Here is a 288,358-nt window from a genome sequence, read left to right as displayed (position 1 = left end):
TGGAGTCTAGGATGATGCTTCCTTTTGCTGAAAGCAGTGGTTCCCACTTCAGTGTAAGTTGACATATATAATATGTTGTTAAAAATAATGACATATTATTTAAGAGGAATGGTCACAGTAAAGAATCCTGCTCTCTCTACCAAACAACTCTCTTTCATCTTGTCAAAAACAGCCTTTAGTCTTTCTTTTAAATGACAAAGGTTTACAGTGTCTTTATACTCCTTGGGATGGCAGTGTTCTAACCAGATTTATTAACAAAGCTCTTACTTTAACATTATAAGCCAGACTCCGGTACTCAAATGTCATTCATTCCAAAATCTCACATTTTATTTAATGGCTATAACATGTCAGCACTGTCTCCAAGGTTCCTTTGATGCAAAAGACAAGGGGATGTGACAAGATAAACTTTGATGTGCCACATCGAACCTGAAGTCTGAATTATTTATAAATGTTTGGAAAATTACATAAAATGATAGTGTACGATATGCAATCCATTACCACTACATTCTCAGATCAAAACACAGTAATCACCAACATCATTATCTTATTTCAGAGCAGTTTCAAGGGCAGCTCACTGGACTTGGACTACAGAGAGTCAGTTTATAAGCCTAGTTCTTCCATGGTCCAAGTAGCAAATTCAAGGATGTGCCCCCAGCCTCCTCAGTTTCCTCTCCTTTAAACCAGGGAGACTAACACCCATCTTTTCTGTAAAGTGTTTGGACATCATGGTGCATGTAGTTTTTGTATTTACAGTATAGAGGCTGGATATTATTTCTGTTATTAGTTTTTGTTCTATTTTTACAGGGATATTGTATTATTCCTACTGCTACAGTTTTCTGCCTCCAGGGTGCTGGGTCTTGAGCAAACACAAATGCAGGCTGGTCAAAGTCGACTGCTGTTTACATTTGAAAAATATTTTAGAAGTGTAAGACCATCCTTTCCACACCAGTGCACTTAAACTTACAGAAAAATCAATAATTTTCTCTACGATTGACTAGGCTTTTTCCAGTAGGTCTTGCACAGTTAAAAAGGCATAAACTACCCTCAAATATAAACAGAAAAAACTTGCAATAGTGCTGTGCAAAAGTGCAATCTTTTTGTGAGATGTTTACAGAAATACTTTTATGCTTTGGTTAACTCCCTGAGACAGAAAGCCTTTCTTAATGGAAGAAATAATGTCTAGTCTTTACTTTTACTTATTTATTTTGTCCTTAACTAAGTAATAAAGCAATATTGTATTTCAGAGAGGTACCTAACAAGCAATCTAAAACTAATTCTTCCTTTCTTCTCTCCTTAATTATTCCTGATTTCCTGACACAGGTTTCTGTATACATATGTCTTTGGACTGCTTTTTAATATAAAACGATGCATTAAGATTTTATATCAAATTATATAATTTATATAAAGATAGGTAGGTAGGTAGGTATGTACGTACGTACGTACGTAGATAGATAGATAGATAGATAGATAGATAGATAGATAGATAGATAGATAGATAGATAGACAGACATACACACATTCAAAATAATAAGAGCTGAGCAAGTCCTGGTCAAGTGAAAATCAAGTGATTTTCCAAATCTCAGTGTTGGTTGTAACACCACAGAGTTTCTGCGGTGCTTGAGCACCAAACTAAGGGCATTCCACAAATCAAAGCTGAGGATTGTCTTGAAAGAGAGAATCCTTTACCCAAGGTGCCAAGTAGAAAAGGAGACAGGCATGGGTGGACAACCATCTTGACCAAAGAAAAAGCCCATGTGGAAAGTTAATTCAGAAGCACCTTTAATTTGCAAAGGAGTTTATTTCCATTCTCACTCCTGTTGGCGTAAGTGTAATGAAAAGCCATAAAAACTTCACCCTGTCAGGAATCCAGGAGCTGCTTTTGCAAACCAATCGGTTTCACCCTTCATTTCAAGGGAACTGACCCAGCTCATAAACTGTGTAACAAACTGTAATAAAATGTGACCTAAAGTTAAGCAAAACAAGGAAATCAAGATGGGTTTGGTGGTAATAGATAAATGAAGTGACCACTTTCAATTCAACCACCACCAGTAATAAATTTGTGCACGTATGTGCGTTTTTATAATATATCTTTAAATCTGTGATAACAAATCCTCATGATGCAAACCTTAATGTAACAGATATTACACAGAATATTTTGAAAAAGAAAAACAGAACCATTATAACTGGTAAAAAAACCCCAGCAAAATGTAGGTAAATAGAAAGATTTGCATCTGGGTTTAAATTTTTTAAAAATTAACTTTTTATACATGGGAAAAACCAAAATTAAGCTTTTCTTAACAAGAACCAATATTCAAAGGACAAATTATTCTGGTCCACAAGTGCCATCTGCTACTATTACAGCAAAAGAAAGAAAAATGTAGTCACTTTCTGCTTTGAAAGTGCTTATTCTCCTCTCTTGTGACGCTCAGAGGTGATGATAATTTTGCATTTTTCAGTCTGTCCCCAATCAGGGCACAAAACCTGCTACCTGCACATGAGAAAGGAAATCCAGCACAAGTTTCTAGCAGAACAGCTCTGGTGGGAGGAGGATGAGGCTGATAGGTGGCTACAGGGCTGCATGTTAGGATAAGAAACCATGAATACGTTGTGTTGGAACTGAAATCAAGCAGTAGACACCATCCAGCCAATTACAAAAGCAACATTACACTCTTTTAACATAGGAGCTCTGAAACTACCCACCAACTGAAATGGTAAGAGAAAAATAAATGGATTTCACAGTTTAGGCAACTGCTCTACTCATACAAATGTAGGTCAAAAAGAAATGAAGTTACAGTCCCAGTTCAGGAATCACAGGACTGTAAAAGACAGGTTATGCACAAGCTTAATTCAAACAACAGCTACCTTAAAAATGGAAAATTAAGAAATGCATTTTATTACACAGACCAAAATGTTATTTGGTTAAATATCCAATAAACAGATTGCTACATGCCTATGCTGGGTCACATCATCATGTTGTTTGATAAGGCATCTCACTCTAAATGTTGTATTGTGCATCTGAGCTTGTTTTCAAGACTGCATCAAAGAGTGACTGCCACAATGCAGCATGTCCTGATGTCACAGCTCTGCAGTTCCCCTCCTTGCCAGACACTGGAGAGCCTCTGTCAGGGTAGACTCTTCTGTCTTCAAAGTGCCTCTCCACATGAGAAATGCACCTGGCATTTGCCACTCCCCAGAGGAATTGCCTGACATCCACTCATCCATCCATCCAACCATGCTATGTTGTATAATAATCTTTTCTTCCAGCTGCTAGCAAGGTATTTATAAAACTTTTCCCACCCCACAAAGCGCAGCTACCACTGGTACATCCCTTCCAGGATGCTGCCTTTCAGTGAACCCTCTCCTTGCTGAATTTCAAGAGGCTTTAAGTTATTTTTACAGTTACCACAAGAGCCATTTGTTTTCTCTAGCCATCCAGAGGACCACAGTGTGTAAAGGAAGTCTAGTTTACCTAGCCGACATTCACAAAATAGTAGCAGAATCCAATAAGCTTATCCAAGAATGACATTTGGTTCATACAGAGGTTCTCAGCAGTGCTGACTCTTTCACTTTCTTTCATGAAATCTGCTGAACCAAAGGCACACATTGCATAGCTATATTTTTCAACCATATATCATGAACATTTCTATTTCCTGAGATAACAGTTTGCCTTGTAATTTAGCAGCACTTTATATGGAACACGCATTGCAAATTAATAGATGTTATTAGTTTTAAGTTCTGTGTATTATATCAATCATTGACAAATCAGCTCAAAAAAAAAGTATTTGGCTACACAGGCTAAAAAGCGACGAAGGTGGCTGGATGTCATCCTAGCTGCATCACTTACTTGGTTGCTACTTTCTGCAGCCTGGAGAAGGACTCCCACTGTTTATTAACGCGTGTATGTATCCTCAGAACCAACGCCTGTGCTAACAGAAATTGGCATCACTCCACTGAAGTCAGCTGAATGTTTGTAACAAATGAACAGCTCCTCCACAGCAAGCAAAATTCTGCCTTCCTTTATGTATCATCCCACATGCCCATAGGATTTTGCCTTCGTGATTAAAACAGAATGACTCACAATGGTGGCTGAAGTGTCTTCCAAGCCAGTCCTGGCTTTGTCTGTTGTATTCTACCCTCCTTCCAGCTGATCTTGTTTGTGTGCCCAAAAGTAAGAGAAGCAACCCTTGGCTGATAATAAAGATAATATCATTGTACAATACCATCATATGTTTATCCTTGGAATTCACAACACTTCCAACATGCAGACTCAAACTAAATGAATTCGGTGTCAATGTCTTGCTTCCTGGGACAGGAACAGTCAAAACTTCTAATTCCTAAAGTCAGCAGTAGGTTCACAGAAGTCTGGAATAAATAGATTACATATACTATCTATCCACCTGAATACTGTGTAAAATTTTAAAAAGGGAATTGTCATGTGAATTTAATAGACAATACAGAACCTTATTGCTTCATACATAATTTAGTTTTAGAACTAAGAGAGCTTTAATGAACTCAAGTAAAAAGCAAGTTTTCTCTTCCACTTTTAATTTAAAATCTCTCCAGGCTTGTAAGCCCACATGAGAGGAAAAATTAACATCACTTCAGAATTCTCAAAAATAGAAGTTTATGCATTCAAATATGTAAGTTTTTTCCTAGGCTAAAAAATGTTTTCATCATTTTTGATACATCTCCAAGTAAAAAAAAAAAAACCAACAACAACTGAGGTATAGAAATGTGTTTTTTCATGTGTTTAATAAGGTGGGGGGTGGCAGTGAGCCTGTATACTAACATGAGAGAATCACTGTTTAAATCTCTGACAACAGATGCACTGCAGCTCTCATTTATCTTGTATTTGCACTGAAAATAATTACTCTTGATTGCTCCATCTTGTAAGTTTGGATTGCACTTCGGTATATAATGAAATGTCAGAATAAAGGGGACCCACTATCACCTTACACAGCTTCTCTACCCTCCCCTGAGTCTGCCCACCATCCAGACAGGCAGGCAGGTACTGCAGCACAGCACTGAGGAAAAGGCTTTTTCTACCTGGGAAGAAAAGGTAAAATGGCCTTTTACACTAAGTGCCTTTTTCTCTAGATAGTAATCAGCTTTCCACCTAAATATAAGCTGTGAGCAGCCTAGGACAGGTTTGGTGTCGAAGCCTGCCATTCCCATGAGATTGCTTTTTTCTTCAAAACCACAGTTCACATTTAAGCCAGGCACTACCTGAAAATCCTACTGTACCAGCTACTTGTACAGCCATGACAGTGTGACAGGATTTGTACAATTGAAGACAAACACAAAGATAAAAACTGGACCAGATTACAGAAAAAATTACACTTCACAAGAGTATGCCCAGCATGATTACATTATAGTCAGAGCGATGTAACCAAATTAATTTCCAGTTCCTAGAAATGTGCTGGAGTCTCCACAGAGGTGTAAGAATTATACAGGCTATAAGAATATTGCAATTTTTGTCTTCAGCCTTCAGGCCACTGTAATCTGTGAAGGTTTCATCTGCCACGTATGAGCACAGTGATCATTCTGCTCCAGTGGTGTCCTGCCAGGTACCACCTCAGCTCCACACCTCACCATATCCAGGAGCAGTGAATAGGAACTGTAGATGTAAAAAGTAAGGATGGTTAGGACTACTGGGAACAGATTCCCACTCAGTCCCAGTCCCAGTTCTGTGCATCTATCCTTTTGGTTTACCTGTCTAGCACCTATTAAGAGTTAAGGAAAGAGAGCTTAACAACAAGCCAGCCAGTACTCATTCCCATAGAAGACTCTCAAGAATACTTGCTTGATAGGATCCTAGCACAGTTCAAGTTGGAAGGTACCTCAGAAGGTCTCAGAAAGTAGGGCCAGCTTTGAGGTCAGACCATGTTGCTCAAGAGATCTTAAAAACCCCCAAGGATGAAAACTACTCAACTCCAGCTCTGGAGCCTTCAGTGCAGAAATGACGTGGACCTGTTGGAGCAGGTCCAGAGGAGGGACACAGGAATAACCAGGGGAATGGAGAGTATATCACTCTGCTTTTCAGCCTGGAGAAGAGAAGGTTCCAGGGAGAATTTATAGCAGTTTTCCAGTACCTAAAGGGGGCTACAAGAAAGCTGGAGAAGGACTTTTACAAGGGTATGCAATGATAGGGAAAGGGGAAATGGCTTCAAACTGAAAGAGGTTTAGATTTAGAAAGGTTTAGATTAAATTTTAGGAATAAATTCTTTACTGTGAGGATGGTGAAAAGACTGCAACTGCTTGTCCAGAGAAATTGTGGATACCCCATTCCTTGAAGTATTCAAGACGAGGCTGCATGGGGCTTTGGGCAATCTGATCTAGTGGAAGGAGCTTCTGAACAAATTCAAACACAAAAAGGAAGCCCCCAGAGGAAGCAAGGGCATGCACACATTGCCGACTCATGTACCTAACAAAAAAGTTTCAGAGTTTCTAAGTCTTCCCCATGTCCTGGGAAACCACGTTCTGGAGAGGAGCCACATTTTCCTTGGTCTTCCATTTATAACCCACATACCTATGGAAGGTTTTTTTGCTGCCCTTGATGTCCCCATCCAGATTTATTCTATCAGTACGTCACCTTACCTAACCCTATCCCTGGCTGCTTGGACAATCTCACTGTATTTTTCTCAAGTTATCTGTCCTTGCTTCCATTCTCTGTAGGCTTCCTTTTTGTGTCTGAGTTTGTCCAGGGGCTCCTTGTTCACCCACATAGGCCGCTTGGCATTTTTGCGTGACTTCTTTTTTGGGATACATTGTTCTTGGTCTCAGAAGAGGCAAATCTTGAGTATCAACCAGTTTTCTTGGGGCCTTCTTCCCTCCAGGGCTTTATCCCACAGAACTCTACCTAGCAGATCCCTGAGGAGGCCAAGGTCAGCTCTCCTGACAAGCAGGGTAGGGAGCTTGCCGTGCTCCCTCCTCTCTGACCTAGGGACCTTAAACTTCACTGTTTCATAGTCACTGGAGCCAAATTGAATTATGCTGTATCAGTTACTAGAAACATATACTGATGTCCTTCTGTGTGCTCAGTGTCTTCCTTTTATCTTCACTGATACCAAGACTTCATTAAACTCCCACTCAGTTATTGTCCCTCTTAAGCATGTCAGAACAGTGTTGCAGTAGAAAACAAGTCATTAGAACAGAGATTGGTGGTAAACTTATTTTTAAGCCCATTTATATACACATATCTCACAAAGGAGGTGATGACAGTAACTTGTAGGTTAGTAACTAACTAACCTGCAGGGTTAGTAACCTGCAGTGTAGGCTTCTTATATAGCTCTTATGATTAATGCACTCCTGAACATGCTATCATAAGAGCTATGTAAGAAGCATGCACTGCAGGTTACCTAACTATGTCATGTATAGTGTCCTTGAAGAGCACAACTTAATGAAGATCTTGTTTAATTTTTGCTGTAGGTATCACAATTACTTTGCTAGATATTCATTTAATAGTGTTCACAGCACTCACAACTCACCACTGAAATGGATACTGAATAGCAAACAACATTTTCTCCATGAGTTCATCTTTACCCCAACATGCAATAAATACAGAAGAGACTATTTATACAGAAGACACGTTTTTTTTCCCCTAGCCCTTGGTCATGCAAACCAAAACATTTTCTTACTCAGGTGTTACATAAAATACCATAATACCCAAAAAGCATCATAATCCTCCAGCAGGTTTCACTGTGAATAAGTTTTAACACTCATAACTTCAGGAGGATTCTTTCATCTTTTGCACTTAAAAACACAAATGCAGAAGACATATTACATCAAAGAGTTGTGCATTTGTAATTTTTGCAACAAGATGTTGGCTATTACTGGTTTAAGCCAAAATATGATATATTATGCTATCTTCTCTCTGAGACACTTTTCTCCCACATATATTTCTTAGTCATAATAGGTTAATTACCTAATAGGAATTTTCCCTGGTAAGTAGTAACTTTGTCTCTTTGAGGTCAATGGAAAACACAAGACATAAAATCTATTTGTTACTAATGTATGTCTTCCAACCCATATAACCAGATTTTTTTTCCCAAAGTGAACAGAGTATTAGCATTTTCTTTATAAAATTATTGATTTATAACCCAAATATTCAACATCACTCATGTCTGATCATTGAGTCATCAAGAAAGCATCTGCAACATTACCTGGTTTTCAATTAAATTCCTACTGGGGATTACTAGAGTCAGGTTTCAAGGAAAAAGGAAAAAAAATCATTCATATAAAGATTCTCAGCTTGCTCTAGAGTTGCAAATTTCTAATTCAGTCACATACACTGTGCAAATGTATATAAATATATGCAGGCATATGTATGCATGTATACTTATATGTACATAGAGTTTCTGTACAGGAAAGTGGCAATTTTTGTGCTCTGAGCTTCTCATTTTACTTCGCCTTAGCTCCACTTTTTAAAATTTGAACACACTGGAGTCTCTCTTCTACTGTCTTGATATAACACTCTTCTTTCTTTTCTCAGTTCTTTGTCTTTTTTCGTCAGTCACAGGCAATTTTGTCCACATCTTTTTCACAACCATAATCCACATTCAAACTACGCTCCACAATGAAACTCTGAATGTCACCTTATTGGTATCTTTTGCGTATGATTTAATGACTTGTGAAAACAGCAGCACATACCTTTAGTATTCCAAATTAATATATCAAAACATTCAAAGTAAGAATGCAATTCTCAACAGCAGACAGTGTTACAAGCCCCTCCAAGCTAAAGCTCACATTTTCTCACTTGGGTAAAATTTTAAAAGTTATCAGGATGCCTCTAACAAGAGCCGATGCTGCTATGCAGCTACATAAACCATACCAGCAATGCATATTAAAAGTTACCTGAATTTTTTAAGCTATTTTAATAGATATTAGGATATATCATCAAAAAAACCTAGCTTAATGTAGAGGAACAAATAAGCAAGCGTGTGTTGCTTTCCAACACACTCATCATTTGGTCAGCCCACTCCAGGAAAATCAATCCGTGCAGTTTGTCTACAAACCGCATTACGCACCAAGTCACAGTTCAGAGGATTAATGCTTGGAAGGAAAAGAGAAAACACTCATGGATCAAAGGAAAACCGGGGGGAAAGTCATCCATTGAGAAACGGCAGTGGAACTTTGCCGTATGTTTGAATGTCCGATTGCAGCCCTGCCGCGGAGCCCACCAGCAGGGAGGGAGCAGCCAGGTGAGCCCCTAATGGCACATCGTACCCAGGCAGAGATGGATCTTGAGGTGAGGAGCAAATATGCCTCTTTTCCATGACTCCCTTACACTGCCTTTTCAATAACTCCTTACATAGAGTTCGTATTAACATCACCAATGCAAGACTGTTATTCCAGTGAAGCAAGAAGAAAGACGTGGCCTGCTCACGCTGCAGGTTTAACACACTTGTTACAGTGACACTGTATTCCATAATACTGCCCCCAAATTTGTCACTTAAAGGTCCCTGCCAGTTTCAAGTGTTAGAATCATGGCATCAATTGTACAATTAATCCCAACCATCCCACCCCCAAGCTGTTTATAAACACAAAAATTGGGCCAAGTGCTTGTCACAGTACCAACAATCTAAGGCACACAAATTTTAAGACTGCGAGGAATAACTACAAAATCCTCACCTTGAATAGAACAGACAGTAGAAAATCAGTCCAAGACTAGACCCTCCAACAAATGGGGCTGGAGCTGCATAGGGCAGAGATCTATGTGTCCTGCCTTACAGCAGCTTGGAGGCTCTCTGCTTTACACACACCTGGAGGGGAAAAAGTACAGCTGAGCAATCGTATGACACAGGGACATCTCGAGGATGCAGCACTGTCCATCCCTGGACCTTGGCTAACCTTTCATCTCTGGGGAGACCTTCCTATGCTGGAATCATCTTCAATGCTCATTCTAAGCCTGTTTTAGGGAAATGGTATAGGATGCACAGAGCGCATACCATGAAGACACTAATTCTTATTAATCCGTTGTATAAGGAAGAAAACAGAGAACAAGAAATCTGTGATTTTTATTGCCCAGTTACTCTTCTTACATGCCACTTACAGAAAATATTTAATAAATCTGCAGGAAATTTGCCTGACTAGGAATTGAGTAAAGAATGACTTATCCAGAAATACAGTGCATATTTAAGTCTGATGTGACAAGATTCCTAGGACCATGCTATAGCATGCTACCTTGCAGAAGGAATTAATCCATAAAATTCGTTACACTTCTGCTGATGAAGCAGTGGTAACTTCACAGTCTTTTTCCACACAAAAAAGGCAAAAATTTGAAATATCACTTAACACAGTTTGGACTAAAAACATAATTTCAGGCCATGAAACTACTGATTTGTGCAATATGGTAAAAAATTTCTCTTGGCTCAAGTAGAAACACGATAACAAGTTGACTTCGCTCTAAAAAAAAGCATTACTCATGATGTTACAACCTGTCTTATTGGAAAAAATACTTACTTACAGGTGAACTATATCATCTATACCTGATGCACTGCATCCCAGTCGCAGGTGATATTTCAGAGTGCTCCTTTGAAACACTACCATACATTAAGACAGAGCAAGATGGTGAAAATTGTTGAGCTGGGGCATGAGCACAAATACCAAATAGAAATAAAATCATCACCAAACTTCTGAGCAAACAACTAAATAATTACAAAAATAAGGTCTCTAGGTATTCCACGGTAATCACTTCTACCCTTTTTGCTCCCTCTCAACTTTGGTAACATCATGCTGTTACAAATTCACATGCTAATCTGCCAATATATTTCTGACTCTGTCAAAACCAACTGCAAAATTCCACACAGAGCTGAGCAAGGCCAGGACATCATTCCCTTCTATGAGGCATCGCAGCAATAGGGAAAGGTGTGTTTCAGATCTTCAGGGTTTTACATTTGCTAATACAGGATAATGAAAACACACAGTATCGAACCAAAGCCAACACATCTGTGACTACAAATACAAATCAAATTCAACGCTGCTAATCATTGCTCTGCTTATTTTTCACTTCTGTCAGGCTGGAAAATACCCATTTGACTGTATACAAATCTTATATGAATATTTATATATAAACATATATATATTCACCCTATTTAGAATAAAACCAGGTATTTAAAAAATCTACATCTTGTCTCTTAAAAGCAATATGCTTAAAATAATAATAAGCCAGCTGGAAACACTAACAATCAGATGATAACTGAAGAGACTGTTTCATGGTTTCTACAATTATTAAGTTGATTAACATGAGTTATGATAATGACATGGGTAGTACAAAATATGTTTGGTCATATCAACACTTCAGATATTTAATCACTTGCATATATATATATATCTCGATATTTAAAGTTTTCTGAAAACCACATTAATTGCCACATTTCATCCAGTTCTATAAATAACAGTTTGGTTTACTGTGAAATAATTAACACTAAATGGCAAAGCCTCTCTAAATGTCTCATCCGCTAGCTCCTGCCAGCTGGGAGAGGGGCAGAAGGTGTGCACTGGTGTTAATTCGGAAGGGAACATGAGACAAAACCTGACATGTCAAAGTGTGAAGAGATTTTTGCCACTTAGGTGAAAACAAGTGTACTGACTGGGGTAAAAAAAAAAAAAAAGATGAAGAGGACTTGGAGGTTTATTTCCACATCATTATACACATAAGGGAAACAAAGCTATAACCATTTTTAAATGTCTGTAAGAGTTTCCCCCTCCTCCTCCCTCTTCCCTTGCTATTCAGAGCTGTTGAGTAACAGACATTTCAGAGCATGCATGGGGAAAGTAAACAAATGCATTGCTACTGTAGTCGCAGGGCAAGGAAACATTGATGTCACTGCTGCTATAATCACATTAGTAGCGTGTGTTAACGGTAATGTCATGTTTGATCAACTAATCAGGTCAAAAGCCCTTCGAAATACAGTCAGAACAGAAGCACAAATCAAAATGGCAAGAGAATCGCCTTCTGCACAGTTTCCTCCACGTACAGACCCCCGTTGCAAAGGTGAGCTTTCGGTCACCAGCACTCAATGTCAAATCACCCCTAATCACACGATTACACTTTACAGTTGGCTGGGTCCCTGTTCCCCCACTTGAAAGGTGGATTTGATTTTCCTCCTCTTCCCCACTGTGTACACGCACCCACACCCTGCGGCATCCGAGTGCATCCCGCCAGGGATAACGCACGCAGCTGGAGTTTGCTCCTATTCCTGACAGCTTGCCTGTCAAGGACAGAAACCGTTACAGCCCAAGTCTCTGGGACCATTTTTCTTTCAGCAGGTCTTTTCCACTTTAAACATAATGTGTTGCTGTCTCTCCGCTTCAGCACAGGGTATTCAAAACAAGCAAACAGGAGGAGCAGAAATCACCAACAACAAATTCTCTCAGGTGGGAAAACGGCTGGGCAGGACACATCCCCTCTTGTGTCCCAACACAGTCGGCACGTACATGTTCATCAACTGTGTACTTTTTATCAACATTTTCTAAAATTGTCCATCTTGAGCATGTGGTAAAGTCTTGAGCATTAACCCTTTTTGAGAGAGTAGAACGTAGGAAATGCAGTGTCAGTGAGACCAGACACGGAGCGCTACCATCCAGAACTTCCCATGCATATTTTTCTGTCATCTCCCCCACTTCCTTCCATCAGCCCGGCCCTAGAAAGGAGAAACTCACCCCGCTTCACGTCCCCTCCCCGAAGTCTGCCTCCTGGCACTGGCCGGATACCTGACATCTTCCCTTCATTTTCTGTAACTTCCCGATTTGTCCCTGCACTGATGAAGCATCGCCTTTCCCCCATCCCCTGGGCTCACCTTTGAGGTCTGCCTGGCGGCGCAGCCACCGCCTGCATACCAATGTGGGGCCGCAAAGGCAGCGCGGCCGCCGCGCTCCGGCACCCGCACCCGCGCCCGGCCGCTCCCGCGGGCGCGCTGCCTTTTGCGCCTTGTCACCTCGAAACATTTAAAGCGGGGGGACACGGGGACGGGGACAGGCACAATTTACCCCGGCCAGCAGGACGGGTCCTGCTTGTCCCCAAGGGACACGCATGCCTGCGTGCAGCAGGCGCTCAGGCACGCACATCCACTGGTGTGTGTGTACGCGGCGTGTGTACGGGGCGCCTGTGCCACATCCATGTGCGTGCGTGTGCGAGCGTGTGTGTGTTTGTGTGTGTGTGTGCCAGGGGAGGGGAGCGCAGCGGGAGGGAGGGAGGCAGCCCCGCCGCACCCGCGCATCCCCCGCGCCGCGGAGAGCGGAGACTCACCGGGTCACCCTGGTCTCTGAAGGTCAAGCTCAGGTTGGTTTCTTGATCGCAGTTGTCCTCCGGGCTCTTTCGGCTCGGTCCTTCGCTCGCTTTTTTTTTTTTTTTTTCTTTTCTTCCCCTTTTCTTTCCTTCCCCTTCTCTTCCCCTGCTCGGCCGCGGTAGCGGCGGCTGCCGCCCGGAGGGGCTCCCGCTGCCGCTCCCGGCCCCGCGGGGTGAATCCCGGCTCCTAAGCCCTGGCCCCGCGGCGCCGCTCAGATCCCATGGTCGCAATCCACATCGCGGCAGATGTACCACAGAATCACGTAGAGGATCAGCAGGATGGCGAAGATGAACAAAGCCACCAGGATAGCCTTGGTCACCGGAGAGATGAGGGACTGCATGTCACCCGCGGACCGCCGCCGAGACAGACGACTCGAGAACTACACGGGGGCAGCGAGCGCGGACGGATCCCGCGGCCCCGCCGCCGCCCCCGCCGCCGCCAGCGACCCGGCGGGCACCGGCGGCTGGCGCCGAGCCGGTGGCGGAGAGCCGGGGGCTGCCTCGCTCAGCGCCCCCGCTGCGGCGCTCGGGCGGGCGCGGCGGCTCCCGGGCGGGCGGGACGGGGCGGCGCGCACGGACAGCGCGGCGCGGCGGGGCTCCCGGCCATGGGCACCGCGGCCCCGCCGCGGCTTCAAGCCCGCCCTGCGGCGGCGGCGGAGCGCGCCCGGGCGCCGACAAACTTAGGCGCGGGGACGGCCCATGGGGGACAGGTGTCAAGCGCCCGGTCGCCCTGCAGGTCTCCGACGAAAGCCATCCACGGGGGAGGGAAAGTTGCGGGCGGGACGCGGCGGGCAACGCCGCCCCCGGCCCCAGGGGGAGCGTGCGGGGGCAGCGGGATCCGCGGCCAGCACCGGCAGCCCGGCAGCGGCAGTCTGGGACCGCGCCGGCCGGCGTGTTCCGCCCAGCCGAGGTGTTCCCTCCCCTCCCGGCCGCTCGCCCCCTCCTCCCTCCTCCTCCTTCTCCTCCTCCGCCGCCTCCTGCGGTCCCCCCGCCTCCCGCCGCCGCTGCCGCGTCGCGGGGGAGCCCCGCCGGCCGGGTCTGTGCTGGGGTTGTAACTAGCGGGGTGCGAGTGAGCGGGAATTCGTGTCCCTGTCCACCCCCTCCGCCCGCACTTGCCATCTCCATCACCCACGTTCCCCATCAGAGACCGACCTGGAGCGGGGGCCGGCGGCGCGGAGGACGGCTGAGGCTTGTCTCGGTTTTCTAAGCAGAAAGGTCACTCCTCCCCACCTCCGAAAAAATAAAGGTGGGGGCTTTTTTTTTTTTTTTGGGGGGGGGTTTGGTTGGGTTTTTTTTCTTTCTTTCTTTTTTTAATTTAGGCAGGTCGGCATGGGTCGCAGCCTGCCAAGATTTCCTCAGAGGCTCTATGGCCTTTGGCATATGCACCAAAGGTGCACCAGGACAGATAGCACAAAAATAGGACAGGAAGACAGAAATTGGATGAGAGAGCATCGCTTGCATATTCACCTCCAGCAGCAGGTCTGGTTTAGCTTTCAACCCAGCCCCGAGTTGTGCAGCGCCAGAAGTGCCCGTGTAGCTGGCACATCACGTGCACACCAGCCTTGGCACTCAGCACCTGGAGTGTGTGCAGACACCTGCCTGCCTGCCCGGCACAGCTGATCGGGACCAGGCTTCCAGGCGAGGAGCCAGGTGCCCCTGGACCAGCCCAGCACTGCGAGGCAAGCAGAGACGCAGGTACCCTTCCCTCAGGTCACCTAAGGAGCAGGGCACCCTTGGTGGTCCCACAGGTGGGACTCGTGTGGCGTGAGCTGCTGCTGGCACAAGGCAAGAATTGTCACCTCTGATCTCTAATGGGGACAGGTCATGTGCATCTTCACAGAAGGTTCTTGCTGGATTTCAGTTCTGACTGCAGTTCTATCAAAAACACAGAAACACAGAAGAACGTCATTGAACCGTGTAAGAAAAGGCTGAAAGAAACTTTGAGACATCATCCCCCAAGACAGACAAGAGCAACTTTATCAAGAGGGAGAAAGAAAGACCTAAACTTCAATATATAAAAAGCAGATAAATGAAGGACAATCAAATTTGAGAGGAAGAAGGTAAGATACTGCTGTATAGGTATTCCAGGCACAAATACTGTTAGAGGAAAAACTGTTATTAATGCCAAGCATGAGGATTTAAGATGGAGTGGAAAGAAAGTAGGAAAGAGAAATATTAGGCTCTTAAATAAGGAGGCCTCCAATACAGTAAAATGTCTAAAGGGTATTAGATAATATCTCAAGAGAATGTATTGCAGGATGCGTTACACAGCTTTTTGAAAAAGTTCAGCATTTTTGTGCAGAAGGGATGGTTAGCTCATTAGGGATACCCACCACACCACCTGTCTCTAATGCTTTTGTTCCTCATTTGCAGTATGCAAATGGCTGATTTTCCCACCTTTATCCTCTGGTATGACCACCTTGCCCAACAAAATTTTCACTGAACCTTTTGTGTCTTTTGAAATGATTACATCTTGTTTAGAGCTGTCTTGCCACGGGGGTGCAAGTACCAAGTTCATACAATGCAGCTTGGACTCCAAACAGCAACTGTGCTCATTAGTTTATCATTTCCAATTCAAAGGCGTGCTGGATTCTGGAGGCAGATGGCTGGGTGCTCATGTCCTATTCTTTGAGACAATTGTTTTCTAATCCCCTTGCTGGACGTTGGTATCTCCTTTGTAGGAGGGTGTCATTCCATGTAGAGTAGTTGTTCAGCTGATCCTCACACTCAGTCGTTTGTGCACTGCCATCGGCCTTCCCTGGCTTGTCAGCTCTCAGTGAAGTGCTACCAAACCTGGCAGTGCCAGACACAGCAGCAGCAATGGCAAGGGATGGCTGATAACCTCTGTAGTTGTCAGCAAGAGAAGCAAACTAATGCACCATCATTTCTGAAACCAAAATGCGATTGATTGTATAATGCACAATCTGTTCCGAACCGGTTTTGAAATCTGTTTGTTTAATTTGCATGTACTTATGCACAAGGGCATCCCTGAGTAATTAAAAATATATAGTCTCTCTGAGTTTGATGTTCTGTCACTGGTGGAGCCTGAGCCAACACAGAAATCACAAGTTAAACAACAGATATATTGCCAAAGCTGTCCTTAGATAAGAAAGCTGATTTAAACAAAGAAGTAAACATAAAAACCATTTTTGTTTTCAGATGTCTTATTAGTAAGCAGCAGGGAAGAAGGAAATCAATCTTTGCCAAGTGAAGAGAAATAACACTGACAGAAAAATCATTTTAATTTCCACCTAGTAAGCTGATATTAAATTAAACAAGAATACTAATACATGTAGCTTTTAATTTTCTCTTTCTCGATTCCCTTTGAAGATGTGCTGCATCAAATATACTTTTGCAAGGAAGAACACACAGAAAAGATGGGTAAAAAGACCCACAACATCATGCAAGCAGCTTTAAATGCCCAGATTAACTCCCACAATAATGTACGGATGCTTGTGCGACATAAATGGCGCAAGGAGACCAGGCTGCTTCTCGTTAATTCCACCAGCAATTTTAGCCAAGATGAAGTTATCCTTGCTCCCTGTCAGCTCTCCAGTCCTCCTCCAGGATGTTTATTCAGACCTGCTAAAGCCTATTGGATAGGCAGGGTCAGTTTTGTATCCCCAAGCTTGGAGAGTCTATTCCACCAGCAGGAGCAAATCCTGAGGACTCATGGCACGTCCCGGGCCTGGGAGGGGATCCGAAGCCATCGGACCCCTGGGAGTTGGCTGTGGTGTTTGACAAGGAAACCACTGGCACTGCTGGTGGATAAGGGTTGTACAGACACAGATTGCTGCTTGCAGAAGCTGTGACTGTTAATATTCTCTCACCATAACCCCAAAACTGGCACCAATGCAAAAGCAAGGTGTTTCTCTCTTTCAGTAAGGACAAGGGCAGACTGGGCACAACACTGATGAGTTGAGGTTTAAATAAATCACACTTTTAAATTCCTTTATCTATGAAAACATCTAACCAGCTTAATATCTTTAATTTTTTTAGGGCAGTTGCTTTTACATATCATTTCAGGGGTGTCAGTGAAAGGCTTGTGATTTACACTGGTGTTAGCTGGAGACAATTCTGGTGCAGATAGTCAAACACAGACTGATCATTTCTAAATATAATCTCTCATTGCATGCCCAGTTTCCAATGGCTTCACAGGATTTTTAAATCCAAGAAAAATTTAAGAAGACAGTATCTGGTTTATTAGAATGATTTTCAGACTACAGAACAATTCCTTGGAGAATGAGTGTCAGGAACATGTATAAGATGCCCAGTGAGTGCACATGGCCAACTGTTCCTGGAATGTGTCTGCATTGAAGAGGATCACGCATGTTAGAAACACTAAAGGCAATCGTGAACAAACAAGCTTGAGTGCAGCAGTTTGTCTAGGATTGCTGCACAGGGCACAGTGCATGTTAATTTACCCCAACTCTCAGTCTATTATCTTAAAAATGGATATATTCAGTAGTTTTTGCTGCAGAAGTTTTATTACTCACTGACTTCAACAAAACTAGAATTTTACCTAATTACAAAAAAGTTGAGTTAAATTAGTGAAAAATTGAGTCTAATCTACTAAAATTGTTCTTGAATGTGAGCAGAAACAATGAAAAACACATTGTTCAAGGGACTGATGGTGCTTATCAGAGCCTTCCAACTCTATAGCATCTTTCAAATCATTTCCAAGCCAAAAGTGATGGAATGACGGCCTGGCAGCTACCTCAGTAGCTTTAACCATTTTTCTGAGTGGATGTATGTCTAGATCATAAAAACACTGATGGAAGTGGCAGTAATTAGATTGGACAAATCCATAGATTACATGTCAAGCTTCAATTACTGCTTTTTAGGCCAAAATGCGCTGTTGCCGAGACAGTATCCGTTCTCTGAACTAGAACAGAACCATCAACTATCTCACATTTCATCATGACGGACAAAACATAAAAGCCTGGCTAGACATGAACACGCAGCATGAAGAGCAATCAAACAGAAAATCTCTCTCTCAAAAGAATGAGCCAGAAAACAAGATCTGAGTTATCAGATATGTTAATTAATGGACCTCCCTTCGGTCAGCTATTTGGGTGAACCAAAGTAATGAGAAAAATCATAGAAGTTCACAATCTATACGCAATATTCAGAAGATGCAGTTTAATGTAAGGGGGTATAAGAGTTTACAGTTTGGAGAAATTCACAGCAAGGAGATGTATAAATAATGGTCATTTATGGGGAGAAGAAAAAGCCCTTATTTGCCACAGCAAAGAACAGATTAACTGAGTCTTAGGCACAATGCAGCTTTAAAAAAAAACATTCTTTATAGAATACTTGAGAGTAGAAATGCAGGATGGAGACAGGAGTTACATATTGTCAGGCTGCATCACATCAGTAATACCCTCCTGGGGTACTGGAGTTCCACTTTCCAGGTTAGAGTGTTTGGGAAAAGAAAGGCAAGAAAAAGTAACTAAAATTACTCAAGGCTGTAAGAATGGAATCTTTCTCAAATCAAAGCCTCAAATTGGGGCAGAAAATCAGGTAGATCTACTTTCCCAGACTCTCTTGAAGCTACAGATATAAGCCCTCCTATGTTTTCAGGGCAGATAACAGCAGAAGATGGAAAGATCTGTTTGCCTTTGGGTTTACTTAGAGGCCCCCTGGGCCTCTCTCAGGTGTCTGGCTTAGGCACAGGTAATTACATTTTGGGTAGTGTTTGTGCTATTGCCTCACGCACTGCTGGGCCTGTCCTGATGTTGGACATGATCCAAACCTGACACCTCATCCCAGAAGAAGAGGGAAAATGGTTTGTGTGATGATGCAGCACACCCTGGCCATAGGGACAATAGTCGCTGTATTCCCCAGGTTGAATTTCATCCTGTACCTAGCTGAGGCTGTGTTTGATGCCAGCTGGATTTATTCTTGATGTCATTGTGTTCTACAGTGACTTGGGGTTTCTAAGAGACCATGAGAGCAAGTTAAATGTCTCTGTGGTTATACAGTGGGGTTGAGACTTGGGAAAGCTCAATTGTACTCCTGCCCATGACACTGCTTCACTGTTCAGGTTTGGGTGATTGACTTAGTTCTTGTGAAAAAGGCATATTGTGTGTGTGGCTCTACGCAGATATTTACTATATGTAATATGCTAGGTAGAAAAGTTATGCAATATTAACATTTTAAATAATATAGTAAATGTAGTTTTTAACATTGAATCTAAGTAAGAATTGTGTGTAAGGTATTGTCCGTAGCTCAAGAGCAAAGAGAAGATAACCTGGAGGTTTCTACACAGAGAGAACAATTGCAACAAGCCAGACTAAAAACCCCTCTTGGATGTTTCAGAGGGAAAGATGCATATCTCCTTGAATCCACCCTGGTCAAGCCAGACTATGCATATCTCCTTGAATCCACAAAGCTACCTGGTTAAGCCAGACTCCAGGACGCCAGGGGTTTTGCAAAAGGCTCTTGGCAAACGGGCTTTTCTTAGATAAAGTATGCATAATCATTAAAGTTTGTCCTCAAAAATAGAGATGCTTCTCTCTAACAGGGCCCTTCTCCTTCACAGCCTTTGTCTGGGAGGGAGGGGGGACGTAGTCCCGGGCTACCTTTCTTTGCTCTTATTGCCTCATTATTTGTCCTGTCTCTGAAAACTTTTTAAACTTTTATTATTGTATTAATATTTTTGTAACCAATTTTTATTCTTTATTAAATTTTCATAAATTCCAAAAAGCGAGTTATTGGCATTTATCACAGTTCTTCTGTCCAGGAGGAGTAGAAAGTGGATTTGACTGCACTGCTGTATTGTTGTGAATGTGACTGTGAAATACTGCATGTTCTTGAATATCATCCTTTTTCAGATATCAGCCAACTGTTACTGGATCTTTGGGAGAGGAACATGTGATTTGACAGATACACTTCCCTGACAAGAAAAGTCAAGCTGTTTAGAGAATGAAGGTACTCCTAAAATTGCCACTTGCACAAACCCCAGCTGCACTTTTGCTCTTCAATTTTATCAACAGGAATCTGAAAACCTGGAATAAACTCAGCAAGCAAGTTAAGAAAAACGAGGTTCAAAGGAGTTATCTCTGACCTAATCGTCTATGAACACTTTTGATACATATCTTTTGGATCAGAAGACAGAAGAGAGCTTGTGTTAGGCACATGTTCATCCTAACAGGTAGCTAATATGGCTCAGCTAAGTTTCCATCAGATTTCAAAAGAGAAATCTGATTAAATTTTCATGCCTTCTCCTTCCTACCTGGTACAATGGTGGATAAGTCTATAAAAAAATATTTTTTTGTTTGATTCTTCTTAAATATGCTAATCTAGTCTTTTTTTTTTTTCATTTAGTGCAAGAAGAGAGAAGTATACAAATTAATTAGTCCCTTCCCTTCCCTTCCCTTCCCTTCCCTTCCCTTCCCTTCCCTTCCCTTCCCTTCCCTTCCCTTCCCTTCCCTTCCCTTCCCTTCCCTTCCCTTCCCTTCCCTTCCCTTCCCTTCCCTTCCCTTCCCTTCCCTTCCCTTCCCTTCCCTTCCCTTCCCTTCCCTTCCCTTCCCTTCCCTTCCCTTCCCTTCCCTTCCCTTCCCTTCCCTTCCCTTCCCTTCCCTTCCCTTCCCTTCCCTTCCCTTCCCTTCCCTTCCCTTCCCTTCCCTTCCCTTCCCTTCCCTTCCCCTTAGCTCATCCTGCACACTCCTACACAAACATTTTGCAAATACCCTGGGTTATAGATTTTTTTATTTGCACTGAAATAAAATCTATTCCTTTATATCATATATTTGGAATGAAAAATCTCTACTGAAAACCAATCCCAAGGTGAACCATTTAAAAAAAAAATTAAGAGTTGCTCAACATCATGTTGAGTTCAGTGGAAGAGCTGGTAGAGAATCTTTCTTTTGTTTTTGCATGAACTTTTAGAGAATCTCTAGGGAGTTAAAGATTTGGATATTGGACATCAAATCAGAATCCTTTCAACTTTATATTGTTTTCTCTAGCCAGTGACCACATAACTGTATTAGGACTAATAGCTCCACTCACCCAACCACTGGATACACAGTTTTGTTGTGATGGAGACTGGCTCAAACAATCAAGCTGTCATTTAAAGAGCAGAAAGATGTCCTGAAAAAAAAAAAAAGGATAGCTCATGTGCAGTGTGAAATACATCTGTATGCCTAACAAGAGGCTCTATCCTGAGTCAGTCTGAAAGAACAATGTATTCTGCAGGGAGTGAACAGGTTTTACCTTCTCTCTGTAGAATAGTAGTAAAGAGAGGTTAGACGTGATCACTGTTAAATGCTGTTATCCTTTAATGGCATTTGCATTTTCTTCTGTAGATTTTTCTTTTTGCAGAAGTTGCATGTTTATGCTCAACTTGCTCCTCTGTTTCCATGCCTTGAGGAGTCAAACTGGCCAGCTGAGAGAAATGAATCCCAAGCTTGCTTGAGGAGCAGGTTAATAGTTCTGGTTTGATGGGTGCTGGTGATATGTTGCACTTTCTTTGCTGTGCAGCAGTGGCGTTGGTGCCCCCTCATCAGGGCCCACATTGCTTTGCGCATTTTTTCTGAGATAGCAAAAGGCAGCCTGTGTTTGGAGAATAGTCAGCGCAAAGGCGAAACGTGTGTGCAAAAAATAAGGCTTGGGAAAAGTAGGCCAGGGCTGGTCATGGCAGAACCATTTGTTTAAACAAATGTGCAGGATTACCAGGTTTTGAACAGATCAGTCCTGAGTGAGACATGTAACTCGCCTGGGAAGCTGTGCCTATCACGGCACCTCAGGAGCCTCTCAAAGCACCTGTGTTTACCAGCCCAGCCACCGACAGGATGAGGCTTTAATGAAGTTTAGGAGGAGACTGCTACTAAATAGGAGAATGAATTTATTCAGAGTAAATAAAAAATTGGTTTAAGAAATACAGTGAATTCAGCTAATTCAGCTTATTCAAACATAATTACTACCAGAAATTTCTAACATTCCAATAACCTATTGAGAGACTGAGAGAAAATATTTTTTGATGGTCCAAAGAAGCCTTTCAGATTCAAGTTTCACCCAAGTATAGCATGCAGAATGCTAGATCTGTCTTCAAGGATTTTATTATTTTTCCTCTTCGTTGCTATAGGCTGCACTGTGCTGCAGTAGGGGTGTGCTTTCTGAAACAGATATTCAAAAAGAAACCATATTGGGATACACAGTACAAGCACTGAGCACTTTTCCAAAAAGACAGGCAAAGAAGTCAAGAAAAGTGGATTTATGTTCACTTCAAAGCACCATGCCTGATTATTGGGTGAAGAAAGGAAAGATAACAGTGCAGCATGATCAGTGACAGATGAGGATTTTGGCTGTGTAAATGCTATTTTCCTATCAAGATCACACTGTCTCCCTTCTGAGCCCAGAGCATGTGCACTGGCTGTCCTCTCAGACTCTCCTTTTCAAAGGGGTGGCTCAGCTTCGGGTGCGTGGGTCAGATGCCAGCTGAGGAGATCAGCCAGAAGGTTCATGTGCCTGTAGCCTCCTGAGAAGCAACATCCTCAGCAGCATTTTGTGAAAGAAGCACTGTTTGCTGACCAGATTATCACCCAGGTTTTGACAAAGCTAGTCACAATAGCTTAGCACTTTCAATTGAACTTCATGGAAATCTTGGTGGTTAAGTTTGCCTGTCTGTCTTTTAACCATGCTGTACTTTAGGGAAATACTGAATCATGGAAAAGCAAACATTCTCACCCCTTCAGGGACATGGACACTGGAAAGCAGGAGGGGAATTAAGGGAGCATATAGTGGATTGCTGAGAATGTTCTGCTGGAAAAACTTCCAAGGAAAAATATTCATTTCCTAAAAACAAGGTCTTGGTAGAAAAAATTCAGATTTGGAAAGAGCATTTTGGTTTACACTGGGAAAATGACTGTGTTGGTTCTGGCATGCCTAGCCAGCTGGTGAGAACCAGCTGTGCTCTCTGCCTACAGGACTTCATCAGAAGCCCACTGTGGGGCACCAGAATACTTCAGTTCTGCACCATCTTGGCCCTTCTCCTGCTTCCTTCTCTCTGGATCTAGGCAAGCAGGGCAAGACTGCCATAACCTACATTCCCACACTTGAAGTTTAAATCAGACCTACACTCATCTATTTGAGTAACATCACCCTCTCTTCAGGTGTAGTTCAATGGGCAGAGCTGGAATATATGAGAATTGGGTTCAGTTTCCTGCTCTGCCCTGGGCTCCACAGATAGTGCTGAACAAATCAGCCTGAAGACATACAATAGGGATAATAATAACTCCCTCTGTTAGAGGTAAGGGTCTCAGGATAAGTACAGTAGAGGTTGTGAGTAGCCATATATGACCCAGAATGGAGCATATCAAAGCACAGATATGTATTGTCATCAGAAAGAGGAGCAGATTCAGAAACAAGAGCTTGAAAACTACCTACCCATGCTGTAGTCATTAAAGCCATCCTGAAGGCAGGCAAGGGAAAGTTAAAAATTAGACATGCTCCTGATGCTTTGGCTTTTTGTGCCTTCTGCATTTGAAACAAGTTGTGGAAGCTACAAGGCACCAGAAGCAGTGTTCTTTGCTCAGTATGACCAGAACAATCCTGTTCCATGTCATCTGTGTCAAGAAGGAAAGGTCAGATCTGACCTGTGACCTCTTTCTTATGTCAGTGGCAGGTGCCTGTGGCAAAAATTAAAAGCTTAAAAGATACTTCTTGTCACAAAACATTCCTCTGAGGAATTGTGCAGAACAGAATATGGAAGTGAAGGAGAAAGCTTCAGTGTTCGGAGAAGACACCCTTCCTACATTACAGCAGTCTGTAATACTTAGAGAAGCTTCTTTTTACATTAGTGAAGCAAATCTAGAGTAATGTATGAAAGTAAAGCCTGCCAAATATTGAGGCCAGCTGATTTCAACACAGAAATTAAGTTGCTGGTTCCCATGTCTCATGGGCACTTTATATTTTTTATTTTATCACAATGTGGTTTTGGTACAATAGAGTACAGGTTTTAAAAAGTCTGAAAATGGAATAGGCTTGCAGACTTTTCAAGTGTCTACAGAAGATTTTGCTGCAAAATCTGGAACCAGACATGATATTCAAATACAAGACACAAACCACCTTCCAGCATCATACATCAGAAGTAATTAAATGATCATATTTTTGTATCAAGGATAAATTTAGGAGATAGGCTAAGCTTTACTGAAAATGTCTGTTACAAATGTGTCATGTTTGCCTTCATAAAAGATAAAACTAGCAAGATTTGATTACAGTTACATTGATTGAATTAAGTTAATAATTTCTCTTAACTAAGGTGTAGAATCTAATAGGAAACAGTTCAGACTCTTTCCTTCCGTATATCTCTGGACAACCTCTGCTAACTTCTGCTAATTCAGATAATATTCTTTATAAACATTGTTTACGTTTTTCCAATTTTTTCAAAAGCAGGAATTTATTTTGCAAAAATATTGACATTTCTAAGTTACTGCACATAACAAGCAAGTAGTATAAGAGCCAATAGTCTTGAAAATATGCATCCAGCATTCTGTCCTTTGCTCATACAGTGCTTTACACAAGATTATTTTCATCCTTCACGTTGTGCAGGAATTGAGAGACCTTCTCCAAAACTTTGCAAGAACGTATACACCAAGCATGAGATCAAAACAAAATCAGAAAGTGGAATGGGAAGGCAGCAGAAAACCAGGTAGCAAACACTGACATTTTTGTTTGATTTATGCCCTTGTATTTGCATGACAACATTTTCAGCTGAATCCTCACCATTAATGTCAGTGAACTTCTATAATTAAAGGTCAATAACTTGCTAGAATGCTCTTGTTTTCATAAATTGTTTTTAAATTCTTTATCTACTCTTATTCCCTGTCCCATAGCTATTTCTTTGTCAGTCTGGTTATTTATGTTGAGACCAATGATGCACCTCTCAGCTACCTCCAAAGTTTGCAGCTTGATCTCAGCAATGTGTTAAGCTAACGAAAACCTAGTTGTAGAGGCAGTTGCTGAGTAATAGTACTTTTGAAAGCATTTAATAAGAGTTCTAGTTGGATAAAAATGAATTCTAGCGAGAAAAGAGAGCTCTCGCCAGGGAAAAATACCCGTGTAGCACAGTACTAGTAATTCCTGTGTGCCACGGCTGGGTTGGTCTTTTCGCTCATTTCTTCTTGTCTGAGAGCTCCACCTAATGGAACGGAAAGGAAGGTATCAACCTTTCAGTCTTCTCATTAAAATCCCCCTCATTACATTCAAGCTTGTGTTTGAGTGTTGCCTGGATGGAGTATGGGAGGAGGTGCACCCTTTGACTTCTGGAGTAAAGGACAATTAGTGAACAGGAATTTTGTACTATGTAATCTCCTTTCTTAGTAGTACAGGATTTGAACTTACAATTTCTATATTAAATTTCTAAATTTAATATAGATAAATTAAATGTCTCTGATTTTTTGCACTCAGTTTACTTAGCTGCAAGATCTGTCATCTTGCACGGTGAGGCCCTACTGCATATCACTGCAGCACTTCTCAGGGGTACAACATAAATAGCTTTCAGGATCAAGGTCTGAATCTGCAGAGAGAATAAATGAGACCGTAGGACTGTTCATATCCACACAAAATAAGGAGAGAATGCTGTTGTTACTGCTCTAAAGTCTTTGGTGGCAAAGCATTCCCAAAGATGAATTTTCCACCCTCAGTATTAACCATGAAAACATTCAGAAATAAAGAACTACTGTCCCTTCCCTCTGCTCTCACCAAAGCCATGTATAATAATAAAAATCATGAACCTACCTTTTACATTATATTGATTCCAGATTTTTTATTTTTTATTGTTGTTGCAATAATGTTTTCAAAGGTTTTTTGCAATACTGAAGGGTAGATATTCCCTGTTTTTACAGTGAAAGCTGAGATCCTCACAGTAAGCAAGATCCTTTAGTATCCAAGACCTGAGGGACATGATGTAGCACATCATTAAACCTGCAGCCTATAAAAACCAAGACAATTGTGTGTAATGCTTTTAATATTTTAACCCTGTTACTGACAAGGTGTTTTTTTGTCTCAGCACAGAGAGTTAAACCAAATAGTAACAGGGCCAGTAAGAAAAGCATAGCAACATGCATCCTTGAAAATGCAGTGAAGATGCTGTTTGTTGAGGAATATGGCTTCCTGATACCTATCAGACTAAGAGCATTTCACTCTTTAAAGTCTAAGTCTAAGCCAAAGGATGTTAGGTTAGAAAGAGGGCTGTGGGTGCTGACAGGTGTCTAAGGAAATGGAGAGAAAAGGCCACCAGCAGACAGGCAGATTCTAGTGGTGTAGAGAGAGAGCAGCTGAGTCAGATGCTCTGTATGCAAGGTTGCAATGAACGGCTGAAGGTCAGGTAAAGGGAAATACATCCAGACAATTGTGATGCTTTAAATACCAATATCAATATGTATTGATATTGTTACAAATATTGTTTTATAAGCCATGGTAAACTGCCTCAATTCAAAAAGGAAAGAACTCCAATACAATCCCTGTGTGACTTGGTAGAAAATGTAAGGAGGTCATACTATTGCAAGTTTCAACTTATGAATGAAATTACTTGATTCTGAGAGGGAATTGACTGTGGAAAATGCTAAACTCACTATAGGAAGAGGACTGGGCTGAAATTAGAGAAAACTAGGAAGTGGTATTTAAATTCTAATGGAAGTTATAACAGTACAGATGCTATAGGGTGAAATGCAATTGCTGCTTCCTGGGTGGAATGTGGTTGGCAGGCATGAAACCTATTCCCCAGTGACTCCCCACTCATTCAGCTTGCAACCTTAAGCACACATTGAAAGGGATGAGATGGAGGGTGAGCATAGTGGGGACATCTCAGCCAAGCTCTGCTGTAATCCTTGAGGGCAGGGGAACTTGCAGTATCACGTAGCCAATGAAGAGCACAGCACCTGCCAGCAGGGGAGACGGGAGTAGATGTATCGCTGCTGAACCAGCAATGGGCAAAATCGCTCTCCTTGGATGAGCTTGGTTCATTACAACCTGATTGGAATGGTAACAGACACCTCCCAGGTGTGCCTGCCTCCAAGGTACCACCACCCCTTCACTGGGCATGTGCTCAATGTTTTCCTGACCGTAGAGCATGGTGCCAATAGCACTAAGGCCAGGGTTTGAGCCCTGTGTGTGTAAGAGTTGGACTCGATGATCTGTCTGGGTCACTTCCAACTCAGAGTATTCTGTGATTCTGGGATTTAAGAGCAGAGTGAGAGAATTTTACACCAATCAGTAATAAAAGCATGTATGACTGCAGTCACTTAATGTCCACCCAAAATTTAAAGAAATTGTGTGAAAGCTAAGAACGGGAAGAAATTATGGAAGATTCCATCATAACTTTTGAGATCAGCTAACAAGGCTGAACCTGTCTTCTCCTCCATAGGAACACTTATTGGGTAAAAAACTTACTCTATGTGTGCTGAATCATTATCTCAAAATAGTTTCCATTGGTGATTACAGCTTGTCTGTCTATTGCTTTAAATTTGGTTTTTGCTATCAACTGCAATCTTCTAAGCTTAGCTTTTCACAATTTTCTGTTATCAGACTGGTTATTGATAAAGTGTGTTATTCCATAAACTACTTAGTGTGTGTCCTTCAAGGCTGCTAGAGGTCATACTTGATAAAAGTGGGGAGATCCAGGAGGGGGTTCCTATAAAGTATTCAGCTCTGATAGACTGTCAGTGCATGTCCCTGAGCAAGTCAGCTGAACTGCCCTGCACTACAGCACACTGATCAGTGGGGTCCCCGTAATGGCACTCTGGGCAGGCATGAGGCTCTCAGCTTTCCTGGGGCACCCACAGACCAAACAAACATAAATGGTTCAAGGAAACCCCTCTTTTATATGGCATTTGCATACTTGGCCTACAGAATATATCATGCTGCCACTGCTGAAGTGAGAATAATGGTTGCAGGGACCACTGGGGTGATCCAGATGGGTATTCCTACATCCCCGATAAATCTTGTGGTTTGTACCCGTGGATAAGTGCAAAAATGAGGCTTTGTTCTGAAGGCCTTCCTTACAGTACGTCACTGTAAATTTGTTCTGCTCTGGGAAACTCAGAAATGACACATATGGCCATGCTTACACTTTTAATGTGGTGAAGAAAACACATGAGGGTGTGAGTCTCACGGAACACCACTGTTCATGACTGCTTCTTGCCTCAGGCTGGAGCTGGGAGAGGCTGCTCCCAAAAAGCTGTGAGGAAGCAAAAGGCTACAGGTACTACAAGCTTTCTTCTTGGCAAGGAGGCATAGCTGATTCCTAAAAACAAGAAAGCTGACACCTACTTCTAGCAACAGACACATTTTAAGTAATGTTGTGCCTAAAGTCTATGTAACATCTCTTGTTCCAGTTGTGGTACATCCTGACTTGTCAAGTAGACACTCAAGTGCAATACTACAAATAATAATATTTAATTTGACATGTTTTCTATATTAAATAGAAACTGAAACATGCTGTGGGAAATGGATTTTTTTAAAATGAAACTTTGACTGTATTAATTCAGCTACAAGGCATCTTGGACTGTGATATTCCAATTTCTGGATAATTTTATTCCTTATATATAGCAATAATGACTGAGCTTCACCTCATTAACTTTATGTGTCTGTAATCTTGTGGCCATGTCTGAAGCACATCTGAACTCCCTTTGCTATCAGTGGAGGGAAATAACCACTGTATGGTGTACCAGTCATTTCAGAAAGCAACTTTAGCATGAGGTGTGACATTTTGTAGAAACAGCTCTTTCATTATATGATAAATGGAGTCTAGACAGCTAATTTAGATATTTGTGTTGAGCCTTGGTCTGATGAATAATGCTCCTGATGCCTACACTGGACTGCCATATACATTTGGAAGAACAGCACAACTATTTCAGGTGCCTTTCGGCTGGCTATTACTGAGACAGCATGGGCTAAAGTCTCTGCTTAGGAGGAAAAAACTAGTGAGAGATCTAGAAAGCAGGGATGGTGAACAAAATTTGCTGAGATTTACTTCTCAGTTTTTCCACCACCCAACCCCATGACTTTTACTGTCGACAACAGCTGTTTCATGAAGCACCACAGTAAGGCTGATCCCTTTGCCCTGGCCTACAAGTTCCCCAAAATCTCATGAAGGTTTTATACTGTCAGCTCTCTGGGGTTTCCCCTCAAGTGGAATGTGGAGAGAAGTTTTTGTGGGAAAGAGTGTGGCTGACTACAATATGATGCTGATTCAGTGCTCCAGCTGAAGTCCCACAGGACATATGTTAGAATTGGCAGAACTCATTTCATGTGATTCCTGTCATAGCTAATACTTCCAAGTCGCTGATTTGTGCTATGTCGTATGCCATGCTTTTCCTGCATTTCCTGCTTCCCTCCTTTTTCCTGCCCCAGCTCCTCCTTGCCTCGGTGTTTGTTTTTCCTCACTGCACTGCACTGTATTGCTGCCTGGCCTGTGCATCATTTATGTGCTGGCTGTGTCTTTTGGGGTTGTGCTGCAACAGAGAGACAGCATCTGAAAAATAAGAATCAGCAGCAGTGCAAAGATACAGCTTTTAGAAAAAGAAAAACATATAAGATGCACTGGTCTTTTTACCTGCTTTTATTCTGCCAAGGATCTGAAATCAGTATATGCTGCAAACTTTACTTAAGAAAGAGGAATTAATACAAGTGTGAAGTCAAATGAGTTGTAAAGATCAGGCTTATTTTTTCTTCTTCACAAAAATTGTTCATCCACTATTGATTGACATGAAAATTAGTTTAGCTGTACTGCTGCCTCTAAAGCTTCAGCTATGCTAGTAAGTTAAATATGCAAGGGGGTTGCTCTCTGGCAGGGGCCAGCTGACCCCAAAAACCTGCGCCTTCGGAGCTCGCAGACACCGACAGCAGCATGGTCACTCGCACTCAGTGTCTTTGGACCTGTCAGTGCCCGTGCTGACCCCTGAGCCGTGCCTGCAAATTCTCTGGGCGTCTGGTCAGGCTAAAACCATGACCTGAAACATTTCTAAAGTTTAACAACACGTTTCCAAGGTGTGTTTAGCATGAGCAGCCCACACACAGCCTCAATGTCCAGCCTGGTGTGACTGTCACCAGAGTGCTCTACTGCAGGGTCAGGTGGTAAAGGGGTGCTTGCCAAAAAGCAATCATGGGCAAAATAAGGTTATGTATAAGCTATGCTGAATCCTGAAAGTGGCTGTTATTGTTACTATTTTAATCTTGGTATTCAGCTCATAAGTTATCATGAATCCAAAATTTATGAAGGTTGAAACCTTATAAGTGACACCTCAAACTGAAGAACAAATTGACAACATTTCTTTTGTAGAGATCAATTTTATAAAATCTTTAATCTTAAAAAAAAATTACTAAAGTAATAAAATTTATAAAGATATGGGAATATCTGCAACAAACAATAAACAATTGGTAGATTGTTCTGCCAATTATTTATAGAAATATGTATTCCATAAATATGGAAGTATGTTTGGTATTATATACATACCCAGATGAGTACTTTTTGCACAAACTTAGAATTGGATTTTTTTTTTTATTAAATTCACTAAAAGTAACATTACTGCAACACAGTTTTGTTAAAATAATTTCTTGTTTCTAAATCAATAGCTCATAAGCTGATCTTTCTATTTCTTTAGGGAGTACCACTGTGCCAAAGACAAAAAATTGTCTGCTCTGAGAAGTTAAATTATTTCCCTGGCTAAAATCCAGAGACAATATTGTTCTGTTTGAAATATGCAAGCAAATTGGCAAGATCTATGCACCACCCCTCTAACTGCACACTGTGAACATCTCTAGGGAGAGGTCCTAAGGCTTTTGTATGTGAAAACAGGGAGAGGATAGTCCTATGTACTGTCCCATGAGGACTGAAGAAGGGATTTTGGAGCCATAAGCTGTCTCTAACTGTCAAATTGGACTTATAATACATTTCAGAAGGTCACCTATGAAAGAGTTCAAAGCAGGAAAATGCAAACAAACCAAAGTCAAAAATAAATAAATCTGGATAAAACTGAGGCTCTTCCTGCCTCCTGCCAAATTGAAAACTGAAAAATAATACTTCTGTCTGGTCAAATGAAACATCATTTATTTAGAAGAAAATATTTGCTTTGTTTCTGTGACATTTCTGGTGGAAACAAGGAGGGTTTTGTTGAAAACAGAAGTAAACTTCAAAATCAGAAATTTAAGGTGTTTTCTTGCATGTATCTTGACATTAACTGGAGCCCAGAAGTCATTGAATGAATCAGATGATTTGTCCTTGTGGGGATTATTAAAATTCATAAGGTCTAACATTCTTTCCATGCTGCAGTGCAGGTTACTTTGAAGTTTCTTAAATTTCAGACCCACACCCATGTATTTCTTAACCAGAAGCAAAAGTTCTTTGAGATGAGGCTCTATGATTCTATGAAATGATGTTTCTTTTCCTGCTAGTGTAGCACATTGGGAAACACCACTGAAGTTCTCACTTACTACCATTACCTTCAGAAGCACGTCTTCCATTTATTTTATTTTGCTTCCATTGATAGCAAAGTGAAGTGTTGCTACAAAATACAGTATTTCCCTCTGAAACAAAGATCTGTGCTGACCTCAAAGGAAAATTTCCTGCCAATGGAGCATAGGATTAAGTAAGATGATTGTGTTTTTCACCTCAATGAAAACAGAAATTGTGCACTTGCTTTCCTTAGCTCATCTTTTGTAAATAATTTGCTATACTGCAATGATATTTGGAATGTAATAATTGCTATACTGCAATGATATTTGGAAGTATAATTTAGTCGGCCATAAATTGTGAAATGTAAATATTAGAGCCTAACAGTCTGATTTAGTTTGAATGTATGACAGAAATTGGCTAAGTTTTTCCAATCCCCTGGACACCACAGCAGTGCTTTTACTTAAATTTAGTCTTAAAATGTAAAACAAGTCTGCCTAGTTTTGTAGGGATATGATTTTAGTAGCTAGACATTTGTTAGATATTATTCATACAATCATTTGAATCATTCTTAGCTTGAGAATAAGATGAGGAGTTCATATTCAGTATTTGTGCTTGAAAGTTATTTGTTAATATTTTATGTTTATTAATAGACCAATAGGAAATTCTGTACTATGCACTTGTGGTGTGGTGTTCTTAGAAGAGGTTTCTAATTAGACATAGTGCAAATATTTCTTGTTTCTGCCTGAACATTAAAGAGAATAGCAGAATTTTGGGGAAAAAAACGAAATAATCCCACCGATAATGGACCAGCCCTGCATGGTATATGGTCCTCTACTGTAGAAGCCTTCAAGAAGAGATTTCATAGAGAAACTAATGAGTGGCTTTAATAGATTTGGAGAAAAGTCAACTGAAAACTCTGGTGGAAGACACAGAGAGGGGAGCCCAGGCAGCTTCATCTGAGTCTGCCGTCATGTCTCTCCCTGCTCCCAGCACCTGCTGGAGGTAGAACTTTTGAGATGCTGGTCAATCTTTCACAGCATCTCAGGTCAGACAGAGAAGGGAGAGCTCCAGAGTGCAGCTCCCCACGGTGATGCTGGTCTGGGTGGCACATTTCCCAGCAGAAACTGAGCCCCCTCCCTCCCAGGGGGACACTGGTCACAGCAGCTCCTGCAGTAGAGTCCCTCTGGCTGCAGCAGCATCACTGCATGGAGCAGTTGCTGCACATTTTAGTGGTAATCCAGTTCTGCACAAGACACTGACCCTAGCCAAACTATTTTTGCAATCTGTGCACTGGGTCTAAATGGCAGATGGCTGTGGCTTTGCTGCAGTGGATGGCAACTTCCAACACAGAGGAGGGTTTCTGTGTTTCTGGGACTGTGTTTCAGGGTCACAGGTTTTCAGCTTCAGCCCAGCTGGGCATTCCAGTTTTAATGCAAAAGCACTTAGATTCAATTAGGCCAAACTATAGGAAATCATTAGGAGCTCAAAGATTTCTAAATTAGATCTAGCTGAAGGGTGAAATGTACATTTTCACATAGCAGGCACAGCATCTGCCAGGGGAGGTCTGGCAGGGCCATTCCAGCTCCCTGCTAGTAACTCCCTTCTGACAGAAGAAAAAGAACTTTAGCCGGCTTGAGGCATTACATAAAATCAAAAATAGGGTTAGAATGAAATTACAATTACAAAGTGCTAATTGACTCATGGGCACAGTGACTACTGGAGCTAATTAGAAAGGGACAGGTAAGTCTGTGTACCACTCTCTCACTCAGGAAGGGATTTGTCCCAGTTCAGGTTCTTTGCATCACTTGATTTCCACTCAAAGCAGCTACTGGCAGACAGAGAGGTGTTTGACAGAGAGGCTAATACAATTTCCCATCTTGGCATTTTAACGTAGAATGCTTCAAGGAGACAAGGGCTTAACCACATGCAGTATTCTCCCATGGCAGATTATTCAGTTTAAAGCTCTGATTTACTGCAATTTAGTGCCAAGTGAAGGGGAATTGTCCTGCAATTGTACATAGGCATGTCAAAGCTTGAATGCTTCTAAGAAAAACAAAACACAAGGCAAAAACTTGTTAGCCAACAAAATTAAATACTGTTGTCAGTTATATCCAGTATGAAGAATTAAGCTTCCCTTCTTTATTTTATACATTTGTTAGGCATTAATTCTGTTCCTTATAGTGTAGTATACCTTGAACAACAAAATAAAAAGCACTGCAAAACTCATTTTTACCTTTCTGAAGCTTATTGTGCTTTTATGCTTCTTATAATGTAGATACTATAGAAGATAATCATATGCTATTATGGATGATTTATTCATACTTGTTCTTTAAGAAGGGAAAAAATGACTGTGTTATCATTGCAATTTTTGGCCTTTTTTACTATTCTACATTTGTCATTTTATCATGAAGTAGAGCAAAAAAAGCCCCTTGCTAAATAACAGCACCTCTCTCCCTCCTAAAAGCAGAAAATGGGAGGAAGGAGAACTTGCATTAGAGGGCTGGCTACTGAGGAACAAATAAATCACAGCACAACTTCACCCACTGTTACTCAGTGTGAAATACAAGTAAGATCCTTTACTATTTCCTGGCTTCAGAAATATATACACCGACTTAAGGATTATGTGTGCTTAAGTCCACACAAAACTGAAGCATGTGTTATGTCCCACTGCCTGAGACCTCCAGAAATCAATGGATGCTGACACTGACTTGGAAGGGGATGAAAGTGAGAGGAATTTTGCCCACTGGTACCATTAACTCTTTTAGTTTTCCAGTTTAGTAATGTGAAAAATGTTAGAGCAGGAACAGAAAACATACTTACGAACCATTTATAAAATTTCTACCAATTCATTTGCTTCCAAGAATCACAGCTCAAGTAGGGATTTTTTTTTAGTGTGTTAGCCATAATTATAATTGATTTTCATCCCCCTTTCTGTAAATCATGCTTATAAAAAATAAAGAAACTTACTCTTATCTTAATGTTAAAGTTATGTGAGTGGAGATTGCTGCTAAAAGGGGTGCTAGGAAGTCATGAGAAGGAAAAACAAAATACAGAATGACATTGATATGTTTGCAAACTCAGTTTGTACTTCCACTGGTACTTGTGAATATCAAATATGTCTAAACTGTTAAGTCAATATTGTAGAGAAAAAACACTGTGCAGCTCAAGAAAAAATGAGAACAGCTTCTGTTACTGCTGATTTCACACAGCACCAGTGTATTGCTGCTCTTCCCAGGAAAAGAATATGATATCATGATGCAATGATAATGTCAGAGACACAAGCAGAATGAAGTCTTCCAGAAATGTGTCCTTAGCAGCACTGAGAAGCCAAGCCATAGACTGAACTATGAGTCAGGGGCTGAACAGAGTTTGAAGACTGTTCCTAACCCAAAGAATTTAGGAAATGTGTATGGTGGAGGAGATACAGCAAAGCAATTAGACTCAAATAGACCTTTTTAAGCAAAGCCTTGTGAGACTGGTATGTGTCAACTAGAGATTTTCGACTATGTTGGGCCAAAAAGAGATGACAAAGGAACATGCAAGTCTGAGAAGATAGGGATGGTGTGAGAAACAGATGCTGCTTCCTGCAGGAGAAAGGAACCTAGTCTGCATATGGTTCCATGCCTGAAGACCTAGTCTGAAATGCACAGGCCCTTCTGAGTGCTTCTTACAAGAATTTTAGGAGTCTTTCTAAAAGAATAAAAATAAAGTACATTTTCTTTAGCAAGTTTGTCTTGGGAAATTAAATAATGGTAGAAATTCAAGAGTCATCAAAGTAGCTCAGCATAATTAGCTGCATTGAGACCTTCAGAATTTATATACTTGCCTATCACAATTTCCAGAAAGAAAGGAGAAAAAACAGACCTGTCTAGGCTGATTCAAGCAATGCTAAGTAAAGGAAATGTTAAGCAGAAGTGCAATTATGGACTTGATCATATTACTCCTAATATATATTGATTAAAAATATATACAGTTAGAAGAGGAGATCAAACCAGGCCAACAAAATGAAACAAAAATTTGCTAATTTCCTTATATGCTTGTAAGAGTTAAAGACTTCCTTTCTGTCCTATCAGAGAAAAAAGAAAAGTAATTTTCTTAATTGATTTAATCACTCCATTTACAAGCTTGAATTTTAAAGCTGATTTTTTTTTCACAAGCTGAACAAGGGATTGTTGATTTTTATGGACCCAGTTTGTTTGTATCTTGTCGTAATCTCTTCCCAGTTTATTTTCCTATAATTTTAATATCACCCTATGTACTCTAAGCAGTATGCTCAGCAGCTGTAGCAAGATCCTGGAGCATTATCCTACAGGTGAGGAACTTTCCAGTTGGATTGTCAGGACGGATGAAGTTCTCAGTCTTGGATGAGGTTTTATTGAACTCCCCTAGATGGCACTCTGTATGGATACAAGTAAAACTGCAGCAGTAAATCTTTCACCACCTCAGCTTTATGTATTTTGCTAACCAATTACTCCAAAGTCATTGTAAAGTGAGGGTGAAAATACAATTTCCATCTTCAGAAGTGATAAGAGGGGAAAAAGGGGGAAAAAGTAATATTCACAGTGCTTTGCACACCAAATGGGGTTGGAAAGTTCTGCTTCTAAGATCATGATCACATCATCACTCGTTGTTCCTTTCTTTTTTTGAAGACAGGTGATCCCTTTATTTACAGGTGATCCCTTCTTTATAGTATGTTGCCATTGGCATAATTACAACATCTATGGGTCTGGTTTTTTGCATTTCACAAGCTGGAAGCAACTCACTAACAGAAATTTCATGCCACTGTTGTGTGTCTTCTTTTGTCCAGAATAATGATATTAACAGGGAGGGATCCTTGATTTCTTTCTGACACTTCATCAGATCCAGGAGGGATTTATTCATAGGGGGTGAAGGTGCTAGATTTCTACAAATCTCTACAAATCCCCTCTTCTTCATTTTTCTGCCATCCTCTGAATGCCTAGCTTGCAAGTGGCATGCCAGAGCAGCATACTTCCAGCCTAAAGGATTAAAAGAGGAAGTGTATTTTTGTGTTCAGCCTGAATTCTGAGTACACATTTTATATGTGGGACTGCAGATGCATCCTCATGCCCACTTAGCTGTACCTCCTGGTGCCTGAGTACATACTCTGAATATCCTGGCTATTGAGGGACAAAACCCTTGCTCATAAAAGTATAGTGTGCAAAATCCTGTCATAGCTTATAAAATACAGCTTGCTCATGATCAACTGTTTGTAGCCAGGCACAACACGTAAAATTTCTAGGCTTATTTTCATTAGCATATTCTGTGAAAATAAAACTGAATGGTTATGTCCAGTGGCTGCTTTATCTTTTATTCAAAATAGGACAAAGCAACTGATGAGAAAAGGAAGGAAACAGAGCTACCATTTCTGGGAAAAATATAAAAAAAAATCTAATTTGTAAAGAACTTTTACCCAGTGCCATGCTCTGAAAGAAACACAACAGAAGAGTAAGCAAAAACATGTAGTGACAGAATCATCAAGGCTGGAAGTGATCTTTAAGATCATCAAGTCCAACCATCAACCCAGCACTAGTACTGCAGCCCCTAAACCACTAAACCATCCCCCAGCACCAGACCCAGGCACTGCTTAAACACCTCCAGGGATGGTGACTGCACCACCTGCCAGGGCAACCTATTGCAATGCCTATCTCAGCCCAATGCCTCTTCCTCTGCTCCTCTCAGTGCAGGCACAGCAGAACAGACAATTCTCCAGTCTTGTCATGAGCCTTGCTGCCCTTTGCTGGACACGCTCCATCAATTTCAATGTCCCTTTTTACAGTGAGGGGCCCAGAACTGAATGCAGTATTCAAGGTGTGGCCTCACCAATGCTGAGTATAGCGGGATGATCCCTTGCTTAGTCCTGCTGGCTACACTCTTGGTACAAACGAGTGTTTGTAACAGCAACAATTATTTGCCATATTCTTGCAAATAAAAGTGTTAGAAGCAGAATTCCATTATGAAAGAGTGAACAGTATAAGACAGTTTGAATTTTGGAGTCACTGACAACAATTTTACCAAACAAGAAAACACACTGCTGCCTTAAGGCCTGAGCAGAATCTCTAGGAGTCCAGAGAGCTGACACACATGTCTGAGATTGGGTTCATGATGGCAAGGTGCCTGACTCCTGGTCCTCTGACCAGAACTCTTCATTGTCCAGCAGACTGTTGGCTATCATGAACTATTCTGGAATGGATTTTTCATAGTTGTTTGAATACAAGAAGCACAAATGCTTCTAATTTCTCAGGGAATTGCTAATTATCTTTTAAAAGCTTTTCCACTTGCAGCTCCTGACACTTAGAACCACTAGGAATCATCAAAGGCTTTTGCCAAAATGGGGAAGGAAAATAACAAAAGACAATAGGGTTTAAGGTACATATCGTTATACAAGCAAAGCCCTTGAAGTCAAAGAAATGAAAAAAACCCAAACAAACGTGGATAATACTGTCATTCTATAAATCCTTCCAGATATAAAGGTTTGCCCTCAACTGTTTGAGTCAGTAAACAGGCTCTCAAGATCAAGCCACTGAAATCAAAGTGTAGTGCAGTGATGTGTTTAAAAGCAGCTCGTGCATTGCACTTGGTCAGTATGTTTTTCCTCTTTATCACTTACAGAAAGCCTGACTGCTGTCTCTTGAGAAGCAAATAATTTATACTGTGTCTAGGAGAGCTGTGATCTAAAATAAATAACTATTATCAGAGTGACAGAGTGACACATAACAAGCCGTGGAGCCTCATGATGGCAATCTGATTGCTAGTTTGGAATCTTGTATTATCTGTGCTAGCATAAGAACAAATTTCCATAAATATGTGATAGAACAGGTGCAATTTGTTCTTCATATAGTACCTGTTTTATGCTCTAGTGGAGCCAACTGAGTCACCAAAGTATCAGCACACTATTACAGTGCTTTTTTAAAGAAGTATTCTCACAGAATATGAAATTATGTATGTCTCTAATTATGTTATCATCAAAATTTGTGAGTATTAGCACCCTGCTTCTTGCAAACTGCACCTTAAACCCGAGTGCTAACATCAGGTTTTCTCAAAAAATCAGGCTGCAGAGGATTCAGGCTGGAATTTCCAAATCAGAGGGAAGGCTTTCCCTGGGTTCCTCTGCAACTCAGTTGCTTTTTGCTTAAATGTGAGGGGTACAATCTCCCTCTCCGATGGGAACAATGTGATGGTGAATTCTTTCAATTTCTTGAAGCACCTGTATCATGGAGCACAGAAAAAGTAATGGAGAACAGGTACATCACACCAGCTAGGCTGAAACAGTGACCAGTGAGCAAGGCAAGAGGCTTCCCACAGAGCAGCATGCTGACAAAGGAAATAGCTGCTCTGGAGTGATCCGTTCCCCCCGGGCACAGAGTGATATACCAGGACCAGTGGGAAAATCCCCCAATCTTTTCAAGAGTAACTTCACACTGCAGATCCCCAAATGGTACAAGACAGCATTTAGCAGCTGCAAAATGTGCACACACCACCCCCCCACCCCCACTTTTGTCTTTACTTTTGAGACAATAATTTTATCATCTTAACAAAGTACCATTAACAATTTGATTAACATTACTGAAAATTTCTGTTTGCACAGCCTTGAAAAAATAAAAACTGGAGTCTTCTACAAAGATCACCCTGATTAAAATGAACTTTTCAGCTGTGTTTGCCCTGCAAGTCCATAACTGTGCATTTTCCCCTGCTGGAAAGATGCTCACAGCTTTGCACTGGAAAAGCTGAGCACTGCCTTGTGTTGATCTATCAGTATTAATTTAAGATTATGAAGATTTGGAATACTTCTGAAGGAAAATTTGATAAACACATTGAAAGTTTATTTAGCCAGCTCCCAACCTTTACCATGTGCTTTTCCCACAGTGAGTGACTAAGGGTCTCTTTTCTGTCTTGTAGCAAGAACCAATGGGAATTACATTTTAAAAAGAAGAAAAGAACCTTAACTGTGGGTGCCACTGCAACAGGAGATGTGTTATATACAGCTCTGTGCTGTTAATTGTGACATTAGAGATCCTGAATACTTTCATCAGGTTTTCATTGACAAGGGACTCAGAAGCACCCCATCTCTTTACTGCTTTTGCTGGCTAACAGTATGCAAGAGTATCCTGCATCCATATTCTTACAAATGGCTCAGTTGAACAGTAGGGAGGGAAACATTCACATGGAGAACTTAGCATAATGCTCAGTGCTGCCTGTGCAGCTCTCCCAACAAGTCCCAACAATCTTCAGAGGGCATAAGGCACTTTGTGGTGCCACAGGTGCCAGTGTTCAAAGTACAAACATAAAATGAACATTGTCTACAGGGAGATGCTGGTAACTTCCTAACTCTGTGTGGAATCTGCAGATATTGTTTTGTTTTAGCTAGAAAGGCTTTAGCTGTCTTTCAAAGAAGTGTGAGTATAAGGTCATACCCTTTCTTCATGTCTTCTATATCAAATCTCTTACTGGATACAGAGAGAGCTCAAGTCCAAATGTCCTTCTCACAGCACTTGTATCACAGGAGTTACTCATGGCCTGTGAGATATGCTCCTATGAGGTTCTCTAAAACTCTTTTGCTGAAGTTTATTTAAAATTTCACTGAATAAAATGCAGAATCAGAGGTAGAGTAAGGCAGAAGGCTGCACTCTGCATCTGCAGGAGACATGCTCTCTTTTCTGAAGACAAGGAAGTTTTATCATTTTATTTTTTAAAAATCCACACCAAAATTTGAAAGATGGCAATGAGAGTGTTACTATGAAAGGATAGCCTCCTGCATACTGATGAGACTTTTGCAATGCAGGTTTTAATTGTTGCTTCAGCTTCCTTTGGTCTTCTTTAGACTCCCTCATATGTAAAATTAAAGAAGGAATTAATAGCCACTGGGTTTTTTGTCAGGTTTTCAGCATATGACAAATGCTCCATTTCTGGTAGAAAGCATTTTTTTCTTTTCCTTTTTTTTTTTCTAGTATATGCTGAAAGGCCAGAACAGCTCTTGTACTTCAGTTCCTGGATCTGTGTCTGATTTCATCAAACACGTGCAGGCTTACCATTCCTCAGCTTCTCCATGTAAAACACTGTTTTGTGATATCATTAGCTGAAAAGTATGAAGAAAAGAATGAAGATACAGGAAGTTTGGAGAGCTGGCAGGGTTTATTTCTGGAAATTTTATTTCAAAACATTATTAAAAAACTTGTCAGTTTGTACAACTTATTGATAGTCTAAAGGCATACACAGGAAAAGGGAGATTTTATTTACGTGGAATATAAACTGTAAGGGCCAGGGAGAGAGGCATCATAGTGTATTCTTAACAATGACAAAGAAGGGATGGAAAAGAGTGCATTGCTGATATGACACCTAGAGTATTAAGTTATATTGTTTGCACTGGCCTAGGTATACTTTCTTCTTTCTGCTCTAACTAAAATAATTCTTCAAAATTCACCAGTATTCCAGTTGGAAGCAGGTGGGGTTTATAACACCAGAAAAGTTAATTTTGGAAGAAAGAACTGTGAGTCTTTGGCATGAAGGCAGTTACAGTTTTGTGAAATAGGCATATTGTATGTGTGGCTCTACGCAGATATTTACTATATGTAATCTGATAGATAGAAAAGTTATACTATATTAACATTAGAATAATGTAGTGAATGTAGTTTTGTAATTAACAATAAGTCAGTACAATAGAAGCTGTGTATGTGTGTTATATTTTTTTTGCTCAAGAAGAAAAATTCCTCAGCACAGAGATAACATTCACAGAGGCCCCTAAACCTTACAGAGGCCCCTAAACCTTCTAGTGAAGAAGAATTTATGGCCTCTTATCCACAGAACCTAACTTTCTCAAGGACGTATGCTCTCATGCGTTCTTTTAATTAACAGAAAGTTTTGTGACAAGAAACAGCTGAAAATTACTTGTTTTACGTAAGATATGAATAGTCATCAACTGAAGGCTTAAAAAAGAAGACTTCTCTTTGTTCTGGGCCCTTCTCCCTCTAGCCTTTGTCTGGAAGGGGGGGGGGGTCTTGGGTGGCCCGGGCTACCTTCTTTGCTTTTATTGTCTCATTATTTGTCCTGTCTCTGAAAACTTTTTGAACTTTTATTATTGTATTAATTTTTTTTTGTAACCAATTTTTATTCTTTATTAAATTTTCATAAATTTCAAAAAGCGAGTGATTGGCGTTTATCACAGTTTGGAAAGCAGAGGCTGAATTATGGAGGAAGTGGATTTTCTGCTCATTTTAGCTGGTGTTTGGTTTTTGCTGGGTTTTTTGTTTGTTTCTTTCTTTTTAATTTAATCTCCAATGCACAGAGCTGGATCAGAGCAGCTACCACACAAAAATCTCCCTTAAAAGATGAACAGGACTGTATACACTCCTTTGGATGCTGACATCAGCTTCCCCTGCTAAGTTTCTACTTTGCAAACTCATCATAAAATTTTACACTGGGTTAAATTTTGGCATGGTTCAGAAGAAGATGAGCCAGGAATTAATGAAAAGGAAGATTCAACAACATGATAACCAGAAGCTAATGTTACTACTGCTTGAAAAACTGGGGTAGGGGAAAAAGGAGAAAGGGAAACTTTATGAGCAGAAGATACTTACTATTCTTCATTTCTTTAGATATCTATCTCTTTTAACTTCATTTTCCAAAGAGATATTTTTATCACTCCTTATTGTTAGCAACACCTTTTGCTTCTGTGATTTCCTTACAGCCTAGTTACCGAAAGATTTGTGAAGTTGTTGAATATCAAGTGCTACCTAGAGCCAAGTTTTGCTTTTAAAGCCAGTTAGATGAAAATGCCAAGTTCAAAGGCTGAATACAGAAGAATTTGTATAATTGTAAGCTGAGCTCATCCAAAATAAATGTTAGTAGAGCAGATCTTTTGTTTCTCCAACCAACAGAGGCATTCACCTCTGTTAAACTCAGTCTTGCTATATCTCTGCTACAGCTGCACATAAAAAAGATAAAAAAAAAAAAAAAAGGTCTTATAAAAAAAAAATCTAGTGATGATTTCCTTGGGAATATGCATTCATTACAGTGATTGCATAGCACTCTGACTGTGTGTCGTTTTGCTCTTTACTTGTTCTCCAAGGAGTGGGTATTAGTGTTAACATGACATCCCATCTGGCTCAGCAGCTAGTCCTTTATTACAGGTCCTACTCTGCATCTGAGACTGCACATCTAATTAAGCACTGGCCTTGTGATGCATGATAGTAAATTCATAATTGTTGTATTTATAAAAGAAAGAACAGATTATCTTCTCCTGGATCTCTCTTAACAAGATTTTGCTGTACAAAATTCTAAATAGTTTCCTCCCTCCATCACTCTTCTTAAGTCTCACCTAAAAGACCACTAAAGTGATTTGTTAAAGGCTTGTTAACAGCTGTTCCCTTCCTGTGACTCTCCCCTCGTGGCTGTTGTGTGAAATAACTTTCTGTAAGAAAAAAGCAAATGAATCATGATTATTTTTCAGTGCATCCTCACTCATTATATGAGCCATCAGCGTTTGTCATGTAGGCCCTACAATCACCAGTAATGACAAATGCAAAGACAATTAGGTCATCACCTAATTTTGAGGCCCCTTTACCTCTTTAGCTCAAGGAAAAATTACCTGGCTGGAAATAGGGATTTTTCATTTTATACGTAAGACAGGCAATTGTATTTGAAGTACAACAGAGCCTTGGGAAGCATATAAACAAGGGTTATTTGTTCCCCCTCATGATGTTCTAACACTGATGTGTAAGCAATACAAGGTAACAAGTGAACATTTTTGCATACCCAGGGCTGAAGCAAAAGTGTATGCATAACTAGTGGTTTTCATCAGCTTCTTAAATACTCAGTCTCTGCCTGTTCAGGTTGTTACAAGCTGCTCTGTAGATGATTGGGTTATGTGACCTCTGTAAAATGGCTGGTTGCTTTTTTCCCCAACAGAATGCCTCTGTTATCTTCAACATTCTTAAGAGTGTTTCCTGATTGGAGATCTAACATTGCCAGCTGTATCTTCCTGATAACCTCAGTATGCTCTGGGGCCACTGAACAGGTCACATGCACATTTTACGTAGCCACAGCTTACTAATAAAATTCATGTCTGTACTGCTTTTGGCAGCACCTTTCATAAATATATATTAACATATATTAATAAACATTAATATACTATTATTAAAATATGCTAGAGGTGATCTCTTCAAGCCATAAGTACATAGTGTGACCACAAAGGTAGGGGCACTTCAAGATGTCCCTTGAGGAGATGTGGGAAAGAAAGAGTGAGAAGTAGTCTCCTACCCTGCCCCTCCACTGCCTGCTCTCTGAGAAAAGGTGTGCTGGAAAGGAAACTGAAATCACCCTGTCAGTGACTTGCCACATCCCACCACTGTGTCAAAAGTCACCATCTGCATCTTCACCTCTAGAGGAGAGACACAACATGGCTCAACAAATGTCAGCCTCTACAGTGACCAGAGGCCCCTTCCTTCCCCCCTGAGGCCCAGGAGCTGTGTATTCATTTAAAAGGGAGCTCAGTGGGTGGTTTGTATGCAGGTGGCTCTCATGTGAGGGTTACTTTGCTTGGGACAGGGTGTTGTGCCATAGCCAACTGTCTTCCTGTTGCTACAGCAGAGATCTGAAGTGCTGGTGGGTCAGCTCCTGAACAGCTGCAATTTGCAGCATGGATTTTTCTGGTTTATAACCAAGATCTCTCACAGTTTTCAGGTTTGTAAAGGACAAGATGTGTTCAATGCACCAACTATATCCAACTGCAAGTTGTCTGATGAGAGAAAAGGACACAAGCAGCTCACTAATCTTTCTCTCAGGCTTCTGCATCCATTATGTTCCTTTGAGTCAGATGGAAACAAGATGAAACTTTGGAAGACTCAAGTGGTATTGAAAAGAGAAGCAGGGCAGGAGCACTGCCCAGAGGAAAAATGATGGAAGCAGACCTGGAACAAGGAGCTGAAGAAAAGGAACTTTGCTTAGCTTTCTTTCTGATTTCTGAGAGAATTCAAAAACCTTCCTTAAGATTTACATCCATTGGACAAGGTATTCTTAACAGGAAAAGTGAAGGACCCATTCCAGGAATTAGGTCATACATTCCAGCTTCCTGGCAATAAATAATGGAAAAGGATCTGAGTGAAGATATCAGTCAACACATAGGTGTGTTTTCTTCCTTAAAGCCAGGAAGTCCAGTCTGTTTTCTACTGCACTGCTGTCATGGCATAACTGCAGTCACTAACACAGTCACTGTCTCTCCACCCCCAGTGGGATGGGGAGGAGAATCAGAAAAAGATGAAACCCATCAGTAAATAAGAACAGTTTAATACTTTAAGTAAAATACAATTAATAATAATCATCAAAGTAATTGTAATGGAGAGAAAAGGAGATAGAGAGAGGGAAGGAGGAATAAAAACAAAGAAAGACAAGTGATGCACAATACAATTGTCAGCACTCGCCGACTGATGTCCAGCCTGTCCCCACAAAGTGATCATCTTCTCTTTTCCAAGTCTCCCAGATTATATACTGATATTCTATGGTATGAAATATCCCTTTGGCCAGTTTGGACCAGCTGTCCTTGCCTCTTCACTGCTTCTGTACCTGCACACTGGCAGCGAGTATGGGAGCCTTAAAAGTCCTTGACTTAGGCTAAGCACTACTGAGCAACAAAAATCCAAAACACAGCACTGTAACAAATTAATTTTGTCCCAGCCAAACCCAGGATGTCTGCTCTTGTGATTTGAAGTATCATGACTCCTTCAGAAACACTGGGAGGTTGTCTTTTAATTTCACTTGTCAGATCACAAACTTTATTATAAAACTTTTCTATTAAAATTGACAATTTTTTTTATAGTGAGTGTTTATTGATTATAATTTCTAATTTTCCCACTGTTCATTCAACTCTAACACAGCCATGTCTTTTGGTCAATATCCACTTTCTATTAACTAATCAACTTCTACTTGCAAAGTTCAGATTTTATCGATTGGTTTTAATATGGTTATTTTCAAGAAAAAAAACCCAAGAATGTAAACATTAAAAAAAAAATAATACACAGAACTAAACAGTCCAAAACAAATCCAAATTAATTTCAGCAATCTTGATCACCATGTAAAATTAACTACTTGGTGGCCATTTTTCTCATTTTTATCTGGACTCTGCACCCCTGCCCCATGTGCTTCTGTTCAACCTAGAAGCCTCTTGAGGTTATGTAGCCCTACAGTACAGTTATGGATGGGAGGGCTGCCAGTACCAGTGCAAAGAAAACACTCAGCTCAGCAGTGCAATAGTCCTGTACCAGAGCTACAGAGAAAATAAGAATATTAGCAGATCTCTCACGACTCTCTCCTTTATGTATTGTGGAGCTATGCATTAAAGCAGTGTTAATCTGTAGAGGTTCTATTTGGAAAAACTGAAGAAAATACACAGAAAATGAGGTTTTAGAAGAGGAAGCTTTTAGAAGAAGATATATTTCTCTAAACAAAGCCCAAAATAAGATGCCCTGTATCTGCAAATAAATACAAGTAGAAAATAACCTACCAGAAGCAAACCCACTCTTGGTAAAAAACCTCCTCTAGGTCATCTTGTAAAGTCAGATCAGGTTTGCTTTAAAAAGGCACAAAAAGCCATTTTCAAGGTCAATAGCATCTTGTTGGATAGGACCCTTGATAGATGCCTACTGGTAGCTGGCAATATGATGTGAGGCGAAGGAATTCATAGTACCCATGGGAAATTTTAAAACAGTGTCAGCTTTCTCAGAAATGACATAGTATGCTTGTAGGAAAGTTAGAGGAGCAAATCTCTAAATCAATTGCCCCTACTGATCCTTGCAGCCAAACCAAGCCCATCAGATGATCTTTGAAAAAAAAACCCAACCAGCCAACAAATCTTCTGGCTCTACCTGTTCATAATTTTAAGAAATCAACCTGTTTGGATCCTTTGAAAATCCTAGATACATCATGCTTGTGACATTACTCACATGAGTAGGAAAAATCTCCTGTCTCCAGGATCTTTATGGAGTACTTAAATGAGTAAGAACATGTTATTTTAAAAACAAACAACCTCAGGGTGCGGTAGATGCAAACAAGGAGGGTGAAAGGAGAGTTATGGCAAACAGGAGATGGGAATGAATCACTGAAAGTCATGTGATGGAAATGCAAATGACATAAGAAAGAATTTGAAGCTTCCAGAAAAGGAAAGCATAGAATGCGTATAACTATTTGCAGATTTCAAAGTAATTCATCAACATTTCCCTCTCCTCTGCTGTTTCTGAAGAAATCCATCCTTGCCAAGAAAAAGTGGAGTGCTCTTTTCATTAAAAAGCCATGATGGCAGCTGAGATCAGCTATGGATTCTTCCTACAACAGTTTCTAATTGTCCTGAGATGAGCAAAGCCTGAGGAAGTTCTTGATTATAAAATACATTATTTTCACAGTACAGGGAGTTAATTCATACCCACTGCTCTGCTCAAGGGCTGGCTGTTAGTTCTAGATTCTATATAGCTTTGTATGGAGTCTAGAACAGATGTGATATGCTGTTTGCATAATTCAAAAATCTCTGTATTTTTTTGCTGTAAAATGTCACCTCTTGGAATCAGGTGATTAAGAACAGACCTTTTTTTTTTCTCAATACAACTCTTCATTGTCATGGTTTCAAAAAAATAGTTACAAACAGGAATCATGAATGTTAAGTACAGAATCTGGTAAGACAAAGTACATGATTTTAATCAACTACTATAGTATTTTAATAATCCAGTATCATTTGCTGATCAGTTTGGGGCTTGTCCTGAGCAGTTTGCTCTGGCTGACCTTGCTTCAGATGGGGGGTTGACTAGATGATTTCAAGAGATGCCTTCTGACTTCAATGATTCTGTGATTCTGTGTTTGCAATGTCAGAATTTTCATTATGATTGTAAAAGAGTTCATCTTATAAACAGCAAAAAAAGACCTATTGTTTTCTGTTGCTGTGTGCCAGTCATTTCCCAAATGTTTCTCCCTGTAGTAGTGAGTGTGAATACAAGACCCTCACATACAAACACAAAAAGAGACAGTCCTTGTTCTTATCTAGTCTGTATGAATAATGACTTGGGTATGATAAAAAGTAGAACTGGAATTTCTTTTAAATACCTGTGTCAGAATGATAATTCGAGCCAATATGAAGATGACGTTTCATTAATTGTGTTAAGTCAGGGACAAAGGTGAAAAGTATGAATATGCCAATCTCATAATTCTCTCAAAAGCATTTTTTATGCACCTCTGATATGTCACATCTCCACAAGGAAGGTAGGGAGATTTGAGAAACAAGCCCTCATATGCAGACCCTCATCTTCCACAGTGAGCATGCCAGTCTGTGGATGTGTGAGAGTCGTGGTATTTCAGAAGACTCTGAGGATGCTGGCACACACTGGCACCATTCCCAAGCAGCCACGTGTGAACATTTCTTGAGTGCATCACCTGCAGAGCCTGAGCATTGTGAGCCTGAAACACAGTAAGAGATCAGTAGTATAATTGCACTTTCATTCTATAGAAAAGATAAATCATAGAGTACTACTTGCATTAAGGTAAGCAATCACACCTTGCCATTTTTTTCAAAAAATATCTTTCATGGTGTCTATTAAAGTTGCTGAAGCCAGTGCCTTCAGAGCTCTAGTGAAACAGCAAACAAGAGTCCAACATGTACCACTAGTTTTAGGGCAGCTCTTTCCAACATTTACTTTCTGCTCTGAGCGCTGCAGGACTAAGGAGAATGGTCTACTTGCCTTTTATTAGTCAGATTTCATATATTTTACCAGGAAGGCACAACTTTTTTTTTTCCAAGAAAAAAGCATGAAGAATTGTTTTGCATAAAAGTACTATGAACACACTTAAGACTTTAATGTACTTTTGGAGGACAGTGGAAAAAATCTTATTCATAGACAATTTTTTTAAAAAGTTTTCCTTCATTTAAAGCTGTTACAATATGTTCAATATACTGACTGCACAGCAAAGAAATCCTGCAGGAGAGAGAACAATAAATTCAGTTACCAAAGATTTGGAGTTTCCATCGGTATCATACCAAAAGCCAAGCTGTTACACAATACTGTGAGAGAATAGAATACATTAATTGAAGTTGTTTTCACCCTCTTTTTATGGAAATCCTAGGCGATTACAAAACTAGTCCTGTTTGTAAAACAACTGAGTGTCAAGGACACACTAATGAATCATCACTCTTTCAGAACCACAGACGTCAGGAATGGATGGCTTGCAGGGAGGGGGAAGCAGTAGTCATGAAGCTATGAAGATTATTTTGCACTTGCTGATCATCTTTAATGGATGCATTTTACCCCTTCCCTCATTTGAAAGGAAGGATGTTATTCCAAATTCTCAAGTTCAACTAAATAACACCACAGAAGGAAAGGTCACCATCTGAGAACAAATGTCAGTATCTATCAGCATTTTCACTAGCAGTTCTCTTTATCTGAAAAGCTACCCAAGCTGTTTCATGCAGCTGCTTACACTAGTAATTACTTATGTCCTTGCTGTGTTAGCTTAAATGCTTATTGAAGTTGGCCACAAAAACAATGTATCTGTGGCTAAAGAAAACAGTCCTTAGATTATGGACTGTTTGCAAGGGAATGGTTTTTGGGACATTAACATTTCCTTGATTGTGCATTGCTGAGCTCCAACACGGACAGTATACAAAACTGACTTAGCTGGTACCTCAGTAGCAAGTCTGTGGCTGGAAATGCTCCTTCTCTGAGCCTTCCAATAAACTTTTCATGTGTAGCACGTAGAACACCATCAACTTCATCTGGCTCTTCCAACACAAATCCAGCGAGGTGAATGCAGTGATCTCTTTGAAAACCATCATCTATCAAATGGTAGGTTGTTCTACTTGACACATTCCATCTATCTATATGGAAAGTTTTGCACAATATCTTCCTAATTTCCCACTCATCTAGTGGGAGTGTTCATGAATTATCATCTTACTGAAAAACAAAGCAGTTATTCTAGCTGCAAGGATAACCTTGTTCTCTAAACTGCTTAAACTCTTTTTATGTGTCCTTTTGCCTCCAGAAAACAAAGTCGCGTAAATTAACAAGGACCACAACATTAAACAGAATAACAATAAAGTTTGTCTCTTGTTCAGTCATATTAATCAAGTGCTAACAATGTACTTGTAGTAAATATTTACAAAATGCTTTCTCTTGTGTTTTGGGAACACATACTAATTGCTGATACAAGCCAGGAAGGATATCACTGGCCTTCTTGGCCATCTAGGCACACTGCTGGCTCATGTCCAGCCAGCTGTTAACATACACACACAGCTCCTTTTCTGCTGGGCAGCTTTCTGGCCACTCTGCCCCCAGCCTGCAGCAGTGCATGGGGTTGTTGTGACTGAGGTGAAGGACCCAGCACTTTGCCTTGTTGAACCTCACACCATTGGCCTTGACCCATCAACCCAGATCCTTCTGCAGAGCGTATGAAGATACACTCCTGCAGATTCAACACTCCAGCCCAACTTGGTGTCATCTGCAAACTGACAGGGCACACTTGATCTCCTCATTCAGATCAGTGATGAAGACATGAAACAGGACTGGCCCCAACACTGAGCCCTGGGGAATACCACTGGTGACCATGTGCCAGCTGGATGGAACTCTAGTCACCATCACTCTCTGGGCCCAGCCATCCAGCCAGTTTTTATGAAATGAATAGTGCATGTGTCCAAGCCATGGACTACTAGTTTCTCCAGGAGTATCCTGTGGGAAATGATGTGAAAGTTTTACTAAATTTTCCAGGCAGACAATATCTACAGCATTTCCTTCATCCACTAAATGAGTCACACTGTTATAGCAGATCAGGTTGGTCAAACAGGATGTGCCTTTCCTAAACCCATTTTGGCTGGGCTTGATCCCTGATTGTCCCGCATGTGCTCATAATGGCACAAAAAATGATCTGCTCCGTGACCTTCCCCAGCATCAAGGTCTGGCTGATAGGTCTGCAGCTTCCTTAATCCTCCCTCTGACCCTTCTTGTAGATGAGGGCCACACTTGCTAAGGTCCAGTCAACCAGGACCTCCCTGGTGTGTCAGGACTGCCGGTAGATGATGGAAAGTGGCTCAGTGAGCTCTTGCACCAGCTCCCTCACCAGCCTTGTATCCAGGTGGGGACCACACAGACAAAGAGGAACTGCAGATATAGCATGTCTTACTACTCCAGAAGGATTTTGAAAGCATCACAGAAGTGACATACAGAAAAAGATAAAAGATAAGTAAGTAAGTAAGTATACCTTTTGACTTTGCATTCTTCTTTAACTAGTTAGCAAATTACATCCATTTTATTTTTCTCTAGAATGATTTCTCTGCACAGTAATGAAAACTAACTCTAAAAGGAGGTAGCTACATTCTAATTGTAAAAACCTCTCTTTCAGGGCAGGCAGGAAGTGGGATGATTTCCAGACATCTGTGAGTCATAGCACGCAAACAGAAGACAGATGGGCATGCTTACTCGGCAGAACTTTTTTATAATTTGGTGTAACTATTCTCTTAGCTTTTTACTTAATTACGTGGACATGAGGTGGAAAGAATAACAGGTCCTAGGATGTTTGACTTGGATTTGCCTTACTTGTACAACTGTAACAGACAAATATTTCAGGATTCCAGAGGCTAGGGCCAGATAAAGCCAGAGATTTAAATAGGCACATGTTTAGGACTCCATTTCTATGAATCACACTTACAAAACATTACATTTAAAAGAGGACTAGAAAAGCTTGGACTCAGTGCTGTTAGTACTAAAAATCTGCTAAAACCCTGTCATTGTAGCTTTAAAATATATTTTTAGTACTGTGTTTCACCAGCCTCAACAGTATCAATCCACCAGAAAGCCATGCATGCATAGAAGAGCTGGAGGCCCAGGAATGTTTACATATTATGATTTTCCATGAGCTGAAAGGATCTGACCAACTGCAGTGGAAATTGCTACCGCCTAACCCTGCCCCAAGCACAAAGTTTTTGGCTTGCAAATGCTCCCAAGAACCTAGGCTGTTACTTAATATCCTATTAGCTAAGAGCAGTATTTTTGTTTTCTTCTCAGTGTGCTGCATGCTCCTCCCAGAAGCACAAAACTAGCTTAGCTCCAGTTTGAGACAAGAAAGGCTGGAACATCCAATAAGAAGTCTACTGGGCAACAGATCCCCTTTCTCCCTTTGGAAGTCCATTCTTAGACATGGTTTTTGTAAGATTTTCTTCTAAACCCAATATCTAAGATGAAAATAACGCAAACAAACAACAAAGCCAAATTACCTATGATTTTTCTGTATTATCAGGTGGTAATAAATTTTGTTATTTGGATGGCGTCTAGGAACAGTGAAAATAGGAAGCCTCAGGACTACAGCTGTGCTATCTTCAGATCTCTTCAGAGACCATCTATTGCATGCTGCAAGGCTAGAGATTTAAATAGTAAAGATTCTTCACAAATCCTAGGTGCTGTAGGAGTTAGAGTTTTGCCATACATAAATACTGCAGAAGAGAAATATAAATACTGCACCTTGGCTAATTTTATGGTCTAGGCTTATTTATTTGGAGTTTGTTGAGTATGCAATCTCAAATGGCTGGCCCACAAATTCCTGTTATCTGTTTTTTAGCCTCTATGAGTAAATAAATCACAGCCTATGAAAAGATTAGCAATGTTTTCTCACTGTTGATAGGTCAGAATCCAATCAGCCAGTGTAGTACTCCAGGTTTCTGCTGGTTAAAAGGCTCTCAAAGACTTAACTGATAGAAATTTTAAGACACATAGTTTCACAATGGAGCAAATCTCCTTCTGAGGGGACGATAAGATAAACTGTAGTGCTTGGTATGGAGCCATTCAGCAGACATTTAGTCAGTACCAGCTGGGACTCAGAAAACAGTCCGTCTTGACTAAGGTTTTGAGGTTTTGCTCTGAAGTATTTTACCAAATCCAGAGCATGTGGAATTCCTGAGAGAAGTCAGGTCCTCCACCCTGCCAGGAGAACATATACTCCACATCAGCTCTACTGATGAGTGAAGCTCTCTGGAGGAAGGGAAGAAAGTTCAATCTTTGTTCAGCCAGAAAGTTCAAACCCCTCCACAGATGCAGCTGGGGGCTGTACCCTGCCCTGCACAGCTGCATCTGGCCTAAGCAGGCAGCTGGGATCTGCCAGTGTAGCAGGAGTGCAGAAAATACTGATGACTAACTAACACTTGCCACTCCCACCCTTGCTTTACTTCCAGTTTGACTTAGACAAGACTGCCCTTTTCTGATATTTTGTCTTGCCATACTCTCAGTCACTTCCAGACAATCAACATCTGACATGTTGATTTTTGTTATTTAGCATTTGATCTTTTGACAAAAGCTAGCATTTGGTCCCCAGCAGGCAGTTTTAGGACAGCTGAAGTGCTGTCTAAGCAATCACAGATGAGCTGGTTATATCACACAAAAGCCTTTTTGTGTCATGACTAATTTCAGATCCTCCCTGTTCCTTATGCAGATTCCAGCCTTGTTCCCTCATGCACAGAGAATTAAATTCTATGTCTACATTTCCTTCTGGTTTCTCCTCTGGGGCACAAATTTATTCAGACAAGCTCAGGAGGCAACAGGAAGACATCACCAACAGCACTGACTACCCACCGTGCAGGACTCCTTTGCATATCAGTGCACGACTGTCCCTGGCACTATAGGGCTACAGGAGCCCACCTACCTCCTACACCTGCAGTCTAAGTCAATGGCCCTCTTTTTCTTTTTATTTTTCCCTTTCCCAAGAAAAGCATCCTGCTAGGACAAACTCTAGATTGCACTCTGCTGCCCACACTGAGATTTTAGCTTTCTGTATTTTCTTGAATGTTATGGCTTTGGTAGGAGAAGCGACACCTAGATTAGGTCACCTAGATCACCTCTGCAGCTCTGTTATCTACAGTGGTCTTGACTAACATCTGCTGAAGGATATTCCTCTTCACGAGTGCAGCAGGGGCTGTTATAGCATTTCATCTGGCCTTTGCACCTCTGTAGCCTCTTCCATGCAAATGCCTGATACTGGTAAGAAAAATCTAAGAGGAGGTAAAGGGAAAGTAGGATTGCCTGCCCTATTTATAGGTTTATTTATTCTCTAAATGAAATTAATGTATACACAGGTGTCCTGTTCCCAGGAAGCCATACTCATTATGAAACAAAATTCAAATATGAATAATTAACCTACTTTATTGTGTCCAACTTGGGGCAAAACAAGGCTGCAAAGAGGGAATAAAAGACAAACAAGTACATAGACTCTAGTGAAACAAAGACTTCACTTCTAGTTTAATTCTGGTGGGACAGCTGGCTTGCAGCTTCTGCTGCTCTGAGTAAATCTGGCAGATCTCTTCACTAACAAAAAGTGCTTTCAGAAGTAAAACTTATTTTGGTTACAGCTCATTACTTACATGTTTCTTTAAATATTTTATGAAAGCAACATCAGGTATGTCAAAAGGGTACTCCTTACAACTGCTCCTGCAATTACAAGGCAAGTCTCCTAGATATTATTTTCTCTTTACTTGGGTAGATGAACTCCTTATGTAATAAACATGCCTTCAATTTCTGAGCATCTGTACTATATTTACCTCAAAGGATAGACATACTCCACAGCAGGACCACAACATATTATGACTCCCAGTCACCCTGATTATGGGATCTCCTGAAAAATCCTGCAACTATCACCCACACTTAAGTTCTCGGGAGAGATGTATATCTGGGTCTTCACCTTACTCAATACAGAAATGGTGCAAAGAGGCACATCTGAAGCCAAGGGGTGGAAATCACTCCCAGGTTCCCCTGGTAGAAACGCAGCTTGGGCAACTATTGATGGATTTTTTTCATCTGTTTGAGAAGAAAGTGCATGTTTTCATGATGATTCAAGAGTCTTTCTGTTGTGCATATTTATCTCCCTACTTTCCCAAAGACAGACAGCAGGAATAACATATAGCCTTGTAATTTGAAGAAATTAATACTGCTTTTTTCAGGAACACTGGAATAAAATCTTTTGCATTCCATCCATTCCATATTTAATAGTAAGGGGGGAAATTGCTGAAGAACCCAAATGTTCTCTGCCAATGTCTTCCCTAGACTATTTTCAGTTTCATCCTGTTGCCTTTGCTCTATGTTTCCTCAGATTGCAGCTCTACATCATAGTACCACTGCCAGTGATCTCGTCTGGTTCCCCATTTCTAGAAAAGAACAAAAGGTTGCCTTGGCTTTGCAGGTGACATGTCAGCTTTTCTCCTCAATATAACACAAGGGCTGACTTCCATCCCCAGAACCTCAGTGACCAAGCCCATGCCCAAAACTCTCAGAGCCTTCTTCTAGAGTGCTCTGAAATCCAAATAAAAGCTGACATTGAATTCTTCTTCCTGATTTTCCCCTTGATAGCAGAGGCTGACTTCACCCAGCCAACAGCAGGAACACTGCCTTAGCCCTGTCCTCATCTGAGATGTATTTAAGCAACCAGTCAGCTGCTTTGAACAACACAATGTTCAAAGCAAAGAAAATATTTTCAATTATATGCAAGATCCACACAAATAATTAGAGAAGTATAATCAACATGAAAAATTCACTCTGAATATGACTGTTTGAGTATGTACCAAAGAAAACAAAATCAAAATTATAGATATCCTAGCACAGAATTTATAAGAGAGATACTGAAACAATCCAGCCAAGCACTGTGGGACTTGCCTTGGAGCTAAAGATCTGAAAATGTTTGGTCTTTAAACTAAATATTTTGTGACCGAGTGTTATTTGGGAGCAGCTTTGTTTGTAAGATTCACAACAATTTAAGAAGAAAGGTGCAATAGCTTCAGGCTGTAATTCAGTAATTTTTTCCTACAGTTCCTTTTTCAAACTGCATTTAGTCAAAAGATTACAAGTCCAGTGCAGAGGGGGAAAAAAAAGGCACAAAAATTTTCAGCTTCAGTTGCTCACAGCACAAACTATGCTGACCTTTTCCAGACAATTACATAAACCAGCAATGATAAGCAGTAGGGATCCCTATTAAAATACAACCCACAGCTTTTGTATGTGTGCATGCCTTCTTTTTGATCCACAGTTACTGGCTACACAAAAGAAGATTTTATGAAGAAAAACAACAGATATGACAAATTCCAGCAGAAATCGACTTCCAAATATGAGCAGCAAGCATAATGACAGCTGAATCCATCATTTGCTTAATTCACCAGGGATGGTCTGAGGCATTTTTTATCCTTCATATTCAACTCAAACTAGGCATGCCAGTAAAACTCCATTCATCTGTTTCATGAGTCATAAGCATCTTTGTTCTGTGCGCTTTGCTGTTTCCTCTATCTGAGGGTGTAGAATGTGCTTTGTTTAAAGTTTCAGCTTGGGTGTAAGTTCTCTCTGGCAGAGTGCATGTGCCCTACCCAAAAGACCATTTTCCTTTACCACATACTGCTGCAGCTGAAATTAGCTGAAAAACCTCAGGCAGGAAATCCCTTAACATGAACTATGGAGTTGTGCTTCCTATTGCTCATTCATTGTGCCTGCTGGAACTCCCAGTTCCTTTTTTCCCAGTCTTTGTAAAGAAATGGAAATAACTGAGCAGGTCTTAGATTGATTGCATTTTAACATGAGGTGTAGGCAGTTGTATCTAACAAAGAATATAACTAAATCTAGCATGAATGTTGCCTTATTGGATCACCAATACAGCAATAGTGGTTGGGAAATTAGTTGTGGTGGGTTTTCATTTGCAGAAAGCACCTTTCTGTGGGAAAAGTGCAGCAACCTTTCCTGCATAGTTTGGAGGAGATCAGGTACCAGTTCATGGCTACTCCTCTTGACTTCTCCAGCAACAGCAGGCCTTTCTCAGACATTCTCCAAACAGTGTTTAAGGATGGCAGCGTAAATGAATGATCTTTGCTTCTTGAAAACAAGTTCAAGAACACAATAAAGAACTCATGGCAACATAAAAATGCATCCTCCTCTCAGTGCAAAAAAAGAAAAAAAAATCCAACTTAAGCTTCTGAAGGAATATACTTCTGAGGATGTATAGGTAATCATTTTCTTCCACTCTTCCATTCTCTACTAAGGCATATTTCTGAGCTCTAAAAAAGCTCCACACAAAATGAATGATATTTAAATAATGAAGGGTCTGAAAGCCATATGCCTGAGAATTTGATCAAGTTGATATCAAGTGTTGATTTTTACCTTCCCACATGATAAACTAGAACACTTGAAAAAGGATGTAAAAACTTAAGTGATGTAAACCTTATCTAATTAAACTTAAACAGTATTAGGTTTTGTTTATATAGCAAATAGTTGTGTGTATCAATCTCATCTTCTATACTTTAAAATCCTTTGTACATTGTACAAATGCTTAATTGAACAAATGCTGAGTGCAGGGGAGAATACAATATAGGTTAAATTGTGAATTACACTGGTATTTAAACATATTTGGAAACTTACAGGAAACTTCAGGAGTGGTATAAAAAATAAAAATTATATAAATTATTATTTGTAATTAAAGGCAAAGAGGTATGTGCAAGAACAGCATAAACTTGACATTCAACTGTTGCCAAAACTGGTGTGCTGAGCTGAGTTTTTCTTAAATCCCATTGTGCTGAGTTTAAAAAATTCACTGCAAAAGCACTGGGTGAGAACAGAACTTGTTGGGTCAGATGCACGTTTGTCACCCTCTTAATGCATCCTCTCCTGCCCAGCATTACTTCTGAAGCAGAAAATTCATTACCATAAGACAAATAGATAAACAAATCTTGATTTTCCTTCTCATTAGCCATTTTTAAGATGTGAAGACCAAGGCTGGTGAGTAGAGTTAATGCAGCAGAGAAAAATGCTGTGAAACCTGAAGGTGTTTCAAAAGATTTTCAGCTGTGCATAAGGCAGTAGAGATTCTTCTACCTCCTTTTCAGTGCTCTTCAGAAAGTGGTACGGGAAGCTATTGTAGAAAATGGCTGGCAGAGCAGGGAGGAAACCTTTGCACAAAGTTAAGCCTCTGGAAATCAATGGGTTGTTGTTGCTATGTCAGACAAACAAAACACTGCAAACATCTGCTTTTTCTGGTGGTATCAGTTTCATGATGCCAAGTCCCCCCAGCACCAGAATGTAACACAGCTCAGTGTGCTGCATGCTCCTGCTCACACAGCCTCTGCAAAGATGTTGCCATAAAGCTTTGGTCAGTTTTTCACCTGTTCTAATTTCAGCTGTGCAGGCTGAAACGTATCCTTCCTGGTTCTGTATCCAGGAAGACAGAAATTACGTTTATGCTACCTGTGGTTTGTTCAAGTAATTCAATGCATCTGCACTGGCTGTATCCAAGGTCAGCACCAGGCACATTTTATCTTGCTAAAAAAAATCAGAACTAAATTTTGGAAGTTTCAAGTCAGTCCACATGTAGAGCTATGGGAGGAAATTAGAAGCAGAGATTCTGGTGTTTCAAGATCACAAACCAGTAACAGAAATAGAAATCTCAGTTTGTAATCTCCCTATTTGCATCACTAAACAATCACTGCCTTTGCTCAAAATGTGGAAAGTCCTCTTTGAACCTTTATGCAAACCAAAAATAATTTTGTATATTCTGTACTCTAATATAGAAGAGGTCTGTAAGACTGGGCTACTTTAATTATAAAAAGACATTTTACTCCTCATAATCACAGTGCCTCACAGAATATTCACAGAGAGAGGCTAAGGCCACCCTTCTCTACCTTTCTGCAATGTTCATCTAAACCACAGGCCACAGCTGTCCCCAGTGTGCCATTACATGGCAGTCTGCTGTAGGAACCCATGCTAACAGGATGCATTTGGAGGGAAGGGTAAAAATATATATTTGGCACACAAAGCACAGATGTGAGCACACAATTAGCTCTTACTAATAAGCAGGAAGAAACTAATTATAGAGTTCTGTAGTATTTTGTACCTTTAAAAAGATTCTCCACTGCACATATATCAGCAGATGCTAACTAGAACTGGGGACCATCTATAATAAAATACATAATTATGGTAGAAATGCTCTTTACAGATCTATAAACTTTACTGCCCTTCTGAGATACAAGATATGATCAACTGATGTGTTCCACTTCCTTATCTGGTTTTGAAGTACTGAAGACTGTCACTGCACTTAACAGTGCAGGCTGAGCATAACAAACCATCCCAGTCATTAGGGTTTGGCAACAAATGAGATGCAGCGTAGTCAGTAGCAATGCAAGACCTCATCAATATACATTTGTGCTTTTGATCCCTTCTCCACATCTGATATCACTATGTAGTTTTAGCTTCTTTTAAATCTTGGCAAGCATATAGCTTCAGATTTTACATTAGAAGGCTGCAGGGGAAGGGTCTGCAGTTAATCTCACTCTCATCATGTTCTCCTCTCTGACTTCATAGCACCAGACATAGCTGGAGGTGCTTAACATTAAAGTTGTGGTGAATTCCTTTGCTGACTCCTGTCTAGTGCTTTCAGCTTACAGCAAGCACAAGTCTAACATACTTTTCCTAATACCCAGATACAGAAGAAGGAGACAAGGAAACGAAATGGAATAGTATCTGTGGAAAAGAAGGTAAAGTAATGATAAGAATAGCAAAGAATAATAACTGAGGTTTTTAAACCTGGCAATAACAAGCCCCACAAGTGAAAATCTGGCTCTATCAGGACAAATAAGACGTCATTCCAATTTCCCACTCCACTCCCGGAAAAAAAAGGCAAGAGGATTTTCTGTCATTTGTTTAAGCTTTCTGATAGTGCTCAGGGCACTTAAGAAAACAGCAGCGTAAAAATAAATGAGTCACAAAAATGGATGTGGGAATGACAAATGCATGAGCTATTTTTCTCAAGTGACGCCTGCTTTCCACGTTTCTTACATTCTGTGGAGAAGTTATTCACAGCTAGTGTTCCCGAGGCAGGAAGAGTTATGCTAGTTTGTTTTATGAACTCAAATTTTATGTGTTCAAATGGAAAATTCTGTATTGTTTGACTTAACGGCTTTTCTTAAATTTCACAGGCAGGAAAAGGGGGTCTTCCAGCTGTGTGGTTTGTATTTCACATACATACCAGTTTCCCATTTTGCCTTGTATTTATCTTTTTTTTTTTTTAATTTTGCAATGCAGTAAAATTTAGACAGTCAAGGACATTATGATTTTACTTTAGAAAGCTGCACTTACTTATTTTCTTTAGATAATAAGTGGAAGATATTATAAAGATACAGTTGTGAATGTTCTTGATAAGAATTAAAGTGTAGACCTGCCTCTCTAGATCTCAGCATTAGCAACAAAACCACATATAAATATATATATTTTATTAATAAAATATCCTTTAAGGGAAAAATAAAAGAAAACTTTAATTATTCAGCCTTACTAAGTGCCTTTCTGTTATATATGCTTTTATTTTGCATGCAAAGGAAGAAAGGTAGAAGTGAAAAGGAAGCAAATAATTAGTAGAGAATTGGAGGAAAAACTATTTCCCCCTGTAGTATGGAGAAAACCCCCAACCTACAGTTTTACTCTTGACCTTCAACTAAATTTAAATCACAAGTTTAAAAAAAAAAAAAAAAAAGTCTAAATATCAATCAACTGATTAACTTGTGCAATATATTATCACTCCCTGAAAACTGAGTCATATAATAATTTTAACTGCTTTTGATTTCTTCTCAGCTGGACCACAATATCAATATCAGCAACTTCTGAGCTCTCTGCTTTCTCCACCCAGATAAATATCTAGACTTCCCTATCATCCTTCCTTCCACCACTCTGGTACAGACTGCATGGAAAATGATACTAACAGCCCTCCTCTGGGAGCCAAACTCAGGAACCCAACTAATTTTCACCAACAAGGTGCACAAGAACAGACATGTATTTCTGTGTCATGATCTGGAAAAAAGCTCTCTGGGCTGAGGAGGGAACCTCACGAGCTGGCTGATCATGCAGCACAAAGACACTGAGTGTCATCTGCTCCTAAACAGATGATGAGATAAACCACAACAAAGATCCCAAAGCAGGAAATACACTCAAATGCTGAAAATTATTTTTGAAAGGAGAATTTTAAAATTTTCAAAGAGAAATAAGAATTATGGTTTCCTAGCCATCTTTTCAAACACCTACCCCATTAAGAGGACTTTTGACTATTCAGATTCATTTGTTCCTCAGACCATGCACGACTAGCAATGTGTTTAGTTCTCTTGTGCCTGACCTCACATAGCTTCTGGGTATTCCCATATTTAAAGCACTGCAAGTTTCTCACAGCCATTTTTCATTCATGTTTATAACTATGTCTTTTCTATAACAGTGTCTTCCTATCTTTGTGAACAGCCACCAAATGAAACATCTTTCCCAACACATACACGACTTGAGTTTTCTTTTGGTCACTGAGTCTGTAGCCAGGATATGCAGATACAAAGACCACTGTCTTTCAAATTGTGCTTGGGCTTGAAGCATAAATTTAAAAGCTTAAATCATAGAATGGTTTAGATGGGAAGGAATCTTAAAGACTATTCAGTTCCAACCTCTTGCCTTGGTCAGGGACACCTTCTGCTAGATCAGGTTCCCCTAGACTACCCCTTGTTCTCTCCCTGACAGAGTGTTCTTCCCCCTCTTTCCTATAGCCCCTTTAAGGCTAAAGGCAACAACAGTATACTTCATAACATACTGGAGCAGCTGCAACACAGGACTAAAATAGTTTATTCCTGTCAGGCTGTAGATAGCTGAAGTTGCCAACAGCATTTGCCACAGCATTTTAATGAAGGGGATCTAAGCAAGGAATACAGAGATGGTTTTGTTTTATCAGTGGAGCTCAAAAGATTTTGCCCTGATGTGATGAATCTTGTGTGCATATATACAAGTCATTATGAACAAAATGCCTGCACAAATGAATGCTAAATTCTTGCCATATTTGTCAGATCTGCTGGCTTCTTTCAAGAATTCAGCTACACCCTCACTGTGTTTACGAAACTGAGCAGTCACATAACTCATCCTACATAACAGAGGTGGAGGTACAGAAGACAACAAACCATAGAAGAATAATCAGCATTCATTAAACCTTAGTTTCATTCCCTGTTCTAAATTAGGGTTTTTTTAACCCTAGCCATCAGCACAGCACATAACCTGGGATTATCTCATTGGGAATTCCTAAATTCTGGTCATTTTCGAGTTCATACAGTTGGTATCAAACTAAAAGCCCCTCAAGGGCCACGGATCCACCTGACGTCCCTGGTGCCTTGTGGCCCACACTGCAGGAGGCTGCAGCTGCATGGATCAGAGGCCATGCAGGACAGAAAGCCCTAACAAGCCCTGGTTACACTGTGATGCATCCCTGAGGCAAGAAGGAGTGGAACACAGGAGTGGCATGTACGACTGCTTCCTTCCATTCTTACGGGAAGGATGTTTTAGGAAACTTGATTCTGAAACAGTGAGACATGAAGACTTGAAAGGAAGATTTTCAAGAATAAAGGAACCTTCTCCCTTTTTTTTACTGTCTAGACAATGTCAGTACTGGGAATACCACAAACATTGCTCTGTTATTGAATATGAAGGCATTCCAATTCTGTTTTACTTCTTGTGAATATAACAGTTTATGACAATGAGCTATTTTTCCTTTGAGGAGAAAATGCAAATTGGGAACAAAAGCTCTAAATAGGAAATGTTTAGAAGATATGGCAAATGGCAGCAGTACTTGAACAACTAAAACATATACTCACATACTCCTCTTTTATAGAATAAAAGACTTCTAATATATGTCAGGAGTGCCAAAATCACATCCACTTAGACTTGGAAGGATGCAGCTCAATCAAACAGTATAAACTGAATGTGGCACTCATCTGTTTAAAACTGCTTCAGTCAGTTTTCTCTTTCCTTTCTCTCTGAAGATCAGAGACATGCAGAAATTTGTATCAGGAGAAATAACATACAAAACCAGCATAAAGTTACCATCTTAAAATTTAATTATTTTGTTCTTGAAACAAAAAGAAAGAAAAAATTGGATATCAGAGGTTTTTCAAAAGGAACAAACATTTCAGTACTAAATACGTCACTTTGCCAAAAAGAGAGAAAAGGTATTCCAGATTTTCTTTCCAGTAAGTCAAATATTTACATTACATAAAAATGACTTAAAATACTCAAAGTTTGATTGTAAAATGAAGAGATAGAAGAAACAGGTTTCAAAAGATATGTAGTGAACCATGAAACCCCAATGTCTGTAGCTGAATACAAAGACAAGTTTATACAATTAGCATAAAACTGAAACGCTATTAGACAAATCAAATGCTCCTATCAGCAAAATACCTACTCTACTTTCCTTGGAAAAACTTATAGCCAGGCTTAAAAGTCTTTAACTTAAAAACAAGCAAACAAACCCAAAAAACCCAAAAACACTAAAACAATCTTTTCACTATAATTTATAAGCCTGTGTAGAGGTCTAAACCATCTACTGCTACAACCAGACTGCTTTCAGAATTTACACTAGACTAGATATTTCTAGCTCATATTTTATGAAGAAAAACTGCCATAAATGTCTCTCCAGATACCAAAAAGCTCAACTGACTAGAACTCAGTGAACATACTGTAGTCTAACAAAACAGGAGTTAAAGAAAAAACATGTTAAAAGTTGTTGCTACAGGATTTGTTTTTTTAAAGGTGTGTATGAAAAGCAATATCTCTCTGTTTCAGATAAAATACCATATTACTAAGAAAATACTTTTAAGAGATATAAATTATTTCATTGATCAATAAACTGCATTTTCTCTTACAGAATGGCATCCATGTCATAAAATAACAGTTACTTTATAAACACCTTTTTGCCTAATGTCCCTTCAAATGTAGATCAGTATGCAGAAAAAATTATCTAAAAATCGTACTTCCTTTTATGAACTGTTATGAAAAAGTATGTAATAGACTTTGGCCATAGAAAGGTATTTGGATAGTTACTGAAAGATAAAAACCAACAAAACAAAGTACAAAAATATGTGGGGAGAATCTGAAAAGGAAATAATACCCAGCTGGTATTTATAGTGGGAGAAATGAGCTGAGCTTTAGAGGAGATGGGCTCTCAGTTGCATAGACCTTGGTGCCAAAGTATGAAAGCCAGTCCTGAAAATCATGTAAGCACACTACAATTTTTGTTGCTACTGGAGGGAACAAGAGGTGCCAGCAGAAAGAGGACATTTACTGCAGGAAAAGCTCAGGGTGGTCAAGATCAGGTAATTTGCAGTTGTTCAGAATCACCTGCAAAAATTCCTTTCTGAAGCGCTATTTGTTATCAAGCAGCTGGTTTTAGAGGAATCGAGTTTGCTTCCTTGGGAAGAAACACCTAGGCTGCAGTATCTTAATGTCTCTCCTGTCCTGCAAGGCAGAGAGCATCAGAAAATAGCATCCAAGGGAGAGCCAGCAGAGATTCTGGAGGCTCTTTGGACTCTTGCTCATTCTGAATATAGCTTTAGAATTGGGAATACTACTGTCACTCTTTTTTACAAAACCCAAAACCTAACCAAACGAAACCCAAACAAAACTGAATAGTCTTTACAATTTGTTACTAAAGATCAAATAGGGCTTAACTATGTTTTTAACAAGTTCATTATACTTAATCCTTTTTAAAAACATCATGACTGTGTTGACTGACTATACCATATCAGATTGTTTGTGGCCCTAAAACTTCACTTGCTGATAAGATATTACAGGAAACTTTGCTGGTGGAACTAGCCCCTTCTCATAGCTCAATATGAAAACATTTGGAGAAAATAAGGTGTTACATGTTTGATTTTAATTTAAAAGTATATACAAATGTAAACATTTATAGCCTCACAGCGAGAAGAAACCTAAACATCAGAGCTCATGCTTCAATAGATGCCGTGACAGAAACCAGAAATTAAACCCTGCCCTTCAGTTTGATTTCCGAATGAGTAAAAAACATGAGATACTTATGGCAAATACTCTTCTAATACATGCTGTTAGATGGAGCCATGGCATCAGCACACCCAAACACACTCCTTGGATGTGTGTTCTTAGCCTCAGAAACATTGCATTTGAAATATAATTATTACAGTGTATTGGCAGATTCTGGTGAATTGTAAAAGCAAAAAAGGCAACATATTTTCTAGGATTATTTTTGTGCTCACACCAATTTTATAGCAGTAACTGAACACAAACATGATTCAAAGCATAGTTTGCCAGTCCTGCCCATCTCCTTTCTTTTTTCCTTAGTGCTTTGTCCATCTGCTTCACCATCCATGCACAGTGGCTGTGGCCCTCTGATTGCAAAGCATGTCCCTGAGGAACAGAGCAATAAGTTTTTAACTGCACCATGAAGATCTGATTTTTAGCAAACAAAAATCTATTTGTCTTTGCTTCTTTGGACATCTGGAAAGCTATCGTGTTTCTGGCAAGGCTGAAAACTCATAGGTAAAAGGGGAAAAAAATTAGGGTGAGGCAGTAAGAGAGCTACAAGGATCTTACCTCAGAAGAGGAATTGGGGGAAACTGAGAAGAAAGAACATTTACCTTCATAGCTCAGAGATAGCTCTTCAGCTGTGCACACCACAGATTTTTTTTCCAAGTTTGAACAGTTTCACCTGGGTTTACAATTTCCAGCCTTCATTGTGATGCTCTATAAAGACACATTTTTCTTCAGGTCAAACCACAGACCATGCATATCTTTTAAAGCTAATGTTCTTTAGAAATAAGCCATATGGTGTGGGATTGCAATATGGCAACTTTTTCTCCTACCACAGCATCTTCAGATCAGAAAAAATACCCACGCTGTCTGCAGAGACTTCCTGGTAGAGGCTATGGACAGTACAGAGAGAGTAAAAGACCTGCTAGGACAACCATTGCAGGCTGGGCAAGACAAAGATAGGTGCTACTGGAAGAAGTGAGTTTCAGATTACCACTATTACTCACACAATAGGAAAACCAGCCTTATTACAAAATGATTTTGATTTTTCACAGATGAGTTGGCTTTACATGTGAAACAACAAATTCTAATCAAGTCCACACATAGAAGGGCTGGTAACAACAAATTGGGAACCACATTTTCACAAAATATCAGTGAAATTTTCAGATCGTAAGATTAGTAAAATTGACAAAAAAATTACCAGATATTTATAAATTTGGAAAATTTATTAGCCATAAAGTGGCTAGTGCCACCTAGTTGTGCCCCTGCTTCAAGGATTGGACCAAGTGGAAAACAGAAGCTGTAAAGTGTACAAAGTGTAGTTATTTCATGTCTGTTCTAACAGGAAGTTGCTTTTACTTCATTTGAAGAAGGCAGCTTTGATGAAGAGTAATTCTGGCAACAGGAAGCTACAGGGCCCTGTTCTGACATGGTACTATCAGTGAGATAATTAGGTTTTCTCTGTTAGCTCTGCAGTTCTCAGGCAAGCGGAATGTTTTGGTATGGTTTGATTAAATAAGTGTGCAGTAGTTTAAGGAGTCCCAATGCATGTTCTTTTTGGCAAGGGACCAGCTTCTTAGGTGATTCTTAACAACAACCATAAACACTCTGTTAAAGGACATTCTTTCAGCAACATTAATAATTTCCTGTGTATGTGCACATAGCATTAATGGCAAGATCCATACTGATGGATCACACAATGCATGTCCATGTATTCAATCTCACCTTCTAGGCTTAGAGTCTGGCAAAAATGGGAGCTGCTAGCTACTACATAATGTTGACTTCAATACTACTCCTGCAAAAAGCTTAACCTTAATTTAAAACACAGTAGAATTTTAAGTTTTAATTTTTATTAAATTTTAATTTTTATTAGTACAGTTAAACATAAACTCTTCTCTGCCATAGAGTAAATCTAAAAATAAACTGATTAGACACTGTCAAAAAAAAAAAAAAACAAAAAAACATCCATCAATTTATGAACTGATGACAATGATTTGACATTCCACTTTTCCAGCTGGCAAGGTCCTGCAAATGCTAAATAACAGATATGGACCTCTCTGAGGAAAGTATAGGTCTATGGCTACTGAATCCAAGTCAGCTGTACATAACCAGCTACCTTCTAAATCACTCTGTGCGTGTCACTATTGTGTTTATTATCTAGTCAATAACCAGAGGATACCTGGCAATTGAACAGCCAGGATTTGGGGGCAGTATATTTTTCGTACATGCCCCTCAACACAGCTCAGCGTACGTGTCAAATACAAACCTCAAAACTATTTTCCTCTGACTAAAGAAAAAGCAAGCCCGCCATAGACAGCATTGTTAGGTGTCCCGGTGTGTTTATTGTTGGGTAACTTTCCCAGAGGAAGAGCAATGAAAGGGAGTGCCCGGGTTAAGAGAGGGCAGCAGTTGAGCACCTGAGCATTCATCTCTGCTATTAAAACCTGGGAGCAGCGTTTAAGCCCCGTAGCCTCTTTTCGGCGCCCCGTTCGGTTCGCAGGCAGGCTGCACGGCAGCACTCAGTGCTGAGCAATACGACCAACGCCCCTGCGGGCCCACAGTGAACACCCAGCTGCAGGAGGCCCCGGCAGCCGGGTCCCGGGGCTGTCCCACCCCCGCCGCGGGAAGGAGGGGCCCCGGGGCGCGGCGGCCCGACAGCGCTGGGGCGTGCCCGGGCCCGGGGCGGTGCCGCCTTTGCCGCCTCTGGAGCAGCAGCGGCCGTGCCGGGAGTGGCTGTCGGGAAGGCCGTGCAGTGTGTCTGTCAGTGAGTTTGTGGCACGGGCAGCCATGCGGCCCTGGAGGCTTCTTCTTTTTCCGGTGCTCCTCGCCGTCCTGGTCTCCGTCAGAGGTGAGGAGGGCTGGGAGCGCTCCCCTGCCCTGAGCCCCGGGGGCGGCGGCCGAGCGCTGCCGCTCCGCACGGGGCCGAGGCAGCGGTGCTGCGGGGCGGCCAAGCGGTCCTGAGAGGGGGCCGGGCGGGTCCCCGGCTAGCCGTGTTTGTCCGTCTGTCCAGACCGGGGTCCAGACCGGGGAAACGGAGCTCTCGAGCTCTCTCCCTCCAGCTTTTTTTTTTCTTTTTTTTTTCTTTTTTTTTTTTTTTTCCTCCTTCTTCTTTCTTATTTAACTCGCTAGAAAATTCCCGCCTTGCGCACTGGAGGCTGACTGGTTTATCATCTGCGGCGAATAGGCAGTCCTCGCCCCAGTAGGGCCCTTGGGTGCAGGGTGGTCCTCGAAGGAGGTTCGAAGAGGGTTTCGGGTCCTGGGGAGCTCGGCTAGAGCGCAGCTTCCATTTTAGGAAAGAAAGCGGAGTTACGGCAGTCCCAGGGCATCGATAGTTACTCACCAGAAAGTCTGCTGTCACACGACAGCGTTTAAAAAATAATTCTGGTAAAACCGCGGCGTGAAACACACTGGTATGTTTTCTAAGAAGCTTCTCGTTGCTTCAGGGACGACTTTACTGAAATCTGATCAAAAAAGTCTGTATGTAATAGCACATTAGTATTTGATAAAAAGAAACAGTTAGGGTTGGAGAAAGTAGTGAAGTCCCCAGTAGGGAGGGTTTTTTTCCAGGCGGAGGAGTGCTGAACTGCAATATGAGTCCAAACTGTCATTTCCCATTTGTATGACTTGGTTTTTTTTTCAGGTACTTCATAAAAGCGACACCTCAAATCTTAAATGTCTACTTCACTGTAAAAGAGAAGGAAAAAATGCATGTTCCTAACATTGAGTGGAAGCTGTAGATAGTGCACACACGATACCAGATAAGCAGTTTGACGGCAAGGCTGATTGAATTCAGTTGTGTTGTGGCCCTATTGTGGTCTTGATTTGCAGGTTGTAGAAAAGCTGAACTCTTGGAAAAATAGTACAATTTTACAGAAACCACCTTTAAAACTGATAGATGACTCAGGCTGCTTACATTTGTCATCTTACTACTGGTGTGGAAAGCTTTCTCCTCTACTTGTGCATGCAGTCCTCATGATCATGGACAGCAAGATCTTTGCTGTGATGCTCTTAACACATGAAAGTATTTGGGGTGACTGAGAAACAGTCTTCCTAAACTGTTTGCCAAGAGGTATGGAATTGAAAAGAGATGTCTGGATTGTGTTTTACTGAAAGGAAGGTGCACAACAACTGCCTCTAAGGGATTTTATTTTTAAATTCTGAGGAAAATGATACTAGAGTTTAAGCTAATAACTTTTAGAAAGCCGGTTAATTTATATGAGTAGTGGTTAATGTCAATAATGCAATCTGAGTAGATAGGTTATAATTAGTTTGGACACTTTTTCCTTAAACAAAATGTGTAAGAATTTGAGAACTGCTGAGAATGTCAGCCTGCAGAGGGTGGGGCCCTCCAGGGGAATTTCAGATTTGTGCTCATTCAGTTGTAAATGACAAAAGCAAAACGTGAATTACATGTTTTTGAAAAACTTAATTTCACTGTTGGTGGGCTGTCTGTAGTCTGAATTTTATAGAACTGCTATAGTAAGTTAAGGGTCTTGCTTTATCAGCAGTTCAGCTGTCATGCAATTGTGTGGAGTTGAGTGGTTTCACTGGGACTGCCTACTTTGATGATTCAAGCAATCAAATCTGTACTCTGGACTGATGACTTCATACAGGATCATCCATCTTAGGCACAGGAAAGTTGCCAGTGTTAAATCAATATTCAAAATATCAACAAGGATTTGAATCTATTATTAAGCAAGGGTGAACTGTGTTATTTTAGCTTAATTAGAGAAAGAGCTCACAGTTTTAACTTCAGAGCTGCTATTTAAGTGTTATTTTGTGTGTCAAGTATGAACTTTGCCAGCCTGGCAAAGCTGGAATTGAGATACCACTGGGGCTATATCCATAGGAAAGTTGAATGCATGTTTTTATATCACCAGTGTCTATAGGCAGAGTGACAACATGCCCCTGGTGAGGAGCGGGATCTCTGTTTCTCTCCATCCTTCTTTTGGTCTGGTGCCCATTGAGGGCTGCACAGAGAGATTCAGCTTGATAAGTCAGCAAATGACTAATCTGCATTGAATTTGCTCTGCAGAGTGTTTGATGGGTGTTCCTGCCAGCACAAGGGAGTGGCAGGGCATAGCATGGGAGAGTGGAAATGAGGTAGGGGCAGGAGGCTTCCTGCTGTGGCTGGCTGTGACGTGTGAGACCAACTCAGCCATCTTATACCTGCAAAATCATCAGGTTAGCCCGGTGTCTAATGTGAGGCCTGTTGTTTTCAAAATACAATGCAGCATGACTTCTGTACAATGTGTATGAAGACCATAGCAGATGAAGAATCAAACAAACGAAAAAGCCTTTCATGATACTCCCATACATGGACTTTATTATCTTAGAGGTCTAAACCAGCCTCAGTGATTCTCTGTGATTCTGTGCATGACGAGCAGCAAAAAACTGCTGCATTCAGACACAAGGCTCAAAAGTCTCTCTTATCTGCTGTAGAAAGATCAAGGCATTAGAAGCTGTCTGTTTACTGAGGACCTGGAGTTTGGGCAGGGATATATGATTTAAGTATCTGTTGGAAGAACTGGGTAGAGCTTGTTGATTGAAACACAGCTGCCACAGGACAACTGGAGGTGAGCAAAATACAGCCTGGAAAATGAGGTACCCGTGTGTTAAGATCAGTAGCCTGGGGTGAAGTGCAGGTGGAGATCTCTTCTTTCTAAGACCTCTGTAATTAGAGAGCCCAGGGCAAGGGAGGGAGACATTTGTGCTCCTGACTTCTTGCTGAGGCAACTCAGTGTTGAGAGAGATGACTAGTTGGATGAAAGATGGTGAAATGATCCTGTCTGTAATCCAGTAGATGGAGCTTTCAGCTGGGACAGGGAGGTGCTGCAGGGACTCCTGGAGACTGACTTCTGCTTTGTGGGCTCTGGAGTTGTTTGCCTGTTCGATCTGATTTTAAAAACCCTAACAAAACCAGTATTTAGCCAACAAACCACCACATAGTTTTCATTTCAGCAGCAGTGCTAGAGTGCATACATGGCAGCATGAACTTTAAAAATGCAGCACTTGTTTCGCCATCTATTTTCTCTAATGTGAAACAGCTAATAATTTTTTATGTGGTGTTACATAAAATGGCCACTGCACTGTTATATCAAAATGATGTCACTGCAACAATCCTTAGGTTTTCCTTAAGCTGTAACTCTTAGTTACAGTAATTTGACTTGGCAAGAGTTAGGTGTGACTCAGCCTACTGCCATCTAGCCAAGACCAATTTCAGTATTTTCCTGATGTTACTCTGGTTCATATGATTGGGTCGCCTGTGCTCGAGACTGCTTTAACTCTTGCTGTCTTCAACTTCTCATTGCAATCATCTTGAATTTCATCAGGTGTCAGCTGTGTTAGAAAATGCAATGATAGTAGTAGTCAGTGGTTAAGATCATTTTGGCAGGAGCATTCCACTTTCTTCTAGCCTTCTGCAAACTGCTTTTGCATGCTCTGGCACAGGAACCTGCTCTTTGGAGTATAGTAAAAATCTTTTAGGAGAATGTTATGAGCAAAACAGTCTCAGCTCATGGAACTTCTACTTAAATTAGTGTACTGTCAGTTAGTGCAAACTTCTAATCATGGGTTTGAGAACTGAGAGAAAAAGAATTGATCTGTCAAGCCCTAAAGGACCTCCCTCTTCCCTACTTTAATTTTAAGCCCAAACAACCCTACCCACTCTATATCATCTTCCCTGGTTTCCACTGCAGGTTATGCTCAGCCCATCTTCTGCTCCTTTGCTGGGGTAACATGCGGAGCAAGAAGGTTGCAATGTGCTTAGTGGTGTCTTTCTGCTGCTCCTTCATGCTGATCTTCCTCTGCTCCTCTTTGCCCTTCTGTGTCCCACCCACTATGAGGGTCACTTGTGGTCCCTCAGGGCTGTCAGTGTTCTGTTGTGGGTAGCCGTGGTGTGAGTGGCCACGTTCCCTCAGAGGTATCTTTGCCACAACACCTCCAGGATGGCTTCTGTTGGCGTGGAACCTCTGCTGCCCAGAGCACATCTACAGCCACGTGTTCCCTCTCCAGTCTCCCTCTGTGAGTCTCAAACCATGTCTTCTTGTATCTCCCGTTCTTGCCGGCTGACTCCCTATGTGTGCTCCAGCAGGAGTACTCTGTGCTCCTGAGACCAGTTGAAGGTTGGTTTTGATGGGGTTTAGGATTTTAACTTCTGTTTCTTTCCCTCATGGAATTTTGTCCCATCTGCCACTAAGAAACCATAACTACTGATACCTAGGAGATATGAAAGAGGTTTCCACAGGAAGGGTGCAGCTGGCTGCTCTCTTAGCTGGGGGATTTCTCCTGGAGGGTCAGAGATACCATGAGAATCGGGCTGGGGAAAAAGGGGCTGGGGTGACTCCTAGCCCTCTTGCTCTCTTGACTTTGGAGGAGGATGGTCGAGCTTTGGAGGATGCTGCTTGGTGGGGCAATTCACTGCCAGAGCCCAGCCCTGCCTGGTTTTCTCCTGCCATGGAGAGCATGAGAGGAGCCATTGAACTGGGACCTTATTGGCACACTGCCGCACTGGAAAGAACCCTTGCGATCTGCTTGGGTGGCCCAGGGGGAAAAAAGAAAAGAAGCGGAAAGACCTCAACGCTCTCCCCCTTCCTGAAGGGTGTGTCTCCCTGGCTGCATAGGGCAGCTGCTGCAGAGGAGCCGCTGCCCAGTCCTGCTGCTTTCTGCTGCTGCCTGGGGCTTTTTCGCTGCACTCTAACCCGCACCCCCTGCCTGCTGGGACACCCCATGGCGCCTGCAACAGCTGCAGAGTTTGTGTTACCTCTTGCTTGCTACCCCTTTCTGCCATCCAGCCCACCCACCATGATGGCGTGAGGGAGAGGCGGCCGAGCCCGCGCCACAGCGCCCCCTGCAGGCGCGGGGGAGTGCACGGCCCCGCGGTGCCCAGTGCGGGGCGGCAGCGCCCCTGGGGGCCGTGAGCGGAACTGCAGCGAGGGGAAGCACTGCGGCCGAGAAGGGCTCATGGGTTTGTGGCTCTGGTTGTGGCTGCTGGTGTGGTTGTTTGTTTGTCGGGTTATATATATACACTAGTAAAGGAAGAACTGTTATTCCTTTTCTTGTATCTTTTCCTGAAATCCCCTTAATTTCAAAGTTATAATAATTCAGAGGGAAGGGGGTCATATTCTCCATTCCCGCCTCCCTTGGTAGACACCTGTCTTTCAAACCAAGACAGCTGTGCGCTAGCAGTGTCAGTGCCACTGTGACATGATTGTAAGTGGCACAGGGCAGTTCACGGCCTCTTCCCAGACAGGGCAGCCTGCTGCTGAAACCCTGCCAAGTTCATCTCCTGCACTTTCATTGACCAATGCAGTAGAATCACAGGATGGTTTGGGTTGGAAGAGCCCTTAAAGATCCTGTAGTTCAAACGTCCTGATATGGGCCTGGACACAACCATGGGATCAGGTTGCTCAAAGCCCCTTCCAACCTGAACACTTCCAGGAATGGATCATCCATGCAACATGTTCTTGAGCAACATGTACTCAGGAATTGTTTGGGCATAAATCTTCAAATACTTACATCTTGTGTCTCCAAAACATGTGCCATGGTTTTGGATTAAATTAAGACTATTTATGGGACATAACAGCACATATCTAATTCTTTATCATTTTTCAAAGGCCACCTAGTAGGTTATTCCTGGTCCTCAAGTGATAAGGACTTCTTCCTTAGGGATTTCAATTGCTGCAGGAGGATAGACACAACTTTGTGTCCTAATTCTGGTGTCCCAAGGGCTGGCTGGTACTTTGTCACCCAGCTGAAATTGAGATAAATGGCTTTCTGCGGGACTGCTATGATGAGTTCCTACATTTGTGTTAACTGGCTCCTCTCCAGCTTCACAGAGTTCACATTCCCTCTTCCTGGAGTGCAGTTTCAAGTGAGACATTGTACAGTTCTACCTTTCCAGATGCCAGGGGATTAGAAGGAATATGATACACCTTCTCTGCTCCACAATCTTCCCCTCATTCTTCGACAGCTGTGGTTTTGAAATGATTGCTGCTAAGACTAGCCAAGGCTACATTCCATCATGCCAACACACACATATGTTTGTTGCACCTAGAATGACACTTACATTGTCTTTCCAAGTAGAAAATCTTCTAGCAACTCCTGTCTGACTTTGCTGCTGCATAGACTAGTGGTATGAAGATAAAGGGGGCTGATCTACTTGCCAGGCTTCTTCAAACTTCCTTTTCTTCCATCATATTTACTGTTTCAACATTCGTACTTTTCATGCATATCCTATTATTCTGCTGATTTCACACTCTCTGTGTGCTTGCACTATGGCTTGCTGAGAACACTAAGCTTTGTTTTCTCCCTTAGTACATGAACATAATTTTCATGGACCTACCTGGCTAAAAATAGCTTTCTTTTGTGCCCACACCGTAAGCCTCTGCTGGCAAGTCTGGCAAACTGATCAGCCTGGTTACCATTTCTTAAATTGCCTTTGAATTTCAGATATTCTTATTTACATCATGTGTTCAAGTAGATGTTTCTCTCAGTAGCTGTTTTATTACTTTCTATTCATCTGATGTTGAAAATGGTTTTCCTCACTGCTGCTGATTAACACAATTCCAGTCTTGGAGCCATTTCTGCACTGCCTTAGTGATCACTCAGGAGGCTGTGTGTATGTATTCTCAGAGCCACTGGGGCTCCCAAGGATGTTCTAAGGTGAACAAAGACCATTACTTCTGCAAATTCATGGCAGCATCTTCAGCGTATAACCTGTTGTACACTGGGGCATTTTATAGCTGGAGGAGTTTAGCCTTCATGTTGATTTACTGGTTTCAGATTAATCAGTTCAGATTGGGGAAAGACAAAGATTACCTGGTGCCCATTACTTAGTACTGTTTTGAAGAGTTTTCCTTCAATCAATATATCATCAATACCATGGAAAAATTCTCCAGGGGTGTTACCTTGAGCCTTTGTGGATGGTGCCATGGAAGATGGTAGGGCTACATTTCTACCCCTTGTAACAGGCAGTTCAGATATATTATAGACCATTCCAGGTGAAGGCGGACCCAAAGCTAGTGTTTGGAAGGTTGCTTGGTATCACACAAGGTAGTTTTAGTTTATTTTTGATTTAAAAAATCATTGCTCTATATGTTTGTAAATTCTAGTCTGGAAAAGATTTCCCAGCTTGCTGCAGAAAATTTGTTGCTCCTTCCTCAGGTGCAGTTTTCACCTGTTGAAAATAAATGCATTGATAGTCATCACAAACTTGTTTTAAACTGGTTTAATCTCTGCATTTGATGTGAAGCCCAGAATAATAAGATCCAGAAGACTTTTTTTACAGAGAATTCAAACAAGTCATAAGGCAAATTCCTGTGAAAGTCCAAGAACTTGTTTCTTTGTGGTGTAAGACCTGTTGAGAATAGTTTTTCTAAATACTGGACAGGTTTTTTTAAATGTAGAACAGTGCCTTTAAAAATATATAGTTGACATGTCAAATGCAGGAGTAACTCAAACATGTTTTAAGAAAAATATAATTTTGGAAGAAAACATTTACATTTGAAGTCAGATCTGATCACACAATATCACTGGCCGGACAACAAATTTACTCTGTGAACGTTTCAGCCACTTGTGAGGTGTCCACATGCTATAAACATCTAAAAATTGCATCCTTAACAGTACTTGACTGGGGCAGTGGTTAGTTGCCAGATGTTAATTCTGCTCTACTTTTGTCGTAGCTTGCATCCTGTAAAACTCCCATTTTAAGTCTCTTCTTGCATCCAGATTTTTCACAGGAAATGGTATCCATTTCTTGATGTAAAGTATCCACAAAGCTCATTTCACTCTGAGCCCAAGAGTTTTAATAATGGTAAAATCAAACTTTGTTTTTAGGATAGCAGTTGTTATTTTATTGGTTAAAAGTTAAACTCAATATACAAGTTAATCTTTCCATGAAATAGAAGTTATTTTTGATTGAACGCCCATAATTTTAATTGGTAAAAATCTAATCTTAATTATAAAATTGTCTTTGCATGCCTTTTTGCTCAACCACAGAAAAATGTTGCTTGTGTATTTGCTGTTCGTGAAGAAATCTAGGATTCTGAGGATAACATAAAGAGAAAATTTTTTAAACTCTGATATTTCCAGGAAAGCAAATCCAAGTGATAGTGTTAGAATTATTGTTTTTATAACTGGCACAAAAATATTACACTCTAAACCTTCTCTTTCTGGAAAAAGTGCAGTTAGAGTGTTTAGACTTATATTTTACCACCACTTTTTTTGTTCCCTTTGATTCGGAGGAGAAGAGTAACCCATGTGAAGAGGAAAGGAACTAGTGGTGATAGTAGCAGTAGTGAGATGTGGTGAATAACAAGTGAGGTGAATGTGTTGGGAAGTATACAGTGTTTATTAGAGCTGATGCTATTGTTGGACAAACCAGACTAGAGTCACACAAGTCCCTGTTAAACTTAGAAAGAAGTTTTGGGATAAGCTTTGAGGGAGGGGCTTGGAGAAGCTTGTGCAGAAAGCTTTTAGATAAGGCTGTCTTTTTTTACGTTTTATATCAATATCTTTCAATCTGCCGATTCTTCCCTCACCTCCAGCTACCCATACCTGTCTGTATTTTTTTCTCTTCAACACCAGAAATGCCTTCCTGCCTACTCTGTGTTTCTCATTCTATCCTGGATGCCAGGCATCTTGCAATTTGATCCCAAATTCAGTAGGTACTTCACTGTCTATTCCCTGCTCTCTCCCTCCCCCAATGTTGCAAATGGTTATTGAGACATCTATCTTCACCTCAGAGCTGTTGCTGCTGATCTTAGCCAGCAAGTTTGCAATCCAATTTACAATATTCTTCTCCACTGTTCTCACACAAAACTGTCAGCTTTCCTTTTTTCTAATTTGGCCTTCTGTGAATGTCAGCTCTTTTCTTTGTATACTAAACAGAGATGTGGACCTTTTTTCCCCAGACTTCAGGGGATTCTAAAGCTTATGGCCATAGTGAGCCGACAATCCTCTGTATCCAGTTTTCTCCTTCTTTCTCCTCTTCCTCTTCCCTGTCAGTGTTGCTGCTACTCCTATCCCTTGGACATTGCCATTGTACCTTTGTCACTGGCTCCATTGCCAGTGTATTCTGGCACAACTCCTTCAGCTTGCAATTCTTACCTGTCCTCTATCCATTCCCATTGCTTTCCTGTGGTGTTCTTTGAAATGATTAAATTTCTAACAAATGAGAAAATTTATATTGCAGACTGAAGTCTGGCATGTGTAATGGCAGCCTGCAAGTGATTAACACTGGAATGTAAAATCTAGTTTTGTTTTAGGAGGTAATGCAAAATCAAAATTAAGATGATGAAAATAATTCTTAGAGTGGACATAGAGAATTCTTGTTAAAGGTTTTGTTTAAGTATAACCGTAGTACTTTCACAAGATGCACCTGAACTGGAAATGCTTAAAGTTCCACTGTGAATGCATTCTAGCTGTTTTTCTGGGCTCATGAACACACTGAAACTACTAAGAACATAGCCTTGATATGAAAGGGAAGACTTGCCTTTTTCCTCAAGTACTGAAGGATAGGAATTAAACAGGAAAACCTCTTAACCGTCTTTTAAATGAAAAACAAAACTTATGTCATGTTTCTGACTTGCTATATATTTGTGTCAACTCCTATGACTCAAATCGTTGCAAACACTGCACTGAGTCTGGTTTCCTCAACCCACACTTTCCCCACAGGAAACCCTTGTTATAAAACCCAAAGTCTTCCTCTTTCTTTTAGCACAAGAGGTTGTAGCTCGTTTCAAGTACACAGATTGAAAAGGCTGAAGAGTCTTTTTAGCCATAACTGAACAAGCCACAGTGAGTATTAAAAGTCTGGAAAAACAAAGTCAGTTTTACTGTTCAGTTAATGTTTCTGCTTAGATTACAGATTTTGTTTGGACTTTACTATCAGTACACAAACTGTACTGAATAGGTAAGAACTGTGGTGAGGAAGGTAAAAAAAAACAAGCTGTGAAATTGTCATCTTACAAGTGTCAGCAGACGGGAGTTCTGCTTACTGTGACTCTTCTGTGTACTGCTAAAAAAATAACAGTATTTATCTGACTCTGTATGTATTGCAAGTGTATATTTCAAATAAATTTTATTTTAAAGAGGGAATTTATAAATGAAGATCCAAGTTCCATTGATTTATTCAACATAAGTTATAATTAAACTTTTTTCTTTAATCAGAGTGAGGATTATTTTCCAGTCCAACAGTTGAGGTTTTGGGACCAATGCCTATGCCAATCATTACCCAATGTCTGCCAGATCACAAATTTTGGGTTCTTAGTACTTACACATTTTTTGTGCTAAAACTTTACCATGTTTTATCTAGTGCAGATTGCCCTAATCTTTTGGCCCCTGAACCTTGTTGCTATACTTTGTTTTTGCTCTGAGCCCTCTACTACACCAGGATTACGCTTTCTTCCATTTCTCCCTGCCCCAATCTAAGAGGCCACCTGAGATGCAGAGTGTGAGGATGTGGACCAAACAAAATGCTAATGTTTCCCGATTGTTTCTTGTGGAGTGAAGCCTTTATTCTATGATTTTACACACTTTATTGCAGTATAAAGTGTTTTACTGGTTTAGGATGAGAAGAAAAAACACACAGCCCTTGAAGTCATGCCCCAGACATGACACAATTGCCCTGAAAACACTCCTCCCTTTCTCTGCCCTAGATTGGGCAGGGTACTGAGCTGTAGAAATGCATGTGGAGGTTTGACTGCTTGTGGTGTGGCCAGTGTCTTGAGGTACACACTTCTGGCCAAGAGTCTTTGTGGATGCCAGTCAGAAAGATTCTTGTCTAGAACTGCTGAAGCTATTGCTAGATGTAAGTGCAGAAAACCTTGAGAAGTAATGAGACTCTTCAACACTGGGGGAGGTAGAGATGCTGACATACTGGCCCTACCTTTGGGGGATGTTAGGAAAATTTGCAACAGACCCTTGTGGACTGAGAGGAGGGCTGCAAAATGCAGAAGTACAGATTAAATATTTGTGTACATGAGGAGTCCTAGCCAAATTGGGCCATCCTGAATGTGATTTTACACAGGGTTCTTGCAGCTTTCAAATGTTGAATATAACACAATTTGACTAGTCACTGAGACCCACAGTACTGATTACTAGTCATGGTAAAACTTTGGAAAGCGCCTATATTTCTTACCACTTTTCAACTAATCCAGACATTCTTGTGATCAGATTCACTTTATTTATCTATGATGCCAATACTGGGAAGGTTTCCAAGAGGTGTTACAAGGGTTAGGAAGTTAGTTGTCCAGGCATGTATTTTACTATCTGTAAGCTTTTAAGAAATAAACTCAGTATTTATAGGGCCAAGGTGTCCTTTGGTTTCTTTTACCTTACCATGATCAATACCAAAGTGTCCATTAAAATTCCACTACCACATTGAATTGTGATGTAAAATGTGAACTAATATACATTAGCAAAGTTAATATACTTTTATGCTACCAAAACTGATTGATATATTGGTCAGGGAAGGGAACTTGCATAACAAGCATAAATGTGAGCCTTGTGGTCAGAATGCAGCTGGTTATGGAAATTTAGGGAATGTGAGTAGTAGCTGCAAGGCCTGTCAGCTTTGTGAAAGCTCTAAATCCTGTCTGTTGAACAGCTTAAACTTTGAAGCTGTAGACTGTGAGCAACATGTAATTAGAAAATTTTGGTTAGGTTAGAATCTTAGGCTTATAAAAAAAGAGCTACTAACATTTCTTATGCCAAGACAGAACTTGAAAAGTGTCTGAATGCAAAGCAGGTGTGCAGTGCTTTCTTGATCTTGGTGAGATTTGAGAACAGGTTTTCCTAAGACTGCTGCCGAGCTCCTGATCCAAGCCCATGACCACGGAGGCATCGATGGAGATCAGAGAGGTCCTGGCCCATTGTGAGCCTCCCTGGAGGAACAGTGGTTACACTGAGACCTGGGAAGAGGGACAGGGGTACTCCTTGCTTGCTCCAGGTTTGAAGGACAGGGCTGGCTTCAGCAGATGCTCTGTTGATGTAAGAGAAGGCAGTGGCAGCAGGGGCCTGGGGCTGGCCTTGGATGACATCAAATAACTTCTTGTTTAATGTACGGAGTGACGTCAGCGTGGTTTTAGGGTTGGTGTGAGGAAGGTGCCCTGAACTCAAGACCAGTTACCTAGAAGGGTGAAAATTTCAGCATGCAGGAGCAAGAACTACACAAGCTTTAAGTAACTAAGGCAAGGCAATTTAATCAAACATCTGTGGCCTTTGTCGAGGATACGCTGCACACAGAGGCAGACAAGCCCGTGCTTCTGTCTGCCAGTTGCATGTTGCTTTAGTCCCTGAATTGACACAAAAGGTAACTTAGTAATAATTTAAATGCTCACTAATTTTAGTAATGCATTTATGTTTGGTAAGGTCAGGTACATAGGTGAAATAGCAATTAGCATAGTATATGCGCTTGCAGTTTTGATTTGTGGTCAAGTCCTCCTGAAGTTACAGGTAAGAAAAAAAATGAACAAAAAATCAAATAAATTCGTCCAATGACTTTTGACTACTTGCCATGTGGATTCAATACCTTTGTTACATTTTGCAAAACCCTTTTCCTCTGTGTTTCTTTCTGTCCCAGTGCCCCCAAAGCTTGTCCTTTGTTGGTGGAAGTGCCATGCTTCCATCACCCAAATATTCTTCTAACAGCGCTTGTTAGTGTAGCTTAGATTTCTGCTTACAAACTTCAGGAGACAGAGCAATGCATTTCAATTCTCATTTGTAAAAAGAAATACAGATGGCCAGAGTGACTTATTTTATCTGTAGTTCTATGACTTTGTAGCACAAGGGTGTCTAGTCCAGTGGCTAGGATTGGCCCATGTCACAGAACATGTGAACAAGAACAGCTGCTGAAGCTGGGGGACATCTCTGGAGCCCTCTCAGTCTCACCCCTTGCTTCAGAAGGGTCATCCACTGCAGGTTGCCCAGGACTGTGGTCAGCTCGGTTTTACTTATTTTGAACATGTGGAGGTGGTATTCTCTGCAGGAAACAACTTTCCCAAAACCATGTGTTACAAACCAGTTTAACAGAGAAGTCCAAAGGAAAGTAAGCCTCTACGAATAAAATGGATTGGACCCAGAAAGGTTTGAAATACATCCAGAAAATGTGATTAAAACCAAATGAGGCTAGATGTTGGTGCCAAAAAGAAATTGATATATTTTATTTAATTGTAAAAGAAGAAGGAAGGGAGGAAGGGTAGGTGTGTGGGGGGACAGGGAGAGAGTGACAGGGCTTTGGCAAAGCATGTCACCCTTCCGGGGCTCACAGTGACCTCTCATTGCTCCCCTCTACCTGGTCTTGGTGGTGAGGGTCCCCCACCACCACCCCATGCTGAAAAATATACAATCCTGTGGATTAATATATGTTTGGGGCAGGTGGGAGTGCCCTTGTGCCTCAGAGGGGACTAGGTTTGACACTGTCCATTGCAGCACTGTGCATCTGTTGCATCAAGCTGCAGTGCTCTGGTGCAGGGTCTGGGCACCCCTTGGGAGGTCTTTGGTGGCCCATGACACCCCTTTCTGCTGTGGATATGCTTTTCCCTCAGCTGGGCTCCTCAGCACAGTGGAGGATGGGAGTTCACTGCCTCTGACCAGATGCTTTATCACTCCACACAGCCCAAACCTTCTTCACCCCTACCCTTTGCTGTGAGGGTCTGTCATCTGATAGCCCTGGGCTGTGGCCCCCTCCCAGAAGATGTTAAGCTTGATCCCTCTGTGAATGCATTTATTCTCTCCCCAAACTTGAATTTACTTTATCTTATCTCTGTCACAGTCCAGGGCCTCAGTCAGAACGTCTGTTCAGGGTGTGGTGGTCTCCTCTGCAGCTTTTGTAACATGGTTTTGCTATGATAGGCAGAGGTCCTTCATGAAGGTGTTTAAGCCATGAATTATAACATAGTCTCCGACAGCATGGAATAATGCTTCAGCTCTTTCCAATCTGCCATCAGTGATGGTGTCTTGGAAGCTCTTTTAATCTTAAGGAGAAGATCTAGAATCTGTGGCTTCTCAGTCTGATGTTGTTTTGCCACTGAGTGCTATCACCAAACATCCTGCTAGCTGCAGTTTGGAGGGAAAGTGGTCACATCCATTATGGGCATGGAGAATTACAAACTGTAAGAAATGAACCAGACTGCAGTAGACAACTCATCCCTGGTTGGGTTGTGATTAACATGTCATATATTTGCTTTTATTCTCGCTATCAGATTGAAGGGACCCACAGAGTTCTTAGTTTTGCATAGTTCTCTTTTACCCCTTGTTATAAGCAGCTCAGCATTTGGCAGGACCGGTGCCATCATGTTAGTTTTCTAGCTTTGCAGCTGACTCTGTTCTTCTGTGTGCTTTCTGCTGATTTAGAGCTATTCATTCTGTCCTCTTATTCCTGTGTCAAATCCTCTCCTGGAAAACTGCCTATAGTGTATAAGAGCTCTAAGAGCTCCATTGTAGTTTCCTACTTTCTATAGCTTAAAGTGGCAAAAAGTTAGCAAAAGTTGCCTAGTCCATGGGAAACTTTTAAGCAAGCAAAATTGCCAAAACTGTGCTACAAAATGAGGTTTTTTCTTTCCAAATGCCTTATTTTACCATGTTTTGTTAAAACCCCCTCACAATACTAGCTATTTAAATAAATAATTTTGAGTCAAAATATGGCTTTGTAGGCTTTTTAAAACTACTGAATTTCCATTTTTGAACAGAAGAAGCAGTAATTCAAATATTAAAGAAGTCTAAAAAGTCTTTACTAGCAGATCAGAAAAAGTTTAGGCCACATAATTGCCTAACTTTTTATGTACTGTGTTTTCAAGATAGGTGCAAATAAAGTAACTTTTCAGGGAAGCAGCTTTTGGATCACTGTGCAAAAAAAATATATCATTATTAGGCTTATCTTATGCATCTCTTTGAAGAAGAAATGAATCTTTTTATTGTTTACAGCAGAGATCTAACTGACTTTATTCCAACTGGTTACATTATTGAATGCTCCAGATGTGCAGAATGCAGACACTTGCCCAGATGTAAAAAATTATCTTTGCTCTTTTTTTGGCTGATTTACAGCTGTTATTCATGTTTGGAGCATATTTATTTTAGGTAGGAAGGGGCTTCATTTGCTAAACAGAATTTTATGCAAAGTTTTTTGTTTTCTCTTGCTCTGCAGAGAAACCAAACTTGAAAAGCAGCATCGATAGGTGGGTACAGGGTTTGAAAAAACAGTGGGATTTAATTTCATGAGACTTGGGGCAGAACTAATTATAAACTGTTGCTTAGCAGTGGGAGTATCAGCATTGCCTGACACAGAGATCTTGTCTGCAAACCTCTGCACTGGCTGAGAGGGAAGAGTACAGTTTTCAGTACTTCAATAGCTGCATACCTGTGTGTACTTTTTATGTTCCAGGTTCTCCATTTAAGGCCTTTAGGGATACAGTCCTTATAGTAAGATATGGAGAACCAAGTCACCCTTCTCCCAGATTTTTTTATAATTAAACTACTCCTCTTGGTTTTCCCTGCATAGGACATTCAAGAAAATAATTGTCTGAATGTGAGATGAGCAGTAAAATACTTTTTTTGTAGGTAACTAATGGTTGGGGGGCAAAACCTGGATTGAAATCAAGTGCTGGTAAGCTTAAAAAACAACTGAAAGGGATGTAGTGTCTATGTTCTCTTAGTCAAAGTGTTTCTTGAAAAAGTTCCAATGTGTTGGCCTTCCTGTGTTTTCTACAGATATTGTTTTTACAGGTTGGGTGTTGAGTATTTCTATTCCTTGTGTTTTCAGTCCCCCGAGAAGGAGGAGCACAAGTCACAGGTGTATAAAATCCAGTTATCCAGTTTTCTTTTTGGAAGTTGCAGAAGCTGTTTTTTGCCTGGTTGCCTGAGAGCTATCTTAATGGCTACAAATATCCTTGTCCTGCAAGAAGGCTGCCAGACCTTGTGCAGACTCTACAGATGTGAAAGGTCTCTTTGAGCTCAAGATTTTTGCATAGCGGCTAAGGAGCAGAGCCAACACAAGTTGGGCAGGTATAGACAGTATGAAATTTGACAAGAACAAGTGCCAGGTTCCATGCCTGGGACAGGATAACCCGGGTTTTCTGTACAAACTGGAGGACAGGAAGCTGGAAAGGAACCTGCAGAAAGAGACCTGAGGGGTTGGGTTGATGGCAAGTTGAACATGAGTCAGCAGTCTGGCAGACAAAAGGGCCTTTTGTGTCCTTGGGTGCATCAGGAGCAGCAGTGGTGGCTGCTCGAGGAGTGATTGTCCCACTCTATTCTGTTCAAGCCCTTGTGTGCAGTTTTAGGTGCCTCAAAGCAATAAAGAGATCAAACTATTACAGCATGTCCAGAGGAGAGTGACCAAGATGATGAAAGGCCTCAAGGGCAAAACTTACTAGGAGTGTCTACAGTCACTTGGTTTGCTCAGCCTGGAGAAGAAAAGGCTGAGGGATGACCACATAACAGCCTTACAGCTTCTTTAAGGGGGCAGCAAAGGGGCATGTGCTGTTCTTCTCTCTGACTACCTCCAATAGGACATAAGGAAATGGAATGAAGCTGCCTCAGGGCAAGTTCAGATTGGACATTAGGAGAGAGTTCTTATCTGAGAGGGTGGTTGGTCACTGGGACAGGAAGGAATTGGGCGTGGAACCAAGCCTGACAGTTCAAGGAATATCTGAATGAGGCTCTTATTCACATGGTTTATTTATAGTTAGTCCTGTGAGGAGCAGGGTGTTGGACTTGGTGATCCTTACGAATCTCTTCTAACTGGGCATATTCTGTGATTGTAAGTCAGCCACTGATGGAGTAGCAGACAATGTCCAGCTGTGGGATGGAGACAAGATGATCTCTGTCACCTGCTCCATAGGCCTACAACTGGAAGGAAGACCTGTTGCAGCATGCAGGCTCTGTGGGTATCCTGTGGTGTGCAAGGCCCTAGGGAGAGAAGGAGGGAAGGAAGCAGAAGAGCCGTGGCATTTTCAGGAAAACAAAATTGAAGCAGTCTATTGCTCAAGTCAGAAAGTTACTTTTGTGGTGATTCATCACAAGTCTCTTTTCTTGGTGTGTCACTATACATGTGACTAATGGAGGAACTTTCCAAAGTTCCTGTTGCCTTCTCAGTGGAATGTGAATGTGAGCAATCTGAGAGCAAGTGACAGATCTTTGCATTCTTATTTGCTTACTCTGATCTCTTGAATTCTCTCTAGTTCCTCAGCTATTCAAAGCCTATGTTTGCTCTTTTTGTTTTAGCTACAGTTTTTACCTCAGCTAACACAAACTATGTTGGTTACTAGGGAGAGATGAGGAGCTGTCTCTTGAGATCCAGGTATTTGAGCTACAGACATGAGAGGAAAATAATGACACTTCTGAAGTATTCTTGAATCTGCTTATGCCTCTAGGAGCTAGAAATACCTACTGTATTGTTCTTTATATGCAATACAATGTCTGCTTTATTTGTAAATATCTTTTTTTAGACTAAGAAAATGCTCATAACCTTAGTTGCTCTGGGTGTTCCTTAAATCTGTAGGGAGTGCAGCATATTCTTCCTGGCTTTTCCTTCTTAGACCCTGACAGTACCTTTGTTCTAGTTCTTCAGCTTTACCTCTTGTTTTTTAGTTACTTTTTTCCCGGAACCAGCTGAATCATTCTGAGCTTTTCTTGTTTTAGACTAAATCACAGCAGTTCTGCTTTAGTTGGACACACCCATTACCAAAACTGGAGTGAGTACATTTATAAAAGCAACTGCTTTAAAGACTCATGAAGGTTTGTCATGAGCAGCGGAGAAACACCTTTCTTTGCTGGGGAAGCTGACTTCCAGCACCTTAGAGTGCAGATTGTTGTAATGAGTTCTATAAGCTAAATTTTGACATTTTTTGCTACTTTGTCTGAAAAAAATAATGTATACAAGTAGCTAGATATCTTGCTGCTTGCTTGGAAAGCAGACTTTTGGTTTCAGAATAATAATTCCAGTCAATGCTTTTTTTTTCTTTTATTGCCTCTAATTTTTTTTTATTCCCCTGTCAAAGCATTTTTTTACATGATCTTGGCAGTTAGCAATCTCATCCTAAATTATTTCTCTGAAGCTCATGTTCAAAATCCCTTAAAATAGCAGTATCACTGAAAACACACCCTTTTATAAAGGTTTCCTTCTCTTGAGGGAACCTGCTGCAGCTGAAGCTGTTCTGAGTTCCTGGACTATGTTTCATGCTGGCTGTGGGAAACTCTTCATATAGCCTCTTTTCTGCTCCAGGTAAAATTTCAGCTGCACCAAAGCATAAAGTTGAGTGTATGTGCTTTTTTTTTTTTTTTTTCCATCTGCCTGAAAAGAAGCAGGGCTCTTGAAATATACACAAACCAGTGTAATGTTGTATTGTTAGTGATATACCTTTGAGTTTGAGACAGACGGTGTTAACAGTTCGTGATGGTCCCTCCTCTGAGTGCTGCTCTGGTAGAGTGTTTTGAGTGTGCATCTTCTATAGATTCCTCTGCCTGCCATCTTGGAGTTAGATTACCAAATTCTGATCAGATCCTGTCTTAGGCATACCTCTCAGAGGACTATAGCCTGAGAGATGTGTGTACTTGAGAACACAAGCAAACTAGGATTCAGGTTTGAGGAACAACTATGCAAATGCGTAGTTGCATGCAATGTTAAAATTTCTTATGAGTGTTTTGACCTTTTTTTGCCTGTCCATATGGAGGTTGCTTCAAAGGAGTACCTTCAGAAGTAACTGACATTTGTGTCTTAGCACCTGCTATTTTTACAAAGGTTTATAAAATTGTATTGCAAGTTGATGTAGACTTCAGGTAAAAAACCTGCAAATATTTTGCATTCTGTGAAGTAATTTCTTGTGATCTAACAGAGCTTGTGGTCTCCACCTGAAATAAGGAACACCAACTAAAATATCTTCTTGCTTTCTATTCAAGATCTGTACCTACTTCTTTTATCCAGGAGATTTTAAATGTGCTTTGCTCATGCACCACAATAAAGCCATCAATCGCCTCTGTTTCCATGAAAGGGCTTGTCACAGACAGGCAGGCCTGTCTCCTTACTTGACTGTGAGCAAGGTGGTTTTCAGTTCAAATGTTACAGTATGGGAATCACTTCTTAGACTTCAGATTTCAGTTTCTGCTGCAGCAGTTCAGTTGGCCACAGTCCACACTTTGTAAATTTTGTTCCAGTTTTTTCCCTATTACAAAAAAAAAAAAAAATCTCACTCTCCTTTCTTTTCTGGAAAAAGGGGGCATTATTAATGCAGTTATCTGAGATGAAAAAGGGATTTCAATTTTGACCTCAGTTACTGTGAAAGATGTCACCAGGTATATAATTATCCATCATTCATGGTTGTAGACTCATGACTTGTCTTAACTTGGTCTGTCGCATATGTGAAAGGTGCATTCTGCTTCTGGTTTGATTTTGGTGTTTGTTTATATTCCTCTCTTCAGGCTTTGCAGTAGCTGGTTCTGATGCCTCTTTGGTTGTTACCTTAGAGGAAAAGCCAAACACATAAATGCTTTATGCAGGTATCTTCTGAGTTAAGGTTGTTTCTGCCTGGAATTAACTTTTGCTCTGGTTGACTTGATACTCAGTAGGTAGAAAAAGTCTTCCAGCTTCTGTGGGGCTGAAGCAGTTTATTTGGGTGTGTTTTTCTTGAATAGCTGATATTTACTTTCAGGCCTTTTCCTTATTCCATTGCTTCAGTGAAAGTGGGGATGATGAAAAATTAGAAACACCCCAAGGAGTTGTTTTTTAGCTATCCACTTTACTCACAAGCCTCTGTTGCTGAGATCACAGCACTACATTCGTGCTGTGAATCCAGTTTGTGTCATGTGTGTCTTGAGTTGGTGTGTTTGCAGTTGGCTGGGTAAGCAGCAGTAGCTCTAGCAACCAATTTACAACAGCAAGAGACTGTGTTCTTTTCCTAAGGCTTGAAAATAGAATCTAATCTCCCTGGAGTGGAGACCCCATAGTGGTGCCAGCTGCATTTAGCTGTGTTTTAGGAAGTTGGAAAGACTGCTCAAGATCATATGTACTAATATCTTAACCACTTCTGTACTGATAACCCTAGTTAGGGGGAAAGGTAAGTATTATAAACCCATGAAAATTAATTTTTAATGCCAAGATACTAACTCCATTACATAACTTTCATAATGGCCCTTGTGCTCCAAGGCTCTTCTGCAGACTTGAATCTTTTATATTCTTGTGTGTTGTAGCTGTCCTCCAGCTTATTTGTGGCTCAGTGGAAAGAAGAGTGGGAAAGAATATGCTGTGGATGGCACTAAAAAATCATGCAATAGCAGTGGCAAGAATAAACTGCACTATTGGCTGCAGGCATGTGTGTTCCAAACCTTCAGGTCATTTTCTATAGAGACAATTTTTAGTGTGGTTCCTTTTTTTTTCTGAAAAGATACATGGATAGTGACCTGGAGAAACAGAGAAAAATGTCCGTCTTCAACCCTGAATCAAAATATTCTTCTAGATTGACTCAGGAAGCAGAAAACATACCTCAAGACTGATCACAGACATGTTTATGACTTTATTAAATGTTGGGTTTGTGTAAGAAAAAGCATTGTCCTTACTGTTTCTTTTGTCTTCTGCAGGCCAAGATGATTTCTCCTTAAGTGATGCACTTTTTAAAGGTAGGCAGGAAAGCTGAGGCTGCTCTTTTGACTTCTTTTTAAGTATTATTGCATGACTAAGCATGACAACTTTGCCACGTATGGTTTAGTTAAACTTCAGTGGAACAGTTCAGCCATGTGTTTGTCAAAATGCTGACTGCATAGAACTCAAATTTGTCTTTTGAAGACTTAAAGATTTCTCTTTGTGGCAAAATTTTTCTTGCTGTGTAGATTTGATCTTGTGCATTTAATTGTATAGACATGTACTTATATTTGTCCTTTGTCCTTCATGTGGCTTCTGAATAGTGTTAAATAGTATTTAATTTTTTTTTTCTAACCATACCTGACAGAAACTACAAAGAAGCCTCTTGTAATTCCGAAGACTCCATCATCAGATCTAGGTGAGATCTAATTGGCTTGTAATGCCTTTTACTGTAGAATCAAGTGTAGTAGGCGTACCAATTTGAGATCCTGAATTTTTCAATTTAGTGGCACACAGGGTTGTGATATTTCCATAAAAGAAAGCAGTTCCCTAACAGCAAAAATATTTCTTCATTTTGGAATCTGCTCTCAGGAATGTATTTTGTGATTTCAAAACCTTAAAGACCCTGCGAGAACCCCTTTCGTTGGCTTTCAGTCTACATGTTTGGAGCTTGCCCAGCTTGAGCTGGCCCTTTAGGGGTCCCATCATCTCCAAAAGCAGCAAGTCACTTGGCAGGTAACTTGCTGTTACTTGCCTGGTAACCTTATGGGGCTTTTCTGTGAGTCACTGATGAGTGAGCATGTCTTTCATTTCTGGAGAAAACATTGTGATGTCCATTTTGTTTAAAAAACAGTCTAAGACTATCTCAGTTTTTGCATTACATTTAAAACTTCCCTTCTTTCTCTGTAGATGATTTGGACTTGAGCCATGCTCTTGATCCTGGTAAGTATCATGTTTTCCTGCATACTGCTTGAATGTAGCTGTTGCAATGTCTATCCATCCTTTATGACCTAGGTATAATGAGGCACAGAGTTGATAAAGGTAACAGACTGTCAATAAAAAATAATTACACTCTAGTTATGTTTGTTAATCTTAAGGTTCTGGATCACCATAACTGTAAGAATTTCAATAATTTCTTAGCCAGCTTCTACTTGTTTCATTGCTGTTTTTTTCACTAGATGGCACTACCTCCATAAACTATTACTTATGGTAGTAAATGTTAATTCTGAAATAATCTCTCCCATTTCAGGAAGTATTTTTAGTAAGGAAACATTAATCTGTTATAAGTAATTTGAAGGAAAGTTCTGTTTCTAATGTGAAGGCTGTGACAAAACTGTACAGAGATAATTTCTAGGATCTCTTACTTTCCTGTTTTGTGGCAAGCCAAATGAAGTGTCATTGTGGGGACCGTATGTCTAGTTCTGTTCTGTGTACTTTGTTTTTCAAGTGAGGTACCAAGCTTTATATTTGGTTTAAACCTGGTAATTTTAAAAGAGAAAACAGCCAATTAATCTGTACCTGGTAGAAAAATTTGAAGAAGCTCAGCCTTTGAAATCAGATGTACAAACTAAAATGCTGCATAAGATTTAATGAGTTTTTCTGTGTATGTTCCATCCTAGCAAGGATCTGTCATGCTGGTTAATGTAGCAGAAAAACCCTTACTGGCATTAAACACAGAGTTTAGCTAAAATAGCCAAAGAAATATAGCATTAGCTAATTAAAGGAAAATGACATGGGGAAGTTTTGATACAATATTTTAGGTCAGGTCATCTTTCAAGGTGACTACAGGCTCTGCTTTCAGTTTCTTCCCACTAGTAATTTTGCTCAATTTATTCTACCTCCTGTTTGTTCCCAGATGATCCCAAGCCACATGCTCCTGCAAATCCTGGAGATGCTGGTAAGACTGAGCTAACAGGAATTTTGAACATTAAAAGAGTATTTGTAAATCTCTCCTAGTCTCTTTGAACATTGCTGTACTATGGACTGGTTTTGTTATCTTAACTTTTTTTTTTTTTTCTAAATCTCTCTTCTGTGATTAGATAAGCCCAAGCAAGATCAACCTAAAGGTTCTGGTAAGTTCTAGCACAAACTCCTGGTTTTGCTGTCTCAGTTACATTTCTTATAATTGATCCTTGTTAATTGCCTGCTATGGATGTCAGTTGTGGCTTACATCAAACACTGAAGATTGAGAAAAAGTTGTCTTGCAAATAAGCTTTGCACCAGTCTTGAAATTCCATAACAACCTGCTGAGTCACTTTCACTTAAAAACAGAATGATGTGGGGAAGAGGCAGGATGAGACAGTGTGTGTGTATGCTTGGGGCAATGCTGTTCTTGGCTGCCTGTGGTGAAGCACCTAGGTAGTGGGTGCTTCTTTACAAACTGATTCCCTTCTAGGCATGCTCAAAAGTAAACAGCAACTGCCTATGATCCTTACTCTAAAAGGACCTAAATTAAAGGTAAAGCTCCAAGTTAAAAGGTTGCTGCTTTTTTTTTTTTTCAATATAAAGGCTCCATTAAGAAATACAATTATTTGTGTTTGAAAGATAGGTTTAAAATACATGTCCTTCCCCGCCTGTTCTGCTTTAGAGGTCCTGTCTGATTTGCAGCAGATACTTGAATTTGAGTCCTGCATGCCTCAGCACAGTGCTTTTGGCACCCAACTAAAACATCCTCTGATGCAATACTTTCAGTTTTTCTGCCTGAAACACATTTTCTTTGTGTGAACTAAATATTCATTTGGCAGCAGAGGGAATGAGAAGGTGCCATGAGGGAAACAGGAAGGCTCCATGAGGTAGGGTTCAGTGGAAATGGAGAGGGACTACTTCAATGTCCTGCAATAAATCAGAGAAGGGAATTACATTTGCACTGTTTGTGACTTAGAGACCCAACTCTGAAGAATTATTCACAGCTGCAGCCTTGAAAGCAAACGGACCTTTTCTGTCCATGTTCTTTCTTTGCTTTGGCAGGACAGTGAGATTTGGGCTATTAGAGTTAAGCAGCTTACAGGGGTCCTTGCTCACTTAACCTGATTTGTGAAGTACTACCTGCTCTTGGACACTGACTTCTCTCAGTTGCTCAGGAAGTCCAGAGAAAGGAGTGCTGCTGTCAAACTCTGTAGTGCTGAGCTGAAGGCACTTGACATTGTGAGGGCTTTTAAAAGATTAAATGTTGTGACCTTGGTGCTGAGCCTAAAACCACCACAAACTCAGTTGAATGGTCTTGAGAAAATTTGCATGTTACTATATGCCTTGGTATGTCTTATTCACTGAACTTGAAACACAGTAATGTTATTTGCATTATTTTATAGGCACGTTTGATGATTCAGATCTATTGGATGGCAATTCCCCAAAAGGAGGAAGTGATGGCAGTGGCAGCAATGGTAAGATAGCAGGTTGTGCTTCATATTGTTTCTATGGCTACCTAAACTTTTGATTAAAGCTTGCTCACAAGCTGGTTAGACGTGCTTTAATTTGTAACGCATTTGTTTCTGGTATCTGCAACTTAAGAGTATATTTTTGAGTTCAAAAGTAACATGTTCTGTCTCTGCCAAATAAACCCCAAATATTTAAGGGATAAAACTGGTCTAGAGCAAAAATTTTCAGTGATTTTTACTGTTACACTTAGAAAGATGGCTTTTAAAACTGAAATGTGAATGCAGTACTTACTTCAAAATTCACCATGAATATTGTTTTTAAGGTCATCTAAGTACTATCTTTGATCTTCAGTGACATACTCTGTTTCTTTTAGTTCTTGTAGTTAGGAAGTCTGGGAGTGGGCCAGAAGAGGGTCCACCTTTTGTTCTCAAAGATTTCCTTTGTCCCACAGGATGAACTGACCTTTACACTTCCCAGTGATCCTTAGTTTTCACTTCTTTATTGTGGTGGTGGTGGTGAGGCAGGTGAGAGGTGAAGAGGTGAGAAGTTGTGGATGCTCCATCCCTGGAAGTGTCCAAGACCAGGCTGGATGGAGCTCTGAGCAACCTGGTGTAGTGGCAGGTGTTCCTGCCTGTGGCAGAGAGTTTGAAGCTCGGTGATCACTAGGGTCACTGAGGTCCCTTCACCACCACGGCATTCTATACTCTGAGCAGTATAAAACCATTTCATAGCTTGCCAAACTTTTTGTGGTAATTTGCTATGTCCATTCAGTGCATTACTGCAATTTTATTATTTCCAGATCAGAGTTAGTTTAAGTATCTTGATGGGGTTTGGGATGTGCTAATGGTTACTGACTTCTCTGGGGAGTTGTCCTAGGTAGGGATTACTGATGCCACTTTTTCGGGTAGCTTTCCCCTTCCAAGGTTCCTCTGGGGCAGTACTTGAAAATTGGAAGGGGCAAGAAACACGTGTAGAGACTTGTGTGGTGGATTCATCTGCACAGGTTCCTGCCTCAGTGGTAAGAGTTCCACAGTGACAAATAGGGTTAGTATTTATAGAACTTCTGGCTTGCTCGTGAAGAGAATTGCAAAGATGAGTGGATGAGGCTGGGATTTTAGGAAAAGATACCTGGTTCTGTGGAAACACAGCTGAATGTTACTCTGAAATTATATGAGTTCTCTGTGGTGGTGCACAGGCTTATTAAGCCAAATTTCACAAAAGTTATGTGCTCATTTTGTAGAAGTGCTGAGCACTCAAGGCTGGAGTTGGCACCGCTCTGAGCCGTGCTTTGAAAACAGAAAGTTTTAGTGCCACTTTAGCACTGTATGGATATAATAGATGGCGTGTAATTTTGCATACTAAATTGACAAAATGTTCGTCAGTTATGATATGAGTGTTCTTTAGGCACATAAAATGTAAACTCTCCATTAATTTTTTACAGAACGAAAGGGCTCAACTCCAAAAGGTGGCCAAGAAGAGGAGGGTAAATGCATGAATTTGTGTATATTATGGTGTTTGGATGTATGAAGCTGGTTTTCTCAGGGTTTCTGATTGCTAATCTTCTGCTAGAATGGTCACTACTGTGAGTAGTGAGTTACAGAGTGAGTTACAATTAAAAAGCTTTTGTGCAGTCTGGAATTCTTACTTTTAAGCTCTGCTTCCATAGTCCTGTAACATTACTGTTACAAATTATTCTTAAGTGTTAAGGTCTCGGAGATGCTGGTGCAGTGATTGTGTGCATGCAAAGTAGATATGGCTATGAAAGGGTTAGTTTTTTAATTAGTGGAACTTAAAACAGGCAGTGTTAAGTTCCTTAACAATGGGCATTGCTAAGAAATCAATGGTTATAAAATGAGAGGATTCACTTTTCATTATGCAGAGAGTTGATTATTGCAATTTCATGTAATTTCAGTTTAATGGTTTTTGGAAGTGTTCAGAGGTTTACTTTGAGACAATACTTTGATGAGGCTTTCAGTTCTGAAAAACATAAACAAGCGTTTCTGTTTCTTCCAGCTTCTCCTGGAGCAATAGCTGGAATTGTAAGTGCTGTGGCTGCTACTGCAATTGGAGCAGTATCTAGTTTCATTGCTTACCAGAAGAAGAAACTCTGTTTCAAACAAAGCGGTAAGAATTCAAAATTCATTTTGTTTCCTACTGTCTAAAGAGAGGCATTTTTGTATTTATATATGGACTATAAACTGATCCTGTGCATAAGGTAGTTGTAATAACCCAGTGAATTTGTGTTCACAAGGAGTAACACGTTCCTATGTTCCTAGCATGTTCCTGATTGTCATCTAAGAGTGAAGAATTCCTTGCCCAAAAATTTAGAGTATCAAAACTAGGGAAAGCTTTACATTTCTTAAATAAAAGCACTTCTTGCTAAAAAATAAGCAGGAGAGACTGCAAAAAATACTTTTTAAGGAGAATCAAGTGGAGGTTGGGGATTAGAGACTTTCATGCTGAAAAATACTTTGTGGTTTCTAGTTCTGTAAATTTTGCCTTTGTGTCGTCACAAGATGCTTGCCTGCTTAATAGTTTTATGACAACTTACCCAAATGTTCATCCTCAAATGATTCCTCTGCAGTCATCTATTGTTTGCTTCCTTTCCACCTAAATAAGGTATAACTTGGGTCAGAGAACTTTGGGAGTGCTCTGGCTGATAGGAGGGGCAGAAGCTTTGGTTTTGTCTGTTTCAGTCTTTCTGACTGTTTAGTGAAGGGATAGAGCAGTCATTCAGCCAGGCACTGCTGCTTTATAATTTGGGAAGTTTGGGAACTGAATAACACCTCTACCATGCATGTTAAAATTAATGTGCAGACAAAACAGGGCAACTCAACTACTATCAGTAGCCCATTTTCTTCATGGCTGTTTCTTCTCTCAAATTATCTATTTATCAAGAACCTCAAATATAAGAGAATTTGAATGCTAAATATCTGCCTTTTTCCCAGCAGATGAAGAGAATGTGAATATGGAAAGCCATAGGGGAGCACAATCTGAGCCACCTGGTAAGACAAGAATCTAGGCTGAAGATGAGCTTTTTGGTAGGGACCCTATTAACTGCACTTTACTGACATCTAACATACTGGAGAAAATGAATTGTACTGTTTTGTTAAAAAACAAACAAACAAACAAACAAAACCCCTCCACAAACAATCCCCCCCCCACACACACACATTTTGGTGGAGTATGAGCTAACAGTGTGCCTAGGTAGCCAAGAAGGCCAGTGCCATCCTGGCCTGTATCAGCAATAGTGTGGCCAGCAGGACCAAGGCTGTGATTATCTCCTTGAACTTGGCTCTGGTGAGGCCACACCTCAAGTGCTGTGTCCAGTTCTGGGCCCCTCACTTCAAGAAGGACACTCAGGTGCTGCAGCATGTCCAGAGAAGGGTAGTGGATCTGGGGAAGGGTCTGGAGCACATGTCATGAAGAGTGACTGGGGGAGTTGGAGATGTTTAGCCTGGAGAAAAAAAGGCTCAGGGGTCATCTTTTCACTCTCTACAGCCAGCTGAAAGGAGATTGTAGCCAAGTATGTGTCAGTCACTTTTCCGAGGTAACAAGTCATAGGACAAGAGGAAAAGGCCTCCAACTTTTCCAGAGGAGGTTTAGATTAGATATTTGGAAAAATTGGTTCATGAAGAGGGTTGTCAAGCATTGGAACAGGCTGCTCAGAAACTCCTCATGAAAGCAGAGGAGTTGTCATCCATGGAAGTATTTAAAAGACATACAGATGTGGCACATAGGGACAGTTTAGTGGTGGACTTGGCAGTCCTAGGGTAAGAGTTAAAATAGGTGATATAAAAGGTCTTTTCCAACATAAATGATTCTATAGTTTTACCATGACTACAAACTTAGAACTGAATCAAGCATTCAGTTCTGACAATAAGGCCAGTTTTCTCTAATTTTTTATTAAATAGATTGGTTTATTGCCTTGAGAATGCATTGAAATGTGGGAGCTTAAAGGAAGTGAAGAATTGAATTTTCTCTGTAAAAGTATCATTAGAGGCAATTGTGAAAACACAAGCCTGCTCAGTCAGTGTGATGAATAACTGCAGCTGGAAGTCTATTACTATATATTTTTTCTGATTAGAATCTGAAATGTTTTCTAATTATAAACTAAAACAGAACATTTCAGGAATGTATATTAAAAATTATGATATTTGGACAGAGATGAAACTACTCTGGAGGCAAAGAGGACTGAACTCACCAGCATGTTGTAATTAAAACATTCTCTGTTGTGAACAGAGAAGGATTCTTGCATGAAAGAACCATCACATAATTAATCTTCCTACAAAGGTGAGAGCTGTGGAAAGATCTCTTTTAAAGCAGCAAACATTGAGAACCTCACCCTTCCATGTATGGCTTTGTAGAGGATTTGGCTGATGGAGCAGGTGATAAGCTCCAGAAATCCATGGATAGAACTGTAGGAAATGGTATAGGTGAAAACTTGGCCTTTTAGCCCTTGTGCCTGGTCAACAAATGAAGAAGCACTATAACCTCATGCTGAATTTCATTGGTTTTGAAGTACTGAGTATTAAATCTCAAAGCAGTATGTATTTGCAGTATATTCTTCTGTGAGTTTAATCTTAAACCTGCAGAACTATTTCTGGGGTTTTTTATAATTAAAAAAATAATTGTGTCTTATTTTTGTCTTATTGCATTGCTTTGTTATAAACTTTCATCTTGTTCGTTATCTTCTTTATAAACATTTTAAACTGTTAAATATATAAAACTGTAAAGTACAAAACATTTTCTTGCAATGCTGTAAGGACTGAAGAGACTCGAGTATCCTCAATTCAGTGCATTAGGGAAGCAAATAGTATCATTCAAAGTCCTCTACCAAAAGCCGTTAAAATATGAGCTGTAGTTGGGTTATGCTAAAATTCTTGCCAAGATTCACCAGAATTCAAAAGTGAAATGCATACCTTATTTTAACCAGTAAAGTCACACTTGGGATGTTATCAAATATAGTTACTTCTGCCTAAATATTGATGTCATATTATGTTCCAAATTTCATACCTCTATTATATTTTGCAGACAATCATGATCATGTGTTGGGCTAAGAGACTGAGCAGCCATGGTGATCATGGTTGTCTTTTTTTGGAAAGACGGGTATCTGTCAGGGAAGACTGAAGTCTCCCTTGGAATGGAGAATGTAAAACCTCTCCCTCCAAATTATTACAATTTTGCAATTAGGAGCTTTCAGGCAAAAATATGGGAATGGGAATAACAGTTATTTACTAGGAATAATAAAAATGCAAATACAGTAATACAAAAAAAACCAAGCAAGCAAACAAACAAAAGTCCTAGAAAATCCTGACAGAGTCAGGAATACAACCTGACACCCTGTTGGCCAGGGTGTTGCAAGCAGTCCAGGTAAGTCCTCCTGGAGTGACAGATGTGGTTCTGTTAGAGTGGAGATGGTCCTGTAGTGGCAATTAGATGAGTCCGGTCTTCCTCTGAGAATTCAGTGGAAAACCGGCTGCTCTGGGGTGCCTGTGTCCCCATTTTATCTGGGTAGGGAATGGTTGGCTCCTCCCCACTGGGTGGTGCATCTCACAATGGATGATGTAATGTGTCGTGTCACTGGTGAGCCTTGATGGCCCATTAACAGAAGATATCCCCAGAGGGGGAGACAAAGTCAATGAAAGAGATAAGAAGCACTGCCCCAGACAGTCTATTGTCAGAAGGCATCCACTCTCTCCCCACTCTGGAGTTACAAGAGATAAAGAACAATATCTCCTGAACGGTTTCAACAGATGAAAATAGAACACACATTTTTTGGTTACATTTTTCAACCCAAGATATGGTGCTGCTCCTGATCTGAGTTCTGGGAGTTGGCAGATGTTAGGTCTGCTTCTGGTAACAGATGTACTTACATGGCTTCCAGTTGGATGCAGTCTCTTATCAAGCCAGGTCAAATGGCACAGCAGAATACGTCTGTGTTTTTAAAATTTTATGTAAGCCTATCTTACATGGACTTCCTGAACCTAGGAACTTACTTTCAGTAGTTTATTTTTTCTTTGAGTAGCCTGTTTGCATGTGTAAGAACTGCAGGCCTGAACTGAGTGCTGGGTTACTCTGCAAGTGTAGATAGCCTCCCTGTTTAGTAGTAGGATGTGGTTAGCTGAGCAAGAAATCTGGGATGTAATATCCCTTGCTATGCAGCCTATTGGCTTCATAGAATCAAGCCACTGCTTACCTAAATTTATCACACAGTGTCAAATGTCTACTGAAAGTTGTTGACTGCGTATCCTGCTACGTAGTAATGTATAACTTACATTGCATGCTAACTTAGTGCACTAATCTTGAATTGTTTTTCACTTTTCAGTTCAGCGTACACTTCTGGAGAACTAAATTAAAGAAAGAGTGGTGAAGAACAGATCTTTGAACTGGATAAACAACCTGCATTCTGCCAAAAAAAAAAAAAAAGGAAACAAAAAAAAGCAAAATATAAACAGCAGAGCCCAAAGTTTCATGAGAAAACAGCTCTTGTTTGAAACACCTCTGGGACTGTGACTTAGACCCGAGTACTTCTGTGTGGTTAGCCCTGTGAAGCATTGTGGCACACCAATACATGGCCTTAATGACAGGGGTGTAGAAGTATGTTGTGCCTTTACATTTTTTCCTTTACTCCTCTGACAAATGGGTGTGTCTCAAGCGCATTCAGTGTGTTTAATTTTTCCTTACCTCTCCAAAACTAAAATGCAGTTATTGTTTTTGTTATGTTATTGCTCTCAGGCAATACAAACATTTTTTTAAATAATCTGTACTCAGTGAATAGACCAACCAACCAACTTGGTGTATGTTGTGGGCACCTGAAAGCAAACAGCTCACTGTGTATGGATGGTGGATCTGGGTGTGGGTTCTGCTGATCCAATCTCTGTAGCTGCCTGGGCCAGCTGCCAGGGAAGAGATGCTTGTGCTTGAGCATTCAGGAGACAAAAATTCTGGTTTGTTTCTAGATTTTTTTTTCATTGCATCTGTCTGGAACAGATTGAGAAAACCCAAAGTTAATGCACACCGAGCCTTCATCCTGTCTGTCTCTTCCTGCTTGTCAAGTACTGAACTGGTCGGTTGTGGAAAAGCCTGTTTTTGCAGATCAGAAACATAGTTGGACTTTGTATTTCTGGTGACGTTGATGTTAAGCATTGTCCAAACAGTTGTGGATTAAGTACTTGGGAGTGGGGATTAACATCTTTAGACTTCTATACCCAAAAGCTTAAGAGAAAATAGGGTTGAATTCAGAAGGTTTATTATACATTTGTAAGGGACAGAAACAGTACCACAGCTCCAAACTACAGCACGACTGACCAGAACAAGCCAATCTCATTCCACAGGCATCCACTGAACGGTAGAAATAGCAAACATGTGAGAAGTGCTTTTGGACTTGTGAAGGATTCCCCTAGGATGATGACCTGTGGTTGCACCCTACTCTGAAAGCACTTGTGACCTGTGCTGTGGCTCTTGAAAGCAGCAGAAATGTTTCGAGGATCTGTGGAAACATGGAAAACTACAACTCATAACAGCCAAAGGACTAAATCTGGAATAATAACGAGTTCTGTCAGGAAGGAATGGTCTGACCAGTTTTGTTGGCTTTCATTCTAATTGCTTCAAATTTTCATGCAATTTTACCATAGGTGTCTTATTAATGGGCTTCAGCCACCTGACAAGGTTCTACAGGAAGGTGACATTTCATGGAACATCTTAGAATGTAGAAATTAATGAATTTGGATATTAAACCTGTAAATATAGCTGTACATTCAAATATGAATGTATGCCAAGGATAATTCATTTAAGAATTTCTTGTACATGTTTCTTAGGTTGCAACAAAGCTTTTCTCCAATGTTAGTGTTTTCTTATGGAATTGATTTGTAAATCTCTTTTTGCCCCACATCTGCATTTAGTATAGAATTGCTAAAGTCTTTAAGTGTGTTTGAGGGTGCAAAAGTGATTCCTACATAAACATTTGGTTTATGTAAATACAGAGGAAAGAAATGTACTACTTACCTACATTAATAAACAGATATATCTATGCCACATGTAGAGCAAATAAAAGTAAGTCCGTGTTTGTTAGAGTTAAAATGGCAGGAGGAGTTCAAACTGGCTTTTAGCTAACCAAGACTCTTGAACTCTTTTTCAGCTTTTGTGAGCCTAAAAATTACTTAAGACCTATCAACGTTGTGATTTTTTTCTAAAAATAAATTTAAAAAATGATTTCTGTGTTCGTCTTCTCAGTAGTTCTGAAAATAAAAAACTTGGTGCTCAATCACCTAGGGAAGGAACCTTTAAGTGATTTGTCTTCCTGCGCCATCAGCAGCTCAGGTTTATTTTGTACAGACATTTTAATCATTTTGGAATGAAGTTGGCCAGAAGCAACAAAGCTTTGAGCTGCTTACAGGAGATGCTAATCTGTGTGATGTGAAGAGATCTGTCTGTGTGAAGGACAGGTAAGGCTTTCAAAGGAAAAGATTTGGTAGCCCAGAATCTACTGAAAATATGCACTTTAGATGTCTTAGTATGGGCAAACCTAACAGCATTCAATTTTCCTCATCCGATTATCACATCCTGTAGCAGTAGATGCTTTTGCAGGGCCATGTGTTGTCTCACTTTCTGATGTGAGAGGACCATAGCTAAATGAGAAGGCAAAACAAGAATTAAATATAAATACAAATATAAATATAACAAACTTACTGATTTTTCCAACTTCCTGATTTATCCAGTTATGTTTTCACAGTCTGGAGCTGTGGAAGAAGGAAGAAAGACTGGCTGCTGCCACCTGGATATAAAAGGTTAAACAGAAGACTTGAAATTTCATTCTGTTCTCTTCTGTGAGAAGGTGCCAGTTCATGGGTTTCTGTTATGTGCCTGTGAATAAAACCTAGCAGTTCACTTGCAGTTATTGGGGTATTAATTGCTACGTTGCTGTTTGCCTCACTGCCCACAGAAACTTTTATCTTGTTTCTTTGTTGCTCAACTGCCATTACGTTACAGAGCTAAATATTCTAACTCATTTCTCCCACTGATTGGGACAGGAAACATTATCAGTTAACCTTCACCACTCTTCTGAAGTAGTTCTGCAGTCACGTCCCACAGGTCACCTGCTGCCCATCATCGCCTTAGGAGCTGCCAGTGACTTTCAGTTCTGGAAAATAATGTAGTTTCTGTGCATGTTTCAATTAGACTGTGCAGTGGAATGAAAAAGTGCTGTCCTTTCTAGGTCCAAACTGCAAGCTGATCCCTGTGAGGTACCTACCATCAAACTGAGTTCAAATGGATGGCAAAAAGAGCGCTGTCCCGCTCCTGTGGCACACCCTCTTCACTTCCATTTCTCATTCCAGTCTACCTCCTTTGAGGATGAGGAGGAGTTACCATCAGTAATAGGAGGAAAAGTAATCAAAGCACGATCCTCTAGAATAATATGTCACTTTAGCTTCTACCAGATAGCTGCAGTAGCAGTTTATTCATCCTATTGGTGGAAAAGACTACTTGAAAAATGTTTGATGGTTTTCAAATGCGGTGTGCATTTCAAATACTTACTCAAAGTTATCTAAATGAATTCATTGTATTGTGCAAATGAAAGCAAGCAAATCTTAAGCGTAACATTTGGCAGCTTTTTGCCCTAGCTCTTATCTGTGCATTTCAGTATCTGTGCCAAATTTTGAATGCTAAGAAAAACATTTTAGTGCTCTCAGTTTTCAGTATATCTTGGGCTGAGTAACAGTTTGAATGCTACTTTTCTTTGTTGGCTTTTTTTTTTTTTCCTTTGGGCCATCATCTCAAACACACTGTTCTACGTGTGTTTGTCACTTGAGAAGATTATGAAGCAAGGCCTAATCTTTTCACAAAATACTACTTCCTTTTTGTGCTGCTCTTTTACACAGATAAAAAAAAAAAAACCACCACATTTAAAATGAAGTGAGAAGATTATTAAGAGTGGGAAAAGGACTTAAATGGAGCAAACCCACAGTTTTCCCAAATCTCAGCGTTTGGAATAACTACAAGAATAAAATACATGTTTCTCCATTTGCTTGTGAAAAATCATTGAAGCTTTAGCTAGTATGTAGTAATTGTATTCTGTTGTCAAGAAGTTGTATCACCAATTCAGTTGTGTGTGTTTGGCTAACATTTAAATTAATGGCTTGAATTACTGGATGCTTCAATATTTTAATTAAAGTACTTCTGTTTCTATGAAAAAAGATGAGTAGTGTAGGATATTAATGGCATTCCCAAGTAGTTCTAGTGTATAATTCAGTTCTTTCATCTCCAATGGACACATGGAGCAGGTTACCCATGCCAAAGAAAGCAATGTCTGACCTCTGCCCACAGGAAGATGGGGCTGCCACTGTGATGAGTTGTGACTGAACTCTTTTTCCCTTTCAGCTTGTCTCATCTAAAAGAGGCCTGATGGGGTAAAAGTGAACAGACAGACACACTGGCTCCTTTTCTACCACCATTTGCGTTTCTAAAATATTGGGGATTTCCTTAAAAGACAAGTAAAAAAAATATAGGCAATTCATCCACCTGGTCAGGCAGAGAGACCTTTGTTTTCCTTTACACAGAAAAAGATGGGTCAATGCTCCTTCAAGTGCTAAAAGTGTGATTTATGGTTAGATATTAGCTCATATATTTCTTTTTAATATACAATATATTTTTTACTTGCTGTCTTGGGCAAGCTGTTGCATGCTTTTGACAGCATCAGGATAAAGAAGTTTCTGTAATGCTCCCAAGAACAGGAGGGGGATAAGCATTCAAGACATCCCGATTCCTGCATTAGGTCCACTCCTTCCAGTGCCACACACTTTCATATTTAGCTAGACAGGGCAATAGCTGGCTTCAGGAGAGCTGAACAAGATGTGCATCATCTTCAGACTTTGTCTGAGAATGTTCAATATCACAACGAAGTTGTATCAGCAGACAGGTGAGACAATGTGTATCGGGAAGACTTCACTTGCAGGAACAACTGTTTTGAAGTAAAGCTACTGAACATGTGCAAGTTGTTCAGACCTGCCTGGGACTAACCTAACCTTGCCAACATTCCTGTTCCCTTCAGGAAAATTCATCACCTGTATGAAGATCAGCACAGGTGGGCCTGCTTTTGGCATTCTGGGAAAAAAAGAAAAAAAACCAAAACCAACAAAAACAAACAAAACTAAACAACCCACAGTGGATTTATGGGACTGCTCATTTCATGGTATAGTTCTTGTTGTAACTGGCTGAAAAAGTCACCTCTTTGGCCTAAATGTCCTTAATTGTTCTGAGACTGAGCAGTTGGCCTTGACACGGAGAATGATGATACCCAAATTGAACTTTAGAGCTTCTATCAGTAGCTAGAAGCCAGACCTTTATAAACCGTTCTGCTGTTAAAAATCTGGGCAGGGGAAAGGGAGGGAGTTGACGTACTTGAACATCAAGCTTCTTGAGCATCCAGTATCTCCTACTTCTGCCAGTCCATCTTATGTTGTTGCATCTGGTTTTTGTAGCTAGCATAAAAGCACAAATTCAGTTGTGTCTTCTGGGTGACTCAACAGAAATGCAGCTGGGGGCAGCCTGTGCCCCACATCAGACTGAATCACCCAGCAGCACCACCACCAGTGCTCAGATTGGCCACTCGTGGTAGCAGGGTCCTGAGCTATTTGCTGCCCTAGACAAAGCAGCTCTGACAAACCCCCTGCAGCTTACCCCCCAGCACAAGAGAAGATGCACACCAGCCACCCTGCTGGTGCTGGGCACTGGGGTGATGGCTGCAATCCATTTCAAAGGACAAGACTGTAGGCACATCTGTTTGCTAGAGAGATGTATGAGAATAGCCATGATGCTGTGACAAAACTGGATTTAAATGACATCAGTAATTTCAAAAGTATGTCCATGTACAGATAGATGCATGGGGTTTTTTTTCATTTTCCAAAGCTTTGTACCATCACAATCAGCACTATCTGACATCTCTTGCCATGTAGGATATGCATGGATATTGGTATTAAAAACAAACAAAAAAACACAAACAAAAACAAACAAACCCCCACCAAAGTAGATTAAGAGAAACAATCATGATGGGCAATGTTAATTGTAAAAATAAGCATTCACTGGGGAGCAGAGCATGCTTCAGTTCAGTAGTCCAACATGACATTTTAAATTTATAGAAGCTGGGGTTTTTTCTGTCATCCCTCTGTAGCCAATTCCAAGTTGCTGCAAAGTGGATTCCTAACCTCTATCTGCTTTAATTTGGTGGCCCGAGTAAGGAGTTAAGGCTGACAGGATTACTCTTATCAGCTATTATTGCTGAGCCAAGAAACCAGCAGTGCTTTCAAGAAAGTGCTGCTTTGAGGACAGAGTATGTCTGAGTGATTCTTTCAAGCATGCTTCAGAGAAGGACGGTCTCCTCTTACAAACTACCTGAGCTCCCACAGCACCACGCCCTGCTTTGAAGGCGAGGATGTCAAACAGGTTGGCTTTCCCCTCTGGGAAGGAGGTGGATCCAGAGAGTTCGGGCACCCTCCTGATTGGGTGCTGCCACTGCTTCCCCAGCTCTCCGTGGTTCCTTCCTGGGTGATAAATAAGTTTCTTGGGGCACAGGTAGCACCTCATGTGCTGCTCACAGCTTGGCTCGAGCTTGAGCTTGCTTGCTTTTGTTACTTGCCCTGTACGCAGAAAGGTTTCTCTGTCTCTTGCAGAGCTTGGGTGTGGTGGTGAGAAGCCTCTTTAGACAGTTGATTCCAAGTGCCTCCCTCAAACCTTGGCACTGCAGTTGCAACATCTGCTCTGCCATAATTGCTTGGAAAAAAACAACTGCTGCAATCAAGGCACTGCATAGAAGAGCATGGAGAAATTCAGAAGTATTTTTCTCTTGTGCCTTGGCTTCCTTCTAGTCCATGTAAGAGGTAAGTGACCCTTACCTTGCCTTATTTCAAAGACTAGATTATTAAAAATGAAAAAAAAACCAACTAACCCCCAAACCAAAAAAACTAAGCTCCCAACCCCTAAAAGGTGTGCTTTGTTTATTTGAAAATGCTTGCTTGCATTTTTTTTTGTAGCTACAGTTTTGTGAGAAGCATTCAAAAGTTTTTTATATGTACTTCACCAGTTTCTAAAGAGATACCTGTCTGCTGGATAACAGCTATACTAGTTGAAGTTTGTTTATTAATTTCTTATTATTTATTATTAATTTCTTCTTATTTATTGATTTCTTCTTATTTTCTCACTCATGATGCTTTTCTAAAATGATTCACAAGCATAGGCTTGAGTATAAACTTTTTAAAATGGAAGCTGGAAAATGAGAGCTTCCAGGGGAACTTACAATTTCCAAAGAGATCCTTAGTCAAATAATGACTTCATGTGTTAAAGCTTTTCTTGGTTATTGATATTTTGAAACCTATGAATTTTATTGTAAAAACAAATTACAATTCAGTTTAAAGGTGTTCATGCTTTTATACTGGTGCATGTGCTTTAATAGTTATAAAATAATAGTTTATTAACTATAATAAATGCATTCCACACAAACATACTTTTTTCATGGAGGACTAATTAAGAATTGAATACATTTTGTGTATATTTTTGATGAATAAATAACAATAGAGAAATTATAGCCTTTTCATACTGAGTCGTTTTACTGTATTCAAACATAATTTCTTTCAGCACAATATTCTTCCGAACTTTTCTTGAGGTCAAAGCAAATAGAATTACCTTTGTGGGTATCTGCCATGTGGTGTACTTGTAACCTTTTCTTTTTTGTGTATTAGCAATACTGCAGAAACTTTTAGTACAGTGTTGGCTGCAGAAAAAAATCCATCGGTAATCACTAATTCCAAAACAGCAGCTGCTGCTGATCCTCCCTGATCATCACTCCTGATGTTAACAAAGTCCCTAGGAGATCTCGTAGTGATGAGCAGTGAAAAACACCTTAACTTAGTTCAGTGGTTTCATTTTAACAAATGAAGAATGTTTTGGAGGTCTTCAGCAATTAGTAGGGCATTGAAAGAGCAGAGCAGCAGGACTGTGCTGGCCTGCATGCTGTGCTGTGAGCAGTGATAATTCATGCAGTCTCTCACCTCTTGGCATGCAGACTTTCTTGTTCTGTAACTGTCATATGCTGAATAGCTCTGTTCAGACAACCTGAGCATGAGCAAGCCAATTTGCATATACTCTATATTTTAATTACAAGGGTAGTCACTCTAATCATTCTTCATTTATACATGTGTTAATTTAGAGCCAGTTCAGACTCTGCTTTGGGGGAGAAGTCATTGCTGAAAGTTGCTGTGCGCTTTGGCCAGGCTTGTGACTCTGGAAACTATTTAATCCACTTTGACAAGCAAACCTAATTATTTTTAAGTCTGTGTCAACAGCCACTGAATTTTATCATTAAAGTATTCACCATGTTTCAGGGAATATTTACAAGAACCTCTTCTCAGTCCCAATCAAGACATGAGAAAGGCTTGACAGTGCTGGTGAAAAGATGGTCCAAGTTCTTATGAGAGGAATGTCTATGGCATGACTCACTTTTTTATAGGCAGCTTAATTCTTTTCTAAATTGTAGTTCTCTGTGAAAGCATCTATAAACTACTGGACCACCACAGCCAGACCAGATGACATAATTCCTCTTACCATACAGTATTTCCTGTATGTGTCCAAGTATCTTGAGTTAGTTGACTAGACTTCCTTGATGGACACATCTCGACAGAAGCATAATAGAACCAAGAATTATATTGCACAAGGAAAGTGAAATCTGACACAGTTCAGAAACTTATGTGCTGACTGCAATATTCCATTTTTAGCTGCACTCTATCTTTTGAAATTTCCAGACTTAGGTAGGTTACATGAAAACTCCTATGTATTTGAGCTTCAACAACTAATTGTCTGTGAGCCTTTTAGCCCAATCCAAATGAAATAAACTCCACAGAAACTTCTTCCACTGAATTTCATGGTGACATTCCTCATCAGTTCCTGCATCTTGGCTGATCTCTGGTAATTCAGGTTTGGCTGTATACTGCCCATTTAAGGAGTGCTCAGACACAACTCAGGTTGCTCCCTGGTAACTGAGATCATGCATCTGTGTGAAACACAGGTCCCACCTGGGCTCAAACCTGTGTGCACACAGCAGTGGGGAAGATGTGCAACCTGGGTGTTCTCCCTGTATGGACCTGGAAGGCAGCTGAGACTCTCACTCAGACCTGACTGCCCAGAATGCTCCTCAGGTTCCCAATGTAGATAGAATCTGTATATCCACGGTCTTTAATGCTGACTGATAGGTCAGATGTGTAGCCAGTAACAAAGACTGGTATGTCTGAGATGGTTTACATTTACTCCATCAGGTATTGAATGCTACACAGGTAAAGGGAGAAGCATTTATTGCTAGTCAGTAGACCATGCACCTCTCTTCAGATAAGGCTTACAAAGTTTTTGACCCAAAATCAGTTACAGTCTCAATTAATCAGCTGTGCACTTTATGAGGAGCAAATTGTAGATGGTTTGGATTTGAGGCCCTATGTGACTTATGAATAATGTAGTTTTCATTGGAGTTGAAAGAGCAGGAGAGATGACACAGTCCTGTTTTTCTTATAGTGCTCCATGTCTCTGCAGTCCTCACAGTTGTTCTGTGTGAGGCCCCTGTGGACGTGCTGAAGCACTTACAGATTCAGCAGGCAACAAATTCTCTTCTGCTGGCTGCCAAAACTATTTCACTCCCAAGACCTGAACTGTGATTATCCACAGGCACATCAGTGCTATCAGCTAAGGGTGTGACTGCAGCTTGAAAAATCCACATACCTGAACTGGCTGAAACACTAACAAGGGCAGAACATTGCAACATCAGAGCTTGGAAAACAGCTGGTGTAGTTACTCAGCTTTTCAGGTTCACTTTTCAAACACTGCTGCCGTGTTCCAAGCCTGCTCGAGTGTGTTTTGTTAACTTATTTGCACCATCAATTGTCAAACCCTTTCCATCCCACTGAAGGTAATAAATAACAAATAAATGTCAGAGTTCTTTCAAGATTAGAAATCAATAAAAAAAGACATTTCTGTGGCATCTTGCCTCATATTAGGAGGAGAGAGTTTCAGTTTATTTTGATTAGAGTCTTTCTTCCTTTCCACAGGCTGAAATCTATGAATGTTATGGGAAAATACTAAAAATACTTAAATCTGACCTGTAGTACAATATCTTCTAAAGGCAAACACACCATCCCAGCTGGAAGAATGGGCTTGGATGGGTTATGAAAATATAAGTCCCACTTCTACTGAATAAGCTTTGCCTGTTATCAATAGATTTTTAATTAATGAAGAATTTAAGTAAAAGTTAAATCTCAGCAATATATTTTCAAAGAGCATCAATGCTACAGAAAAAAAATGAATGCAAAGCCAGAGCAGGCACTCAGATAAGCAGGCAAATTGAAGTCCTTCCGTACATCCCTGGTGTAGTTACACCAGTGGTAAAGGAACCAGGGGCTATCCATATTGAAGGTCAAGAGCTATTTTGCATGTATTTTACCAGTGTGCCTGGTGTGAAAGTGGGAAGAGGAATGTTAAAATACACTTTGTGAGCAACAGAAACAGCAAAGTCTGGCATCTCCCTGACCATCTATATTATATTCTGTTCCCTGTGTTGTCTCCAAACTACTCACTGGGTAATGTGGGGATTAGCAAGATGGTACCATCTTCTTCTGCAGTCACTCTGATGCAAAATCCAGAAAATTATCTTTGTTGCATTTTATGTATTCTGATTTATCAGATCATAAAGAACATCAGTTACCTTTGAACAGCAAGGCAAATATCATAGAAGTAAAAGATTTTCTTTTGTGTTTGGTGAGACTATGCTGCAGAGAGCTAAATCAGTACTGCCACTCCTACTTTATTAATACATCTCAGTTGCTGCTAATTATTTAAATGTGTTCTTGTACTTAGCAAGAGTCCTTTTCATTTCCCTTGCATTTAAACTAAAACCAGAAGTGGTCTAGCAAAAAATATGAAGCCAATAATCAGGTCTACATGTTGTGGTCTACATACTGGACCTTGGATCTTAATTATAGATTTTAAAGCATACTCATTTTCCATCCCAGCATCAAAGGGTTGTAATGGCAATCGTTGTTTATGAAACTAAAGGTCCTTGAAGGAAAAACAAGCTACAGTAACATCATCAGGAAATATGGATCATGAGGCTGTTACTTGAAATAGTTCCTGCTCATTGAGATTTTGTCCACAGTGTCTACTCTGGGGTGTAAACCTTTATGTTCTCCCAGAAATTAGTAATTTCATTTAAACAAACATAATTGCATCTTGAATAAAGTTGGACCAGAACATGAGTATGTTCCAAGTCCCATGCATGAGAAAATACATCCTCTTTTCTCATTATGGAGCAAATAGGTTTCTTGATTGTTTTACAATCAGAAATGGTCTGTGCAAAGAATAACTTACAATTTCAGCTAAAAAAAACCCCAAAAACAAAACCAAAAAAAAACCCCCAAAAACAACCCCCATGAAATGCATCTCATAAGTGATTTTGGTAACATATTGGTCCCCTTTAGAAAATTTTTGTTCTCATTTTTAAATCACAGATTCTTTCTCATTCTCTGCCAGCTTCATGTTTTAAGCTCATTGTATTCACAAAACAATTCCTATTTAATTACATCGAAGAAATCATAATTGTTTAAGTCTTTAAATGCTGTAAAAATCAATTTATTCTACTTTCCTGTCTTGTTACGAATTAGAAGTTAGTTCCTTCTAATTTACTTGTCATACAGGTAATCTCATCCCAAACATCTGACTACCAGCAATGCACCCAAAACTAATCAATTTAATCGCCTTCATGACAAAATTATTTCTCTAACATGCACATATATGCATTTTAGGTGTGTGTCCAGAAACATGTACGAACACATACAAACAAATTTTCTCACCGATTTTAGCTTCCTTTTTAATACTAGGCTATGCATATTAAAAGCCTGAGAATTTCATTTGTCACATAACCTGACCCTCACTTGGAAATACTCATTGCTGCCTTATTTAAATCTGCGTCATTTTAAGGGCCACAAGCTGTGTTCATATGGAGACTGAAAATGGCAGAGTGAGGTTGTGGTAGCCTTTTGTCAGAAAACTTGACTGCTGTTGTTATGACAAGCTGGTAACACTCACTTGCAGAATCCACCCTTGTTCCTCATAAATTCAACTCAAAAGCTGTAGGACCCTTGTGATCAAACAGATAAAAGGTTAAAGTGTGGTGAATCTATTCAACATTTAAATAATAAACCATAGATGAAAGATGCTACTGTCTATATTTTAGTGACTGGATATTTGGGTCACATTTTCAGAAAACTAATATTCAAAATTTGTGAACACTAAATGCAGATGTGCCTGAGGACATGACTTTGCAAGCATTTTCTCAAATTCTCTGGTATGAGTCATTGAGGACCACCCACAAAAAACATTATTACAGTCACTTTATTTCTATGTCAAAACAGAGATACTCCCAGAAGAAAGGTTAGAAGTAATGCCAAGAAATAGCATACTAGCTGAAAAGCAGTAATAACAGAGATAACTCTGAGATAATACCACCTGCACAGCTAAATCTCTTCACAACTTTATTCAGATGAAAACAAACAAACAACAAAGCCAACAGCAACAAATACAAAAACCCCAACCAATTAAAAAAACCCAGGGGAACAAAGCTCTTTCTGCCCCACTAAAATTTCTTTCATTATCATTTTCATCAGTATATTTTAAACTCTTTCTATTATGGAAGCGGATAAAAAAATATTATGTGGAAAATTACTTTATTTCAGTCTGTTTGTTCTCTGGAGATCACTAATTTATTTCTCTTGTCGTTTATCTTCAGAGTTCTCTGAAGTGACTGCAGCTCCTATTGAGCTAAATATTTTCTGAGGCTCTAAAGTAGTTTTGTTTTCAGACAAACCATGATGTGGATAAAGTCTGAGCTGTTCCACTATTTAACCGTTACCCTCCTTAAATTGGATTCTTAAAAATGTCTAGGTGCAGTTTCAGGAATGGTAATGAGCATTTAAAATTCTGCTCTGCAGAATCTTACTCCTTGAGGTCATTTGATGTTATTATCAAAGGAAGTTGGCATCGAAGTCCAAGCAGTCTTTTGGTTTATTGCAGTATAATTTACCATGCTGCACAGATGTCCTGATACAAACTGCCCATCTGTCAAAGTTTATGTTTACGTAGTCAAAGGGATTTCATTGTGGATTCCTGTCTTACTCCCAGGCAGTCATTCTGTGTTGGTGTCCTTTTCTTTTCATTACTTGGTCTATCACACAAGAAACATTTTTTTAAAAAAATCAATCTGAATAGTTCCTGCAGGAGATTTTCAGTCTTCTTTTTTCTCTTCTTAAAATTTCTATAGCTTTCTTCTGTTTCTCCCCTGAAGTCTCAAAACACCTTTTGCCTTTTCACACCTTTTCCTTAACAGAACAGACATACAATAGGAGAGGGAAACCTTGATGTTGTCCAGAAGAAGGGCAGGTGTCAATAACTGTTTCAGTCTGTTGTTTTGCTTTAGTTCTCATGCAATTGAAAGCATCTGCATTATCTTGCTTGAATTTCATAATCTGATTAGATTCCACCTTCTATTTTTATTTTTCCCTAACTTCAAAGAAATATTGTACCTGAAGGTTTTCCACAGTCCTTCTTCACAAGACGATTTTGTCACATTCTCTTTGCAGCATTAGGATCTCTGTAGTTGCTTTCCATATTGTTAGTTCTTGCATGTCATGACCTGTAACAAAGGAGCTGGTTTGGCCAACAGCTCTCCAGTATAACAAAATTATTTCTCATGACTCTTATTCTGATTATGGTTACAATATTATTCCTGATGACTCACTCCAGCAAGAAATGCTTTTAGCCATCGATTACGGTGGCCTCCTGAGGGAATAAGGTTCAGGTCAGACAGCCTCCTCCAGTACTCAGGATGCTGATCAAAAATGAAGATTTTACCAGAGGACAAAATCAAAGGACTGTCAAGCTTAAGTTGCTTGTACTGCAAGCACTGAAGAAAAATATAACTTGACCAGACAAGTCACAGCAGTGCCAGGGTGTCCGCCTGTGCATAGTGTGTCTGCAGCAAGGTCAGAGGGCTCCACAGCTGGGGTGACAGCCCATGGGCAGAGGCTCAGGGACAGGAAGGGCTGGTGGTGCACTCAGGGCTCAAGCAGAAAATATCTTCTGATGAAGCCCCTTGTTTATTTTATATATTTATGTATTTAATGGATTCATATTAAAAAAATGTAACCTCTCAGAGTCTTAGATTACAGCTTTAATAGTGGCTTTAAATTGAAAGAGAGTAATTTTAAATTGGATATTAGGAAGATTTGGTTTTTTTACTGTGAGTGTGGTGAGGCATTGGAACAGGTTATAAAGAGAAGTTGTGGATATCCCATCCCTGGAAATGTTCAGGGCTGAATGGGTCACTGAACAATCTGGTCTAGTGGAAGGTGTCCCTGTCCATGGTGGTGAGAGTGGGAAATAGATGGTCTTTAAGGTCCTTTCCAACACAAACCATTCTGTGTTTCTATGACTGTATGAATATTATCCACCTCAAGACCCAATCCAAAAGTTACTGAACTTGCCAATGTTGGCTGAGGGGTTGGGGCAGAGGAGGGAGAGGTGGCCAAATGAGGCAGCAAGCCAAGAAACAAATAATAAAGAGATAACGTGCCACTCTGCTAATGTTACTGGGAAAGTCTTATGCTGTTACCTATTTTTACTTACCAAACATATTCCTCTTAATATTTTACTGGCACAGTTTTGCTTTAGAAGCCATTTGTAGTTTGCATTCCAGCCTTGTTTTATCTCTTCCATCAGACCCCATCCATAATTAAGTTCACAGACTTACATTAAAATCCTCATGGGAATCAAAACATTTCTACTTTATGTTCCTGTGCTGACTGTTGTTTGAGGATCACACAGTGCTTCACCACTGGTAATTAATCTTTCTGGAAGCTCTTTGACACAGGCAAGAGCTAGTATTCAGGAACAGTGATTAATGAGAAGAATGCCATGAATATGTACAGGACCTGTCAAGATGAAGGAGCTGAGCTGAACCCTGAGCACTGCTGTGCTGACAAACCTCTCTTTTGTACAGCCTCTCTCTGTTCCCCAGCTTCTTCACTTGAACAGTGACACCTCTCATGCTGTGAAGTGTTCAAGACTTGCCAAGAAAAACTCCTCAAGGTATTAAGCCTTTTGGAAATGATAATAAACATAAGCAGATCAAGTGCAGCTTGAGGCTTAGTCGATAGCACAGTAATGCATTTCTGTTTAGGGAAGTCATAGCGTGTCATGAGTTTTTGTGGGTTTGTGTGGGCTGATGTTCTATTTGGAATGCAAACACAAGGAAGATGCATCACCGCAGATGACAACCAGTGGATAAGTATTCTGCAAACGTGTGTTTGAGAAGCCTGTATATTGCAAGGAAAGAGGCAGACTGTAGAGTTGAAAGTAAAATTCACATGAATATCTCTGTGTGTTCAGTTCAAAGTCATCATTTCAGTTTATACATTTAAAATATTTTCCAGTTTTCTTCACCTGCTAACTTCTAAAGTACAGATGCTAATTATTCTGCTGTGACATTCAAAGACATTGTTGTCACCTAACAGAGAACAGGAAGGGTTTTTATTTTTTTTTTCCTTTTAAGATTTTTAATTTACAGGCAAAACTAAATTAAGTAAACACATCTTAATATCTTTCATTTATGGCCATGTTACAGTAAGAATTAAAAAAACAAAGTTGGTTTTTGTTGCAAGTGATCACAAGGCAAGCTTGACAGTAAAGCTGCTTGCTAAGCTGAGCCAGTAAAATAATAATAAAGATATCAAAAATTCTCACCTAATGATTTTGGTTCACAAGTGCTATGTTGAATGCTACTTTCAGCTGTCTCCCGGCAATAATACTGAGGCCTCTAACTGATGACCTGTGTTCTTCAGAGGGGTGTTTGCACAGCAGGTGAATATGATAACACAGGGGAGCAGCTTTTCTTTGGCCAACCTGAACAAATAACTTCCTTGAATTAAATGAGCCCATCTCTCACAGTCATTCAGGACTGCACTGCACAGGGATGACAGCTGACAGCTTGTTCTGTGCCTGCTGCTGCTTGGATGGCTCTCTCTTTTGCCTCTCACTGATGTTCTGGCTCTGTAGAGAGCCCCCAGTTCTGGAGGTCTTGGAAACCTACCTGCTGACTTAGTGTCTTCTGTCACATTCCTTCTAGGTCAAGGTGATTTTGATTTAGCTGACGCCCTTGATCACCCTGGTATGTACATTTTCTATCCTTATTTTATTATTGCTTTTACATCTCATAATAAATCTTAAGACTTTTTCCTTGAGGAATGGAATATGAAGTGGCTTATGTTAAAGATACACAGAACTGGAGAATGCTAGATTTCAATGTTTCTATCACAAAACGAAAATCTTCTTTAAAACAAACAAAGGAAAAAATAGCTTTGAAAACATATTCCTTGATTTTTGGCTTTTGCTGTGATACATAAAGATTTGTTGGAAGCAGCTCTCTACACTTGCAGATACCTGCTTTTGTTAAGTTGAAGCTTTTAATGTTTATTGGCCTGTCATTGTGTTCAACAGATGACATAATTACCAGGAAGCCTACAGTGATCAGAAGACCAACAAGACCTGTGTTCAGTGAGTAATAAATAATGAGTCATAAAACTGATTTTGTATATGTAAGTAACTTTCACATGAGGTTCTTTATCATATTTGCTGCTGTGCTATAGCTGGAATAATGTATGAATAACAGCTGTGTTCTTAAAGTAAAATAAGTGCTCTTTTGACAATTAGCAATTGCATATCTTTACTGCTTCCAGTAAGGCATTTAAGCAGGGCTGGCCAGTAATAGTATTTTATTTCCTGAAGACCTTCTTCACACTTTTCTAGATTGTTCTGAACTCCCTGGGGAGTGTAGCAATGGGTAGCTGTTGCTAAAAAATGCCTAACTGTTCCTCTACTTTCTTTTCCCTATTATCTTTACTTTTTGTATATTTATTCCTTATAATAATGAATAACAGATAATAGAGTTGGAAAAGAATCAGAACGAAGTTGGGGCTATTCTTTCTTTTCACCATATATTTGATTGATACTATCTAGTGTTGATTGCTACAACCACCTGTGTCAGAAAGGAGAAAAGGCTCTGAACAAGTGGACAGCTGTAGTCCTGGGAATGCCAAACAATGAATTCCAATGAACACTCGTTAATGTTGAAAAAATCCAAATTCCAAACAAGCACAAAATTGCATTTGTGATGGAACAATTTATGACAGCAAAGAATTTTTTTTCACCTAAACTGCACTGGAATAACTTTCTGTCTATCAAACAAAATGCTTGGAAAATGCTGGATAAAAAAACCACAACAACTTTATGTCTTTTTCTGGACAAACTTTGCAATAAGATGTTTGGTGCATGAAAGTAGTTACATTTTCCACACAATTCTCTGGTTCCCTCTTTGAACAAACAGGGGCAATATTTTGTTAAAGTGGTAGCTACTACATACATTAATGGCTGCAGTCTTCCTTCTTGCTTCATCTGGCAAACAAAATTTGTGTCTGGCCTGGCTTAGAAGTGTCTGTCTATTTTAAAATATTGCACTAAATGTGGATTTGTTCCCATCCTACTCTAAACATTTCAAGTTATTTGAATTGTGCCCTAGAATACTTTATCCTTGATCATGTTTAAAGTTAGCTTAGGATGCCAATATCTGAACTGAAGCTGCCTCAGTCTGGTGAAAGGGATTTTTATTTTTAGGAACTCCTAAATCTGTTACAGATATGAACATCAGATGAATATCTACCCTAACCAAATCCACTTCACTAATTTTTGGGCAGGAAGAACTCCATGTTTTCCAACTATTTCAGGGTCTCCTTCAGCACTACAGAGGACTGCAGGGAGCTTAAAAAAGCAATAAAAACTTATTTAAAAACCCAAGTCCACAGTATTACAAATCGATTGTTGGATTTGGTACAAAAGTATGTTCTAGCATTTGCTTAATGCTTCATCCTAATTTCTGAGTTTCCTTTATATCTCCTTCAGAAGTGAGGCTCACTGAGATTTTTGTTTTTGTTAACTACTAAGTGAGGCTAATTACAGGCAGTGTCCTCTGGGCATCTCATGCACGTCTGCCTGTTGAAGCTCTCCTGTAGGCACCTCCCTACTGTAGCAAAATTCATCACACAGTTGAATGGAAGGTAATGTTTATTTACAAAATCTTAAAGTTGATGTTCACCCACTCACATTGCTCCTGCATTCTGTTTAATTCAGCCGTATCCTCACGCCCACATGCTCATGAGCACCAAGATGTGTGTGCTTAGGTGGTCTGGTGAGCATCGTGTGCAACATGAGACAAAACTTGCCAGCTACTGAGCTCTTATCCTGTCTCTCTGCTTCTTCTTGATCAGAAACGACAAGTAGAACCCACAGATCTTTTATATCCTTTAGGAGTAATCAGGTATTATAGAGAGGTCCTTTGCCTCATAATATTTCTCACTCCAGTGTCTCTAGACCCTTGGTCAGGTTTCAGGTTGCTGCCCAATATTTTTTTTGTTTGTAGTACACAGGCTATGTGCTCAGGCTTTTTTTCTGGGTGGATAGTCAGAAAATTTGCAACATGCTGCAACCTTTGGTGTTAGAATGCCTTTCTGCTTTTCATCTGCTGACAAGTCACCTGTGCTGTCATCAGAGCACAGGCCTGCTGGTTTTGACAGAAACAACACATTCTTCAGTTTTACTGCTGGGAACAGTGAGCTTTATTTTCTGTTCTTTTAACACTTTGCTGTTTTTTCTGGTCCCTAAAGACACATTCCGTTTTTATTTCATTCATATCAACCTTAGCATTTCTGCAACAAATCTCTACTTGAACCCTCTAGAGCAGAACTTGTCTTTTGCCTGAATTCTTCATCTCAATAATAAATTGAATCTGGTTTTCAATTTATTGCATCTTACAGTTGACAGGTAAAGGCATTTTTGAAATGCAGCGCTCTGCTGGGCAGACACAGGAAGGATCTACACCTGACAAGAACAAACCAAGTCATGTATTAGGAATTTGCCTATTTTCCTGCCAGGTTTCCTGGTGACATCAAAGCATTTTGAGTTGTTACACAAATGAGACTAGATACTGTGCAAACACAGCTTCCCATTTCTCCTAGGTATAAAGAACAGAAGAAAACAGATTGCTGCATGGTGATTTTCCTGGGTTTCAGAAATTCTGACATGTCTATAATGAAAAAAAAAATTGTTTAATTGAGAGTCTATCTAATTGTCTGTGGCAACAAGCACTGTTACCAAAATTTAGATAGGTTTTGCTATCCCTTTTCTTCTGATTTACTGTATCAGTCCACACATAGAAGCATCAAGAAAGAGATTCTTGGAGTTATAACATCCATCTAATGTATTTCTTTCAGAGCTCACCATCATTCCATATGCACCTTAAAGCACCACCCACATACTCACATCCACACCTGTGTGTTAGAAAGAGAGCTCCTCTTTATGCATCTGCAGCTCATGGATAAACAGTTTATTGCATGGAAGGATTCCATCCCAGGTGCAGCGAGACACCTCATGGTGCTGGGCAATGGTCACAGCCTGTTGAAATTTACTGGGTAACTTTCACATACAGATATTTCATTCTATCTAAAAATCTTTAGAGCTTGGGCAAGTAAAAACAGACTGTCTCCCAACCTCAGTCAGGCTCAAACGATTGCCTGAACCAGGGGTTCACCATGACCCTTACCTAGATTAGTTGATTCAATCTCTTCCCAAGTAGGTTTATTGCTCCCAGTATTTGTTCTTGACATGGGTATTCCACTTTCGCAGTTCAATAAATTACACTTAAGACATGCATGTACCAATTTTAACCACAGGCATAAATGTTAATAATTGAGATATTTAAAAAATGGGTAACTATTTAAAAAATGAGTAAATTATAACATAGCTATTTTTATTTTTTGTACTTGCAGGTATATTAAAGAGGTGTTATCTTGATACAAGTGTAAAATTTACTATGACATCATTTTAAAACAGGAAAAAATCTTTTGTATTTTGAGTAGAAAATACTATGCTATTTGTCAATTAATGTGTGGGAAAATGTTAGAGTTTATTAGAGTTTTCAGGAAAAGTGTGACAAGTTATTTGAATTTGTGGCACTGCCTTCAAAAAATTGCTTGTCAAACATGCAGTTGTACACATTCAAATGAAAATAACATTTCATTTCCCTCAAGAACTGTGTGTAACTCACTTTTCTACATCTTCCTCCTATTCATTTTTAGACAATGATCTACATTTAGGAGATGCTCTTGGTGGGGGTGAGTACTCCCTTGTTTCCTTGAATACAAGGGATTTTTTTTTCTTTCACAGTCTTTTCCTGAACTCTACCTAATTTGTAAAAAGAGATTTCAGCACTGCAGGAGGTGCTATGGTCATGAGAGCAATTACAACTCATGTACATGCAGCCCTTCTGCCTGAGGCTGTCATGCAGAGTGGGGACATCACCTTGTCACCAGCTACCTTTGAGAGCTTCCAGCTGCCCTACCCTGCATGAACTGAAGTTAGCAGGGCTTGCTGTGCCATGGCAGAGCACCCCAGGCACAGCTGGGGAGAGCAAACGTGGCCCATTCAGATGTGATGGCTCCAGGTGGAGTCCTCTGACAGACGGTGATGGCTGCAGTTTCTTCACTTACCAAAAATGAGCCTGTCTAAGATTAGAAATCAGAGGTAACATTGGATGGAGAGGTTTGAGCTTTTTGTGGCTCTGCTGGTGGCAAATTGGAAATTCAGGAAGGAATGTTTCAGAGATGAGCACTGGTGAATACAGCTTCAGCTTGAAGAGGTCAAGCTGTTGTAACATGGTGTTAACTTGCAGATGTTCCCATAACACCCAGACCTGACCTAGGAAGTGTTCACAGTACTGTGCTGAGCTGTGCAGGCATACAAAATCATTGAGGCTGGGAATTTGTACACCAAATTTTATTTAGTGTGTTTAGAGATATATCAAGTATATGAAGTACTCTAGAAAGGTTCTTGAATACTGTAGTTAACCAAAATGCAATTAGTATTGAATCAAAGCCTTAAATCCCACTTTAATCACAGCCACAAAAAAGAAAAATTACCTCTCAGCCAACTGCATAGAACCTCTGAAACAGCTGACCTCTGAACCAGTGGTCTGGTTTATTTATGTTTCAGTCTTAGAGAATGACATCTTTTATATTGTTGTGCTGTTTGTTTGTTTGTTTGTTTTTTTCCCCCCATTTCCAAGTTCTCTTGTGGCACTTCATGCCTTTGTTTGATTGACATATTAGTCCACATTTTTCTGAAAATGTGAACTGAACCTAAAATCTGAACCTGATTTTGTTACTAATACCCATGTTTATATTTTCATTTATTCCTCCCTATAATAGTTCTTCCACTCCTGCAAGCTTTTGTTGAATTTATTTATTTATTTTACTGTTATGAGAGGATAGGTTAAATATATTGACTAAAGTGTTAATTAATAGCTTAAGTATCTTAACTAAATCAAATCTTTTCCAAGCATGGAAAATTGTATATCCACTGGTTTTTATTTCTTTGTTCCATTTTCAGTTCTTGAGGTTCTTAATTGACCTTCATAAATGGTATACATTTATGTTAAAGTTACGTATCTTGTTATCAGTATTTTTGAAGGCATTATTTTTTCTCCAGCTATGCCATACAATGTCTTCTCATGCTTAGAGAAGAATAAATGCAGCATCATGCAGACATGAAATATGGATTGGTGGTTTTCTGCTTTTGTGCCACAGTGAATCTTAGTTCATTACACAGAGAGCTGGAACAGAGCAAGTCCTTTCTCTGCTGAATATAATGAATTGGGCAAAGTATGACTGAGCAAAGTTTTACAACTCTACCTAAAATCCATTGGCTGTAGACTGAACTCACCTGAAGTTAAGCATATTCAAGTGCTAAATAATTTTCTACATCAGAACCTAAATAATGCTCAGAAAAAGAAGCATTGTATTTAGCAGCTAAGCAAGAAGAAAACATAGCAAAAGGGCATCTGGCATGTTTGGAAGGTGAAAGATTTAAGGAGGGGGGGTGGAAATTGCTATTTATTTCTGTGACCTAATTTTGATCTGTTCAGAGCTAGATTCACTGTCTGGCTATGAGAACAGTAAAATATGTGGTTGAACGGGTTGAGAAAAGGATGGCAAGAGAAGACCAACTCTATACACACAGAGCAGTAACCCTAGATATTAAATTTGGTGGGCTTTGACCTGAGTGAGCTCTTCAGCATTGCATATGCAGTTTGGAAACTGCTGTTAGTCATCAGATCTCCTGCTCTATCCAATGCATCTCTTTCTAATCTTTTGGCAAAAAATTAAGGCTAAATGCTAGCACAAAGACCTAAACAACAGCAGAGCTGGAGTCTGAGTTCATTTTGCACAGTTCAAGAGCAGAAAATTCATTATGCATTAGATAAATTCAGCATCTGTTAGATGACACTAATCTGCAGGCCTTATTAACACCTGCTGATGGCAATGAGATAACCTGTTGCCTCCTGCCCAGACAAGAACACCAGCTTCTCTGTTGGCTCTGAATAACTGCACGACCTACACCCACAGTGACACCTTGTGCCTCCCAGCTGTCAGCTTTAAACAATGTTAGCACTTGTCAGATATACATTAAATATTTTTCCTCAAGGTTTTTTGTGAATTCTTCCCTTTTGAAAATATTCCCTGTTCACTTCCAAGTCAGTTTTTGTAGCTAGATACTTGTTGATATAGTGCTTAAATTCTTCTTAACTACTGACAAAGTCCTTTTATTAATTCATGGGAGGACAAATTAGAAATAAGTAAGAAACGTTTTTATTTACAGCTCCTGGTTTTGCCTGTTCAATCATCTAACAATGTTAATTATCAATAGGTGACATCTCAAGAAAACCTTTATACCCACCTCTTCCACCACGCCCAGGAAGTTATGGTAATTCTGGTAAGACTACTTGCGCTTAAGAAAATGTAATACTATGAGCTGTCCAGACCAGACATTTTGAATACTTTAATCTCTTATTTCTCTAGTAATAGCTTTTATCATCCTTTCCCTTAGTCTTCCTTTTGTAGTCACTGTTTCTGACTCAGAGTTGAGAAAGCTTTTTATGTAAATCACAGAATCAGAGAATGACTAGGTTGGAAGAGACCTTCAAGTTCATCAAGTCCAACCCATGCCCTAACACCTCAACTAAACCATGGCACAGAGTGCCACCTCCAATCTTTTTTAAAACACATCCAGGGATGATGACTCCACCAGGCAGACCATTCCAGTACTTTATCACCCTTTCTGTAAAACACTTTTTTCTAATATCCAACCTATGTTTCCCTTGGCACAGTTTAAGGCCGTGTCCTCTCATTCTGTCAGTTGCTGCCTGGAGAAAGAGACCAACCCCACCCGGCTACAGCCACATTTCATGAGGTTGTATAGGGTAATAAGGTCACCTCTGAGTCTCCTTTTCTCCAGGCTAAACACCCCAGCTCCCTCAGTTGTTCCTCACAGGATTTGTGTTCCCAGCCCCTCTCCAGTCTCGTTGCCTCCTCTGGATGTGCTCAAGGGTCTCAACATCCTTCCTGAGCTGAGGGACCAGAGCTGGACACAGCACTTGCGGTGTGGCCTCACCAATTCCCAGCACAGGGGAAGAATGGCCTGCCTGCTCCTGCTGGACACATCATTCCTGATCCAGGCCAGGATGTCCTTGGCCTTCTTGCCCACCAGGGCACACTGCTGGCTCATGTTCAGTCGGTTACTGACAGAACTCCCAGGTCCCTTTCCTCCTGGGCACTGTCCAGCCATTGCAGGGAGCTATTGTGGCCAAAATGCAGGACTTGGCACTTGGACTTACTAAATTTCATCCTATTGGACTCTGCCCATCCATCCAACTGTTCCAGGCCTCTCTGCAGAGCACTCCCGCCTTCCAAAAGATCGACACATGCTCCCAGCTTAGTGTCATCTGCAAATTTACCAATGACAGACTCAATGCCCTCATCCATTTCACCAATAAAAATATTGAACAGCACTGGCCCCAGCACAGACCCCTGAGGGACACCACTGGTCACTGGCCCCCAGCTGGATGCAGCAATGTTCGCTTCCACTCTCTGGGCCCAGCCATGCAGCCAGTTCCTAACCCAGGAAAGAGGGCTCCTGTCCAAGCTGCTGGCTGCCAGCTTTTCCAGGAGTGTGCTGTGGGAGACAGTGTCAAAGGCCTTGCTGGGGTCCAAACAGAAATATTAGTGTTGATATCATAAAGTTTTTCTGTTTGTTCAAAATGTGGGATACTGCATCTTAAATGGCATGAGTCTAACATTTAATCTTGTTTGCATTTTAATTTTGGGCATGTATACACTGAACTGTGCAAAGGTTCAAATTTGACATCTAGCCACAGGCACGGACAAACCTGTGCTCAAATCAATTTGAGATATGCATTTGAGATGGCCCTGGGGCATACAGCAGATGGAGCTGGGCAGCCTGTATGGCTTTTGAGTTTGGTTGCAGACACTTGCTTAATTAAAGTAAATGTGCCATATTTATTCTGGCTTTCACCCTGTACCCATACTTACTTTGGGTATGGCTGTAGGGGTGAGTGTGTTCAGGTCCTTCTGGAGCCTTTCCTGGAAAGGACCCACTGACTCTCTGCTTCAGCGATCACTAGGGCTCAAGATATCCAAATTATATAAGGATTTGTGTTACTGAGGCCCCAAGCCCACATCTCCCACAAGTTCCCAGAACAGACACAGAATACACAGACACCAGCAACGTCAGTAATTCAGCTTTCAGGTGAATTTTGGTAGGTGACTGTTCAAGATAAGACATGTCGAGGCTGGGATTTCAAAGGTCCCTCACCTCTCCCTAGAACACTAAAGGAGTGGATAAAGGAGCTGAAGGGGTTACCATTGTAGATAATTTTGCAGCTGGAATCTTTATCTTGCAGGAGGTTTTGATGATTCAGATCTCCTTGATGGAAAGCCTTTACCACCAGGTAACATTTGCCTATTTCTGTTCCAATGTTTTCCTAACACCTATAAATTTGAGCTAGTTGGTTTTGCTTTAGTGGTAATCTGTCTCTGAAAGTATAGGACAAGATTCTGTTATTTTTATTTAGGTTAGTTATACTTCATGAAAAACCACGGGTTTGAGCCTGAAGCTAGAACTTGAAACGTATTCCAAACCATTTTTTAGCATTCTAGCATATGCCAGAAGCCTGCAGGTTTTATCCCTTTGAATTCAGCAAGGAAAGTCCAAAAGCAAGGGGCACGCAGAAGAAGATGGACCAAGACTAAGATGCTGATGTAAATACTGATAAATTATCTGATTGTCTGGCAGTAGAGAAGAGATAGAGTGCAATGGCCTCCCTGTGAAATCAGCTTGATGGAGCCTGTTACATATGGTCCTTCTATTAGAAGGTAACATTCTTCCCCAAGTTGGAAATGTCAAGAGGATGAACAGTTATTCCTCTGGCCACCACAGCCATCAGTGGGGAGTGTAAGGGGAGCTCCTCTCTTGCAGTCTTGTTGGGCCACCCCCTTTTGCCCTCTGTACATCACACTTTGCTGAGTAAAGACAGTTCTCAAAACAGGATGACAAACATTTCTTTGATGAAACTTCCCCTTCTATTCCAGGAGGAGAGGAGCATCATTTCAATCATGGAGGGAACACAGGGAACACAGGTATAGTAAATAATTTACATTATTCTACAGTTGATTACTGATCTTTATGAAATACTAAAACAATGATAGCTTTATAAAAGTAGTACATATAATAAATTACACTTTAAGAGATCATTTTCATATCAGCTGAAATACAATTTCTATTTACACTTTAAGAGATCATTTTCATATCAGCTGAAATACAATTTCTATTTATCTGCTTAATTCAATGGTTTCACCAAACTGTTTTCATAATTTGGTAAAGGCACACTTTAGTTGACAATATGCTTAAGACACACCATTTAAGTGCCTCTGAAAAAAACCCCTTCTTTTTCTTTTTCCACAGATTCGGGTTTAATAGCTGGAGTTACATCCCCTGTAATTTCTGCATTTGTAATACTGGTTGTTGGATCAATAGCAGCCTACACTGCCTACAAGAATAATAAACTTTGTTTCAAACCACGTGGTAAGGCCCAAACTGTTTTCCACTGATTTAGTGCTGAAGTAGATGGGAATTTGACAAGCCATTGTCTCTGCCACCACAGAGGGGTGTGACAGTTGTGGCTCTGCGTGTGGAAACCAGCCTGGGTAGCCCAGATCAGGCGCAGAAAAGCTGACAAGGAACACCTGCAGTGGAAATACTGAATGTTTAATTTTCATTTTCAGGTGGGGCTACAGTGTAAACCACTGAGAGAAGAGCTGCTGTCTGATCACAGGCTCCTTTGGTTGGTGACATTCTACACTGCCATTCTGACAGAAGAAAATCTTTCTCTAATGAATGTTCTCTTGAGACATTGCAATCCTGCTCTCTCTAACCTGATGTCACTTTTGCATCTTGAGCTTTATGTCATCAAAGATATGCTGTGATATCCAGGGGTTGCATTGCACTCTCTGACCTGAATTCATAAGGATTGGATACAGATTTTGACTCGGAAGTTTTCTTAAGTACAAAGAAATCAAGTTTGATATAAGCTAAAAATGAAAAGATTTGGGTTTGTGAGGATTCGAGTCACCAAATAAAATTTTTTTCAGTTTTCAAAATCAGCCAAAAAACTTAATTCTTCTGATAGAATTGGGATAGAAAATTTGCCATTTCCTTTCACACTTGCTGGGTTTCTCCAGTATATTTCTGTAACGTTTACTATGTTTAAAGAAAATCTAAACATAGTAAGTGGGATATGACAGCCCCAGGGAGTTAGACTCCAGAAGGATTAAAAATTTGAATGCCTTTAATTTGTATTTATGTTTGAATACTAGCAAAGTGAAAGGAACTATAGCTAGAAGATTCATTCTTAATTTTATAATATATTGAAAAGATTATGCATATTGACAAACCACTGTTTAAAATACATTAGAGAGGAACACATGCTAATTCTATTTATTTATTTATTTAATTGATTAATTACTGAAATGGTATTTAGCTCTTCTCAGGAACTAGAATTTCACTTAAGTTTCTTTTCTCTTCTTGAAAACTTAGGCCCTGCTCTAGGAACCTTTGAAGACATTAATCTAGCAAGATGGTTTTTTTAAGTATTATTCGTAACTTTTGGAAAGGGAAAATGGGTACAAAGCTTTTTCTGATTCATTTAGAGTGAGTTTATGATGCTTCAATCTAAAAATCTAAGTCACAGTGACTTTTAAACTTCATACTATGTGGAGGTGTGGTTGACATAGTTTTTCTAGCTAGACTGTTTTATGTCTTTCCCTCATTCCTGATCAACCTTGCTGTTCTGATAATGTCCTCATATAAAACTGACACTTCTCCTGTCTCTCTGCCTTCATTTAGCTAACTGGATCAGCAAGTAAATGAAATACAGATGAAAGCTGGCAAAACTAGCAGTTGACTGACAACATTCTGCAATAGAGCTATCTGAGCTTACTTTTTAAAGCATAAGGAAATTGGTGTGGTTTTAGCTTCATTTTATATGCAAAACATGGTTTTTGTTACTGCAATTCCATTTATATGGAGGTGAATATGATTTTGTGTTCATTACACCATTGAAAGGAAGACATATACTAAAAAAGTACTTTTCATAAAATAAAATACTATTTATCTAAATTGTATATCATATGGATATATATTAATTGCTTGCTTGATTACCACTTTTTTTTTTTATCCTGAAAGAAATGATCATGTACATCAGTTTAAACATAGAAACATCATGACAATATACAAACAAATGAACACCTTTGTGGCTATCACTTTCAGCTTATGAATGAGAAAATATTTTTAATAAGGTTTTCAAGGACATTTAATATTTATTTTAAAATATTAATTTTCCATACTAATAGTTAAAAAAATATTGATATATGTTTTGTCAGACAGACATAAAAATTTGATTAATGAAATGACAAGTGTTTTGTTGTTGCAACTTCAGTTGTTTGTTCAACCATGAAAATACATATTTTGCTTCTTTCTCTTCAAAATTTTCAATAAACACCTACCATGTTTTATCTAAGATGACCCAAGTTTTGTTTGTTTTGTTTGCTACTTTCTGGAACATATGAGGATTGGTACCTTCTATATACAGGTTCAACTATGTCCCCCACTAGGAAAAAGAAGGAAATGCTTCAACCTAAAGAAAAAATATTGGGGAAAAAAATCCAAAATAATCAAAAGAGTTTAACAACCTTTTTTTTTTTCTCTTTTTTTTTTTTTTCAGTAAGTGTCTACAGAAGGATCTATGTGCAACATTTTGGTTTTGCTATACTATGACAATTTATTTAAAATTGTTCATAATATTTTCAAAATAATTTATTACTTGTATTGATATTAATAGCCCCAAACCAGATTTATTATGGAGAATTTGAGCAAAACTCAAGAATTTGAATGGATAAACCCTGACTACCCAAGAGTTTAAACCTCTGAAGCTCTTTGGTCTATTTGTCAGCATATATCCAATATTTCCAGTGTGCAGGTACACTTTTAGGTGTTAATTTCCCTTTTAAAAAGAATGATAATGATAAAAACAAATTTATGATTTTTGTATTCTATTATTATTATTTCAGGTAATTGGGGATTATGTAGGGAAGCTCTAGTGCATTTAAATTTGGATAGGAAGGAGGGAATAATAACAACTGGCTGTTAGAACATCAGAACTCTAGCCTGTGTTACTGGCTCTGATGCTTAAAATCTATTCTATACTGTAAAAAGAAGTTGCTGGCACACAAGTAAAACAGGTTATCATCTACATGTAGACAGCACTTCTATAGTCAACAAAAAGCTTTTTTTATTCATAAAGTGCCCCAACTGAAATAGATCTGCCAGTAAAATTATCTACAACAGTAATCAGAGTACTGATGAGCATGTTGTCTAGTTGACTTGTCTACATAAGCCAATGGTGAACACAGGTGCCTGAGAATTTTGTTTCTGTGGGATAAATAACACTTCATTTCGTATGTGTTTATGTCCATCCTTCCTTCCTTCCTTCCTTCAAACACCCCACCATTTCTACAGAATAATGGCACTCTCTTCTCCAGTGGACCTTTAGGATTCTCCCAGGGCATGAGAGAACAAATGCTGCAGCTTGGAGTGGCAACAGAGATCTCTTGCAAATTGTTGGAAATAAAAGGTTTAAATAGTTGAGTGGTACCACTGGGCTTTTTTTTTTTTTTTTTTTTTCCAGTGGCACACCACCTGAAAGTTGTTGACATCTGCTACATAGCCATTGATGTTCACAGCACAAGCACATTTTGACACGAAAATTCCTCGCCTGAACCACATCAGCCTCAAATTAATTTGCAGAGACACTGTGAAAAAGGCTTGTTGTGTGTGTGGCTCTATGCAGATATTTACTATATACAATAATGCTAGGTAGAAAAGTTATGCTGTATTGACATTTGAATAATATAGTAAATGTAATTTTTAGCATTAAGTTTTAGTAATAAAAGAATTGTGTGTAAGATATTTTCTTTAGCTCAAGAAGGAAAAAAAAAAAAAAAAGAGGGAGAGGCCCAGAGGTGTTTCTCAACAGAGATAACAGTTACAACAAGAAGAAGAGAACCCCCCCTTAGGACTTTCAGAAGACAAGAGGCATATCTCCCTGCATCCACAGAAGCCACCTGGTCAAACCAGACTGAATCCACAAGGGCCACCTGATCGAGCCAGACACCTGGACGCCAAAGATTAGAAGAGGGACTCTGGGCAAACGGGTCTGTCTTAAGATAAAGATTGCACAATCGTGAAATTTTGGTCTTCAAAAAGGGGACATTCCTCCCAAAGAGTGCCCTTCTCCTTCTCAGCCTTTGTCTGGGAGGGAGGGGGGACGGTAGACCCGGGCTACCTACTTTGCTCTTATTTGCCTCATTATTTGTCCTGTCTCTGAAAACTTTTTAAACTTTTATTATTGTATTAATTTTTTTTGTAACCAATTTTTATTCTTTATTAAATTTTCATAAATTTCAAAAGGTGAGTTATTGGCATTTATCACAATTTGGTAGCAGAGGATGGTTTAAAATACCCCCACTGTGAGTACTGTGAGAGGATTAGAGACCAAGGAGACGCGTCCCGCCTGCATTAGGCGGCCTCGGCTCTGTTCCTCGCAGAGTACCCAGAAAGGGGTAAGATCCAAGGACAAAAAGGAGGCAATAAGGCAAAGAGAAGGGAAAGAATTCCCTAAAAACCGCGGTAACCAGCTCCTAACATCAAAGTGTACACGAAGAATAAAGACCCAAGAACAACGGAGTGGTAAGAATTGCTGGGATTGGGGGTGGCAGCGTTTGGCGCGGAACGGGGGCTGAAAGTGTGTGTCTGAGAGGCGGGCTGGGGTAACACCCAGACCTTCCAAGCGAGAGCGGAGTCCCCTACGCTGCGGTTCCGTTGTCCCGCGAGGGAGGCGGCCAGCACCGGGACGAAAGTGAATGGTAAAAAGGAGTGAGAGAAACCCCCCCCAGGGAAAAGGTAAAGTGCGTGAAAAAGGGGACCCTAAAAAAAAAAAAAAAAAAAAAATTTTGCTGGGATTGAGGAATTATTCCAAGAGCACCCAGGGTTGATAACCAGCTGGATTGGAGGAAGCAATTCTGAGACATCCAGGGTTATGTTAAATTCTGCAGAATCTAGGAAATAAACCCAAGAGCACCTGGGGTTGGGAAGGGAGAACCCCCCAACACTGTCAGATTGAGGGTTTTGTGAAGGGCATTGTCTGCCCGGGTTGATAACCAGCTGGATTGGAGGAAGCAATTCCGAGACATCCAGGGTTATGTTAAATTCTGCAGAATCTATGAAATAAACCCAAGAGCACCTGGGGTTGGGGAGAAACCCCAACACTGCCAGATTGAGGGTTTATGAAGGGCATTTTCTGGCCAGGTACTCTTAAAGAGTGTAAAAGTGTGTGGAAAGTAAAAGGTACCTTGTTGTTGTGATTGTTTTGTTGTGTGTGAGATTAAGTGGAAAATAGTGTGAATGTGGACGAATGAAAGTATAGAAAGTGTAGATTTTTATTTTATTTTAAGCTTTATTATAGTTCCACAGAGAAGGTAAATTGTATTAAGAAATAGTGTGGGAGAAAGGAGAAAAGTAGTTTTTGTGGGGGAAAAGGGAAGGTAAACAGAGACAGGGATGGGTAGAAAAGAGAAAATTTTGAAAGAAAAGGGATAGAAGTCCAGTGGGGAGAGACCATCGACAGAGATACCACCCTAAGATCGTCCCTTGGGAGTTGCATTGCCGGCTCCGGTGTTGGTGCCTGTCTCAGTCCCTGTGCTTGCCCCAGATTCTGGCTTGTCGCTTATTTCTACCCCAGTTTCCATCCCAGGCAAGAGTCCGCTGTTCGCAGCGGCAGCCCAGCCGGTTTCTCCCCTCCCCCCCCCTCGCTGTTCGCAGCGGCGGCTCAGTCGGGACCGGCACCCCCCCGGTCCCTCCGCCCGCCGCTTCGGGACCGGCTGCCACTTCTCTACAGCGACGGTACCCGGCCCCCACCCCGGTCCCTCTCGCTATTTTCCCGCAATGGCTTTTTCGGCCTCATTCCCAGTATCTGTTTGTTAATTTCTCTTAGCAGCGCTGAGCGTTGCCGCCACTGCCGTGCTTTTGTTGGAATCGGCGAGTACAGTCGCCATGAGCCACGTAGGGGGTGACCGCGTGGTGGCTTAGCCGACCCTGGAAAAGCCCCCCAGCAGCAGCGGCAGCGGCAGGGCGGCCGGTTTCCCTCCCCTCCCCAGCCGTGGTGGCGAGTCCCCCTCCGCTTGCAGAGCGGGGGTGGGGGCGGCTGGTTCCTTCACCCTTCCTCCCAGCGGCGGCGGCAGGTCCCCCCTCACCCCCTCCCGTTCGCGGCGGCGGCGGGGCAGCTGGCTCCCCCTCTCCCCCTTCCCCCCTTCCCGGCGGCGGTTCCTCCGCTGTCGGCGTGTGGCGGGCTGGTCCGGTCCCTAGCTGCCTCAGTAGTGATTCCAGCTCCAGGTGCTGGGCGACTGCCGGAGGCGGCTGGGGCCGCCAGCGTGGGCCATGCGGGAACGAGACCGCATGGAGGAGACCGGAGATTGCTTCCCCTTCGGGAGTTCCGGTGGCAGACCCCGCCCATGCCCCGTCCTTGGAGGACCAGGGGTCAGTGGTCAGTCCTCCAGGGCTTCCCACTTCCTGTTGGGGAAGCCGTTCCCTTGGAAACGGCAGTCAATGCAGATCTTCTCAGGAAGAAAGGGAGTGGGCAGAAAGAGACGGTGGGCCGAGCGCCTCTCCTGCCGGGAGTAGGAGGACGAGCGAGGCTCTCGTCCCCGGTGGCGGTGGCGGAGAGGGGCGGCCGCCGCATTCCTGCACGGCTGGGCCAGGGCAGCGGGGCTGCCCGGTGGAGGCGGCGGCGCCGAGCCGCGCGTGGGACGCGCAGCTCCCTGCCCGCCCCTCCTCCAGCTCGCTTATCAGCGCCCACTGCAGCTGCCCTTTTCCTTATGACAAAATGACTCGGGTCATAGAAGTTTTAAAGATTTTTTCAGTGTTTCTCATGCGCTGGCCTTCAGTTTCTCTCAAATCGGTAGCCTGTAAACTCAGACAGTGTGCACACGTGTTCTGGGATATTTTAGGAAGGACTTGTGGTTTCTTTGAGAGGAAAGGAGACAGTGTCTGAAGCTGTGCTTTTTAAATAAATGGCTGCTGCTTGATGTGCTAACATTTTTCAAGCGTTTTTCACTTGATGAGAGAGAGCTTGGCCATGTGAAGTCAGTGTTTAGTGCTTTTTAAGTGTCTCTTCTACAGCTGATGAATAGATGTGGAAGGAGGAGGAGTGAAGAAAGGGAAGTATTAGTGTTCACTGGATTATTTGCTTAGTCTATGTTATAAAATTAGATGTGTAGAAAATATTTTGGAAGATGCAGACAGGAGGAAGAGTTGGAATTTGTGGAAGGTACAATAGCAAGAAGAATTTGTTTGGTAGATATTTCAGGAAGGCATGGTGTAAGTAAAGATGCAGTAGAGTGGTGGGAGCAAGAAAAGAGTTTTGCCTGTCATCAGGGATGCGGTGATATAGAGAGATACCAGAATTTAGATAAGAGATGTTTTGTTAGTCCCAGGAACAAGGAGTAATTTATTGGGACGAGACTTCCAAATAAAATTAGGAATAGGAGTTATACCAGAAAATGGGAAGATGACAGCTAAAATATTGAAATTAGAACAGGAGGATAAAAAGAAAATTAAGAAGGAGGTATGGACTGCTGAAGGAAATAGGGGAGGATTGAATATTGATCCCATACAAGTTACAATTGAAAGAGAAGATTGTCCCATACGGGTGCGTCAGTATCCTATCTCATTAGAAGGACGGGAAGGTTTGAAGCTGGTAATAGAAGGACTGATAAGGGATGGTACACTAGAACCCCGTATGTCTCCTCATAATACCCCCATTCCTCCAGTAAAAAAGTTTGATGGAAGTTACAGGCTGGTACAAGATTTAAGGGAAGTAAACTAATTGTGTGCACGCCTCATGCAGTTCGAAATGTGTTAAACCAAAAGGCTGAAAAAAATGGTTGACAGGCTCTCGGATGCTAAAATATGAGGCGATCTTGATAGACAGTGATGATTTGACATTAGAAGTAAATAAAAGCCTGAACCCAGCTCAATTTTTATATGGGGAACCAACAGATAACTTAATACATGATTGTCTAGAAATTATCCAATACCAGACAAAGATTCGAGAAGACCTTGAGGACCAGGCCCTTCTAGAAGGAGAAATAATTTATGTGGATGGATCCTCCAGATGCCTACAAGGGAAAAGAATGTCAGGATATGCAGTAATTGATGGGAAGAACATGCAAACTATTGAAAAAGGGAAATTACCTTCAAACTGGTCAGCTCAAACCTGTGAATTATATGCTCTAAAAAGGGCACTGGAACACTTAGCACGTAAAAGGGGTACAATTTATACTGACAGCATGTATTGTTTTAGAGTGGTACATACCTTTAGAAAAATTTGGGAAGAAAGAGGTTTGCTGAATTCAAGAGGAAAAGGATTAGTACATGAGGGGCTCATTTTAGAAGTCCTAGAAGCATTAAAATTACCTGAAGAGATAGCTGTAGTACATATTAGAGGTCACCAAAAGGGAGTAACTCCAGAAGTAAGGGGAACTAATTTGGCAGATCAGGAAGCAAAGGATGCAGCAGAGAATGGAGTAGAAAAAGTAATGTTGGTATTAACTACCAATGAGGAGATGTTGGAAATTCCAAAATTTAGTGAAACAGAGGAAAAAGAATTGAAAGAGATAGGAGGTGAACCAGATGAATCAAAGAAATGGAAACTTCTTGATAGAAGGCAATTACTTAATAAAGTACTTACTAGAAAAATATTAGAAGACATGCATCAGAAAACTCACTGAGGTACCCAAGCTTTGTGTGATTATTTCTTAAGGAACTATGGGTGCATTGGGATTTATGGGGTAGCAAAAAGGGTAACTGAAAGATGTATAACTTGTCAAAAGATAAAATAAAAAGATAATGAAGAGAACTACACTGGAAGGTAAGGAATTAGCCCTTAGACCATTTCAAAGTATCCAAGTAGTTTTTACAGAACTTCCTCAAGTTCAACGATGGAAATATATATTAGTAATAACAGACCATTTAACTCATTGGGTGGAGGCAGTTCCCACTGCCAAGGCTACTGCTAATGTGGTAAGTAAAACCCTTTTTGAAAAAAAAAAAAAATTAGTCCAAGATATAGAATGGTTAATAAGAAAGACTTGGGCAGAGGAACACATTTTATGCCAAAAAGTGTTACAACAATTAATTCAAAGCTTTGGGGACCCCAGGCCCAGCAGCTCTGGCTCTGTAAGAAAACCCTAGCAGAAGCGAATGAATGTCTTTGTCCCCAAGAGGGAAATCCCAGAAGCCCCAGGGTGTCCTTGGGGAAGTGTTCCTGAGTTCTGCTTCTGTTTATTATTAATGCTAAGGTTGGTGTTGTTTGTTAACCTGTGTATACACACCAGAAAGGAACTATTATTATAGTCCCATATCTTCACCTGAGAGCTCCCTAATTTTCAAAATTACAATAATTCAGAGGGAGAGAGTTGGAATTCTTCATTCCAAGGGTGGCTCCAGCTTTCCCTGGCAGACACCTGTCTTTCAGACAAAGACAGGACCATTTTATTGTTATCATTTAGAATTTAGTTATAATATAAAATTTAGGTGTAATACTTATAACAACATTTTAGCATTGTGCAGCTTGTATTCCAAGATTTTGTTAAAACCTATGATCAATTTAATGTGCTGCCATTTCTGTCAGCTATATGGTGCACACACAGATAGATTATGTTGTGTCAAAATATAATTCAAAGGAATTATAAATTGCACCATATCAAAATTGTTGTGATTAATATCTCTAACTCCAAAATGAGAAAGTCCTTTTCAGAACCGAGGCTGCGATCCAGACCAAGGAACGAGGGTGGATCCACGCCAGCAGAATCAAAGGACCTGTAGGAAGCCTAAGGAGTGGACAATATCATCGGAACCGGGTGATACGAAATTAACCCTAAAACGGGAATGAGAGGTGATGAACTGGGGAGATCCACATGATCCAGGAAACATACACAGGATCACACCAGACTGGGAAGCTAGACCGAGTTTGCACCAGTGGTTTCAAATACCACCTGGGAAAACTTTGAGACACCTCCGGTACCCTCCCTGGGAAGGAATACTTCCACCACAGACAGGAGGATCGGGATTGTTTCGGACAGAAAACCCCTGTGTTTTTGCCTTAGCCTGTGATTTATATAAAGAGGAGGGGGAATGACAACCTCATACATTGCCAAGCCAAAATACCCTGTTTGATTCACCCAAATACTGGACATGCTGGTGGGTGTAAATGTAAATGTTTGAGCTGTGGGAAAAATTAGTACTGTAGTTCACACAAACGACGCTCTCATTGCATGAAGCGTAGAGTGTCACCTGAGCCCCCTATCCAAGAAGAATTTTGAAACAACTAAAATAATAACTTTGTTGTGTGGATGGGAATTATTAGTGCCTGTTGAATGAGAGGTGGCTGAGGAAAAGTGGGAGACCACCATTAAAGAGTGTCAGAAATGATTTGCCTGGAAATTAGCCAAGAGAAAGTGACAATAGAGGAGAGGGCAAGACCAGATTGGCCTCTATAATCGCCACCGAGAAGATCACATACACCTGCTGTGGGCTGCAACCCCATAGGCATGGGAGGTGGGAGTATAAGCCATACTGGACCTCTGCTGGTTCTGTCACTCATTTTCTGGCTCTTCCCTTTTGGGATGCCGACCAGGCCATGCTACAGGTGTTACCAAAAACTGTATATGGAAAGACACCGAGGCTCCTTCTTTATTTCTCACACTCATATCAACAGTCACTGTTATAACCCTTCCAGATTAGGAAACTGCATGTACAATTGGAAAAGTATTGGATTGCAGAAAATTTAAGGGGAAGTGAATGTGCAAAAGGGGACAAATGGATGTGTTTCACCCACATTACTGGGAGTAAAGCAAAGAATTTGGTAAAAGAACAATTGATAGATAAAAAATTAGGCCAACACCACCACCTAAACCTGTACCAATTTCACTTGACGGTTTGTATAAGAAATTGGAACAACAATTAGAGAAAGAAATAGATATTTCACGGATGGGTAAAAATCTGTTTGTGGAATTGGGAGAAAGAATAAGTAAGGAACTTAACGTAACCAATTGTTGGGTCTGTGGAGGGGCTTTGATGTCAGAAGAATGGCCATGGAAAGGCAGCAGCTTAGGCCCAATCGAGCTCCTTAAGTGGAACCAAACAAGTATAAGGGGAGAAAATCGGCCAGGGGGATGGATTTTAAGTTCAGTGGTCATAGGGGAGGAATGTCTTTGGTGTGAAGGAAAAAAGTTCCTTCATGAAGTAGGAAAAACCCCTTGTAAAAGATACAAGGTTAGTAATAGAACCTCTGTATGGTGGATCCCAGAAGAACCTACCATGTACTGGACCCAGAAAAAAGAAAAAAAACGGAAATTGTGAAAATAATAATAAAATCAGGTTTTTTCAATGTAATGATACAGAAAAAAATCCTTATGTTAGCATCCCAGAGATTTCTAAATTTGGGGAGAATATGGATAAGCAAAAATTAGACTATGGGAAAGCTCCAGACGGTTTGTTCTAGATATGTAGGAAAAGGGCATATCCAAAACTTCCCTCTCAGTGGAAAGAGAGCTGTATTCTAAGAATCATACAGTCAGGAATTTTTCTTTTTTGCCTAGACCTGAAGGGGATCAGTTTATGAATATTTCCCCCTTGTTTGATCCCTTGTTTTATCAGATTAATTACTAGTGTAGTTCAAGGTATGCAATTAGTAACCTTGGATTAAAAGATGGATACAACAAAAACGGTACAAAAGATTATAGTATTAAAGAAACAAAACAGAGTAGAAGACCCCCTCCAGGAAGCTAGACTGATTTATGAAGAAAATGAACATAGAAGAGATGCAAGAGAGCAGTAAATATCCGCTCGAGCCAATTTTATTATAAAAAGAAAGAGGGGGGATTGTGAAAAAGGCTTGTTGTGTGTGTGGCTCTATGCAGATATTTACTATATACAATAATGCTAGGTAGAAAAGTTATGCTGTATTGACATTTGAATAATATAGTAAATGTAATTTTTAGCATTAAGTTTTAGTAATAAAAGAATTGTGTGTAAGATATTTTCTTTAGCTCAAGAAGGAAAAAAAAAAAAAAAGAGGGAGAGGCCCAGAGGTGTTTCTCAACAGAGATAACAGTTACAACAAGAAGAAGAGAACCCCCCCTTAGGACTTTCAGAAGACAAGAGGCATATCTCCCTGCATCCACAGAAGCCACCTGGTCAAACCAGACTGAATCCACAAGGGCCACCTGATCGAGCCAGACACCTGGACGCCAAAGATTACAAGAGGGACTCTGGGCAAACGGGTCTGTCTTAAGATAAAGATTGCACAATCGTGAAATTTTGGTCTTCAAAAAGGGGACATTCCTCCCAAAGAGTGCCCTTCTCCTTCTCAGCCTTTGTCTGGGAGGGAGGGGGGACGGTAGACCCGGGCTACCTACTTTGCTCTTATTTGCCTCATTATTTGTCCTGTCTCTGAAAACTTTTTAAACTTTTATTATTGTATTAATTTTTTTTGTAACCAATTTTTATTCTTTATTAAATTTTCATAAATTTCAAAAGGTGAGTTATTGGCATTTATCACAGACACCATATGGCTGAATTACATCACAATTACATGACTTCTAAGCTGGTGGTGATGGCCGTGCGAGTAAATGTGCATTTATTTATGCAGTTGTGAAAATAAATGTAGCCCTCTGAATAGCATAAGCTCCCTGACACTGAAATCATCTACTTGCTCATCTGGCTGACGAGGTATCAGACCGCGAGTATCTGTAGGGGATACGACGGCCCCGGGGAGTTAGGGGTAGGCTCCATTTACGGCGACTCCCGTGTGTCTGTCCCGCCACGCTGGAATCACCCTACTCATGTTCTGAGACCTTTTTCCCCGCTCTGCCACCTTCACCATCACAAGGCTGGTGTTTTCCTCTGGGCGCCGCGCGGCGGAACTCCCCGGCCTGTGTCTCTTCCTCTCGGTTTCTGCACAGCCGTGTGCGTGGTGGCGAGGCTGTGGCGCAGCGGCTGAGACCCGCAGGGCGCCCAGAGCACCGGGCAGGGTGCGGAACTGCACCGGAGGGAACAGGACGAAAGCGAGCGAGGGTCTCTCCCATCCCGGGGTGGGCACAGCCGTGCGGTGGCCAATGGATCGGGGCAGCTGCGGGGACCGCCTCGGGAGCGGCACCGGGCCGGTCTCCGGGCAGTGCCCGCCCCGGGAGCCGTTCCCGGGCCGGTCTCCGGGCAGTGCCCGCCCCGGGAGCCGTTCCCGGGCCGGTCTCCGGGCAGTGCCCGCCCCGGGAGCCGTTCCCGGGCCGGTCTCCGGGCAGTGCCCGCCCCGGGAGCCGTTCTCGGGCCGGTCTCCGGGCAGTGCCCGCCCCGGGAGCGGGGCGCTGCGGGCAGGAGCGGGCGGCAGGAGCCGTGCCCCGCTCGCAGCAAATCCAGCACCCGGAGCGGGGGCGGGGTGGGCCGCGCCAACCCCCCCACCGCGGTCCCCGCCGCTAATGCCTTTTCTCTGCTGCTGCGTAGGAGTCCCTGCGAATGTGATTCACCTGCCGCTGCCTCCCGCAGGAAGGAGGCTAATAATCCCTGTGCGCGGCGCAGCGGCCCCGCGGCCGCAGGGGAGGCGGCGGGAGCGGTGGGCGTCGCGGTCGGAGCCGTGCCCGGGCCGTGCCCAGCATGTCCGGTGAGTGCCCCCGGCTGCCCAGCATGTCCGGTGAGTGCCCCCGGTGCCCGCAGCACCCCGCCTTGCCCTGGGCAGCCTCTCGGGGCTGCCGGGACGATGGGCAGCGCAGCCCGCAGCCCCCCGCGGCTTTTGCCCTTCTCATCCCGGTGCGGGCGAGGGTCTCTGCTGTTTTCTTAGCAGCAGAGTGCCGTGCTGTGATGAGCAGCTCCAGAGGAGGATTTTAACTGGGTGATAGGGTGAAATAGGTGAGCTCATTTATGTACTCTGCTTGAATGTACAGCTTGGCCTGCTTAGGTCTCTGCGTGGTTTCCCCGTGGATCCCCAGGGTCCATAGGTCAGGGGTGGAGGGAGGGGTTACTGTGACAGCAAACCAAAGCTGGAAAAATTAGAGCATAAAAACCAGAAAGTACAATTTTTCTGTAAAGTTCTGAGCAGTTTAGAATCCAAACAAGGGCAAAAAAGGGGAGAAGCGGGGAAGGGGCATTGGGAAGATTTTTTTCTGTGAGGTTGGACTTTACCAGTTATTTTGTTGCATTGTTGATTAATGTAATTGAAGTATATATAACAGAAACAGAAAGGGAAATAAGACTTCTTCAGGGAACGATTAATTTCCTAAGGATAAAGTATTTGAAGGTTCAAAGGCTTTGTAAAATTTATTTTAAATTTAAGACTTCCATTGCCAAGGAATTGATTACCATTCTTGCTTTAGCTTTGTCAAACAATAAGTTGATCCCAATCCTTTCAAAGTTTTATGGTTATGTACATACAATATTCAGCTAATTGTATTATTATATGCAGAGAAACCTTTCTCATGGCCCTTCTTACACAGCAGTGGTATTGGTCTTAATCAGTTATCCATAAAACCACAAGGTACATGGTTTTAGGATAATCACACAACGTAGATGCAGGTGCTGTTCTGGTTCCTGAACATACGCAACTTTTTTCCTCTGTTTTGAGAGCAGCAGTTCGCACAAATCTTAGTTTATTGAACCATTTGAAGAGTATCAGTCATCTGGACTGATGGATGCCAAGTTTGAATTAATGTATGTGGCACTTCAGCACTGGGAAGATGCAGAAAGTCAATCTGCAAATGAAAGGATCAGAGCATTGTGGTCTTGTTTGGATGTGGGTCTTTTGTTGTTGTTTTCTTGTTTCTTTTTTTATTTTGGTTGAAAGGAAGCTGTGGAATGACTGGAAACATCTAACTTGATACGTACCATAAAGTTCCCTGTGCTGCCTCTGGATTGCTTAAGCAATTATTTCTAATAATTATTACCAATTCTTACTAATTTTTAAACTGTTTGGGGACTAGTTTTAGATGTTATGTGTTATGCTTGTTTGCATCTTATGATATTGTTGCATTTGAGTTTTCATGAGGATCATTTACCATCTGTTGAAAAACAACATTGCAGAGTCTTGAAGCAGAATGTATCCGTTTTTAGCTGAAAGACACATAATAAAAGCTACAAAGAACTGGAATCAAGTACTCTTCTAACACAACAGCAACAATCCTGCCTAGTAAAATTCAGTATTATTTGAATAAAAGATAAGAGAGAATCTGGTTTTGGTTGAGACAGAACTTCATTAGTGTCTTGGTTTGAAAGACAGATATCTGCTAGGAAGGGGCAGGACCTCCCTAGAGATGGAGAATTCAAATCCCCTCCCTCAAAATTATTCCAATTAAAAGGAAAATTAAAGGAGCTTTCAGGCAGAGGTATGGGGGTAGGAATAACAGTTCTTTACTAGTATATATGACAAAACGACAAACAAACAACAACTACAGCATCAATAATAAACAGAACCAAGAACCTTGAGGGCTTTCTTTTACAAAAGCCCAGAGCAGTTTGATCTGGGTGCCCCTGCAGGACTCCGAGAGGCCGAACTGGAAGGGAGGAAAGTCCCGGGCTGGTGGATGAGATGAGGAGCTCTGCGCTGGCAGCTGGAGGCAGGGGTGTCCCGGCAGGGCTGGGCAGTGCAGGGCTACAGAGTAGCAGGGGAGCCTCAAAGGTCCGAAGAAGCAGCGGCGGTGGGGGGAGAGGCTGGAGAAAGCGAGTTCAGGATTCCCGGGTACACAGCAGATGACGATAGATTTCCCAGGACGAGGCAGAGGCAGAGGGCAGCCTGACCGTCCTCCTCGGCGCTGAGAGCAAGAGTGCCTCCCCCTTCCCCAGATCTGTCTTTTTGCCTTTCCCCAAAGCTAATCATCTCTCCCGTCTGAGGGACACTCCCAGGGACTCAAAAACAATAGGTGTAGCTTCGTGCTGCTATATCCCTCAAGCACTCTTTTTGTTCTGACTAAGTAGTCATTAAGGCTTCTTGGAAACTTATGGGAAAAAATTCTGTGAGAAGAGGAAAAAAAACCAAAACCAAATCTAACCCCCAACAATTAGGCCAAGAGAAATGCCATTGAATGTCAATTTTAATTCTGTTATAAGAAGGTCTGTGTAAAGTGGTTGTTGTTTATCTTCATTAGTAGCATCAATGTGGGACCTAAGAGAACATGGGAATTAACAGATCCAGCTGTCATTTGTTTACTAGGGCAAGAACTCCCTCTTTGCTGGAAACTTGCATAATAATTTTTGATAGGGGTTTGACTCAGGTTATTGTTTGACACTATTGTTCATTTTATCTACTTACAATAAAATACTTCTGGACTGCATTTAAGGTTGTGGGTGTCAGGAGGAGCAGAGCTGTTTGTTCCAGGCTATGGTTGTGCTGGGCCGGAGGAGTGAGAATTCTGCATTCTCTTTTTGGTAGTTTGACACCTTCGCGGGGTGTTTCTGGGGGAAGATCCAGAGCCCTTCCCGTGGGAGAGGGAGGACAGAATTGTTGTCAGGGAACGTGCTGTGATTTGGAGCTGTGTCGTTGTCACTTGGGATTGCAGAGTGCTCTGGCTCGGTGGGTGCAGGGCGAGGCTGCAGCCTGCTCGTCCTGCAGATGGGCTCAGGAGCGGAAAGGGGGAGGTGACAAATAGCAACAGATGGTATCGGGGAGGAGTTCGGGAAAGCTTTGTACAGTGTTGGTCAGTGTGAATGGCAGTAGGCCCTGGAGATGTAACCAGCCTGTTGGAGGCTCTTAGCTATTGATTTATCTGCTCTTATTTTTATGCACAAGACGACAGTGTATTACTTAGAATGTTCTTACAGAAAAATCATAACATAGGAGTGTCTAGTCTCCTGTAGCCATTTTGCAGGGGGAAGCTTGGCAAATTTGAATTGCTACATTAAGAGCTACAGCTGGACTACATTTATCCTTCCTCTGTCTATCAGAAGAAATATAAAAATATTACTTAAAAGCTATGTCTAATGGATTATGACAAAAAGCTCCCTACCCTGCTTAAACTTGTCTTGAAGTTGGAAGGTGCACTTGAGTCACTCAGATTCTCAAAATGGGTGCCTGGTGTTTTTTAATTCTCTTTTTCTCTTTGAACATGAAAGTGAGCACCACCCTGTCTGTTTGCTCTGTTTGTATTCTAAATAAAGATTTTAGGTGCCCTAGAATTAGTTTTCATGGCTGTTGAAGAATTTTGCCTCTGGCAGTGTCAGAGGTACTGCTTATATGAGTAAGTAGCATAAAAAGTTGGTGATCTTGGCTAAAAAAGCTGTAACAAGTTCCACATAAAATCACCCTGACTGTAGTGATTCACATTGCTTTTGCTGTCTTTCCTGTGTAGCTGCAGAGCAGGTTCTAGAATAACTCAACAATTCCTTGAAGATCCTTGGTTTGTTCTAAGAAAATATTGTTAGGAGGAGGAGCCACTGCTGATGCTAATGATTTCTTAATTTGCATCATGTGCTTTGTGTAATCCAAACAAGAGAATCCAGACAAGAGAAATGAGCAGATTTTTAAATTCATATGACAGGGTTTTAATGGGATTCTAATCATACACTTTGTTTTCTCATAGTTCACTGATAGCCAGTGGTGTTGTATTAGCCATAAGGATCCAAAACTTGAAAACAATTTGTTTGAAAACTTAACACTCTTAACAATAGGTGCTGTCCATAAAAAATCTTATAATCATTTAGCACAAAGAATTAAAGTTATGCTTAATGATCTCCTTGACGCTTCAGAAAAAAACCAAAAACAAAATCAAACTGAAAAACAGTTGCAATGAATTTAAATATCTACACCTCTGGCTTTCAATCTTAAAGAACATTTGCTCTTTTAAAGTCAGGGAGTGAAACTCTGTGTACAGTAGATTTAATGTGTTGTCCTTGACTTCAGGTGAACTTTTTACTTCGAAAAAGATTTATGAAAACCTGACCTTTACTTTCAGTTATAAAAACAAAATGTTTACTTATAGGCTATATTCCAAATAACTTTATAAACAAGGTCAAATAACACTACTTTCTTGAAAGCAAGGATTAGATGAAAGAAGAAGTAATGATAAAATATTTTTATTTTAACCCCCTTACAGATCCTTATTGAATTAGTGATGACCATGTATGGTTTTAAAATCACTAGACTTTGCTTTACTCTTTGCACCAGAAATATTTTAATTTAAATATTTTAAGTCTATAATTTCCTTATCTATTTAGTTATCTCTATGATGATTCACTGTATTAAGAAGGCCCACATCTGATTCTCAAAACAGGCACTTAGTTTCTGTCCTTTGTGAGGTATCAGCAAGAGCTTCTTAGAAGCAGCAGTTGTTTGGCAGTTTGCTTCCTTGTGGTTATGACCACAGGGGTGCAGGGCACAAAAGCGTTTGGAGGATGTGGTAATTTTCCATAGCAGCTTGCTGAACCATGTAATGAGTAGTTTGTACATTTTTCTATGTATCACTTAAGTAAATATTCAGCTTAGGTAGCCAAAAGAATTTTCAAAAGCCATGTGAAGACTGTGCTCAGTTTTGTAGTTGTTCTTTAAAACAGTATTTTAAGACTGGAACTCCCACTCGTTTCACAATTTGTTTTTTATATTAACCTAAGGCCCACATTCCTTTCAGTAGTTGTTTTATTAGCTTTCTTTGGCTGAAGATACTTGTTGCCTAACACAAAACTGCTTTGCTTTCCTGACTTTTTTGCATCCTTTCAGAGTACTTTTATTGCTGAAGTAGCCTTCAGTGGTTTTCTGGTTTACATTGATTGTTAGGGATGCTTATAATAATTCCTTTAACCTTTTGGAAAACTGCAGTAGGAGCAGTTTACTTCACATCTTTCATTTAAATGCAACTCCTTATTCCTGATTTCTGGAAGACCTGTAACTTAAGCTGTTATTATAATGGGAGATTTGAAAGTTCAATTCTTCCTTTGCTTTGTTTGGAAATTGTGATTAGAAATGTTACTGGAGTTTGCTCAGCTGTGGGCTGTGCAAACTATTTTAGGTTTGGATGGATAATTTGGGTGTTTTTGGCCAAGTTAGACTCTTACTGGAGTTGTTCTGAGGTGCCAGGATGTGTGGCAGTGTCAACAAATGTAAGGTTTGTGTGCTTGAGATGAAGCTGGCTAGGTGGAGATGAGTGAAAGAGGGCAAAAAGTGGGGGGAAAAGGCAGCACACTAGTGAGCCTGTCTTTTGCTCTGGATTGGGATTTTTCACATCTGGGAGGATGTGAAAAATAAAAATACTTAGTCTCTGTTAGCTTATCATGGGCATCAACCATGCTTCACTGCATACCTTGATGACAGCTAGGGGTTAGAACTCACTCATTTTGGCAGCCTCTGGCTGAGGCAGCCATGAGGTCATCTGTTGAGTTCTCTGCAACTAGTTCTGTGAGATTCTTTCCTAGTGTTTCTCACAGACCCTGGAAACTGTATGACAGGTTGTTTATGTTGGTATTGTTTGGTTGTTTTAATTTATTTAATGCAATTGCCTGTCCCTTAAGATGATGGTGGTCCTAAACAAGTATTTCAGCACGAGTGTTTATTGAAGTTCCGTAGAGCTCAGTGGAATTCCCTTCCTCTGTGTGACCTGCCATCTCGTTCTGATTAATTTTGGCAGCCTAGAGTGTGTCATCCTTATGCTCTGAGGAGGCTGTTCACCTTGCTGAGTTACAGGCTCTCCCCAGGAGAGCTCTGCTAGTGGTGGTTCTGTCACAAGAAGCAGCCCCTTGTGATCATACCACTGGCCTGGTGTCTCTACAAAATGCATTTTCTCCTGTTGTGCAGGAGCATAGGTTGCTTTCTTTTTTTATTGGAACTTGTTTTCTCATGTGTTTCCTGACAATAAGGAACGCTCCTAAATTCCCTGGAGTTACTTGAGGTAGAAATTCTCAGTTTCTGGGAGGTGGACTGATCTTGGTAGGAATTTCTCTGCATTTGTTCCGCCAGCACCAGCTACCCACTAAAAAGAAGGCAGAGCAAAAATGTTGGGTTGATTCAGTGGCATTATGGAAAGAACATTTCTGGCTAATACTCAACATCTTTTTCTTTTCCTTAGCTTTGTATAAACAAGAACATTTTCCTTATTGGTTGTATCATACTATGTATGTCAAATATAAAATCTAAATATGCACAGATCAGCTTTTTTGATTGACATTGTGTTTAGGCAATAAGACCTAGGGAATTATCTCTTTAAGGCTAGTGCAAAAACTTTATACCTGCTATTGTGTAAATCAGGCAAACAAAAATAATAAAAATCAGAATCATACATTCTGCACTCACATTCACTGGATTTTCTATTCAATTGTGACTTTTGGGGGGAGTCTGTGAGAGAACTCATGACAGGAACTAGAGGTTGTTATAAGCCAAAGATTGTTGTTTATCTGGAAGAGGAGGGAGCCTGCTAAAAGGGCTTCAGTCAAAGCTGTAAAGTGACTCTTCTGAATATTTTTTTGCAGTAACAGATCAAGCCTTTGTGACCCTTGCTACTGATGATGTGTACTGTCAAGGTGCTCTCGTTCTCGGACAATCATTGAGGAACCATAGGACATCCAGAAAATTGGCAGTTCTAATTACCCCAGAGGTTTCCAGTGGGATGAGGTAAGTATTAATGTGTATTTGGAGATCTAAATAGTGGAAGAATAAGCAACATCATGAAAGACTTCGTTTCTGTGGATTTCACAGCATTATGCCTAGAACTTCCCTCTTGGCTAATGATTTCTAAGAGGAATCTCAAATAATATCCATTATAGGCTCCTAAGCCTAAGAATTCACTTGCAGAAGTAGAGCTTTTGGCTAGAATTTGTCTTACAACTGAGAAATTAAACTGAACATTTGGAACTAAGGTTTTGTGTCTTGCACAACTGTTGTTTTCCCCAGTTTTTTTCTCTCTTATAGCAAGATACATAACCACCTGTCACATCAGAACTCTCCATAAACCTAAGGGCTCAGTTTCACATGACTAATGTTCCTAAAATATTGGTGCACAGCTATCATGATAAGAAGGGTTTTTTTCTTGTTTGTTTGTTTGTTTGTTTTAATATAAATCACTTTGCAATTTATGTTGTGATTCTACAGGCACTGCAGAAAAGCATTTACAGAAATCTTGTTAAGTCTGAACTCAAGCCTTGTTATTTGGAGGACCAACACTTGTTAAAAGACACATGCCATGCCATAGCAATTTAAACTCTTAGTTCTGCTGTGTCTTAGGAAGTGTGCAAGCTCCTGTTTTCTGTGTGCTGTGTGAATGTATTTGCAATGCATCTGTCTCAAGAAATATATTTTCACGTTTTTGCTGTGACTGGATGCACAAAAATCTGTTTTTACAGACTTTTGAAGTATGGACATTGTCAAAACACTGTAATCTTCCTGAGGGAATATGGTATCCATTTGATGCACAGATATTAAGTCTGATATTAAGATATTAAGTCTGTAAATCTTTTCATGTCCATTCAGTAGGAAGGAAAGCATTTATAATATGTATTTTAAATCAAGGTTAACATTAAAAAAACCACAAAAAACGTGGATCTCTGAAATAAACTTCTAATAATCTGTACTTCACTTAATTCTTTGCCAGTTAATCCCTGTTCCTTGAAGATCAATCAGGCAAAAGCTAATGACCCTGAAATCTAGATTTCAAACAGCACAGGTTTTCTTTTCCTTTGTCGGTCAGACACTGAGGACTTTGCTCATAATAGTGTAGTGTAAGTAAATAAGCTGTGTTTTATGGACTTTTTTTTCTTGCTTCTTGAAGAATTACCTACTTTGGTGTTACCTACAGAATTGCCTTAAAATACATGCATAGAAAAAAATGTTTAGCTAAAAGTCTCATTTGACATGCTACATAGCAGTGAGGAACTAAATATGGTGAGCAAGTATTTACACACCTTAAAAAAGGTGCAGTTTTGAAGCTGAGTTTACTTGGGCACAATAGGTACAAATGAGTGTGCTGGCAGTGCATGTCTCATCCTGCAAAATGCAGAGAGAACACAGTATATTGCTGTTCTTTGGAATCAGTTGTGCTGGATGAAATCTGCCTTAATTTTTGGTGGTGTTTCTATAGGAGAGAAGTGGCTAAAATAAGGATTGTTTTTCCTTCAAACAGCAGCTCTCACTTTTGAGGTGTGCTGGCCCCCGTAGTGGAAGAGACAATGTTTTATGGCCCAGCTGATAGCTGCCTCTTCAGTAGGCTGCTTGCAAAGACTTTTTGCTTCTGACTTCTTACTCCAGCCAATCCATCTAGCTTTGGTTATTGTCATAATGAATGTCATGCTGTGTGTCACTGTTTTCACGCCTGAAGTGAACTCTGAGCTTGTCTAAATTCCCTTCCTTCTCTCCACGGCTCGCTGTGGCAGGTCAGTCCTCAGCAGTGTATTTGATGAAGTGATCGAGGTGGACGTGCTGGACAGTGCTGACTCAGTCCATTTGGCACTGATGCAGAGGCCAGAACTGGGTGTAACCTTCACTAAGCTTTGTTGTTGGACTCTTACTCAGTACAGCAAATGTGTCTTCATGGATGCAGACACTTTGGTGAGTGGAGTGGGAGCCATGGAAACTTTTGTGTCCGTCTCTGACTGTGGGATGTTCCTTGTCAGGCAGCCTACTGGCCTGTGAAGTGAGCAGAGTTGCTGGAGCCACAAGGTCACAGGAGCTCCATCCTGGCACGTTCTGGCAATTCTCACAGTTGTTCTGGCTGCATAAAAATAAATTCAGTTTGGAAAGTAGCCTCAGGAATGTACACCCCAAAGAATCCCAGACATGAATTTTTATATCTTTTTAAAAGTTTTTAGAGGTATAGACATAAAAATGCTGATAATGTTGTCGAGGACAATCATGTCAGCCTTCCCTTGTGCTTTCATGGCTCACTTTGAGATTCATTTTAATTTACTAGGATTGTATTTGAATTAGAAACTAAATTAAGTTCTTCTTCTTGAGGAGAAAGGCTTATGATTTCTTGTTTTACATTAAAGTTAAAGGAGGAAGGCAAACTTATGTCTTTTATAAAAATTCAATTAAGTAATTTTACTTCTAAAAATATTTTCTTCTGGTTTTCACAGTGGCTCAGTTGTAGGTGGGGTCCTGACTTTCAGTGACTTTCAGTGACAGCACAGCTGTCTTTCTACAAACTTTAACCTGTTTGATTTTTCCCACTTCTTATGAAGCTTAAAAGAAAAAAGAAAAGCAAATCTCTGAACTTAAGTAACATTAGAGTACTGGCAGCAAGAGGCGGGTTTTTCTACTACCCTTTAGTCAGTCTGTCACCTAGTAAAATGATTTAGATTCCCAATTTTCATTCAGTTGTGTTGTAATTATCAAAACTAATGGACTATGGAAAGGTGAGTTAAAAAAGAAGGAAACTGCGTGTTTTCATGATATATAAATATATAAAGGGACCTTGGATGGTCTGCAAGGTTCATAAAATAATTTCACAGGCTTTTCATTTTATCATGGAGAATCACAATTAATGTTGCCTTATTATACTAAAAATAGAGGTTCTTTTTTTAATATAGAGGTTCTAGCATATTTTACAATGGCACTGCTTTTATACTCTGCAAGCCATATACCAAGACAAACTATCAATTTACTCCATTGGTGCTAGTTTGACAATGCTTGTTCTAGACAAATATTTACTCTAACACTGTTTTCTCTTTTCCTACTCTCCCAAAGGTACTTTGCAATGTTGATGAGCTGTTTGATCGAGAAGAGTTTTCTGCAGCTCCTGATTCTGGCTGGCCTGACTGCTTCAATAGTGGTGTATTTGTGTTCCAGCCCTCCTTGAAGACTTACAACCTGCTGCTCCAGTTTGCTGCTGAACACGGCAGCTTTGATGGTAAGGGGCAAGGTGTAAGGAATGAAGTGCAAGACAGTGTCAGGCACTATAGAGGAAGGCACGAGTTCTCTGGGCTTTATGTAAGAATTCAAGGTGCAGAGCTTTGCCTCTTATACTTGCTGACTTACTTGGGACTGTGCTTCCCAGAGAAGGGCAGTGAAGGGACATTGTGCCTGAAACTGAGTCTTGCTTGGTAAGTTTTAATTTTGCTGTCTGGCTTAGGAGAGAGAAATACAGAAGTTCTTCAGTCTTCTGCTCTGAGGGAGACCAAACACTAATCTGTTCTTCTTACATTACAGTAGGACTTCATTTCCACTGAACTTGCAGTGGAGTGAATCAGGTATTACTCACTTGTACATATGGCCAATTTTCAAGTCCAAGTTTGAGTCCCATGAACACACCAGTCTCAGTCCCCAGTCTCACTCCCATCCTTGGATGTGAATTTTTGATACAAATTTGAGTGTACACATGTTATGGTAATAGTGTTTATGTATTCTTTAGGAGGTGATCAAGGCCTCTTGAACAGCTTCTTCAGCAACTGGGCAACAGCAGATATTGGCAAACACTTGCCTTTCCTCTATAACTTAAGCAGCAGCTCTGTATACACCTATATTCCTGCTTTCAATCAGTAAGTAATAACACTTCTGTAAACCTCTAATGAACAGCCTTTTGTAAGAGAGAGTAATAATGGCATATTCTGTTGATCATTAAGTTACAGAATCACAAATGATCTTATGTAGAAACCATGCAATAGAAGTTTAAATTTAATGTGACTGTCTGGACACAGGGAGCGTCCCAGAGTTGACTGCACTGTCTTTTATGTTCTTTCTAAGAAGCTTCTTTCATTTTTGGCAAAATGTAATTATTTTGGCTTAAGTTCTGACAGGTTTACTTTTAAAATTGTTCCTTTGTTGTCAAGTAATTTCTTAGAGAAACAGTTGGCATTGTTTAAAGTTTTTGGTTCCTTAGGTTCTTCTATGAAATAAAATTTGTTCTACTAATTAGGTGATTCCAGCCAGTGCAGTTGATAAACTTTTCTGGTAAAAGGCAGGTCGGATTTAGGAGGTCATGAGTATCTGTTCCAGTTGCGCAATATGCTCTTATTGGAAGATGAACTTAGGCTAGCGTATTTATTAGTAATTTTTAATATGGGATCAGTAATACCCACTTCTGTTGATTAAATATTAAAGTGATATGTATTTGTTTGTGAATAGAGCATGAAGGAGGACTGCAAATAGTACTGCATGAGCCTGTCAGTTTTGTTCATAAAATTTGCTACTAGAATCAGCAGCTGGAAGCAAATGGCAATGCAACTTTTTGTTGTCTGTATATTAAACAAGATGAATCAAACCAGGAAGATAGAAATAAAATATTAATATATGTCATCTCAAGTGTGTTACTATTGCAAAATGTTAAATTACCTCACCTGTGAATAAGCTTGTTTCTTCTAGGAGTTTATGTAAGCTAAAAAAATATTTAATGTGTCAACCTGTATGTTTGATCTCTACAGTTTTGGTAGAGATGCCAAGGTTGTTCACTTCTTGGGAGCAACAAAGCCCTGGAACTACAAATACAACCTTCAAACAAAGACAGTTATGCAGGATGGCACCACCTCTGGATCTTCTCATCAGCTGTCATTTCTTGCCCTGTGGTGGAATATATACAGTGGCAGTATATTGCCTTTGTTGGAAAAACTTCAAAAGATGGAAGAATCAGAATCTGAGGAATGCAAGGTAACTGATAAGGAGTTAGTGGGAATGTTTTGTAATGAAAACCAAAAGTTCTGAATATTGCTGGAGGAAGTAATTACATGATGTGGTGGGCTGACTGGCTGGATTCCACGTGCCCACCAGAGCCACTCTATCGCTGTCCTCCTGAGCTGGACAGGGGAGAGAAAATGTAGGGAAAGGCTTGTGGGTCTGGATAAGGACAGGCAGAGATCTCTCACTAGGTACCATCAAAGGTGAAACAGGCTGAACTTCAGGAAATTAATCAAATTTATTACAAATCAAATCCCAGTAGAGTAACGAGAAATAACCCCAAATTTGGAACATTGACCCCCATCCCTCACTCCTTCCTGGGTTCAGTTTTGCTCCCTGTTTTTTCTGATGCCTCCCACCAATGGCACATGGGGATGGGGAACGAGGACTGTGGTCAGTCCATTACATGTCTCTGCTGGTCTTTCCTCCTCAGGGATTGGATTCCTCACTATCCTTCCCTGCTCCAGGTGTGGAGTCCCTCTCATGGGAGGTAGTCCTCCATGGACTTTTCCAACCTGAGTCTTTTCCATGAGCTGTGGGATGCAGTCCCTCAGGGACTGCCTGTCCCAATGTGACATCCATGGGGTCACAACTCCTGCCAGCAAGCCTGCTCCACTGCAGGCTCCTCTCTTCATGGGTCCTGCCAGGAGCCTGCTCCATCACGGGCTTCCCAAGGCGTCACAGCCTCCTTCACACATCGGTCTGCTGTGGTGTGGGGTTCACCATGGGGTGCAGGTGGACCTGTGCTCCACCATGGACCTCCATGGCCTACAGAAGGACATCCTCATGCACCATGGGATGCAGGGTTATCTCTGCTCTGGCACCTGGAGCATCTCCTCCCCTTCCATGACCCTGGTGACTGCAGGGTTGTTGCTCACATGTATTCTCACTCCTCTGTCTGCAGCTGTCCAGTGGTAAGGCAACTCCTTCCTCCTTCTTTTAAGAAGGAGGATTTTCCTCCTTCTTAAATCTGTTATCCCAAAGGCAGTACCACCATCACTGATGGGCTCAGCCTTGGCCAGTGGCAGGTCCATTTTGCAGACAGCTGGCTTTGGCTCCACTGGACATGGGAGAAGCTTCTAGCAGCTTCTCACAGAAGCTACTCCTGGAATTACCCTGCTACCAAACCTTGCCATGCAATCCCAATGTGTGTGGGAAAACTTAGTACCTGCTTGTTGGTAGTAGAAGTGTCCAAAGTCTCCATTTAGGAAGGATTTCTAGTACTGTCTGCTTTCCCAAGATATCCTGTAGCCATCCTCTTAATGGATAAAGTTTTTATGGTAATGTATGTGCATACAAAACATGATACAAATTTGCCAGAGAAGGGATAATCTGGACCAGGAAACAATCAGACTTTTGGGTTTTTTGTAGCTAAATTGATATAGACCACCAAACTAAGACTTGAACTGTAATAAAATTTACCTTTTCAGAACTACATTCTAATTTATTTTCTGAGGTCATAAAAAGGAATCAGCTTTGCAAAAGCAGTGTTAATTTCATTTAAGATGTTATATACAGTATTCCTATGTCATCAAACATTTACTGAGCTCTTTATGCTTTTTTTTTCTTAAAAGGAAATGCACCAATGTGTGCTTTTCATGAACAGAATAAAAAGAAGTCTTTTTATAAATAGATTTCTTAGAGACCAGCAGCATAAAGAAATGTATAGAAGTACAATTTTTAATTTTGTATGCAGACATGACAAACTAGATCCCATTTATGCATATGTAAATATTTTCTTAATGTTTTGTAATATTAAATTATTAACATAATTAAACTAATTGCATAGTCCCATAAGATCAGTTGAATATATACCATCAAAGCCTCAGAGAATCATTTGGCTTGTTAACCTCATGACAAATTGGAAAGCAGAGGAAGGAGTGGGTGGTTTTCAATCTTATACTTTAACATGCTTTAATTTTTAAGTCATTGCGTATTAAAGAAATATTTCAACTATGGTAAATGAAGGTGGAAATACCTGTTAGATTTACCTCATGGTGCTGGTGTACTCATGAGTGCAAAAAAAAAGCAAAAACCCAAACTGCAGCATGCTCTGAATCTAGGACCATATACTTTTTTTGCATTAAGTTATTCCTTTAAGGATGAAAACCCTCTAAGGAAGTGCAACTGTTGTAAATAAGTTATTACTGTTCTGAAAAGTTGTATTTCAATGGTCAGGTGTTCTTATTTTCATCAGCACACTTTCAATGGAGTTGAAGTTACCCTGAAGAAGGCCAGTCCTTACGTGGACAGTTCTCCACAAAAGCCTGAGCTCCCAGAGCAGACAAGTGAAGTAAATCCCACAGCATGCTCACCCGAGGAACTTGCTTTCAAAGCTGTGAGTGTGTTGTATATTATTATATGCACTAACGAAGTCAAATTATATGCCAAAAGTAGATTCTTTCATTATGCTTCTGATCTGGAAGGTGGTACCTTCAATTTAGCTGTAGCCATTGAATTTTCTCACTAGCATTAAAAATCATCTAAAGCCTATTTATTTTCTTTAATCTTTAGTAATGCATGTATGATGTGTCTGGAAGTTGAAAGAGTTTGTCTTGCATTTTAGGAAGAGGTTATTTATTCAAAGATGTTAAGTACTTAATCAAATGTAATATAAAAAAAATCTGCTACCAAAGTAATATCTTGACTATTAATATATTGAAAATTAAAATCCTTTCTATCATTCCTCTGTAGAGAGTTTTTTACCACAAGTGTTGACTCAGAAAACTGTTCCTCAAATTTCTGTGACTGCGGCAACAAGGAGGATCTTAAAAAATCCACTAAGGAATATTGCAGTCTTTCTGCTTCTTTTTTCACTTTTCTTTTATTTGTTTCTGTTGCACTGAATCTCCTTATTTTATGCAGGAATTAAGTTGGACATAATAGCCCAGTGCCTCTGCAGGTGTAAATCATTACATAAGGCATGATAAACCATATTACCCCATGGTGCAACTGGGAGAAAATAAAATTAGTGTTCTAATGTCATCTGCATTGTAATTTGTAAACTACACTCTAGAAGAAGACAATTTTTAAGATGTTCTTTCCTTCATTTCTTTAGACTATAGTTACTCTATAAAGTAAAATTGTAATTTTCCTTTCCCATTCCCCCCCTTCTTCTCTTTCCCCTCTGAGTGTGAAGGGGCTGAAGATTGCAAACCTTGCAGTCCATAGTTTAACAATAATTCATTCACAAAGGATGTATATTTTTGTGTGCTTTATGCATCTGACTTAACTGGAAAGGCTCAAACTAAATAGGGACACTTTATCAAGATGTTTGTTTGGGGTAAAAAATCATAATGTTCACCTAAAGTAGTTTCATTAAGATTTAAATTTCTATTACTATATTGATTACTAGAATTGGCTTATCAGAAGACCGTGTTAATTGGAAAGTACTAGCCTGGTTCCTTTCTTACTTAAGAATACCATCGTTCTGCTTTTTGTTCCTCAGCTTCAGTTGTCTTGTGGGATTGTTTTGGGGCAAAGGACTTTGGAATGGGGTCTGTCTACTCATTTATGTTTTTCTTTCTGCCAAAAGCAAATATTTGGACAATATTTTTGGGCAATCTATTTTACCTCTGTTTTGGAATATTTTGTTCTGTTCTTATTTCATGCATATAAAAAGCTTATATGAGAGCAAGCTATTCTCCTGAAATGAGATTTTTGTCTTGTTGAAGTTTGGCCTCATGAATGGTAGGAATCTACTGTAAACTTGCTTCCCAGGCTGTATGTGTAGTAACTGAAAAATGGCAGCCACTTTGAACCTGTTTTAGGATGAGATGAGCTGCCCTCTGGAAGTACTTATCCTAGACTGATTATAGTAGGACTTGGATTCAATGCCATTTTTGATAACTAAAGCTGGGCGACATGAATTTTCTCCTTGGTGGTAATGTGCTTCCTTGCTTTCCTCCCGTCCATTGCTTTACCCTACCCCAAGACTGAAAGGGCTTGTATTGTATTGTACCAATTTTCATGAGAAGGACATTATGAGAAAATATTCTCCTATTAAAACCTCAGTGGCTGTATTTTAGCAACCTGTACATGAAGTCGAACCAAGAGAGTCTGGCGTCCATCTCTCTGAGCCTGACAGACCTTCAGAACAACCTGTATTTCAACCTGCATTTCAGGAAACCTCAGAAATGGTACATGTAGCTTTGAACATTGAACATCTATTGATAACTGCATGTGTGTCTTGGCTGCCAACATAATTTTGGGAAAGCTCAACTAATTATAATGCAATGTGCAAAGAAATTCCTTAATCTTTTAGCCATGTAATTCCTTAACTGTGTCCTATATTGTGTTGTGATCTCTTTCTAGTTTTCTTTTCAAAACTTTGACTATTTAAATGTGTGTTTTCCTGTGCTAACCCCTGAGTAATCAATGTTTCGTTCTTCAATACTAACACAAGCAAAGCTGTTTGGGTATTTTGTGTTTGTTATTTCTGTTATGCTTTGTTTTGCTGTGAGTTTTTTTACCTGCTGAAGTGATGTTTCCAAGCAAGTGGAAAGGGAACGTGCAGGAGCCTGAGTGACTAGGCTTTCCTTTGTGACCTTGCACTGCATTTATGGGCACTTGCACATGTGGGCAGTGTGACAACAGGGGCAGACTTGGTGCTGATGGGGTTGACAGGACAGCAAGGATTTGTAAGGTACACAACACAGCCATTTTCCTAATGACAGCTTTTGTATGACTTTGAGGCACTGTGCTGAAATACTTTCAGACTGAGAAACAAAACTGTAGTTCCTGTGCAGCCAGGGGTGTTTGGGCCCAAGCTAAAATTCCTAATTTCTAAAAATGTTATGATTCCAGTTGTCTTGTTAATGGCTTGCAAAGCTGTTGATAAAACTTATCAATGATAAAGAAAGGAATCTTTACACCTTACTGCATGTTGGCTGTTTGAAATACCTTACCTTGCCTTGCACAAATCCTGTGCCTTATCTGCCCCAAACTGGCAGATGTAATGGATATTGCAGGGTGTTTAGGCAGTTTAAGACACTGATTCCTGCCCATTAAATTCTATTCTGAAATGTTTTTATGTTGAATTTGTGAGGGCTTACTAGAAAGTTGTTCTAGTTGATTTCAGTTTTGTTTATAACATGAGTTGTTTTCCTATGAGCATCTTTGGGTAGTACTGAAAACAGGTTTTGAGTGGCTGCCTTTATTGCTCCTTGTGAACTATAGTTCATCTTTATTACAGATTATAATTGTTGGGATGTTCCCTTTTTGCTGGCTTTGGTCAATTTTGGACACAGTTTTTCTTTTATGTGGTACAAATTATCACTAATAATGTGTCTTGAATTTGTGCACCTATGATGATGTGACTTTGAACCAGCATTTGCAATTTTGGAGTGTCATACAAAATGAACCAGCTGTTAGTATAATGAATAGTGTCCATCTTTTGAATTAATTTAATGAACTATGTGTCTCACATCTGCTAAATAATACAGATCTAACTAGAGTTCAGGTGAAACAAATTACCAAAAATTCTAGAAATGTATGTTCACATGAAAACCTGTTGGAGACAAGATTTGAACAGATAAGTTGTAAACTCATTATTGTAGCAAATATTCTACTCTAAACAGGCAGTATTTGTAATATTTTCATTGTATTGTTGCTGAGTATGCCAAAATCTGACTTAAAATCAGTAAAATAAATGTTTGAAATATTCAAAGATGCCATAAAAAGTACTAAAACCATGGGAAAAGAAGGTCACATTATCAAAACAGGAATGTATGTTTGAATATTGTTTATTTTATTGTTTTAACTGGGAGTGTACGGTGTAGAAGTCTATAATTAAAGGTTTAAATTCACAATATTGAAATAAGAACAACCAAATGACTGTCTTCCACTCTTCTTCCCACAGAATGAGGTTGCACACTCTGTTTCAGAGCTGTCTATTCACTTCAAACCAGCTAAACCAACTCCAGAAGAAGAACGGAGAAAATGGGAGGAGGGGCGCATGGACTATATGGGGAAAGATGCTTTTGAACACATCAAAAAGAAACTGGACGCATTTTTACACTAGGACAGGGTGCACTGTTATGGCCATCACGATAGATTTCTTTATAAATGCAATTCTTGAATACTTGGCTGTCTTAATCAGTTTAGTTGACAGCAATTAGAGGTTATTATGGATCCACTTACATTCTTGGGGACCTTAACAGATACAGAATCCTGATTTTTAACTGATAAATGTGCCTCAACTTTATTGTTATATGTGTCTCATGTTCACTGTTCTCACACAGTGCCTTCTAAAGAATAATGGATGGTACCTTTCTGAGTATGAACTCTCATGTATTTATCACTCTTCCCTGATGCATCCCATCTGCATTCTGCAGAAACAGTCGTGTAGGAAGTTGAGAGTGTTTTGGAAGTTGAACTTTTCCCAAACTGAGATTATTCCCAAAGTATTTTAAGAAGTTGCTCCCAAGTATTTAAATAAAGAGAACTTATTCTTGAAACCAAATTAACGCCTTCAGGGGTGACCATGGTGTAGACTTCAATATGAGAAAAAAAGTGATGAAATCTTGACCTCATAGGAGTCTGCAACAAAATTTTTAATTTAAACATGTTTAGGATTAGAGGAACTTCAGACTTCATCTGAGATCACTAGTGGATGCTCTACCTAATTACAGGAAGCTGCTCAGCTCCATAACAAGTGTGAAGAAGTGTGGTTTAAAACTCTTTAGGACAGAGTGATAATGTATGTTAACCTTTTATGTTGTTGCCATAGGATACTGATGCTTTTTAAAATACTGTAAGCTTTAGTTTCATATTGTGAATTGTGTGGTCAGAAGAAGAAACACTGACAGCATGGTGTAAACCTTTTGGTGCTTTTTATAAATTTGTTTACAGTACTTCAAACTGCAGCTGATAAAGGCCTTCTTTGGCTTAGCATTGTTGCCCCATACTGCAGGCAATTTGAGTGCAATTGAAAACAAAACTGGCACTTGTTTTAGTAAAAGTTTAAAAAAGATCTTTGAAGATCTTTTAAACAATAGCTGTGTGTGGGAACCAATAAATCTCTGAGGATAATTCCAGAAAAAAATCTACTGATGAGATTGCTTTACATTAATGACACTAATGGGGGAATGTTTTCTGTATTTGGGTACTTAAATTTGACTCATCTCAGTGAGTTTGTTTAAACAAACAAGTACAAAACTTTCTTTCAAAGCAAAAAACTTTTAAAGAAAGAGTCTTGACAGTTATGCTAACATAATAATAGGTTTGACAGTTATTTGTAGCATTGCTCAATATTGGAATAAAAATTCTGTACTGATGTTGCAGGACTTGAAACATTTTGGTCTAAATGCATCACAAATTTTGGCAGAGAGATATCTAATGAAATATCTTCGGAATTCCATCTAAAAGCAATGATGCAACAATTATGCATAGATGCTAGCAGGACAAAAGGATAGCAGGATAGGAGGGAAGCAGAAAAATTTATTTCTTTTTCCTCCTATAAAATGGATGAGAGGGTGGGGCAGGAATAAATCAGGAAAGGAATGAAAAAGTCAAAAGGTCCCTTAAAAGAAGAAAAAAAAAATCTTTGTGTATCTTAGAATTACTTTTTAATATTCACATTCGTGGATTTGCTTTAACTTTTGTGGGTTATTTCTGATTTTGTCCAGTTCTCATTTATCCTTAAACTCTTAAATGGGGAATCCCATTGGTGTGTCGGTTGAATACAAACTTTTAGGTCAGGTTAGGCGTTTAGGGGCAGCAGAGAAATTGAGAAGAGTTCTCTCTCTGACCAGCCTTGGCACCCTCGACAGCCTGCGTTCTGTGTGGGTGAGCTTCACACACTAACACAGGCAGGTCTGTTCTACCTCTTGGTGCTGTGGCCCAGTGCAGCAGTGTGGAGATGACAGCAGCTGCAGTGCACCCTTACTCACGTGGCATTTATCTTCTGATTGTCTCTGTTTCTTAGTGATCCTTATGCACTGCTGAAAAAGTCCTCTGTTTTATAAAGAATGCTGCTAATACAATCCTAACAGCTTTTGAAGACTAAATAAAGCTGTAGTCAGCAATGTGAACTTACGCTTCGTGCAGCTGTACTTTTTATATTAACTACTAGATCTTATTTGGTACATTGATTAGATTATGGAAGAAAAATTACTGATGTGACATCAGTAACTGAAAGGTTTTAAAAATAGGCATATGAATGTAGTCAAATGTGTCATTGAGTACATTTCAAACTGTTAGTATGTGCAGTGGTACTCTGTGTGGCTTATCCAATGTTTTGCAAAGAATTGTAGTACAATAATGTAATGGAAATAAAAGAAATGGAAAAGACATATGAAGTCACGTGCTTATCAGATGATGAAGAGCTATAGATTGTTTACATTGCCAGGGAATATTACTTGTGAATAACTAGTTACTTTAATTTCTTTTTTAATTTTATTTAATTGATTTTGAGACATTAACATTACCTGCTGAGCAGAATTAAAGGTTGAGAGTAATAATTATTTCTACAGACATGCATAATTATAATGTTTGGGAACTTTTGAATTAGCAAACAGTAGTTTGCTAATAGTCATGGAAAAGTATATCTGTTAAAAGCCTTGCCCTAATTTGTGTGTCCTGTCTTACATACAAAATATTGAACTGGTTACTGGTAATGTAGTGTTGTAGTGGCTTCTAACACACACAACTGTTGCCACCACCAGGTTGCGAAAAGGGAGAATTTTGTGTGTGAATCCAGTGCTGTGCTTCAGGCAGCATTCTGGGCTTTTGTGGCCATCATTCTGAAATCCTGGGTCACAGGCAGGTCTGAGAGGTTGGGGCCCTCAGACCACAGGCTGCATGTGGCCATAACCACAGAGCTGAGGTTTGCTAAGTCGAAATGTGTCTTCAGAAAAAAAAAAAAACTACCAAGTTTCACCTGTTTTTTTTTTCTCCCACATTAAACTGTGGTATAGCTTCAAGTATTTTTAGGGTAAAGAAAGTTAAGAAATGTAAGCTTTTTTGTGGCATTATTCATCTTTAAACAAGGCCAGATTATGACTTGCTGTTGTGTAGTAACTTTGTATTTCGAGAGGACAACTTGTGTTTAAAACAATACATGCTGATTCTTCTGTCATGTGCTTGGACTTATTCACAGCTTTTATTTGCCATACAACAATTTTATTGAGTGCTCTTCATGTGTAAGAAAGAGATAGTGTGGGTGTGCCACAAGGGAAATTCTTGAAAATTTTAGACATGTGGGTTAATGCACTTTCCTAGCCTACAGGAAAAGGAGATTGGTGTTCTTGAAATATCACTTTACTTACTGCCTAGTGTTTTGTGAGGACATTTCCATCTGGATTGTTTATTGGAAATAAGTTTTCTTTGTCTTTCTATATCAGTCAGCTCACAGCAGTGGTTTTTTTAAAGCTGGTGCTTGAAAAAATACTTTGTTTTCTTTGGTTTTCTTTACCTTGATTTTTCTATCCATGAATGGGAGGCTGGGTTAGTAGCAGGTGCTTGATACTTTTGTGTGCTCCTATAAACACCGTGTTGTTCACCAGTAAGTCTGCCCTATGCCTATTTATTCCTTAATGGGCCTGATTCTGTTGCTTTCCTAATCTAAATTGCTTTAAAAGATTCTTATTACTTTGAATATAACATTAAATTGACCTGTTTTATTAATTAATATCTCATTAATTCAAATCTCACATTCCAGTTTCCCCCATTTTCTTTTGATTATTTTGGGATTTTATTTCTGTGGTTTGAATTTTTGTTGGTTTGGATTGTTTTTCTTTTTTGGCTGGTTGATTGGTTTTTATTAACCCAGTATATGAGATTAAATGCGTGGTAGTAAATTCTTAAATAGCTTCCTAAAATAAGTAAGACTGCTCATTGAAGTAGTCTGCATTATCAGTATATTGGTTGAAAAATGTTTCAGCTAAAATTCTGCTCATCCTAAGTGGAGTGGCTCATAAATAGTTTATTTTGTGCTAAAAATTAAAAGTTGTGACACTCAAGTTATATTTCGCATCCTGATATAAACTTTCAGTTTGTAATAACATCATACCATAATTATAGCAAAGGTATCTAAAAAAATACAGTAATATATAATTGACTGAAATTTATAAATAATAATTGCTAGAAAACAAAGAGTTATAAAGGGGAAAAAATACAGTTGCAAGAACTTTTTTCTTGAATTTTACTGTTGTCAGAACCCTTTAAATTTCAACAAGCTGGAGATATAAAAACCCTAAAATTGCAAGACAGCTAGTCTCTGAGTTGTGATTATTTTAATACTTTTCAGGATGGCAAAACATTAACTGTCTTGGAGAAGTGTTTGTTCAGTTTTATAGCACTGTGCATCATTCTGAGCAATGATAAATAGAATGAGAAACAGAATTTGTTTATTTTAGAGTATTTAGAGCATAATAAGATTTTGAGAGCCTTCTCATAGGATTAAGTACTTGAAACAGAACTAATTGCATGTCATGGATGGGTACCTGTTTTATGTCTTGTTTAGTTTAGAGCCTTTTTTTTTCTTTTCAAACCTCCATAAATTCTTTCTGTTTCCAAAGCTTTTACTTACAGCTTTTAGACAAATGACAGAGCAGAAGCCAGGGTTGTTTGGATCTTCTAGTAACTCCATTTATCTCAATAGAGGGAGTCGTAATTTGTTTTTTAAGTTCTGTTTTTTTGGCATTCAAAATATCTTAGTAATGCAGTAGTATGGGAATTCAATTAAAATGAGGTTTTGAATAAATGGAGTAACCTTTTAGTAGAGTTGATTAGATGTAACATTACAATCAAAACATCCTACAAAATCTTCCAGGGTCATATTGAGTTCAACACTATATATATATGTCTGCTTGTGTGTATGTTAACCTACGATCGGTCATGAGCAAAAGGTTTTTTGTTACTCCTTGGTCATTTATATAAACACCTCTCAAATACACCTGGAGGTCCTGGGAATTTCAAGCTGGATAAATTTTGAGCTCAAATTGCTTTTCTCAGTTTATTTGTTATACAACTGTTTTGTGTCCTTAGAAGATGGGATCTTGTGATCTGTGTGCTGGCACTCCCTTGAAGTCCCAGCAGGGAGCAAAGCAATGTGTCTAATATTTAAACATGGTGACGTGAGGCTTCTTAGAAGCTTATTGTCTCACTTCTGTGAGACTTGACAATTACTCTGTTGAGTCAGTCTAATGCAACAACTCCAAATGTCATTTAATAATGATCAAACGAGTTAAGTGGAAGTCAGCTTCATACAACATGAATGTCAAACATTTACACAGTACAATCACAGCTCTTTCAGTAAAACAAACTTCATTTGTTACAGAGTAATACTTCCCTCTCTATGGTGTCTATATTAAACCATGTGCAGGCACATTCTTGTATGGCTAACAATGGCTTGGAGATTGGCCAGTTGTCTCAGGTTTTCCCAGTAAGTCACTTTATGTAGTTCTTGTGCATGGCTGCAAAGGGAGAAGCTTATCAGAAAAGACGGGAGAAAGCATACAATTTAGGCTTTATTCTTATATTAATATATTTTGAAAAAGATCTTACTAGATCTACGGAACTGAATTAAGAGTTTCTTCTTTCCAGTGTTATTCAGGAAGGTTGGTGACAGATTTTTTGCCCATTAATGTATTTTATGTGAAAGGGTTCATGAGGACAGCTCGAGTGTGGTGTTGAGTTCATCTGCTTTACAGGGAATATACATTTGCCAGAAGATCAGAGGAACAGCTTCTGCAGAGCATAAGTGTTCTTGTTAAAGTGTATACAGACAGAGATTTGCAACCCATCCATGGCTAGGATCTGCACGAAACAGGTAAAACAATTAACCTTCTTTTCCTGCTTACCACTGTCTCCTCCAAATGTGTACATTTTAAGATACATTTAGCTTTAGACAGTGAAAGGAACTTAGGAGGGAGAATGTTTTCCTCTCCTGTCCCCCGTTTTCTGATGTGATGTGCATCCTATTCAGCACTTTCCCATTACTTTGCCCTCCTTCTTGCCTGCAGATCATCTGTGTGCAGTGTCTGCCCTCTCCCTCTCTGTGTGGGAAAAGCACATCTCCCTGTGCCTGGCTGAGGTCTCTTAACAGTTGACAAAAGCAGGTTCTCCATGCTGCCAGCCCTAATTTTTCCTCCCCCTGCCTGAAAGTGCCTCTGGTTTTCCCCAGATGCTAGCCAAGATAAAATTATCTGTGTTTGGATGTCAGAAAGGCAGCATGGATATCTATATGACTCCTTAGCATCTGACTCTATACAGCAGTTCAGCAAATTTAATTTTCAGAGGAATGAGGTGTTAGACAAATGTTTAATGTTTACATTTATACAGGGTGACCTTTCCACACTGTGTTTAGAGATGGAGTTCTGGGTCTTGCTGATGTACTGGCCTTCCTAGTCTGGCTTCCTAAAGTTTGGATCTATGCTTGCATGCTGAGTGGGTGCTTGACCACCATCCCATGCCCTGGTAAATACTCTCATCATGGCCTAGTGTGGGACTGGGCAAGTTCTTGTGTGTAAGTCATAGAACATGCTGGGTTGGAAGGGACCCAGCAGGATCACTGAGTCCACCTCCCGGCCCTGTGCAGGACATCCCAAGAGTCCCACCATGTGCCTGGGAGCATTGTCCCAATGCTTTCTGAACTCAGACAGGCTTTGTGCTATGGCCACTTCCATGGGGAACCTGTTCCAGTGCTCAACCACCTTCTGTATGAAAAACTTTTTCCTGATACCTAACCTAATGAGTGGAGTGGGTGAGTAGGGAAGCCAGTGAAATGAACTGAGAAAAAACTTATCCTTGTACTTAACTGATAATGTAGATGCTACTGAACTGACTGGCTTGACAGCTTTTGGCTTTGTTCCCCACTGAGCAGTAGGATTTGTCCTCCATCTCTGAATCAGCCAAACTGGCTTTAAAATGTGTGGTCTTTTATGCTCTTTTCTCCCTGCATGAATCCAGTGAAATGCAGCTGCTCTGGTTTCAGTCCCTGTCAGCCACAGAAGTATGTCAAATCTGACAAGCGTGTAGCAGTGCTGGTGCAGATTTAAACACTATCAGGATGTGAGAACAAACATATTTTTAGGTGCTTCTATTAAGTGTGACATTGAGGCATCCAATCAGTTCATTTTTATGCATGCCCTATGATTTATGTGGAATGTTTTCCACATAACTTTCTTGGTGACCTTTTAGAGAAAAGGTGAAATGAGAAATAACCTGGAGAAATGCCTGGCCAGCTTTTTAGAGACTTGCATTTGGTGCTGCATCATGGTTACAACCTATGCTGTTTAAGCAGTGTGCTAGGTCAGGGGTGTGGTGAGTTGCTGCTGTTTGAGTCAGGAGGTTCCCTGAAACGCTGCAAAGGGTGCATCATCCAGGCATGCTCTGTCTTCTGTCACAAAGCTGTCACAAAGCTCCTTGCTGTGGCAGCTCAGGAGCTGAGAGAGGGACCTGATACGGGCCTTCTTGTCTTTTTCTGCTTCTAAAAGGCAAAAAAATGACACAACCTTAGTCCTGAATAGAGCTGCACTGGTGTGGCTCCTTGAGACAGCAAGCTTTAAGGAAACCATCACCTGAAGTACCTCCTCTGCAGCTCTTACCATGCTTTGATCTTATTAAAAACCTGGGTGGCCTTTAGCTGTATAGTTGCAGTTGAATATACAGTGTTCAGGAAGACCTGAAAGTTTGAATCTGAGTCTCTTGCCCACAGTCTACTTTTTTGGGGGAGGAAAAAATACAGGGACCTCCATTTGAAATTGTGATTTGACATAAAACCCCCTCCAAGAACAGAGGTAGGATTATATATTGAGAGATTAATTTATTTAACCTAAGGGCAGCAAGAGAGGATTAGATATTTTAAGTCCCTCCCTTTCCCTAATAACTGTACAGAGTGCTGACACTTGTTTGGCTTGGTGAGGATTACCTGTACACAGAAGCAATTAGTCTGTGAGGTGAATTATTTTTAACACCTCCTACTGAAAACAAAGTGGTTTTTAACAAAACAATATTTTTCACAGGGCATAATGGCACTCCTATGAAATCAGAGGCATTGTCACTCAAGTGGGACATGCAGGTTTATGAATTGGTCTCACAGATGGGTCCCAAATTTCGCAATCTTCTCAAAGCAGCAGGGTGATAATTCTCAAAGCTCTCTCAAGTGAGACGACTACGTGGAAAACATGTCAGTAAGAATTGTTGTGGTTTAACATTTCAGAATAGCTTTGCTGCTGATCTTGAGATGCTAACTTCAGCTTTCTAATTTTTAAAACATACTTGTCAGTTCAGTTTTCCCTGGGAATTCTTACATGACAGACAAATGTACTGATGATAAAGCAAAAAATTGCTGTAAATTAGTAGGTGTTTATTTCTGGGAGAGCAATGCATTTTGGCATGTTTCCAAATTAAAGGTGCAATTTTAGTTGTCACTAATTTTTCTTTGTCATCATCCTTTCATTTTTGTGCAACAGGTTTTTCTCATTTAAGAGATAAGGCCTCAGCTGGGATACACTCTTGCCTCAGTCCTGTTCTCTCAACAAGCATATTTCCTATACAAACATCTGCTATTAAAATTTTTCTTTTTTATCAGTCAACATTTGCTTGAATTGTAAGTCAGTATGAAAATAAACTTTGTTTCATTTATTTGGTATTTAATCCTGAATTATTCACTTGAGGTATAGATTATATAGATGATCCCTAATTTTCTTTTATGTTTTTTTTTAACCACAAGCTTACTTAATTTCTCTGGGCAAGAGAAAAAGGCAGAAAAAACCCAATCTCTGATGTCCCTTTTAGTTATCCCAGTATAATTTAATCTTTAACCTCTTTATGACTGTAATCATGTGAATGCGAGAAATTACCAATTTCTTCAAAGCTAACTGTACTCTGACTTTGGTATTAGACTATGCTTTGCTGTTTTCTTCCTGACACCCACAGAAGGGGAACATCCCACAGCATGGCTGCAGCCAGGGCTTCCACATGTTGTTGTGAGGAGACAGCTGCTGTGGGACTGGAGTCAGTGTCCTGCGGTGCTCTTCCACAGCTCTCCTCATTCTCCTCGTCACAGTGTCAAACAAGGGCTCGGTGTCAGCTGATAGAGGATGTGCCTCAGATGGATCTTGTGAGAGACTGAACAGCAGTGGAGGGTCATGATGGGCTACACCATCCCCGAAACACGGACAAATTCCTCTTTGGAAACAGGCCCCAGAGGCTTCTGGCTGAAACACTGGAGTAGCATAATGAGCTTTCCATATGGTGCCACCTGTCACAGGAGAAGCACATTTGAACAGCTTAGTGTGGTTAGGAGCTGGGGGTGGTCCCTGAAAGGCTGGTTCATGTTTAAACGATCTGCTTTGTTGCTCCAGGGGGAAGCTTATGTCATGGTTGTTTCATACAGGGAAAAGGTGTTGTGCAAGCTGTCAGGGAGTCAAATGGTTTTTATGGCTCATGGGTATGCCTTGGCTCTGGGTACCATCTGCAGTATATGGATGGTTAGCCCAATATTACCAGTACAGATGGAGCCTGCCACTTTCTTGTTCCCCTTTATAACTTTTCATGCCTCTTGGAGGGGGGAAAATGGAGAATGTAGTCCCCAGTTTCTGGGTGTATATATTGATAGGTAGTTCTTCTGGCTCTGTACCTCTGAGTGAAGAAGTACATTTAGGCAGCAACTGACCACAATTTATTTCTCTCCTCATGTTCCAGCATACTTTCAAAAAGGGTGGTAATTGCAGGCCTTTAAAACAGTAAAATCTGGAGTCTAGTTTTTAAGTTAACATGAAGAAGGCAAATAGTTCACAGCTTTAGAACTTGTACTTCATCAAGCTCTAGTACTGACCATGAGATAAGCACAGGTTTGTAACTTGTGGTGAAAAAGTGGTAAATTACTAGAACTACAGCTGAATGCAGTTCATCAGGATATTTTACTTCTCCCTCCCTCCTCCTTTTTCTCCTGTTCCTTACCCCACATTTAGAAAGCACTACACTGGACTCAGAGGAGAGGATGTGCCCAGCAAGAAGACAGCATAATTTTCAGACATTATGTCTGAAAAAGGAGAAAAGAAGAAAGGGGGCATTCACTGCTTGGAGTCACTTCTGTGCTCAAAGCATTAAAGAGCTGACAACTGCATTGTCCCTACATGGAATTTTCTTTTTGGTTCAATGGAGTTAGCTGAACTTTTCTTCCTTTCTTCTCTTGTGTCCAGAGTTGTTCTTTATGTCTGGAGCCTGCAGCTTTATTCTTCAGTGTCTCTTGCCACTATGCTAGAACTTATTTTGTGAAAAAATAAAATTTTAAAACTTCTTAAAGGATGAAGGGGAGCAAATACCAAACATTAAGGTTTAGTTACTATCTTAGATTAAAATATCCAGTTGCTGGCTAGCTGGCTGGCTCTGTATCTCTCTATTTTCACCACACAATTTCTACATCCTGCTTCTGCACTTTTTTGGAGGGATGCTGTCTCAGTGGTTCAGAAATGTTACAAGGAGTTAAGCACTCCTTGGGACATGCATTTTCATAGATTATCTAGGTCTAGTAGGAGTGCTGTTGTGATATTGCTAAAATAACCATTGATTATATGAGCTGGACAGATGGACTTATCTAGATGTACATAGGAATTTGTGATCAGTGTTCAGAAAAACTGGACTAAGTAGTCATTTTTTTTCCATAAATAATTGAGCTGAATACTTTATACACTGTATGGCAGTTTGGAGTAGTGAGTGTAGAGTGTGTGGGGAGAATTGTTCTGATTCTGCTAAATTTTAACATTCACTTTTCCCAGCTGCAGGTAATTACTGGAGTTACAGAGTGAGAGACAGATCCTTGTTGGTTCACTTTGAAGGACAGAGTGAGGCAGATTTTAATTAACTTCTGTTGGTGAGCTAAGTAGACAGCTGGGTTACAGAAGGATAAAAGAAATAAAAGGTGGTAGAAATCAGTGCTGATAAAAGCAGGAGGGGTTTCACTCATCTCCAAGAGGCAAAGATGGATATACAATTTGCTACTGAAGACAGAATGGGAAGGGTACATGTGCATGTTAGGGCAGCGTGTCAATTTAATATATCCAAGGGAAAGGAAACCTGCTGCCTCAATCCAAACATGTTTCAAACCCATCTTGTAACAATCAATCAGTTTAATGATCAGAAAGAAATGGACAGTCACTAATAAGACTTATGGTGCAGAGGTAAAGGAAAGGACTCTTTAACATATAAACAAAGGATTCTTCTGGCTTCAGTGAAGGCCTCAAAGGACAGGTCCTGCCTAGGTGACATTGAGACACAATGGCTTTGTATCTAGCTTGATCAAGTGACACATGTTCACAAACAAAGATGTAATGTGAGGGTGAATACTTATAAATGAACTAAAACTAGACTCTGTTGGTCAGCCCAATCAGAAGAAATTGCAGTTGGAGTAAAGAATCAAAATTTCTGGCCTAGCTGAAAACTGAGCTACATATTTTCAGAACATGGCATTGTTTTCAGGCTCCTTGCTATAAACAGTTTGATGGGAAAAAATGTAGAAAGGCATGCATAAGAAATCTAGATGTGCACATGGCTTCATAGGTACATGAAATGCCACTAATTTCACTTGCATCTGTATGTTGTATGCATAGCTACTTAAGTAGAACTTACATAGTTTAGAAGAACAATTTACCTAAGGACAACATCAGGAGAACCTGAAAAGCAATTCTTCAAATGCCCCGTTTGATTGGAGGATGAATTTAACTTCTCACTAAGGAAGTGTGGCATGACTCTTCCAGCAGAAATGTTATCCAGGAACTGGGGCAGTCAGACACAGCTTTCTCTGCCCAGAAACATTCTTTTTTCACAAAAAGCAGTGTGCATTACAGAGAAACAAATAGAGATCTCTAAGAATAGTGAGAGATTATTGAAGCTCCACTTCCTAGGAAACAAACCCCTTCATCTCAGGCAAGGCAGGACAATTAACAATGAGGCCTTGCAGAAGAACTGAGAGACTGAGGCAATGTATTCCACACATATATATGTGTATATAGATGTGTATGTACATGTTTACATCGTATTCTAGTGGAAGCTAGAGGACATCACATCCCATCTGACCCGCAGCAGGGGGATGTTTGTACTCACTGTCCTTGTGGTGCCAGCGCACTGCGTGCAGGAACACCCCGCAGTAGTGGAACAGGAACTCGTGCCTGGAGTGCTGCTCTGTGCCCCGCAGCAGGGGCAGCAAGCTGTGCCCGTCCAGGACCCTGAGGGAGAGCACCTGAGTCACCACACAGCTTAAGAGTTTTAAGTCTACAGCTGAAGCGTGAGGAGTACTCACTCTAAGTGTGCGGCATTATGATTTCAAGTGTCATCACTAAATCAAGGTACTGTTTAGCTTATGAACCCTGAGATTTTTAATTGCATGAATGTGTGGAGACCGGTAATTAGGAGTTACTAAAAGTTTTTGCATTTACAACTAGTTCATACATCCTGCCTGGAAAGATCAGACATCATTACTGTAATTTTCCTGGAAGTGATAACAATAGTGAAGGCATGGTTCACAGGTTTTAATTTTGCCACCTGAAATGGAAATCACTGACTGCTCTGTGAGCTCCAGGCTTTGTAAAAATTATTTAAAAAAAACCAAAAAAAGCCACTTAACTGGGTTTAGTTACAATCTACCATTACTTCTATCCTTTTTGCTGAAATGCCTTAGCCACCCACACTTTCTCATGTCCTTTAGAGAAGTCTGGTTTTTTTCAGTCATCCTAGTGTCCCAAATCAACCAAGTTGCTTTTCAGTGCTAGAAGAACTGAGTTAGCTAAATGACCCTCGATAAAACCTATGATTTTTTTCTTTACCTTTTTCACATGAGTAGACAAGATGGGGAAAGCTGTGCAGAAAGAAAGCTAGAGAATTGCCGGATTTGGAAACAAAGAGAATTTAATGTGTGGCTGTTAGGATGCATGACTGAGTCAGCTTCTGTCTAAATAAAGAAAAAGAAGCAATATGGTTTATGAAACCACCTCAGTACCTGTCCTGAGGCACTGCCCCTCCAGCCAGTTCAACTACTGTAGGATAAATGTCCATGAGGCTGGTAGGTTCATCGATAACTGTCCCCGCAGGCAACACGCCTGGCCATCTAAATATCCCTGGAACACGGATTCCTCCTTCCCAGCCTCCCATTCCTTTTCCACCTGTTACAGAAGGGCAGAGAAGTGTCAAGAAATAAAAAAATGGAAGATATTAGATGTTTATTGTGCATGTATAAGAAAATGTTTTAAAACTTTTAGAAGGTTTCATGCACCTTTAATGGAAACATGCTAAATTCTGGAAAACAGTAGACTATCATTCAGTAGTGGCTCTTCTCATTATTTGTATGTGTGGCTTATTTATCTGCTTGTTTTTGATATGCAGTTCCTAATAGCAAGAGTGAGTTTTATAGATATTTTTAAATTAAACTGTATCTTTTAATCATGCTAGTTTGTCTCACTGGCATATCCCCTGTATGTGGACATAAATAGTTATGTCTTTCTATTATTGAGATCTAAATTGATATTGTATTCCCTCTTGCCTTCTCTCAAAGCAGTCATGATTTCATTATTGTACTCTCATCCTGAACTTCCTAATCACATTTCTCTTTCCCCTCTCGACTCTCCTGTTACTAATATACTTATGTTCAGCTAGTGGAAGTGAGTGAATTCCTTAGATCAGATTCTAAGCTATTCAAATGAGCCTCTTGGCCTTTCTGCATCTGTTACTGGCATGGAATCCTCATAGTGAGAACTAAAGGCTAATTTTACATTTAGGACTGTGTATGGGTGGATCCCAGCTGAATCAAACATTGCTTGTGTGGCTCATCAAATAACTTAGGATGAGTCAATGTGCATTGTGATGCTGAGCAAGCTCAATGTGCACATGACTCTTCTTCTGTAGGGAAACGTGATGGGTGCAGCTTTCAGACTTCATTACACAGCAAGTTCCAAGCTACCCAAGATATTACAGCGGCTTTTCAAGGCTTAGTAACCTGGAGGAAGCACATACAAGAGATCCCACAGAACTTCATTCCCATAGAGATTTTGTCACTGTGTTGCAAGCCAGCCAGAGAGTCTAGAGGAAACGTCTATAGGATGGGTGAGAAACTGAAGAACTATAGTAAGAAAAATAGAGATCATGATATTTGCCAGTGTTGATCCAGACAATCTGTAGAGAGGAACCTTTTGAAATTCAACAAAGGTAAATGTGTCCCGTATCTTGGGAAGAATAACCCCATGCCCCATTACAGGCTGGGTTGACCTGCTGGAAGGCAGCTCTGCAGTGAAGGATCTGGGTGTCCTGGTGAACAACGAGCTCTTCATGAGCCAGCAGTGCCCTTGGGGCCATGAAGGCCAAGCGTATCCTGGTGTGCATTAGGAAGAGCTTTGCCAGCAGACTGAGGGAAGCGGTCCTGACTGTCTACTCAGCCCCAGCCCTATGAATACCAGATGCCCTTTGTTTCAGCCCTACAACCCAAGATTATAATCCCATCATATAGTTTATTAAATATAGTCTGTTTGGACATATTTTTTCTATCACTTTTTTTGTAAGAGGAAGACTCATACATGTACAAACTACTAAAACTTTACCTTTATAAATCCCATTCCATCCACCCAGCTGAGAATTTCCTCTGTGAGCCTCTAAGAATCCTCCATGATCAGATGCAAAATAAATAAATGTGGTATTCTTCAAGTCCTCTTTGTCAATAACATCCAGAAGCCTGCCTATAAACAAAGCAAAACATCATAATTACATCAGCAGATACAGTCAGATTTTTTAGGCCTTGACTCCACATTCAGTGAGAAAAGGGAAATTTAAGTTTTCATTTTAAGAAAATCAAGAAGAGGTATAGTATGGTTATGGTATGGCAATCTCTGAAACCAACTGTGTAACCAAGGTGAGTTAACAGATTTTTACATGCGCCAAAAAGGAGTTTGGTGATTACCCCTTTAATGTCTTTTCCACATCCAAGTGAATGAAGAATTTTCTTCAAGACCAGCACTTACCCACCATCCAGTCCATCTCCTCTACATTATCTCCATACAGGCCATGCCTGCTTCTTCCCTGAAACTCCTCTGTGGTAATGAGAGGGGTGTGAACATGTAAAAGAGAAACAAAGAGGAGAAATGGTCCATGCTTGTTTCTGAAATAAAAGAAAACAATAGTCATTTCTCTTCAAACTGTCATCCAATCCAAAATATAACAGTGCTATTGGAGTTACTCTCTCAACTGACATTATATTGTGAACTGAACAATTTTTATTTTGACATATTTTTGGCTTTGAGGTTTTGGGAGACAGAGGGAAATAAAACATACCCCTCAAAGATGTTTTTTCTATGTTAAGGCCAAAACAGTAATGTGTCCTTTCTTTTTCCAGTTCCATATTAGACAAGTGCAGAACATTAAACAAACAGTTAGAAGAGGTTATAGCAAAAAGACTGACACATTCCTGGAAGCAAGGAGAACAGGACTCACTTGCCTAAACTTAAATATGGATGTGCATCACTGAGCATCTGAGGTGTCCTCATGGAAGAGGCAGGTATCACCCACAGTGAAACTTTATCACTTCAACATCAAGCCATCAGGTTCATCTCCTATGAACGTGAGACTACCTATGCTCAAAGTTTTAAAGAAGGAATTTATATTACTTCAAATTTCCTTTAAAAAACAAGCACACAACCCCTAAGCCCTGACAGAAATATGGATATGCCCAGATTTAACATACAAATACTTTTAAAGACTTTGCCTTTTTTTCAATTCCAACTGAAGTTACTGATACTAAATGAAGGACACCTTTGGGGAAAAAAAATAAACAAAACCCACAAAACTAAACAAAACTCACTATTTTTCACTCTCCTGTTTGTTAAACATTAACTTCATGTGACTCTTTCTATGACAGTCCATTCATCACCCTGAGACCACGTTTCTGTTCCTACTGGCAGAAGGCACAGTATTTGCCAGGACCCCTTTGTATCGCTTGCTCCAGCCCAGTCTGCTCCTCACCTCTGCTGATTACCTCTCAATGAATGTAATTGCCTCCTTCAGCATATTAGAAGTAGTTTTTTGTAGGTTCATCGGTTGTTCAGTGATATCATGGTTTCTCATCAGGATACAGTTCCAGTACTTGGTGAAACCATAGCTGGAGAACCAGGAGATGAAATGAAGGAGACTGCAGATGGCCAGACAGATGATTATTTTCCATTTTACTGGGAATAAATTGGCAAGTTTTCCAATCACAAGAGTAAATACTGCAAGGATGATCATCTGAGTGTAAAACCAGTATGTTTCTTGCAAAGACTTGGCCAATTCAGGGTCATCTGTGCCTTGACACTCATTCACAAGGGTAAAAGGCATGCCATAAAAATAATCAAAACCATGATTTAAAGGATGGTGGCAGTGATCGTGGCGGGTTTTGCAGTTCACACCCATATGCCACTTCCCTGGAAATAAAAAACAAAGATCTTAAATCCAATAGTTGCATGTGTCTGCCTGTATTTCTCAGTTAAGGTGCAACCAAGGGAGGAGCTGCTGTGGAATGGGGTCACACTCAGGGAGCAGTGGTGCACCCTCCCTTCAGATACTGACAGACATTGAGGAGGCCCCCTCTCAGCCATCTCTTCTCAAGGCTAAACAGGCCCAGATCACTCAGCCTTTCCTCATAAGAGACATGCTTCAGTCCCCTAATTAGCTTCATTATTGATGAATAAGTTAAACAATACAGCGCTCAGTGCTGACCCTTGGGAACATCACTGGTGACAACTAGACCCTGTGCCACTGATTACGACCCTCTGGGATCAGCTGTTCAGCCAGTTCTCAACCCATTTCCCTTCCAAGCATCCAGCCCACACTTCCAGAGTTTGCCTACGAGGATGTTGTGAGAGACAGTGTTAAAAACCTTGTTGAAGTCATTAAGACAATTGTGCTGAAATTGATATAATTAAGACCACTGTGGTGTCTTGGTGCCAACTGGCAGATGACATTTTTCTGCTCTAATATATCAATGAATATCTCTGTTGGTTCATCCTAAAGCAATTTGTACAGGGCAAATAAGATTCTTTCCTTTGAATTTACTTCAGTTTGAAGTATGGATTTATGTATTACATACACCTCATTTTGGATTTACCAGATACGTTGTGCTCACATTGGACTTGTGGATAGTGCTCTAAAAACCCTGCTCCTTTTGAAAGTCAAGCATACAAGAAAATCTAGTTTAACTGATCCTGGACATTTTGACAAAAAATATATTTACAGAAGTAACCTGATTGGAATAGCAAACAATGAAAAAGCAACAACTTTCTTTGTTTCATACCTACAAGTGCTGTAGAATAACCTCGCTGGTAAAGTATTCTGGCAAAAGTAGTTTCATTTGGCGGAAGCCCCCCCGAACCACCATTCCAGAAGAGAACCTGCCGTTGAGTGCTGGATGCCATGCCTAGAGAGGAGGAAGAGTCTTTAAAATTAAACAAGCCAGATTTCAGATTTCCAGTCTTAGATTGTGCTTTCTAACGAATGGGACTCAGTTGCCTAAGCCTAGTGCATTTTTATAAGCCACTTCTTATGCCCTAGGGTATTCTGCTTGACCTCCAAAATGATGTCTTTTCCAAGTTCCATATCATCCTATGCTAGTCCAATGCAGATGCCTCAGCTATGCTGGCATGTATACAAATGGCAGGAAGACACCCACATTCGGATATTAGGCAACTTCTTACAATCAAAGTTCTATCAAAAGATGATGTTAACAAAAAAAAAAAAAAAAAAAAAAAAAACAAAAAAAAAAAAAACCACAAAAAAAAAAAAAACCAACAAAAAAAGGCAAATAAGTTTTATCTAGAACAAAAAGCTTACAGGGTTAGGGGAACACACTTCTGAAATGTACAGTTCATGATTACATTTTTCCTAAAGCGGGTAGAAATCACATCAGAAGCTACACAGATTATTACTGCTTTATGCAGTGGCTGAAGTCTTGTGTCATAAATTTACATGGTTGAAGTAATTTACATTGCTAAGAATTTTTCTACAGTCTGACACATTTCACTGTGAAAAGGTTTGCCAGGATATTAAAAATATTACATTTAATACAGTCCTAGCGCCACTGAACATACAACTTCTTTCTTTTTCTATCTCTGGTGCTTTGTACTGTTTGGATTTTTGTCCATTTCTGTATTGTCATTTAGCCACACATAATGTGTTTTATATGGGGATTTTCCCATAGAAATCAATCACTAGTCATGTCTAAGTTTTGCCCATTTCACTGAGACTCCAAATCCCAAGATTAACTGTTCTTTAACATGGTTTATTTAGGGGGATTTTTAATATCAACACTGACTAGACTAACTGCAGCAAGCCATTGGAGAGAGGCCCAACCTGATCTGATAGGGTATCTGCCAGTCAGGAAAGCAGCTCTGCTTGGAGTACAGACAGCTGCTGCAGCAATGTGCTGAGTAAGTCTCACTCCATCCTTTGCCAGACCATCAATGTTAGGGGTCCTAAAGAGAAAAATCCCATCTCTGATAAAATTGTATTACATTACACAAAATGTATTCATGGCATATCTTTCCTCCTAGTTTTGTTGAGCATATCACCATCAAATTTACAAAAATCTCTTTACCTACAACTCAGCTAGAAAAGTTCTGTTTTATGTTATATGTTTAAATTATTTTTGAGATTCCTTGACTCCTTAGGAATGAGTTTTCCATGGGTATATATATTTTTATTAATAACTTTAAAAAAAGAGATGAAAAAAGACAAGATATCTCAGGTATGTCTCACGCCAAAATCCCATTCAGCATAGGGAACAAGAATCTTTTCACAACACAACATACAAGAAAATAATAGGCAAGAACAAAGACACATCATTCTCTCAATCAATCTATATAGAGATTGATAACTGCACTAGGGATAAATATATTGCATAGACTGACCTGTAATTTCATAATACATCTACTAAGGTTGTTAACTGATATTAAATTCAAATCTCACTCCTTCATATTTCAACCCTGGAATTATGGAAATTTATGTATTATACTCATGCCTGACAAGTACAGTGCACAGACACATTCAGAGTTCTAAGTCTCGAGAGTTTCTCAAGCATGCCTGTTTAATTATGACTCCAGTAGGAATTACTGTAGAACATGCATTTTTTACACCATTTGAAAAGAACTGTATCTAGATAAACTAATAAATTAATAATGAATTTTAATGCTAAGTATTATCAGTAGGTTTTTTTAATGAAATTCACCAGGAAGAGATAATTTATTTCATACCTTATTGTATCATTGCCATAGCAACCCATATCTCCAATACCAAGATCATCAGCCAGTATCAGTAAAAAGTTAGGTTTTGAAGGATTTGATACACAGGTTCTTGGAAACAGGCACAAAATCAGCCAAACGTTTACGTAGCTCCTAAAAACAAAAGTAAAGAGGTAACGTTACAAAAAACAATTGTAATTTTTACAATAAACTTTAAACTACTATTCCTAAAGTTTCATGGGGACTCGGTATAGGTGCAAACAGCAACCAAAGAGTGCCAGCAGATGGAGCTCCTGAATATGTACAGAAGTCCTTGAGCTTTATAATATTAGTATAATTTTCTGGGATGATTAATTATTTTATTTATTTATTTATTTATTATTTCAGAGAGTAATTTTGTGTCTGCATTTTTGTATTGACATTTTCACTGCTCCTTGTGGATGTTCCCATAGAATGAGTGGCTGGATAACTACAAATGTCCTAAGGCACCCCCTGTAAGGAGCTGTAGGATGCTGCTGCTAAGGATCCTGGAATGAGTGGGACAGGAGGACAAAGGTGGTTGGTGTGGAGTCATGCTGGTCTTTATGATAATGGCTTGACTGTGGCTTTTACTGCACCCCCTGCTATACACAGTGTCTGGAAAATGCTCCTTAAGCCACGGCACCATCTGCAAAATCAAGGTGCAGCAACAGGCTTAAAGTTGATTATCTTCCTAGGAGACCCTGAGAATATCTCTGCACATTTTTGTACTCAGAAAGTTTGCAATTGTAAGCTTACAGATACTCACCTGAAGTAAAATACATATGCTAGAACATATCTTCTGACTGCTAGTTCATTAATAGATACTAAATTAGTTCATTAGTAGATACTACAATATGATCAATGTATAGTAAGTGTACTATACCACACACTGTATATACTCCTAATCCTCCATGGCTTATAAAAATAGGTTAATAGGTTTTGAAATATCAATAGAGCCAAACCTGTTTTAGCTACTATTAGATACTTATTGAGTTGGAGTGGTGGTAGTGGGAAAATGTGAGATTATCTGCTTATGTTTTCTTAAGCACAACAGCTAAAATCCAGGAAAGAGCCTCTGTGAATGTCTCTCTTACCATTGTTTTCCCTGGTAAACATCATCGTTTTCTACTTTACGAAACAGGTGCATAGTTGGTCATACAAGTTCTGGTGAAAAAGGAAAAGAAAGAAATCTGAACCCAGAAGTTCTCATGATTTTTTATGCAGTTTTGCAAGGTCTGACCTGTTTCTAGCTGTTGCTAACTCCAGGAGGACTTGGGAGAATTTGGAAACAAAGCAAAATGTTAATGGGCTTTTAAAAAGTCCTAGAGGTGCCTATTACTCAATACATGCACAGAACTGTTGAAAGGAATCTTCTCACCATTTTACAAATGAGGTAGAACTATTATCTCACTTTTTACTTAACCTCAGATCAACTTAAAGGGAATGAATCTAGACTTTACCATGAGCTTATAAACTACAAAAAATATGACAAATAAATGCCATCTTGGAAACTAATATTGTCACTCTTAATCTTAGGCTGTATTGTTCTTTGGTTTAGATGCCATCTAGTACATTCAAGAAAGTGTTTCTATCTGAATTGTTACTAAAAACTTCTAGAAACTAGAAGTTTTAGAAACATAAATAACTTCATGATTATTTCCTTAAAGGACTCTAAACCTTAATGCCATTTGTAAATTTAACAAGCCAGTTTTTCTAGCTACCAACTCTATGAAGTCAACCAGGTCTTTAAAAATCTAGAAATAATCTTTTCCTTTGTTAAATATTTATTTTGTCTGGCAAAGCAAATTTCATGAGTGGAAGTGATTTTCTCTGCTTGCTGAAATAGTCACTTTGGGAAAAGGAATGGCTTTTCTTTTTATCTTTCCCAAAGGAATGGGAAACACACTGTTTTCCCTCATGAATGGCCTAAGGGATCTACAGATAATGTTGCACTGGAATTGTGCAAACAGTCCTGCAGAAGCACATAGTAAACTGGCTAACTGGTAACACTAAGCTAAATTAGAGATGTTATTCATTCCATCACTGAGAAGAGAGAAAAAAAAATGGAAATATCCCATCCATGCAATATCCCTACTTTTCCACACTTCTCTCTATTTCTTAACAGCACAAGAACAAAGACGTTGTTGGATTTACCAAGGGACAGATTGAAAATAATAAGAACTTTTGCTTTCTATAACAACTCAAGACACGTTTGTAAACGCAGAGTCACTTCTAAACAGAGAGAACTGAAAAGTTCCATCTTGACTAATGAAAGACTTGGGTTTTTTTCTTCAAAAATGAAAACACAGTATTTTCTAAGAGCTCTTTTTCTGCCTTTTTAGTACACAAGAGTTCACCTGGAATGTCTGAGAAATACTAAACAGCCCAGAGCAGAGTATAATCCTGCCTACTTCAGAGGATGAGCCATAAGACAAAGGAATTGCAGATACTGTTATTCGGATGAGGGAAACAGTGTTAAGAGTCAGAACTTGGGGTCTGTTGATGATTTTTCCAAGCAACATCTACATTCTTGTTTGGCTGTGGCTGAGACAATAAAGGAAATAAAAACCCTAAAAAAACCTAAAACCCACCACCACCAAAACAAATAAACAAACAAATCCCCCAGAAAAACAAAAACAAGCCCCTTAAACAAACAACAAAAACTCCAAGAACAACAGCAAAACAATAAAAAAACCCAACAAACTTGATCACTGTTAGTTACAGAATTTTCCAGGGTTGATGTTTCCCTTTGCAGCTGGCAAGATCCCAAAAGGCAGCACTGAAAGCCCATCTTCCCAGCACAGTGGGTGGGTCAGAGATTAATAGGAAGGCAGCAAAGTCTCTCTGACTCAATGCAGTGGCTGTTTGAAGCAAGACCTTACTGTGAATGTAGATGCCAGTAGCCCAGTATCAAAAAAGCAGGCTGTATTTATATGAAGCAAAGGACTTGCTACTAGGATCTCAAATCTTTTTGAGATGGCCATAGGACAGAGCTGGGGCAATGATGAGGCAAGTGCCTGAAGCCATTGATCTGTGACAACAAAGAATGACTGATGGCTCTGGTCAGTATCTGTAATGGCAGCATCTTCATGGTGCTTTAACAGCAGGCAGAGCTCTGCCTTCCCAGCCACTGTTAGGCACCATCACATTTAAAGAGCTTGTGGTACAAGATTAAGCCAAAAACTATTACAACAGTAATCTTCAGTCTACACCAAGCTGAAGATCAGCCCTTGTGAGCTGTGGTGGAGCAAAAGAAGAACCAGGCAGATCTGAATATCTAAGAAACCCCTTGACTTCCCAAGGTGTTGATCAGCTTTCCAAACTCATACAACAGCTCTGCTGTCTTCCACTTTCTCCCCACAGGTTCTTGCATCACAGCCAGCTGGTCATAGCAGGCACATCAGTATTCAAAAAGAAACTCATGTGGGGTCCCTCAGGAAAACTGTGCACTTGAACTGAGATATACTGGTGGTGTTAAAAAGATCTAAATAACATTGGATGTGGCACTATCTGATTTACTGTAAGCCATTTTAGGAGCACTTCTCTTATTGAAGAACAACGACCACACTTACTAAAAAAAATCACTACAATTTAAATATGCATATTCACATTTCTCTCTTAGGGTTTGATTCCTTCTGAAGGCAGAGCTCTCACTGACAGCACTAGGATGTGATGAACCCACTATTGGGCCCTAGGGCTTGTCCAGTTTCCTTAGCTGTTAAATGAGAAAACCCAACATAATTTATAAATCAAACAGCAGCCTCTAAAAATCAGAAATCTCTTACAGAAATCCAAGAATACATCAGATGGTAATTCCTCTGTAAGCCAGTAAGCTACAATAAAATGATCATCAGGACTAATAAAAAAGGCCATCCCCTTTTAACAATGTGGAAAACAAACCCTCTTCTCAGTTATTGTTCCGAAATCCTGGATGTTTTGTTTGTTCCAAATCCCTCTTTCTCCTGGATGTGCTGAGCAGTCCTGATTCTCTAAAAGGTGTGTGGGTGAAAGCAGGCAGGAACTTGCTCTTGTTCTTCTTGCTCTCCCTTCCCCCTCGCTCCAGCATGACACACTGGGATCCCTGCCAGCAACAGCCAGTAAACTGGAACAGCCATCAAATGGGAACAGCTAGGCAGGTTTTACATGAGTTCCAGGCAGAGTACAAAGTCCTTATTGTTGAAATACTAGCACAACATGTCTACTGCCTCTTCTATGTTCCCCATCTGGTTAATTCTGAGAAAATATGTATAAAGCCTGTCACTGTTCTATTCCAGTGCTTCAGAAAAGATGCTATAAATAAAAACAGGATATACTACAAAACTTTTTTTTTCTCCCACATAGCTTTTCCAGCCTTCCAGATGACATAAAAGGACTAGCTTGTCCTCCCTTTCTTCTGTCATGTTATTTTTCTGTTTTCATTGCTTTTTCTAGAAAGGTAGTCATATCTGTGCTGAAGATGTGTTTATTTGTAGTGTTTACTATCTATCTCCTTCTTTCAGACCTTAACTTTGATGTAATACATTTTACAGTTCAGAAGGTCTTGGGAAATTACTTGGAGGAGCCTTATTTATTTGCTGACGTTTTGGGTCTCTATGCTACTTGAATACAACAATTGCTGAATTTAAGACTGTGTTCTAGAGAAGTCAGTAGCAGTCAGTGAGATGGAAAGATTAAGCAGCTAAAATTATCAGATTCATATAATCCAGGGATAACCAGGGTTGGAGACAGTTTTTTATCTTTTTACATCCTTGCACTTATGACTATATTCAGTTATTTTTGTGTTGCAGCATTGGGTCACTTTTATTCATATATATTTGACTGCAATACTTATGTTTGTATGACAGCTTAACAGCTTGTGGTGCTTCTGGTGCAAAGACTTGAAAAATCTGTATTTCTTAAAATTACGTCATACTTTGGGAATGACAGATCTTTGTAAACTGCCAATAAAACAAGTATTAACTTTCACTGGCTTTCATCCAAATTATGATTAAGCTTTTTTTTGACTATTTACATCTTTCTCACCATGTGTTCACTCCTGAGGATGGGCCCATGCTGCTGCTGGCATGACTTAAAATGCAGACTGAAACAAACTACACTGCCCCTGCCACCACCACCCCCCCCCAAAACAAAAAATTATACATATATATATATCCCATACCTTCACATTTTTCCCTGCTAGCAAAACTATCTGGACGCAAAGACCTCACATTCTGTTTCTCACCACTACATTACTACATTAGCAACCTAACACAGAGTTAACAGCCATGATTACTTGTCTTCCACAGAATTAAATTTTAAACAAACACCTTTTGTCACAAAAAAAAGTAAAGTAGATAAATAACACCAAAGCAGAAGGGAGATTATTTTTATCTCTGCAGGCTGAGCCAAGCAGAATTTCCTCCTCTTCAGCTAACCAGGTTTTCATTGCCCCTGAGCACAGAAAGCTGCTGTTTGCTCCCTGCTGCAAACAGGCAAATTCTCTGCCAGCAACAATTTTTTTTTTTTTTGAGTCACTGTGTGTTTTATACTGCTGTTTTCTTTCTGGCTTTTTACACATGTCTGAGTACTAAAAGCAAACATTGGCATTTATTTAGCTCCTTCTCACTTTGACAAGCTTTCTGAGTGAACATAGGGCTGTGAACATAAATACTGAAGTGACACACACAAAATTTTATAAAATCACTTCTATCTCAGACCATGGGGAAAAAATCCCTAAGATATAGGAATAAAAGTGTTAACCTACTAAACTGGCTGAGCAAGTGAACTGTTTGCAGGGATATTCAAAGGCAGGGGAGCAAAACAACAAACTACAAAAAACCTTTTTCCTTTTACTAAATTCAACATGCAATTTTTCTAGAGTTCTAGTAGGATACTTATAACGAATTCTGACTTCACCTACTACTACAAAAACACAGCCATTAATATAGTTCAAAGCCCTAAAATCTGTGTCATTTCATTGTAAAATGCAGTGCAAGACTGTGTCTCCTTAGAAAGTCTGCCTAGTATCACACTATTAAAGGTGTTTGTTCTTTTGGCTTGGGTTTGATCTTTTTTTAGCACTGGCACAATCCCTTTGTACAAGTTGTAGTTTGTAAAAATATACATATTGCTACCAAATATTTTTTTACTCCCACATGACTCTCAAATGTACCTTATTTTTCTACAATATTGAAACACTGCAAATTGAAACAGTGCAAATTATTAATGAAAATCATTTTTACTAGCATTCTATATACAATAAAATCATTTTGCAAATTATGCAGCAGGACATCTTTCTGATGGGCAGAATGTTTCTCTCTCTCATAAAACTGTTGCAGAGGTATACAGCACATCAATGTTTTATACCTCATATAGTTTGTGATATAGGTTAGTTTTACCCAGATAAAGCTTCAGATCACAAGTTCATGACTCGAGGACAATCCCTCGTTAAATCAGATTTGCTCCACCTCAGGAGGAGCAGCATCTCAGCAGAGCAGTACAAGAAGTACTGTAGTACAGCAGTACAGCAGTACATGGCTCCAACTACTATGTTTAAACAAAGTACAACTGTGATTTGTGGACTATAGAGGCACAACTGCAAACATATAGAGTTTCATTTTTATTTCTTACTGCTTCTTGCTCAGCATTATACACTTGGCTCTCTGCAGCATTTTTCAGCTGCATTCCTTGAGCAAGCATAAATTAGTCAGATATTAGGAATATACCTCCACAGTTTTCTCTTATACTCAAGTCTGCAAAACCAGGATTTCCTTAAACCTTTGGCTAGTGGCAAAGAATGAAGGGGAAAACTTCTGATTGACATTCCTTTTCCTTTTCTTTATTTTCATCCACTTTGCTTCCCAGGAGAAGAAAAACTCAATTATTATCTGATATTTTTGTCAACAGAGTGCCACAGTGATGCCTTGGGAAGGCTAACCTGGAACAGAGACTAGACAGAGTTAAGAGAATAAAGGAGGTATTTATTAAAAGGCCTTTAAGTACCTGGGGGAGTACAAGAGCCTGGCCAGGGCTACACCCAAGGTGGACCCAAAATGGTCACAAAATGGACAATTGGTCACGAGGTCCCACACTTTTATAAGTTTTAGTCCATTTGCATATTGGGGTTAATTGTCCAATTACAGCTTCAGGTTGTGAGGTCCCGTCCTTTTTGTTTCCTCTCTTCAGTTCACTGCTGTTGGGGCTGAACACTTTTAATGGTTGCCCTTGGTCTCAAGCAGGAAAAGAATTTGTCTACCTACTCTGTGAAGAGCTTAGTAACACTGAATATGAGGCTCAGAACTACAGCTCTAGGCAGCACAGAATCTGAAAAACATGAAAGCTAAAACTTAAGGCATCAACAGGACATGTCATCTCAGCAAATCTGTGTGCTGTCACCTTCTTTACCACACCAACAGAATGGGAATGTCCCACAGCACGGCTGCAGCCACGGCTTCCATGCCACGTTGGACACAGAGAGCTGCTCGGGGACTGGAGTCAGCGTCCTGCCTTCTTTGCTGTAAGACATGCCTGCTAGCCAGGCACTGATATATCATGCACAACAATTTCAAGAACCTCAGACATCAGTCCTGAAAAACACCAGTCATGCAAAAAACTTGACAATTAACAAGAGGAAAAAAATCATGTTTTGCAGTTACCATGGAACAAACATTTATACTTACTGTCCTTCTTGTGCCACCGCACTGTGTGCAAGTAGGAACCCACAATAGTGAAAGCGAAACTCAGGCTCTGACTTTTGAGGTCTTCCTTGCAGTAAAGGCATCAAGTTTCACCCATCAATTACCCTAATGTAATGGAGAGAAACACAGGCAGGGGCAAACCTGACAGTGAACTGTATTTGTGCATTGGCTACAAAACTGCGTTGCTCTTCCTTTGGATTGGCTGTCTCAGCACTTGAAATAGCTCACAAAATAATGTCCTCATAGATTTAAGAGCAGCCACCAGACTGCCAAGCCAACATTTACACACCTTGATTTTTTTTGTTGTTTAGGGTATTGTTGGTTTGTTTTTTAATATATGATATTTGGCTCAACTCATTCCATCTAGCAATACATAAACAGAGCTTGTTCTAGCAGAAAAAGTTATTTGATAAATCAATACCATTCTCAAATCAGTTAATATTTTGCAACTTTCAAAGGAACTTAAAAGAAATCTGATGGGCAAGTAGGGGTTTTACCCTACTTGTTAGAGTTAAGAGGTATTTGTAAGGGCCCATAAGTTAAGTCAGTTGGTGTCAAAATAACCTCAGGCACCAATTTTCATCTTGAATCAGTGTCACAGATTTCAATATGTACCAAAAACTTCCAAGAGCTGAGAAAAATTGGTGTTTCCAAGGTCCATAAATTCTATGAAAATCCATCTTCTGTCATGCTGACATTTTTGAGTATTTTGTATCCAGAAAATAAAGCAATTTTAATTATATTTGGAAGGGCAGTGGAAAAACGTGAACAAACTTTCCCTTCCAAATCAAGGATACCTTAACTTGAAACCATCTCTTCCACTGCCATTTTAAAATGCCAACCAGGCCCCATACATAGATCAGCTGTAATAAATACCTGCTGGAGAAATCCCCATAATTTACATTTTGACACACACATACCAGAATTTTCATAAATATGCGTAGCAAATATTACTCATCAACAGTCTTAAGGCCTAATCCTAGTCTGATATTTTCAGATGGACATAAATCATCACAATCTCTACTAATTTTGCAAGACATGGGGCAAATCTCTAGCACAGACTGAGGCAGCTCCTGCAAACCCTTTTAGGATGCAAAGATCCTACGTACAGAAACACGGTTTTGAATGAATAAGTAACCATCACCTTTAACAGACAAACCCAATACATGGGACTGTCTGTAAACATGTGAACTCCCAATTGTAAATAATTAACCAGTGCCTATGGGAATTTAACTATCCAGGAGCAAAGTTCCAGTTGTTTGAGGGGGGGTTTTTGTACATTCTACTGCTAAGTTATTCAGTGACAAACAGAGTTGTGGTGAAATGCTGTAGAAACACTGCAGGCTACTTCCATCTCTACACTTGGAATATTCATTTTAAAGAAAGAGACTTTTCTATTTGCCAGTCTTGTATCTCTTCAGAGTCACAGGGAATTACAGTGGCACAATGAATCCTTTCAGAGCACTAATACATTCAGGTAGAGCTGCAGGGGGAAGGTCTCTAAAAAGACCTCAGAAATAAGCAGTCCTTGACAGCTCCTTTGAGTCACACAGGCATTCTTCCTTCCAAGATGGGGACAAGAGGAGCACTCTCCACCCCTGCTTGTCTCTGATTTAAAAAGAAAAAAAAAAAAAAAAAAAAAAAAAAAAAAAAAAAAAAAATCTGTTTTTACCTATGTCTTCAGCCCCATCCCAGCATTTTATTTTCTCATGGTATTAAATGCTGTATATTTGCTTATCCCTATGGTGATCCTGCTCGTGGATTAAGACAGGGTCAAGGACAAATTCCATCTTAGGTAGCATACTGCTTACAGTTCCAAGTCTATATTCTAAGTTGTTATGTAGCAGTATTTTGCGCTATAAAATAACCTAATATACATAATAACCTCTGACATATAATAATATATATAATAATAACCTCTAATATAATATATATAACAATACATATATCTAGTATTATATGTATTATATATAATCCATAATTTTTATATAAAATAATCTCTCTCTATAACTATATATAATAACCTCTAATGCTTAGAGCTCTGATTATTTTTCAGCAATCCACAGAGGAAGACTACAAGTATACTTAGTTACTAAACACCAGTAAACTTTGAAAGCAATAGGGAAAGAAGAGTATAAAACATATATATATGGTACATACACATGAAAACCTTCTCAAAATTCCCTAGAATGTTATTTCTGAAAATTATTATAGAAGCATAGCCAGAGACTTCCACTTAAGAAACAGATCTCATTGCTTAAAAACATGAAAACACTAAAAAAAAAATTGGCAGCTAGCATTACTAAGTGATTATACAACATCTGCTTAATGAATCAGGTAAGTGCAAAACATCAGAAAAATACAGGGAACTATTATGTAACTTTTGTTTACCAGGCTCAGTATGGACTTACACCATCACAGAGCCTTATTCACAACGCTCTTGAGGACAGAGCAGAAGCCATCGGCACAGGCAAGCAGATGTTGAGAAAACCCTACTAAACTATAAAAATTGGTGCTTATGCTTTCCTTGTAATTATGTTCCAAGTTGATACTGCAGTGCTCAATACACATCTAGAGGATGACAGCATTATAAATTTTACTGTCCTCCTATTCAAGAAATCTGCTCTTTCAAGGTTTCACAGAGAAGCTGTATCTGTGCAAGAGCCTCACGCCTTAGACTACTTCTGTGAGGGCTTATACAATGTTTCACCATCATCCCCAAAAGCCTGGCAATGCCACCACTCACTGGGAATCCACCAGAGTGAAAGGAACTTCTCATTCTTAAAAATGCCCAGAGAGATCCAACTCAAACAGAAAAATTTGGGATAAATTCTTGTTAATTAAGCTAAAAGCCTGTAATTACACACAGCAAAAGAATTTGCATTCTTGTTTTCTTTGTCTAACCTGTGTTAGTGAAAGAAAAAATTTGCACACTGCTGCAAAACCAGAGCAAAACTCCAATTTCTTTAACGTTTATTTAAATATTAAAAAAATGAATTACAATTATTACATATATAGAAATATTTACTAGTGATGTACAGAAGTCTCTCTCTGCTCAGCTGTTGGCTGAAAACAGACACTTGTTTTCCACTTTGTACGAAAGCATGCTACAGAACAGCTTCATCTCAGTAAACACTATATTAAAATGTAATTAAAAATGGTAATTTCATATTACATTATGGCTCTGAAGGAAGCACATTCAACATACTATATGCCACTTACTGTTCCATCCTGTTGAGCCCTTTCTTCCATAGCTTCTAGGTATACAGATGTTCAGAAGAGGAGGGAAAACAAGTGGGGAAAGACAGAGAGAAGAAATTAAAGCTCCCAGTTGGTGTGAGCACAGCCAGTTTTTCACTTGCAGCTGGTGAGCCAGAAACAGGTGCTGCTCATCAACCAAAATACCAGAGATGCTCTTGCAAGGATGCCAAAAGCAGGAGATTATCAGTAGCCTCTCTTTTTTTATTTCTTCCCCCCGCCTTTCCATTCTGCACTCTCAGGGAACCAGCTTCAACAGTGCTCACTGTGGGGGCACAGTTTTTAGTGGCATGGAAAATATCAGTCCTTGCTCTCTGGTACCATTACTACATTACCACCTAGCTTCGTGCATTGTCAGTAAGTCATACTCTCATGGCAAGTAACCCAAATTTTTTAATTTATTGTGGCCACCCTGTTCTAGCCAGGCTGCTGCACAGCAGCACCCTGCCTTCAGAGAAAGGGATGGTCTGGTCCTAGGCTGTAGATTACCTTGAGCATTTTCACATTATGATTAGCTGTTCCTGGGCGAAATGATCAAGTTGTGCCTTTTGGCTTCAAACTACTCACCTAGGAACACAGAACTTTCCTTCCAGGACAAGAGTAGCACACAACTGGAAAATCAGAGACAAAAAGAGGGCAGAGGAATGAGATTAAAAGAGTAGCAACTTGGGCATGGCTGCTAGAGGAAGAATGAAGGACACAGGGAAGCAAACAGGAGGTAAATCATGTTTTGTGTCTATCCCTATATCCCTATGAAGTAATAATAACAATAATAATCATCATCATCATTCAAAACTGGAGTTTGGTTTGAAACACTGAAAAGGGAATGAAACCAGAGCTTCTAATTATGATTAACATAATTAACTCTGCTGATTCTCCCTATCACACACTGCTGCAACCCTAATCCCACTATTTTTTTTTTTTTATTTTTTTTATTTTTTTTTTACTATTTATGACCTGCTGGACCAGCTCCACTGTCAGGTGGAGAATGAGAGCTTGGCAGGGGAGGATAGCAGTAAGGGGCTGGAGGACGTCCCCACAAAAAGAGCACAGCTCTACAGGGCAGTGTTTGCTGTTCCAACTCAACTTCCCAGTGCTGTCTCATGGGAAGTGGAGTGGAATCTGCCTTGGAAAGTGCTGGCTTTGGCAGCCACTCCCACCCCAAGCTCCGGGGTCCCAGGGCTCAGTGACAATTGATGGCAAATTCCCCTTTTGCCAATGATGGCTCAGCTCCATTGAAAGAAGGAAAAAAAAGAAGTTGTCTCCAAAAGCATAGGCAAGGGTGGGATATTTTGGGAGAGGGGGTAGTTTTTGGTTTTTGTTATTGTTGTTTTGTTTTGGTTTTTTAGCAGAACAAAACCCAACAAGAAATTTAAAAAATAAAAAACACCAACAAAAAACCACCCCTCTCCCCAAAAAACCACCAAAAACCAAAAAACCAACAACAACAAAAAATCACAAACAAACAAACAAAACTCAAAAAACCCCCACCAAAACAAAAAACACCAAAATTCAAACAACCCCCCAGTCTTTTACTTACTCCCTGCTCACTCACTGCAGGAATCACTTTGTTGTTTCTTCCCTCTTCACCTCAGGATTTCTGGGTTTTTTTTCCAAGGAGGGGTTATCAAAACCACAGCTCATATCAGCATATCAGAGTAATTGGCAGGTGTCGGTCTCTTTTAAAAAAAGTGGGCAAAGGCATTTACTTCATCCTGCCTGCTGCAGGGGAGGGCTTCCCTGCCCTCCCCTGGTAACATGTGTTGAGTAAGGAAGAATTGTTCTAAATTCGATGCAGGAAATCCAGCTGCTGTAACTGCCAAGGGAAACTGAAGAGCTTGAGCAGCGACTGAGGGAAGGCTCGTAAATCTGAGGCAGTGAGACTGTCGGCTACAGCATGCTGTGTGGAGAACCACCCTGTGGATGGAAGTGGAAGAGCCCTGCCTAACACAGAATGAGCCAACCAGCTTCCTTGGAATCAAAGAAAATCCATCATTGTATTGTCACATTTGTGTGCACGCCAATCCTGGCAGCCTGGCTGATTCCCTGTTATGTTATAGTTCCTCTCTTTGTCAGTTCTCTCCTGTGCCAACACTAATACACCTGTGGTTGCACAGGCTGGCTTGCCATGCATCTTTCCAGTCACATGGGTGTACTGGACCCTTCTTTTTATTGGCTATGTGTGCTTATACTGGTTCAAGAAGAGGAAATAAAGGTGTTATTCTGGAACACAGTAAAAAAGGGCTTTATTCAAAGAAAGGCAGAAAACAAGAGAGATTCTTGGTGTAGACATATTCTTGCTTGAAGGTGTGCTGGTTTTGCATTTACTGATTTTTGGTGAGGAGGGAAGAAGCCAGCCACTGATATGATTTGCTGAGAGGAGCTGCTAAGACCTTCCTCTGTGCCTGGCAAAACCAATCGCTGTCTAGCTCTGAGAATTGACAACCTGTAAAACCACTAAGAAAGCTAGATACTTCTCTGTGAAGACCTATGTAAAAATGAACAAAGCCCAGGAAAGCTCTCTTGCTTTCCAGCTTTCAAAGAGAGACGTTCTCTCCCATCTCTGGTGTGGTGGCCAGGTGAGAGAGGCGAGACTGTGGGGCCCCGGCCGAGATCACATGGCCATCCACAGGCCAGGAAGCGATATGAACTCTTCTACTGCACAGATGAAACCTGCAAACATCAAAGATGCCTGGCAAGCCAGCCTGTGCAACCACAGGTGTATTAGTGTTGGCACAGGAGAGAACTGACAATGAGAGGAACTATAACAACATAACAGGGAATCAGCCAGGCTGCCAGGATTGGCATGAACACAAATGTGACAATACAGTGATGGATTTTCTTTGATGTTAAGAGAAAATGAAAGGGTGAAGATACGTAGAGAAACTACATGAAGACACCAAGGTCAGAAAAGAAAGAATCAGGCCTCAGATGGGAGGAGAATGAAGAGATGCTTTAGTCTTGGGCTAAAATTTTGTGAGGCCATGGTGATGGATTATGATACACTAGAATATGCCTGTAATTCATGAAAAAAGCATGGGGGGATGGAGCATTCAAACTGTAGACATGAACAAAGGCACACATGCTGAAGCAAAGCAGATGTTGAAGTAATGAAGACCCTTCATTCCCAAAAATCTCTGTTCTCAGAGATGAAGATGATCTCAGAGATAAATGCGGAGAACCTGTTCTTTTGAACAGCTGGTCCTTAAAATATGCACTCCATAAGATGAGATGGTTGATGAAAGCAACTATAGGAAGGCTGAAAGGCATGAGAGGGGCTAACATTTGAAACAAATTTTCTTTTTCCGGGGGGCTGATTCACTGTGACTTTGAAGCCGTGAAAGAACTGTTTCTTGGTGAGAAATCTCCATGGCATGGCAAGAGAGACTCCTCTCCCTAACTGAACAGACTATTTTAGAGGTGTAAACTGACTGACAGTCCCAAGTTTTGTCTCTTTACATTGTCAGTGGGAAAGAAAAGAAGGTGTGGGTGGAGGAGAAGTGTTCTGGAAGTTTATTCTGATTTCCAGTTATTTTTCTTTTAGTTCTGTTAATAAAGTTTTCTTTGTACCCTTCAAAGTTTTGAGCCTGCTGTGTTCTCCTTCTAAATCTTATCTTCTTCTAAATCTTATCTCAGCAGAAAAATGAGTAAATAATTCCAGTAGATGCACTGGCATTTGGCCAGCACTAGACCCACTACATTAAATTGGTCCATTGTCCAGGAAAATCAAATTGGCAGACCAAAACTACTATACTTAAATGGTGTTTCCACCCAGTTTCGAACTGATATTGCCAAAAAAGGCAAAAATAAATATTAAAAAAAAACACTGTGGCAAGAAGGAGAAAACAGAATTTACTAACTAGCCCTTGATAATTACAATGGTATTCATAGCATTGTTGGCGGGTGTGGTGTAGGTAAATCAAGGGGAGCATTAGGGTCTTAAGTATTATCAGCATATAGCAGTAGTTACTGCAATATTTTCACTAAATCTTCTGCCCAAAAAAGTATTGGGTAGCTAGGAAAAAGAGCAAAGAAATGAGAGTGCAAGGAATGAGGTTTCAGCTCAAGTTCAAGCTCCACTGTTAGGATGATTGCATGCATTAGGGAGAATATATTAAAGTAAAGCTTCAGAAATAAGAAGAGAAAGATTTTATTATTTTTTCTTTTTGAGGGACTTGGAAAAACTATGTAGAAATGGTACAATTCAGGAGGGCAGCAGAAAATTCCTGGATTACAAACCAAGACTTAAGGGAAGGATCCACTCTGCAAAGACTCGGTGAAGAAAACAGGGATTTAGGTTCAGCCCTTTTACTCCATTTCCAACTCTCACATCTGTGGAAATTCACTCTATCCAGCTAGAAAGGCTCCTCCATCTTGTGTCTCTGACCATCTGCCATAATCAGAAATATAGTAAGGTGATGTGATGCTTTTAAAGCAGTCTTTGTTACCAGCATCTTTAGTTTGGCCTCTAGAGAAAGATTGAAAAAGGGTGAAGTAAATCAACTTCCTTATCTCCTGGTTATCAACATTTTTTCTTGATTTCTCAACTTCTTTCATGTAGATTGAACATCTATTTTTAAAAATACTTTCAAATTTGTGTTATAAAGAATTAATTGTAGCAATGACTAATAAGAAATAAATGAACTGCCTAATGGTAGAAAGTCAAGTCTGTAACTGGCTCATGTTTGAGTTATGCAAGTAACCCAGTCTTCTGCTGAGATTAGTAAAATCCTTTATAACAAAAACTATCAACAAACTGTGAAGGATGCTGAAGTGTGCAAGAACAAAACAGTGATGCCCCAGTGACAAAACAGTGCAAGCTGAAGTGAAATCTTAAAATGCAGGACAAGTAAGAGCTTGTTCTTTATGTTTTACTAGTAACTTGGAATCATCACTTTTAATTGCTTCTTTTAGATAGGATGAAAATGCTTATTTGTAAAATACATGTGATGTTATGACATGTAGTGGAAATTATGAGGCAACATTGTGTCCCTTCAGTTTCATGGTACTGAAATATGCTGAATTTTTAAATTTATAATCCTGATTCTGATGTTTCCAGGTACTGCCATTAGTTACTGATATGTTGATTTGCCCCTGCAATGCTATTTAACAGCACAGACAGTCTTGTTTGAGATCGTGTTCAAGTGTAGACATCACTGATACCAGCTTGCATGTCCAGTGACAAAACTATTAATCTATTAAGCCTGACAAATTATCAAATTCTATCAGGGTGTCCACCAAAGCTTAGCTTGAAGTACTGAAAACTGTGATCTTTTTGAAGATTACATGCTGAAGTCAAGCTGAAGCACTTGACCAATGTGTGTCTAGGAGCGTTCAAAACCAGCTTAAAAATATTACTCTTATTCTAATGCAAAAACAAACAAACAAACAAACAAAACCCCCCTTATAAAATATCAAATACTACTTAGAGAATTATTCCTTTCCTTTTCTTCTTCTCCTGTCAGTGAAACAGATAAATATTTTTAGGTTCAATTTTCAAATGAAAAGAGATAATTATGTTTTTAGCAGCTTAATTTTCATGCTCAAATGTTGCATTCTACTGTGTTTGAAAACATTCTCAGAATCCAAATTTATATCATAGGAGTTTTATAAGATGCTCTTGAAATCCTCTCTTGAACTTTATCTACATCATTTTGGGTTATGACCAGCATAAATCAATGAGATGAAAACTGTGTTGTGACTAAGCAGAAAAAGTCAGCCTTACCAAATTATTTGCACTGAAATAGTAGCCCACGAGTATTGTAGGGGAAAAAAAAAAAAAAAAAGAAAAAGAAATGTGAGCAAGCTGATTAGTATTTGCTAGTGAGCCCGTCTCCAAGTATGTTATGTCCAGGCAGCCTTTATCATTGCCTGATCACTCCAAGAATAATGCCCCCTCTACATTGTTGTTGTTGACCCCATGGCACTTTGGAGATCAGCAGGGGATGACCACTGTACTTTCATGTGCTAACACCAGTGTTCAGGACAAATCCTAGCTCAGATATTTTCCAGTACCCTCTAGTCCTAACGGATATCCTGCAGTGGCATGAAGTATTTCAGCACAAGAAAAAATGGTTTGCTCATATTCACAGGTATTATCTGTACATTTCTAAAGGTGTTGAAAAACTGAGAGGATATAAAATCCCACATACTAAAGTGGCTTGGGAATGGAAGCGATATCTTGGAAAATGACTGAGAAAATTGAAAAATTCCAGTATGATCACACTAATTTTAGGTAAAGAAAACACTTCATTTTAAGTATGAAAAGACCTTTAAATCTCTCCAAGAAAGAAACAGTTAAATAGGATACACTCAAATGAGGAAAAAACCCAGACATTTCTAACAATGGAGGAAGTAGAAGCAATCAGAACATGTGAAAGTGATAGATTTAGTGAATGTCTTGAATTTTTCACAGTGAGACATTTCTCATCAATAGCAATGATGGGTCATCTGGTTAAATTATAACAATCTGAAGTGCATGAAGTCACAGCATAAAATGAAATTTTCTTTTAAGCTGTAGGGCTTTGTTTACCTGCAGATTTCCTAGTAACTGAATTGCGGGAAACAAAAGAGGAAATAAAACCAAAATGAACCAAATGTTTACTGAATAAGATGAATAAGATAAATTGGTCCTAGCACAGTACTTAAAGAGCAGTTGAAAACAATGAAGTAAAACAAATGGACAAATTACGTTCTCAGATGCCTAACTATTCAGATATACCAGTGTAAACATGTCTGTATGAACAGATGTATTTACAGCCCTACAAAGAACAGTATTACCTGCAAGGCCACTTAATTAGGAACAACTATTTTAACACAAAGAAGGAAAGAACTGCAGCAAAAAAAGCACAAAAGCAAAGAGATAGACCTCAGTCATTTGAGCTCTTTGATGGAGTGAAATTAATTTGGTGGGAAAAAATATTTAGCTAGACCTAAGTAATTCTAGCCCTTTTGTGAAGCAAAAAACCCCTTAATTCTCCATTTAGTTTTTTCATAGCAAATTATTACTTGTTTTCATAATTAGTGTTTGACATTTTTCTGAGCATGCTACTTGTCAGCAGAAAGCACGTATGACAGATCTGGGCCTCAGGGTAACTTGTGCAGTCCTGTGCCCAAACGGCTGAACCGGTTATCAGTGTGGCACTGCGGGGACCATCAATGTCAAAAGGCCCTTGCCAGTGCTGTTTAGGGAGCAGGAGGCAAAGGGAGCTTTGGAAAAGGACAATCCTTTCCTTTATTTCTTCTCCATCGAGACAGGCTGACTCTAACCAGAGGAGTCCCACCCTTCTCAGATACAGCCACTGCCCAGCTTCTCACCTTTCCAAGCTCTTTGTCTTGCTCAAGCCAATCAGCTGTCACCATCACTGCTGCTGGAGTCCCTAGCTACAAGCGAAGAAGAAAGCCTCTCCTAAGAAAGATTTTTTGAGGAACTGCAGGCAAGACTGTTTTCTAATTATTTTGGAAGCAATAGTCTGCAAAAATTTATTATAGGGTCAACCTGTGCATTGCCAGGATAACAAAAGAAGAAATAAGGATAACAAAATTAAGGGAGAACCCAGTCCAGGAATCACTTAGAAATTCAGCACAAAATATACATTCAGAACCATTACTTGTACATCTCTAATCTTGGCCTACTTCAGTGCATTTGAACTATTCATTCACCTATCAGCAGATGCTAGTTAAAACATAGTCTTCATATCATCTGTCTTGATCCCTCCCTGAGAGTGTCCAGCTTAAAGTTACCTTTATGAAATACTGTGCCATTCACTGGAAAAATTACTTTGTAAAGGCTCAGTTTAGAGAAATAAATGACCCATGGGTCAACACCCCCAAAGGAAACCATCTTAATCTAAATACATTTTTGAGAAAGTATCAGGTTCTATCCTTTATAGGTCAACAAGTTTATTATCACCTTCCTTATCACACCAACAGAATGGGAATGTCCCACAGCACGGCTGCAGCCATGGCTTCCACACCGTGTTGGACACAGAGAGCTGCTCTGGGACTGGAGTCAGCGTCCTGGCATGCTCCTCTATGGCTCTGCCAATCCTCCTTATGACAGTGTCAAAGAGGGGCTCTGTGTCAGCTGAGAGAGGTTTGGCTTCAGAAGGGTCTTGTGAGAGCTCAAACAGCAGTGGAGGCTCATGATGGGTCACTCCTTCCCCAAAGCATGGGCAAAACCCTCTGTCATAACAAGCCCCAGCTCCAGGAGGACTGAAGATGGGAGTCACATAATGAGCCTTCCAAACAGCTCCAGCTGGCAGGAAAGAAAGAATCACAGAAGGATGGTTATAACACTGGCAGTTATCACAAGGAAAAGTGAATGTTTTTATGGAGTTCATTTCTGGATGCACTTCAACTCTGCACTTATGAGTTAATGTAGGACTGTGATTTCTCCTCGTGCTGTACAATACAGGCAATGCTAGTAGGTTATTACCTTACACCTGGAACTACTTGGAAAGATGCAATCCCAGAAAAAAAATGTGTTAGAACAACATGCCTTCCTGTGGAGCGAATGTAATCCCTTGGAAGAAGCTGTGTACTCACTGTCCTTCTGGTGCCAGCGCACAGCGTGTAGGTGGACGCCGCAGTAGTGGAACAGGAACTCGTGCTCCGAGTGCGCCACGGTGCCTCGCAGTAACGGCAGCAGATCCCGGCCGTCCATCACCCTGGCACAGAAACACACACGGGGCTGGGGGAGCTGGACAGGGCTCTGCTTCCTCTGCACACCCCTCCCTGGAACTGGCAGCTCGGGACAAGAAGGAGGATTGCAGGAGATGCCACCTAGGGGCTGAATCTCAAAGGTAGAGAAGAGGGGACTGAGCTCATAGACATTGATGTGTCTAGAAAAGCAGCAGGACTGAAAAGGAAAGCATCAAACACTTAGAAGTTATTTCCAAACTAGATTTTCCATCATTTTGAGTAAGAAGGAGTAAAGATGCTTTTGTTTGTACCTGTCCTGAGGCACTGCCCCTCCAGCCAAGTGGACTACTGTAGGATAAATATCCATGAGGCTTGTGGGTTCATCGATAACTGTGCCCGCAGGCAACACACCTGGCCATCTAAATATCCCTGGGACGCGGATTCCTCCTTCCCAGCCTCCCATAGCTTTTCCACCTTTCATTAAATAAAATCAAAAATAAAAAAAGTTTGATTTAAAATACAGAGAATTTTTGCACAAATTTTATTGCATTTCATGTTACCTTGATGAGCTTTCTTTACTCTTTTGTTTTTGCTGCTAAGCTCCTACTGAGCATTACTGACAGTGTATTCAGTAGACCAGACTATGATAATCTGAGAATTCATGCTTATAAAGGACACTTGCCCAGGTTAGAATTTACTACGTTGTAACGTGACTAATTAGAACAAGACATATTTGCTTCTTGGTAATAAACCAGTGTTACTCCTTGAATGTACAAACTTACTTAAGCCTTGGGCTTGTCCTAAGTTTTTTACTGGTTGTTGCTGGGTTGTCACTGTCCCTGACAGCTCTTACCTTTGTATATTCCATTCCAGCCACCCAGCTGCCTTTTGCCTTCTTGTCTTTCCAGCCATCCACCATGATCAGAGGCAAAGTAAACTAATGTAGTGTCTTTCAAGCCTTCCTTGTCAATAGCATCTAGAACCTGGCCTGTAAACACAAAAATATGGGCATACTAAAAAGTAAAAATATCCCTTATACTACATAAATTCTAACTTCTGACTTGTAAACATTTACCAGTGAGGCCACTCATTGTTTAGTATTTTTTAAGACTGAGATTTTTAGTTATGATTTCATTGTCTCTAAACCACAGAAAATTTACAATGTGTTGTATCCACTTTTTAATGGAGTGCAACCCACAGACACAGACAGGAAGCCTGTATTGTCAAGGGCAAAAAACTACTATGAACTGTAAAAACATGGAAAGAAATTATGATCTAAGGCCCCAAAAAGTTAAATTCTGGATCAGTGGTGGCCATCATGAAAAATATGGAAAAAACATAAAGTTACCTTTATCTTATATTATCTACATCACGGTAGGATTTGCATTACATTACTGTATGGATATAATATGCATTAATAAAGTTCCTTTAAATTTAGAAGTAATTCTTGAGCTGTTTCTGACACTCTTAATTATATTTGCAGTGTGTAAATGTTTCACAGGTTTGAAACCAAATTCTTCCTCTACATGTTCCTGACTTTTCTCTCTTTTGAAAATGTGGGTACTTTTTGTCCATCATGACTGAATGATAAATAATTGGCCTTCCTCTCCAGAAAAACAAGCTGAAAAATAACATGAATCTTGTTATTTTTATGGTATGCCTATGTGGAGGCATACCAGCTAACACTGATGAACATCTGGATTTATGATTGTGGCTGAAAAATATTCAGTACTCTGCTTAATGGAGCAGCCACAAATAGCCTGCTGTTTTCCATCTGGAATTAATATCGATTTCATTACTTTCTGAAGTGTCCTACTTAAAAATGACCATCAGTGGCTGAAATGATCTGGTCTTTACTAATTGTAGAAAACCAAATAATTCTCATATATTTGATAAGAAGAACAGGAGAGCTCCTTGACAGGAGCTGAGGGGACATGATTAAAACTGGTAAACACTTGAGCAAAAAAAGAGTGGAGTGAACATTTGGTCCAAGATTGGAGAAAGTAAAAAAACAACACTATAAATTGACAGTGTTCAGACAAGACTGACAAATGTTCATGAAAAGCTTAAGATTTTTTTTGTACATGCTTTTAATTATCTTTCTTGTTCTTCTAATATTTTTTTTTATTTAGACCTAAGTATTAGATAGTTGGAGACATTGTTATATGCTATTTTGACTTACCCACCATCCAGTCCATCTCCTCTACATTGTCTCCATATAAACCATGTCTGCTCCTCCCAAGAAACTTCTCCGTGGTGAGGAGAGGGGTGTGGGAATGCAAAAAGGAAAGAAAAAGGAGAAATGGCTTGTGCTTATTTCTACAAAACAGAAATCAACACTGTGTTATTAGGGACAAAGGTTCTCACTGTAGGTAAGTTGATAATGAGAAAAGGTATTATGTTTATATAGATATTTCAACAATTCCTTCAGACAAACCTTACTTTGTAAGATATTATAACCCAGTGATTAGGATCTGCCTGATAAAATAATGTTGGGCCTTTATAAAATTGTCCTTTTTCTACCCTGAATGATAGATAGAAAACTTCCAGATTAAAGATCCACTTTCTGCTATTGCAAAGCACCACTGTGCTACTGAAGTGAAGGCAGCAGGTTCATCTCCTGCCAGCTGTTTCCCACTTATCAATTCATATGATAAGGCCACATCACAGCTCTGCTTCTCCTTCCCTGGCCCACACACACATTTCTGACATCACCTGCTATTCCTTAGAGCGGCAATGCTGGCCTTATTTATAGGTATGCATATTTCTTAAATATAGCCTTGAAATACTCAATACAACCCATGGAAATTGGGAAGTATTATCACCTTTAGTGAATCTGGGAATAAGGGGCATCCATAAGCAGCAGCTTTTTTTTCTTTTTAATTACATGACATCACCATTGATATTATTTGAAGTGAATAAAAATAACAGTATAATTTCTTATAATCCTACGTAATATTGTAAAAATTATAAAAACTTATGAAGACATGAAACAGGAAAGTGCTGGTTACAAGTTGCAAAATGTGCCAAGAACCAGAAAATCTGAGGTCAAAGGAAGTCCACTTCACCTTTCAATAAATGAAATGGACTCTTTCAGGATAAGGGACGTGGTTCTGTCTGTCACCATTGGCTGCTCAGTAATTCCGTGGTTTCTCATCATAATGCAGTTCCAGTACCGTACAAATCCATAACTTGAGAACCAGGACATGAAGAACAGGAGACTGAATGCAGCAAGGCAGGTCAGTGTTTTCCAGCGGACTGGAATCAAGCCGGTCAGTCTTCCAAGGACAGCAGTGAGTGTAATGAGGCCAATCATTTGAGTGTAAAGCCAGAGTTTCCTTCTAAAGGCTCTGTCCATCTCTGGTGCTTCTGTTGGCTGACAGTCACTTATGAGTGTAAAAGGCATCCCATAGAAATAGTCAAACCCATGTTTTAAAGGGTGATGGCAATGGTCACTGCGGGATTCACAGTTAACACCTAGATGCCACTTCCCTGAAAACAGAGATTATTAAAATATAAAGAGATAATATTTTAAAAGAATAGACTTTTCCTTACACAAAACATTTATTAAAAGTTGGTTGGTTGTTTTCTGCTTGTGATAACTTCTTCATCCTACACAGAAATATACCAAGTATGTAGTTACATAATGGGATCGATTAAAGTAAACCTCTACAATTTATAAATTTTCAACACATTTATTGGTGCTCTGTATATATATTCATGCCCTGTAGCTTTGATCAAACATTAAAAATAAAGCATATAAAGGCAGCTAGAAATTGAGAAAAAGTCTAAACTGAGCAAAAATATATGGCCTTTCTGGAGACTTCTTAAGTAGCAAATAGAAGGAAGCTTTTCCTTTGTGAGCATAGGGAAAAATAATCTTACTTTTTTGTCCCTTTATCTTCAAAGTGCTATGCAGACTTGTTCCTGAGAGGTTTCGATGTCAAGACTATGGCAACATTCAGTGCCAGATTAAGGGGAGACAGGGATAGAGTAGTGAAACTGGCAGCTCATGTAACTGTTTGCCAGACAAACCACTGGACCCAGAAAAACTTGAGCTCAGGAGATCAGCATTTCTCATGAAGCTGTACATTTGTAAGTAACTTGATCATTATGTCTCCATATACTGAATGAGAATAAAAAACTTTGTATATTTTTGCCATTTACTTTTATTTAATCAAATTTTTAAAAGTTAAAGCCTACTTCTTTTAAACACTGAGGTTTTCATATATCAGAAGGAACATCTCTTGACCTTTTGCAACACAAAAGGTGTTTGTTTTTCATTACAAACGTGATGAACGACACATCAAAACTCTGTTTTTCTTCCCCTCCAGTCTATTCAAACAGACTTGTTAGGCACTTACATGGTGACATAGCAAGTTGGCTCGTTTGGTTCAAACACTGAGGTTTAAGCATGTCTGAACTGAGTGAACAAAATCTACCACTCATCAGAGGTTTATTTGCATTTACTCAGATCTTGGATGTCTGATGAAAATGGACATTGGGAATTTTACTCAAAAGCTAATTTGAAATTGATTCTTATTGTAGAGAGAAGAACTGTGCACTTCCAGGATGATGTTATCTTCAAGAAATGGTTCAGTATGTTATCAGTACATATAATAGCAGCCAACCCTGGGTAGGTTTCAATAGAATTGCAGTGCATTACAATAGAAGCAGAAAAAATACTCCAGAGGGAAAAAAATATTGCTGCTTCTCAGCTGTAAATATAAAGAAATAATGGAAGTTTGAGTGCACGTGGATGAATCACTTTCAGCCGAAATCAGTTTACCTCCTGACATATTTAGAGCCAGCAGTAGAATGAAACAGGTTTGTAATCAATATATAGATGCGTTGGTCATAAATACAGGTGCAGCTAAAGTATTCTTGGAATTCAGATGCACTCCAACACCTAAATCTCCAGCTGAGGTCGATAAAGGTTTCTGACATGCTAGAAAAGAATCAAATCTCCAGAAGCTAAACTAAGTGTATAATTAAGATTAATTTATCTCTGAGGGTATTGGTTATACAGCATTGGTTTTCTGACTACATTCAGAAAGTGCTTCAAAGCATTTCCCAAAAAATAATCTCATTATCACTTCAGCTGCATGTTATTAATAGGATTTAACTTTGCAATGAAACTGGTTGTGCTCAGGGCAAAACAATCACAAACAATTCAGGTGAGACTACTTAGTGCTCATTCAGCTGTGGTGACACGGGTGGATGTTGTATTAAGATTTTTTTGCTTCATGACTTGAATGCAAAATTCTTGTGGTATTTTGTGTGTCACTTATCATTGGTGCTTTCCATCATCCCCCATGGTGCAATTAATCAGGACCTGTCAATCTGATTAATCTAACTGATGCTTTTGTCATCTGTAGTGTGATTTTAGGTGAGATGCCCACAGGGAAAATGCCTCCCCATTTTGGTTCTGGGAGGCAAGCAGCACAACTCTGCTGCAGGGCAATTCCCTGAGTGAGGGAGAGTGGAGACAAATCTGATTGTTTTGCTAGTGATAACATGCTGAAACCAAGATGAGGCATGCACGATCTGTTTTATGAGCTGATTCAAACAACTAAAATAATATCTCTACAAAACTAACAGGAGATGGAGTTTCAGTAGCGTAGAATTGGAACACTTCTTTTAGTTTTGTCCTATGCAGTTGAGATTTATTCTGTTGAATGAATGCAAATCTATTTCTGCAGGAAGTTTTATTAGTAATTTCAGATGGTTTGTGCAGCTAATATTTTTATGTGCCAGATACAGATTTTGGATTTTGATGTTTTGATGCTCAGATGAGGTAGGGCAAATAGCTGAAAAATCAGCCAGGAATATTTGTGCTTTATCAGCCTGTGGAACTATGTGACATATCTAAGATAAATAATTATTTGAAACCAGATCATAACCAAAAGTTACAACTGTACTAAAAAAAAAAAAAGTGCTAAAGTGCTATAAAATATAAAGTAAAATGAAATTCACATTGATGCTGAAGAAGGCAGTGTTTTTGGGCTGTACTGAAATCTTGGTGAACACAGTGGCATGCTGTGACTGAAGAAAAAAATAATTGCTTGCATTTCTGTTTCTGAAAGGCCCAATATTGTGACACTATTAACTGTCTCTAATGTTTTAAGTAGCAGCTGTTCCCTCCTGTGTGCATCTGCTCTGAACTGTATAAAACATCATCATGGTTATTTAAATGACACTCAAATTTTTACTTTTTTAAAATGAAATAGTATTGGACTAAGTATCTTATATCTGGCATAATAATATTCAGGAATTAATAACATTTTCTGTTATGTATTTTAACAACCACAGCTGTGCTTGAAAGTGGGTCAATGGTAAAAATTACCCTCTTTATCACGCTTGTTTTTCTAAGAGAGGTACTTTTTGGTCAGAGTTTCTTTTTACATATTAGTCTTAATCGGGAAATAAAAATATTACTGAAGTAAGAGCAGTTACTAACTAAAACAAAGGGTTTGAGTGAGATGTGCAGGAGAAATACATTCAAGAACACCTTTAAGGAGAGGAGTGCCCCCATACCTATCAGTCCCGTGCTGTAGCCTTGGTGCTGCAGTATTTTGGCAAAAGTGGTTTCGTTTGGAGGAAGCCCTCCTGAGCCGGCATTCCAAAAAATAACACGGTAATCGTTTACAGCATCCATCCCTAAAATGCAACAAAAATCAATCTGAGTAAGTGTAAAGGGTTGGGTACTTTTATCCAACATACTTTTTGTTTCCTGATTTCATTGAAATGATAGTGTTAAACATTTGTGCTAATGCTGTTTGTTTTGGAAAGTGAATCTAAGACCCTGGACAAGATTAAGGAAGAGTTAAGACTCACCATAGTACCTTTTCTTTCTTTGTATCTCATATATATTGAGACTCTTTTTCCCTTCAATTTCATTTCGTTTGGAACGGCACAGTTATATATGAGATTTTATATGTAACAGTGGCACTTAGGCTGTACGAAATACCCCTGCTTAATGTGAATGTGAGGGCAAGGAGGAGCATCAGGAGACTTCAGCCCCCTGTCAGTCTCAGAATCCAGCTCACTGAGGGCTGCCAGGGAACTCAGAGTTTCCTTGCACAGTGGCCTGGCTGGTATCTGATCTCTAAGCCCCACAGAGTAGTTATCTTCTGTTCACCTGCAGGTTTACACCCTACCATTTGGTATTTTGTCCTGGCATGACCCCATCATACTGCTCAGTCTGTCATTGTAGCGTTGAACATCTCTGGCTCTGTTGTTACAGTGGGAAAGGGTCTGTGCAAGTCCATGTGTGTTTTCAAACTACCAGTCTCAGTGGGAGCTGTCATGATAAAACTAGGGTGACATATCAGCTTCAAAATGCCTCAGGAATGAAGGCTCTGAAGATAATTTGCAATAGAACAAGCATTTGAGGGTTGCTGTTATAAACATGTAGAGCTATTGGTTTTTCATATCTCTTCATCTCAGGGATGCAGTTTGACAGGATAGTGTTTTTTCTTAAAAAACACAACTGAGAAAAACAATATTGCTGTCAAACTGTTATCTCCTAGGACAGATTAATTTTGACAGATACGTAAAGAGGCTTCCCCTTGAATGACTTGTTCTGCACCTTGACTGCAGGGAAGGGACACACATCTGCACAGGCCTACTCTGCTCCCTGCAGGGCTGAGCTGCTTCTGACATCTGACAAGGAGTCACCTATGACAGAAATTAATTTAACTAATGCTTTGTAAGTATGTTGTTACTTTTCTTCATGTTTTGTATAATGGCTTTTTTTGAATGTAACAATCTGCTCTAACGCCATTCTGGCCGCAATCTGTACAACAGAGCATCAAAACGTAACCAAAGTTATGCCCTGAGGAAGACCAAGATGCTCTACAGAGCTGGTTTTTTGCTCTGCTTCCCCACAGATCAGTTCACAAATACCCTACAAACACTGAAGCCACCTCAAAGGTATTTGGACAAAGGACCCCTCGTGTGTCTTAGTGAGGGATGGAGTGTTTGTGACACCCCTATTTGCACACCCTCATTTCTTCTGTGCCAGTTGTATGACACTGTCCTCTCCAGCAATAAAGCAATGTTTAAAGGGTGTGTGGCTTTGCAAGGCAAACCTGATCGGAGGGGATATCTGCCAGTGAGGAAAGCTGCTCTGCTGGGGGTGCAAAGCGGAGCTGCAGCGATGTGTTGGGTCAGCCTCACTCCTTCCTTTGCCAGGCGATCAATGTTCGGGGTCCTAAAAAGGCAAACAGTGCCACCAGATATCATCCAGAGAGCAAGAAATTATATACTTGTCTTTATTTTTGGAAGTTTCTTCTATTTGAAGATGGTCAGGAAATAGTTTTGTAATTTATTTTAGTTTTCTCAAGTGATGGGGAAATATTTGTCTTTTTCTTTCTTAATTAAAAATCAGTATCTGGATTAATTTGAAGACAACCTTCCTTTTCTTTTTCCCCTCCACATGTACTATGAGGAGTCTTGCAGGAATCATAGAATTGTGGAATGGTTTGGGCTGGAAGGGACCTTGAAGATCACAAAGGTCCAAACCCCCTGCCATGGGCAGGAACACTTTCCACTAGATGAGGTTGCTCAGAGCCCCATCCAACCTGGCTTTGAATGCTTCCAAGGATGGGGCATCCACAGCTTCTCCGGACAGCATGTTCCAGTGCCTCAACACCCTAACAGCAAAGACTTTCGATTCCTCCAGAGCTGCCTCTCCTACAGTAGCTTCTTAAAGAGCCGTGTATCAGCCTCAGTGTATCAGTGTAATGGTAATTTAGTTGCCACAGGGTGACAGTGCTTGACAAGACAAGATGCTACATGACTTATGGTACAGATAAGGAAGCTAACAAGGTACATCTCATGACATATGTAGTGAAGGGAAAAGGAGAAAAATGGAAAGAAATCCTGCATGTTTTCACGCTGCAGTGGCAATCACTCATGGCGACATGAATTACGCCACACAGTGAGTAAGTAGGTGAGAAGAGGGTATTTTACAAGCAACTGGCAATCAACAACAACAACAAAGCTTGCCTAGCACACTAGTTACAGACAAGGTAATACCTTGCATTTCAGAATACAATATCCCCTCTTCCAATTCAACGTGTGCCTATTTCTATTTTAAATTGGATTGAGCTTCAGTTTTACAATTTTGTTTTTGCAATTATCAGTTCAATCTTGTTCACAAGTAGGCAAAACCTTCAGTAGGATTTTGAAAGATCCTGTTTTGTTGCTTTGTACTCATACTATTTGGATTCCTCCCTCAAAGACACTCTGCTAGGAAACAACATCTGCAACAAGGTTTCTTATTCTCTACAGGCTTTCGCCAGAGGTGCAGTCCGGGATAACTTGGCAAAGCAGCTGGTGTAGTTCCACCCTTCAGCACAATTGCCATCTCAGTTAGCTGATAAACACTCCTCCTCAAAGGAGCAGCACTAGGTCTGCTTCCCAAACTGCTATTTCGAAATCCTGCCATTCTTCGCACTGCAGAGAGCCAGTTGCTAAGAGCCCAGATACTTGGTCACCCTGCTAGTACACCCCAATTATGTAAAAAATCTGTGCCTTGGGGATGATGCTGTGGAGGCCTGGCTTTGCAGAACCCTCTCAGCTACCTGTGATCACCAGCTGCCTGTCAGGAGCTTGCTGACTGAACCCTTTCAGGGTAAGATTCCAAGAACATTGCTGGATGAGGGTAGGGATCACAGCAAATTTGGTTTTGTTCAAACACATTGCAAGCCAGCAGGCAATACTCTGGCACAATTTTCAAAGAGAAGGCAAATTCTATGTCCTTGATGCTGAAAAGAGAAATATTTCCAGGTAACATTGCTCATTGCAGTCCTTTTAACTGTATTTTGACTTGAGGCTGGGCAATAATAGTACAATTAAAATGAGGTAATGAGGCTTGTGTATTGAAAGAGGAGACAATATTTCTATCTTTGAGTATAGGTGGTTTTTAAGTGTTAGGCTATTAAAGAATACACAAGAATGGTTGTCATATTCCCATAGTAAAGCGGTGTCACACAGCAGAGCTGGCCCTGGGAATGCCTCCAGGCTGTGAGATAATCGTGGGCAGAGGATTTCAGGTTTACATTAAATATCACACCAGCTGTGTTCACCTTAAAGTCAGTTTCCTTACCTGATGGTATCATTCCCGTAGCAGCCTACATCCCCTATGCCGAGATCATCAGCCAGTAACAGGACAAAGTTTGGCTTTGTGATGGTGGAAGGCTCTGTGAATGGTGCTTGCAGAAGCAGACCAAAAATCAGGGGTGCAGCCAGGGGTGACCTGAAACACAGAAGAGGGAAAGAAGCCAGTGACCTGGCCATTCATCACTACCCCTGCACACGGCCAGAGGCCCGCTGACGTGAGCTTGGCTGCAGACCAGGCCACTCTGTCCAGACACAGAGGGTGTGCTGAGTGTTTATCATTTACCCAAACTGACGTGAGGAAGAGGAAAATGTCAGGACCATAACTTCAAAATCTCCTTTTCTGATTGTTTCCAAGTTTCCTGTGAGCAGTCTCACATGGGAATTTACATGTAGCAGATGGCATACAAGTGATTTTGCTTTCTGGCTTTGGATGTTTATAAAGAGTTGTTCTGGGAAGCTGAGAATGGGATCAGCTTCCTCTGACATCGTTTTTACCTGGACTGGGATCTTTGGGTTGCGAAAAAGTTAATAACAAGAAATTCAAATAAAAATCACATTGTAGATAAACAATGCTACTGTTTTATAACACAGTATTACATTATTATTAAGCTTCACTCACATTAGATCTAGGTATGGTACAACAGTAACTCATGATTTTTTTCTTACCAATGAGATGTTAGTTGCATAATCATTTCTGCATTTGGAGCATTCAAATCCTGCAAAACCAAGAGTACTTTGTTATAGTGACACCTTCCTAGTAGCAAATGCAATAAACAATAGATTAAAAACTTACTGAAAGCCTGTTAACAATGTTTTATTTACTCCAGTGCACCTCTGATCAGACCCTAAATGAAGAAGAGTAAAGGCATTAATGTTATTTATATTGCTAGATTTTCACTTATTAATGGGATTTTTCTTTTTGTGTAAAGAAGTTTATCTCAAAATAGCAAAATAATTCTATGTTCTTGCATGAATCATCTATATAAAAAAATACCTACCATTCAAAAAAGGAAAAAAAAAGTGGTTTAAAAATCCAGTCCTCAATATAGTATATTTTTCTATAATCATAGACAGTAGCAGCATTGTACTTTTTCACATAATGTGCTATGTTTTCTTTCAGGCTTGTAAGAGGTATTTTTAGTTGTAGAAATTCTAGTCATCTTTTTACAACAACTATAATTTCTTAGAAGAATTCGTGCCCTATTGTTATTTAACTCTGAAAATGAACAGATGTTTCTGGGGCTTTTCCTTTCACTGTCAGGACAGTGAGATAAACTATTTGAAGACTTTGAAGTAGGAGCTGAGTGAGCTTTGTTCTAAAGCTTTAAAATAGACTTCTTTGAAATTTACCCCATGCCTGGCTGAACTGTCCCAAGCATCTCAATTTTATGAATTATGTTTGTTTCATATTTATTTTTGTTTTCCAGAAATGATGTATTAAGCACTTTAGTTAATATTCATAGTTCTTGCATTTTATCCATCAACATGACAAGCTTCAGTGATATTAAATAAATAATAATTATATATATATATTATATATATATTATTTATATATAATATAAATAATAATTAAATAAATAATTTCTTCGATGGGAAAAAATAAATTTCTTTGCTTAGAAAACTGGCATCCAAACATTTGCTTACAAGCACCAGAGCTGATGCAGCATTGCTATCTAGAGATACTCAGTTTCCTGCATGTGAGTTTGTGCCTTTGCTATATCCTAAGTAGTTACAGGAAAAGTACAAGGGAACACCTCAGCCATCTCTAACATTGGCATCCTATGAGACTCCAAAACAGTTGAAGTAAAAGGGAGTTGGAAATAATCAGATTTGATTGTGCAGTTGGTTGTTACTGTCTGTATTTCACAGCAGAGACACAGATTTAAAGCACAGCCTGGAGCTCGAGGCTGAGCTTCCCCATAGATGCCTATAAAATTATAGGCATCAAAGCAAACAATACATAGAAAACAGCTACTGGTTTATTATTCTGACTGGTATTAACCCTGTAAAGTCATTTCATCAGTGAAAGGTGATGGGAGTCCAGGCAGAGAAACTGCAAGCAAACAGCCCTCTCTGCTATCTGAACTGAACTGGGCTTAAAGCAAAACTCTTTCCTCCCTCTCCCATTGTTAGTCCCTCCCCCAAAGTAATTTAGTTTTTTTTTTTTCCCCCTTTCTTCATCTATTTTAATAATCCTGGGGGGGAATAGCTTGCATATCTTTCATATTTTATCGGTGGTTTTCCTGTATTGATTCAAAGTTTATAATTGGTCTTTACCTTTCCAACAAAATACTTACAAGATATGCAAATCCCATATGAGAAAATATTCAAGTTTATAGGTGTACTCATATACACACTTCTTGGAAACAGTACATATTTATGGTATCAGCTTGGCAACACTTGGTGAAAAGTCACACAGTTAATACCACTCAATTCAGTACTGTTCAGTCTGTGAAAATTTCTTTTAAAAATTACTGTTTTGTAATTATTTATCTGCATCTGGTTTGATGCAGATAAAACCCAGACTTGTAAACACATAGACTCCAGCTCTCACTTTCTACATAGTCTTGTATGAGAATAACGTTGTTGTAAAGGGGAAAGTATTTGAAAAACTTCCTTGAGATATTTTTATCTACAAAAGGAAAACCAAAAAATTCCAAACAGCCATTAACATTTTCCTGTGTATTTCCCAGCATAGTAAGGGAGGAATACAGTACCTGGTCAAGTTATGTTCAGAACAGGCAGCTGAAAGGCTGGTGACTTAAAACGATTCCAATTTTTTTCAGCACGAGGACTGCTGCTACCGTGCAGCGTTTCTGAAGGCAGTCCTGAAATGTGTGCTAGCTGCACGTCCCAAGGCTCACCACAGGAAAAGTGTGTTATGCCAGAGCCTCCAAGCGGCTGGATGTTCTGGCTTGTCGTGGAGTCTGAAGCTGCACTTCCCCCTGCTGTTGGCACAACCCGACATTCGGGCTGGGGAACACCACAGACTGAAATGCTGTCTGCCTAAGCTCCAGTCCCTCGAGGGACAGGAGTGATCTCCCTCTAGTCTGAGACACTCCCGGGAAAGGTACTATAAACAAGAGTTCTCTATAAACCTCTCCCCACTTCCACCAAGGAAAAGAGAAAATCGCTGTACTTACAGAGCAGCAGTTCTTTGTTGCAGAAGTAGAAATTGAGCCAATATCTTCGCGTTATGGCAGCCCTGAGTGCATGCTGCAGGGAGCTGGTTGTCTCTGCTGGGAGGAATAGTTCTAGGGTGGGGAGGAAACGCCGGTAGGAGGCTTGAATTTTCTTTTTCAGAAAATGAGTCATTCACCTTCAGTACTGAGTGCTGCCTGTTTCCTAACCATTGCTTAAAGGGACAAATTAATGTTACATGCTGGCTAATGCTTACTTTCTTAATTTTTTCTTATGTGAGTCCTCCTACTGAGTGGTTTGGGACAGCATGAGGCATGACCCAACAGCAACCTTGCTTTAATGACAGAGAGTTTCCTGCATTTTCGTATCTAATGAGAGAAGGGAGATGTGGAAAGTATCAATCGCAATGCTCAGGCTGGATAGCTAGTGGAGGCAAGTTACAGCACCCCAGGTGATCCCTTCCCTGCTCCCTCCCACCACAGCACTCCCATCTGGAGTGGTTACAGCTGACACACGCAGAAGTGATGTGTCTGGTTTTGCTTCTCTCAGTGTCTGCTTTCTGATTCCCACCTGCATTACAGAATCCCAATCCGTACCTCTCTAGTTCCCATTCCCCTAAATGAGCATTTTACACTTCAAGGTAAAATTAAGGTCTACAGGATTTCTTGTCGTCTGATGCCCCCTACTGCTGAATATTTTCTAAAAAGAAACACCACCTGAGTTGTCTCTGGGATTTTCTGTCCAGGTTGCAATCAATGCCTGCAGGGCCCTGCTGAGTGAGAGAGCCTTTTATTGCAGCTGGGGCCATTTCCACAGCTCTCATATCCCTGTTGTGTTTTCTCCAGGACTTCTTGCAAATTCTATACAGTTTGTAACAGAGAACCACAAACTATAACTGCTCTGTTATTTACTAAATTTAGAAGTTAAAGGAAGGAAGGTTGTACTTGTGGTCCAAAGATTTTCAGAGTGCCAACTTGTGCCCATTTTGGTGTTTGATCATTGAAGGAGGGAAAGGTGAATGCCTTCTCACTGGTGCTACTTAAAGATTACATTTTTAAAAGGTCTAGGCAAAGCTAATTCTGTTCCCAACCAATGCACTGGATTTGCACTAGCTGGTTTTCTGTGGGGAAATTTTTTAAAAGTCGATATTTTTTCAGAATGTGGAATGAATGTTGAATTTTGCAGAAGCCTTGCATACTCCTGTCTTCTCCCCTCATTTTCTTTACTGAGTACTGGAGGCTGTGACACTCTGTGATGCTATTAGAGTGCTCCAACATTTCAGAGCTGTAGGCCCAGGAGAGTGGAATTTGATGTAGGATATGATGATTAAGGGGCTCCCTCTAGCGACCTTCTGTTTGTTTCAGAGTACTGTGGATCCATACCCACCTTCCTAAAAGTCATTGCACAATGATGTTGTGGTTTTATTTCTTGGAACTCTGGTTTATATAAAGTTTTCAATGCTGGGATGCATAGGAGCATTTGCAGAGCCTTACCTGTCGTCCTGGAGCATACAATACAGGTTTGCAACACTGGGAAGAAGCCTGGTCTGTGTATTCCAGGACTGCTCTGCCACGTGAGCCAAACTGCAGGAGGTGGGGGTGCGTGGGAGAGGTGCTTCAAAAGTGCTCTCCTGGTCTGGGGTAAAGCAGCAATTCAGATGCTCCAGTTCCTGTCTAAGGCTTGACTTAGAGCTGGTAAGTAATGTAACTAATATACTTAGAAGGCTGTAATGCAATTAATTGTCCACATGGTTTCCAGCAGGAGACATAATCCAGTGCTGTTTCCTCCTGCACCACAGAATGGGTTCATATCACCTGGGTTTCACCATAAAAAATTACAGTTCACATCTAAGCCTGCCCTCCAGACTCTATGATCAGTGGTGAAAGACAGACATAATGAGGGCAGTCCTGCTGTCCTTTAGTGCTATTCTAGGATGAGATGAAACATCCTTCGAAGGTTCCAGTCTATCTTCAGTGACTGTACAGAGAGAATTTATATGGCTTTATATTCAAGCGAGATTAGAATTGGCTAAAGTGATACCAAACCATATTGTTAGTCATTTTAGCAAGGGATCAAACAAATGAATACTACCATACAAAAAAAAAAAAAAAAAAAAAAAAAAAAAAAAAAAAAAAAAAAAAAAAAAAAAAAAAGCTATCTTTATTACATTTCCAATAATGTTCTGAAAGGTGAGTTTTTATTTTTCAAGTTTAAATAAAACCTTCTGATACTAATGTAACAATCCTACTATTTGAACAATGGGGATGCCTTTAATTTAATTTCTAAAACCTGAATACTTCTTATTCTCTTGGAATTGAAGCTGTTAAGAGTGAAGTATTTAGTTATATTTTCAATTGTAATGGAAAAAAGCATACCCTAAAATGCCAGAAGAAGAGAAAGTTAACATTTGGAGGAACAGATGCTCTTTATTGCATTCTTGGTGTGTGTTTCTCAAGAACTCCAACTTCAAGGCAGTGAAAGGCAGTGACACATACATGTTATCATGCATGAGATCAAGGGGGTCCTAGAAAGCCCCATGTGAGTACTTTGAGAAACCTCACTGTTTTTTTCTGCAGTATCCATGAGGTCTCACCTAGAATCTTGTGTTCAGTTTTGGGCCCCTCACAACAAGAAAGACAGTGAGGTGTTGGACCATGGCCAGAGGAGGGCAACAATGTTGGTGGTAGATCTGGAGCAAAATCTGATGAGGAGCAGCTAAGGAGCTTGGAGTGTTTAGTCTGAAGAAAGGAAGGCTCAGGGAAAACCTTATTGCTCTTTACAACTACCTGACAGGAAGCTGTAGCAAGGCAAGAGTACTTGGTCTTCTCCCATGTATCAAGCTAAATAATCACAGAAAATGTTGAAAATGTTTCAAGTTGTGCCAGGGGAGGTTTAAATTAAATATTAGGAAAAAATTCTTCTTTGCAAGGGTTGTCAAGCATTGGAGCAGGCTGCTGAGGGAAATGGTTGGGTCATCACCCCGGAGGTATTTAAAAGACATGTAGATGAGACACTTGGGAACATAGTTTTGTGGTGGACTTGGTAGGCTGGGTTAATGGTTACACTCAGATAATCTTAGGGGTCTTTTCTAGCCTAAAAAATCATGTGATTCTATGTCTGAGTGAGAATGTGTGGGCTCAAATATAAACAAAATAATGAAAATAGTCACAGTGAAAAGGGTTTCTGGAATTTACATGAAAAAGAGTTTGCTGGGAAATATTCTTCCTCTGATGTTTTACTATCCAAAGAAAGGAGAATCAGTTTTGGAGGAAACAAAGCCCCTCCCAAGAGCAATCTACTTAAGAAATTATGATTCCCAAAAACCAAAAAAAAACAAAAGAAAAGAAAACAAAACAAAACAAAAAAAAGGAAAAAAAACCACCAAAAAAACCTCACAAAAAAAAACTCCACAAAAAAACTCCAAACAAACAAACAAAAAAAGTCTACTACCAGACACGAGTTGTTTCTCATCCACTTAGTGTAAACATTCTCTCTTAATTTCTTCTCTGTTAGCCACTGGTAGCTGTACCAGTACAAGCAACAAGCATTTGGAGATTGAGAGATCTGTGAATTTCCTTGAAATAGACATTTTTCTGAATTTTACTTTGGTTGAATGAATAAATTGTAGAAAAAGTTTTTATTATCGTGTTGAAAGATAAATCAACTCATACCAAAAGTATCTTAACTCCTCACCATCTGCAACTGAGAGAGGTTCAGAATCACCACAGCAAAGTGCTAGGACAGACACAGGAAGGCACAGAAGAGAGAGGTTCACAGCAGTCAGCAGTAAACATTAAGCTTTCTCATTGCCATTAGCATAAATTTGGGAACTATCAAACAGGATTTTGGCTCTTATCTGTATCATTGCTTTCAGAATTCAAGTATGGCTGAGTTTCACCATTGCAACCTCTGTCCTTACATGCACAGCTAAATCTTTCCTTCAGCTGTGAGGGACCGTCGTGTGCTTGCCCCTGGGAAGGGGATGCAGCCGGGCTGTCTGGAAGCAGGCCCAAGGGTGGCAGGCCCGAGTTAGGGGTGCAATCAGCAGCCCAGCTGCAGTGCATGTACACTAATGCATGCAGCATGGGTGACAGACAAGAGGAGCTGGAGGCCAGGGTACAGCAGCAGTGCTATGATGTAGTCACCATCACAGAAACGTGGTGGGATGACTCATGGAGCTGGAGAGCTGCACTAGATGACTACAAACTCTTCAGAAGAGACAGGAAAGGGAGAAGAGGTAGAGGGATGGCCCTTTCTGTTAGGGAGGATTTTGACACCATGGGTATTGAAACTAATGATGATGGAGTTGAATGCCTATGGGCAAGAACTCAGAGGAATGCCAACAAGGCTGATATCCTACTGGGAGTCTGTTATTGTCCACTCAGTCAGGAAGAAGAGGTAGATGACTTATTCTATAAGCAGCTGGAGAATGTTCCAGGATCACCAGCCCTTGTTCTTGTAGGTGACTTTAACCTACCAGACATCTGCTGGGACCTTAATACAGCAGAAAGGAGGCAGTCCAGGAAGTTCTTAGAGTGTGTGGAGGACAAATTTTTGTCACAGCTGATGGGTGAGCCCACCAGAAGAGGAATTTTGTTTGCAAATAGAGATGGGCTGGTGGGAGATGTGGTGGCTGGAGGCCACTTGGGACACAGTGATCATGACATTATAGAGTTCTTGATATTTGATGAAATCAGGAGGAACATCAATAAGACTCTTACACTGGACATCTGTAGGGCAGACTTGGGCCTATTTAGGAGATGTATTCAGAGAGTTCCTTGGGAAGCAACCGTTAAAAACAAAGGAGTCCAGGGAAGGTAGGTGTGCTTCAAAGCAGAGATCTTGAGGGCACAGGAACAGACTGTCCCTGTGTGCTGAAAGACGAGTCGACAAGACAAATGTCCAGCCTGGATGGGTAATGAGGTTTTGAAGGAAGTTAGGAATAAAAAAAGGATCTTTGGAAGGAGGTTAAGGTCTTTCAGGAAGTATTTAAGGAGGTTGCTAGGGCATGTAGGAAAGGTGGCTGTAGCCGGGTAGGGTTGGTCTCTTTCTCCAGGCAGCAACTGACAGAAGAGGACACAGTCTTAAGTTGCACCAAGGGAAACACAGGTTAGATATTAGGAAAAAGTTTTTTACAGAAAGAGTGATAAAGTGCTGGAATGGTCTGCCCGGGAAGGTGGTGGAGTCACCGACCCTGGATGTGTTAAAAAAAGATTGGATGTGCCACTAAGTGCCACCTTTAGTTGACGTGTTAGGGAATGGCTTGCACTTGATGAACTTGAAGGTCTCTTCCAGCCTAGTGATTCTGTGATTCTGAGACATGCCATTTAGCTGTCCTGGGGTATATGTGTTGGCAGAACATTTGACGTGAAGAAGATTTACCCACGGTGATTCAAAAGCCTACAGACTCTGCTACTGTTTAGGCTGCCTAAATAGCTCTGTGAGGTTAGGATGAATCGTGTACTGGGACTAAAATGACTTGCATTTCAGCCTGACTCATGCTTTTGTGGCTTCCAGTACTTTGGTAACTTGTTCAGTTTTCATAGTGTTTGTGTATCTCTCTAGCCAGGAGTTCACTAAAAGTGTTTTTGGACTAGCACGGCCAGTTCAGAGATTGTGCAGATGAAATCCCTAACAGGCTGTGCAGAGGCTGTGAATCTGCTCCCAGGGCAGCTTTTGCTGTTGGGTGAGTGAGTAGTGGAAGTTAGATCTGTTCTATGGGTCGAACAAATGCATGACAGCTCAGCTGAGTTGAATGCCGCTGGTCTCAGTTTGGCAGGAAAAAAGGATTTTGTAACAGGATTAAGGAGAAGGTTCTGCCTTTCTAAAGCAGGTGCAAATAGAGACAGAGGCAGATCTTACCACTGCCACTGCTGAGGATATCCCCAAGATGCATTTGAGACTGAATCTTTCTTGATAAGCAGAAGAAAAGGCCCTATTCATCTGCAAAGTCAAGGTAAAGCAGTATTATAACTATAACATGACTGGTGTTTTTGATTTTGTCCAAAAGGAGAAAAAATAAATTAATAAAATTAATTTTAAAAACTGGAAAAAGAAATAAAAAAGAGAGAAATTATTGCACCTGTGGAGTTGGCCAATATTTAAAAGTAATTGAGAGAGTCAAATACATTGATTTTCATATATAAACTATTATACAATAATTTATAGTTGGAAGTACTTGCATACTTCCCCTCTTTACAAAACCTCCTGGGTAATGTCAGCTGGTACAGCCCGTCTCTACAAGAGACGTGCTCCATTCCTCTAAATATCTTGGTGTCCCTCCTCCAGGCTCACTCCAAGAGGTCCTTATCCTTCCTGTGCTGGGGACCCCAGAGCTGGATGCAGCACCCTAGCTGGGGTCTCACCAGTGCAGAGGGACAGAATCCCCTTCCTCACCCTGCTGCTTTTGATGCAGCCCAGGACATGTTTGGCTTTCTGGGCCACAAGTGCACATTGATGGGTCAAGTCCAGCCTCTCACCCACCATCATTCCCAAGTCCTTTTCAGCCAGGCTGCTCTAGATCTGTTTATCCCCTTAAATGCCAAGTTACAAATCATGCCGTCAAGACTATCCTCTTTCATTTGTTTTTATATGCCATTATCTGCTTATTCTAAATTTGGATAGCTACTTTGTGAGGTGTTAATTTGAGTGTCTTTTAGTTACAAAACAAAAAAAAAAAGTTAATTTTTGGTATGATTCACCTCAGCCATGAATCATTTACACAAGTAAAAGTCAAACTGACACAGAAGTGCCCGTTTGCCCCCATGGGCTACCAGATAGTTGCCTCAAAACATGGCAGATGCTGATGTCTTTGTTAAGTCAGAAGACCCTTGTCCTGAGTGGTTAAAAAAAGCCAGTGTGATTTCCTATATTCATAACCATTAGGGTAAGAAAATTGAGCAATGAGGCACTGTTTAGCCACAATGGTGCATAATGTTGCCATTTTGCCTGGCTCTTCTGCACGGACCAGAAGTTGGTGCATCCCAAGAGACCAGTTTTAGTACAATTCCTTTGTGAAGAGAACTAATGATTATGTATAAGCAATCACCATCTCCAAAGAAGCAAATATTTGAGCAGACTAAAACAACATATCAGCTCTAAAGCTGTGAATTAGAGAGTAGGATCACAGGGATAGGGTTTGCATTATTCCCAGTTTAACAGAAAAGTGGTTTTCAGCTAAAATTAAAAGTTTATTAGAAACTTATGAAAATGTGAAGATAGCTACAGGTACTCAAGTAATGCCTTCAAAGAGTTGAGGTACTCATGCCAATACAAGGACTTCTTTTTCTTCTTGTCTCTGATATTAAATCAAGATGAGGAAACGGTTTTATAGAAAATTTCTCAAAGCATTCGCTTCTAAATGACAAAAAAAAAAAAAAAAAAAAAAAAAAAAAAAAAAAAAAAAAAAAAAAAAAAAAAAAATTTCTTCTTTCCACCCTTGTTTTTCAGCCTGGCTAGCAGGAAAAAACAAAACAAAGCATTTGGCTTTTCAGAGGTTAGAGAAAGATCCAGTCATGTTGGGAAATTATTAGTGAATAAACTATAATTTCTTATACCAGGCTGAACTTATGTATACATTGAGAGTGCGTTGACTCAAGTATGCAAATAGAGGGAAGGGAGAATTAATAACAAGGTGGGCCTAATCCAATGAGAATAGTGACCAAAATTCTTAAAGTGTTGGTGTGTCCTGAGCAGAATCAGGTGCTGGATTCTGATGATCCATGTAAATCCCTTCAAATTCAGGATATTCTATGATTCTATGATTATTCAGAGAACTAACTCATAATTAATCATAGAATCTGGAAGAAAAGCTTACTTCACTGGCACTGGTGCTCCAGAAGCTCTTTGTTTCTTGTTTCTCTTTTCCTTCCTGTTTTTCTCGTTTTGTTTTTTTCCCATTTTCCATCAGCAGCTTGTGCGGCGCGATGGAAGCGGCGGGGCTGCGGCTCGGAGCGAGGGCGCTGCTGCCCTCCGGCGGGACAGACCGGCCGCGCTCGGGGCTGTGCGGGGCTCCGGCTCCCTGCGAGCGCGGATGGGGATGGGGATGAGAACGGTGCGAGGTTATCCGACAAAAACTAACGATGGAGATAGTAAAATTATCTCCTTTCTCCCCCTTCCGCCCCTCTTCTTTTTTGGCATGTTCTGAGTAATGATAAATGCAAGAGAGTACAGAGATAAATAAAGCTGGACAAAGGGATTCTGGATAGAACAAGTAAAGAAAGAAAGGAAATAAGTGATGGAAGAAGGAGCAGACTACATGCTTCTCCTGTTTCCACTGCTCATTGCATACACCGATGGTGGAAGATGTATTTCTGGCAGCCTAAGAGGAAAGAAATTGTACTGTCATGCTTTTACAGACAAAGAATATCAGAGTCAACCTCATTTCTCATCAGCCTCCTCTGCCTGTTTGCATCAGCCCTGACTCACTTCCAGTGTAGCAGCCCAACAGAGCATCTTCGGTATTATTCTAGAGATTGAGCGCTGGAAATTTTGGCTGGCATTTGTGACTGATAATTGAATAGAGACGTAAGTACGACCCATCGTCAACTTCCTCCCAAAAAAATTATCAGTTGCAATTAAATGCCAGACTAACATAGGACTGAAAGGTTGAATGGAGCAGTGGGGGAAGACAGGCAACAGCAGCATGACAGTCTTCCTGCTGTTGTTTCATCTTCACTCATCCCTTCCACACAGGTACATCTCAGTTACCTCTTCCACTTGCCATCACATCAGATGTGCACTTCACCCCATCCACTCACTTTGCTCTTATCATCCCCTTCTTGGGCTGCTGGGGAGATGGAAAATCTACTCTTTGAAGGAAAGAAAAAAAACCAAAAAACACGACAGTGTTTATTGCAAAACATGCTTATTTGGCTTTTCAAATCCCATTCATCCTTGTGACTCCTGTTCCAAAGACAAACAAAGTTAGGTAAGAAATCCTGAGACAGCAGTTTGCCACCAGAGAGTGCTTATCTGCTGTCCTCTGGCAAAACTTTCCCCTTTACTCTTCCCCCTTTCAAAATGCTAGGTCTGCTCTCCAGTGGTGCCAGGAATTATGAAGTGGCGGTTTCCAAGTTCCCATCATGTCAAGACAAACACTTTCTAAGCACAGGTAGAACTGTCACCAACCCTCCCACAGCTACACTAAGTAGTTTCTGTGAGGTTTGTGGGGAGTGGAGCTTCCCTTTTAATGGAGGAAATAGAAACAGCCCCTGGATATCCTGTCTCCAACCTCCACCAAATGTTCCAATGCACAGTTAAATGCTCATAGTGAAGATGGACCAAAGTTTTCTTTGCAGTTTCAGCCCTACTACCTGTAGCAGCAGTTACTTTGAACACTCATATCACCCTTCCCATTAAGATCCCTATCCCATTCAATGCACACAACAACCAGGACCCAAGCAATGATTTAAGAACTTTTCCTCTCACTTTTCCCATAGCATGCCTCTAGGCTGACTACACACTTCTACTTATGTTTGCTTCCAGACCAGAATTTATTTCCCTTGGGGCTTTTTCAGAATACTTGTTGCTGTAGTATTGCACAGCAGACTTCTAGCAGAAATATACAGCCCTCCGTGTATTCAAAGCATGCTCCTGCTAATTTCAGTTGCAGCTGTGTGTTTCAACACTTCTGCAAATGAGATCACAAGGGCATCAGTCAGTCAGATAGAGAATGAGGAACATATACTCAGTGACCACCTGTGAAAAATCTTGTTTAAGGAACTCTACAGCAAAGGGTAGGGCAGTTTGGAAATTTTCAGACAAAACAGAGCTTTGTCAAAACCACAGTTTGTGGAGTCCAGCATGTTCTCCTTCAAATATTTTAGACTGAACAAACTGTTATGAAGCTGAAAATTATGTCTAGGGAAAACTCAGCTTAGACTTTTGGAAGTCTAAGCTTAGTCTTCCAAATGGGCTGTTGGCTGCTGAGCCAGAGAAATTGAAAGTGGAAATCTTGGGATTCAAAGAAGCTCATCAAGACTCCTCCCTAGGCTGAGAAGCTTTGGAAAGCAAGTACCCTGAGCACAGCTGGGAAGGAGAATCACATATGTGTTGTGACACAGGACTTCCCACAGCCATTGGAATAACTGACCTTCATCAGGACTACAGATAGGATCTGTAGATGGCCAACAAAAGTTTTTGTAGAAATGTTTTTAAGTCAGTTCGGAAACAACTCTACACTTAAAAGAAGAAAAAAATCAACTTCTGTGGAAAGTAAACATGACTTTTCAGCCAGCTCCCACTGACAGAAAGGGAATGCAATTCTGGTTTAAACAGGACACTGAAATTTCTCTTCTTTCATGTTCTGCCTCATTTACTACTTCCTTTCAACATTTCTAAAATGTATTTCTGGCCTTCAGCTTAAAACACTTTCCATCAATATCCTATTTTCCACAGTTTGAAGTATCTTCCTTCTATCCACTGAATGAACTGGGGAGGGAGGCAGGAAAATAAAAACTCAGAGGAAACTTGCAAGAGAGTGAATGAAGGTTATTACTTGGACACATGGTTTGATTCAATTTACACTCTTAGGTTTGAGGTCATGCAGTACATGATGACTACTAGCAGCTTGCTGTGCTTAACTGGAACCTGCCCTGCTCAGTACATAAATGTTTGCTGATCCTGTTGAAGCACTCACTGAGGGACCTGTGTTTCATTTGCACTCAGGAAATGAACACCCTTCCTTCCGCAGCAGGACCTTTTCTGACCCACAGTTTGTCCTTTCTCTGCCTCTCACATCTCCTGCTTTCTTATCAGAGAATCAGCCAGGGGAAAGGGATCATTTCGGAGGCCTCTGCTTCATCCTGCTCAAAGTAGGATCAGCACTGAATTCAAATGATGCTGCTCAGGGACTTATCCAAAAAAGTGTTGGAGATCTGTGAACAACCTCCTGCAGTGGCTGACTGCACTCCCCATGGTGTGACTCTTCACTCACTTCTGCTCAGATTTTGGCTAACACATGCCTCATGCTGTATGTTATGCCCTGATGTATGCTGGGGTCAGTGCTGTTCAGCCAAAGAGGAGGCAACATGTGTGCTCCACACAGTGGCCAGAAAGGGCTAAAGGTCCTTATGCAGCCACTGTCACCTGCAGCCTGCTCTCCTGCAGCCATCATCTTTGTCTGTCTGTCTGGCAATCTCTTTAAAACTTGTTGACTCCCAGAGATGGTGTAGACCAAATGTCCAAGCTGGAAGATGTCAGCTTACCCAAATACTTTTTAAAGTGGGTGCAGCAGCAGCTGGATTGTTGAGGCTTTCATGATTCACAATGTGACACCTGTCCCATGGCAGTGGAGGAAGAACAAGAGCTCTCCTTAGTATGTGAGCTTATATGTTTTTTGCTCATAAGTGCATGAGTTACGAGTTGTGAGCTATGAATTAGAGAGCTTGTAAATTAGAAATCAAGCAATCAAATCCCAGCTAGGGTGTCTCCTGTTCCTGCCATCCAGCTCCAAGTCTAATTTGTTTTCCCCATCACTGCTGGGATCTATGTAACTTGCAAACTCCACGGGAGTCTTTCTATATCAAATATTTAACTTCCCTCTTCCCTGTATTTGCATCAACTTCCTTCTCACTGCTGTTCGTACTGACCTTGAAAAGCAAGCTTAGACCTTACTGATGTAATCCAGACACAAAACTGCTGAGAAAAATTTCCTCTTCTTTTTGAAAGTTCCATAGAGATAGAATATGCTTAATATGAGAAAGCATAAAATATTCTTCAAAAGCATGTACCCTGTGAGAGTCCAGAAGAAAGAGAGGAAGGAAGAAAGAAAACTCTTCTTAAAGCAAAGAAAAAACTACATTACACATCCACATTTCTTCTTTTTCAAAGCAAAATCTCTAGACCTTTCAAAAAAAAAAAGTATCCAACTTTTTAAAATAAATTCCAAAGAAGGCTTTTTTCCTAACCTCATCTTTAGAAGAGTAGAACTTGAGAGCTAAAGATAACCTGTGTTAATTCAACCTAAGACACAAACCAGAGATACAGAAACTATCAGCTCCAGCAGTATAAGCTTGGCAAAGCTAAGGAACCTCTGAAATGAGAGTCTTAAACTGGCAAATGCTGAGCAATTTGAGAAACAGTCAGCTATAGGAGACTCATGTAATGAATATACTCAGTATGCTGGCAGGTTGTGTGACTGCACATTATATAAAAGAGATGAGATGCACATTACATTAAATACACTACATTCAAAGCAGCTATATATCTGTCAACTGCACATTATTAAAAAGGAAACAATGATACAACTTCACACTTTCTGTTAAAATGTATTGGAAGGAAAAAGTCCCTTATGTTTGTCACACTGTTGCTTAACACCACATGAAAAAAAACAGTATGCACACAGTTTGTTGCATCTGCAGAAACTTGTCTTAAATGCTAGATATCCTTGATAAAGATGTAGAATATTGTATGAACCAACTAGATACTAATTTTTGCCCATCACACTTATTTAAATATCTCCCAAATGCAGAATGCTTCACTAACTCCCACTCACTGAAGTATATGTGTGATGGTGGTCTGGATGCACTTTGCTACCTTCTGTATCACCAGCTTGTTAGCAGAATGATCAGGGATGAACTATTCTCCTTTTCTTTATGCTTTGATCAGAAAATGCTGATCTGTTAAAACTCAACTTTGTGCAGAAGCAAGTTAATTTTGAGAAGACAAGTTTTCTCATGAAGCCAGTAAAAAGCTAACCTGACAGCAACAAAGTTGCCAGGTTTGTCAGTAGAAATATCTGAACAGTCTGTCAGCTTGCACTCTGCACACATGTGGGAGTTCTCGTGGTTCACAGAAACATGGTTCATGTTTTTTTGTGAAGAAGCCTGAAGTTCAGTTTCATCCATCTAAGGAAGGGAACGCCTTTGAAAATTTTTCTTTCAGAAGACAGAAGTTTCCCTCCAAGCCAAATCATGCGCCAGACCCTTTCCAAACTTCTGCACTTTGCACATTTGTCAGCAGCAGAAGGAAGAGATCCAGCCAGGGAAATGGCTTAAGCTAAGCACACACAAGCCCACCAAAACCACTGGGGAAGCTTACACAATAGAAGTTAAATTTGCAAGTTTAGCTACCAAGTCCCTGGGAAAGCAACAGTAACAACATAATTTTTTCTATAATCAGTCAATGCTAAAATAAACAAACTTCTGATGAGAGATTCTGGGCATCAGTAATGTACTTCAGTAATAACAGACAACTCTCTGCATGCTAACAGTTGTTTTACCCACATGCAGCATTATACAACCTTGGTTAAATGGAGGGCTCCTCCATTTAAGAGATAAGATTTATATATATAAGATTTAAAATGCCTTTTTGGCAAATTCAGCACATCAAAGTTAAATATTATTATTAATAGTAATAAAACCAACAACAGCAAAAGGCAGCTGCAGCTTCAGCTCCAGAACACATAAACAAAGATTTTTTTAACAAAGGAGGACTTGCTGATATTTTTGAAACTGTAGTTAAGCCTTATAAAAATCGCAGTGTAAAAATCTAATAGACATATGCTTATTGCTGAAATGTCTTCTGAAGCCCAGAGAAGATGAAATAATTGTTTCATTAGTTTACCATGCTTTATAATTCTGAGATCCAAACCTCTTTTATTTATTACCTATTACCATGAGAAATCAATCAAACCACAGTTCATAAAAACAGACAAACAAACTGCAATATACAGTTCATCTTTTCTTTACTAAGTGAGCTTATATAATACAATTCTCAGATCCTAAAAATATTTTCAAATGAAGTACAATTCATTACTTGGGGTTTTATTTTTTGTCTATTTCAATAGCACTCAAATGCTTCTTTAAGATCAGGGGGAAAAGTACATTAATTCCTGTGACCATACAATATTTGGGATAAAAAAGGCATAAACACTATCTACTGAACAAAGCAGCCAGACAAAAGAGAAGGAAAAAGGACATCTGTTTATTCTTTCTACAGATCTGAATATTTTTTGTAAAACAGAGTTAAGCACTATATTCAAAACTGCAGAAAAAGCCTCTGAGATACAAGTGTATTTTTTTAGTTGCATGGCTGGTTCCAGATCTATTGGATTTTTCTTTTTGCTATATTGCTTAGAATGGATCATAGCAAGAAGCAAGGGAAATACAAAAAATATGTATGAAGTAGTATTTCCATTGGATAAACTGCTAAAAGAAGACAAAATTACATCCCCAAATGCCCAAGACCTATGTGTGCATACATACTTTCAAATATATACAGATATGTCTATATACTGTATATATATACACACATCTGTATATGACTGCAGAAATTATGGCTCCAGAAATCCAACTCCAACCATGGTATTGTGTCCAATTTCACTGTGTTTCTTCCTGTGCCAACCTTGTTTACATAGAAGTGTACACATACTCCTTGATAAGTAGCAATGCTTTGAAAATTGAGCTGTTGAAGTGAAATTTTACATGTCCTCTTTCCAGTAAAATTCATTTTACTTAGTAAATGCTAACAGATTTTAGCGATTTAGTCACGTTTTGTTCACAGGGAAGAAGCAAAACAGTGGCTACTATTCTCTATATTTGTTTTCATTATCCCAGACATTTAGATTTTTTCCTCAGTATCTTTGCGGAAAGAAAAAAAATCCAAAACTCAGAACCTACCTAACAATTTCATTTTGTGGTGGGGGATCTACTCTTAGATGTTTTTTCCCCACACTTTATATATTAAATACTTTATTGATGAAATAATGCAAATATAAGATAGACTTATAGATTTCCTTTTCAATTGATAACAATTTGACAGCCTGTGGTTCTGGTCATGCTGTTATTTTTGGTCAACTCCTTCTTTGATTTATCATATGGACAACAAATTGTTTCAAAGCCAAAACCTCACTGCTTTCAAGTTGTTTTCTAGAGTCTCCCATTGTCTAAAATAAACTGGCTTTCTGGTAATCACATTGTGGTTATATCAAAAGCATGTCTGGTATGTTTCCTGTTTTGGGTTTTCATATTAAAGTGAAGAAAATTCTTAGAAGCCTGTGGTGAATTGGGAGAGGGTGAATTGGCAGCTTTATTACAATTCAGTATTTTTTCTGACAAAGGCATAGGTAGAGAAGAAAATGGCATTATGTATAATAACAGAAATGAAGGGTTTCAGAGGAGTCTTACTGCACCAAAAAAAGTACCATCTCCATCCAAGGATATTTTAGCCCTTCTCCGTGGTATTGTAAGTTGAAGTTCATCCCCTTCTTCTAATTTTGCAATGCCTGGCAAAAGATTCAGAATATTTTAAAGTTAATATTTCAAATACACTATTTTATAAATGATATTCAAAAGTCATTCTGTGTCATCTTGCAAACGTAACCATGGCTTGTTACTTGTGATGAGTTTTTTTATCTTTAGGCACAATCTCAGAGGTTACAGCCTATCCAAGACTGTCACTTAACATCCTCTGTGAAGATGGAGCTAATTTCCACACTGCACTCTGCATAACACAGTTCACTTAAGCAAACACTGCAAAAAAATTTAACAGTGGTGTACCCAGATTTCTCATGTTATGGTGAAGAGACAGTCAAGGTCAGCATCGAGTGTTACTGGCCCTAGACTGCTCTGTTCCACACTTTTGGAGGAGGTCTTATGAGTTTTACCAACCTACCAAAGTTACCACACATCAGCTGATCCACTGCAACTGCAGAGCACAAATTTTGCTCCCTGCCAGCCACACATCAGCTGACATGATAACCAAGGTCATGCCTTCTTCAAGCTGCAGCTGCTGCGCTGAGAACACATCTAACGTCTGCTGTGACACATGCTCAACACCATGAGAGACAGCAGCCAGAACTGGTGTTTTCCAGGTGAAAACAGAACAGTGGGAATTTGGGAAGCAGGAATCGTGAAGTGGCAAGAGAGAGATCCTAGTTAGGAAAGGGGAGCAGTAATACAAGGGTAAAATCGGAATATAGATGAAATTGAAGGTGTTTATGTTGCCAGAATGTGTGACTGAAAGGGCAAAAAAATAAAGGAAATGCTTGGACAGCCTCAATTGTCAGGAAAAAGTATTTAGTTAGTTAGTTAGTTAGTTAGCTGGAATTTATTTTTATTTGAAAAAAAATTAGCTTCCTGCCACATTCCATTTGTTTAATGCCATTACTTGCTGACAGTCAACTCCATCCCTCAGTGTCACCCACTTTTTGTAAGGCATTGAAAAAAAATCTTTCTGGAAAATAACCAAAGAGAAAACCCTCAAATCCACCATTAAAGTGGAAAGACACACAGATAAGAGATGACATGTGGGGTTTTATAGGCCTGGAAACTAATTCCTCAAATGCTACTGCAGGAATATATACATATATTGATCATTGAGCCTGCTGGACTTGCATTAAATATTTAGGGATAGGTGGTATTTCTTGTTGTGTTGCCTAATTTGCACGGTCATAAAGAGCACCTTACAGGAATTGACTGTTTTTCATCAAACCAAAGACTAAAAATGCATTAGCCTTTATAAGTAGAAATAGCACAGTAAGGTATGCAAGTATTGGATGGCTAAAATCCATACATTACATTTCAAAGAAGAATATAGCTCTTTAATATTTTCTTGGGATAACTAAATGTGGAATTCAACTCTTTAAATCAAACTGAGTTCTTCAATAAGGACAGTAGGTACTGCTCTTGCCTACCTCAGGCATCTAACTGACAGCACCAAAATGTCTAACCACATTACAGAGTCAATGGAGAGAGCAAAACTGTTCAGAGCACCAAGCTGGATGCATAATCTCCAGTTGCTGATATTTTATATAAAACTGTATTTTCTGAAAGCATTCTGTAATTTTTCAGTCAGCCAGATCCATGAATGCAGACCCTGTTCTTTATGACTGCTACAATACAGTTGTCCAACACTACAGATTCTATTTGATACAGCTTATTTGCAAACAAAGAAAAGAAAAATGAGGATATTTACCAGCAGTATAGCAAGAATTATTTGGATAAGACTGTGGCATATTTTGGATGCAGCGGAACAATGTCACCAAGCTGAGATCATCACCAAACACATGAGCCTTCTTCCTCTGTATTAGGTGTCCCATAGCAAATGTTGTATCCGTATATAAAACCTACAGAAAAAAGAGGTGGAAACCTTAAATTTATTGTATGAAGGCATTAAAAAATCCTTACAAAAGTGAGGTGCTGAAGTGAATTGAGCTTTCTCACCTGGCCATATATGAAAAAATAACCTGTTTCTTTGATAACTATTTTGTTTCCTTGTTCTTCCAGAGCTGTTCCACGTTTAAAGCTCAGGAGCCAAGGGACAATGCTTGAATCATCTAAAAGACAAAATAACTTTGGGTGATTGGAAAGATTATTTTCTTCATTTTCATCTGCAGAAAATTAACAAAGCTGACTTCTAGATAGAACTTCCAGTCTCACTAGGTGGATTTCCCCCACTGAAAGGATGATATTTGCAAGAGCCATCCAGATACAGAGACCTTCAGGTGCAGGGACCTAATTTTTTGTTGTTGTTTCTTTTTTTATTATTATTTTTAAATTTGCTGTTATAACTCAGTCAGTTACTGCTTTGAAGTTCAGTAAAATTTGTTGAAACAGTTATCCCATGGAATAGTTATACACTATAAATCATGGCACATACTCTTACCTTTCTGTTGGATATCACTTTTGCTGTCAGCAATCAGTTGTAAGCAGGCCTGCAACACTGGAAAGTGAAAGCATTTTGAAATCAAAGAGACATAAATCATAATAAAATAAAGTTATGAAACTATGTTAAGAAAAAAAAGGACATGAAAGAAATCTCTCAGTCTCACCACTTATTTTAAAACAGAACATATTGATTTTAACCCAGATCTTACTCAAGTGTGCAAAATGAAAATTCCTGTCACAACATATAGTAGATGACTTTCAGAGATCATGCAACTAAGTGGGAGGCCTCAGGTAGCAGCACAAGTAACATTTGATTGTTTTAATACAATTATGAAACAGTAATTCAAATGAGCTAGAAATCATCAGGTCAGTTAGCCTTGTTAGATTTCTACGCAAAAGCCTGAAAAAAGCCCCATCCCCACCAGCTAGGATAGACAACACATTTTCTAACTATGTTTGACATATTATTTAGAGAATTTACTTTCCATTTATAGTTGCTGTAAAATATTAGTCACATATACTTTCCTAATAAATTCTCAAAGTCCATATATCTATACTTTCAACATGTTTTCAGATACCTAGACTCAATCAACCTATACTGAGACTAAGAGGGAAAACAGAGATGACTCCTAGCAAATTAATGCACACATAACAAATGGCTTGGTATCTGTCAAAATGTGTTGCTCAAAACTGTAGAGATTGGTGACAGTAATGAGAAATTAGGTGTTTGTTCAGAGAAAAGTACTGCACAATGTTAAAATATAGATTTGCAAGTGAAACAAAGATCTTGTAAAAAAAACCTGCTAAATGTGTCAGTCAGCAGGATAAAAGAAAAAAAGAATAGCTGCATTTACTTGGAGCAGATCTTAATCAAAATATCTGGTTCTCAGGCCACTTTGAAGGATGGAAAACTGAGTAGTAATATTTATTGCACATGACAGAGACCAAATGAATTGATTAAGAGTCAAGAGAAGAAAATTCTGCCATGGATGGCTCCATTTTGTTTACCCCTTTTCAGACAAGAAGGCTGTGGATCAGATTTGGCCACTCAGATTTGGCTGTAATGAGGACTGCCATGGCTCTGTGGAATGCTGTTTCTGCATCTGTCAGTGGTACCCACATGAGCATCCAAGTGTCCAGTAGCACAAACCTCTTGCTGCACAGCAGGTAGCAGGAGGACGTGGGTGGAAAGCAGTCTCTTTCTGTTTCTCTCTTTTAAGGGGTCCTTCTTGAAAACAGCAGAAGAGGGCTGGATGCTCCCCAGCACTCAGCAGAGCCAGCTGGCAGCACACAAGGATTCAAGTGCACATCTGGGAATGCTCCAATGCCAGAATGATCACACAACCTGCAAGCCCTACTGAAATGTGTCTTTGAGTCCTACCAATCCACATTCATAATGTGCTACTGTCTATAGATTTTTCAAACCAAGAATTTAAAGGCAGAATCTTCTGGTAAGAAGTAAAAAAACTCAAGCCAACACAAAATTAGAAAAAGGTACTATACTTCACACATTTCTCTATTATACTTGTGAGCAAAAGAGTTTTCCGGAAAATAAACTTCTAAATAAAATTAAAATGTGGTTTTATGAAGACACACAACACAGCACATCAGGCAATTAATTTCACAAGGTTTCTTCTTTGGAACAAAATGCCTTTCTAGTGAATGGAATTTGCTGCTTCCCTAGCATTTCAGTAAGCTAACACAAAATTTTAATTCCTGCTTTTAAAAGAACTCATTAGTGTGGCCACCAGATTTTTCACTAATCAAACAAGAGGATTCGTGATGGTTCCCACTAACCAGCTGCTATACAGCTGGGTACCAGTGAGTAGTGTCTACAAGCAGTGAAAGCTATGACTACTTTAGCAACTCTTGCTAAACTCGCTCTGCAGACTTGCTGGGCATTCTTCAAACTATCTTAATTCTCAGTTTGCAAGTCTGGATTTCTTTTTCAGCTGGTTGCAGCACTGAAATTCTAGTCAGCATTGCTGAGAACTGCTCACAGTAATTTAAATCTGCAAGATCAGTGTAGTTTGAGATCATCCCCATCTTTTTTAAAAAAACATACAAATTCTACTTTATTCTACAGACATCAGATCTGCATCTAATCTTTAAAAAAATCTGTCTCTTTTCTTTTAATATATGCAGATAGGAACAAGCCTCCACAGAATGTAGTAAGCTTGTTTTTGGAGAAAATGCATGCAAAAGTGACGTTCATGACAATAGAAACTAGCACAGTGGCCATTTTGGCTAAAACTACAAAAGACAATATCTAAAAAAGTGCTTGAAGGACTGAACAACAACGTGCTTCAAAAATATATTCAGAAGCCGATGTTGACAAATGACTATCTCCAGTATATACAAGTACTTTGACTTCAGTGGAACTACTTACATGCCTAAAATGAAGTAATTTGTTGAAACAAATTCCAAGTAAACACTACTACTATTAAGGAGAAGATATGGATATACAAAGTACATTTTCTGGGTAAATTAACAGGAATTTTCAGTAAACAGTAAATGTTGTTAAGAAACACTAACAATTCTGTTCCAAGAAGTACCCTAATCTTAGCTCAAGTACAATATGAAGAATACATGTATTACAAAATACACATTGAATAGTTGCTATTGAATGTCTTTCAGCCCAGCATAAATCAAACCTGAGCAACACCTTTGTAGTCTAAAGGATTTTTGATTAATAATGAAACCAAAATACAGGATTAATAAAATACATCTTGAAAACATGTAAAATATCTAGACTGAGTATCACCATGAGATCTATCTGTATAAAAGTGTATCTAGAATGATAAAGCGTGCCCTTTACATAATATTAAAAAAGTGTGACTTTATATAATAACTTTGCTTTGGTGAACATTCTTTTTTTCTGCTAATTTTAATTGCTGTGCAGGCTGTGGGTTGGCAGAAGTTCATTTCGGAGTCTGTCTTATTCCATGAACAGAAGACTCAGTTCTGAAGATCTTAGTCAGTCCAGATGCCTTTATAAACCACAGCCAGCACATGAAATGATGTGTTCTCTACTGGTTAGGCAATGTAGTCACAATTTTAAAAAACACTATCTTTTGCTGAAGGACAGCAATCCAGATTTCTTCATATCTCCAGGATTTAAGACCTTATATTGGTAAAATAAAATTTTCTCTCACATGCAAATTTTGTTATTATTTAAATTGCATAATAATTTTAGTATTTTGCAATCTCACTTAATGATACATCCAAACAAAATTTCAAGTTTAATATTTGTGAGCTCATGTATAAAATTTTAAGTATTGGTAACTGAGGCCTGAGACATCTGTGCCGATTTTTGCTGAAATAAAACCTAGGAAAAACCCTAGCCTTGAAAGAAAACACCCAGACCTGCTTATTTAGGTTCCTTTTTTGTCTAAATCTGTTCTCTGTAGGTTTCCCAAAGCACGTTTAAACACCAGACAATTTAATTTATAAATGACAAACATTTTCTTGAGCTGTTTGCAGTTCGTCTTCCTAACTTCTTGATTTCTCATCACAAGAGATCTTATTCTAGATTTTGCTTGTGCATTTTTATAAACTGGTTTTCATGAACTCTATCTCAGCAGAAACCAGGACAACTGGTTAATTTGGTCCTTTTTTACAGAGACATGTTTATATGGTATTAATTCAATCAGTCCTTGTATTAAAATGCCTTGATCATAGTTGAATGTATGACTAAGATCTAACAAACATCTTCAAAGAATTTGTAGTAATATTTTGACCTTCACAGAATTGCCAATAACATGTTACATTTAGAAAAACAAGGGAATTGCTTACTAGGAATTAAGACTTCTATTATACAGTGTAAAGAAAAATGCTGGTTTTAAAATTTGGAGCCTATTTCATGTATTTTTGACTGTACAGTCCTCTGCATAATACACAGCACTCATTCTTTCAGTGAATTTCTTCATGCAAAATTGCAGGGATTGCATCAAGTAATTTTCTATCTTTTTGCAAAAATTGGTCTATTTCCTTTTGAGTTAGACTGCTGTCAGCAGAAACAAATAAGGATAACATATTTTCAAGAAGTAGGCCTTTCATTTTCCTTTTAATTGTGATTTTAATTTTTATTTTATATTTGACCTCTCCAAACAATAAAATATGAAGTATTGTGAATATTTGGTAGGGGAATTTTATATGTGGCATTTGTTTAAGCTTGTAAAAAATCACTTCAAAGATCACTAAAATCAAGTACTGCTTGTAAAACCTCTTGCTATCCCTCTGTCACTGATATCTAAAGCAACAACATACAGAGTCAAAACACTTCCAACCAACAAATGTACCAATTTTCCAGTACAGCAATTTTATCAAGAGCAATGGCAAAATTCTCACACCATGCTTGGAAGGCAATAGTTACTTCCCATGGACACAACTCATATTGGAGTAGAACCTGAAAATTGCTAGTAAAAACCAATTACCAAGTTACATGCCAGGTTACCCTGCCTCATTGATTTGTGGAATTACATAGAATAACTCCTCAGCTTCTTCATAATGCTAGGAGTTGGGCAACCTCAACACACCAAAGTAAATGTAGTCCATGGGGGCTCCAGTCTGACCCCAGCAGGCCACCTGCATTTGTGTTTACAGAAGACTTGATTCTCACCTCCCTAGGTCATGGGAATCAGAATCCCACAACAGAATGAGGCACTGAGGCAGTGTGAAAATAAAACCTGACATTTGTACTTTGGCTTAGGCAATGGGACCTAAATCTTGTTCCTAGACTCAAGTGCATGTGCAGCTTAGGAACGAACACACAGGCAACACAATCAGCAATTGTGAATAGAATAGAAAATTCAGGAGAGGTCTTTTATTCCTCCACACATGAAGTTTGTAAAGAGAAAGATAAGAAGTACATCTGTTGTAACGTGTCCTGATATGACGTTTGCCAGAAGTGTACATTTCAAAATAACCCATTACCTCCTACTCAGTGCATCAAGAGCTCTGGTTCTGACTGCTAACTCTGCAGCTTTACTTGGAACTGATGCTTGAAACACTTCTCTTCAACCTACCCAAGCTGGAAATTTTTGCAAAGCACAAAACCTGCAACTAAGGATGACTAATAGTTCTTAGCATTAGCACAGACAAACCTATCCCCCATAGAAAAAGAAACAACATTGTGTTAAATCCACTTCCGTTCAATTGTCCTTTTAATTAAAATGCTAATTTGTGGCCACTTGTGTGCATTAAAATGGAAATTCAGTATGTTTAAGAAAGGTTGTACTGGGTCTGAAAAAAAAGGAATGATGGGGCATCCATTCCTGGAATTTAACAATTGAAGTCTAAAACCCCAGAACTGAACAGAATTTTTATTTATAAACAAGGTATTAGTTCTATATTTTACTTCTGCTCTCTGTTGAGGCACAAGAGAAGCAATCAGATATCAGTGGTGTTCCCAAATATTAGCTTTCTAAGGAATTGATCCATATAAAAGTAAAATGATGGGTCAAAAATTAATTATGAAATCAGACTCTACTTTGAGATCTTGCTGAAGCAAACAGAAATAGGACAAGAGCAGGCACCTCACTCAATACTCTGATTGATTTGCCATTATAACAGAATGCGTGCCACATATCTGCAGGGCAATCCCCAGACTGATAGGATTCTGGTACCCTGATATGAATGTCAGAAGATCAAAATGCAGAGCCTGTAATTCTGTGTACATGACCAAGTTGTAGACTGGATTCAGCACCATGAACAACACCATGTTCTTCTACTTAACTCACTCCGTTAAAACAAAATTTAACATTGACTAGCAGGTTCATGGTCATCAATGAAATCTGATCTAAGAAAATATAATATGTTATTGAACTCTGAAAAGCTGATTTTTTTATAATTACAGCAGGTAGAAAGCTAATTCTAAAAGACAACCTTTGATATAAATGTAAGACTTGCAATTTACTTTTTCTCATTTTTATATACAAAAATATGAGGTTCATGTTAGAAAACAATTTGTAATAGGTCAACTTGTGTAGCTTTTCCTTTTAAAATGAATGCTCATATTCTGTGTTTTCTGTCATCCATCCTAAACAACTTTAAAGCCAGCTGTACCTTAAAAAACAAGTTGACAGACATAAGTAGCTTAATTGAAATTTTATATGTTAGAAGTAAACAGGTATAATCAGAGATGGCTACATGATGAGAAGAATCTAAAGTCTACTCAGAAGCACAGCTGAGGAGCTCCAAACGCTGCTCACCCCAAATAGCAATAAGACTAAAGATGAAAGCTATTGTGAGGGGAACTGAATCACTTGCAGAGTATTGATGCTCTAACATTCATTTTAAAAAGGACATCTCCTTATTTTTTATGATATTTGTACTTCAGATCACTTGTTTTTATTTGGGAGTTCCTAGGATGGGGAGGGCAGGGGATGTCTGTGGTTACTGTGATAGGAAACAGGCTACAAGAAATGTAATTTAAGCAATCATGACCTCAGTCCTGTTTGCGAAATCTTTCTTAGCCAAAATCTTGAATAGAAGACTACTAATGAAATAGAATAAATCTCGTATAAGCTTGTGGATTTTAAATGATGACCTAAATTAGTGGGGTTTTTTTTGAATATTGGAAGTACAACAATTATACTCTAAAACTTTAATTTCATTTAGCTTACTGAAGCTCAAGTGAAATACATTTCATGTTAGTTCCTCACTGAGATACACATTTTATGCAAAGCTTCATTTAGTCTTTACCTATAATTTACTCCATTTCACTCCTCTAAATAGTTCAAGATATCAGTTAAAACGATATAAAAGTATACATAAGAAGAGTGAATATTTCTGATTTAGCAACTCAGAAATATTTTTATTTAGTGCAATTAGAGTATGTGTGCTAACTGGTATAATAAAATTCTGCATTTCATCTTATAAGGCCTCATTGTGTATTCGGAAAAAGAAAGAAATGTAGGCATTTTATCCCCAAAGGAAACGAGTATATCCCATTAATATGTCAACTCTATAATACACATCTGAGGTCTTTTATGGAGCACAGTCTTCAGTGTTCTTTGCAGAACATTTTAAAAAGGAGAACCATGACTAAAAAAAATCTTATTTGATAGGCATTCCCTTATTAATTTTACTATTTATTGTTAGGTTGTTTTAATGTAGAAATTAAGTTAAACTTCTGAATTCCTTGTAGTCTGCCCTTTTTGTCAGGTACAAGCCAGCCTTTTTTCTTTAAATCTCCTATTTCCCTAAAGTTCTTATTACTTCTCTCTTTTAGGGTGAGCATGTTTCCCAGAAAAGTGAATTGGCATTTTTATTAATAGATTTCCCTCCTATTTTGATCAGAGAGAATTGAACAGTTTAAAAGCTGAATGATTTGAAGTTGCCTTTCTCAACTCTAACACATCATGCAGATTTGGGATCTAACATTCAAAGTTTAACCTGTAGATAGCATAAAAATCTGGTAGCTTAAACAGTATGTCCCTACTCATGGCAGGATGGTTGGATTACATGGCCTTTAAAGGTCCCTTCAAATCCAAAACATTCTACGATTTCAATATTCTTTCCTTTAAGAGAATATGCCTATGGTTAACACCATTCATCCACCAATAGTTTTGAAAACCAGAACGGGCTCCGGGAACATGGTCAACTGATAGGAGAAAGAAAGCATGGATCAAACACTCCTGCTTTTCTCTAGAGAGTATCCAACTGGGGCATCCCAATCTGCTTCATCAGCTGGTATTTACCTTTTTCTTCTGTGTCAGCAACAGACCGCCTGCCCCTGTTTCTACTCCCGTTCCAGATTTCCTTTTGGAAGCTCTCAGCTGGGCCAGCACCAGCAAGCCTGCTCTCCTAACAAGGAGAAGCAACAGCGAGTGAGAGCAGCCCCACATTTGTCCATGCCCTGCAAGCCAAAACCCACCCCTCCAGCTTACCTGCCTGGAGCCAGCTGCAGACACTTTCAGGAAGGAAGAAACAGGGGTACCTGCTTTATTTTCATCAGGGGACACGAGTGGCCGGTCTAGCGGAGACCTTGCCTGGACGCTGTAGATCAGCTCGCTGCGCAGAGCTTCTAGTTCTGTTTTCAGGATGATAACATGGTAAAGAGACACTGCTGCAAGACAAGAGGACAGGAGCATTGCAAGCCACAGGAATGTGACAGAAAAAAGTCCCGCGGTGCCTGAAGCAGCACCAGGGGGGGCAGAGGGAGAGGAGGCGGTATCCTTCTGTTGGATGACGTGCACACAGTCCACGGATTTCATCGCTGCTCTTTCCTTACTAAAGCCAGAGGGAGAGTTCAGCTGTCCCCTTCCGAGGTGCAATCCATGTTACCAGTTGCTCTCTGAAACTAAGGGCATCCAGAATAAGTGAACAAAACGCCCAGGTCATTTCCTGTCATATGAAGCTGGTGATAGTACCATTAAACTTAATGTACAGAGTGAACATCTAAGACTCTGTCTTCCCTTTGTTTTCACCTCTCTGTGCTGCATTTTGGAAATGAATACTTTCTCACAAGCTACCTTCCTCCTTTCACTTTCCACTAGTTATTTATGTGGCAGCTTGCTATGGCCATTTCCCATAATCTTTAAATTTAGGCACAGCCAGTACCACCGGTAATTTTGAGCCTTATCTAGAAGTGCAGAAACCATATAAAGTTTCCTGGCAGCATTTTGTCCAGTGCTACTTAACAGACATACACGTATGACAAGCATGTGCCTCTGTGTGTGTGAAGGCATACAGATGTACTCTGTATGTACATTATATCATCTGTATTAATGTGTTTATATTCATATCCAAAGTGCCAATATGCCTACAGAGGAGAAAAATTATTCAAAATAAATTTTATGTCCATTCCTAAAAACAATAGTGAAAAATGTTCCCAGGTATGAGTCACAAATTACAGGTTTCTCAGTTGTAAGATGCAAATTCTGCAGTTCAGTTCATCAAACTAACTTCAAAAGGGATGACATTTTATTAAACTTTTTAGTAAATACAGTCTCTCTAAAGAATTCAAGAACCTGCATTAACACAAGAGAGAACATGAAGCAGGGAGGGGAAATTTGGCAGGGTGGAATTAGAAGAGGTGAAAACTAGGGGATGGAAAAGAATAAGAGAGGGGGAAATAAGAACAGGGTGAAAGGGAAAATATTTATTTAGAGAATTTAAAATTAAACACAACCCAAAACTTTAAACATGCATGCTGACAACACTCAGGTGAATCTTGAGTGTCTGGTTTAAGTTAATCTTTTAAGATTTTATAAGTCTTTTCATCTTAAAACTCTGTATTAGGAATTCCTTTCTTCTCTGCAACAGTAAGGCTACCTAGACATCCCACATATGTTCATGTGATTTTTTCACTCTCTTTCCACACAAATTTCAACTTTTACCCCTTTGTTAAAAGTTCCAGTGGTCTGGGACAGAAGAAAAAAATAAACAGTATTACAATTATGGTTAAAAACAATGAGTCAACCCCTCTTACAATGCAAGTAAACTTTATCTTTGCAAAAGAGAAAACTTTTACAGGTCAGTCCCAACACTGTGTAATAAATCCTGATGACAACACCTACCAGAGTAGTTCAGATCAAGTTAATTCTCTTGGGAAGGAGAAGGAAGAAGAAACAACAAGAGAGTAACAACTTCCGTAGCCTCTCCCTCTTCTGTTTCTTAAGGCTACAAGAAATTTAGTGTGATTATAAGCTTTATCATCTTCCGTTGTGATGCAAGGCACCCCTATCTTTATTTTGCCACCTCTAGCAACCACACACATCCTACACAGACAAGTGAATCTGTTCCTAAATGCAAAGGAAAATAAATATACCCTGTATCTTACACCTAGAAGCCACATACATACTGTGAGAAATAATATAGAAATTGGTATGGGGTGGAAAAAATAGAATATTATGCCATTTCTGTTCCTATTTTAAAGGCTAAGTTAAGCTGTATATGGGGCTGCATTTTGAAGTAAATTTAATATGAACTAATGTAGGGGTTTTTTTATAACAGAATAAGCAATTGTTAGAACTAAGCAGACATGCCTTCAAGTATCTCTAGACATCAGAACATTATCAGCCTAGTACTGACTGTTCCAAAAATAAAAAATAATGTGACAGTTAGAAAAGAAGTGCTATTTTAGAAAATCAAACTGAGTGAGAGAACAAAAGTTATAACTAGATATCCAGGAATACCAAGAAACTATATTGGCCAGTGAGGTCTCTGCAGTCATTAATGTATCAGAAAATAACAGACTGGTATATAAATAGCAGTGCTCTAGCCACTTCTAGAGAAAATAGGTTGTTCCCAGCCTCCACAGCCTCTTTAAATGGGGTCACTGTTTGGGCTGTTAAAGTAATTGTGGTGACATAGAGGATTTCTGTAAGACATACGGCTATATCTTGCTTACAATTCTGATCAATGAGAATTTCAAAGGGGAGATGAGGAAAATCACAACAGCTTACACATTGGAAATTGTTAAATTCAATAGGCATTTCTAGCTAAGCATCAAAGGGATCTCTCTGTTGGCAATCTTGTGTTCTGTAGATTTATAAGCAGTTATATGGTTTGAAAGAAAATGTAACTCCAGACAACTTCTGGGATGACAAAAATGGTGGAATAATAACTAATGACACTAAGAGATCAATCATGAAAACCAGTATGAATTACCTGGAAATATACTTAGTTGAACAACTTCTAATATAAGCAAATAGAGCTTTAGTTTATTGCAGATTGCTAATTGCATCAAAGTAAATCACAAAAATTTCTTCAAAAACCACCCCCACAGATCACCAAACCCAAAAAAAACCCCAAACCAAACAAAAACCCCATGCTAGTTGCAAAGCCTAGAAGCTGGAGTCAGTGCCTCAATGCTTGCCACTATGTCTTGTCATAATATGTCCTTATGATTCCTCTCGTTGGCAGAACTGCAAAGAGGTCCTTAGCCTGCTTAGAGCAAAGTCAGTAAGATTAGCACATGCTGTTTCTGCTTGTTTTAAACTAAGGTATGACTAAAGAGGACTAAGGCGTGCTCAGATCAGCCTTCCATCAGCAGACCTATGAAGGTGATGATTTCAGCTGAACACAAGTCCTCAGTGGAATCTTTTTGTTGAAATAGAGGCATGCTATTTGAATATATATGCTGGGGAAAATAGCATTGTGCTTTTATATTGACAAACCTATTTGCATACAGCTAAGACCGACAAAACTGAACTGTGAAAAAGGTCAAAAATCTGGAATGAATATAAGACACCTAAGGAACAAATCTCAGAAATGGTGTTCAGGTTTTGGTTAGCAGCCTGCTTCTACTGGACAGCTTTCCTGAAAATCCTTTTGCAAACCTTTGTAGCAGATCAACAATTTTGGACTCAAGATACACATGCAGTCAGAAAACCTTAGGGGCCATCTCAAGACCAGTTCAAAGCAGCATTTTCCAAACTATTTCTGTAAGAGAAAATGCCATTGTGTTAAACTGCAGAAACCTAGTTCTGGCCATCTAACTCTGCAAATAAATAGAAATAAACCCTTATAATAAACGTATTCTGAAAATATGGTCTAATTTGTATGCACAGTACATGATCTGTACATACACCATAGTGTTTCCTTAACCCAAAGGATGAGCTATGTTGAACACTCTGATTAACTGACTAAAAACCTCTTTAATTTAGCCAAGGAAAACTATTAAGAAATGGCTTGGCTAGTCTAAGAATTCTACTTAACCAAGTCCTTTAGTTCCAGGAATAAGAGCAAACATTTAAGTAAAATTCAAAATAATAAATAAATTAAAACCAAACCTGAACAGATTACCACTAAAGACTCTTAAAGATGAGACTGTTTCACTACAAGACAGGGAAATATGTTCCTGAACAAAATTAAGGCTGGTTAAAACTTCCAAGATGTTACAGCAGAAACAAGCCCTGTAATTTTATGCAGGTAATTAATTTTCTTCATTTCCATTATGCAGAGTTCAGATTAAATGATCAAGATGGGTCCCGCTAATTTGAAAACTCATAAAAGATCGACATCTGTGGGGAACCGAGGCAGAGATGGTAAGCAATCATACAGGAAATTTGTGGTTTAACCAGAAACTGAATTCTTGATTTCCTGAAATCCAGTTCTGTGCTTTAATCACAAAAGCATCTTCTTTGTGGGGGAGGAAAAACCCCTAATGAAGTCCAATGTACAAAAGAGAAGCAGTCAATATGACTGTGAAGGCTTGGGGAAAAAGAAAACAATTTACTGAAGAAACACAAAAGTTTACTTAAAAACAAATGTTTTGTTTTTAAAAGGAGGTTTTGCAGATGCTGCAACCCAGAGATCTAGGCAAGTGTGTCGAAGGCCACACTAAAAGTACGCCTCCAGTGGCAAGGGTCCAGCTCCACATTCTTCTGAAGCAGCCGCAAAATGGTCCCTGCGGTTGTTAAAGAAAGAGACCACGGTACCTCGCCTTACCACACAAGACAGTGCAGAGCAGACAGAGGAGCACAGAAAAAGCAAAGGTTCCATTCTGAAATTTTCCATTTAAGTTCAGGTCTTTTCTGAAGATGGACAAAATAGGAGGGCTGTTTTGGAGGAGCTCGGAATAAATCCTGTATTATACTTTTCTGCTAATAAAGAGATCTGTATTATGAATGTTCACAGATACCCCTCCAAAACAGTACACATTCCCTTCAAGAACACTTAGTTCTTTCAGCCATTAACTACAACTTACATGGTAGCAAATCCAGGCAAGTTCTGCCTCACAAATGGACCCAAAAAGTACTCTATTTCTGGATACACCTCTCCTGTGGCTGTATATCTTAAATCTTATTATTTTAATTTCTAGGAAGCTGTTCAATACCTTGCAAGTAAAGGATGTGTTATATAAACAGTTAAAGCCTTATTTGATAAATTACCTTGTTAAAAGGAAAATAAAAAATTCTGAGATTTTTCTGAGGCAAATCTTTTCTCTTTTCCTCAACATTTCAAAACTGCCGAGGATAACACGTGTCTCTGCACATTTTAGGAATGCCATCCTTGTTTTATTCCTTGCAATATTTTATTTCTCTAACTATCTAGACAAATGCATACTACACAAAGTAAACCTACATCTGACTTGCAGCCACTGTCACTTTTTACATGGTTATTACAGTGCTTTCAAAGAGAAAAGGAACCATCACAGAAAGGAAAAGCAATTATTATAGGTGTCTTTCAAAATATGCAGCAGAACCAGCTAGACAATAATTTTAAAAAACATATAAAATATAAAAAGACAACTCAGGATTTATATACTGCAGCAGCTTAATGCCAGCCTCCTCCCCTTCCCCCCCTACCCCTCCCCATGATGTTACAGCAATTGCTTCTTACTGCCCAAGGAAAAGGAGCTCTGTCGTACAGCTGAAGCCCACTTCTCTTACAGTCTCACCAGCTGTGCTATCCAGCAACACGGAGAACTGCATTTCTCCATCTCTTTGACACTATGCAACTTAACAGATTTTGCACAGATGGACTAAAAGCGCTTTTGTGTGGTAACAAGATAAACATGGAGCCATGGCCTTTCATGTGGGAGTGGCCACTCTGCTGCTGCTACAGTCTGGAGACCTTCAACAGAAGGCACAGGACAAGGATTCAAGTATTTTCAATTATAATGTTATTTCCTCATAGCCATATTTGCTATACTGTCCCTGAGACCTAGAGGACAGACAGGAAAAAGTTCTCTGCCTGACCTTTCCCTTTAATTTTTTGTAAATAATTAGCCCACACGAAGTTAAGTGTAATTCAAACCAGCTGTAGAACTTCCTTTCTTTCTGTCTGCAAGCAGCACAACCCATTCCTTAGTTACTCGTCAAACTAATGGCAACATCCCTCTGAACTTGGTATGGGAACATACTCTCATTTCTGTCAGCCACCTTGCAGCTTTGCATTATTCAGCTCATTGTTTCAGATTATTAAATATGTATCTCCAGTTGGGAGGGAAACCATGTGCTTCAATACAGTAAAACCAGGTTTACTCTTAAGCTGAATTGCCTTTCAGAGAAAGAAAAAAATGCTGTTTTCCCAACACATACAAGAGTTATTCTGCCCCCTTCCAAGCTGAAGCATAACAAATTAATCACATCAATGTTTTCAAAACAAATCCAGAAAATAATCAGTGTATCTCTCTTATCTACTTACAGAGACAGAACTCGGAACAAAATCTAAAATGAAGACCTTGAATGGCGTCCAACAAGAGATTTAAAGCTCAGACACGTTGAGTATCTTTGGAGCAATTAATTTTTGCTAAACCAATGGTCCAGCATTTTCTCAAAACCTATCTATCTATACTTGATCTTTTTAACAGACAGCAAGCCTTTAGTCTAGGTTTCATTTCATGGAGTCATAGAATGGCCTGAGCTGGAACGGACTTTAAAGATTGTCTTGTTCCAACACCTCTTTTGTGGCCAGGGACATCCTCCACTAGATCAAGTTGCTGAGACCTCCATCCAGCCTGGCCCTGAAAACCTCTAGGGATGAGGCACCCACAACTTCTCTGAGCAACCTGTTACAGTGCCTCACCACCTTCACAGCAAAGAACTGCCTCCAAATATCTAAACTATACCTACCGTCTTTCAATTTTAAGCCTTTCCCTCTTGTCCTGTCACTGCATGACCTTGTAAAAAGCCTCTGCATCTATCTTGTAGCCTCCCTAAGGTAAAACTGTAATTAGGTCACCCCAAAATCTTTCTCAGGCTGGACAAGCCCAGTTCTCTTACCTTTTTCTCGTAGAAGAGGTGCTTCACCCTTCTAATCAGATTGGTGGCCCTCCTCTAGACTGTCTCCAACAGCTCTAGTGGCTGTCTCCAACAGCTCAATGTCCTTCTTGTGCAGAAGAATCAAGAGCTGGATGCAGCACTGCAGGTGGGGTCTCCCCAGAGCAGAGCAGAGGGGCAGAATCCCCTCCCTCCCCTGCTGCCTACGCTGCTCTGGATGCAGCCCAGGACACCTTTGGCACTGTGGGCTGTGAGTGTCCATTGCTGGGTCACGTCCAGCCTCTCACCTGCGCTCCTACGTCCTTTTTGGCATGGCAGCTCCAATTTTAGTTTAGATGTTCATATGCCCTCATGAATGCTTACTATGATGTAATCAGTACTTGCAAATTCAGAGAAAAATTCAAAGACTGTGTTTTGCCTGATACAAAGGCCTATACCCACCTACTAAGCAAATGAATATGCCATCATGAGACATTCCAAGACATAGTTTGTGTTGCATTTTGTAGTCCAGCCGCTTATCGATTTTCAAGTAAGAAAAAGCAAATGCAAGACTCTCCATAACAGCACACTGCAAGTAAGCTTTAGTGACATAGTTCACAAGACAGCAACCTGCTGCTCATTCAGGGCAATATTCACATGAAGTACCCAAATCTGGGGTTGTTCCTCTACTGTCATTTCTTCTTTACAGAAATTAGGATTTTTTTTCATTCCAAATTAATAGGTATCTTGAACAGAGTGTCCAAATGTACCACACCTACACCCCCACACCCACAGCCCCGTTTCCTAGGTACTGGGTTAAAAATGAACTATAAGTTCAGTAATTCAGTAATGCAGTAATTCAGGAGAGGACACATACTTTGCAGCTTGAGAAAAGACAGCAGTAAGTCCTTATTTTCTGGGTATTTCATATTAACCATATCAAATGGGAGCAGAGGTAATATAAGCTTAGTAATGCATTTCTCTGTAAGAAATCAGAAATTGCTTCAGACAGAGTATTCCACTCCAACTGTATGAAGTAACTATAAATCTGAGTGGCATTATAGGATTTAAAATTGACATTTAAAATATTGCCAGCATAGGTGGTAAACTACTCAGAAGCACTTCAAAATACTTCCTAATGGACATAATATTTAGACCATCTCTCAGACTCCGAAGGAACAGAGAAATTTTGAAATGCAAACTGTTTTAGAAAGTGATGGAGAGCTACCACATCCCAGTTTTACTTAGTAACACTTTCTGAAAATGAGGATACACGACAAGCTTAGAAACATGTTTGTAATATGCTTTTCCCCCTGCTGTAATAGATTTCCACAAAGGCCACATCTAACAATGCAGATGTCTAGTCCATGTGTTCTGGCTTTAGTAAGTGACTGAAAATGTTATCTTGGGGTTGATCTGTTACCATGCAAACAAAACTATCTCTTCACACATACTGAAGACAGGCCATAAACTAGAACAAGACATTAACAGCACTTTTAACGTATCAATTTATTGCATATGTCAGTACATAAAAATAGAAAAGTGTTTTTTGTAAAATTAACTTTATTGTAAAAACCAACTAGAATGATAATGTAAAACTTTGCCACAATTAGCACATATACAATAACATTTATGCATTGTCTACAAAACTTAATACCTTATAAGACAGTTTTGCCTTAACTATATATTAAAGAAAAATCAAATAAAAAGCTTGCATCTCATAATCAGTGACTGTTTCTGAATTCAAAACATAAGTGTTATTTAGAACTTCAATATGCTATCTCTATTTACGCTTCCGTGGGGTTCTACTCTAAATTATACAAGCAGGATGGCATTGCAAATTATACCAAATGGGATACATCAGGCTGATCCCACTACATGCAAGAGGCACTGATTTTATATTTGGCAGAAGTGCCCCTATCAAAATCTGTCATTAACAAAAATAAAAATGTCTTTTTCAAGAATTGATGAAATACAAATGGAGGTACGTCTGCATCTTTTTGCTAACAGAAAAGACCATACCTTGGACTCTCAGTTCTGCCTTGCATTCTTCCCTGTGAACATTCGACATGACCCAATTATTAGCTTAGAGATGCTGATATGCATATTTTGTATAAATAGTTAATCCTTCTGTCCTTCAGCTGACAGATTGTCCGTAGCCTACCAAATGCATTTGTGCTCTATTTCTAATTTTACCTGAGAAATGGACATGAGGGCAGCTAAATCAGTTAATGTTTCTCCAGAAGAAAGCACAGCTTATCTCTCTGCATTTCACAGTTCAGAAACAAATTCTGGGAATGTAAACTTGGGTTACTAGGAAGCCTTAAGTATTTCCACTAATTAAAACCACACACGTGTGCACACTCAAGGTTTTATGCTTCCTTACAAGGAACTCTACTGCTACAGCTGTTCAACTCCTGACCCCTCCCCAAGAACTTTGTTTTTATTTTTCTTCTGTTTATTTATTTTTCTTTTTTATCTTAAATTTCCTCTTATAAAACAGAAAATTCCTTTAATGAGCATATTTAAACCAAGGCTTTCTTACAAACCTGTGAAAAGAACTCTACTTCTTCCCAAACTAGAAATTTATATCTACAAGACAAATATTTGGGAAACTTCCATACACAAATGGAAAACTGTTATGGGAAAACATATAATGGTATTAAATAAAATAAATGCAACAGTATCACAACACACCATTTGGCAATTTAAAATTATTATGTTCCTTGCAGTTCAGTTTTTAGCAGCAGATAACTGTGGTTTCCATCACACAGTCCATGAAATAGAAACAAGTCTTCACTTGTCAGAACAAGTTTCCTCCCCCTTCTTCCTCCCTCCCTCCCTCAAGAATTGTATGCAGAGCAGTGGAATATTTGCATAAAAACATTCCTCTTATTTTCGTACAGTGGACTTCATAACCAATGCAATGAAAAACAGCATAATTACATCCATTCACAAGTGTATGTGGCTAACACATTAAGTGAGAAACAAAACTGTGCGTATGTGGAAGGTGGAAGAAACCACTTAAGTGTAAAGGATGCATACATGACAATTGTATCAACATACACCCAATAATTGCAAAATTAAAGATTCCTGCAGACAATATAGTGAAAACATATGACTTCATAATAAAAAGTAATGTTTAGATACAGCCCACTTTGAAGAGTTTCAGATTGCCATCATCTAATATCACACATTTGACTTTGTCTTAGCAACTGTGTGCTCAAATAGGAATACTTCATTTGTTTACAAGTACCACACAATACTAGGGGTATTCTGGGGTTGAGAGTTTTGTTTTGATTGGTGGGAAGTGGGTTTAAATGCCATGTTACTTTAGAATTTGATGCTTTGAGAACCCACCTCCCCTGCCCAATGGTATTTAATGTCAAGATATGACAACTTCTGAAACAGTTACTTTCTCTTCATTCCGTCTCCAACAATTAATCTATTCTTTTGGCTTTATCAACTGAATTTTAGAAAAGTAGTATTTGACTACTAATTTTCCTTCTCTGCCTCCACCTCTGCTCTAAGGCAATGTGAAGTAGATGAAAATCTCTGCAAGCAGCTCACACCTCACTGTAGAATACACTAGGGAAAGGCAATACTACATCTATCAACTCCTTTCTGCTATACAAACACAGCCTCATCTACAAGCCTCCAGTCAAACTTCTCCAATATACTTTGCCTGAGTACCTCTCTCCCCAAAAGAAAAAAAAATGTATCACCACTGTAAGGCTGAAAAGATAGTTTTGGTTCCACTCAGATTAAAAAAGTATGCTCTATGTTTTCATGTCTCTAGATCCACAAAGATGTATGGTCTTTTATGATCAACTCTAAGAAAACATTAATAATAGTATCACAAAAGATACTTACCAGAGAAAGCTGCAACTTCTGGTATGTATTTGTTTATTTAAAACACACAAAAAAACCCCCAACAAAAACAAAACAAACAAACAAAACCCCATAACCCCCCCGCCAAAAAAAAACCAAAACAAAAAAAAACCCAAAAAAATCACGTTTATGAAAAGATGTATCATCCTAAATACAAACTGCTCACAACTATTACCCATGTATACATAAGAACTATAATTCCATTAGGAGGCATAACCATTAAGGCACCAGTTCAGGAAAGCAGTTTTATTCAGCCAGAGAACTTAAGCACAAGCTTAAAATATGAGTGTCCCTCAGGAAACAGATTTTAAGTGTGTGCTGAGATGCTTTTCTGAATCAGGACAACATGGCAGAAAAGTTCACTTAAAAATTTGAATCCAAAGGGCAACTTTACAGATTGTGTGGAAAATTTTCCAATTTGCTCTTTTTATTTAAAAAAAATAAAAATAAAAATTTTGAAGATGCAAACTCAGCTGCAGCAGATGAGTAATTAAACAAGCAGAAGAGATCTGAACAGCTCCCACACTCCATTACACTGAACTAACACCATATGTTGTTGATTACAGAATCATGGAGGTTGGAGGGGACCTTCAAGGTCATCTAGTACCATCATCAAGTTAACACAACCATAATCACCCCTAAACTGTATCCCCAAGTGCCACATCCAGATGACTCTTGAATGATTCCAGAGGTGGTGATTCCACTATCTTCCTGGGCAACTTAGTCCAATGGCTAACCACTCCCAGTGAAATTTGTTTTACAATACCTACTTCAAACCTTCTTTGAGGCAAGGCCATTTCCTCTCATCCTAACACCTGAAACAAGGCAGAAGAGGCTGACCCCCATTTTGCTACAGCCTCCTTTCAAGTGGCTGTAGAACAATAAGGTCTTCTCTGACCAACCTTCTCTTCAGACTACACACCACTCAATCCCTCAGCTGCTCCTCACAGGACCTGTGCTCCAGACCCTTCCCAGCTCTGCTGCCCATCTCTGGATTCACTCCAGCACCTCAATGTTTTTCTTGTAGTGAAGGGGCCAGAACTGAGAACAGGACTTGAGGTGTGGCCTCACCAGGGCCAAGTACAGGGGGACAATCCCTGCCCTGGTCTTTCTGGACACACTATTTTCTATATGGGCCAAGGTGCCATTGGCCTTCTTGACCACTTGGACACACTGCGGGCTTACATGCAGCTAGCTGTTGACCAGCACCTCCAAGTCTCTTTTCTGCTGACCAGCCCTTAAGCCACTCTTTCTCCAGCCTGTAGTGCTGCATGGGGTTGTTGTGACCCAAGCACAGGACCTGGCCTTTGGTCTTGCTGAACCTTGCGCAGCTGGCCTTGGCTTGCTGCTCCAGTCAATCAGGATCTGCGGAGCCCTCCTACCCTCAATGATATGACCATCCAGGACTTCCTGCTCATTTTCATTATCCTTACTCTAACAACTATACAGATTTATCTCTAATTATGTGTTCACTGGTAATTATTTGAATTTGTTTCTTCAGGCGGTATAAATAAAGGGCACAAACATTTAACTACACCAGCATAAAAGTCTGAACACAAAACCCTACTTTTACCTTGTATGGTAAAAGTGTATGACCACTCATTTTGCCTTAAGAAATACCATCTCAAATGCACAAGCAGACTAGTACTAACAAATAGTTTGCCTGTACACTAGTGAGGAGAGCCTGAGGCAGAAAGCAGCTTAGATTGCACTGATCTCTTTCAGAAAAAATTACTTCTACTTTCTATAGAGAAATTGCCTGGGTAAAATCCTTTAGTCATACTGTTAGGCACATACAACCTTCTGTGCACTATTATAATACAAATAGTAAATGAAAATACAGAAAGTGTCCTTTCATCTTCAGCTGCAGTTTGACATATGCAAGTTTGCATAACCATAGAAACCAGTAATAACCCAGTATACCTGCAAGTATACTCTACCATTTATGTTATTTTATATTATTTAGCACATTAAAGATTTCCCACTTTGCATAATATAAAATTTCAAGAAATAAAACACTAATCTCATGCATGGCACACTTTAAATAAACTCTAAGAGAAGCAACAAATCATTGTGCTAACCATGGCTGTCCAAAAAGCTCACACATACAGCAGTGAATACCGAAGAGCCTCCCGTTGTTCTAAATACATTCTGTACTACTATTGTAGCAGGATTCTTTAATAGCATCTGTTGTACATATCAAACAAATGGAATATATGGACAGAGATACCAAAAAAGTATGAGAAAGACATAAAATGGTTCATTTACAATGCTGCAAATGTAAAAGTTATCTGGAACACCTTAATAAAATATCAGACCTTTCCAAGTTTAATTTCACTCTTTAGGCAAGTACAGACAGGACATACATTTAAAAACAGACATTCTTTTACCACTTATCACAAATCAAGGTACAGTGCAGGTACTTGCCCCACCCCAAAGAAGAATATCAATTATATTATTGTTACGTTAGATGATGTTTTCGCCATTTCTTCAGGGGAATGACTCTTTATTACTTCTTTGATGAACTGTTCAAGTGCAGTGAAATAACCCTGGCACTGCCAAGTGTCATTGTGAGTTCCATCAGGAAATATCGCCAATCTCTTAGTCCGAGCTGGGGATAATTCATAAAGTTGCTTCATCATAACTGGTGGAATTAACTGGTCAGACAACCCAGAGATAAAGAGAGAAGGCATTCTGCACTGAGAGATTTTCCTGTAGGATAGAAATTTGTTTTTGTAGCACCATAGTGGAAGATATCTCATCGGAAAGAAAGAGAACAAAGTGCTGGCCATGTACGGGATGCTAAGAAAGGTGTTCTCCACCACAATGGCAGAAATCCTGTGGGAATTTTCAGAAGCTAAGTGAATAGCTACTGCTCCTCCCAAGGAACGGCCAAAAAGAAAAATTTTTGTTTTATCAAGATCAGACCGAGTCATCACATAGTCTAAGACGGCCTCAGAATCTAAGTACAAGCCTTCTTCACTTGCTTCTCCTTCACTTTTGCCATACCCTCTGTAATCAACCAGAATTAAGTTGACTTTCAGGTTTACCAGCATTAACAAAGCATTTGGCAACCTGTGGCCAATGTTGCCTGCATTCCCGTGAAAGTAGATGATGGTTGGAGAATAGGCTGCATTGTCCCCTGTGTATCTCAGCAGAATAAGATTGAGAAGAACTCCATCTTTGGTTTTGATGAAGATGTTTTCATGTGGTATACCAGTAGGCATAGGAACATAAAGGCGTGATGAAGAGGGCTGTTCAGGAAAGTAAAGCAGAACATCCTGGAATTTATATAATATACCCGCTATTGACACAAATATTAATATAAGGAGTATAATGCCTCCATACAAGTGGAAAGTCACTATCAAGGGCAAAAGACAAATACGGCAGAGACTCCAAGACCAGGAAGCCAAAGCTAGTAGCCATCTTTTAGCAAAGGTCCAAAGCATCCATGATTTTTCCATGGTAGAAGTCAGTGATCTTTTACTCCAAGTAAATCCTGCAAAAGAACCCAAATGTATACATATAAATACAGGAAAAAGAAAAAAGGTAGCAATTTAAGCATTTGTACTTGCAGAAGATTAATAGCAACTCAGTGTATTGGAGCATTAACATAAAATTTGGTGGCAAACTCCCCTTGAACTTTTGGAAACCATTTGACTCTGTAAAACAAGCAGAGATATGCACATGCTCTACAATACATAAGGAAAGGCTTTAGAACTCTTCAAAATCCCATTTACAGTATTTCTGCAGGCAGTCCGTTAAAAGCACTAGAAGTCTGGTTGACTGAGACCACAGTAATTTCTGCTCTCCCTCAGACTTTTCTACTAATCAAGAGACCAACCATACAGACTGTTTGTCAAAGCTGCTCATGTAAGTAACTCGAGAATTCAGAGAGCACAAACAAAAATAGCCTTTATTTCTAAGTTGCTAAGTAGCATGCAGTAAGCCTGTGCACATCACTCTGCAGATAGTGGAGGCTCACCACACATCACAGCACTTCTCTGGGTTAGTGCCTTTCAGCATCTCAATCAACTGTGGTTACACAGCAACACCTGAACTGTTCAGAAGAGACTCCTCTATACTAAGACACCCCATTGTAGTTACATTTATGACAGGGTCTTTTTGCTATATTTTGATTACTTTTTATTTATAACAATAATTTTCCACTATCAGATCAGTAATCTACATTAAGTCTTTAGCTGAATAGAAGATTTTATCATCATGCATGACTACTGAAAACAGTCAGTTAACTACACTATTCTCTGGTCAATAAAAAACACTGCTGAAAATCCCAAACATGAAAACAGACTCACTCATGACAAAAACATACACACAGAATAAAATGAGGAGAGTGATATTAATGACAATGGATTAAACCTTCTTTCCAACCAGAAGTTGTATCTCCCAGCATCCATACAAGATCTTGAAGTATTCACTCCTGGCTCATAAGGAAACAGACAAAAGCTGCCAAATCTGCACCAAAACTACAGTAACCATTCAGTCATCACTGAACTGAATAATCATACTACACAGAAGAGACAATGTAAATTCACTTGTTTGAGAACATTAAGTTATACAGCAGATAATAGTTACACTTTAGACACAAAGTTATAATCTCCTAAAATGATATAGCATAGCAATAATCCGAATTCAAACTCCAAAGGAGTTTGACATGCAGAGATGTATCCAAGCATTTTATACCAGCCATCTTGGTAGGCTTGAGTGATAAAAGCTGACCTCTGTAGCTAAAGCCTTCGCATTCCACAGATATAAGCATCCAATCTGACCAGGAAAAATTGTCATCTCTGTTTTACACAAAAATTAGAAATAAATCAGAAATAAAAATAAGTATGTCACATCTTAAGAGTCATGTGTTAACGAAACCCAATGTGATATTAAGCTTTTATATATTGTATCTATTACAAATACAAAAAACTGGTGAAATATAAAATAGTCTAAAAGAGCAGTTATGTCAACTTTCTTCTCTTATATTATTTATAAGTTCACGTTTATTATCCATATCCATATCCAAATACTGCCTATAGGAAAAATTACTTTTTGTGATCTGTTTCCCTTGAAAAGAACTCACAATGATTAGAAAACATTTAAAGTTGCTACTTCAATTTCTAAGAGAACTTCCTAAAGAAGTTAATAAACATTTCCTGCACTACATTTCAAGACTGTAAGAACATTGACAATGAGTGAGTAAAACCATTCTCCTTACCTATGCTATTCAAAACTTTGCTTTCTTTACGAAATGAAAGGAACTCCAAAAATGCTTTCTCAACAAGATATTCACAAGAGTAAAAGACCCACTGTTAAACAAAACTACTAGAAAATGAGGAATTAATAAAAATTTCACTTCAAATGATGAATGCTTGCAATGGCTATCCCATGTACACTAAGGATTATTATTTGGAGACTGATACCCACAGCTGATTTTATAAGTCATCTTAGTTTCATGAGAAGGGCACCACTTCTGTTTTTATTTCAGCAGGCTAATATTATGAAAATATTATACTACTGAGTGCTGCTGTGCAATTTCTTCTGATATATGTATATAAGTATATAAATAATATGTATATAAATATGTAAATAATATATAAATAATATATCCATAGGTATATACAAATACTTTGCTACTGGAATTGCAAAGCCAGTATATCCTACAACTAAAGCCCAACATACAGTAAGTAGTTAATAGGAAAGCAAACTAGACAGACAACAAATGTTTCACACTCACTACATATTTAAATAAAGCTGACTACTCTGTAATATTGAACAATTACATTACTATCAAAGTTTTTTCCCAGCTGTGTGCAACTTCACTGGTTCCATTCAGTTCCAAGCCTTCTCATCTCGTTGCAAGATTTGTTAGCTAGGAAACTAAAATAAAAAAAAAATTCCTAGGTTCCTTCCCACCTTTCAAAACCCATTAAAAGATCACTAGAGCAGAAAGGGATGGTTTCTCAAACAAGCACACAGGCCTAGAAAAGACTCTAAGCCAAATCAATACAATCTCATTCTCAATAAAGCTACAACACACATTTTCTATGGAGCTCAAAGCAACAGACCTTCCAAACAGTATCTTGGACAGAAGATGATATAACCACAACAAAATTTCCACTTGAAGGGCAGAAACAATAAGGGTAAGCTAATATACTAATATTCAGTGAGCAGTAAGGTCAGCACTTTCTTAAAGTGTATAAGATTTGAAAGTGTTCAACATACTGCAAGACAACACACATAAACACAAAATTCTCTTCTTGGTCTTTATTGCCCACCCTGGTGTGCTGTATAGGAAGTTATAAATCTTTCAAACAGAAACAATGTAACAGCTTATGATGCAAATACTCTGTCATGAATTATGAAGAGCATGTGTTGCATTTCTTTTGCATCTCTAATTTTGTGACTAATAGGGGGCCAGAATAATCTGGAAAAGGTGTGAGAGTGGGAGAACAGTGTATTTAGACTTTGATGTTTGACGTGGTCACCTTGAGAAAAAGAGCAGACCCACCAAACCACCACCTGGGCAAACCTGATCCTCTCCAGCCAAGACTGCTTCTGTTCCTAGACTACAACAACCAGCCATAACTGTCTTGTCCCATAACTGTCTGATGTCCCAGGATGATCAAGAAGCATTAACCCCTTTAAGTTCTTGGAGGGCATTCTTGCTTCACTTAAAAAAACTATTTTCTTGGTAGAAACACTGTATTACAGCACTGTATTTAACGTAATTGTTGTAACTTCGAAAACAAGATCTTCCAATAAAAAGGAGTCATATCCCATTTTACAGCGTTCACAGTATTTCATAATCACTGATTATTTAAACTAAGTAAAAGGCTAGGTAAATAAGCATAAGGTCATTTTAAGAAGAATTTTTCTTCTTGTGCCTCTGATAATGTGCATTAGAAAGGCCAGCCTTTGGGAATCCTAATACTTCCTACAAGTATCTGGTTGGTGATTTATATTTGGTAAGCTTAAAAGACAAGCAGAAGACAATATTGAAGTACAAAGCTTTCCTGTGGAAACCACTGCCACTTAGGAAGAGCAATACAGCCCAACTCAGCATCAAGACCTAACAAAAGTAAGACTTAGCCAGACTGCTGTTGTACCTTTGGCTTAAACTGCCATGTCTGTACTCTCTCTCAAAAAAGGAAATTTGGGAGTGGTGTGTTTCAGCTTTGTGTTGGGATAGATATTCATGTTGATATACACACACACACACAACCTCTGTATCTATACACCTCCACCGACGAATCCACAGCCTAGGAACTACTGCAGAACTCTATGTTCTATCAGATGAGCTGCAAGTACCAAAATTAAATTAGCTACTGAAAATACAAATCACTCACAATAATACAAATTTAGAGAAAAAAAAGCTTTTTGATCTCTTTATGATCAAGGCATTTTATCAATATTCTATTTTGCCCTAATGCTATTTTTAAATTGTTAACACCATTATCAACTAAAAAAAAAAATCACAAAAATTCAAGTGTATATTTAAAGTCTAGGGAACAATTTTTTGTTCATTCTGAATGGCAGCTGAAATTACTGTTGTATCTGCCACAGGTTCTGTTGTTTTGCCTTTGTCTACATTCTTAATATTAAACAGTACTATTTTCATACACTAATCATATCATAAAACATTTACCTTTAGATGTGATGATTTCCCAGGCTTCATCTCTGCCTGAAAGACAATTCCATTTATGAATTTTGAGTAAAATTATTTTGAATTACACATGTAATTTAGTCTCTGTTACTTGAAAGAAGATTAAGAACTGGTAAGAGCCAAACCCCCTAGAAGTTACAACTGCTTCACTAATGAAACTGTGCATCTCATGCTCCTTCTATCAAGCTTAATGCTTGTTTGAAACGTTTGATGAATTTGAAAACATCTTATAATGAAGTACAAGAATCACAATGAAATGTCCTGAACTATATACACAAGTATATGACAATACTGTAATATTATAATAATATACAATTATAAAAAATTTGCTAATAACATGGCATATATACATAGTGCATAAAAACAAACATTACATTCTCTCCTTAAAACTAACTTTTAGTGCACAAATAGCTTTAAAGTTAGTGCTAAGAAACAATCAGGTCTTTCATGGCTACTTCCTCATTGAAGAGCTTTTAAAAAAAGTTAAGTCTTAACACTCACTGCAAATCTTTGGATTTCAAAGCAAACAAACAAAAACAAATAATTCTCTGTTCTTAAGAAATATCTAACAACATCTGTTTGTCTCCACTTCCTTTTCCTAGGCTCTATCTCCTCCAGATACAGACAAGATTTGCACAAGTGTTACATTTACTCATATTTATTCAGAAGATATCTGTAAGTAGAAATATTAGGTCTTCAACTATAAAAAGTTAGTTTCAGAGGGGGAATGGATCTGGAAGAAAACCTACAAGCTTAGTAAAGATGGGAAAAATACACTTCTTTCGTACTAAAATCCTACAGACACTCAAAAAAAAAAAAAAAACAAAACAAACAAACAAACAAAAAAAACCAACAACAACAGAGACTCCTAACAAAGGAAAAAGTATAGTAATAACTTAATAACTTAAGCGTCACACATTTCATGGCTCTAGCTTTCAAATCAACGAGTCACTTGTCCTACTTATGTCAAACAGCCGAAATCCACAGCTCTGCAGCAAGCTGTACGTATTGAGAACAGAAAATGTTTTCCCCTTAACTCGCGTGACACTTCTCCTCCCAGCTGACAAACAGCACAAAGCACCATCGTAACTCAGTGTCTTGAATTATGATGATAATGAGTAAAAATAAACATAAACAACAAACTATTAAAGTTAGCTATACCTTAACTTGCAATCTTAACTTTCTGGAGACCACAGGCTCGTAAACCAGTAATTTCGAAGCTCGTTAAACTGCTGCCTTTATGACTTAAGAAAAACACGGAATTCAGGCTTTTCGAAACAATCACCCGGCCGATAAGGAACACTACAGTTACCATCAGCCCCACCTTCTACAGGCACCCATTTGCAGGAATTGTTCCATCTGGCAGCGGAGACAAACCAAACACTGGAGCGAGACCTTGCTGCCAAGAAGCTTAAGATCTCTAGCGGCTTCGCAGGAAGGCACCTGCAGGAACTTTTATCGGCGCTGCCAAGGGAGCAGCTCCTCGGCAGCCACGTCCCGCTGTGCGGGCACTGGAGCCGCACACCGCCCGGGACAATATCCCGCCTGCCGCCGCCCCACGGAAGAGCCGCGTTTAGCCCCGGCGAGACCCCAAACCGAACCCCGAACCCGCCGGCCGCCCCCGCCGCCCCGGCTCCCCGGCCCTCCCTCAGGGGCCGGCCGGGCTCGCCCCCCTCCCGTGCCGCGCCCGCGGCGGGCCCGAGGCGCCGCCAGACCCACCCGCCGCATCCTCCCGGGCGCCGCCGGTGCCTCGGGCCAGCGCAGACCCCGACGCGCAACTTCAACCACCGCTCCTTCCTCCCGAGGCAGGAAGTCCCCGCCGCCGCGGTTCCGCTTCCAGGGCACAGCCCGGCCGTTCTGCCTCCTCTCCCCGCCTGTCCCCGCCCCGGCCCCGGGGGAGGAGCGCGGAGCGCGGCGTCACCGGGCTGGCTCTCCTCTTCCGGGGCGGTGGGAGGCCGCTGTCAGCCCGGCCCCGCAGGTAGCCGCGGCTCCCGTGAGTGTCCGCTGGGGTGGCCGCCCCTCCGTCCTCGCGGCTGTCCGGGCCGTGCGGAGCGGGCGGGGCCCGCGGGCGCTGCGGCCGTGGCAGCGCCGTGCTGGGCAGGGGGGCTGCGCCGGGGCGGTCCCTGTGCGGCCCCGCCGGACGCCGCTCCCCCCCGGCAAGGAGCGGCCGGGGACCAGCGCCCAGGCGGGTGGTGTCGGGGGCGGGCTGCCTTCTCGGGGAAGGTGGAGGAGGAAATCGGTGTCCGAGCACTGAAAGCTCCCACCTGGGCAGCAGCGGGAGGGGAGCGCGGTGCCTTCTGCCGTGCAGACCTGTCTGGGCTATGCCGGTGTTTCAGTGTCTCACCCTCCCTGCTGAGTTTGACCCTTAAGTAAGGAATCAGCTGGCGACCTTTAAAGATAATGGTTAGATCTTAGGTTAAAAAAAAAAAGAAAAAACCCGTAAGTCTTAAAAAGAAATGCGGTTTGTTTTAGACAGAATAACATGCTGGCATTTTATTTATAAATATATAATTTTGTTTTCTTCCCAGTGAAAAACAGACTGATGGCTTCTGCATCTGTTTCGCAGCCTCCTCCTAAAAAAACGGTGGCCTCTCATGTGCCTTTTGCAGATCTGTGTTCTACTCTGGAGCGAATACAGAAGTGCAAATCTCGTCCAGAGAAAACCAAGTATTTCAAGGATTTTCTGGATTCCTGGAGGAAATTCCATGATGCGCTTCATCAAAAAGAGAAAGATGTTACAGATTCCTTTTACCCAGCTATGCGACTTATTCTCCCACAGTTGGAAAGAGAAAGGATGGCATATGGAATTAAAGAAACTATGCTTGCGAAGCTCTATATTGAACTGCTTAATTTACCAAAAGATGGAAAAGATGCTGCAAAGCTTTTAAATTACAGAACGCCTACGGGCTCACGTGGAGATGCTGGAGATTTTGCAATGATCGCATACTTTGTGCTAAAACCTAGGAGCCCAAAACAAGGCAGACTGACAATTGAACAAGTCAATGAACATTTAGATACGATAGCTAATAATAATGCTGCTAAAAACAAGGGTCAGTTAAAGAAAAGTCTTCTTCAGTTAATTACCCAGAGCACAGCACTGGAACAAAAATGGCTTATCCGAATGATTATAAAGGATCTAAAGCTTGGTGTTAGTCAACAAACTATATTTTCCATTTTTCATCCTGATGCTGCTGAATTGCACAATGTTACTACTGATTTGGAAAAAGTTTGCAGACAACTGCATGATCCCTCTGTCTCACTTAGTGATGTTTCTATCACGTTGTTTTCTGCCTTCAAACCAATGCTTGCTGCTATTGCAGATGTCCAGCAGATTGAGAAACAAATGAGTAACCGGATATTCTACATAGAAACTAAGCTGGATGGTGAACGCATGCAGATGCACAAAGATGGGGATGTGTACAAGTATTTTTCCCGAAATGGGTTTGACTATACTCAGCAGTTTGGTGCTTCACCCCTTGAAGGCTCATTAACACCATTTATTCATAATGTATTTAAGAGCAATATACAAAATTGCATTCTCGATGGTGAAATGATGGCTTACAATCCTGAGGCACAAACTTTTATGCAAAAAGGGAATAAATTTGACGTAAAAAGAATGGTGGAGGACTCTGATCTGCAGACCTGCTTCTGTGTATTTGATGTTTTGATGGTTAATGATCAGAAGTTGGGGCATGAAGTACTAAGCAAAAGATACGAAATCTTAAGTAGTATATTTACCCCAGTGAAGGGCCGGATACATGTTGTCCATAAGAGAAGTGCCAGAACAAGAAAAGAAGTAATTGATGCTTTAAATGAAGCAATAGATAACAGAGAGGAAGGAATTATGGTGAAAGATCCCATGTCCACCTACAAGCCTGACAAACGTGGGGAAGGCTGGTTAAAAATCAAGCCAGAATATGTCAATGGACTGATGGATGAACTGGACCTTTTAATTGTTGGTGGTTACTGGGGGAAGGGGTCTCGTGGTGGAATGATGTCTCATTTTCTGTGCGCTGTTGCAGAGACGCCCCCTCCAAATGAAAAACCGACTGTTTTCCACTCCATTTGTCGCGTTGGCTCTGGCTATACTATGAAAGAGTTGTATGATCTAGGCTTGAAACTGGCTAAACACTGGAAGCCCTACCGTAGGAAGGACCCTCCTGGTAACATTTTGTGTGGAACTGAAAAACCTGAAATGTACATTGAACCTTGCAACTCTGTCATAGTTCAGATCAAGGCAGCTGAGATTGTTGACAGTGATATGTACAAGACTGACTGTACTTTGAGATTCCCCCGAATTGAGAAGATCAGGGAAGACAAAGAATGGTACGAGTGCATGACTTCAGACATGTTAGAAGACCTCAGAAGCAAAGCACAAGGAAAGCTGGCATCTAAGCACCTCAATGTAGATGAGTATGATGAGCCACATGAGAAGAAAAGAAAAACTGTTTCAAAGGTGAGGAAGATAATTGGAATAGCGGAGCAATTTAAAGCTCCTGATCTTTCTAGTGTAAGCAAGGTTTCAAATGTATTTGAAGACGTTGAGTTTTGTGTTATGACAGGAATGGGAAAATATTCAAAGTCTGAGCTGGAAAGCAAAATAGCCCAATGTGGTGGCAGTGTGGTACAGAACCCAGGGCCAGAGACTTACTGTGTCATTGTAGGAGCTGAGAATGTCAGAGTGAAAAACATCATCGCTTCCAACAAATATGATGTGGTGAGGGCAGAGTGGCTTCTTCAGTGTTTCCAAACCAAAAGGCTGGTGCCTTGGCAACCAGCCTTTATGATTCACATGTCTCCTGACACAAAAGAACATTTTGCTCGTGAGTATGATTGTTATGGAGACAGTTACACAGCAAACACAGATGTTGCACAGCTCAAGGAAGTGTTCTCAAGAATGAAAGACAATAAGGCAATGCCTCTGGATGTGATTGCAGAGCTAGAAGAACGTTACTGGTGCAACAGTTGTCAGCTCGGTATATTCAGAGGAAGCACTGTTTATGTGGACTGCTACGCTGTTGTTAGTGAGCGCAAAAGCAAAATCCCTGGAACTACACTATCAATTAGAGCTCTGGAACTCCGTTTTTATGGTGCAAAAGTAGTTTCTCACCTTGAAGAGGGTGTCTCCCATGTTGTTGTAGGAGAAGATGGTTCACGGGTAGAAGAGATGAAAGCACTCAGAAGAACATTTGGGAAAAAATTTAAAATTGTATCCGAGCTATGGGTAACACACTCAGTGGAAGAAGGAGTAGCAAAGAATGAAAATCAGTACTTAGTTTAAAGCAGTTTTTAAGATTGGAGCAAAGACATGATCTGACTCGGATTTTGTGATGTTGTCCTAAATTTTTTGTGTGTTTTCATGTCTGTTTAAAGCTAGCTCTGGCTAAAGAATAACACTGAATTGCTGAAATAAGAGGAAGGCTTTTAATTTTACTTTTGTGGAAACAAGAGGATGGTAAGCTATGTTGGAGAGAAAAAACCACCACAAGATAAATAATTTAAACCTTTTAATCCACAAACAGGTCTCAGGAGAGATCTAAAATTTTACATAAATAAAATATGTTTGAAACTGGCTAGCTTGTTCCAGCTTTAATAATGCTTGCCTCCATTGTTCAAAGTGGAGACAATAATTTATTATTTTATGGAGATTATGCTGTTTATTGTTTACCTGTCAATTTGCAATCACATTCATCTTTTTGTGGACTTGTTTTGTATACATTCCATATGTTAGAGAATTCAGTAATTTATAAACTTCATCTGGACTATTTTAATTTGCTTACATTGTTTTTAGCATTAAACACCACACAGCCTCAGAAGCACTTTGATTTTAGGATATTGTGTAGATCCCATGTTTCTTTGTGTAAATAGCGTTTGTACAAAAGAACCTAAACTTTTCATTGAGATGATAATTAATTAATATAAATGTATGAAATACAAATCAATTACTTAAGAATTGTAATAGCTCCTGTGCTCATTACACTTTGCCTGTGAATTGTGACAGAACTAGGCTTTTACAACTATCCATCAGTTTATCTTTTAAAAGTGCTTCTTAAATGATTGTAGGATTATTTGCTGAATATCCAGTTCAATGTATATTTTTATAATTACTAAATAAAATCTATTTTTAAAGTCTGCCTGGTATTTATCTTTGAAAGGCAGTCACTTCTGAAAAGCACAAAACTTAATTTCTACTGTTGGATAATTCATGCATTAACTTTGAGGGGAGAGAGGTTGAGGCCTTGTTTGTTGTTATGTCAACACTGGTGTCAAACAGAAATTAAGCTGGGCAGATCACATGGAATCAGTTTTTACCTCATCTCTTTCTTCAATGCTTTCTGTGGTCATGTTCATGCAAAAGTTCCTGTAAAAAGAATTGGGAATTGTTATGTGAAAGGTTTATTGCAGTATTGGTTAATTGCAATTGTATTGATATCTTTTAGTATATTAGCAGCTCCCTTATTATTTGAAATATACTCAATAGGTAAAATGTAGTAGCCACTGTCCACAAATTTCCTGTCACCAGGCCTGCTTTGCTCTTTTTCTCGAGTGGGGCTGGTATGGTGGGATTGTGCTTTTTGTTGGTGAGGATACTGCCTTGCTGTTCCCTCATGGAGCAGCCCACTTGCACCCCTTGACCCAACAGGGATTTGAACAAACGAAGGAGAGCCTCGCTTCTCTCTGTTATGGAAATCCTCACCTTTCTTTTGTCCCCCTGATATTCATCTGGTCTTTAGTTTGGATGTGAACTTGTTTCCAGAATCAAATTTAAAAATTGTGGAAAGTTTGTCACCTTTTTACTGTCATACATCTATTTGGTGAAACACTTAAAAACTGTGTGGTTTCTATTGCTCAATTTCCGGTTACACTTTTCTCAAAGAGTACATCTCTATGTTTTAAGAGTCTCTATTAACGTCCTTGAAAAGCAGAAGATCCACTTATTCAGGTGAAATCAGTCAAAATGTCAGCTATAGTAAATAACAGGTAAGATGTACAGTTCTGTTTATGGCATCTCAGTGATCTGGTGAGAGATTGTAAAAAGCTCTGTAGTTTGCTTACGGGGTTTTTGTAATACTTTGTATCACTCTGTTAAAATACAATCAAAAAGCATTTAATCTTTTCAATCTACATGCAATTGCAGTTTAAATTCTTTCAAAAGAGGGACTTGAAGTTATAAAATGTAAAAAGGTTAAAAATGTTTGTTTCAAGGTGACAAAGGAAATGCCTTTTAACACAGTTCAACTGAGCATAAAGCATCTGCAGGTGGTAACAGCTGTTGTACCACAAAACAGTAGATGGGCCTGTAAAATTTTACAGTATTATTTTTTGCTGTGAGGGGATAGGAATGAGAGAACTCTGTAAGTTTGACTTATACAAGCCTAACAGTGAAGGAGCTTGTAGGTATAATGTTTTTCCATGTTCCTTTCTAGAAGCAAGGAAATTAAAAGGCATCAACCTCTGAATTATTTTCTTTTAGAAAAAAATACATTTAGCATTATTTTTGGATGATTTGAACAGATGTAGCTTTTCTTTGTAATTTTGGGGAAGATTATCTTGAGAGAACATAAGAGAGTTGAATTTAAGTTCAAACCACAAGCATTAATGTTCACAGCATATGTGACTGTATTTGAAAACTGATGTAATAAGAATGTTTCAACATGTATAATTATCACTAGATTAGAGACAAAATATATTTAAATTTATTCTTCTGTTAATACGATGGGTGGAGGAACTATGTAAAGCTGTGAAACCAAAGTTCATTTTTCTCCCCATCATACATAAAGTAAAATATATTTTTCAGGACTAAAGTTGCCAGAAATAAGATACCAGGAAAAAAAAAAAAAAAGATTGTTACACACAAAATGAGTGGGTATGGTGTGAGGGGTTGCATATTCCATCCTTTTATACTCAGTCTTTCCCAGAATAGAATGAATTCACATAGTCTGGTTCTGTATAAAGTTGTACTAGTTAGAATAGGTTAACTATGGTGTTTCTATAGCTTATGAAGTTCAGATTAACCTTCTGAAATAGATTCAGGTTGTTTTGTTTCATTTTTTATAGAAGTCTATGTGGTTCTAATTTAAATTTTTGTAATTTGTCTAGCATTTTGTGTTTTGTTACAGTGCAAGACCAGCTTGATGGAGAAAAGCAGAGCTCTAGATGTTGTTTTTCTCAGCTGTTGGAAGCCTTAGGACACTTTCCTGTAATATTTTCATAGACAGCTAATGAAGTATGGGCTAGATGAATGGACAGAGAAATGGACTGAAAGCTGGTTTAAATGCCAGGCTTGAAGAGTTGTCATCACCAGCCGTGGTACAAGACAAGAGGCAATGGGCACAAAATGGAACAGGAACTTTTGCTTAAAACTAGGAAAATTCTTACTGTAAGGGTGGTGAAACACAGGAACAGGTTGCTCAGAGGGGTTATGGAATCTCCATCCTTGGTGACAGTCAATGTGCAGTCAGCTACAGCTTGCTCCACCTGACCCTTCAACTGGACAATGTTGAACTAGATGATCTCAAGAGGTGCCATCCAGCCTCAGTTTTTCTCAGAATCAGGTCTGAACTAGATTTCCCATTCTGATTTTGGGTGTCTTGTGAATGGTCCAAGCGTCAAGTAGTGACATATACATTGCAAATTTAATAGATTTTTTAAAAATTTTTAATTTTAATTTTAATTTCATTTTAACTCAGCATGACTTTTAAAGCTACACATTAAACTGAAGGAAAAAACAAAGCAAACCAAGAAAACCCAAAGCATAAACCAAATTCAATTACAATGAACATTAACATCAAGGTTATTCAGTCTCCTGAGCAGTGGAAAGAGCTGTGTATAAATGTTTAAATACTAGGCATATCTGAGAGAACAGATAGCTGGTTTTTGATTTGAGGTGATATATAACTGTACCTATTGTGAAAGTGAAAACAGCTTCCATTAATTTAACCACTTTCATCTGGTTGCCCAATCTTCATTTGGGAGTGGTAACGTAACAGCTTCTTTCTTGTGATGCTAGACTTGACAAACACAACCCTACAGATCCAAGGAGGAGGTAGGATTTCTCCACGTTCTTGCACATGGAAGCTTCCTCCTGCAGCTAATACTCTGCAGCCTCAGCAGGCTTTGCTACGGCAGCAACAGCAGCAAGCAGAGGCAACGTGTTCTCTGAAATCCAAGATTTTAGCCTGCACATCTTACACCTGCAGTAATACAATAACTGTCTGGTCAAAGGCAGTTGGGTAGGAGTTCCTGTCTGTGCATAAATATGTGTATTCAAGTAAAAGACAGCAAATACATGTGTAACACAGCTAGTCGCAGCTAAAGCCTTGTGGTTGCTTTTTTCCTTCTCGATTTCCCACAGCTTCTCTTTTGAGTTGGCCTCTTTTGACTAGTGTATTATAGATTTTATATGTCAGACCTGTGTGCTGTCAAAGTGGAAGGAATTTATACATACAGTTTAAAGGTAGTTTTCATACCTCTCTGTTATGCTTCAGTCTGCCCTGTAAACATGTTCTCATATCATGATACCAAACATAGTTACATACATCTCGGATTTGGGTGGGGTTTTTTGTGGTTTTTTGTTTTGTTTTTGTTTTGTTGTTGTTTTAGGGGGCTTGTTTGTTTGGTGTTTTTTGTTTTGTTTTTAGTTTTTATTTTACCTAAAATCTCTGAGTGCTATTAGAGTAATAAAAAATGATTATTCAAGGCAAAAGTAAATATGAAGATGATAGGTATCACATTGTTCAGGTCTCTTGTATAAAGAGAAGAGAAATAAACAGGATAGCCAGTTTTGCTGATTATATCTCTCTGTAACTGAAACACAGCAGGTGCTGGGAGTAGACTGCCTGCTATAGCAGCAACCAGGGCAGAGCAGTGAGGTCACATGCATTTACAAAGTTAATAAATAAAAGACAGTTAAGAAAAACCCCACAATTTTACTCTTTTTTTCCCCCTCTGAATTCTGTGGTAACTCCAGAATATTTTTTTTAAGTATCAATTATCTAAATTCTGATGCTTGGTGATGAAGAGCTCTATGAACAGAGCAACTGCTGCATGCAGATCTCATACAGATTCCTGGCAGACACTCAGCAAAGCCATCTAAGGTGCAGTACAGATAATATTTAAAAATTTAAAACTGAAATACTTAGCTTTTTTTTAGTGACTGGGAGATATAAAGAAACATTTTACCTCTAGGAAGAGACCCGAGTCGTAATATGTAATGGTGCAGGAGAAATATTCTGCTGCCTGTGTTTTGGATAACCTGTCTTCCTCACCTGTGTTTTTGTAAGACACGGCTGGTTCAACCTTTCCAAAATCCTGCTTACATTTGCTCTCAGTGCAAAATGCTTTTAGAATTACGTGCTTTGTACTGGGTTGTCTTTGTTTATGAATTCTGGTCTGACTTACACAATTCTGTGGTTTGTTTGGGGTGCTGAACCCTTGGCCCATGTTTTGGCTGCAGGGGTGGGCTGTGGCTCAGTCGTGACCCTGCTCTGGACTTTCACAACTGCATGATTGTCTGTCCAGCATGTGAGTTCCAGGAATTGCATGGAGGAGAGGGAGATTTCTAAATCAGAGTAGCCAAAAGCTGCTAGAGCATGTGTAAATGTGCACACACATATAGAGTATATGTAGAGAGTATATATATGTATGTGTGCACACATATATAAATATATATGTATAAATATTGAGAGATATGTGATGGTTAGGATGGCTCACTTCTGCCCTCACTTCTTATTATTCCTTCATCTTTAGCAATGCTGAGGAATGTTTTTAGAGATCCCAGAAGTGGATAGGAAGGCTAGAGAAGAGGAATTTGTGACAGTGTCACAGAATTTGTACCTACAGACTGTCTCAGGCCAATACACCTGCACAGTCACTGGCATGACTGCCTTATATACAGACCTCTTCCTCCCTTTCCAGAAAATGGACTGTGGAAGTTTCACTTGGTCAGTAGAAACAAGACGTTCCCAGGACTCAGCACAGACCATTTCTTGCATTCTGCTGCCTACTCTAGACAGAAGTGGTTCCCAGTTCCAGTTCTTTAAACTATATTGCAAACCACCACCAGTTGTTCCTCATAAGTACAACAAAAGTTCTCACTTCTTAAAATAGTCTGGTCATATAAAAGCTGTACTCTTAGCCTAGGTCAGGCCATCCTGATGAAGCTGGTGCTTCATCACTATTTTGGAGAATGCTATTTGGTCCAGACCAAGCTGCATTATGGACAACAGCATGGTAGTGGCAGGCCTGTGCCACCGATCTGTCTAGTCAGGATGAGGAATTGAGCCCAAGTTGAGCATCTGATATGAAAAAGAGTCTTGAGACCATGGAATATATATGCTATGTCCTGGATTATGTTCAGGAGCAGACAAGAAACATGGGGAGGTGTCTGGGTTTTGTGGTCCCTGAGCACAGTCACAGCTCTGCTGCGGGAATTCGAACTCGTGAGAAGACAAGTAAGAGTTCACGATTGGCCATGCAGTTATAGGCAATGTCAGAACAAAATGAGTGCACAGAGGCCAAGAAAAGAGACCCCAGCTCCCTCTTAAAGGCTGAGGAGAGATAAAGAGTGCAATGTTGACATAATGAAAGTGTTCTCTGTGCATCTGCAGCAAGGGCAGTGGCAACACTTTGCTGCTGTTCACTTAAGCCTTCACCCACAGTTATCTGCCCTTTGGCTATATTCCAGAATTTCCATAGGGAATTTCAATACTCATTTGTTACTGCAAAAAGGTTTTAGCAATCAGACAACACACAAATCACATATTATCTTTTACAATTATAAAAGCTTACAGGAATTAAAATAAAGATTAAAATCATTTAGCAGCATTCACACAGTAACAGTTCCCCGAAGATCAGCACAGGCAATCAAACATTGGCAGGAAATAAATAGTTAGGCAGGTGGCCAGCATAGATAACTTGGCTCATCAGTATTCAAGCAGGAACAGCCTTTGCATTATTAGTCAGCCTAATTTCCTCCTCCACACCACAATCACCTCGAACCCCAGCCTCTCTTCTATCCTTCACTTTATCCTCCTTCTAGGTGGGGTTGCACCCTGCATAATCCTGTGCTAGGTCTTGTTTTAAATGCTGTTGAAAGAGGGAAACAAGCTATTTCAATTAACGTGTTCGGACACTTTCAGGACAACTTGGAAGTTAGCTAAATGCAAATAAAGAAGTTTATGCACCAGCATTAAGCAGTTGTGTGCTGTGCTGAAAATGGTGTGAAATAATTTCTGTGTATAAGACAAATGGGCTGGACTGGCTGTTTTATATGCATGAATATACTGTAAGCAGGTTCGAGATGATCATAAGGAAGAAATCAGTTTTGCCAATATATCCTTCTAACTTAAACCTTGACCCATCAACATTATGCACATCTACCTTCAAAGCAGAACTGCTTAAATTTGCTAAACAGCCTCTGGAGATCTGTAGAAAGTAATCAGGTCTGCCTCTCTGCAGTTACTCATACAAAAACTTCCCTCGCTTCCATGGTATCATGCAGATCACTTATTTGGGTGTCCAGCCTGTTCACTGCAGCTGTAAGTTTAGTGCTCTGTGAAGACTAAGATGAAGTGGGTCCTCTTCCCAGGACTTCTTTGTAAAATGGTCAACATATACCCCAGAAATTCAGATGTAGAAAGCTTGTCTTAATCTGTCCCAGAGACACCTGTAAAAGTGAAATGTGATTTCCTTTGACTTTTCACGCTTCTTTCTCCTTGACGTTCTTATTCATGCATGATCCATGCTTTGGGAGAACAGTTAAAAAAGCTTTCACCCTTGTATGTATTCCATATATACTGCATGTATACTTCATTTACAGTCTGTGACTGTAGTGTTTCCCAGGAATGGAAGGACTATACTACTGTTGTATTGTACAGAAACATCCTGCTGCCTGATTCTCTGACTAATGGACCATTATACAAAAACAGGTCTCTAGAAAGTCCACAAACTGAGTGAAACACTGTGTGAGAAACTGGGCAGGTTAATAACTCAAACCATTGGCCTCTTAACTGCCCAGGTGCAGAGGGCAATGCACACTCATCACGGGAGGTTACAGCTGGGCGTTTAACAAGATAAGGGAGAAGGCTGATAAGAGGCAAATCCCACCAGGCAGGATAGTGCTTTTTGTCATGCCAGTGTCCTCCTTTACATAATGGCTCAGGTATGAAAACTCCCCTCTGGAGAAGTATCTGGACATTCACAGGTAGCCTGAAGGTATTTGCCCCTTCTGAATTGCATCCTCCAGTGTGAAACCCCAGAAATATTACCTTCACGCCCCAGGGAAGGTACCTGTGCATTCCCACCTGAATCTGAGCACATATAAACCAAGTGGATGTTGGTTTGTGGGTTTCCTCCATCCCTGACAGGTCAAGACAATGACCATTGCTTTGCCCAACAGACTGAAGTTGCAACAATCAAGTCTTGTGGCAGGATCCAACAGGGCATGACTATAGACTTTTCTACTCTTATTCTTTCTCTTTCTTTTTTCCTATTTCTTCTTATCTCTATATCTATCTATCTCTCTGTTAAATAAAAATCTATATTATTGACTTCAGCATATGGTCTCATTTGCACCTTACTTCAGTGACTTCTCTCTAATAATTTTAATAATTGCATCTTAACACAGTGTTAAGGGCAAAGAAAAATCTCATTAACTGAAAGAAATTTACTTCTTTCTTTTTTCCTCCAAATTTAGATATCTAAGGCAAGGCTGGCTCAGAGCTTGAATTCTTCCTAAAGCTGGGTGAACATAAATTATTCTTTGAAAAGGACTGGTAAACATCCAGTTTTTTGAATGGCTTTTTAACCTGGATTCACAAATGAACTATTTGCCATGGGAAGTTTCAGTCGCTGCTCTCAAAGCTGTTTATTTGTTAGACATGATTGAAAAATCATCATAGGAACTGATACAGCAATCTATATAAATGCCCCAGCCGTTAGCCCATAGGATGTAATGAGAAGTCTTGGGCTGATGCAGATACTGTATTTCCATTAAAGTCTCCCATTAAAAGAGAGAGACTTCACACATCAGAGTTGTTCTGCTGATTGAAAATACCTATAAATTTCCAAAGTGTCAGGTCACAGTTTTGGTTTTAGGGCAATAGCTTACCTGTCAAATACCATATTTCTCCCGAATGATTAGGAAATGTTAAAAGGTACAGGAGTCCAGTCTGAAAATGGAATATATACAGTGTTGAGAAATTTTTATGGTACCACTAGAATTCAATTAAATTATTGAATTTAAATTATGTGTGCTTAAATATAAAGCCACCAATTGCTTTTGGTCTGTTTGGGTTTTGGTGGCATCCACAGAAACTCACCATGGCTGAATCATTACCTGTTTGATGTACCCAGTAGATGTAACTGTTTGTAACACTTGTGACACCTTTAGCTATTTGCAAAGACTATGACAGCATAATACATTTATTCATTGCTTGGCATGAGCAGATGTTAGCTACCTAATAAAGAGCTAGGCTATATGTGACTGTGCTCAGCCTTCAGCTCTTCTCATGTGACACTCAGAGACTCCAGGGAGAGAGAGCTGGGGATCAATAATGAGGTGAGGTCAAGAAGATCCTGAGTCAGGTAAAGGCACCAAGGTTGGCCCTTGATGCTCCTTGGATTTCATCCCTTCCTGAGTTGTCTTTCACCACCTTCTTCTTCCTTCTTTTTTTTCCATGCTGGCATTTTTTTTTCCTTCAGAATATTTGAACCACTCACAGACTCAGTTTTAATGATTCTACCTCCACTGTCAACTTTACCTTTCTTGTCTCGCATGGTTCCACTCTGGAGACGTTGTCACAGCTCCTTTTTCCAACTTAGCAATTTCCTCAGAAGTCTGAACCAAGTTTCTCTACCAGAGGTAAGCCTCAGATTCTTGAAACATGGCCAGCTGAAATCCTGTGAGGGAGGAAAAGTTGTATAGAGGAGAAACATTCATAAAACATACATACATACATACATACATACATACATATATATATATATATTTAATGGAATTTTCAAGACACTTATTTTGAATTCATAGAGGAGCTGCATGCATTAAACACCGTGTGTAGTAAAATTGTCTTTCCAGAGACTTGCTTTTTTTCTTTTCCTTTCTCCCTATGAGAATTTTATGTTAACCATAAAGGTAGAAGTCAGAGGCAAAATGAAGGGAACTGCAGCTTGTTAGGAGTCAGACTTTTTTACCTGGAAAGCACATTATTTACTTGTTCTATCTCCCCCTCTTCAGATTTTCAGTCAAGGTGCCTGAAAAGAACAAACATCGAGTAATCAAAGTGTGAATGCCTGAATGAATACTAACTTCTGAAACAATAGGCCAGTTCTATCCAAATTTCACAAAGAAATAGTGGTATTTCTCTCTGCCCACTCCTCTGCCCAAGCTCCGTATGGGAGATGCTTGAGAAGAGAAGGTGGTAATGACCTCTATGAGGGAAAGGGTTTGTGTACCTATACTGGAAAGAAAAAAATTTCATGTGCCAAAAGATCTCCCAGTTTTCTCATTTGCTTAGGAAGTCAATCCACCCAAGGCACAGAAACAGGAACACAAGCTTCTTTGGTTGTGACACTGCCTCTCCTGCTCCAGTCTGCTGCTTAGTGCTCACATGAAGAAGGAATAGTGAATGCCCAATCACATGAAAATCTCATATTTCATTAGGCATCCAAGTATCTAATCACTAATCTGCAAAACACTTTGAAACCACTCTCATCTGGTTCTGCTGCTCAGAGAACTCTGTATGTTCAGCATTGCTGCAGTGTGTGATGCATACCTGATGCACACCACTCTTGCAAATGCCATGATATTTATTTGTGTTGTTTAGTCAGACTTGCAGAACTTAGCCAACTCCTGGTATGTTACTGTCTTCTGTAATATGGTGCTGGTTGTCATTTTTATTTAGTGAGAAAGATACTAAAAATACAATGTTATCACATCCTTTTTATGAATATTCAGTGAATCTAAATAGAATGGAAATAAAAGGAGAGTACTCACATAAGGAGGCAATTTCTACCTGAATAGAAAGAGTCTAATATGAGGAAAAGGGACTTATAGACAAAAAACTGTTCCACAAATTGTTCCTTTTAGTTCTATAAACTACATAACTGCCAACTCAGAGCTTAGGGAAAGTGATTTGATAACCAATAGAAATTCCCAACAAAATCATGCAATTCAATTATGATTTGGTTTAGGTGGTATCCCAGTGCTTCACCAGAGTTACTGGATAGAATGTGGCATGAAGGGTTTCTGCACTGTCCAACCATACAGGAAAGCTATTAATTTTATATTTTTGTTGGTAATGCAGTTTCAGAGTATTCATTTTCCTCTGGATGCTACAGTTTCTTCCTTAGAAATTTTAGGGCTATGGTTCAGTCCAAGTCTTTGGCAGTGCTCTGCTTTTCCTGAAGTGGTCACAATAATATGCACCAAAAAGCATTTTCTAAAGAAAGCTTTGTGTTTCAGGATCCAAAATAAGATCTAAATATAAAAACAGGTATGATGATACAATTTCTTCTTTAACTTGTTTCCACATAATTTGATAATGTCATTGTGTAATGTTGTCAGTTTTAATAGTCCTGTGCCCAAGAGGTATATCTGGTTCCTTCATGGTTCACAATGTAATGTTATTTACACAAAAATATTATCAGCTTTCATTTAGGGAATAGTTAAAGAGCTGTAAGTTATAGATGTAAAAATGAAACAAAAATTTAAAATAAAAATGTATATTTCTATGGATGGGGGGGTGGTTCTAAAAATTCTTCTCCTCAATAAAAAATTCTACCTTTACAGTGAAAAACTTAGTGTTGTAATCCAAAGGATAAACTAAAATTCATGGATGGTATATGAAACAGACGTAGTAACTAATATTAATTGTCCCAGGAAAAGCAAACTCAAGAGGGAAAGAAACACCCTTGTGCTGTGAATGATTTAGACATTAATGAGTGTGTTCATTAGCAGTGATGATTGTTAGCACTTAAGACAGCATAAAACATCAATGTCTCCTTTTAAAGACACTCATAAAGCAGACAAATTCTACAGCAATCAGAGTTGAATGAAAGTATTTAAAAGTGAATAACAATCAAATCAAGCAATGACTTTGGATTTTTTTTTTTTTTTTTTTTTTTTTTTTTTTTTTTTTTTTTTTTTTTTTTTTTTTGTCTGGCTGTTCTTGTGCTCTATAACCCAATATCACTCACAGCAGCTGGCTCTTAATGCAGACATAAGATTCCTCATGAATACTGGGTTGACATTTAAAGTCTTATGATCACTCAACTTAGGGAATACATTTCTACATGAAAATTCAGATGACATATAACTGAAAAAAATCTGGTGAGGTAACATAACTTTAACTTCCTGAGCACAAAAATAAAGCAAAGATATTACTCTATGTTTTTGAAATTACCCAGGCTCTGTAAAGGTTACATAAATGAAGTAGTCAATCCACAGTTCTTGAATCATCAGTCAACAATCCCAAGTGCAGAAATGAACAAGATCAGAGTATGAGCTATGACACCACTGGAGTGAAAAATTTAATGAGAAAATACATGTTTGAGAGATACCAATCAGCTTGCATAGGCTGGCCTTTACCTCCTAATTTGTAGTAGTTCCAATGGTGTGAAAATTTTCACCTTGTATCATTCTTGTTTTCTAAGTCCTTTGTCATAATACCCTTTGTTATCTTCCTTTTGTTAAAGTTGCAAAAATAGGATTTAACTGTTACAAACATACCTTAGGCAGAGTTTAGACTTCTAATTAGCATCTACAAGACCTCTCTAATTGCTACCAAAAGCTAGTAAAGCTTTGTAAGTTATCCCTGGTAACATTCAAGGTTGGGTTGGGCTGGGCTCTGAGCAATCTGATCTACTTGAAAATACCCCTGTTCATTACAGGGAGGTTGGACTAGATAGCTTCCAACAAAAACTGTTCTGTGATTCTACGATTCTGAGCTCCTCGGTACCTTATCTTAACAAACCCATTTTGTCTCCTGAATATGAGGAGCAGCATATCATTTTTCACAGCACTGAGCACTGTTGGTGATGAAGGCTGATAATATTCCATCCCCGCTCCACGAGGACTCAACTCAGTTATCACTTCACAGCAAACCTGCTGCTGCGGTTCAGCCTGGGGTGCAATGAAATTTGCTGTTTATTTAAAGTGATGCTGGTTGCTGTTATAACAAATGTTAACATGCAGGATGTGGGTGACCTGTTTTAATATCCTGTGGCTGAGAGGCTACAGGGTCACTTGTGCCAGCTTTCCAGAGGAAATGCAGGTGAGCAGGCTGAAGGCCTTGATACACTGGGGGCATTCTTTAACTTACCTGTGGAAGATGTGCAGGAGCACTGCATTGCCAGCTCTGCTTCATGAGCTGGTTGTATATTTCATCCAGTAACAGCTTAATGCAGAATGCAAAAAAAAAATACTTCACAAGTATTCCTCTGCATCCTAAAACAACACAAAGCTAATGGATTAATTTGTCACTGTCTGTGTATATTTATACACTCGCACACACATATATACCTTGTACATACATATTAGCTTTGTATATATGTATATATAGGTATACATATATTAAACTGGTGTCCTCCTCCAGAAGATGTTCCACCTGTACATTTTAACTGGATGGAAATGCCTCTGGGTAGCCTAGAGTTCTGTGTCTAAGCCCTGGAGGTAGGTGACCTCTCAGGCACGCTCACGTCCTTGCTGTGTCATGCCTCCTTCATAGCCAAAATAGAAAAAGCAATCCTTTTTCTATATGCACCTGTGTATAATTTTGTTTCCTTATGCCTGTATGAGTAGTAAGAGAGGCATTACAGGTACTCAAAGCTTTCAAGATGTATTTGGTGAGAAGCCCCATGTGACTATTACTAATGTGCAGAAAGAGTTGCACAATATTTGAAATATTAGTATAGAGTTAAAATTTACATTTACCCTCATGTCATGCAGAAAGCTAAATGACTGTATTTATAGAAATGGCATTTTAAGAAAAGGAAAAGCAAAAGATAAGAGAAATATATCTGGATAATCATGTTCTGTGCGGTCCTGTATGTTTGTATAAGTATGTCTTTGAAATTAGAAGGATGTTGGTTTGTATCAAAGTGCTAACTTGGCAAAAGCTTCTCTTTTATTCTGGTGATATCATCAGTGAAGAAGCAGTGCATCTGCAGTAATAATTAACCTTTTATGTTTTCCATTTTTTAAAAAGCCTGAAGATATATTTTTCTTTTATTGCTGAAAATACATTTGCTCTTTGTGCTAAGTCAAATCAACACAGGCAAAAACCCCTGTGTCATTTGCATCAAGAGCAAACAGTTTTGTTCAGGTGTCATCCTCTTAGTAGAGAAAGATCAAAGGCCAATCAAAAAAGCCAGAAGAATTCAGTGCTTTGGCTTGTAGCATTTTTGTTGCTCTTATCCTGCCAACTGCTTCAAAATATGGTTCATTTTAAGTGGGGAAGTGGTTTTACTGACTCATGTATTTTTGAATTTATTTTTAAAAGGCTTGTATTTAAGCACGAGTAGGATTGGATTAAAATTTAAATTTAAATTTTTGTTTTCACATCTGATATACACAGATTATTCTGGGCATCTTTATACACAAGAGACATTTTGAACCAACCCTTTAACTAACAGAAATCAACCTGGTACAGTTTGACTTTGATTGAATGGTACTATTTTACACTAGCTGTGATCAAACAATCTTGTTTTGTTTACAGCAGAGCCAGTTTTTGGTGGATTTGGTTGAGAGATTCTGTGGGTGAAAGCACAAAACAGTGTGGAAACAATTTCCTTGTCAGACAGTATTTTAGGAGACAACCCGCAGAGTTTAGCAGAAGAGAGACAGCAGCAGTGAAACTGAAATGCAATCTATTTGCCACTCTGTTTTGACTAAACCAAAACAAAATACAAGGTAAAATAGAAATATTTGCATGGAAAGAATGTAATGATGAGAGATTCTCTTGACTAATCTTGTATATATACTTGTCTGAAAATGAAGGAAGGGGGTCCTTGCTTTAGAAGTATATACACAGCCACTGACGTGTTATCAAACTCATGTACCCAGAAATATGAAAATATTGAATTTATGAGGGACCTACATAAACATTCCTGAAAAATTATAAGACACATGTAAGAAGAGCAGAAAGAGAAGGAAAATACTTCAAGACAAGAAATGTCTCCACAAACATCATAGTTCTTAAGTGACACCAAGATGACAAGAAATGGCCTATATAGTTAAAGAGGTATGGCATCTCTCCAGAGAGGCAGGGATTTTTTAGAGTAAGACAGAGACAATCACAAAAGTAGAAAGAAGTGGGGTTTTCTTAATTTCCATCTCCCAAAGGACATGTTGGTATTTCTGGGACATTTTTTTACAGGAACTCTTTTTAATATTTATTTTTTTAATTTAAGAGAATCTTACACCAACATTTTTCAATCTTTATTTTTCATACTCAGAAACGCTGAATAATTAATAGTTGCATCTTTTACTTGTACAGTGGATTTTGTAGCATTAACTGTTTCCTGGAACAACATGTGGTTTATTCCCAGATTAAGTTAGTCAAAATATGGGACAGGTCTTCAGGGAAAAAGTTGTTTTGGGCTTCAGGTGTAAGATAAGAAAGAGCATTGAAAAACATGTGTTTTAAAGATGGAGGGGAGAACAGAAAAGAAGAAAGAAATTAATTTAGGGACAGAATCATCCAGAATCAATTAGGTTAGAAAAGACCTCTGAGATCATCGAGTCCAGCCTAAGACCCAACATCACCATGTCAACTAGACCATGGCACTGAGTGCCATGTCCAGTCTTTCCATAAATATCTCCAGGAAGGATGACTCCTCTGCCTTCCTGGGCAGCCCGTTCCAATGTCTAATCACCTGGTCCTGAACTTCATGCTGTTGGTCTCACCCAATCTATGCAGCCTGTCCAGAGGGACAGGTCATTAATGAAATGGGGAAAGATTGCAACAAAAGAACATCAGAAAGTTAAGAATTATTGTCATTAATGACTAGGAAAGGGAGGCATGGCCAGCAACTCCATTACATCTTATCCTACAAGGGAAGTTTCCTTAACTTAATTTGGTGGCCTAAAATTTTCAGGCATAACTTCTTCTTCCACAAAAAACCTCTTATTGACAGAACTGTCTCAGAAGGTAAAAACAAGCACAAATCACCTGGAGTCCCCCGACAAGACCTTTGCTTGTAGTCTTTCTTGAATCTTCCTTTACTCCAATTTATTAAGCTAATTCTGACTGAAGGATGACTCACAGCATGACACTGAAGGAAATATGCAAGTAAAGCAAACTGAAATAGCCTTGCCTCTCCCCATTCTCCAACAGATGGAAGGAGAGACCTTTATATTTCCTGGTGCAGTGGATCCCAGGCAGCATGTACAGTTTTCCACAATGTTCAGGATAGACAAGTCCCAAGTGAGGTGTGTTCCAATGCCGTTCCAGGGATGACATATGCTAGCACTGCTGCTGGAGGTGGTATTCATACAAAAAGGCTCTGCTCTAAGGAGGAAAGCAATGGGGCTTTTGAGAGCGATGCATGAACATATGGCAAAATGTTTTGACATTGTAACAGTTAGAAAAAGGGAGCTTTGAGAGTTACTAAACCATGAGGAAATCAGTCAAATCTAGCAAGATAATGGTTATGACTGAAAGATTTGAAGTCTATAAATATAATGGGAAAAAAAGAAGAAAAACAGAACAGTGATATTAGGGGGAGAAAGAAGGCATTTTGTAGAGGCTATGCCTGAAGAGAAGCCTGAAATTGCCAAGAAAATGTGTCCAGGGGCTGCCCAACCTGGACAAAGGGAGAGAAGAGCAAGAGGAGCAGTTTTTGTGGGGTTAATAGGTAAAAGAGTGGAAATAAAAGTGTAAATAAATAAAACAGTGGAAATTAGTAAGGAAAAAAAATAAAGTGACAAGACCAGTGGTCATAAACCCAAAATAAATAAAAAGGAAAAGGAATAATTACTTACTTCCATTGTTGATATTAATATTAGCACTTAGAACTAAACAAATTCTTCCTGTCATTGGCATGGATGTGTAGTGAAAAAGCACACAATGGCCTAAGCTGTAGGTTGCACTGGGGTGGGAAATCCTTTCCATGCTTTTGGCCATATGCTGGTTTTGCCTTAGCTATGCTCTAACCACTGCAAAACCTCAGAGAATACCTGCAGGGGCTGGTGAGAGAACTGGTGTTCTAGCCCTGCAGTGTGAAAAGTACCCAGCTCTAGCACTACTCTTAGCCCCAAATTTCCCTTGTGTGTGTGCTCATGTTATGCTTGGAGCAGGGGAAGCATTTCCCCACAGCCTGAGCTACATCACCGTCAGTGCAAGACGTGCTGCAAGGCCACCAACTGGGTGCACATCTCACACACTCCTCTGTTCCCTCCAGTCTGCTGATGTGGCCTTGTCACCAGATGCACCAGCTGTCAGAAAAGTGTTGTCATTGCTGGGATTCACTGTTGGAAAGTGGCTGCTGCCACGGACAGGGGGAGAAGAGAATCTAGAGGGAGCTGCCATTACCTCCTGCTGTCCTTATGCTTCTGGTGGCTCCTGCTGCATTCCAGGCAAAACTCTCCTACACCATGGAAACACCAGAACCAGAAAGCAGTGTAGCACAAGTGTTCAGCCAAGGCCATCTCAGCATGAGGCTGACTCTGCTCTGCATCATCACTTGGCAGCCCACAGCTGGTGTGGATTTGGGCTCCCTGTGTGCACTGAGAAGAGAGAAAATTCTACAGGCTGCAAGACATCTGTGTGCTGGAAGGACTGGCAGCGGGGACAAGAAGATTTGGATGTTTTTGACAAAAAAGCAAGCTGTAAAAGCTAGAACAGAGACTGGATTTTCTGCAGGACAATGTGTTTGGCTTCTCTTACTATCCCCTTCTGCACTTGTACTTTCTAATGTAGCATAAGCACTACATATACACATGCGAATTATAGCTACAACACAAACCTCTTTCCACCTTCTTTCTCCTCTACCCTAGACTCAATCTTTTTTTGTTCTTCCTCCAAAATCTTGAGTGGACATAACAAACCATTTTCGAGATTGTGAAAACGGTCTAAGCCAAGGCCTTGGTAGTACTTACATGGATTTATACCTGCTGAGGGTTTGGTGAAAGAGTTGTTTACTCATAATTAGCTTTTTGTTTGTAATTGGACAAATACACCAGGAAAAAACCCAAGAGAAATCCATACTAAAATAGCCGTATAGAATGTATCCCTTGCCCGAAAAATATTCTTATTCTAACAAGTAATAGAGATATCTTGATTTCTTGCACATTTCTTAGCCTTTCCTTGAGTCAAATGAGCAACTGGGTAAAAAAGATAGATATTTTAATAATTAATATTCTGAATGTTTCATCCTTTGTGTCTCGGTTTTATAGAAAAAAAATCTACTCACCTTGAATCAATTGCTAATTTCTGAACTAATTTTTCTGTATTTGGAAATGGTTAATCTTCCTAATTATTACTTAAAAAGTTTATTATCAGTTTCATATCTGCAACACAACTGTTTCCCAGATTTCCATTCTTCTTAGAGACTTCTGAATCCCAGATATTACAAATCATATATAACTAAGAAACTTTCAGGGTAAGAAAATATTTGTATGAATAGCTAATTAAATTAGCATCAGAAACAGATGCCAACAATCTAGCAGTATTGGAAATCTAAGGTTGGCTGGCTAATGCGGCTTTAAAGGCTCTGAAATTGCAAAGGTAATTTCAGTTGCTTACAGCAGGTGGTAGTATGTGCTATTAAAATAAAATATTTACTTCCTGAAGGACTGCAGCTTAGTTAATAAGAACATGAGTAGAACGGGCAAGAAATCGACTGCTGTAAATGCGTTAAAAGCTTGTAGATTAAAAAATCGAGTATTTATTACTTCTTTTTCTCTTCAACACTTCCTGTTTCTCTGCCACAAGACTACAGCACTAGCTTCTTCTGGGACACTTATGGACAAGTTGAAGACATATTTCCAAAAATAGCTCAAATTGCACAACTCTTACAGAGTTGTCTTCATCCACGAATCCCACTGTCTTTTAATTCCACTGCTTTTTATATGAAGAAAGACACAAAGCCCTTTAAAACAAGATCAAAATGGAATTTAAGTAGGTAGAAGCAAACTGGTAATTCTGATAATCCACCTAACACTGGGGTGAGTGGAATTTCCAGAGTCTCTACTGCAGAGTCCACTAGGGGCCCAAGACTGCTGTTTCTGTACATGTGCCCTCAAATCTAATCCCAAAATCACTGGGACTAGAATCTAGATGTTCCTACAGCAATACGCCAACCCAATATGTATGTATAAATGATGCATACATCCAGTAAGATGAGGTGATTTAGAAAGGGAACTGCACAGATCCTGTGTAGAAAATATGCATCTTTTATATACCACCTTTTGTGGTGTTTCAGGAGGGACTCCTCACTTATCTTCATTTTCTCTTAGCATCCAGAATATACCAGCTTCAGACAGGTTTGCATCTTTCTGTCCTCATGCCCTAGGAAGAGAACCTCCACAAGTCCATGAATTCCTGTCATGGGGACAACATATGAAAAACAGGGGATGAGATACCTACTTCTATTGTCAGAGATAGCTTTTTATGGGTGTGAACTTGGGTTTCCCACATTGGGTGTGAGATGCTGTGGTCAGCTGCGACTCCTTCTGCACAGCTACTTTCTATTTTACTTTGAACAGGTGAATTTTGATGTCACCTTTCAGACTGGATTATAGATGTAAGATGAAGGGCACTATATTTAATGGCCATGAGAATCAGTAAGATGTCTACCAGCTTCTGGGCTGGAGTTGACTCTGGGTGAAGACAGAAGCAGATATTTAGGGCATGTTTATCCATAAAATTATAGTTACTATGGCATTTCAAATGCCTATAAGAGTGATAAAGCAGTAAACATATTGTTGAGCAGCTCATAGGCACAGCTGGAAACCTGAGTTCTTTTGTGAATTTTTAAAGGTTATTTTTTAGTCTCTAAAGACCTTTTTGCCCTCATTTACTACATTAATATAATATGTCTAAAGGTTGTTCCCCTTGTGATATTAGTATAGCACAGCATGGTCTTTAACTGAGCCATCTTCTTGGAGTCTGTACAGTTATTTGCAATTACATAAAACTAGCAGTTAATTTAGAAAAGTATTTTTTCTTCTCACAGAAGCTTCTAATTAAGGTGTTGATATTTTTCAAAATAATTTGTTGGCTACCAGTTCTGCTCAAACATTGCAAAGGTAGGACCCATTGGGTCTTTGTTTGAATTAACATCTGGGGATAAAATAATAAAGAGCTGCAAGGATACCTGAGGTTTTTTATAAGCCATATCCTTCCTTTTATGCCATTGGATTTGCACAACTGAAATCACGTTTTCTCAATGTGTTTCCACTGCAAAATGGAGAAGCTTTTTTGTCTTTTTCCACCTTGGAGACTCATTTATAAAACCAAACAAGTCCATACCTCTTCAAATTGTAATCTCTGAAAGAGCAAGATTTCCCTTCAATGAACAGGATCTTAAAAAATTCAGTGTCAGCTTTGGCTGAAGCTGGGCTGTTAGTCTAACACTCTTTCATTTTATACTGACCTACAATAACCCCATCATTTCCATACTCCCTTGAGCAAAAGCTAACATTTATACCAAGCTGTGTTAGGGGATCTTGATTGCAAATATCCACTATGAATTTAGCAGAAACACTCTTGGCTTGTGCATTACATAAAATTTCAATCCAGGAGCAGAGGCAGATAAAAGAAACTATAATCAACAGTGAATTATCTGTGGGTCGTTTACCCGGATCCTGATTAATCACTCCATTAGTCCTTGCAAAGACTGTGAGCTTACTCAGTGCAGAGCCAATTTCTGCGAGCTGGGCTTCTAAACTCAAGTGTGGTGCCACATGAGTCTGTCTGTGTATGTCTGGAAGTATTCACTTTGCACAGTTTGGAACTCAAGTCAGTAACTGTGCCATTCAGGAACTCCTGAACTGCTGCATGCAAACCAGGCTCTGGTCTCCCTGCACTCATTCCCATTATTGAGAGCTCTAAGAGTGACACAGAGCCTCCAGAGTGATGCTGCATAAAGCCACTGCAGATCCAGCATGGGCTGGCACAGAAGGAAGGTGAATGAGGTCATGAATATCTGAGGGAAATTCTGCAGAAACACTTTGCATCAGACTTGCTTGCAGAATTTTTTATTTCTGGTGCAGAATGAGGAAAATGGAACCAACACACAAATAGTGCTGTATTGGAAGTAGTAAACCCATGTGAAGCAACAAGCTTGATGCAAGGAAGCAACTGTGAGAATAATTTCAGGTTCAATCAGTCATGCAGTGATTATTGTAAACTGGAGTCTACATGGAAGTGTTTGGAAGCCTCTGTACAGTGTTGCCAAGCATCCTTATGATCGGGGGTGATTCACCTGCTTGCTTACCCATCTGTCCTAATCCAGTCCACTGTCCTGGACAGAAGAGAGCGAGTGATTCTCAGATGCATCATCCATTTGTCCAAATGCACTGTGAGTTTCAGCTACAGCTGATAAAAAGCCTGCTAAAGAGCTGAAAAGACTGCAAATAGGAAACTGAAGCAAAAGTATTACAAAAACTAAACACTAAAGCTTATACTTCTGTTATACTCTGGCTTTTTGAGCTTTTTTAAGCTTTGGATTACTGAAAGATGTGTCTGGGTCTAGCTGAAGGCACAGGCATGCAGTAAATAGTAAAAGCCCAAGGCTAAACTAGATGACTATATTTGTTGTTTTCAGTTTAAGAAGTCAACATGGTGATGTCTGCAATAGCAATAAAACATGAGGTAGATTCTGCAATTAAAATCTATTGATTTACAGGACTAATGAGTGTCAGATTTAAACTTCTGATTTTTGTGTCTAGCTTCCACACAGCTATTTTTAGTGAAGAAATAATTATAAGGAAGATGAAAGGCTTTCCAATCTCTCTCTTCCCAGTGGAAACACTAGTACGAAAGAGACAGGTAGGTGGCAGTAACAAGTGGCTAATACGCTGCTGGATAATTACATCTGCCACAGGCTTATCTCTTAGCACCAAGTGCCTCAAAATTAAAAGCAGGGAGTATAAGACAAATGTGTAGAGATATTGAATTAAGCAGAAGGGAGAAAATAGCCTTTAGAGAGTCAAAGAAACTGTAGGAGTTCAGTTGGGTAATGAAGACTGTAACGTAACAGAGAGAGAAGCATAGAAGCTGTCTCAGGGAAAAACCTTCAGGACCAGAATCTGCATAAACACAGACATGTTTTGGGCCTGTGACAGATGTGGCAATGTTCTGAATTCAAGGCTCTTTGCCATAATTTTCTAAGTCAAGGTGAGGTGCCTAGACTTTCAAAGCATGAGGACAGAGAAGTGCTTTCAGATGTCTGAGCAAGGCACTTGTTCTTCTCTGTATAAGGAGCCAAGGATTCCTGTAAAAGGGTTCAGTACTTCTTATACAAAAGCTTATGTCCCTGATTCAGAACTTCACACAAGGTTTCCCCATTTCATTAACCTTATCCTTTGTTTAAATGTAGACAGACGGAGACAAAATCTTTTTAGCACAATTTGAGTAGCTGCATGTGAATTCGCAAGCGAGTAATTTGAGCTACGGGCTCTCCATAGTGTGACATATTAAAATACTTACTGTCATGTTTTTAAAGTGTTTGAACCACAAGACTGTGGTGTTGCAGGAGGAAGGTCACTGCACATATCTGCTTTTAAGGAAGACCATTTTGCTGTATTGAATGCAAAATTTAGGGCCTTTTTTGTAACCATGGCTATTCTCTCAAAATAGATACTCACTTTCAAAAGGGCATTCCCCACTGTAGATATCAAGTGGGTGAAGATATAGCACTGTAACCCAAGAAAAACATGCTGGGGGTGGGCTTGATCTCCAAAAGTTTTAGCACATTTTTTTGATCTTTAATCCTCTAAACATAAATAACAAATGCATCGTATAAGATATGTAAAACAGCTTCTTCTCATTTTGAAGAAAAAAGAAAAAAAGATGGAAGGGTATAACAAATTCCTTGTTAAATTCCCAAATTCCTGTTCTTATCAGTTTTTTCTATCCAACTAATAAGTGCAAAGTACAGCCTGTTCTGGTCAGCACAGATCTAAACATGTTTCTAAAAAAGATATCCTGGAAAGTTCTAAAACTGAAGAAAAATAATTTGCTGGAGTCTGAATATTTTACTTTTTATTAATCAGAATTCTTCCATGTTAAGACCTGTCTTGTAAAAATAAAAAAAATAAAAAAAATAAAAAAAATTAAAAAAAAAAATAAATAAAAGCGCCAAAGCATCAAAACCCCCCAAACTGCTGATAATTAAAAAAAAATTAAGGTTGGTACTACTGGAAACAATTAATTAGGACAGAGTGGCTGATAAACCATGGCTGAGTGGGTGCAGTCTGGGACCTGGTGCAGAATATACTTGAACTATAGCAAGTATCTTTACAGGAAATAAGACACAGAAATACCACAAATCTGAGAGGAATTTCAGCTATGGGTTTAAGCTGAGGAGGTTTTTCAGAGTCAGAAGTAGATAGAGAATGAGGACAGACTTGAGTGATGGCAATGGTGGTTATACAGATGTCTTGGAGGCTTCTCTCCAGGACCAGAGCAGCATACAAATGTTGTCCCTGAGGAAATGGTGTTTGCACATGCTTATCTCCAAACTCTGGCCAAACTCCCTAAGATTCTGTACTGGAATAGCCTTGTCCCTTTGTGTAATACTGCATTGGGTTTGCATGGTCCAATTTTGGTAGTGGGGGCACTACCGTGGTGGCTTCTGTGAGGAGCTGCTGGATGCTTCCATCATGTCTGGCACAGTCAGTCCCTGATGGCTCCAAAGATGGAATGTGCCTCTGGCCAAGATGGGCCAATTAAGAATGGTGGTAACACTTCTGTGATAACATATTTAAGAAGAAAGAAGAACAAAAGTTATTGCAGAGTTTTAATTGCGGCCAGAGAAGAGCAGGGTGAGAACATGTGTGGAGAACAACCCTGCAGACACCAAGGTCATTGAAGGAGGGGGAGGAGGAGGTGCTCTGGGCACTGGAGCTAAGATTCCTCTGCAGGCCATGGTGGAGACTGTGGTGCAGACCAGGGCAAGGCAGCTGTGCCCCTGCAGCCCATGGAGACCGTGGGGATGCAGAGATCCACCAGCAGCCCATGGAGCCCATGGGGATGCAGAGATCCACCTGCAGCCCATGGAGGCTGTGGGGATGCAGAGATCCACCTGCAGCCCATGGAGGCTGTGGGGATGCAGAGATCCACCTGCAGCCCATGAAGCCCATGGGGATGCAGAGATCCACCAGCAGCCCATGGAGCCCATGGGGATGCAGAGATCCACCTGCAGCCCATGGGGATGCAGAGATCCACCTGCAGCCCATGGAGCCCATGGGGATGCAGAGATCCACCTGCAGCCCATGGAGCCCATGGGGATGCAGAGATCCACCTGCAGCCCATGGAGCCCATGGGGATGCAGAGATCCATCTGCAGCCCATGGAGCCCATGGGGATGCAGAGATCCACCTGCAGCCCATGGAGCCCATGGGGATGCAGAGATCCACCAGCAGCCCATGGAGCCCATGGGGATGCAGAGATCCACCTGCAGCCCATGGGGATGCAGAGATCCACCTGCAGCCCATGGAGCCCATGGGGATGCAGAGATCCATCTGCAGCCCATGGAGCCCATGGGGATGCAGAGATCCATCTGCAGCCCATGGAGCCCATGGGGATGCAGAGATCCACCTGCAGCCCATGGAGGCCATGGGGATGCAGAGATCCACCTGCAGCCCATGGAGCCCATGGGGATGCAGAGATCCATCTGCAGCCCATGGAGCCCATGGGGATGCAGAGATCCACCTGCAGCCCATGGAGGCCATGGGGATGCAGAGATCCACCTGCAGCCCATGGGGATGCAGAGATCCACGTGCAGCCCATGGAGGCCATGGGGATGCAGAGATCCACCTGCAGCCCATGGAGGCCATGGGGATGCAGAGATCCACCTGCAGCCCGTGGAGCCCATGGGGATGCAGAGATCCACCTCCAGCCCGTGGAGGCCATGGGGATGCAGGGATCCATCTGCAGCCATGGAGAGCCCCACACTGGAGCAGGTGGTGCCTGAGAGGAGGCTGTAAACCCGTGGGACACCCAAGGAGTGATGGGCCCTGTTCCCAGGCTGGAGCAGCCTGTCCTTGGAGGGCTGCACCCGTGGAAGAGTGACCCACGCTGCAGCAGTTTTGGGAGGGCTGTTTGCCTGGGGATGGGCTCAGGTGGCAGCAGTTCAGAGGGAGCTGCTGCTCGTGAGGTTGAAACCACGTTGGAGAGGGTCATAGAGAGCTGTCTGCCATGGGAGGGACCCCACAGGGCAGCAGGGGAACAGCTCCTCTCCCTAAGAGAGAAGCCATGGGTGATGAACAGAGCTGAACCCTCCGTCCTGGCACCATTGGGGTAGAAGGTAGAGCTGGAAGGAGGGAGGGGTAGCGGGAAAGGGCTTTTTAAGGGCTTATTTTACTTCTCGTTATCCTGCTCTGATTTTGTTAGTAATAAATTTAATGCATATTTCTAAGCTAAGTCTGTTTTGCCTGTGATAGTATTTGATGAGTGATCTCTTCTGGTCCTTAACTCATGAACCATTTTTTACATTTTCTTTCCTCTGTCCAGTACACAGAGCAGAGTGAGTGAGCGGCTTTGCTGGGTGCCAGGCCTCTGGCCAGCATCAACCTACTACAAATTCACACAGAGAAATGAGCAATGATGCTGTTCATCTACTTTTGATAGGTTGTGGACAGTTTCCATAGATCAAAAGGCAAGGCATGGGATGGAACTAAAAAAAATGTATATATAGGGAATCAGTATAACTGTTGTAAAGAAAACTGAATTTATCTCAGCACAAAGGGAATGGAGAGGGACCTTTTTATTGGATGAATGTCAATGTCAGTCAAATAGATTAACTGGTTGTGTAAACTGCCTTCCCCAAGTTAATCAAAAGGTGTGAATTTCTTCCCAAGCCATCCAAACCAGTAGTGCCTGCACTTTGATTCAAACACATGATGAAATAATGTAAAGAAACCTGGTTTTCACAAAGGTATTTTGTTCATGCTTGCATTCAATATTTCTCTTTCAGGTTTATGTTGAAATTCTCAAAAATTGTAATTTAATGCTCAACTATCAGTCTATTTTTTTTCCTTCTCTCCAGCTTGATATCAGGTTTTTATACATATACTATGGTGTGGGAGGTAGATTAGACACTAATCATACCTAGTAAAAATATGTTCTTGCCAGGAAATAAAGATATATTGATCACAACTTAACTGTGCATTGTTGTACTTACACTGAAATGTCTGCAGTTGTTATTCTGTCAGCATTGTCCTACTGCAGTCACAGAACTATCCATTTCATAAAACTCAACACAAGAAGTCTCTTTGAATCAGCCTATCTCTCAATCATTCCCAATCAAGTGAAGAATGTTCATAACATCATTTCAAAAAAATCTTCCTACTGTTCCTGCCCTGGTAGAAATAATAATTTCTCTTTCACCTCTGGGTGCAATGACAATTGTGAGGAAGAATTGTTTATAGATTATCAAGGATGCTTGAAAGACTGATCTTGTTCTAATCCTGCATGACAGGGAAGGAGGCTAAGTTGCTGTCCTTGTATCATGCCTTAATATTTATGTAATATTAGTCAGTAGTATTCAAGGCAAGTAAAAATGTCAGATTTAGTTTAACTTATACAGCTGTATGCTGGTTTGCTAGCTTCATTTCAGAGGTAGTTAATCAATCATATGAATTTAACATCATTTAAAAGACTACCTTATCTTAGTGGATATCTTATTTACAAGAATAATATTAAAAAATTTCAACACAATTGAATAACAGAAACAGGAACACACTCTTTTTTTACTAGTTTCTGAATCTGTTTCCTCTCATTTAAAGCAGTTGTTCTCTACTTAATGAAATAAACTGCTTTCAAGATTAATATGCCCTTCAGATGATCACTGAAGATAACAGAAATGTCTCAATTGAAAACCAGATGAGATATAGATGATACAATTACTTGCACCTCTGGCTATTATAGTATATAATGTTTTAGTATTAGTAATATCTCTATCTATGTAAATATAAGTGAAAATAATAAGAACACATTATTAAATCAAATCTGCCTTTAGTTTAGGTTGGTGTTATGTGGCTATTAATCATCGTTAGAATTTGCCCTAACTGTGAGAAAAAATTATGAGCTATATTAAAACAAATAAAAATAAAATTTAAAAATACTGAATTAAAAATTAGACAGATACTTAATTGTCTAATATTATAACATTTAAGACAACAACACAACCATATCATATAGGTTCAGCCCTTTATCCCAGCAATTTTTAGGTAGTCTCATGCAGAATTATTTGAAGGTGTGAAATATGCTACAGAGGAATAGATATGGCTTATATATTTTTTTTTCCCTTATACAAATGTTTGTGTTCCTATTTTCTTTCTAGCGTAGCATGTTCAGGGCATGTTTTAGAGGGATGTTCATAGATGTGATTTAGCAGCTCTTCCATGACAAGCTGCTGACATCTGTGCTAGTTAGTAGTGCTTTCCTCCTTCAAGTGCCCACAAACTTTCTGGAGAGTCTTGGTGTCTCAGTAATCTCTTCAGCTGCTTGGTTACATTTATAAAGGTTTGACTATCCACTCTGGGAGCAAATGGTCAGAACACAATGATGACCTTTCATACAGCTTCATGTCCATGTAGAAAAAGTGTATGGCCAAGAGGGGTCAAACCTGGATGCAGTAATCTCACAGCTGATAGGCAGAATTCACAAAAAACAGTACCTTGATAAAAATTGTCCAACAAATAAGAAAAAATGCACCTTTTCAAAGCTATCATCAACTATTAGATACTTTTCAAAGAAAAGCCCCACAATAATGAGATTATATTTTTTATTACAGTTGTAGTGAATAATTTGTTAATTTCTCTCTCCTTTCAATCCATCGTTAATTTTCTTAATTTGTTTTTTATTTCTGTCTTGAGACGGTCAAGTTTTGCTTTACGGGGTCTGGAGGTGGGGGAGGGGGTGGGCTTTTTTCATTTGTTTGTGGGCTTTTTGATGCTGTCCCTTTAGTTCTGTAGAAGTTGATATTTTGGAAGGACGCAAGCATGTTTCTGTTTATTCCATTGATTCAAAGGAATTTATTTGATCTCAGCTTCATCTGTATACAGTTAGTCTACCTAAAAGAAATATAAATGCCTTAAACATGCTCCTATATGTTCAGTTCAAGATGGCTTAGTTAGACTAGTCATTCTAAATGATGAGTTAAAACAAGGTAAAATTTGTGTTTAACCATATTTTTACTAAGATTTGGGAGGATGGATTCACCTTCCTCTTGGGTTCCAAAATAGTTTTAATGCCCTCACTTTATTTTTTTCTCTCATGTACTTGTCTGCAGTTTCTGAGTTTTAGGACTGCAGGAGGGTAGCCAGCCATCCTTTTCATTTTAGTCTTTTGCTTTAGTAAAAAGGGTGACAGAAAAAGGACTCTCCTCCCAAGGTTTAGAGTTTTTCAGGAAACATTTATGATGCTTTCTAGAGCATCTACAGCTTTTACAGCTCCTTGTAGTAATTCTGAAATATAACTATTGAAGATCTTCCTCCTTCATTAGGTGCTCACCACCATGAAAACCTTGACAAGGAGAACTGGAAGAGGAGAGACACGACCGCAGCAAAATTATCTGAAGTGCCAACCTAAAGTCCCTTCCTATTTTAAAATGAGATCTTTGAGTTCCTTTTGTACCTGCTTCTGGCAGACAATGCTCAGTGACTTTTTCAATTCAGCAACTAAAATTAAGGTAATAATCCTAAATTCTAAATGGCAGTTAGATGAAAATGCACATTTTTCACATGTTAAATAGGAAATACAGATGACAAAAGCATTTGCCTGGATGGTCGTGTTCTGATTTTCCAAAATACCACTGCAGTGCACAAGTTTTATTGCTGCTGAAAATTCTGGTGAACTGTAATTGACTTTCTATTTGGATTTTGCTCTGAAGAGCTCTGTTTTGCTGATCTTGTCATAAATTTATTTGCAAAATTATTTTTATATCAGAAAATTAATAGTCTTGAAAACCAAAGCATGTTTGGTTTAATGTTTTATTTTTTCACAAAAAAATTTTAGAGGCAATATTACTAACCAGAAAGTTAATGATTTCGTAGCTTTGGAACACTTAACACTTTTAGGAAACAGTCCCAAGTCTGTTTTATTCAAAACTATTGGGCCATTGGGTATTTTAAGGTCAGTCACAGGGGTCTTTTGTATACTTTATACTGTAAGAATATCTTGAAGTCTAGGATTTTTGTCATTGTAGAATGGGAAAAGATTTTAAAGATTTTTTGGAGAGCTATGTCAAAATATATTACAGGCAAGGAAAGTCATTTTCTGCTTTATTCTCTAGTGATTCAAGAGTAAATAATTGGGATTCCCTTTGGTGTGCATCACACTTCATGTGTAAGCGTGGGTTCTAGGAGAAGTAAATGGTATAAATCAAAAATGTATTTGCTGACAAAGTCTCTATTGAAATTCATTGGCTTTTAGAGAGGTGCAAGAGGGTTTGTGATGGCTCTTCTCTTCATATCCAAAGATCATGTCTCCATTCACACACACAGAGGAGAATGCAGATTTGTTGCTCTGTTAAGCTGTGTGACATATTGCCAAGAGATTTGGACCAGACACTTCACATACAAGGGTTATAACATCATTTATTTTATTCCTTTAAGAAGTCAATTCCTCACATTAAAGAAAAGGATGTGTTTGTTATGGAGGGCAGCATGAAAGGCAGAATTTTTGGTCACTTTTTGTTATATCAAACCCTACGAGGGGCTGTGAGCAGAAAATTTATGTACATTAATAGATAAAAGTCTCAAAGGTGCCCTTCAACCTTCTGCCAGAAAGAGGAAATGAGTCGCTATTTACATGCTGTTTTTTGGTAGAGGAACAAGCATTGATCAACAGGCAGAACCTCTGAGGATCTGTGTTTGCAAGAGATTACTTAGGAACCGCACTAAATCAGTTCATTTGCTGCATGCCTGATGCCCTTATGCTTTCATAATTTTTTTTCTCCTAGCTAGCACTTTCCTCTTCTGGGGAATGTACTTTGGGCTGTAGCTGAATGAAGAAAGCAGTAATGGAGTGGCACAGTATGGATGCAGGTCTCTGCCTGACATTTGCTGGCATAATGCAGCTGAGGAGTGGGCCACAAGTGACTGAGCTCCACATCAGCCTGGCAGCTCTGCCCAGGGGTGAGGGGAACGAACCTTTGTGAGGAGCACAGCCCTAGATAATGCTTTGCTTTTCTGTCAAGGTTTGATGTGAATGCATAACACATATTGTCTTTCACCTATTATTTCTCTGAGGCTGAGTGCTACTGCTAACAGTAAAATTTCACAGGCTTACTTCAGCAGAATATTAATGAAAACTTTCCAAATCTTTGCACATATACATGCAAGGGAGAAGCTGCCTTTGGTGCTCAGAGAGATTTCAAACATTTACTTACTGTCGAGCTTTATGCATATACGTGCATGTGAAAGGTCAGAGATGGTCGTTCTATCATTTGAGATGAACACAGCTGAATTGAAATGTCACAGCAGTCGTACCTAGCAATTTAAAAGCTTTGGAGTGTTGCAAGCCTCCTGCCAAGCAAGTAAAAATCAACTCTCTGACGGTACAAATTTACATGATTACAGATAATATATTTTACATCATGCTTGTGGAGTTTCTGAGCACCAGTAGGTACAGGCAGCTTTTGGAGTTGATTGGAGTTGAGAAGCTTGCTGTGCAGCCCTGGAGCAGAGAAGCAGGCTGCTCATGGCAGACCATGGAAGACATCAGTCAACCTGATATGTGGCTGATAGATGTTAGCCTTTTTTAGACCTCTCAAACATTACAAAGGAATTCTACAGAGGAAGTGAGGGGATTTTACAGTGTAATAAAAGAACATGAAGAAAATTAATTTTAAATAATTGAAGAAAAGGCAGTGTCTCTGTAGGAAGGGCTGTACTAAAAAGAGATCATAATCCCTTTGTCAAATGTTTATATTTGATGGTTTCAACACTTTCCTTACTGAGAATGAATGCTGTGCAGGAACTTTCTGACTCAGGGGAAGGGGACCTGCTGGAACATGTATAGGTGTTCCTACCCTCAGAGAACACCTTGCTGAAGAATTTGATAACTAGTCCAGATTGGATGAGAAAGGTAGAGGTGGACACCATATCCATGCAAATGTAAAGCGCCTGTTAGTGAAAATCAATCTGAATATAAGAAGACTCCATAAAGATAATTTTTAATTTTAATTTTGTGTTTGTGTAAGGAAAATGAAATCAAAAGGGTAAGAACAAACAATTTTGATTCCATCTTTTCATCTGAGATTCATCCTGAGAAGAAAAGAAATTGAGGTTAATTTGTTTAGTGTACGGAGTGAGTACAAACCATAATGAAACTCATATCCACGTGGATTTGCAAAGTGTACTTCTGAGTACTTCTATAGTCATTAGGACTTTTTTCTCAAAAAATCCTCCAGAAGTGATAATAACCATAAGGGTGTATGTTCTGTAGAATTTCTTTTGCAACCTACAGAATTTAATATTGTGGGATAATATTAATTAATTAGTATTACTTAATATTAAGTTGAATGAAGCTACAGGTTTACAAGGCAGAAAACTTTTTTATGTCATTTAATACAGTTAAGATAGTTTATTATTGTATAATTAAATTTTAAACATTAAAATCTATATATAATTTTTTAAAGTTTGTATAATTTGCTCCTCTAGTGAAGGTAGATATTATTTGTTTAGGAAAAAAACCCAACCTACTATTAAAAGAAGATGCTGTTTTCAAGCTGCCTACTCTTAACATACATTCTTCTTATCAAATATAAAATTAGTTTGGAACTTGTACATCATCCCCTAAGTGGGTGCTTCATGGCATCAGTGCATCTGAACATATGTTGTTTAATGACCCATAGCTGTCTAGATTTCCAGCATAACTGCATTTTATATTTGTATTTGAAAACAGTATCTGGTTGACAATAGGCACAAAATATCCATAAAAACTCAGAAGAAGGGATGGTTAGACTCTTAGGGGTCTAATAAGCCTTTCCTCAACCATTCCTTTGCCTTATTTGTTTTTGCAACTGTTAAGGACAATACCTACTTCTTCCTCTTCTCCTTGTACAGTGAAGCTCTGACTTTATCTGTTGACACTGAAGTGATAGTTCTGTTTTTTCTAGCAAATAGATAAGACTTTGGAAGAAGACAGTTTTATTCCGTGTGCCTGCTTTCAGAGGCATAGGACATAACCTTCCAGCACCTAGATAAAAGGTCCTGTGGGAAAGAAGAGATCAAGCAATTCACCCCTCTGAGCATCCCTCTCAGGCTAAGAAAGGACATTTCAGTGCTCTCAGCTTTTGCCAAAATCCCAGCAACCTGAATGATGCTTTTATCATTAGCACTCATCAAAGCTTCAGAGAAGATGGAAAGGATTTTGAAGTTTCAAACTTCATGAGGGAATGAAGATAATAAATTCATAGATCACTTGAGTGACTGAATAAAGACAGCTGGCCAGAGAAAGTTGGGGATAAAAATGACAAGAGTTTCATACGTTTGTCCTTTAATAATAGTCAGGAAATAGCCGAAAAATGCCTTGCTGTTGGGG

At 39.7% G+C, this 288,358-nt stretch overlaps 8 protein-coding genes across 28 annotated transcripts; 4 read left to right on the top strand and 4 right to left on the bottom strand.

The window, feature by feature from the left end:
- Positions 1–67,064: 67,064 nt before the first annotated feature.
- CD99 (CD99 molecule (Xg blood group)) lies at positions 67,065–99,744 on the top strand. Its single transcript, XM_063392436.1, has 11 exons — positions 67,065–67,367; positions 88,091–88,129; positions 88,459–88,509; positions 89,001–89,033; positions 89,947–89,988; positions 90,131–90,163; positions 91,400–91,471; positions 92,908–92,949; positions 93,480–93,590; positions 94,415–94,471; positions 97,795–99,744. Exons 1-11 carry the CDS (start codon positions 67,307–67,309, stop codon positions 97,818–97,820), a joined length of 567 nt encoding a protein of 188 aa, XP_063248506.1. The 5' UTR covers positions 67,065–67,306; the 3' UTR covers positions 97,821–99,744.
- A 3,956-nt stretch (positions 99,745–103,700) lies between these two features.
- Positions 103,701–125,596, top strand: XG (Xg glycoprotein (Xg blood group)). 3 transcript variants are annotated; one of them, XM_063392433.1, is made up of 10 exons: positions 103,701–103,907; positions 104,135–104,341; positions 113,674–113,715; positions 114,045–114,101; positions 117,734–117,769; positions 120,360–120,425; positions 122,413–122,460; positions 123,101–123,148; positions 123,474–123,593; positions 123,794–125,596. In XM_063392433.1, the coding sequence occupies exons 2-10, from the start codon at positions 104,281–104,283 to the stop codon at positions 123,808–123,810; spliced, it is 495 nt and encodes a 164-aa protein (XP_063248503.1). In that variant the 5' UTR covers positions 103,701–103,907; positions 104,135–104,280; the 3' UTR covers positions 123,811–125,596. The 3 variants fall into 3 exon arrangements, with proteins under 3 accessions (XP_063248503.1, XP_063248504.1, XP_063248505.1); XM_063392434.1 differs by lacking the exon at positions 103,701–103,907 and adding an exon at positions 103,936–104,036; XM_063392435.1 differs by lacking the exon at positions 103,701–103,907 and having other exon boundaries at positions 103,991–104,341; positions 123,794–123,852; positions 124,914–125,596.
- A 10,209-nt stretch (positions 125,597–135,805) lies between these two features.
- GYG2 (glycogenin 2) lies at positions 135,806–155,023 on the top strand. 4 transcript variants are annotated; one of them, XM_063392432.1, is made up of 9 exons: positions 135,806–136,869; positions 143,619–143,760; positions 145,515–145,689; positions 146,827–146,989; positions 147,491–147,617; positions 148,500–148,722; positions 150,947–151,087; positions 152,764–152,888; positions 154,610–154,749. In XM_063392432.1, coding segments are annotated over exons 1-9 (1,134 nt in total). In that variant the 5' UTR covers positions 135,806–136,832; the 3' UTR covers positions 154,611–154,749. The 4 variants fall into 4 exon arrangements, with proteins under 4 accessions (XP_063248502.1, XP_063248500.1, XP_063248498.1 ...); XM_063392428.1 differs by having other exon boundaries at positions 135,812–136,869; positions 152,778–152,888; positions 154,610–155,023; XM_063392429.1 differs by having other exon boundaries at positions 135,815–136,839; positions 152,778–152,888; positions 154,610–155,023.
- Positions 155,024–155,178: 155 nt separating this feature from the next.
- LOC134548071 (arylsulfatase D-like) lies at positions 155,179–186,576 on the bottom strand. Of its 7 annotated transcripts, XM_063392421.1 has the most exons (13): positions 186,441–186,503; positions 185,468–185,511; positions 184,865–184,896; positions 175,061–175,130; positions 173,958–174,098; positions 173,059–173,180; positions 172,004–172,126; positions 170,711–171,134; positions 169,701–169,837; positions 169,284–169,418; positions 167,693–167,855; positions 166,801–166,922; positions 155,179–163,957 (listed from the first exon to the last, which is right to left on the bottom strand). In XM_063392421.1, the coding sequence occupies exons 4-13, from the start codon at positions 175,111–175,113 to the stop codon at positions 163,599–163,601; spliced, it is 1,779 nt and encodes a 592-aa protein (XP_063248491.1). In that variant the 5' UTR covers positions 175,114–175,130; positions 184,865–184,896; positions 185,468–185,511; positions 186,441–186,503; the 3' UTR covers positions 155,179–163,598. The 7 variants fall into 7 exon arrangements, with proteins under 7 accessions (XP_063248491.1, XP_063248492.1, XP_063248490.1 ...); XM_063392422.1 differs by lacking the exon at positions 184,865–184,896 and having other exon boundaries at positions 186,456–186,576; XM_063392420.1 differs by lacking the exon at positions 184,865–184,896 and having other exon boundaries at positions 186,441–186,509.
- A 1,180-nt stretch (positions 186,577–187,756) lies between these two features.
- LOC134548072 (arylsulfatase D-like) lies at positions 187,757–206,966 on the bottom strand. Of its 3 annotated transcripts, none has more exons than XM_063392425.1 (12): positions 206,815–206,948; positions 204,465–204,516; positions 204,338–204,387; positions 203,658–203,807; positions 201,637–201,758; positions 200,081–200,203; positions 196,612–197,035; positions 195,726–195,862; positions 194,397–194,531; positions 193,855–194,017; positions 193,448–193,569; positions 187,757–193,157 (listed from the first exon to the last, which is right to left on the bottom strand). In XM_063392425.1, the coding sequence occupies exons 3-12, from the start codon at positions 204,361–204,363 to the stop codon at positions 192,787–192,789; spliced, it is 1,773 nt and encodes a 590-aa protein (XP_063248495.1). In that variant the 5' UTR covers positions 204,364–204,387; positions 204,465–204,516; positions 206,815–206,948; the 3' UTR covers positions 187,757–192,786. The 3 variants fall into 3 exon arrangements, with proteins under 3 accessions (XP_063248495.1, XP_063248497.1, XP_063248496.1); XM_063392427.1 differs by lacking the exon at positions 206,815–206,948 and adding an exon at positions 206,389–206,734; XM_063392426.1 differs by lacking the exon at positions 204,465–204,516 and having other exon boundaries at positions 206,815–206,966.
- A 13,260-nt stretch (positions 206,967–220,226) lies between these two features.
- On the bottom strand, positions 220,227–237,907 carry TNFSF13B (TNF superfamily member 13b). Of its 5 annotated transcripts, XM_063392413.1 has the most exons (8): positions 237,715–237,883; positions 233,946–234,048; positions 232,314–232,726; positions 232,125–232,230; positions 224,420–224,476; positions 223,978–224,090; positions 223,730–223,880; positions 220,228–222,038 (listed from the first exon to the last, which is right to left on the bottom strand). In XM_063392413.1, the coding sequence occupies exons 3-8, from the start codon at positions 232,638–232,640 to the stop codon at positions 221,926–221,928; spliced, it is 867 nt and encodes a 288-aa protein (XP_063248483.1). In that variant the 5' UTR covers positions 232,641–232,726; positions 233,946–234,048; positions 237,715–237,883; the 3' UTR covers positions 220,228–221,925. The 5 variants fall into 5 exon arrangements, with proteins under 5 accessions (XP_063248487.1, XP_063248483.1, XP_063248485.1 ...); XM_063392415.1 differs by lacking the exon at positions 233,946–234,048 and having other exon boundaries at positions 232,314–232,492; positions 237,773–237,907; XM_063392412.1 differs by lacking the exon at positions 233,946–234,048.
- Positions 237,908–240,559: 2,652 nt separating this feature from the next.
- On the bottom strand, positions 240,560–252,507 carry ABHD13 (abhydrolase domain containing 13). 3 transcript variants are annotated; one of them, XM_063392409.1, is made up of 3 exons: positions 252,361–252,499; positions 250,624–250,659; positions 240,560–246,465 (listed from the first exon to the last, which is right to left on the bottom strand). In XM_063392409.1, exon 3 carries the CDS (start codon positions 246,428–246,430, stop codon positions 245,417–245,419), a length of 1,014 nt encoding a protein of 337 aa, XP_063248479.1. In that variant the 5' UTR covers positions 246,431–246,465; positions 250,624–250,659; positions 252,361–252,499; the 3' UTR covers positions 240,560–245,416. The 3 variants fall into 3 exon arrangements, with proteins under 3 accessions (XP_063248479.1, XP_063248480.1, XP_063248481.1); XM_063392410.1 differs by having other exon boundaries at positions 250,624–250,655; positions 252,361–252,455; XM_063392411.1 differs by lacking the exon at positions 250,624–250,659 and having other exon boundaries at positions 252,361–252,507.
- LIG4 (DNA ligase 4) lies at positions 252,508–256,773 on the top strand. Of its 2 annotated transcripts, none has more exons than XM_063392408.1 (2): positions 252,508–252,619; positions 253,170–256,773. In XM_063392408.1, the coding sequence occupies exon 2, from the start codon at positions 253,184–253,186 to the stop codon at positions 255,920–255,922; it is 2,739 nt and encodes a 912-aa protein (XP_063248478.1). In that variant the 5' UTR covers positions 252,508–252,619; positions 253,170–253,183; the 3' UTR covers positions 255,923–256,773. The 2 variants fall into 2 exon arrangements, with proteins under 2 accessions (XP_063248478.1, XP_063248477.1); XM_063392407.1 differs by having other exon boundaries at positions 252,517–252,634.
- The last annotated feature ends 31,585 nt before the right edge of the window (positions 256,774–288,358 follow it).

This window comes from Prinia subflava, chromosome 3, assembly GCF_021018805.1.
Source record: "Prinia subflava isolate CZ2003 ecotype Zambia chromosome 3, Cam_Psub_1.2, whole genome shotgun sequence".
Classification (NCBI taxonomy): domain Eukaryota; kingdom Metazoa; phylum Chordata; class Aves; order Passeriformes; family Cisticolidae; genus Prinia; species Prinia subflava.
The sequence above is the reverse complement of the archived record's forward strand: the minus strand, read 5'-3'. Positions and strand labels throughout refer to the sequence as shown.

What these genes read in the sequence shown, in the direction of transcription:
- LOC134548071 (XM_063392424.1), bottom strand. Translation starts at nt 174,612, where the DNA reads ATGGTGCCGTGGCTTAAGGAGCATTTTCCAGACACTGTGTATAGCAGG. An exon ending in TATGGCAATGATACAATAAG is followed by an intron (nt 173,181 to 173,957) that starts GTATGAAATAAA and finishes TTTTCTCTTTAG; the next exon opens with GACCCCTAACATTGATGGTC. An exon ending in GCGCTGGCACCACAAGGACA is followed by an intron (nt 163,958 to 166,800) that starts GTGAGTACAAAC and finishes CTCCTGTGACAG; the next exon opens with GTGGCACCATATGGAAAGCT.
- LIG4 (XM_063392408.1), top strand. Translation starts at nt 253,184, where the DNA reads ATGGCTTCTGCATCTGTTTCGCAGCCTCCTCCTAAAAAAACGGTGGCC.
- LOC134548072 (XM_063392426.1), bottom strand. Translation starts at nt 204,363, where the DNA reads ATGATTATGCAACTAACATCTCATTG. An exon ending in GGAGATGGACTGGATGGTGG is followed by an intron (nt 194,532 to 195,725) that starts GTAAGTCAAAAT and finishes TTGTGTTTACAG; the next exon opens with GCCAGGTTCTAGATGCTATT. An exon ending in GCGCTGGCACCAGAAGGACA is followed by an intron (nt 193,158 to 193,447) that starts GTGAGTACACAG and finishes CTTTCCTGCCAG; the next exon opens with CTGGAGCTGTTTGGAAGGCT.
- XG (XM_063392433.1), top strand. Translation starts at nt 104,281, where the DNA reads ATGGAGAAATTCAGAAGTATTTTTCTCTTGTGCCTTGGCTTCCTTCTA. An exon ending in ACCAACAAGACCTGTGTTCA is followed by an intron (nt 114,102 to 117,733) that starts GTGAGTAATAAA and finishes ATTCATTTTTAG; the next exon opens with ACAATGATCTACATTTAGGA. An exon ending in TGGAAAGCCTTTACCACCAG is followed by an intron (nt 122,461 to 123,100) that starts GTAACATTTGCC and finishes CTTCTATTCCAG; the next exon opens with GAGGAGAGGAGCATCATTTC.
- GYG2 (XM_063392428.1), top strand. Translation starts at nt 136,833, where the DNA reads ATGTCCGGTGAGTGCCCCCGGCTGCCCAGCATGTCCG. An exon ending in CCGGCTGCCCAGCATGTCCG is followed by an intron (nt 136,870 to 143,618) that starts GTGAGTGCCCCC and finishes ATTTTTTTGCAG; the next exon opens with TAACAGATCAAGCCTTTGTG. An exon ending in GAGGTTTCCAGTGGGATGAG is followed by an intron (nt 143,761 to 145,514) that starts GTAAGTATTAAT and finishes TCGCTGTGGCAG; the next exon opens with GTCAGTCCTCAGCAGTGTAT.
- TNFSF13B (XM_063392413.1), bottom strand. Translation starts at nt 232,640, where the DNA reads ATGAAATCCGTGGACTGTGTGCACGTCATCCAACAGAAGGATACCGCC. An exon ending in CTGCAGCTGGCTCCAGGCAG is followed by an intron (nt 232,231 to 232,313) that starts GTAAGCTGGAGG and finishes TCTCCTTGTTAG; the next exon opens with GAGAGCAGGCTTGCTGGTGC. An exon ending in ATTTTTTCATATATGGCCAG is followed by an intron (nt 223,881 to 223,977) that starts GTGAGAAAGCTC and finishes TTTTTTCTGTAG; the next exon opens with GTTTTATATACGGATACAAC.
- ABHD13 (XM_063392411.1), bottom strand. Translation starts at nt 246,430, where the DNA reads ATGGAAAAATCATGGATGCTTTGGACCTTTGCTAAAAGATGGCTACTA.
- CD99 (XM_063392436.1), top strand. Translation starts at nt 67,307, where the DNA reads ATGCGGCCCTGGAGGCTTCTTCTTTTTCCGGTGCTCCTCGCCGTCCTG. An exon ending in AGATCAACCTAAAGGTTCTG is followed by an intron (nt 90,164 to 91,399) that starts GTAAGTTCTAGC and finishes ATTATTTTATAG; the next exon opens with GCACGTTTGATGATTCAGAT. An exon ending in AGCACAATCTGAGCCACCTG is followed by an intron (nt 94,472 to 97,794) that starts GTAAGACAAGAA and finishes TTCACTTTTCAG; the next exon opens with TTCAGCGTACACTTCTGGAG.